We start from the raw sequence: 288,358 nt of genomic DNA on the forward strand, positions 1-288,358 counted from the left end.
CCTTGGACACGATATCTCCCAAGAGAAGCCAGACCCTTACAAAATCTGGGCACCTGCTATAGTGAAGGTGAAGAAGGTGATGAGGGAAGTAAAGGACATGAGATTGAGAAGGCACGAAAGGATACAGATAATGAGATCAAACATCCTGCCTATCTTCACATACCTTGCCCCGATCTCCAGAATATCAAAACCTTGCCCCGATCTCCAGAATACCAAAAGGTATGAGAGGTGTCTTGGGACGAGAAATTGTTGAGTTATTCTTCGGGAGCGGTGTAAAACCAGAATATAGGAAAATAATACAACAAGAAAGCATCACAGACCTCATATTCATGAAACCCGCTATAAATTCATCAGGATAAAACCGAACGAAATCACAGGAGATTGGGAGGCGAGATTGGATCACCAATTCGCCCTGACGCTCAAAAGGCTCAGAGAATACCCAATTATCAAAAGGCTCAGAGAATACCCAATCAACAACAGAAGGCCACACACATGGCAACCGAGACAACACTGGAGGTAAATCAATGAGACAATGAAAGAAATAGCTTACAAAAAGGAACACATACAACTAAAAGGGAACACCAAGATATACGATGATGGGCCATAGAACTGAAAGGATCGAGAGAAATTAGAGAGATGCAAGGCCCCAACTGGGGGAACATACCACACCGGAACATACCACACCGTTTCTTGACCCCAGACCAGAGAGACATGAATTGGTCGGTTGCATTCGAACTGCTAAACACGAATGAGAGCCTGCATGCGAGAGCTATTACTGACACCAGGGAATGTGAGCTTTGTAGAAAATACAGAGAAACAACGGTACACCTTCTCACGAAATTCGAAGAAGCGATAGCCCCCCTGGAGCGGGTCACAAGAGCATGGGAGAAGGCAACAGGGAAAGACAACGACACAAGAAACCTGCAAACCATCATCCAAATGAACCCAAGAGGTGCACTCGACGAAGATCAAAAGGCAGCCATAGTGATTGTGATCACTACATATAAGCAGGCCGTATGGATGGCAAGTAACAAAACGAAATTCGAAGGTCGAAAAACGGGACAAAATTGGATAAATAATTCGATAAAGCAGAGGACTGAGGAGAATACCTCAGGGAGAGGGAAAACTCGAGAATATAAATTATTCGAAAGGAGATTTCCTAAAAAAAAAACGGGTGGCAATGATGAAAAGAGAAACACAGAAAACAGATGAAAAGAAACCCCAACTAACGCTATACGGCTCCTGAGGGAGCAGGTCAACCGCGATGAGGGACCCAAACACCAATGTTAGAAGAGTTTTACGATTTCAAGATGGCATCTAACAGCTGGAACCCTTTCTTGCCGACGAAGAAAACCACTCCGAGTAATGGCGAGGCAAAATCGTTCGTGAACTACAACTATCAGTTTCCTAAGGACTTCTTGCGTCCGTATGGAGCACCGTCAGACGTGTTCGATTTTTCCGATCAAACGATTTAAAAACGCCTGAAACCGTTTTCATGCGGGTGGCTCAACCGACCGGGTTATGCATTATCGGAATTCGCGGCAACACTTATAAAGTGTCGAAACGTGACAATGGAATCGGAGATGCTGAACGAAAGTTTGTCAAGATATCTGGAAGTCCAAAATAGACGAACTGTGCAAACAGTTGGATGTATTTTGGAACGAAGACGAGAACCCGAATCGTCGTCGGGACATGAAGGAAAACGAATGCATCGCAAGAATAAAAACAATAACATCGAATTCTGAATCAAAGCGATGCCGACGGACTGTTCAAAGACATCGTGCATTCGCGTGCAAGGACGGCCAACGCAATGTACTCAACGGCCATCCACACGAGGATGGCAATGTGGGCACTGAGCTATTCGGGCGTCGTAGCGCAAATGTCCACTCCAACGATGAATAACGTCGAATTACGATCGAATCCGACCTTGGACGCGCTCTCTAAGTCACCTTATGCTGATTACTTGGTGAAAAGTACTTATTCTAAAAGCGGCGTATCCATCGCGAAGAAAAATCTATTGGAAAAACTTAACCCGCGTTCTGCGGAAGGGGAAGGTACTTCTGCGGAACTATCTGCTATACCAACGCAAGCCGGCACTTCGTCGATTGGTGAAGAAACGGGCAGTTCAAGTGTTCCAGTCCAAGCACCAAGTACGTCAACGCTTCCCGAATTTGACGACGACGATCTGGACCAGTACTTGCTAGCTATCGATCCAAGAGTTGTAACCGGAGAAAACATCGTGACTTCGCCGCCGAAACCTGCAAAGAAGATCAGCAAGAGTGGCAAGCTGCGACCGTCGGCGTATGACGATGAGGTCCGTGAGATAAATGAAGCAGCAGCCGGCATGGCATGTCCTATCAGATCGGGGAAAGCACCGGCCACAGCGAGCTGCTCTGTGACCGGCCACAGAATGTTATTTGGATTTCACAGCTTTTCTGAACCTAAAAGAGTATTTTCCACATATTAATGATTCTTTGATACCCTGATTGTTTCGATCGGATACTGTGATTACGGTATTTAGTAATGGAAACCAGAAAACAGGCTAAATGACCGCAGGCTGAGGCCAACATGGATGATGGAAGTGTTCAAGAGGAGCCAGCTGAAGTGAAGGAGGAACCTATGTTACCGCTGGCCACACCTGTCGTTGCACCGCCCGTTGCGGCAGTTATACGCACTGAGTCACATATTTGTCGTCAGAACGCCATGAAGTTCGACGGAGAAGCGATTAACTTCCGTCGTCTCCAAATCAGGTTTGTAGTTGAGAATGTTACCGACGCAGACAGTATCGTCAGTATGTGAAAAGTTCAGTGAAGCATAGCTCCAAATTATACCCATGCGACAGTGAATTTTTCCATATTGAGTCACGTATTTCTCATGGGAAGATCGTCGAGTTCGGCGCAATAAATAACGATAGCGTAGAAGCATATCGTGTTGGATCGCGTAAAGTACACGATGCGAGCAACCAGTAAGCCTGCAATAGCATATAGATCGATGACGATATAGATGTGGACGTAAGAATTGGAAACCGCAAAATGAAGACAACACTAATTTTACGAAATGGATTCTATGGGCGTGGCGTCGTAAGGTGTGACTACGAAACGGTTTACGGGCCTGGGCTGTCAAAGAAGGGTGGATCGTTGGTCTGGGCCCACAGACGGCGGAGGAAATCACAAAAAAACCTTTTATTTTCCTCATTAGGCTTCCTAGAGCTAAGTGTGTTTGGGGGGGGGGGTGATCCATCGTCGATAACTCTGGTTTTACGTGTTCGACAAGCCCCATCTCTACGTGTTGTAGACATGTAAAACTTCGTTTAATTCTCGCTTCAGTTCAGTCAGTTTGTAGAAGTCAGGGTGGAGTTTGTAGAAGTCAGGGTGGAGGAGTTTACGGTATTACAGTTGAAGGCCAGACTATATCTGTGTCTGTCGTTTTTTACGTCGCGTAAGAGCGACTCGGGCTTAGTTTTGTCGGGTACCTGGTTCGAATCCGGGTGTCCCCTGTTTCAAGTCATTGGTTTCTCGCTCTGTCCGGCCAGAAGTCAGATATTAGACCAGGGTTAGCTTTGTAGAGTCGCACGAGTCAAAATGAGTCCGCTCGCTCGTTTACCTATTAGCATAGCTTATTGGTATGAAGTTTCTAGTACCATACTTCATTTTCATTTTCGTTTTTTTCAGAAATCATAATGGAGATCATAGCTACTTCGTAAGACTGTAAAATTGACTTAACCATATACATTCGGAACCAAATGATCTCAGCGAAATTGCTAATGCAGCAAGGATTCTTCGCCCGTGGGGTAGTAGATTCTGATTGTAAAGCGAGAACGATACCACCGGACAGGCTTAATTTCAAAGTGATGGCAAAATCCAACGTGCACTTGCCGCTGTCGTTGGCTGCAATGCCCAACGACTTCCATTCTGCACGCACCCACACGTTGATACAGGAGTATGGAAATGTCTTCATTACGACCCATTTCATTGGACGTTCAACGGTTGCGGGGCTCATTATCAGTGACGATTTTAAAGCTGAACTACTCGTTTTTTATGACGTAATGTTTGCCATCACATCATCTGGACTGCTGCGGTCCGTGCGTTTGGCGGTCGAAAGCCCGCCGTACGACGACGCCGTGAGACCGACGGACCGCAGCGGTCGGCGACCGTTGCTGTTCGTTCCTAACCACGTGTCGCAGCCGCAACCGCCCCAGCCTTCCTGAGCGGTGGTCCGCGAGCTGGTCGGTATGGCGGCAAGGCCGAAACGTACAATTCGGGCTCCGGTCCGAATGGACCTTTAGTTTCACTAACTCTGTCTTAGGGGTAGGAGCTAGATAGGAGTCGGATAGGTCGCTGGGTATGGCGAAAGATAGGTGCTGCGGACTGGCCGGCAGATTTTCGCGCATCGCGCGGACGGTTTTTTCGCTTGTGCGCGGATTTCATTGAAAACGCGCCAGGGGGGTGGGGGGTGGTAGCGCGGTGCGTTTTTGCGCATCGCGCGGACGGTTTTTTCGCTTGTGCGCGGATTTCATTGAAAACGCGCCAGGGGGTGGGGGTGGTAGCGCGGTGCGTTTTTGCGCATCGCGCGGACGGTTTTTTCGCTTGTGCGCATATTTCATTGAAAACGCGCCAGGGGTGGGGGGTGGTAGCGCGGTGCGTTTTTGCGCATCGCGCGGACGGTTTTTTCGCTTGTGCGCGGATTTCATTGAAAACGCGCCAGGGGGTGGGGGTGGTAGCGCGGTGCGTTTTCTCGCATCGCGCGGACGGTTTTTTCGGTTTTGCGCGGCTTTCATTGAAAACGCGCCAGCGGGGTGGGGGGTGGCAGCGCGGTGCGTTTTCGCGCATCGCGTGGACGGTGTTTTCGATTGTGCGTTGTGCGCGGGTTTCACTGAAAACGCGCCAGGGGGTGGCCAGTCGTAACGCAATTCGTTTCTAGTACCGTACTTCATTTTCCTCATCGTATTTATCAGAAAAAAATGGAAGTAATCACTAGTGTTTACGACGATTGCGTTGACTTCACAATCTATATCGGGTCACGACTTGTCTCTGCTAAATTGATAATGAAGGAGGGCTTCTTCGCCCGTGGCGTCGTCGAAAGCGATGTAGAAGCTAAATCGATCCCGACCGGCCGTCTCATTTTTTCAATCAAGAATGAAGATCCGTTTCACAGAAACGTAAGAGCGCCGCCTGCCTTGGCACCAATGGCCAATGATTTTCACTCGGAACGGGGGACAGATGTTCTAATGGAACAAGGCCAGGTCTTCGTTTCTACGCATTTGAACGGGCGATCCAAAATTGCCGGAATAATGATTAGTCGTGACTACAAGGCAAAAATGCTTATTTTCATGGACGAAATGATGGCCATTTCGCGATCGGGGCTGGTCCATCCGGTAACTCTGGTCGTCGATCGCTCGGCGGATGCTGATATCATCCGACCGACGGATCGCAGCGGTCGTCGACCTGTCTTTTTTCAACCAAATCATGGACCGCAGGCGTTACCGGCACCGCCCGCTGGACCGGTGGTCCGGACCCCTTGCTGATGTTCACGAACGGATGAACAACCTGGATCAAGTACTTGACTACGAGAATTCACCGTTTTTTCAACGGTACATCGAAGTTATGATCGAAGCCGGGAATGCATTATATCTGAACGGCATTCACCTTTTGGCACTGAGTTTCCTACTGCGAAACAAAAACAAGTGGACAGGTAAGCTTAGGGCCCATATCGACAACGAAGAGTTTAAAGCAAATGCAACCACTGAAAACCTTGCAAAAAACTAGTATCGTGGATATGTCATTCGTAAAGGCATGAATGACACAACGCATGTGTCTCCTGAACACTCCGCACCAGACATGGGGTAATCGCGATTAGTAATCGTAATCGATTACGACGATTACAGCATTTTGAAGTAATCGTAATCGCAATCGATTACATTCGAAAAAAATCCGAAGTAATCGTAATCGTAATCGACTACTTCCCATATCTAATCGATTTTTTTATGAAAGAACGATTACTTTTTGTTTGTACAAGGACTATGACATAAACTGAATATTCGTGAACAAGAATGAGAGAATATACCACGTTAGCGATAGCACAAACATCTGTTTTCAAACGCCACTGACTCATTATTACGTCATAAGTATGAGCTCCGCTCATCATTGCGTAAGAAGTATCCACACATAGTAAACAGACATGCGATGGACTTTGTAGTGTGATTGTAAGAACACCTCCGGTGGTGTATATCAGGTTATCAATACACTACAGAAGCCCCTACCTCGCAGCAGGATATTGATCACCACTCTGCCTATATAGTTTCAAATAGTAACTTATGTATTGATGTTTGGTTTTGCTTGGTTAAACGCAGTTTACCGTTGCTGCTTGGCGAGCAGGAGGCCTGCGTACGCACGTGCACCTGACGATGATTCGGAATTTTGTGCTCGTCGAATAAAACATTGCAGTTTCCACAACGAAGCATTACAAATAAACAGCTGCTGATATTTATCATAACCGAGCCGTGATTAGCGGTTTCTCGTAACAGCAGCTCGCAGTATATGTATTAAGTTGAAGGCAGAATTTTTATGTTCACTATATCTTATTCTCATATAACTACTTGAAACGGGCGTCAATCGTTATTTCACAGTTCGTTACTTAGCATTTGGACCTGCCGCCATAACCATCCGCTTATATAGCCTGGCATGTAAGCGTGGGTTGTAGCTAGAATCAGCAATTCAACCAAAACAGCAATTCGTCCCCCTTCCTTTGTGGATGCGTCGGGTGACATTTGCATTGTGGGCCCAGATTGGAAGGACAGGAGTTATTAGTCACGCCCACCGAGCGCGGCTATTGACAATGGACTATAGCCTAAGTTTTTTTGGTATCTCATCCCATGGAGTTGCGTGTTGGCCGAAACTGCATATGTCTTTTGGTGTGTTGTGGGATCGTGGCGCGGTAATGACCGGCTCCGAAATGCCTGTTCCCATAAAATAGCGTATGAATGTTTTTTCTTGAGGGGAAGATGTATGCATTTCAAACCCAGCTATCTACTGGAGCAGGGGTCACCAACCGTTTTGAAACAAGAAGCTACTTCTTGTGTAGTGTGTACTGATTATTGTGACGACCGACGGGTTACCACTTACTACTGCCGTTTATCCGTGTTCAGTTGGATTTCTTCACTTAGAGTAAGACAATCATAGCACTGGGCCGGGTTTCCGCCCCTTACAAATAACAAAAAACGCTCACTCGCCGGGAGGGGGGCGGGCGGGCGAGACTTACCGAGGGCCACGCATAAGTATCTATCCGTAACTTATGGGGGGCTTCGCCCCCCAGACACCCCTTTCGCAACTTTCTATCTTTCACCACGGCAAGGTTTGGCCAGGTGTTGGATTCGCCAATGTCTATTTTTTCATGTGTGCAATGATATACTACATCAAAACTAAGTCATTCTACCACACGCAGAGACGTGATGATTATCGGGAAATGGAAATTTTCTAACAAATGCAGAGATTTGATGATGATTGACACATCTGTACGGAATCCTTTTCTTGCTTTACACGGATATCCATGTTTATTCGTTATTATCCTTGAAAAAAGCACATAATCCAAATAAGGGGGCCCTTCGACCGGGGGGCGGGCGACTGCCCACTTCGCCCAACCCAAAAGCCGCCACCGCTACAGCGACCGCGGGCAACTAATTTGGTCCGCGTTGGTGACCCCTGTACTAGTGACATTTGAATCGCAAAGCTCGAAGAACATTTTCAAGAATTAATTAAACTCTCGAAAATACTTTTGAGTACCCTTCGAGCACGCTCCCCATCCTATTAAGGAACTTGGGGTGCGGCAGGTAAAGACCTGGCAATATTGCAAATTGTTTGATGCGATAAATCATCCACTACAAAGTTGGGCAATTGGTATATTATGACGTAATAAACAAATGGTGCATGATGTATGAAGAGAGTTGATATCTCATTAAGCCTTTTCATTGCAATCCTTGTATTGTCTTCCATTATATCATTTAGGATTACAGCCCTAAGAAGCAAAACAAATGTAATCGTGAGTAATCGTGATTACTTTTCCAGTGTAATCGTAATCGTAATCGACTACTTCCTGATTTTGCTGTAATCGTAATCGTAATCGTAATCGCGTGATTCCGAAGTAATCGTAATCGCAATCGATTACATTCATAAAGTAATCACCCCATGTCTGCTCCGCACCGGCTACGGTTACTTCTCCCGTCCGGAATGCGGCTGAAATCTTTCCGGTTCCGATACTGGTTCGTTCTGATACAGAGCCGATCGAAGATGCTATTCAAACTGCTTCATGCGACCAAACCAATGCGCAGCATGATCCGGCTCCTCAAAATGCCGTCCAGACACCGAGTCAGTTGCTGGACCTTCTCTTACAAAGACAAGAAAAATAGGCTCACGGAGTGATAGCATACAATGTCTAGCTTGTCTTGCTTGTTTTGCTTACTATTGTTCGTCTTTTTGTCGTATGTTGTGGCTTTGTGGTAATAGCGTTTGCTTCTTCCTTGTTCTTTCGTTGCATGTTCTGGCTTTGCTGTAATCTCGTATACGAAATCACTTTTCGGAAAACAACGAAGGTAAGCTTATTTCCATATAATCGTGCGTTTCCGTGCAGTCGAGATTCCGTTCATTTCACTTGAATCCTGGTCTGGCGATGTGGCCATAAGGATATCCATGTCGTATATTCTTTGGGCTGTCATTTCTCGTTGCATGTTTCTTCTTTATCGTGACCTTTGTCATTAGTTTTCGAACGTTGAATAATGCAATTTTATCATTCGTTGTCCGTATTAATAGCGCTCATTTTCTTTCCAGAAAAAAACTAAATATGTCATTTAATTACGATAAAGTTGCGTGTCACTTACGACCAATGCAGTATCCACAGCGATGCGGAAGCTTCCCCAACGTTGAACTGTCGAAAACTAGCAACGACAAACTCGTATCACACGATCCTAACCAAAGGTAAGTCAGATATTTTCTTTTCGATTCGCTGTATTACCTACTTTTATTTGTTTCCATTTCGCAGGTTTTCACGACGTCCGCTGATGGCGGCGAACTTTGATCGTGACGAAGAGGGAAAAAAATATTTTCTCGTCTTCAAAAGTGAGACGGTTCGTATGCTAGTTCCCTTATTCGATTGGCAAGTATCGTTATTCTGATGGTACGTCTATTTCCAGATAATCGTGCGTTTCCGTGCAGAAGACCTCGTCAGAATTGCTGTTGAATAGTCCTTCGCATATTTTCATTCGAGTTCTCAAGTCAATTGTTCGTTTTTAATAGATCGTTTGCATTGTGGCCTTGTCTCTTGTGATTCTTTGTCTGGATGCGTCGAATTAGACTATAGTGTTGAGAAGGTAACAACGTTATCAGAAACTTACTGGCAGGATAACCTCATAATATAGCTACCGTGCCGTAAAGTTTTGCATATCGTGTTACAGAGTTATAGTTTGGGTTACAGTTACTAACATGATTTCAATACGACAACTCAGAGGTCATATAGCTTCGTGCAATAGCGATATGGTCGACGAAGTTATACGTATTGATTCACCAAAAAGTCCGAAGTTTACAATTCAGGTGTGACGTGAATAGTATCGCCAATATGTGGAAAATTCAGCGCAGCATAGTTCAAATTACACCCATGCGACGCCGAATTTTTCCATATTGAGACACGCATTTCTCATGGGAAGTTCGTCGAGTTCGGCGCGATCAATAAAATTACACTAGGAGTAGCGTATCGTGTCTTGCGCGTAAACTACGCGATGCGATCGACCTGTAAGTCTTCCATGGGATGTAGTTCGACGATTGGGTGCCACAAACAGACATCCCATGCACCTCGGGCGGGCTGGGTGTGGTTGTGACGTCATAATGAGTCAAATCCGTTATTACATGTAACTATATAGTAACTGCAGTGTTAGATCTACTTATACGAGTTTCATAGACGTGTCTCTTTCTTGTAGCTATAATACTATTATAACTTTTCTGACACCCTATAGTTGCAGACATGCTAGACACTTCATTTTGGTGTCATTAGAAAGGTTGCAAAAAAAGCTCAATACGTTTTTTTTTAAGTCTCTACTTCAAGTAGTTTTCGAGTAGTGGCTTTGTAAAGTAGTTTCAACGTAGTTTCAACGTCGTGATCGCTACTGACTTCATATTTGTATCGTACAATACTCGTCGCAAGACAATTTTTCAGTCCAAGTATCAAGTAGATTTGTCAAGTAGTTTTCGAGAAGTGGCAGTGTAAAGTAGTTTCAACATAGTTTCAACGTCGTGAGTGCTATCGAGTTGATTTTTGTATCGTTTAATACTCGTCGCAAGACCAATCTTCAGTCCGAGTATCAAGTAATTTTGTCAAGTAACAAACATTTTATAGTACTTTTAATGTTTCGGAAGTGCTTTTAGCGATGTTCTGACGGCGCTAGAGAGTTGATTTTTTCACGGATGATTGCTCTCGGCATGAACGATCTATAGTCAAAATTTCAAGTGGATTGGTATACGTGGGAAGAAGTTACGAAAGTCTTCGATGTTTCCCAGATATGTTTCCCGGATATGTATCCGGTTTTCATATCCGGATCCGCTTTCAAACGAAAGCCCTATTCAATGTGCTTACGCTGAAAAAGATTTCATAGCTCTACGTATTGTACTTCTCCAGATATGCACGTTCAAGTAGTTTCAACACTACTTTTCAAGTACTACTTTTCAGCGGTTCATGCAAAATACTTCATATTTCGTCAAAAAATTCTATACAAGTCAAGAGTACTGCCCACGTTATTGTAGTTCATTCACTTTAGCACAGGATTTTATATATTTTCATTTTCATCGAAAAAACTACTTTTCAAGTACCACTCTTCAGCGGTTTATGCAAATTACTTCATATTTCGTCAAAAAATTCTATACAAGTCAAGAGTACTGCCCACGTTATTGTAGTTCATTCACTTTAGCACAGGATTTTATATTTATTTATTTTCATTAAAAAAACTACTTTTTGAAGTACCACTTTCCTACGGTTCGGTGTAATCACTTAATTTTTGTCTAGGAGTGATCTACGGCCTCTCCTGAAGCAAGCGATGGCAAAAATTCCGTTCCCCGCACTATTTCAAGACGGTCTGCAAAGGAATTATCCCGATCCGACAAAAGGTTCGGCCTCCAGAGCCGGGCAAAGGTCCGTTTTGGGCGGGCTTTAACCGGACTTTTCTCGCCTCCGGGTGGTCGGATTCGGATAATTTTTTTGTCGGATGCAGCTCGAAGAGACGCTTCCAACGAGGGGTCCCGTTTTGGTCTGACCCTTACAGGGGCCGCTCAAATCGTCGAAACGTCATATCTCGGCCCCTGAAGCGCGTAGAGCTACGTCTATAGTCGGAATCAACTCCTGATGCCATATCAAGGGTGAAAATTTTCGTCCTAGGGTTGTTCTCCTTCGTATATAAAGACGATTGGTGAAAAAATTTTTGCGATCCGACAAAAAATAAGCCCTCCAGGTTCGGTCAAAGTTTCGATTTTCATCCTCTTTAACCGGACTTTTCTCAGCTCCGGGTGGTCGCATCCAGATATTGTTTTTTTCGTCGGATGCGGCTCAAAGAGACGCTTCGAACGAGGGGTCACTTGAGGGTCTCACCCCACCACGAGATGAGATAATCCCCAAAACGTCCTATATTGTCAAGCATAGGCGATGTCCGAAAAACGCTCAAGTCCCAAATTCCTATCTCTTAACATAGGAATTACTCCCGTCGTTTACCCGCCAGCTCGGACGAAAAAGTCCAGATTTCGAATTTTTTTTTCCAATTTTTTCCCCCCCAAAATTTTTTTTTCCCAAAAAAAATCAACTCCCCCCCCCCACACGAAGTATGGAGTGTCTCAGACCAATTCCAGGCATTCTACCATCTACAGCATGGGCCCTGGACTTGGGTTTGCTCCGGGGTCGGTGACCTACTGTGTCCGAGAGTGAAGTATTTGGTTGTTATAAGGTTCGCGTAAGTACTAACGGCTTGTTTCAGATTTAAAGACCCGTCGATTGAGCCGCTGCGGCCATTGTAGCTAAACTACCGTAAAACTTATTTATATTGTACCGTACTACTGCCGTACCTAGGATAGAACCTCTTCTTAGGCTACTTCTACTTTACCTCTTTTCTCTCTCTTTGCCGGCGACGAACTTCGAGTCTCCTTTAGACTCAACTCTCTTCAGGTCTTGACTCTCCCTCTCGAATCAAGACTTGTCGAGCTCTCCCTCTCCTAGTCTTGGCTCTCTCTCTCGAGTCAAGTCTAGGAGAGTCTGACTTTACTCTCGCGCCTCTCTCTGGAGACGTCGAGAGAGTGCCTTCTTAACCTCGAGTGAACTCGCCTGACGTCAGCCGTCTGGCGAGTATCGTTCGAGCTTACCGTGCCTCTTGAGCGCGCAGCCTACGCCCATCGAGACGTTGGTATCGATTTCGCGAGCGTTTGGAAACGCCTTGCTTTGCGTTCGATAGCTAGACAGAAAGACAGTAAGATGGCTTACGCAAACGCATTAACAGGACAGGGAAATCATCAAATTACATACGGGAATAGGCCTAGATCATTGGACATAACAACACCACTTGACTGCCAGACAACAGAAGTGATAGATGCCATCATCACTCACCCTGCACTCAAGGAATACAGTGAACCCATCGCTTCTATCTTCCAAATCGGCAGAACAACGTTCAACCAATCTTTTCACACACACCCACAGACAGAGACGATTCGCGAAGAGTTCGTCGAGAAAACAATCACGGGAATCAACCTCGCAAACGGTACGATGTACGTTAGAAAGCCCAGGCCACCGGCGGCACAAGTCAACATCAGAGCCGTGCCAACGGAGGTGGAAGAACGCGAAATCAGAAACAAAATCGCACAATACAACTGCGGCACGGTCCGCGATATCAAACTGATATATCACAGGGGCACTAACCTACAAAATGGGTACAGGCAAATCAGTATTGAAGATTACATACCGGGAAGACTCCCGTCTTTTATTTACCTAGGGCAAGCACCCTGCAAAGTATATACACCTAACGACGAAGGAAACGAGACGTGTTTGAAGTGCCTGCAGAGAGGACACACGGCAAGTCAATGTCCAAACACAACAGTGTGCTTCCTTTGCAAACAAACAGGGCATCGTCGACACGAGTGTCCAAACAAAAAAGAACAACAAACAGCTACAAACCAGAGGAGAATACTGAAGGTTGATGAACACATTACACAAACAGACATGGAAGTTATAGATGAACCTGAGCCTGAACAAAACAACGAAGAACAAAGCCCAGCTTCTGCATCAAGCGAGGCAGAGGCTGAGGAGATAGAGAATGAGGAAACAGAAGAAGAGGAAGAGAATGAGGAAACAGAAGAAGAGGAAGAAAAAGATGACAATGAAGGAGGAGAGGAAGAACCATTAGTAGACCTCTTTAACCTACACGAAAACTCACAAACACCAAGTGAACTCGACGAAACGATCAGACCAGGATCACAACAAGAAAGTGTAGCCGGAGATCTACAGATAGACACAAGTGAAGACGAAAACCAAACACAATTAGATAATGGCCAAGGCAGCAAAAAGCCAAAACACCTTTTAAACAAAGACCGAAAGAGCCAAACGACGATCCTTCGACAAAGGTTCGAGAGGAGCCATTTTACGGAACAGGAATTCTTCAGTGCAGCACAACACTCACCAAACAAAAGAGGCGTTGAAACACGTAGTCCAACCTTGCCAACGTCGAGCAAAAGCAGACGTAAGCTGGCAAAGCCCGATACGGACGACGAAAAATAGAAAACCGAAATAGCAACCCAGCCCTCTCCGCTATTCAATGGCTTTCGATATTATCTCTCTAAACATAAATGGACTTAAAATGTTTCTTGAAAAACAACAGAAGATGCAACATCCTCTGTATCCAGGAAACTCATAGGGGGGATAAAAAAAGAATTCACAAATGGGCCCAACAAAATGATTGGATATACTTTCCGAACCACATCGACAATGGACAGCACTGGACAGACAGAATAGGAAATAAGAAACATTACTATCAAGGAACCACGATATTCGTGAAGAAGGAATTAGAAATCAACAATACCATAGACAACACCATTATAATAGAAGACAGAATACAAATGATAAAAATAACCAACAAAGAAGACGACCAGCCGAAACACATATACAATGTATATGGGCCGCCTGATGTGGGGAGGAATCAAACGGACGTCTTCAAGATACTAACACAGCGCATCGAACCCCACGCAGACAGCGCCATAATTTGCGGCGATTTTAATATAATAACTTTAATATAATAACTAACAGTCTGGACTCAAAAAACAACAGAAATTTTCAGCTCACCCCAGCGGCGAAGATCTGGAAAGTATTCATAGAAACATATAAATTAAGAGACGTGTGGAGATGGAGGAATCCAAATAAAAAACTCTTCTCGAATTGAAGGTTTTGATTACGGAGTAGAGTCGACAGAATTTACATAGCAGAGAGATATCTCAGCCATGTGCAAACCTGCACATATAACATCGATACACTAGCGGATCACGTGTACCTTCAAAAACTCAAACTGAGGGAACCCCAACACCAGCACTGGGGCAATGGCTATTGGAAGAACGACGTTAGATACTACACTGATGAAAACCTACAGAAACAGATTATTGATTTACACAAAGAATGTACAGAAGAAAGACCACACTTCGAGACAATATACGAATGGTGGGATCACTTCAAAAAAAGAGCAAAAAACATCTACAGCTCTATGCACGCCAAAAAAGAAAGGCGGAAATAAACAAGGAAAGCAAACTACGTGACGAAATATCACGCTTACAAAGGGACAGCAACAACGTCTCAGACGTAACAAACAAGATCAAAAAGCTGAAGCAGATGGAGGAGGACAAAATCCTCCACCAATGCCGGCTGAGCAAGGTCAAAGATATTGAAGAAGGCGAAAAGCCAACTAAATATTTTTACCAGAAACTCAAACAAAGGAAGGAGAGTAAAATAATTACAACTGTAGAGAACTCCTCCGGAAAGGAGACCACAAGCAGTACGGAGACTCTGCATGAAATAGAATTATTTTACCAAAAGCTGTGGGCAAAAACACAACGAGAAGATCACCGTGTACAAAAAGTTTACCTAAGTGCGATTGAAGGCGTTCATATCACACAGGAGGAAACAGAGGACCTGAACACAAAGATCCAAACCACGGAACTAAAAAACGCCCTTTTCGGCATGGACGGAAATAAAACTCCAGGCTCTGACGGCCTATCAAAGGAATTTTATACGTGCTTTTGGAACATAATAAAAAATGATCTATTAGAATTAACCAACAACACATTCACCTTCGGAGGCCTTTGCGAAACCTGGAAAACCGGAATTACGATTATGATATATAAAAAAGGGCACCCGAAACACCTGAAGAACTGGCGACCCATTACTCTACTAAACACTGATTATTTGCCAATATGGACGTTATAGCAACGCTCAAAAATTTAGAACAACCAACGGAATTTTGGCACAAACACGCCATCTACCTGACTGGAACCAAAATGAAATCCATCAACCCAAAATTATATAATAACAGCGAACCGCACTTATATCCCATCCCAAAAGACTGGAAGGATATTTTAAAGCTCGCGGAAAACTTGAAATGGGACGATGAAGAATGGAAAGACTCATAAAACTATATATCTATCGGTCAAAAACTCCAAAGAAATTAGACCAGAAATCAAGACTCGGAGACGGATATATATTCGGGAACAAAAAATGGGACAGAAACCTGCGTTTCGACAATCACAACAGGCCCCTGGACCTGAATTGTAAATTTTGCGATTCGACCAACGATAACGTAGCCCACATTTTTTGGGATTGCAAATTCATAAAGAAAACAATCGAAGAACTCGAAACTGCGTTAAAAACTAAACTCCATGAAGATGCTATACTCTACAATGAAAACACAAAAAAAAAACAGACTGGCTACTAATATGAAAACACAAAAAAAAAACAGACTGGCTACTAATATCAATTATGAAAAAGGGAATAATTAAACACAAAATCGCACTAGACGTCGAGAACGTAAAAGTCGGAAAAGAAAATTTGACCAGGAAAACACTGGGGAGGACCAAAATGAGAATCGAGACCCAGCCAGCAACTCTGCTCCAGGCCGAAGCTATATCAAAAATAGAGCAATATCTGATAAACCTCACATAATGCAATCTTTAAACAATAAACAACGACAGCTTTGGGTTCCAAACGAAAGTTTGGTAAATCCGACAACGATTGACAGGGAAAAAGCGGGAAAAAGCCCTGCTGGGAAGGAGGGAGGGGCCGTTCAAAAACCCCCAGACCACGCGCCACCGCCGGGAAGCTTTTAACACGCAAACGCAAATATACAACATCACACAACTCCAACCATTGGAGTAGTTGGTTGTACTAAGGTACATGAACAACAACCACGCAGCCAACCATTGAAGTAGCTGATTGCACTAAGATACATGAACAATATGTTCAAAAAATAAGAGCAAACAAATAAGAAGAAACCGTTAAATTAAGTTCACAAACCGTTAAACTCCTAAGTTAGGAAATACAAATAATATAAAAATATACAAAAAATGTGTAATAAAGACCCCGGCGGGAGGTAGCCCTATTCTTAGAGAGGGGCTGCCAAACGCCGGTGGATACGGAGAGCCGTAAAAAAAAAAGTGGAAGGAGCTCCACGTTAGTTAGATTCAGGGTAAGGGTAGGAGCTAGATACAAGTTAGATAGGACGCTGGTTATGGCGAAAGACAGGTGCTGCGGAATGGCTGGCGGCCTTCTGGGGGACTTGCCCCCCTGACTCTGGCTGGGGCAATATTTTCGCGCATCGCGCGGACGAATTTTTCGCTTGTGCGCGGCTTTCATTGAAAACGCGCCAAGGGGGTGGGGGGTGATAGCGCGATTCGTTTGCGCAACATCTCGGTCAATAGCCGGTACCTTCTTCGAATCTGGGTTTCCTCTTGAATCATTGGTCTAGTACCGTTCTTCATTTCCTCATCGTAATTTTCAGAAACAAACGATGGAAATAATTTCTAGCTGTTTTGACGAGTGCATCGACTTTACGATATATATTGCTTCAAGACTTGTGTCTGCAAGACTTATAATGAAAGAGGGATTCATCGCCCGTGCCATTGCCGACAACGATGTCGTGGCAAAAACGACCCCGCCTGGCCGCCTCACCTTTGTCGTGATGCCTGAGGATCCATTTTATAGACATGTTCGTTTGCCGTTGGGGTTGGCACCGATGCCGAACGATTTTCATTCGGCACGGAGCAAGAATGTCAGCATTGAAGGAGGGCACGTCTTCGTGACGACCCATTTCAACGGACGCTCAACAATCGCTGGCATTATGATCGAACGTAACTACAAGGCAAAAATGCTCCTCTTTTATGACGAGATGATGGCGATTGACCGCTCGGGATTGCTATACTGTGTGACTTTGGTCGTCGATCGCTCGGAGAATGCCGACGTCGTAAGACCGACGGTCCGCAGCGGTCGACCACCAGTATTCCTGCAGGTCAATCACGTAACGCAGGCGTTACCGGCAGCGCCATCTGCCCCAGTCATCCGCACCCTGGTCGGCGCGCCGCGGCCTTCGCGGCGGCAAGGCCGCGGCGCGCCATCCGTGCCCCGGTCCGCATGGACCTTTGATTTGATCTACAGTTTTTCGTTTATCTGTCTTTGATCTACAGTTTTTCGTTTATCTGTCTAACAGTTTCGTTTTAACCGTCCTCATGAAGTTTTGTCATGTCGCTTATTTTATGCTATTTTCCGCCACTTTTAGTATTAGTAACTTAAGTTAATTGAATTGTGTTTTGGCCACCTTTGCTACTATCGTGTTTTATTGCTGAGTGTGTCGTTCTTATTTTTTGTTGACCACTTGTGTCTAGTATTCATATTTTATTTTATTGACAGTAAATTTATATCTCCGCTTTTATCGTATTTTTATAAATCGCAATATTTCTTTTTTAGATCGTAATATCATAGCGTTAGTGTAAATGTGTTCTGAAACACTAGTTAGCTACTGATATGCGCGTTGGATACAATTGGACGGAAAGAGCTCGGTGTCAGTGTGTCGGAACAGTTTAACGGTGTCAAGCAAGGGTTGGAGTGAGGACGACTATGCGTGAGTGAAGTACTGTGTAACAGTACGTATAATTCAGTCTGCATGGCGTCGTTCGACCACGTCGTGCTTTCTGAAGCTTTATGTACTACTGTTACATACTATAGCTTTATGTACTACTGTTACATACTATCACAATACTATTACAAAGTAGTTGTGTAGGAAGTGTTTGTGCTAGCGAGGTCATGCAACAGTGTGTTGTCAGGCTTGCATGTGCTGTTCGAGTTGTGCGTGCAAGGTTTTGCATAACACTGCTGCGTGACATGGGTATCGTTGTCAGGAAACTGGCTGTTATGTGTCATTATGTAAACTTGAAAGTGCGGGACCTTGTTACCCAAGTTCATGTTACTTGAAGTGAACATAGTGTTACAAAACTTCGTAATAATCGTCGGACGTAGTCGAATTAAAGTTGCGCATCATGCGATCATTTACGTTGTATTTGTATCATTCATGGGGTGATATTTGTATCATTCATGGGGTGAGGGGTGGTAGCGCGATTTGTTTTCGCGCAACCTCTCGGCTAATATCCGGATTAGTTCAGTCAGTTTTTAGAAGTCAGGGTGGACGAGTTTACGTTATTACAGTTGAAGGTGAGACTATATCTGCGTCTGTCGTTTGATGTCGCGTAACAGCGACCCGGGCTTCATTTTTCGGGTTATAGCATATATAGGTTCGCGTCCGGGTGCCCCTGTTTTATGTGGTCTGCATACATAATTGATTTAAAGTTTCTCGTCACATACTTCAATCCGCTAATTTAGTTATCAGAACATAAAAATAATATCATGTCACTTGACATAATCGGATACGCTAGTAAGGTCGATGTTGACTTGACAATTGGCAGACGTAAAGTGGAAGCGACGTTGATCCTACGGAGTGGTCTTTATGGACGAGGGGTCATAAGATGTGACTATGAACGAGTGATCGGGCATGGGCCATCTGTGCATTTTATGACTCGCCCGCTGAACCCGTTTCATAACAATGTGCCAGTGCCGGAGGGACTAGCCAGAGTATTTCAGCACGTCAAATATGGGTTTCGCACAGTGTTGTCGTCACACACCTCGGATGGTGTGTTCTTTGCCACTCATTATGAAGGTCGCTGCACGTTGGCGGGCCTTATAATCCACGACCAATTTCAATGTGAGCTGCTCGTTTTCGACGACGTTTACATAGGACGGTCGCCAGCGGGCACCCCCACAAACTTGCCGATGGCGGTCGAAAGTCCGCCATACGACAACGTCGTGCCCGAAATGGAGTTGGACTCGGCATCGGTACGTCACACTGACATATCGCCGACATCTGGATCAACTGAGACGTCGTCAAGTGATGTATCGATGCCTTCAGTTTCAACTCCGGAATCCGCTGGCACCGTCGTGAAACGAGAGATGAAGAGGAAGCAATTTCCCCGAGTACACCTGTCGTATCGATGCCTTCGGTATCAACTGCGGAATCCGCTGGCACCTTTGTGAAAAGAGAAATGGAAGAGGAAGCAATTTCCCTGAGTACACCTGTCGTATCGATGCCTTCGGTATCAACTGCGGAATCCGCTGGCACCTTTGTGAAAAGAGAAATGGAAGAGGAAGCAATTTCCCCGAGTACACCTGTCGTATCGATGCCTTCGGTATCAACTGCGGAATCCGCTGGCACCTTTGTGAAAAGAGAAATGGAAGAGGAAGCAATTTCCCCGAGTACACCTGTCGTATCGATGCCTTCGGTATCAACTGCGGAATCCGCTGGCACCTTTGTGAAAAGAGAAATGGAAGAGGAAGCAATTTCCCCGAGTACACCTGTCGTACCGAATATTGTCGTAATGAATCCTGTCGTACCGAATTCTGTCACTCCTCCCAAAAGGGTTATCAAAAAGCCTCAAAGACTCGATCTGTAGTGTTGGTAGTAATTTTCCATATCGTTTCGTTATTGACGCTCTCTTTTATGTTCTGCTTTTAAGCTCCGGACATGCATTTTTACTGCTTTTATACCCCATGTCATTTTAGTACTGCTTTCTCAATTTCTTTCAATCATGTATTTTACATGCACAATCTCTATTATTCAGATAATATTAAAATAGCATTAGTGATAAGTATTATGAAGCAATAGTGATTCAATCAATGTGGTCGAAGAGAGAAATCGGGATAAAGCTTGTGGTGTTACTTTATTGGAATAGATCAATGACGTCGATGAAGTGAGGATGAATCGGCATTGAAAAAGGTCATGTGTAACACCATTAATACTTCATGTTTCATGGCGTTGTTAGGTTAGCTTTATGTTTTGTGAAGTGTGAGGTAGTGTTACATAATGTCACATTTATCATATAAAATAGTTGTTTCAAAGTTTTTGTGCTTGCAATGTCAGAGTGCAGCTTATTGCGTGTCTTGTACTTGCTTTGTTTACGTCGGCGTATGAGGTGTAACATTATACTGTTTCATTGTTTCGTTTTAACTGCAAGAACGAATGTTTCACTATTTGAACTTTAGAAAGCATGCGGTTGTTTCACAAATAGATGTTGTTTCAAGTTTACATAGCGTTGCATAATATCACGAGCGTTAAAGAGTGACTTATATGCAGTATCACACCTCTTATTTTCATTTACGATATTATTTGCAGATACTCGTGCTTAACATTACAATGGCTAGCTCTATGACTAAGAATGACGACGGCAATGTTACTGTTAGTGTGGAACGTGATGTGTCTGATTCATGTCAGATGTCGCAAGATGCTGTCGTTATTCAGACAGAGATGGCGTCTCTATCGCTTATCTCGAGAAGCTCTGGAAGTGATTCCAATCACGTATCGGTTGCTTCGGAAACATCCGGAATTTATCCACTCTCTTCATCGACCGTTTCGGGAAGCTCACAAGCCGACCCCATACCTGTTCCTGATCGAGCCAATCCTGGATGCTACCTACTAGTACCAATGAACCTGTACAAGGAAGGACGTAGGTCTTTGGTCGGTCCTGAAGAATTTCTTGCTTGGTGTAAAGAAGAAGAAGCAAAGGGTAACTCTGAAGTGGAGATGATCCAGCAATTTACGATCAATAGGTCGGATGGCGACGAAGGAAGGTCGAATAGCGTGGCAATACATATCATTCGAGAGGTCTGGAAAGGCCGACTTGTCAAGTTTACCAGACCAGAAAGGTTTCCTGCTCAATAGGAGAAGGTCGAGGGTGAAGGTGATCTTTTTGATGGGTCGGCACAAGTCAGTCATGAATTTCCAACGGATCGCAATGGAGGAAACCTCTCCGAGGAGGTCAAACAGACGAAGCAGAAATAACAAGAGGGCGAATCCGCGAAGTTAGCGGAGTCTGCTGAACAATGATTGCTACCTACAGAGCTTGCAAATCTCTTTTGTCGGAATGAACTCAAACGTTACTTGTGCTTTCTTTTGCCTCGAATTCGTGTCGATCGATACGCATTTGTTTTAGGTATCGCATCATTTCTGAATACGTTATTGCTGTACTGTGGTTCGTGACATGGGTTTCGTTGGCGAGGGACTAGCTGGTATGTGTCACTATGTAATCTTCAAACTGGATGACCTTGTTACCCAAGTTCATGTTACTTGAAGCGAACATAGTGTTGCAGAACATCGTAATAATCGTCGGTCGCATTCCAATTAAAGATGCGCATCATGCGATCATCTACGTTATATTTGTACCTTTAAGCTTTTATCGTGTATTTATAAATTGCAATGTTTCATTTTAGATCGTAATACTTGTATTTGTCTACACTACTGCTATATCATTATAATGACTATGTCGAAGCCAAAGGCCGGCGATGGCTATTTCGAACAGACTGTATATCAATTTGACGCGTCGCAACATCCTGACCTTGTTAAGTTGGAGACGAAGACTTTACCGATTTCTGCCGATTCTGATCCTGGACCTGATCCGGTTCCTGACCCAGACGATCCAAATGCTTATCTACTGATACCAGCCGACCTGAACCGCGAAGGTCGTAAAACGCTGATAAGTCCTGAGCAGTATATGGCTTGGTATGAAGAAAGGTTTCCTGGTCAACAGGAGAAGGTCCAGAATGAAGGTGATCTTTTCGAAGGGTCACCGGTACAAGTCTGTCCGGAATTTCTGAAGGATGGCAATGGAGGAAACCTCTCCGAGGAGGTCAAAGAGACGACGCAGAAAAAACAAGAGGGCGAATCCGCGAAGTTAACGGAGTCTGCTGAACAATGATTGCTACCTACAGAACTTACAAATCTCTTTAGTCGGAATGACCTCAAACGTTACTTGTGCTTTCTTTTGCCTCCAATTCGTGTCGATCGATACGCATTTGTTTTAGGTATCGGAGTATTTCTGAATACGTTATTGCTCTACTGTGGTTCGTGAGCGAACTATTTGGGACAATATCTTATTCGTGTTACTATCGTGTCTTATTGTATTTGTTTTCCAGATAATACAATACGAGTCTAATAGCTAAAATGTCGTATAGAACTCCAACGAAGAGTCCGTTCGGAAAGGAGAGGAGAAAGAATCCAGATAATGCGGTCGATTGGTATCAACATTTCCCTAAAGATTACCTCAGGCCTTACGGCCGCTCAGTCATTCCGGAGGACATATCGGACGAAGCTATCAACAGTAAGTTGCAAACGTTCAGCGCCGAATGGCTGACCAGGCCGGTGGTAGCGGTGTCAGAGTTTGGCGAAACGCTACTTCGCAATCGCAACACCACGCCCGCTCTCGAGGATATCATGGAGCCGAGAGCTTTCCAACAGTTTCATGCGCATCTTACTTCCGTGATCAACGAGGTCAGTCCGCTGTGGATAAGCCCGGCGAATCCGGCTAGCGAGGCGACTCTCACGAAAAATGACGTTGTGGCGAGATTTGAACGTCTTGAAAGTCTGATGATTCAGCAAAAGTCGTCGTTCCTCAATCGATATATCGATGTGATGGCCGATTGCGGACACGCCATGTATGTGACTGCGTTACATCTGAAAATGATGTCTTTCCTAATGCGCAACAAAGACGTCTGGGCTCTGAAGTGTCGATCCCACCCCGATCACGAGGACTTTAAAAAGAACCCGACCCCTCGCACTTACGCTGAGATCGTCTTTACCGAATACATGATCAAAAAAGAATTCAATGCCGCGCCCATCGAGACACCGGCGAGAAGACGCATTTCTGATTTCATGCTCGACGAACCGGCACCTTCCTCTGTGCCCGTGGGTGTTTCGCAATCTCTTCCTACCCAAGCTCCTGCTCCTGCTCCTGCCCTTGCTTCTGCTTCGGTTCCGTTTCACGGAGGGAGCATCGCCACCCTCCTTTCCAATTCCAGTTTCTGTTCAACATCCGTCACCTTTCTATCCACCTCCACCTTCCGTACCCGTGCGCATTCGAGTTCCAAACGCTCCCGGAATACTTAGGGCCCCATCCCCAGTTTCTATGCAAGTCCTGAGTGCTTCTCGAATGTCTTCAAGTGCGGCACCGGTTTCTGGCCAAGTTATTATTGCTGCTCAAGTACATCGAAATCCGGCAGTGGTTTCAGAGGATCCTGTTCGATTAGCGCAAGCTCGTCCGATGATTCAAGTTCCGGTGCCGTTTCAACCGGATACCGTACCAGTTGTAAATGTTGCTGGAGCGGCGCTGGAGGACGAAAACGTTCCATGCTCCAGTGGCAGCGTTCAAAGTCAGCTTGCGTCTGTCCGTGTTAACAAGGAGAAGCGGAGCAATCTTGAGTGTTCCTGACATGGCGGGTAAACCAAAGAAGAAGAAAAAGAAACGTAAGAAGAAGAAAAAGAAACGTAAAACTCAAGAATGAACTGACGTGTTCGATATTTCGTTGCGTTTTTCTGATTTGTCAAACCTTAACTTTCATTTTCTTTTTCGTTTGTGATGCCTTCGTAACTTTCTCGTTTCTTTTTACAGATTAATAATTGTATAACTAGCTGTTACTCCACTGAAATACGATATGAGCAAGCAATCGAAGACATCGTCAAGCCGTCTGCTGTTGTCTGCAGATGACGTTTCACAAGCGAATAGGATCGTTGCCGACCTGCGCAATGTATTTCCTGACCATTACTTATTGCGATTCAATTGTCGTCCCACCAATGTTCACCATCAATTGCTCATGTTGGCTCTATACCGAGAGATGACCCGCCATCAAGTATTCGTTACCATGATTACTGAATCGTTACGACCTGCGGTAATATTGCCGCAGGATGCGTTGAGTGCCAGCCGTAGTTCTCAAACGTTAACAGCGTCACTACCGACTGATCTGAATGCTTTTCTACATCGATCCGCTTCTCCGGAGCTTCCAGTATCTTCGGACCTTTCTGTACAAGTGCAGACATCTCCTAAAGCGGAACGACATTCGTCACCTAATGACCTGCTCAAGGCTCAAGAGCACGATGATGTAGCAACGGTTTCAGTTATGCCACGGAAACGTGTTAAAGTCGAGAGAAGTTGTCAAACGGAAACTGATATCAGTGGGATGTCCCCGTGTGCATCGAGCGAATCGAGTGAGTCGGATGCATCGGACGAACCGTCTCTGCCGTGTGCAATTGACGATTCCACCAGTCAGTCAGCGGCTGTATGCGAACAGCAGAAGCGGACCGCCACTAATGAAGCAGGAAATCAAAAGAAAAAAAGAAAAAATCTGTGACCTGTGACATGTAACATTTTAAAGTTGCGATGCATTGCTCGTCGATATTGTCATCTCTAACTTTCGTTTTATGTTCATTATCGTGTGTTACGTTCGTTATTTCGTTCGGCTGGCTTGCCGCTTTTTGCTTTTTAATGTACCTTCGCTATGCTTTAGCTGATTTCATTTCTTTATTGTCGCACCGATTTATGTGTGTTATATCACCTGCAACGTTCGTTACTTGATGTCTTCGTTCAGTACAGATTGATAACTGTAAATACTCGTGTCTTTTGCGAGTACTAACAGTTTCACGCTATTCTTTATTTTCCAGATAATACAATAACAGTCTGATAGCTAAAATGTCGTATAGAACTCCGACGAAGAGCCCTTTCGGATAGGAAAGGAGGAAGAATCCTGATTTCTCTGTCGATTGGTAATCAGCATTTCCCGAAAGATTACCTGAGGTCTTACGGTCGGTCTGTGATTCCGGAAGACGTATCCGACGAGTCTATCAACAGTAAATTGCAGACCTTTAGCTGCGAATGGTTAATAAGGCCGGCAGTTGCAGTGTCCGAGTTTGCCGAAACGCTACTTCGAAATCGTAACACCACGCCTGCCTTCGAGGATATCATGGATCCGAGAGCTTACCAACAGTTCCACGCGCATCTCAATTCCGTCGTCAACGAGGTCGGTCCTCTGTGGATAAGCCCAGCGAACCCGGCTAGCGAGGCGACTCTTACTAAAGAAGACGTGTCGGCGAGGTTCGAACGCCTTGAAAGTCTGATGATTCAGCAAAAGTCGTCGTTCCTGGATCGATATATCGATGTCATGATCGATTGCGGACACGCCATGTGTGTGAGTGCGCTCCATCTCAAAATGATGTCGTTTTTGATGCGCAACAAAGACGCATGGGCCCTCAAATTTAGATCCCATCCCGACCACGAGGACTTTAAAAAGAACCCGACCCCTCGCACTTACGCTGAAATTGTCTTTACTGGCTACATCATCAAGAAAGGCTTCAATGCAGCGCCGATCGAGACCCGGCTAGAAGACGCATTTCCGATTTCATGCTCGACGGTCCATCATCCCCGTCTGTGTCGGTGCGAGTCGTTCCAGATGTTCGATCTCCTGTTTCGGCTCAAGTTCCGCCAGCTCCCGTTCTGTCTCAAACACAGGCACCAGTTCGTGTACAAGAGCATGGTGTCGCCTATCCTGTCGTGCAGATACCTGTTCCTGTTCAGGTCACGCATCATTCACAATCCCCTCTTTCTTCCGTACAGTTGGCATCGGTTCCGGTTACTCGTCCTGTACAGAATGCTGCTCGAATGGTTCCGACACTGGATCGATCGGATACCGAGCTGTATGTACCTGCTAGTCAAACCGTCAGGGAAGCTGCTCCTTTGTCGACTAATCAATCGGTCTCGTCAACATCTGTTCCAAGTGCTGCATCTGATGAGGAGAACGTAGCATGTTCCAGTGGTAAAGTGCAAAGTAAGTCCGCATGTGTCGGCGAATCGAAGAAGCGAAGCAAAGTTGACAAGGCGGGAAAGCAAAAGAAGAAGAAGAAACATATAATTCTGGAGTGATGTCGTACGCATATCGTATTGTTGCATTTGTGGACTCAGTTTCGAGCCGTAAATTTCCCTACCTTCCATACTCATGTCGTGTGTTACGTTTAGTAATTCTTTTAGGTTTATTACTGAAATGCTTCGCTGAACGCCCGTTACTTTTTCGTTGTAGTAGGCTACTCGATTTAAACAGCTTTTCCTTCATAACGTATTTTGTCATAATGTAAATATTGCTTCAATTTGTTTCGTTCTTTTTCCAGTTGCTAGTAACAGTTGCTGTGGCATGATACAAGTCGGACTCGAATGACGTGGTTTTGACTCGAAAACGCAAGTTAAGTGGCCCTGGAAAGGGCCGATGGTTTTATCAAGAAGGAAACGCTGCACAATATTGCAGATTCCATGTTTAAGTTCCCTCTGCTGGCTTGAAATGGCTGTTTCTCGGTGGAATGAGAAAACGAAGGTTGTCGCGTCGACGAACGCGGGAAATTGCAACGTACGCACATCCAGCACTCAATCTTGGACGATCGAACCATACGATTACCTTATTGAGTGTTTGGCCTTGGACCTTGTGAATGGTTGTGGCGTAGGCCAAGTCAATTGGGTAGTAAGTCCCTTCTGGCGACGTAATTGGATACACGCGGATCAAGTGACCGCTGGAGATCTTCAGAAGTATCGTGTGCCCGACGACGGCATGAATCAAACCGCACTGGCCGTTGACATACCCCCTGCGTTTTTGCCGATTTTCAGTAATCACAACACGCATTCCGAAATAGACAGGTTGCAAGTTCGATTCAGCTGTCGGATACCTAACTTGAAGAAGCGGTAACGAGCGCGCGAAGATCTTATTTCGTACAGCCAAGTTGTATTGCCGCGATGTTTGACGGGTAAAGGTCAAAACCTTGAAGTCAGCGTGTTTGTCATAGCGTGTTTGTCATATATTGCTACAAGAGCCTCGTCCGAAAAATCGGGCGTGTCTTGCAACACCAATCCCTCAGCGAATCGCGATTACGATTCTGCCGACGGTCGCTGAAGCCGACATTCATTCAAAAAGGTAGAGAGGACCACATCCGTTGTACGAAACTGTTGCAATAGGGTGGTCTTGTCGCATTTGCTCAATATACCGCGATGAGAAAAAAGACTACCGATTACGCCGTCAACGGGAACTGGCTGTAATTGCCATTTGTCCCCGCATAGAACGACGACCGATCGATCAGATATGAATGAGAGGGTCGTCGATATATGATCGCCGTGGGTGAGCGATATCAACGATATCTCGTCGATCAGGATCAAGTCATACTGTCGCAGCTGCCAGTTCATTCGGGATTCCGAGCCCTCGCCTACACGCAATCCGAAAGCCGCGTGAACCGTATCTGTACTTAGTTGGTTTCCGAATGCAGTCTTGTACGTTGTAGCCAAAAGACCGGTCGGTGCCAACAACAAGACTCTGCATGCCATAGCCAAACCCGGACGGATGATTTCTTTGATACAAATAGATTTTCCGGTGCCTGGAGATCCAACGAGTAGATGGTACCGATCATGACCATCGTCATTTTCGTCCAGTATTGCGGGATCCATTCGTCTGTGCAGTCGATGGACGACGCAGTTGACGAAAGCGGCTTGCATGGGTGATAAAGTCGTTGCCGGAGCAACAACGAGATCCGTTACATTCAATTCATCGAAGGTGAATGTTCCTTCGTAATGCTCATTCCAGACCTGGAATAAGCTCACCACATAAGACCACAACGTAAATATATAGTTACTCCGACATGCTTTCTGTTGGCAGACTAATGTAATGGAATTCCTGTCCTGCCAAAAGCTTGCCCTGTTATGGACAGCAAAAGAAAACATCTTGATGTCTGCAGGTAACGTGTCAAAAAGAGGATGAACTAATTCCGAAAGCTTGCGGAAGGCCACATTCATTAGCGCGTCTTGGAAAAAATAAGTGTTGTTGAATAGGTCAACAAACTTGACTCCAAGCAGTAGCGGTTTAGTAGCGCGTCGGGGATGAGATTGACAGCGAGCCACCGTGAAATTTCGGAGGAATTCGAACAGCGTCATACGCTCGGCACTAGGCATCCTGTTGCAATAGGCTTTGACGATGTCATTTGTCTGCGCGCGCTCAAAAGTGGGAACTAAGAATCTTTTCGTGTCAGAGCATGTGTACGCCATCTTTACATCGCTCAAAAGCGCTATCATTTCCGGCTCTGCGGGAGCCAAATTGCGTAGATATCGGTAGGCAACGCTTTGTGCCGACAGGTCGGAAAACAGCACCTCACGCGGAACGTTATGTTCCCGAAATTTAGATACGTATGATGCAACATACTTCAACAACATGGTCTGGCCGTCCGTCATCTGAACATCCATTGAACACCTCAAGGCCTGTGTTAGTGAAGGGATGTAAACCCGCAAATTAACAGAATGGGCGCGTTCCGAACGTTTCAGCAACAACACTTGCGATCCAGAAATAAAGTCGATGACGCTCGGTTGTTCGCGCACCTCTAAACCTCTTACGGGCTGTCTGCTTTTCTGCGTATTGTATACTATATCGCAAAACTCCGCGTCGCGTTCTGGAAAATCTGCGCAAAATTGTCCTATATCTACTTTTGCGGGATCCCACAACCAGGCTAGATAATGCACGTGCAAGGTGCCGCGTTGCTGAAATTCATACCTATAAAAGTATGTTTTTACGTTGCACCCCGGCGAGTTGGCATCACGCAATACGTTTTGGCGCCAGTCTCTCTTGCCCCGGCCTGACACGAAATGCCGCATGACTTCTGTCAGTACATGTGCGATATGTAATGTCTCCAGAGCTGCTAAATCCGTGGGTCCTTTAGCAAGAGCGTCCATTCTATTGGCGATCACGTCGGAAGAAGGAAAAGTCCACTCGTAAGGGCTTACTGTAATAAATACGTCTGGAAATCCGTACTGACGCACGGCATCCACGATAAAACTTAACTGCCACTCCCAGTATGTTGGGGAGAACGTTTTGGAATCTAAAGCTCTCGCCGGAGAGCAGTCAAGTGCCCGAGCGGTAGATATCGCACCCGATATGGTTTTATAGAGCCAGCGATCGAATTGAAAACGAAGCAGCGGGAAGCATGCCGAGAAATCTAAAACTCCCGACAAAATTTTCAAGAGGTGCGACTTCTTTGCGCTTTTCCGGTCCCCGGAATCGGTTATGGAAGTCTCGCACATCAACAAATGGATAAAGAATAGGCCAAATGGCGGTTTCAACAAATTTGAAACTGAACAGCTGGTCGCAGTTCAGCGTTCTAGGCAGCTCGCTGTTATCGTGCTGTCTAATAAGCTGGCCATACGCACTCTCTGGAGAGGCACACAAAAATTCATGAGCTCTTTCTAGACGTTGCCGACGTACGTCGCACGACACAGCAGCAATGCTAGATTCCACGGAATGACTACGAATGGTTGCGTAAACCGCACCGTCCTTTGATCTATAACCGTGTTGCCTTATGGCGTTCGATCCGTAATGCAGTTTGTAAATCGAAAGGACTGTCATGTCGTTAAAAGTCAAGCCGCGTATTGATTCGGGCCAACTTTCAAGCACAGGCACCGAGTAATTCGCATTACTGCAAGCGCACTTACCGGCCGGCAAAAACCTTCCTCGTAAGGCAGCTTCGGACAGCCCCCTGGTATATGCTGATCCACAACGTTGGCATTCGATCCACGCGCCAGTCGAAATCCAGGCAGCCAGCTTTACTCCTGCTTCAATATTAACGTCGGCTTCCTGCCGAGGCGGTATTACGATGTCTCCAAAATCGTTCCAATGCCGCTCATTCTGGCAGTGGATAGAGATACAGTAGGATAGTAACTTGTAGGTAACCAACTCAGCTGCTCACTCAACGCACCAACAAATCCAACTGATCGAAATTCAGTAATTCTGGGTACTCATGATCTAACGCGGCAAAACGGAAACGAGAGATCCCAGTTAGTCATAAGCTTACGCGCCACAACAGAAACGAGAGATGCTTGGTATGAATTACGCGGCAACCATATCGCGTGAACAAAACTTGATTTCATGTCACACCGACTCGCCTCATTTGCATAACGCGAGAACAAAACAAACTTGATTTCATGTCACAACGACTCGCCTCATCTGCATATCGCGTGAACGAAACTTGCCGTACCTTATTACAACCAAATACTCCAATGGCTATCGCCGCAGAAAGAGGCAATATTTTCATTTGTGGTGCAAACGCTGCCCATCCGTCGCGAGCGGTTGATCCGTTTTTGTTGGGCCTCCCCCGCCCCTCCTACCCTGACGTGATTTTTCTCACTTTTTGCTTATAGGTTTTTGTTGGGTTGGCCAAACTTTCGTTTGGAACCCAACTTTACGAGTTCTTGTGAATTATTCTTCTTTTTTTGTTCTTGTGAATTATTCTTCTTTTTTTTAAAGAACCTTTGATATGAATATTACGGTAGAGTCGACCAGATCGTTACTTGGCGTCAAATACAACAGATCAGATCGCGATCATGTCGGATATGGAACAATATTTTCCTTCGCCTAAGTTCGCGACTTACGTCAAACCTTATTCTTCAACCCTAAAACTTGTTGCCTTGCCAAGTCACTCTATTGTTTACTGCACATGACACATTCCCTCACTAAATGCGACCAATTAGGACGAACCAAAATGGTCTGGACTCGACTGCGAATCGCAGGAGTCGAATACCTATCAGACGCTGTTTCTGCTGAATATCATCTGTCGACTTGTATCTATTGAGCAAAGAGCCGTGAATCGGTGCGGTGCATTTTTATTAAAAGCCAAATAAACCCAAACAATAATGACAAACAACAACGTTTCGAACACATCAATTTGTATGCACATTTCACACAGACGAGCTTCGTCTAATCGCCAGCGTCTTTTCTCGCCTGATTTCGATACGAACAACTTGCAGGTCATATAGCTTCGTGCAAAAGCGATATGGTCTACGAAGTCATACTTATTGATTCACTTGTGCGTTGACAGAAGGCAAAATACTTCGACGGAGGAGCGGATAACGTCTGAAGTGTGCAAATCAGGTGTGACGTGCTGACGTAGATAGTATCGACAATAGGGCAAAATTCAGCGCAGCATAGTTCAAAGTACACCCATACGACGCCGAATTTTTCCATATTGAATCACGTATTTGTCATTGTATGATCGTCGAGTTCAGCGCGATGAATAGCGATAGACCAGGACTCTAGGAGAAGCGTATCGTGTCTTATGCGTATACTGAACGATGCGATCGACCGGAATGTCTGCCATGGGATGTAGTTCGACGATTGGGTGCCACAAACAGACATCCCATGCACCTCGGGCGGGCTGGGAGCGGTTGTGACGTCATAATGAGTAAAATCCGTTATTACATGTCACTATTATGGTAACTCCAGTGTTAGATCTACTTATACGAGTTTCATAGACGTGTCTCTTTCTTGTGGACACAAATATTATATAACTTTTCTGACACCCTATAGTTCCAGACATGGTAGACATTTCATTTTGGTGTCATTGGAAAGGTGACAAAAAAGTCTCCAAACGTATTTTTTTTTGAGTCGCTACTTCAAGTACTTTTCGAGTAGTGGCTTTGTAAAGTAGTTTCAATGTAGTTTCAACGTTTTTAGTGCTATCGACTTCATTTTTGTATCGTTGAATACTCGTCGCAAGACCAGTCTTCAGTCAAAGTATCAAGTAGATTCGTCAAGTAGTTTTGGAGTAGTGGCCGTGTAAAGTCGTAGTTTCAATGTATTTTCAACTTCGTGAGTGCTGTCGACTTCATTTTTGTATCGTACATTACTTGTTGCAAGACCAATCTCCAGTCCAAGTATCAAGTAGATTCGTCAAGTACTTTTCGAGTAGTGGCCGTGTAAATTAGTAGTTTCAATGTACTTTCAACGTCGTGAGTGCTATCCACTTCATTTTTGCATCGTTTAAAACTTGTCGCAAGCCGAATGTTCAGTCCAAGTATCAAGTAATTTTGTCAAGTAACAAACATCTTATAGTCTTTTTAATGTTTCAGCAATGTTTTTGGCCATGTTTTGGTGGCTGTAGAGAGTTGATTTTCTCAATTCTGAATGCTCTCGTCAAGACCTATCTTCAGTACAAATTTCAAGTGGATTGGACCACGTGGAAAGAAGTTATGAATTTCGCGTTTTTGACCATGTTTCTGTGGTGCTCGAGAGTTGATTTTCTCAATTCTGAATGCTCTCGTCAAGACCTATCTTCAGTACAAATTTCAAGTGGATTGGACCACGTGGAAAAAAGTTACGAATTTCGCGTTTTTGACCATGTTCCCGTGGTGCTAGAGAGTTGATTTTCTCAATTCTGAATGCTCTCGTCAAGAGCTATCTTCAGTAAAAATTTCAAGTGGATCGGACCACATGGAGAAAAGTTATACCAAAATATCGTTTTTACCATGTTTTGGTGGTCCTACAGACTTGATATTTTCACTTCTGCAAGCTCTCGTCAAGAGCTATCTTCAGTAAAGATTTCAAGTGGATCGGACCACGTCGAGAAAAGTTATACGAAAATATCGCTTTAGACCATGTTCTGGTGATCCTAGAGACTTGATTTTTTCAATTATAAATGCTCTTGTCAAAACCTATCTTCAGTAAAAATTTCAAGTGGATTGGACAAGTAATAAAAAAGTTATAGTATTTCTAATGTTTTTCGAAGCTATTTAACCATGTTCTGTGGGTCCTAGCGACTTGATTTTTTTTCTGGAAAGGGCGGGAAAAGGCGATTAATCAATGTGAATTTCAAGTCAATCCGAGCACGAAATCTAATTATTTTCAGGAGCCCTCATTTTCGAAAAACCATGTTCTGGTGGCATTAGAGAGTTAATTTTTATTTTTCTGGAAAGAGCTCCGAAAGGCGATTAATCTATGTAAATTTCAAATAAATCGGCCAACGTTTACTATTTTTCCAAGTACGAAATGTGTTCGAAAAAAAAACTTGAATGTTTTCTGTGATCTCCTTTACTTTTTACAGTATCGCCTCGGGAAAGGTGGCGTTCGAAAGATGTGTGTAAGAAGAATCCAGACGTTTTGGAATTATCACGATAGCTATCACGGCCTCCAAATGACAGCCATTTCAAAATGACTGTTTTTCCGGACGAAAAAGTCGAGTTTTTTTTTCCCAAAAAATCTGAAATTTTCGCCCCCCCCCCCCAGCCGAAGTTTGGAGTGTCTAGGACCAACTCCAGCCATTCTAGCCATTCTACCATGCTACAGCATAGGCCCTGGACCTATGTGTACCCCGGTCGTTTTCGAGTTACAGTAGGTCAGTGACCCACCGAAAGTAACCGCGAGTGAACCGTTCCAGAACTTTCTCGGAATTTCGCGCACTTTCGAAATCCGCGGGAATGTGAGTATATAAGGCGGCGCTCCGGCCGGTTCGATTTCATTCTGATTTGACTGTTGAAGTGGAAGGATTGGAGTATTTGGTTGTTATAAGGTTCGCATCTCGTCGAGGCAGGTGTCTTTTAGCTTGTTTTTCCAGATTAAAATACGCTAGTTGTGGTTTGCCGCTGTGGCAACGCTGTTTTAAAATATAACAGTAGACAGGACGTGATTTTTATAGACCTAAAATTTTTTTTTTTTGATGGTACGTCTTCCATAGGTTCCCTTTTAACACCGGAGGTAAAATACAGAACCGTGACTTAATCACGGTTCTGATAAACCTATTGGCGTATTTGGTGGAAAAGAGACTGCTATTTAGCAGATAAAATAAGCAGAGTGTTTGGTTGTTATAAGGCTATATAGAGTACGCCTACATAAGGCTATATAGAGTACGCCTACAACCAACGAACGAACGAAGAATAAAGCTGCAACGACGACAACGACCGCCGACCGCTGCAACCTGCCGCCGACCGCCGACCATCGCCGATCGCTGCCAGCTGCCGCCGACCGTCGACTGCCGACCGCTGCCAGCTGCCGCCGACCGCCGACCACCGCCGACCGCCGCCAGCTGCTGCCTGCCGCCGACCGCCGCCAGCTGCTACCTGCCGCCGACCGCTGCCAGAACGCCGCCGACCGCCGCCAGCTACTACCTGCCGCCGACAGACCGCTGCCAGAACGCCGCCGACCACCGCTCTCGACCTCCTCCGCAGGCTACTATACATACCTTAAGAAGCCTAAGAATAAAGACTAAAAAAGAGGACAAGACCTCCTCTAACGCGGCGAACATCCTGCGGACAAGAACTCCGCAGGACACACCGTTCACGCTCCTGCGGAATAAACACCCGCACGGAAACAATGGCCACCGCGAACCTCTACACACATCGGCCATGATCTTTGGATGTGACAGTCCCAGATGGAATGACAATCGCAGAGGTATACTCTGCCATAATGGACTATACACCATTAAAAAACATAACGGACTACATAGAATCTATATACCAAATTGGACTTAAAACCTTCAACATCACCATCTATGACATGGAAAGTACACAAAACATCAAAAAAGAACTCTTGGATATGACAAAAAATGGAATCAGAACATCATACGGAATAATCGAGATTGAGAACGCACAGGAACCCTATCAGGCAATAAACATTCGAGCTATCCCAACCGAAGCCACGGACCGAGAAATCACAGAACTCATAGAAAAAACGGGATGCGGGAAAGTCACGAAAATAATTAGAATAATGCACCGTGGGACAAAAGTCCACAATGGATACCGCAGAATTCAAATTCAAAAGTACAAAAGGGGACACCTCCCCCTCTTCCTTAACATCAGAGGCCTCTCCTGCAAAGTCTTCTACCCGCCAGGAGAGTATGAACCGGAATGTTTCCGATGCCTACAGAAAGGACACACAGGGCGAAATTGCACAAACGAAACAATCTGCCTTGAATGTAAGAACACAGGACACCGAAGAGCAAACTGCCCTGAATTATTAACTGAATATCCTACACTACATGAGGCGAAACAAACAAAAACGACGAAAAAAAGCGAAGAAAGAGAACAAATAAATACACCCCCTGCCGAAGAAAACAATGAAAAAATGAATGAAAGCATGCCTTCTCTCGAAGGATATGAGGAAACTTTAAACGAAAGCAGACCTTCTCTTGAAGGAAACGATGAAAATACAGACGAAAAAACACAACAAGAGACACAACAAAGCGAAGAAAAGATCCTTCCAGACCTGACAGAAAGCTCTTCAGAAGAAAGCAAAGCTGAAAGCGAGGAAGGAACAGATCTCTTTGAAATATCGACCGGGAAGGAGCACTCCACCCCGGAAGATATGGCATGTCTAGCAAAAAACAAAAGAGCAGATGACCCTAAGGAACCATCCGACTCTTTGAACCCCCCGAATTACCACCGAGAAACAGGAATAGAGTAAAAGGATTGTCAAATATACCCCCAGGAGACGAGGCCTTCCAAATCCAGATTTTCAAACATGTAGAACAAAGTCCTTTACCAGCAGAACAAAGAATAAAAGACAGCCCGAGGATAAAAAGAGTATATCATAGCAGCCCTGAGGAAAAAAGCGACAAAAATAAAAAAAATAAAGAAAATAAACGTCAAAACACTCGAAGAACAAAAGAAGGAAAGCAAATGGAAAACCCTATTATCTTTTATCGTTCAAATGGAAGGCCACACAACCAATCCAGCCTCTCAGAAGAAAATCTACGACGCAAAAGGGCTTCAATGTACCCTGATATCGATAAATGTTAACGGCCTAAATCGAAAATGGGAAACATTCAAAATATTTATAAAAGAATCTAAAGCAGACATCTACTGCATTCACGTAGTACATAGAATGCAAAAACAGAAAATTGCAAACTGGGCAAATCAAAACTCGTTCACATACTATAAAAACTTCGATTCGGAAGCCTACCAAGGAAAGGGAAAACATTACCTAGGGACCGTCATTCTTGTAAAAAAAAACTTGGCAGAGAAATACACCATCCAGCACAAGATTATAATCGCTGACCGCGCCCAGGAACTCCAACTAGACAGAGAGGGAGAATCCATACGCGTAATAAACATCTATGCACCAACTACGGCAACACGCGAACAAAATGAATTCTGCCAAGAACTTAAAGATCACATGGACAAGAGAAATGACACTACCATAGTAGCTGGAGACTTCAACATGGTCACGGAAAAGATAGACAGTGAGAAGCAAGCTGCATTCAGAATGACGAAGGGGGCGGAAACGTGGAAGAGCTTGATGAAGCAAATCTCGTTACTAGACATTTATAGATGGCGAAAACCATACACCAAGACCTTTTCCAATATAAACAACCTCAACTCAAGACGCATAGATAGAATCTACGTGTCAAAAACCCTAGCAACAATGGTGACGATGGCAGAATATAAAACAACCTGCATATCAAACCATCTATATGCAATCATGAAAATAAAGCCCAAATCGCCACAAAAATGGGGAAGAGGAACATGGAGAAATAACATCTCTCATCTCCAAAACGGCAAATACAGAGCAACAATAGAAAACTTGTACACCGAGTTTGATATGGAAAAAACAAACTACGCAAGTATAGCTGAATGGTGGGACAGCTTCAAAAAGAAGGTCAAAAAATTCTCTCTCTTTCGGAATCGAAGAAAAAAGAAAACAAAACCAAAAACAAACAGCTCTTGAAAACAAACTACAATCACCTTCCATAACATCCGAAGAAAGGGAAAAAACAATCCAAGAGCTGAAAGAGCTAGAGAAAAAACGACTCGACGCAATCATGAAGTTCGAATACAGAGAGCAACTGGAGAAAGGAGAAAAACCTACGCACCAGTTCTACGAACATCTCAAAGAGAAAAAGCTGAGAAAAACAATCACACGCTTGAAAGATAGTACCGGAAATACAACGGCAGACAAAGAAAAAATAATAAACACAATACATGGCTTCTATACAGACCTTTGGAATGACGAACAGACCGGAGACCCAAACCTACAAAGAAACCTGATTGAACTACTAACAAAAAAAATACCACCTGAAAACAGAATACTACATGACCTCCCAATAACCGAATTAGAAATACAAGATGCTCTAAAAGCACAGGCAAACAATCGATCACCCGGACCGGATGGAATTTCGATCGAATTCTACAAAACTTTCTTTCAAATCCTCAAGCACGACCTTCTCCAAATATATAATAACGCTCTCCTATTCGGAAGTACAGCAAACACATGGAACGAGTCGAAAGTCACTTTGATCTTCAAAAAAGGGGACCCTGAAGACCTAAAAAACTGGAGGCCAATATCCCTAGCCGACGCTGACTATAAGCTGCTCACAAAAATAATCGCCAACAGAATTCGAAAAGACCTAGGCGAAGTTATCACTCCCACGCAAAAGTGCGCGATAGAAGGGAGACAAATTACGGACGCGCTGCAAAACATCCAAGCAGCGATAAATCACAGCAATGACAAGAAATCGCCACTAGTAATAACAAGCATCGACCAAGAAAAAGCATTCGACCTTGTCCCGCACAAATACCTCTGCGGCGTCATAAAAAAGCTCAATTTCGGCAAAAAAATGACAAAATTAATCGAGAACATCTACGAAAGAGCTGAAAGCAGAGTCGACATCAACGGTACCCAGACCAACCAAATACCGCTAAGAGAGGACTCCGCCAAGGTTGCCCCTTGAGCATGAGTCTATACGCCCTCTCCGCCGAACCAATGACCCAGAGGTTCCTACAGAATAACAAAATCAAAGGAATAAAACTGGCAAACCTGCAGCTCAAATTGCAGCAATATGCCGACGATTGGACGATATTAACCAAAGACCTGGAATCAATAGAATATGCCCTTGAAGAAATGAAATTCTTAGAACAAGCAACAGGACAAAAGATAAACCAAAAGAAAACCGAAATACTAAACTTGAACAACCCAAAAGACCCAATCAGAAGTGAAAAATACAAGGAAAACATCAAGAACACGATCAAGATACTCGGCCAATATTACGGAGAAGACCAGAGTAAACTAACATGGAACACTGTCATCTCAAAAATAGAGAAAGCCACCCGATTTAACAACCAACGGAACCTGACGTGGTACGGAAAGAAAATGATCATAAACGCAATGATTTCGCCGAGAATAACGTACCACGCAAGAGTAACACCACCAACTCCAGAAGTCATTGCGAAAATGACAAGAATAACATTTAACTTCCTCTGGCACCCTGAAAAGATAGAGAAGATCGCGCGACACAAGCTCATAAGAGGAATAAAGAACGGCGGACTAGACATCCTGCACCGGGCAGACACCGAACAAATCTAAAACGGAAATATTATCCTTCAAACAAAATATTATAAAGAACGAAGACTACAAAAACTTGATAAAACAATCCACAGAAATATTGGGACAAAAATTCGGCCAAAACTATAAAAATGAGACTTGGGAAAAAAGAATAAACCAGATCAGAAAAATCACCATGGCATATAGACATAGAAATCTTACGTGGTTTGGCAAGGCAACAATATTAAATAGCCTAGCAACAACTAAGATCCTATACAACGCAAGGATCATTCATATGCCAAAGAAGGCAATAAAAAAGATAAATAGCATGTTCTTCCGATTTATCTGGAACCCCAAAAAATAGAACCAATAAGTCGGAGGAAAATGATATGTAGCGACGCTACGAAGAAAATAAACATACCCTGCATCCAAAGCGGAGTAGAAACTGGGTTGGCTGAAAAATTCAAAATTCTGAAAAATATCAGCCAACCCAAAGAATTTTGGCACCATGAAGCCATGTACACCCTGGGCACCAGACCAAGGGAAGTGAACCCACAGTTATATAATAACTCTTCTCCACATAGATTAAACACAACTAAGGAATGGAGAGAAATTTTGAAAGTAGTAAACAAATTAGATTGGACAGAACAGAGATGGGCTGAAGCAACTCACAAAGACATCTACACAGAAATCAAAAAACAGAAAGATATACCAACAGACGTACTCCTCGAAAGTAGAGCCTGGACGAAATTAGACAAAGTATCGGAGATTAGGGGTTACAAAACCCACTTAACAAATGAGGAAAGAGTTATCAATATAAGAACAGCGTCGAATGGGTACTTCCTCGGAGAAGACAGGAGAAGGCTGAACATCCTAAACATTGGGTCACAGCCGATCGAACCCATAAAATGTAGATTTTGTGGTGAACAGAAAGACAACATAGAACACCTACTGATTCATTGTAAACTTGCAAGGAACCTGTATGGTAATTTTACAAGAATAATAAAATCAAAAGTAATGAACAAAGATTCGATTCTGCACAATCAAAATCTACAAGAATCAGAAGATTGGGCAATAATAAGCCTAATAAAAAAAGAAATAATCAAGAATAAATTGGCACTAGATAAAAATAAGCAGAGTTGGATTAATGCCGATGAAGCAATTAGGGATTTGACAAAAAAGACAGCAAGAAAGTTGATGAGAAGAATCAGCACGCTTAATAATTCTACGGAGGACCAGGCTCTCAGAAATGAACTCGCGTTCATATACGAAGAGAACCTGTAATCCGTAATAAAACGAAGCAAAACATTAGGCAGTAGCTAGGAGGGAAATAGACACTTTGCATTAGGCAAAGTGCCGGTAGCAACAGCAAGAAAGAGCTTTCTTGCACACAAACATATCTTTCACAAACCCATTGTGAGGATCAAATTTGAATAAGGGACACAATATTAATTCAATTTCGGCTTTAAACATAAAAATATATAGATATTTAGACCTTAAAAAGACCAAAAGCAGTGTGATTTTACAGACCGACTGCGACCATTGTTGAAGAATCTGGTAGACAATGCGAAACAGAGACTTCGTTTGTCTCAAAGGTAGCAAAACAATTAGAAGAACAATCAAGAAACAGAAGACAATAAGAACTTAGAAAACGCTCAAAAAAAGCTGTTTTTCATATGAAATGGAAGAAAAGACGTGATATATCAATCTGAAACAAAGAACAGCAAAGCAATAGGCGATAGGAAGTACGCAGTAAACAGAAAATAGTAGACGTTAGACGTCTGCTGTTTAGGCAAAGTACCGGTAATGGTAGCAGGAAAGGAGCCTTTTCGCTCTTAACCTCTATCTTGCATATACACATTACGCGAATTATTTTGACTGAAGAACACAATGTCAACTCAAATTTGGCTCAAAACTTAAAAATATATAGATTTCTAGACCATAAAAAAGAACAAAACAAGGATTTTCATAGTCCGATTGTGACCATTGTCGAACAATTCGGTAGACAATGCAAAGCAGTGACTTCGTTTGTTTTGAAAGAGGAAAAGACAATTACGGAAACAAAGAAGTCAAGAAGAACAATTGAACCATAGAACACGCTCCAAAACAGCTGTGTTCATTTGGAAATAAAGGGAAAGCACGATATACCAATTTGGAAACCCAAAGACAAGGCCGACCACTTCTCTGTCGGTCTTTTGAAGAAAGAAGAAATAACATGTACGCGACTCACAACAAAGAATGCCGGAGCAGTGAAATCTGAGGAAAAGGAGACGACGACGCCCACGGAAGATGCCTGGATGACGAAGCCCCCTGACCGATGATGGAGCTGCAGACCGTGAACCGATGACACGATGATGACATGATGGGATTGAAGAACAAATGCTTTTTCCTTATTTTCAGTTTTATAGATTATATTGAAATTTACATGTATTAAAATTCTCGGTGTAATAAATTTGTGGATGCCCGCGGGCCCCGAAGAAAAAAAAAAGTGGACCTCCACGTTAGTTAGATTGCTGGTCATGGCGAAGGTTAGTGGTTCGAATCACGGTGTGACCTTCTATTATGTGATCGGTGTTTTGCGTCGCTTGAGTCAGATATTCGGTTAGAGTTGCTCGAGTCAGGGGGTGGGGGGTGGTAGCGCGGTGCGTTTACGCGCATCGCGCGGACGTATTTGTCGGTTGTGCGCGGCTTTCATTGAAAACGCGCCAGCAGGGTGGGGGGTGGAAGCGCGGTGCGTTTTTGCGCATCCGCGGCTGGCTGGTTTGTTCGGTTGTGCGCGGCTTTCATTGAAAACGCGCCAGCTGGGTGGGGGGTGCTAGCGCGGTGCGTTTTCGCGCATCGTGCGGACGGAATTGTCGCTCGTGCGCGGCTTTCATTGAAAACGCGCCAGCTGGAGGGGGGGTCGTAGCGCGGCGTTGAAAATTTCCAATATATTTCCTCATATTCAGCATCATACTTCATGTTCATATTGTCGTCTTTAGAAAGCAAAATGGAAGTCATTTCTAACATTTATGACGAATGTATCGAGATTACTTATACTTATTTCATTCAGTCAAGGATGATAAGAGCCAAACTGGTCATGAAAGAGGGCTTTTTCGCTAGAGGACTCGTCCAAACTGATGTCGAGGCGATAAAGGTTTCGCCGGATCGCTTGATTTTGCAAAAAGCCGCAATCGCCGTTCCACAGGAACGTGCGGCTGCCTGACAACTTTGCTTCGTTGCCGGGCGACTTTAGTTCGGCGCGAAACAAAGTAATTGTGTTGCAAGAAGGACATGTCTTCGTATCAACAATGTGGAATGGGAGGTCCACCATTGCGGGATTCATGGTGGCAGACGATTTCCGGGCTGAATTTCTGGTGTTTCACGATCAGCAGAAAAAAATAAGCAGAAATGGCCATATTGAGACCCGCATTTCTCATGGGAAGTTCGTCGACTTCGGTGCGATCGATAAAATTATACTTGGAGTAGCGTATCGTGTCTTAGTAGTAAACTACGCGATGCGATCGAACTGAAAGTCTGCCATGGGATGTAGTTCGACGATTGGGTGCCACAAACAGACATCCCATGCACCTCGGGCGGGCTGGGAGCGGTTGTTACGTCATAATGAGTGAAATCCGTTATTACATGTAACTGTATAGTGGCTACAGGGTTGTATCTACTTATACGAGTTTCATTACACGTGTCTCTTTCTTGTAGCTATAATATTATTATAACTTTTCTGACACCCTATAGTTGCAGACATGCTAGACACTTCATTTTGGTGTCATTGGAAAGGTTGCAAAAAAATCTCCATCCGTTTTTTTTTTCAAGTCTCTACTTCAAGTAGTTTTGGAGTAGTGGCTTTGTAAAGTAGTTTCAACGTAGTTTCAACATCGTGATAGCTACTGCCTTCATATTTGTATCGTACAATAGTCGTTGCAAGACAATTTTTCAGTCCAAGTATCAAGTAGATTTGTCAAGTAGTTTTTGAGTAGTGGCTTTGTAAAGTAGTTTTATGATAGTTTCAACGCCGTGAGTGCTATCGAATTGATTTTTGTATCGTTCAATACTTGTGGCAAGCCCAATCTTCAGTTCAAGTATCAAGTAATTTTGTCAAGTAACAAACATTTTATAGTATTTTTAATGTTTCGGGAATGCTTTTTGCCATGTTGTGGTAGCGCTAGAGAGTTGATTTTTCCACGGATGGATACCGTTGGCAAGACCTATCTTCAATAAAAATTTCAAGTGGATCGGACCACGTGGAGAAAAGTTACACGTAAATAATATTTTTGACTAGGTTCTGGTGGTCGTAAAGACTCGATATCTTCAATTCTGAAACGTCGCGTCAGGACCTATCTTCAGTGAAAATTTCAAGTGGATCGGATCACGTGGAAAAAAGTTACGAATTTCGCGTTTTTGACCATGTTCCCGTGGTGCTAGAGAGTTGATTTTCTCAATTCTGAATGCTCTCGTCAAGACCTATTCTCAGTACAAATTCCAAGTGAATTGGACCACGTGGAAAAAAGTTACGAATTTCGCGTTTTTGACCATGTTTCCGTGGTGCTAGAGAGTTGATTTTCTCAATTCTGAATGCTCTCGTCAAGACCTATCTTCAGTACAAATTCCAAGTGAATTGGACCACGTGGAAAAAAGTTACGAATTTCGCGTTTTTGACCATGTTCCCGTGCTGCTAGAGAGTTGATTTTCTCAATTCTGAATGCTCTCGTCAAGACCTATTCTCAGTACAAATTCCAAGTGAATTGGACCACGTGGAAAAAAGTTACGAATTTCGCGTTTTTGACCATGTTCCCGTGCTGCTAGAGTTGATTTTCTCAATTCTGAATGCTCTCGTCAAGACCTATTCTCAGTACAAATTCCAAGTGAATTGGACCACGTGAAAAAAAGTTACGAATTTCGCGTTTTTGACCATGTTCCCGTGGTGTTAGAGAGTTGATTTTCTCAATTCTGAATGCTCTCGTCAAGACCTATCTTCAGTACAAATTTCAAGTGAATTGGACCACGTGGAAAAAAGTTACGAATTTCGCGTTTTTGACCATGTTCCCGTGCTGCTAGAGAGTTGATTTTCTCAATTCTGAATGCTCTCGTCAAGACCTATTCTCAGTACAAATTCCAAGTGAATTGGACCACGTGGAAAAAAGTTACGAATTTCGCGTTTTTGACCATGTTCCCGTGCTGCTAGAGAGTTGATTTTCTCAATTCTGAATGCTCTCGTCAAGACCTATTCTCAGTACAAATTCCAAGTGAATTGGACCACGTGAAAAAAGTTACGAATTTCGCGTTTTTGACCATGTTCCCGTGGTGTTAGAGAGTTGATTTTCTCAATTCTGAATGCTCTCGTCAAGACCTATCTTCAGTACAAATTTCAAGTGAATTGGACCACGTGGAAAAAAGTTACGAATTTCGCGTTTTTGACCATGTTCCCGTGCTGCTAGAGAGTTGATTTTCTCAATTCTGAATGCTCTCGTCAAGACCTATTGTCAGTACAAATTCCAAGTGAATTGGACCACGTGGAAAAAAGTTACGAATTTCGCGTTTTTGACCATGTTCCCGTGGTGCTAGAGAGTTGATTTTCTCAATTCTGAATGCTCTCGTCAAGACCTATTTTCAGTACAAATTCCAAGTGAATTGGACCACGTGGAAAAAAGTTACGAATTTCGCGTTTTTGACCATGTTCCCGTGGTGCTAGAGAGTTGATTTTCTCAATTCTGAATGCTCTCGTCAAGAGCTATCTTCAGTAAAAATTTCAAGTTGATTGGACAAGTAATAAAAAAGTAAAGCCTTTTCTAATTATTTTCGAAGCTATTTAACCATGTTCTGGTTGTGGTTGGGACTTCATTTTTTATTTTCTGAGAAGGGCGGGAAAAAGCAATTAATCTATGTGAATTTCAAGTCAATCGGAGCACGAAATCTAATTTTTTTCAGGAGCCCTTATTTTCAAAAAAACAGTTTGTGGTGGCGCTAGAGAGTTACTTTTTTTTTCTGGAAAGAGCTGGGAAAGGCGATTAATCTATGTAAATTTCAAGTAAATCGGCCAACGTTTACTATTTTTTCAAGTACGAAATGTGTTCGAAATAAAAAACTTCAATGTTTTCTGTGATTTCTCTCTCAGTTTTAACGGTATCGTCTCGGGGAAGTCGGCGTTCGAAAGATGTGTGTAAGAAGAACCCAGAACTTTTCGAATTTTCTCGATAGCTATCACGGTCTCGAAATGACAGCCATTTCAAAATGACAGTTTTTCCGGACCAAAAAGTCGACTTTTTCGAATTTTCTTTAGCCAAAAAATTTCGAAAAATTTTCATTTTTTTCCCCAAAAAAAAATTTTTTTTCCCAAAAAATCTGAAATTTTTGACCCCCCCCCAGCCGAAGTTTGGAGTGCCTAGGACCAACTCCAGCCATTTTAGCCATTCTACCATGCTACAGTATAGGACCTGGACTTATGTGTACCCAAGTCGTTTTCGAGTCACGGTCGGATCAGTGAACTTGAGTGTCCGGGAATGAACCGAGTGGGAGTGAACCGTTCTAGAACTTTCTCGGAATATGGCGTGACATCCTGTTCGTTTTCGTCTTTTCAGATATCATTATGGAAACTTACTGCTATTCCTTCGACCGAAAGATTGAATTGACCATTTACTTAACCAATCGAGTGGTCACCGTAAATTTTCTGCTCAAGAAAAACTTTCACGCGCGCGGTGTTGTCTTGACGGATTCCAAAGTCACGTTGAACGAGGATGGCAGGCTAATTTATAGGAATATGCAAAAGTCGCCATTTTATCGGAACATTTATCTTCCATCTACTTTGCCCGTCATATGTGACGACTTTCATTCTGCTCGTCAGACGAATATAACCGAGCATAACCGCAATGTCATCCTGTGCACAATGTTTCAGGGGCGTTGCACAGTTGCTGCCGTTATGCTACGTCAGCACTTTAAAGCGGAAACCGCCATTTTATATGACGTGCAACACGCCCTTATGAAATGCGGTTTGAAGCGATATGTCCCTCTCGGCATTGAACGCCCGCCATATGATGATGAAGTACCAGGGACGGTGAATGGAAACCAGCTCCCAGTATTGTTGGTCCCTAATCCTGTACTGCAGGCGTTGCCGGCACCGCCAGCTGGAGCGGTGATCCGCACCCTAGACGGCGCGGCGGAAAGGCCGAGGCGCGAGAGCCGGGCCCCGGACCGCTTGAATCTTTGATTTACAAATATTATGCCGAATAATTTCGTTTTCGATGCTTTGAAGTTGATGTCACGCCAATTTTTATGTATTTTTATGAACGCTTTTACTATTATTCACTTTAGTTAAGTTAAGTTAAGTTAATTGCATTTTTTTGGCCACCTTTGCTACTATCATGTATTGCCTTTAGTGTCGTCTTTAATTTATGTTGGCCAGTTGGTTCCGATATTCGTCATTGTTTTATGTTATTATCAATACCATTTTATCGCTTTTATCTTTCTGTAGGTCTTATCAACTGTGCATCGCATTTCTTTTAATCGCTTCTTTGTTTTTCAGATCATATTATGAAAGCGTTAGCGTACACGTGTTCTGAAACACTAGTTAACCACTGATATGCGCCTTGAACAGAATGGGGCAGAAAAAGGTCGGTGTCAGCTCGTCGGAACACTGCGACGGTGTCAAGCCGGGATTTCAGTATATACGATTCTTCGTGAGAGAAGAAGTACTGTGTAACAGTACGTGAACTTTAGTGAGCATTGCGTTGTCGATCACGCCGTGCTTTCTAAAGCTTTATTTACTGTTACATAATGTCACAATTCTAATATTAAATAGTTCTGTATAAATTGTTTGTGCTTACGAGGTCATGATACAGTGTCTTGTCTGTCTTGCATATGCAGTTCTGAGTTGTACGTGCAAGGTTTGGCAAAACACTGTTTCGTTACATGGGTTCCGGTGTAGGGAAACTTGCTGGTATGTGTGACTATCCACACTTCAAAGTGCATCAACCTGTTACCCAGGTTTATGTTCCGTGAAGTCAGCATAGTGATACGAAACATCGTAATTATCGTCGGACGTACTCGAATTAAAGTTGCGCATCATGCGATCATTTACATAGCATACTGTATTTTCATATTCGGTTTTTCAGAATTAAAAATGGAGCCTATTATCAGTTGCTATGATAACAATATCACTTTGACCATCTATTTGCCGAACCGTATGGTGTCGGCAAATCTCTTAATGAAAGACGGTTACTTTGCGCGCTGGGTGATCAACAGTGACACGAAAGTTGTTAAAAACACAGAAGGAGAGCTGAAGCTGAAGGTCCTGCCGGAATGCCCTTTCCACGCCAACGTATCCTACCCGCCAAATCTTCCATATTTGGCGGATGACTTTCATTCGCCGCGGCAGCAGACATCGGTTCAACACCAGGGAAATCTGTTTCTGTCAACGATGTATCTTGGAAGGAAGACGGTCGTGGGATTGATTTTCCACGACGAGTTCCAAGTTTGCCATCATGTTTATCATGACACTAAACTTTTCCTCACGCCATCTGGGCTAAAAGAAAAAGTCAAGTTGGCCGAGGAACGGCAGCCTTTTGATAAGCCTGTCATTCCAAGAGACCGCAGCGGACGTAGACCGGTTTTCTACGTCCCAAATCATGTAAGGAAGCCGCAACCGCGAAAGCCATCTGGTGCGGTGGTGCGCGTGCTAGAGGGTATGGCGGCAAGGCCGAGGAGATTCATAAGGGCGCCATTGCGGATGGACTTATAGTTAATAAAATAACTTTACTTTCGTTTCATATAGTTTCGTTTTTCTCTCGCTTTTTTAAGTATTTTGACATCCAATTGTATGCTATCGCTATTACGTTTTTTTCAACTGTGCTTTACATTAATCGCTTTACATTAATCGCATTAATCGCGTTTCATATAGTTTCGTTTTTCTCTCGCTTTTTTAAGTATTTTGACATCCAATTGTATGCTATCGCTATTACGTTTTTTTCAACTGTGCTTTACATTAATCGCATGTTTCTTTCCAGGTCTTATTATCATAGCGTTAGTGTAATGGCTAAATCTAACTCTGCGGCCGGCGAAGGCTACTTCGAGCAGACTGTATATCGAATTGACGACTTGCAACATCCTGAGTTGGTTAAAGTCGAAACGAAGATTTTACCGATTCCTGCTCATTCTGAACCTGAACCCGAACCGGTTCCTGATCCAGAGGACCCAAATGCTTATCTCTTGATACCAGCCGACCTGAACCGCGAAGGTCGCAAAACGCTGATAAGTCCTGAGCAATATATGGCTTGGTATGAAGAAAGGTTTCCTGGTCAACAGGAGAAGGTCCAGAATGAAGGTGATCTTTTCGAAGGGTCGCCTGTACAAGCCTTTTCGGAATTTCTGAAGGATGGCAATGGAGGAAACCTCTCCGAGGAGGTCAAAGAGACGACGCCGAAAAACCAACATGGCGAAGCCACAAAGTCAACGGCGTCTGCTGAACAATGATTGAGACCAAACAAAACATGCAAATGATTTTCGTCGGCATGAACTCAAACGTTACTTGTGCTTTCTGTTTCTTCGAATTTTTGTCGTTCGATACGCATTTGTCTTAGTTGTCGCAGTATTTCTGGCGTTGTAAAAATTAGTAAAGTATGTCTTCAACTATACTACATTTCATGAACTTGTCTGTGATATCTCCTAATTTGCGTTTACGGTAACATCATCCTCAATTTGTATGTAATCTAGCCGTATCAACTCTGATCACTTTTTATTTCGATAGCGTTGTTTTGCAAATGTTTAACACTCGATGTTTTGTTTCTAAAACAGTACAGAAACTTGAAAATGTCTCATAGAACTCCGAGTAAAAGCCCTTTCGGAAAGGAGAGGAGGAAGAATCCTGATTTCTCCGTCGATTGGTATCAGCATTTTCCGAAAGATTACCTGAGGCCTTACGGCCGGTCTGTCATTCCGGAGGACCTATCCGACGAATCTATCAACAGTAAATTGCAGACCTTTAGCTGCGAATGGTTAACAAGGCCGGCAGTTGCAGTGTCCGAGTTTGCCGAAACGCTACTTCGAAATCGCAACACGAAGCCTGCTATCGAGGATATCATGGATCCGAGAGCTTTTCAACACTTCCACGCTCATCTCAATTCCGTCATCAACGAGGTGCGTCCTCTGTGGATAAGCCCAGCGAACCCGGCTGGCGAGGCGACTCTTACTAAAGAAGACGTGTCGGCAAGGTTTGAACGTCTCGAAAGTTTGATGATGCAGCAAAAGTCGTCGTTCCTGGATCGATATATTGATATCATGGCCGATTGCGGACATGCCATGTATGTGACCGCGCTTCATCTCAAAATGATGTCGTTCTTGATGCGGAACAAAGACGCATGGGCCCTGAAATTTAGATCCCATCCCGATCACGAGGACTTTAAAAAGAATCCGAGCGCTCGGTCTTACGCTGAAATAGTCTTTACTGGATATATGATAAAAAAAGGTTTCAATGCAGCGCCCATCGAGACACCGGCGAGAAGATGCATTTCTGATTTCATGCTGGACGAACCGTCTGTGCCCGTGGGTTTGTCGCAATCACTTCCTACGCAAGCTACTGTTTCTGCCTCTGCTCCGGTTGCGTTTTCAGGACCTTCGCCATCTTCCGTTTATGTTCCCGTTTCTGTTAATTATCCGGCACCTTTTTATCCACCTCCACCTTCCGTACCCGTTCGCATTGGAGTTTCGGGAATGGTTACTGCGCCTTCCCTTGTTTCTGCGCAAGTCCTAACAGGTTCTCGAATGGCTGCAGGTGCGGCAGCGGTTTCTGGTCAAGAAATTCGAAGTCCGGCAGTGGTTTCAGCGGATCCTCTACGATTGGCGCATGCTCGTCCGATGATTCGAGTTCCGGTTACGTTCCAATCGGATACCGCAGCAGTTACAAATGTTGCTGGAGCGGCGGTTGAGGACGAAAATGTTCCATGCTCTAGTGGCAGCGTTCAAAGTCAGCGTGCGTCTGCCGCTGTGAACAAGGAGAAACGAAGCAATACTGACAAGGCGGGAAAACCAAAGAAGAAAAAAAAGAAACGTGTAACTCAAGAATGAACTGACGTGTTTCATATCTCGTTGTGTTTTTGTGATTTGTCAAACTTTAACTTTCATTTTCTTGTTCGTTTGTGATGCTTTCCTAAATTTCGTTCGTTTCTTGTTACAGATTATTAATCGTAGAACTAGGTGTCAGTCTAACTGAAATACGATATGAGCAAGCAATCGAAGACATCGTCAAGCCGTCTGCTGTTGTCTCCGGATGATGTTTCACATGCGAATAGGATCGTTGCCGACCTGCGCAAGATATTTCCTGACATGCGTCTGGACCATTACTTATTGCGATTCAATTGTCGTCCCACCAATGTTCACCATCAATTGCTCATGTTGGCTCTATACCGAGAGATGACCCGCCATCAGGTATTCGTTACCATGATTACTGAATCGTTACAACCTGCGGTAATATTGCCGCAGGATGCGTTGCGTGGCAGCCGTAGTACTCAAACGTTAACGGCGTCACTACCGACTGATCTGAATGCTTTTCTGCATCGATCCGCTTCTCCGGAGCTTCCAGTATCTTCGCACATTTCTGTACAAGTGCAGACGTCTCCTAAAGCGGAACGACGTTCGTCATCTGATGACCTGCTCAAGGCTGAAGAGCCCGATGATATACCAACGGTTTCAGTTATGCCACGCAAACGTGTTAAAGTCGAGAGAAGTTGTCAAACGGAAAGTGATATCAGTGGGATGTCCCCGTGTGCATCGAGCGAATCGAGCGAGTCGGACGCATCGGACGAACCGTCTCTGCCGTGTGCAATTGACGATTCCAGCAGTCAGTCAGCGGCTGTATGCGAACAGCAGAAGCGGACCGCCACTAATGCAGCAGGAAATCAAAAGAAAAAAAGAAAAAGTCTGTGACCTGTTACATGTAACATTTTAAAGTTGCGATGCGTTGCTCGTCGATAATGTCATCTCTAACTTTCGTCCATGTTCATTATCGTGTGTTACGTTCGTTATTTCGATCGGTTGCTTGCCGCTTTTTGCTTTTTAATGTATCTTCGCTATGCTTTAGCTGATTTCATTTCTCTATTGTCGCATCGATTTATGTGTGTCATATGACCGGCAACGTTCGTTACTTCATGTCTTCGTTCAGTGCAGATTGATAACTGTAAATACTCGTGTCTTTTGCGAGTACTAACAGTTTCACGCTATTCTTTATTTTCCAGATAATACAATAACATTCTGATAGCTAAAATGTCGTATAGAACTCCGACGAAGAGCCCTTTCGGAAAGGAAAGGAGGAAGAATCCTGATTTTTCTGTCGAATGGTATCAGCATTTCCCGAAAGATTACCTGAGGTCTTACGGTCGGTCTGTGATTCCGGAAGACGTATCCGACGAGTCTATCAACAGTAAATTGCAGACCTTTAGATGCGAATGGTTAACAAGGCCGGCAGTTGCAGTGTCCGAGTTTGCCGAAACTCTACTCCGAAATCGCAACACCACGCCTGCCTTCGAGGATCTCATGGATCCGAGAGCTTTCCAACAGTTTCACGCGCATCTGAATTCCGTCGTCAACGAGGTCGGTCCTCTGTGGGTAAGCCCAGCGAACCCGGCTAGCGAGGCGACTCTTACTAAAGAAGACGTGTCGGCGAGGTTCGAACGCCTTGAAAGTCTGATGATCCAGCAAAAGTCATCGTTCCTGGATCGATATATCGATGTTATGATCGATTGCGGACACGCCATGTATGTGAGTGCGCTTCATCTCAAAATGATGTCGTTTTTGATGCGGAACAAAGACGCATGGGCCCTCAAATTTAGATCCCATCCCGATCACGAGGACTTTAAAAAGAACCCGACCCCTCGCACTTACGCTGAAATTGTCTTTGCTGGCTACATGATCAAGAAAGGCTTCAATGCAGCTCCGATCGAGACCCCGGCTAGAAGACGCATTTCCGATTTCATGCTCGACGGTCCATCATCTTCGTCTGTGTCGGTGGGAGTCGTTCCAGATGTTCGATCTCCTGTTTCGGCTCAAGTTCCGCAAGCTCCCGTTCCGTCTCAAACACAGGCACCAGTCCGTGTGCATGAGCATGGTGTCGCCTATCCTGTCGTGCAGATACCTGTTCCTGTTCAGGTCACGCATCATTCACAATCCCCTCTTTCTTCCGTACAGTTGGCATCGGTTCCGGTTACTCGTCCTGCACAGAATGCTGCTTCAATGGTTCCGACACTGGATCGATCGGATACCGAGCCGTATGTACCTGCTACTCAAACCGTCAGGGAAGCTGCTCCTTTGTCGACTAATCAATCGGTCTCGTCAACATCTGTTCGGATACCGAGCCGTATGTACCTGCTACTCAAACCGTCAGGGAAGCTGCTCCTTTGTCGACTAATCAATCGGTCTCGTCAACATCTGTTCCAAGTGCTGCATCTGATGAGGAGAACGTAGCATGTTCCAGTAGTAAAGTGAAAAGGAAGTCCGCATGTGTTCTCGAATCCAAGAAGCGAAGCAAAGTTGACAAGGCGGGAAAGCCAAAGAAGAAAAAGAAGAAACATCTCATTCTGGAGTGATATCGTACGCATATCGTATTGTTGCAAATGTGGACTCACTTTCGAGCCGTAAATTTCCCTACCTTTCATACGCATGTCGTGTGTTACGTTTAGTAATTCTGTTAGGTTTATTACTGAAATGCTTCGTTGAACGCCTGTTACTTTTTCGTTGTAGTAGTCGATTTAAAAAGCTTTCGCTTTATAACGTTTTTTGTCTTTATGTAAATATTGCTTCAATTCGTTCTGTTCTTTTTCTAGTTGCTAGTTACAGTTACCTAATGTTACAAGTCATGTGATCTACTTGAAGGTTCATACCAAACACCACATCATATAGAGACATATCATAATGTCTGGCAACACAATTATAATCGATCCGGAGGTGAGTTTCCATTTCTTTAATGTTTCTTTTGACAATGCAATGTTTGTGTCGTACAGGCCTCGTCTAGGCGTGATGCAGAAGTGGCCCGTTCCGCCGAGAGGATGGAGCGGTCTCGTATCTTAGCTCGTGCTTATTTCGGAGGCACGTTGCTACCGGAAGCCGATCAATCGTCTCCTGCAATGACATCTGCCGATAAAATACGTCGTTGGATCATCAGACATAGTTGGAAGGAGTGCGACGTGTGCGGTTCTGTTCTCCCTTGCATCATGACACCCGGAATCATGACTGGACGCGTGCCGCCAGCACCGAGATGTCCTTGTCGTCGTTCTGGCTATCGTATCCCCAGGTTATCGGATTGGCCAGTCGTCGTTCTGGCTATCGTATCCCCAGGTTATCGGATTGGCCAGACGTTTTACGTGGTCTAACGCGTGCCGATCACGATGTTTTGGCATTATATCGTCTGTTTTACGGTTCCTCGCCTCGTCAACAACACGGATATCGAGAGAAGAACGGTCCTGTGAGAGCTTGTCTCGTTTCCGAATCTGTACTAGACAGGTTGGATGCAATCGACGATCCTGTCATACGAGATCGCGTGGACGCGGCATATCGCTACCTCTTGCAATGCCCAGACAGCGCCTATGGGTTAATGGATTCTCATCATCGCGACGGAATTCTGCCGTCGCGTCTCTCGGTTGGAAGGCTATGTCGGGTAACGCAATTATAGAGTCGTCAGAACAGGCTGCAAATAGATGTCAGCCATACTCTTTTCAGTTTCATTATGTGGAGACCGGTCTGTGGCCGCTCCTCTATCCTTTCAAGTGGCAATGCGAGTCTGTTGTCGAAGACGAAGGAGCTCGAAAGAGCGCCAAGCGAATGTACTGCCTCAAACTTACGTGTTCCGTTTTCGATTACTGCGGGATGTTTTCCTTGCTGAGGTATCAATACGACAGGTGCGTATGGACTTTTTTCCTCGTATTACACATCGATATGTTTCTATATGTTGCCAGATGGATCTACAAGACGGTGACGGGCGCGTTAAACGCTGCCGGTAGCTTTCATTGCTCGCCTGCACGCGCGCTAGACAGTAAGACGTTCAGTGCCACGTACTGGGAATGGCAACTAAGTTATGTTTTGGACGCTGTCAAACAATATGGAATGCCGGATATCTTTATCACCATTTCGCCGTACGAATGGCAATTTCCGGACAACGAAATACTTCTCGATCGTTTTGTGACTCTTGGACGTGGCCCGACTGGTCTCGCAGCTATCGAATCTATGCATCAAGCACATGTTCTCGAAGAAATCCTTCGCAAGTATGTTTCTGGAAAACAAAAGCACCATTGGACCAGACACTTACTGCGCAACAGCCGGACCGGTGCTAACAACGTTCACACCTACTTTTATAGGCAAGTATCGTTTTTCCTAAAACTTGACGGCGTCATGTATATTCATGTGCTTTTTTACGACAGATTCGAGTTTCAAAAGCGTGGAACACTGCACGCGCATTATATTGCCTGGTTGGAGGACGTTTCTTCTCTAAATATATCGGATCTATCTGCGGATCTGCCGCAAGAAGACAACGATTTTGCGGAGTTGGTGTACACTGTGCAAAAGAGCAATAAACGAGTTGCTGGCATTGAAGTTCACGACGGCCCCTCGCAAGTAGAAACCGTTTCTGACGTTCCTACCCTTGTGTTGCACAGATCTCAGGCCGCGCACCGATTGAACTTACGTGTGTACTCTGAAACTCTGCTACGTACATTGCGGTGTGCCATGGACGTCCAGCTCAGCGACGGCAATAACATGCTAATGAAGTACGTCGCTGGCTATGTTTCGAAATTTCGAGAAACATCGGTTCCGCGAGACGTTCTCTTCAGCGATTTGGAGCCTAACACTATCGCCTATCGATATCTCAATCAACTATGTACTGACGAGCCCGAAATGATACTGACTCTGGCCGACTTCAAAATGGCCTATACCTGTTCGGATACTAAAAGGTATCTGGTACCGACGTTGGAACGTGCCCGTGAGGATAAGGTAGTTAAGGCATATATGTCTCGTCCGTTATTCGAAGAAAACATGACGATGTATGAATACCTACACCGGTACACGGTTACTGATGACCGTGGTCATCGACGCAGGTCGCAGAAAGATCTTCTGGTTGGATTCAAATTCCTCGATATGTTCACCGATGGCTATTTCTTTCAAGATGCAATCTTAAACACTCCCTTCAGGAACTTGGACCACTTGGAATTGAATGACTTTCAACGTTTGCCTCAAGACATTCGTCTGTTCTCGTTCGCTGTTCACAACAGAGCATCGTTCTGGCAAGACAAAGACGCAGTCATACGACTTTGTAATGAACGTGGAAGCAAGAGATATTACACTGTTACATTTTGCGCTTATCTGGACAGTCTCTTTGCCGTTTGGCGGCGTTATTTCCATATGGAAATTCCTCATTCTGCTCTCGACATTCAGGAATACAGCGACCAACCGAGTACGTGCTTGTCACCACATCAGGCCGCGTTCGTCAACACGGTAGTGGAAAGATTGAGATGCTTCTCCGAGAGGGATGCCGAAGCCGTTGAAAATCAAGACGAAGAAGACGAATTCGATCGACCCTATTTTCTACTCTGCGGTGAGCACGGAACAGGTAAATCGTACTGTTTGTCGGAGATCATAAAAAAGGCCGTCCGATTGGCTTCCAAGATCCTTGTGGTTACGCCTACCGGTTTGTTAGCTACAACGTACAAAGCCTTGTTCGGAGACGACATAACGGCAGACACCGTGCACGCAGCGTTTCGGTTGGCTTCAGGCGTGGAAGGTCGTCGAGCAAACGTGAACTGGAATATACGTCTCTTCGATCTCATTCTAATGGACGAAATCTCGATGGTTTCGGTAGTCCATGGAGATCACATCTTATCGACACTCGCCTCTTTGAGTCAACATTGCGTCGTCGTACCTTGTGGCGATCAACACCAACTTCAGCCGGTACCTGTCGATGGTTATACCGGCAGCCTTTTCGATCACTGGCAATTAATGGGTCGCTGCAATGATACTCGTTTGCGCAGTCAATTTCGTACGAGGGATAACGAACTGTCGGACTTTCTTCGAATTTGTCGCTTAAGAACGCCGTCTACGGAGGAAATACGTCAATTTGCATCCGGGATCGTTCTTTTAGACGACGATTTTCCATCTGACGAAGACTTGATTCATGTGCATGATGAATACCCGGAACATGTTGTTCTTACATTTACCCGTCATTCGGCCAGGCGGTTCAATGAAGTCGTTCGCAATCACGTTTACAAGGGTGTTTTTCCTGTCAAAATGTGTCGTTATCCAACTGCTGATAGTCAGCTACGACCAGTTTATGAAGGCATGCCGATCATGTTGACGGAGAATCGAAACAAGAAGCGGTCATTCGTCAACGGTCAAATTGGTCGGATACACAGTGTCATCGCTAATACGATATTGGTAGAGCTGCCCGATGATAGACTGATACGAGTGTATCCAATAACAAAGCCCGAAGGTGTTTATTTTCCTTTCATGTTGCGGTACGCCGGTACCATTCACAAGGCACAAGGTCAGACGTTGTCGTCCGCGATCCTCTGGTTTGATTCTAGCAACCTGAGCCCCGGTTGCGCGTATGTAGCCATGTCTCGTGTCAGATGCAAGGACGATCTTCGTTTCTTGACTACGCCGACGATACGTCACTTCAAACCTGCGTGTCAAACTGACGACACGCGTTGACGACACTGTTTTTACGTTGTATTTTAGTGATCCGTGTATGTCAGTTAAATCCTGGTTTGTCGATGTGGATGGCAGGATATCCATGTCGTATATTTTTTGGGCTATCATATCTTGTTGCTTGTTTCTTCTATATGTGTCCAGTGACTGCTTGCTCCAGTGCCTTTATCGACCTTTCATTTTTACTTATATTCCTCCCGTATTTCCTTCAAAAACATGTGCTAATATCTGTTTTATATTTCGTTTCGTGTTATCAGTTAGACTTGCGTACCATGCGATGCTGCCTTCAATTTTTCATTATGACGTTTCATTGGAGTGACTTATTTGCAGTATCACACTTTCATAATCATTCACGATTTTATTTGCAGATACTCGTACTTAACGTTAGAATGGCTAGCTCTGTGACTGAAACTGACGACGGCAAAGTTGCTGTAAATGTGGAACGTGAAGGTGCGGTGGCATGGTATCAGCAATTTCCAAAAGATTTTCTTCGGATGTATGGTCGATCGGTACAACGGGAAGACATAACTGATGACAAGTTTGATGCAAGGCTTCATACCTTTAACTGTGAATGGTTGTCAAGGCCATCTGTAGCCATGTCTCAATTTATCGAAACTTTGGCCAGCAATCATGATTTCGGAAAACCGCTGAAGGAATTGCTCAACAATGCGTCATATGATACCTACCAGGTACATCTTGGACACATACTAAGTCAGGTTCAGCCGCTGTGGGTTAGTCCGGCTAATCCCGAAAACGAAGTGACTCTAAGCCTTGCTGATGTTCACGAACGGATGAACAACCTGGATCAAGTACTTGACTACGAGAATTCACCGTTTTTTCAACGGTACGTCGAAGTTATGATCGAAGCCGGGAATGCATTATATCTGAACGGTGTTCACCTTTTGGCACTGAGTTTCCTACTGCGAAACAAAAACAAGTGGGCAGGTAAGCTTAGGGCCAATATCGACAACGAAGAGTTTAAAGCAAATGCAACCACTGAAAACCTTGCAAAAAACTTGTATCGTGGATATGTCATTCGTAAAGGCATGAATGACACAACGCATGTGTCTCCTGAACGCTCCGTACCAGCTACGGTTACTTCTCCCGTCCGGAATGCGGCTGAATCCTTTCCGGTTCCGATACTGGTTCGTTCTGATACAGAGCCGATCGAAGATGCTATTCAAACTGCTTCATGCGACCAAGCCCATGCGCAGCATGATCCAGTTCCTCAAAATGCCGTCCAGACACCGAGCCTCTTGCTGGACCTTCTGTTAAAAAGACAAGAAAAATAGGCACACGGAGTGATAGCATACAATGTCTTGCTTGTCTTTCTTGTTTCGCTTACTATTGTTCTTCTTTTCGTAGTATGGTGTGGCTTTGTGATAATAGCGTTTGCTTTTTCATTGTTCTTTCGTTGCATGTTCTGGCTTTGCTGCAATCTCGTATACGAAATCACTTTACGAAAACAGCGAAGGTACGCTTATTTCCATATAATCGTGCGTTTCCGTGCATTCGAGATTCCGTTCATTTCACTTAAATCCTGGTTTGGCGATGTGGCCACAAGGATATCCCTGTCGAATATTCTTTGAGCTGTCATTTCTCGTTGCATGTATCTTCTTTATCGTAACCCTTGTCAGTACTTTTCGTGCTTTGAATGATACAAGTTTATCATTCGTTGTCGCTACTAATGTCGCTCATTTGATTTCCAGAAAAAAATAGATATGTCATTTAAATGCGAAAGAGTCCTGTGGCACTCCCAGCCAATGCAACATAAACGCGAAATCTGCACCAACATTGCAGTCTCTAAAATTAGGAACGAAAAAGTCCTATCACACGATCCTAACCGAAGGTATGTCAGATATTTTCTTTTCGATTCGTTGTATTACCTACTCGTATTTATTTCAATTTACAGGTTTTCACAACGTCATCTCATGGCGGCCAACTTCGAAGCGGAGGGAAACAAAAAATACACTTTCTCACGACGTCCGCTGATGGCGGCGAACTTCGACGCGAACACAAAAACAAAATAGTTTTTTGCATATTTTCATCCCTTTCAATAACTTCTTCGTTTTTATTACATCGTTATCATTGTGGCCTTTGTCTCTTGTGATTCTTTGTCTGGATGCGTCGAATTAGACTGTAGTGTTGAGAAGGTAACAACGTTATCGGAAACTTACTGGCAGGATAACGTCTTATTATAGCTATCGTGCCCAAAGTTTTGCATATCGTGTTACAGAGTTATAAATAGGGTTACAGTTACTAACATAATTTCAAACCAAGTATGCAGATGTCATATAGCTTCGTGCAAAAGCGATATGGACGACGAAGTTATACGTATTGATTCACCAAAAAGTCCGAAGTTTACAATTCAGGTGTGACGTGAACAGTATCGCCAATATGTGGAAAATTCAGCGCAGCATAGTCCAAATTACACCCATACGACGCCAAATTTTTCCATATTGAGACCCGCATTTCTCATGGGAAGTTCGTCGACTTCGTTGCGATCGATAAAATTATACTAGGAGTAGCGTATCGTGTCTTAGTAGTAAACTACGCGATGCGATCGAACTGAAAGTCTGCCATGGGATGTAGTTCGACGATTGGGTGCCACAAACAGACATCCCATGCACCTCGGGCGGGCTGGGAGTGGTTGTGACGTCATAATGAGTAGAATCCGTTATCCCTGTGATACCTTTTCTGACCTACTCTCAGAACACTTGAATGTGACCTGGAGGTAAGGCAAACTGATAGTCTGCCTGGAGGATATTTTACATTGAAACGGTATGAGTACATGAAGACATGAACAAAGAAGAAAATCCAATGGACTGCCTGGAGGATATTTTACATTAAAACGGTATAAGTACATTATGACATGGACAACGAAGGAAATCCAGCAATACAATGGAAACTAGTTCAAATAAAAAAAAGTACCTATCATCACTAACTAATAACAAATAAAGAACGAGTTACCTCCCATCGTACGTAGGCCGAGATGGGTATCGCATGGAACAGGAGACAAAGGAGAATTTTAGAACTTCCAACAGAAAGGCCTGCAATTACATCGCGCAGACAACGTAATGTGGACAAAAGATAATTCAGACCAGGGATCACCAACACGCGAGTTCATGTTTTGCGGCCCGCGGACTGAATTGAAATTGCGGAAGAACGCTTATTAATGCATTTGGAAATGCTGAAATTGATCTCAGTTTGAACATATTGTTTTTTTCAACATATTGTCGTTGTTTTTTCAAAGTAAGCTATACCCCCGTGTCCAATATCAGTATTCCTCACTAGCTGATACGGCTTTCGCAATGGTAACAACATTCCATAGATGAAGAATTTGCTGATATGATTGGGCATCTTGCCTTCCGTGGAATGGCCCATCCCTGCCATGACCGATTCTTAGAAAACGACTTCGGGCTCCCCAGACGACCAATCTTTACAAGGAGATAATTTTAAATCCGTGAATTTTCCAGCAAAATCCGTGTTTAGCTAACCTCGTTATCGATGTAGTTCAGGGGTGGCCGATCTGCGGCACTAAATTCGATTGAGATGTTTTGGCGGCAGTCAATGTGCAAACTGAATTTACGAATTCACTCCCTAATCAATCAGAGGTCTGAAGTATTCTTGATATTTTCTTTGCGCTGCGCGCGGTTCAACCCCGAGTGGAACTTCGATTTTAATACAGTGTCGTGTCTGAGCCCCACAGTTTATATGCGAACATCAGAGTAAATCAGGGCCGGCCAACCCGTGGCCCGCGGGCCACATGTGGCCCGCGAGGTCATTTCCAAAATTTCTAATATCATCAAAAATGGATTGCACAGATTGTGAACTTGCAAGGCCAACCAAAAATTTGATTATTCTGGCCGCAACACTTGAGATGTGATGACTAAAATATCAGTTCCGACGCATTGACAGATCCATCAGCCATTCACATATTGGTATATATATCTTCGTACACTACAATAAAGCAGAATAATTTGCGGTAGATATATCAAAGGTAAAAATTTTCTACAAGCTTGGCGCAACATGTTGTCACTCGATTTCTTGTTTTTAATATTGTTGCCCTTTTATGAAAATGTAAGAACACCTAATCCTAATGTATCAGATTGAGTCTAACTATATTCGCGATTACGAGACAAAGTGTCGTTCAACATATGCGACATTGCGTTTGCGCTCGCAGTAAGACCGTTGGCTATGAAACCTAGGCACGAAATGATTGACGCATGTTGGTCGCATCTTTCGATATCGATATGTCCATGCGCCGAATAGCCCTGTCCTCGCAAAATTAGCCCAGCGATGTACAACAGGCCCGCAATATAGCCAAATGACAATAATATTGACCTGTGAACTTCAAAAAATTTTCGCGCTTCGCGCGGCTAGTGGCCCGCGCGAAAATTTGTCAATAGAATGTGGCCCGTTGGCTGAAAAGGTTGGCCAGCCCTGGAGTAAATGATGCGCCCCATAAAGAAATAACAATTTGTAATGGTTTTCTCCTCATCACGAAGGAGACTTGTTTCTGGAAGGTATGCGTTTTGGTTAACCAGGTATGCGTTTGGGTGAATATAACATTTCCATTATAGCGACAACCCTGATGGGAGGTCAATAAATAAACAGTTGATCCACGTTAAGATGCAGCACAGAACTATGAACTTCCTTAAATTATCGAAGACACCTCCAGCATAAAAAACTCTTACCGGTTAATCTGATCACACGGGCTGAGAAAGGATAAATATTCGATAGTAACATGTGAAACTTTACTGTAAAATGAGAAACTACATTGATACTTATGACGAAATTCACTCATGAGGATGAAAAAATTCTCGCGCTAGGCGCGACTAGAAAACGAACCCCCATGGCTATTCATAGCATGACAATGCACGATTTGCGTGCTCATAGTAAATTTTATACTAAATCCGGAGTTTACGGACGATGGACAATTATACAGAGAGAGAGATGATATTCTTTTTCGCCTGCACCATCGAGATGCTTTGACGACGGAGTTGCGATACGGCCTTATGAGGTCATCTAGTCTGCGCCCCGTTTTTTTTTCTCCATGCTATCCGAGATTGCTGAGCGCCTAGCAGGATAGCTGCGGATACCAATTTTCGAGTCTTTGGTATGACCCGGCCGGGGATCGAACCCACGACCTACCGCTCGAGAAGCCGGACGCATAACCACTACACTATCTCGCTCGGTTGACAGTTCAACGTAGGTATTTAGCTTCCAGTCAACTAATTAAGTAATTGAAATGCGACCACGAATAGCAATAAGGTTGGCCACAGGCACGCCTGATTCAATTGCTGCCGAGTGGTTGTTGTCAGGTATCGTGCGCAGCTCATAGTTCAAAATAGAATGGCAGTGACGATCACGATATTTTTTGTTGTATTTGTATTTCTTCAATAAAATAATATTTCTTTTGTGGTAACTGTGTGCGCCGCCTATGTTAGAGAGCACCGCGTTTTACCGACGTAGAAATATCAAGACTGCGTTGCCTATTTTGATCTCAATATTGAAGTCATGCGGCCCGCGACCAGTTGAGTTGACAACCCCTGCCTTGGAACTTTGCCCATGCATTAACCCCGGCCTTGGAACTTTGCCCATGCATCAGGATTAAATCTACTTATACGTTATGCCTTCCTTTTCATGCTTCTTCATAGAACGAATAAACATCATTATATACCCCCTCTATTGTCTTGTGTAGCGTATTCCAATTCTAATTTGAACCCAACCCTCACCGTTTGCCTCTTGTTCTACAGATGTTCATGTAATTGCGACCAGACAGCTAAAAATGAGTATTCCAAGAAAAGGCCCTTCGGAAAAGGAATCGAAGAAACTGCGGTAGATTAGTGCTAAAAATGTCTCCCAACACCACATATACGTCCGACCAATTAGGCCGTAAGAGATTTCGTGTCGACGTGATCACAGGAAGACTGCAGAATTTCAGCAGTACATGGCTGACCACTGACCAGGCCCAGCCCGCAGTTTCCTAGTTTGCGGGAACTCTACTCCGTAATTTCGATGAATCGGCAGGTATGGCCAACCCAATGGATCCACGCGGGCAGGCTTGTCAGGACCAGCTGGGATCCACGAACGAGGTGGCGCCGATCTCGGTTAAACTAGTTAACCAATCGGACGAGGTATCCCTAACGAACGAACGCCGAGGTAGTCAGCAGAATGGAACGTCTCGTCCCGAACAGATGTAAAATGTCGATCGTTATCTATTCTTGTAATCTTACGAGGAAAGTATGGAGGTTGCAACGTTGTGGCGTTTCTTGTACAAAAACAAGTATATTTAGTCACTACGAATGCGCACAGATCCGGAACACGCGGACTTCAGAGAATGGTGGAAGGGGTACCGACTACGGAAACATGATTTGCAACAAGGCTACCTGGCGAAGAAGGGTTATAATGTTAGCCCTCGCGTAGCACTCATCAGGCGATTTACTGGATAATTCTGGGCCATAGAGGCCGTCATGGTGGCACGAACATGGCTCAGCGGCTTTTGTCTGGGGTTCGAAGGTAGTTTGAATTGGGTTAAAATGCATCCCGACTATCGATACCTGCATAGGCACCCGACCCGCGGCCGTTGCTTTCCCACAATGTCCCTTTTTCTATCTCCTCTTGCACACGGATCATCGTTTCAGAGACGACCCCTCCTTTCTTTCGTTGTTATTTAATCCATTCTTCCATCCTAAAAGCCAGCCTAGACAGATGAGATTGTGTGCTTGAACAAGATCCCAAGGTAACCAGCAAAGTTCATTAGACCTTCCGAGTGCGGAGGATTATCCAAGCGTGCAGACTGTGCACTGCACAGTGCGATCCAGGTCAGCCTCAAAACTAGGCTACGCAAAACAATGACTTGCGATCGCCTCTCGCGATGGCAACAATACTAGGTCGATCTTGGTTGTGACGAACATGGCTGGCGCGAGGCGGCGAATACAGTCGTGCAATCGTGATGTTGTCAATTTCCAATCAATCATTCATTATGTTTTTGTTAAAATTTCTTTTGTAATCTATAAGGATGATATTCTATATCTTAAAGAGGGCTACCATTTTTTTAAAACTCGGCATCTAAAACAAACTTGGAAACGGCTGGAGCTGACTATTTGTCCACAGACTTACAAGTAGAACGGACGCTCCCCTCAGGATTTTTTTATGCGGCGTCTACCCTTGGGTAATCGTGTTCTCATGTTACGGAAATCGGGTAATCGTGTTCTCATGTTACGGAAATCGTATGTTTCGTGAGGCTACGAGAGCTCACTCCAACACAAGCTCCCAGTAGTTGCAGTTAAATGTAACGGCATTGCCCCTATGTTGAATGTACTACGAGAGCTGATACACGCCCCCAGTAGTTGCAGTTGAATGTAACGGCATTGCCCGTTATTCTAATGTACTACGAGAGCTGACATACGCCCCCACTAGTGCCAGTTGAATGTAACGGCATTGCACGTATGTTCAATGTACTACGAGAGCTGACACGAGCCTCCAGTAGTTTCAGTTGAATGTAACGGCGTCGCCCGTATGTTCAATGTACTAGGAGGGCTGAAACGAGTCTCCAGTAGTTGCAGTTGCATGTAACGGCATCGCCCGTATGTTCAATGTACTACGAGGGCTGAAACGAGCCTCCAGTAGTTGTAGTTGAATAATGTAACGGCATCGCCCGTATGTTCAATGTACTACACGAGGGCTGAAACGAGCCTCCAGTAGTTACAGTTGAATGTGACGGCATCGCCCGTATGTGTAATGTACTACGAGGGCTGAAACGAGCCTCCAGTAGTTGCAGTTGAATGTAACGGCATCGCCCGTATGTTCAATGTACTACGAGAGCTGACACGAGCCTCCAGTAGTTGCATTTGAATGTGACGGCATCGCCCGTATGTTTATTGTACTACGAGAGCTGACACGATCCTCCAGTAGTTGCAGTTGAATGTAACGGCATTGCCCGTACTACGAGAGGTGACACGAGCCTCAAGTAGTTGTGTTGTAGTGGGTCAGTGATGTATCTATCATGCTATGAGAGCTGGCACAAAGCCTCAAATAGTTTCAGTTGAATGGTTACTGAACAATGTACTACGAGAGCCGGTATGAGCCTCAGGCAGTTGTAGAGTAACCTTTCGATAGTCCCGTGTGAGTTTTAGTTGAGTATTGACGCTGATAATAAAAGAATTTCAACTTATCTAGGCACGTCGGCATATCGATACAACAAGCTATGATCTAGGCGCGTCAGGTAAACCAGTAGGCTGACTGCACAGCGCCGATGTAGCTTAGTTCAACAGTAATGTAAACGTCAATGTATCTCAGTGATACCAAGCCTTCGTCTTTCAAATCCGCAAATAGCCGTTGATACCTTTTCTACAATTATACTGAACGAGCTTCATCCAATACTTTTCCTACAATTATATTGAACGAGTTTCATGAGCTCATACGCAACCCAACCGTCTCACACCACGTTCTCGGATGAATGAAAACTTTGTGATGGCTCGCTCGCGTGACACGGCGTCACGGAGAGAAATGCTCTTGCCAGATAAAATATGATCGCAGAATTTCTAAAATGAACATTTGAGCAACTAATGGACACATTGCGTCAAGCTAGGGATCGATTTAAGCCGAAAAATTAGTGTTGTATTTTTGAACGGGAATTCTAAAAGCGGAAGCAAAAATGAACAAACGGCAAGCCTAATCGTAGATATGAAATGAAATTAACAAAGATCCGGTCCGGACCCTGAAATAGACACTTTAGGTCCTCGCCAAATACCGGTACACGTAGTTAAAATAATGCGATTATTTTCCGCAATATTTTCTCGATTGGAACTATCTTCATTGATATAACTCGCCTGTAAAACCACGTCACATTCCTTAGAACTAATTTCAGCAAGATTTGAATGAGATACAGCGCAGAGAAAACCAGAATTCGTAACTTATCAAAATTACTGAGGCAAAAATTTACTACATGACTCTGACTCGCCTCGTTGCAACGTCAAGACGTACTTTTACCGGTACGAATTTCCAGTGGCGGCTCGTGACAATATCGGGTGGTGGGGCAAGGGCTGCAAGCGACTTTTTATCAAGATGACGTCACAATCGCGTTTTCCAACGTAAACAAGTAACTTAATGATGGTAAGGTAACATGAATTTCCCGGCAACAGTGATTTTAACGTATGTGCCACGAGACTCGAGAGGTCCGCCGGTGAGCTGTGACTTGAAGTATGGTAACTGCGTAAACGGCGTACGGAAAAAAGATTCAACACGGTTCATGTTCGCACTAGGCCTGACTAATTATCTGCAGAAATGGAAATGACTATAACTCGAGAGATAGCGTAAGACTAATTGGAAAGGTCAACGAGTTCGGACAGATACGCAATTGTTATCTCATAGATTGGGCCTGTCATATTGAATCCAAAACATCATTCTGAAGAACCAAGAATAGCAGCCTCGGAAATTCGGTCTCGGTACAGCATAGAAGATTTTGGCCTTGAAACTGGAGACTGTAACACGACACATACGGCTTTATTACTGTCTATAGGTCTGCTGCGAAATCGCCTTTGGAATATATATATTACCGAATAAATACGTGGATGAAAGCCTTAAACTTAGTACACTGTTACATGACATCATCGAGAAGTGTTCTCATGGCCCTTTTCGGTATGGCACACTGTCAAAATTAATGCGAACAGACCAACACCGAATTTTGCGTAAAATTTACTGAGGAATAGGCTGATCAAGTGATCAGCTGTTAGCCGCCATCAAAAACTAAATAGCTATCGCGCTTGAGGGGGTTGTAAGCAAATGGCTTGACGGCCACAATTTCACGGTGAAATTGACATTGGAGGATATAATATCAAAGTAAATATTTGAATGGAATCTGAGAATGATATCATCATCTCAGTTAACGTTACCGCAGATACAACGGCTTTTGCGTGATATCCGCAATGCGTTGAAGGCTTAAGTGTCAGATCGGAGCGCATCTCTACCATGCTCGACCTTGATAACGAAATTACTGCCCTAATCATTGAGTGTCAACCTTGAGACTTGGCATAGCGTTCGATATAAAAATCAAGACATACTGTTCAAAAGCTTATGACGGATCTAGGTAAGGAGCATCGTTAAAATCAATAGAGACCAATACCGGCTTTGCGTATAATCTGTTAGCGATAAATGAGAGTCAGCTCTCACTCGAATTAGGAAACGAAATTACCACTAACACAGTTCAGTGACAAACTTTACACTTGGTGCAGCGTTCGATACTAACGTTAAGACTGACCGTGCCAAATGTCATAACCGATCTCAGTATTGAACATCGTCAAAATCAATGGAAACGGAATTACTACCCTAAACTTTAAGTAAAAACCCTGAAACTTGGGGCAGCGTTAAATACCACCATCACGACATGACATACCAAGTTTCAAGAGTTTTCATGGTGTGAAACACCATCAAAATCGACCTATACCACCAAAGGTCGACTAAACGCATATGACGGTAACCGAGTTCAGCTATAGATACGATTGTTACATCACACCTTAAGGGCACAGAGCTAATTTGCCGCGGTTGCTCGGTCATTTTATGAATAGGAGAGCGTAAATTACCGTTTCTTTATTGTGCGCGGCTTTGAGAGAATAGACAGTGAAAGCTTGTTATGAGCGCTACCGGGGCATGCCCCGGCTAGGCATTCGCAAAGCAAAAACACAGAAGAGAATTCGATTTTCGTAGAGACTTCGCTATATATGGGCATTTACAAGCGAAAGGACAAGAAGAATACGATTTTCGCTGTGGTTTCGGTATATATAGATTGGTGTGCGTCTATAAATGGTAAAGAATTGTTAGTGAAGAGAATTTTAGGTGGGGCAATGCCCCAGTTGCCCTATAGGACGAGCCGCCACTGCGAATTTCAACAACGAGGCACTTTGCATGAGCATTACCTAACGTGGCTGAACGGCAGAAGTCGACGTAGCCAAATTCAGTGCGGATTTACCAGATTGCGACGCGGCGATTTGGGACGTTGTCTATAATACTCAAAGAAGTAGGCAGCCTGTCAAGGGTTTGGAAGTTAGAGACAGGCCTAGTGTTTTCGAATCCAGTGCAGACAGACCGGTCATGCATCTGACCCCTTCGCAACGTGCCCATTCTGTCAATTTAACGCACCCACCTACGCACGTCCCTTACTAGAGGAGTTGCGTTGTTCTATGGATACACAATTGACTGACGTACGTGTCGTACGTGTCTAAATTTCGCGAGTCTCTATTCCACGTTAGCTGCTGTTTTCCGACTTGGCGCAAAGCATTGCGTATACTTGCGCAATTTGTGTCCGGCAGAACCAGATATGAGTTCACTATGTATTAGGTGATGTCACGATGGCTTATATTTGGACGCGGGCGCTACAAAAAGAAAACCGGCGATGGCGTGAACTTTCAATGCCAATTTCCCAAAGATTTTGTGAGACCTTACGGTGCTGCAACTCACGTAGACGCGACCGACAACGATGCATGCATTGCTGATATCAGGCAAGCGAGCTGCGAGTGGGCCGTGAGACCAGACTACGCTCTAAGCCAGAGGTCTCAAACTCAAATGTACTCGCGGGCCACTTTCCTAGTTTTTGATGACGCCGCGAGCCGCAGCATAAATAATAGGGATATTCAATGTATAATTTCCAAGTAGGCCTTATTTGACGGGAGCTTGACAGACAGGCATTCCACAAACATCGTGAAAATGTAATACTATTGTACTATGCATGCTTGACACGGAACAAATCACATTTTCAAATACTTGAATAAAATTGGTTTTGTGTTAAAATAATGAGTTATAGATAGGGCTGGGCACAATGATTCGAGTACTCGAATCTGAATCGAGTATTAATTTGAATGATTCGAGTCGAGTAGTAAAAGACGATTTTTTCGAGTAATGAAATTATACGCTTCTCGCCACTGAAAGTTAATTTATCAACGAGAATTCTAGTTTCGATAATAATTTTCACTGTTGAAGCCTTGAAACCCTGATTGGCCGTATTGTAACTTACAAAACATAGTACAAACCTACGAAGGTTTCTGGACGTAGCGCATTTACGAAGTCATGATAATCCCACAACATTTCCACCACGTAGAATGAAATCGGTATGGTCGATTAAATACCAAAGTATCTTTTACGAGATGGATAAACTGCATTATATGCTTTGTGGTGGCAAAAACGGCGCATATTTGAACTTCGACGTAATACATTCTGTTATGACGTCATAATTGGTGATACTCGATTACTCGACTCGACTCGAAGCATATTACGTGATTCAGAATCGAATCACTCAGGTACTCGATTTTGCCCAGCCCTAGTTATAGACATCATGCGAGAGGGTGGATCATGATTTGTGACATCGTATAACTGTCGGGTTATAATATTGCTGCTAGTGGACCTTTGACGTGCTACTGAAGATTAATCTGATATCAGAGCATTTGAGCGGTGTATCCTAATCCGGGATTTGATATAGTCGTGATAAGTAGGCTGTTGTTACTGTCATTGCCAAAGTCAAATTAAATCAGCGTTGGATTTTGCTTTCGATTATTATTGGAACATATCAATAACAACTTAAATATAATTATTGAGTAATAGCATTGTTTCTTAACCTTTCTAGCGATCGTACCCCTTGTGCTCCCAATAAGAATTCTCGTAGCCCCTGTCCATTTTCTACACAATGTCTGATGGTAGGCTACCTATATTAAAATCAAAAAGCCCATTCACATAGAATCGCGCGTTGGATGAAGAATATCCCAGTTGCATAAATTAGCGAATAAAATATTCCACAGCATACCGGCCTAATTCCACAATGCATCTCGTACCACATGATGTGGTGCTTCGAGCCCCGAAGGGGTCTACTGACACTAGACCGAACTCGAAGGGGTCTACTGGAATAGAAATGTCCAATCGCCGAAGAATTCATTGGTGTTACAGCTGTGGAGCGTACTGCTACTTTACTCGGCACCGATAATAACATGTATAAAGAGAGCAAACAACACCTAGCATGTGACCAACTATATACGTCCCGGGGGTCACAGAATGCCAATGGTTGCCATACTGACCTGATTAGAGAGCTATTTACTAGTGCGGAGCATGGACCGGAGTCGGATTGGATATCCGGCCAAATATTTTAAATTTTGGCCGGACCGGATCGGAGCCGGATCAGTACTTTTCTGATACGGCCGGAGTACTATTTTAATAAGGCCAGAATCTCTATGGATAGGCATGACGTTTGTAACTAAATAACTACCAACCAACAACAAACAAGTAACCGCCAAGCCAGTGCGAAAAGAAACGAGCCAGAACGAGAATTTTTAAATTCACGGAAACACGGTACCGTGTTGGGCCGGATTTCCGGCAGGACTTTTTCATTTTGGGGCGGAGCCGGATCACTACTTTTTCCAGATACGGCCGGAGCCGGACAAGAGAATTGGCAAACCGGATCGGAGCCGGACCAGAGAATTTGTCGATCCGTTCCGCACTACTATAGACTCTGCGTGACGCAAGCTACGACCTTTTGATATATTACTATTCACCATGACAGTTTCATAGATTGTTGCGTCCATAGGATTACCAAGTCACCGTTGCGAGTCGCAAGTCCTTCTCTGATTTAACGTTTCACCCAACTCAACTGGAGTTATTTTTATTTAATCACCCAGTCAATCCGAAATCGAGTAATTGTACGAAAGGTCGAATCAAACCAAGTCATAATTTTTAGTCGCGAATCATCAACGGATCATGTTTTATCACCATGAACCAGACATGGGCTAATCGCGATTAGTAATCGTAATCGATTACGACGATTACAGCATTTTCAAGTAATCGTAATCGCAATCGATTACATTCGAAAAAAATCCGAAGTAATCGTAATCGAGTACTTCCCATATGTAATCGATTTCTTTGTGAAAGAACGATTACTTTTTATTTGTACAAGGACCATGACATGAACTGAATATTTGTGAACAAGGAAGATATATTATACAAGGTTCGTGATAGCATAAGCGTCTGATTTTCAAACGCCACTGCTCATTATTACGTCAGAAGCCGCAGTTAGCTTTGCGCGTCATTGCGTAAGAAGTATCCACAGTAAATATAGATGTTCGATGTACGTATACGTCGTACACTAGTGTGATTGTAAGAACACCTGCCGTGCTTTATATGAGGTTATCAACACGTTTCACACGCTAGTACTTTGCAGCAGTATAATTTGTCTTCGCTCTGCCTAGTTTAAAATAGTACCTTATGTGTTGACTGTTGATGTTTGGTTATGCTTAGTTAAACGCAGTTTGACTGTTGCTGCTTGGCGAGCAGTAGGCCTAGTACGTACGGACACCGGACAAAGATTTGATATTTTGTACTCGTCGAATAAAACATTGGGGTTTCCACAACGAAGTAGTAAAATCAACAGCTGATGATATATATATATATCATAACCGAGCCGTTTTTGCCGTTTCTCGTAACTGCCGCTTGTAGTATTAAGTTGATTAAGTTGAAGGCAGAATTTTATGTTCGTTTCTTCTTTTTCTCATATGACCCTACTTGAAACGGGCGCCAATCGTTATTTCACAATTATTTACTCAACATTGGGATCTACCGCCATGGCTATGTGCTTATACATCATGTTAGCGTGGGATGTAGCTGGATTCGGGACCAAAACAGCAATTCGTCCCCCGGTCCAAACGTTGGTCTTTGGCCCCATAGGGTGGCAATCTCAAGTTGAAGACTGAATTTCGTCAATAATATTAGTAATTGCATTATATTACTCTTAGTTTTGAATCCTCTCTCAGCCCCCGATGGTCAGATCTACCTGTAGAGTTTGTTTGTTTGTTTGTTTGAGGTAATCATGGTGTTTGTCGACTACAACGGTCCTATACACCAGGCCGATTTTCTACATTTTTGATTTCGTATCTGCCAACTTGTAGCACGGCCCGCTTCTAGGCTTTTTGTAAGACACCGCTTACGCGGATGAGGCGGCGAGGAGGAGCCTAGATAAACCTCCAACACTTTGGTAGGAACCATTGGTGTTGCAGCCATGGATTATAGCACTGCGCTATCTCTCCACACAATTACCTACCAGTAGAGCTGGGGGCACGTAATTCATAATTCATATTATCTTGTTATAATTACTTTAGTGCAGTGGTTCTCAACCTTTTTGTCTTCGCGGACCCCTTTCGGATCGTCACGGACCCCCGCGGACCCCCACGAAGTTTAAGTTCAGATTTAGCTCACGTGCAACTGTCTTCTGTCTTGTGCAAACGACAGCTGTAGGCTTAGTGATAAACAGCAACAAAATGACCGTTCTTGAAAATAATATCATATTATTCGTGTAGAAATTGGGTTCACTTCTATTATTTCAAAGCTAATTCTGCAACCACAATTCTTGAAATACGTGGTCGTGTCTTGAAAATATGCGCCTTCGATTTGATATGAACGAGAGCCGAAAATCCAATACCACAAATATGTGTGGTGAATGTGGTAATAACGTGTAACGCTTCCGATGACACATTTGGGTATGATCGCAACAAATATGGGTGCTAAAAGATTTTTTAATGAACATATAACGTCAAGCCTGGTCGTTTCTAAATAGCAGCTTATCGTGAATTCATGATGGAAAGACAGTTGTGTATATTCCAGGAGAAAATGGATTTTATAAACATTTCGAAGACACCGTGATTGACGTTACTCATCCAACTTTTTTTCCACAATCCCGAACAAAACATCTCTAAACACCAAAATCTTTGTATCAGTGCGCTATTGGCAATTTACGAATTAAAATGAGTCTGCACAGCAGGATATTTCACCTCAAATCGGCATTCTGTTGATGTGAGCTCTGGAGTTTTACTAGTAATGAAGCGAGACTGCCTCGTGATTTTTCTAATTAAAAAAATACAAGTTTGGTTATCAATTATTTTGAGGCTTCGCGGACCCCCTGAAAATGCTTCACGGACCCCCAGGGGTCCGCGGACCCCCGGTTGAGAACCACTGCTTTAGTGTATGTTGTTAATTCGTGACCTCCGATTTGTTATATAATCAAAAGATATTGTATTGGCTCAAACGTAGCAGACTAAAAGAAAAACTTTCGTGAGACGCACAAACAAATTGTCATGTCTTAATCATGACTGCATGTCTAACAACTCAAGTTGTAAATTACTAGGGTCAGTGGCCACATTAACTACAATAGGACTTGAAAACAATTTCATCATGGGCAAAAAAGCATTCATTCCGTCAATGCGGCCGTTGAACTTAACAATCAAGACAAAGATCCATTGGTTTGATGGTCAGATAGCGTTGTAAAACGTGTTGTAACACCACTTGCTCTCAATTAAGTCCGATGTTAGGCAAACTTAAATCTGAGTGCCCATCCAAACGCATTTGAGTGTGAGCATACTTTCTGACGTGAGTTGAGTAACGAAATCGTTGCTGAGTATAGAGAATCGTTACTCGACAGCAAAGGAATTGGTCTCCACCATTAATTATAAACTCCAGTTTCCAAGCCAAGCAAGTGGAATTTTTAATATCAATTTTTTGGTTTGTTATAGATTGATTTTTTTTTGTTGGATTTTCCAACGTCAATGGGAGCTGCGAGTAGGCTAGCAGGGAGCCCTGCAGGGAGCCTCTCGAAAATACTCTATAACTATTTTGGTTTACGAAATACTTTTTAAATCCCCTTCGAGCTCGCTCTCCACCCTATTGGGAAATTAGGGGTGCGGCAGTTATGGCCCTGGCAAGAATGCACGTCGATGGGCCCGATAAAGTGACCTCCATAAAAATGGGCAATAGTTACATTATGACGTAACAAGCAAATGACGCATCTTTTTTAAAGTGAGTTTGTTATCTCATTAGGCCTTTTCAGTGCAATCCATATATTGTCTTCCAGCATAGCTTATAAGATGTAAAACAAATGTAATCGTCAGTAATCGTGATTACTTTTCCAATGTAATCGTAATCGTAATCGACTACTTCCAGATTTTGCTGTAATCGTAATCGTAATCGCGTCATTAGGAAGTAATCGTAATCGCAATCGATTACATTCATGAAGTAATCACCCCATCTCTGCCATGAACTAGAAATGTTAAGTACTAGCTGTTCTTCTACCGCATGGTAGTTTTTAAAAGTGATGTGATAGTGAAGTTTGTTGATATTTCAGTGATTTTTATGGTAGTTTTAGGGTGAATTGTAAGTTCTTATTTCTAAAAAACAAACATGGCACTTGAATATATTGTCGAATACTTGAAATTCTAAAATGCCGTCGCGGGTCGCACAAAATGTTCTTGCGGGCCGCGTGTTTGAGACCTCTGCTCTAAGCGAGCTGGCAGAAACGTTATTCATGACCGTGCAGCCTTCGTCAGATTTGGCCATTCTCTCCAACCGCGGCTGAAGGCGAGGTTCGATCGAATCATGGACGCGCTGTCTGTGGCGACAAGATCGTTCTGGCACCGCAAGGATAATCCACAGTTCAAAGAAAAATGACCAGAGCTGAGGTGATCGAAGCGATGGAGATGGTGAGGTCCTACGTCGTTAAAGACGAAGAGGACGACCAAGATACCGACGCGGCTTTTCTGGAAGAATATACGCGAACCATGCTGGTTGTCGCTGTGGGGTTAACGCAGTTGGGAGCGCAGATTCGCGTCATGAGCGTTTGCGTGTCGGATCTGAAGGGCCTGGCACACAAGTCTGTGCTCAACGAGCAGACAAAGGCGTTCAAGTCGAAGCCTACGTTTGCGATACGATCTATATCGATACAAAGACGCGTGGGAAACCTGCTAATGAGAACGTCGAAGAAGGGGTCAGCGGAGGCCTCATGCGATTTGTTGAAGATGGGGATCCGACGGTTCTCCGCGACAGCCGTCACGCCGTTCCTCTTCGTCTCGCCGTTGTGCTCCCGAACCCGACGTCGATTCCTCTGACGATGACTCTTCTGGACCTGATACCCGCATACCGTCGGGCAACCGCGTGAGGCAATCGCACGTAGTGACTGTGCGTCGTGATCGCCGCCGTTCTCCTGCTCAGTCTTCCGCCGATTCGTGCGAATTAGGAGCTTCGACTTCTTCCAAAAAAGGTAAACGCAATTCGGACGTTGTCGCTAGGTCAATCGGCTCGAGGCCCACCTTCCTCTGCCGAATCTGATGACGCGACTTCGGGATCTGAACCTGGTCCACCCATGACCGTTAAGAAGCCTTCCAGGTAACGTTCTTCCACTGGGGCTGCGCCTTCGACCAGTCGTCAAAACGCGCATCAGGACGATGATGCGGTCGAAGACGATGTTGAAATCGACGTCCCGCCGCGAACAGGGTCTGGCAAAAAGGCGAAGCGTGCGAGGAAGTGGCGCAAAACAGGGCTAGTTTCTGGCAAGATACAAAGGCGATTAGCGACCTGTGCAAACAGAAAGTTTGTCGCAGCAACTACACTTCGTCTCTGTGGGCTTATCTCGTTAGCCTGCTTAACGTTTGGAATGGTTCGCCGGGACTTCGAATTGGAACAGCTCAACGACTTAAAACTGGTACGGATTCGGGGAGTCCGACTGTTTAATTAAAACAAAGCATTGCAATTGTCGCAACCCTGTGTTGACGCCAAAGTGAAGAAATTCGCTCAAGTGCCGGTAAACGACGGGAGTAACTATGACTCTCTTACTTGGAGACCTGCGTAAGTCGGATCCTAGGGTCGGCAGCACCCTCCTGGTATCGTAGATATCAGGCAGTCCACATGCGGATGAGAACCCTACCATGGCGGCATAAGAACGGGAAATGCGGACAAGGGACAAGCCGGGAGCCGAGAGAGTTCCCAACTAGGGGCGGTATAAGAACGGGCAATGCGGACAACGGACGAGCTGGAAGCCGCGAGAGCTCCCAACTAAAGGGTCAGAAAAATCCTCCCGGTATCATGAGGTATTTGAGTAGTCCATGAGCGACATAAGAACGGACAAGGTGCAAGCTGGGATCCGGAGTGTTTTTTACCTTGGCGGTCCAAGAATGGGCAACTGACAAGTCCCCGGGGATATCCGAGAACCGTCTGCAAGACAGCGTAAGTAATACATTCATTACACGGTGGCAAGGTGAGTATATGTATATTTATCTATGTTCAATGCTAATCGGGAAAATTGGCGGCAACCATGTGTAACATTACCGAGCACCGCGGATTGTGGGGCGTCTTGGATTCTGTTGGGGCCTACGGGACGAATGGGGAGCAAATGAACTGACAAGCAATGGGGAGAGAACCCCCAAAGGGGATACTAAAAAGGCAATCAGATGAAAGAACGGACAACGAACTTCAATTCGGAATTTCAGTTCGCAGATCCTATTAGATATATCAGTTATTCCTATATAATATATCTAACATTTATTGAACGATAAACACATCAACGTACTGGCAGTCATTATCTCTTCAGGCCTAAAATTAGCGGTATCCTATATATATTGCAAACGACATCAATCATCAAAATACTGCAATGATTACCAACTACCACTATACAATACAACTACAGCAGGCCATGCAGTGCTGCATTAAATATCACGTAGTCAATCAAGTAGTGCTAATAAAATCAGCATTATATAAGGCAACAATGAAGTGCACTGCTTTGTTTAGTCTTGATGTCCGGTTTTCCCAAAAGATACTTCCGATGTGTTCAGCGACATTGTTTTATGTCAGCACGACAGCTGAGCCCACAGTATATTCTGATCCTTGCGGGTCTCAGCTGCTTCAGTCATATCTTCCATCCAAAATCAGGCTCCACAACAGACATATAGTACTACTTGAATTAACAAATACTCTTACCAGAATATAAACCAATCGCTCTACTTCAAATGCCAGAATTTAAGTACATACGATCAGAGTTGAGTACCATAATACGACCACGTTACCGAGGGATTTCTGCGTAATTCTGACGATGCCATTCGAAATGCTTTGTACAAGACTGACGTCTAGCATAGGTGAATCTCTGATGACTTCCACAACAAATTTCTGAAACGTTTACAACCAGAAATCAACAGTACAGTATGCGATATTTAGCACTGAAGCAGGTGCGCGAGAAAGTAGTTTGCTAACCAATTCGTGGTTGCTATGCGTATCCAGTCACGTGATCGAAGTCCTGCAAATGGCCAGAGATGAGCGGATTTGAAATTTCTATGTTCTAATCCAATCCAAATCCGAACCTCCAAATCCTAATCCATAACTTTTTCATATTTAAGTCCATGTCCAATCCTAATCCGATTCCAATTAGAAATTCAGAAAAAATACTAATTTATGCAATGGAGGGATTCGAAAATTTTCTTTCACAACCAACGATTCACTTGATTCAAGATAACTTAGTAACCATAAGTACATTAATAACTGATCTGAATAAAGTTTGTCGCCATTCGCCACACGACATTTCAATCTCCCAGAAAATAGTCAAATCCAATCCAAATCCTAATCCGTTCTGAAAAAAATGTCTAATCCAAATCCAATCCAAATCCGACAAAATTTCACAAATCCTGTTTTTTCAAAACCTAATCCTAATCCATGCTCATCTCTGCAAATGGCCTATTCCAAGATATCGAACGTGATCAGCTGGGTTAATGATAGTGTGATTGATTCTTACAGAAAATGGATTGATTTTCTGCGAATTGGAATTATTAAATAGAAGTTGGGTTTTACTGGGGTTGATGGAAAGTTGGTTACTTCTCATCAAATTACAGATCTTTGTCATTTCATTAGATGTCAATTCTTGCAAGGCCTGCAAGGAAGTTGAGGATGCCGAGAAACAGGCATCATCAGCGAATAGTACGGTTTTCAGAGAGGAGATCTTGCTAACATCATTGACATATATAAGAAATAATAAAGGCCCTAATACAGACCCCTGGGGCCTTTATTATTTCTTATATATATCAATAATGTTAGCAAGGTCTCCTCTCTGAAAACCGTACTATTCGCTGATTCGGCAATAAACCACTGTTATTTTGTGCATTGGGTGATGAAAGCCTATTTGTTAGGTCTCTATGCATGTGAACTCATTGAACAATTGTACCTCTGCGTGAGAGTCCATATTGATGCGTGGCGTAATTGCAATCCGCTATCGAAGATGGACGCTATCTTAAAAGTTTGTCAGGGCAATTGAAGTTGAATGATTCATACAATTCTCCTTTTATCGATTCTAACCGAAATTATGTCTGGGAGAAGAGGTCAGGATCGGGGTTGTAATGACTCGAGTCATGACTCGACTCGAGTCACGATTTTTTTGTGACTCGACTTGGCTCGAGTCATTTTTATGAAATGGGAAAATGACTCGACTCGACTCGAGTCAATATTTGGATTGACTCGACTTGTACTCGAGTCATTACGCATGACTCGACCCAAGTCATTGACTCGGCTTATTTTATATGACTTGAAGATGAAGAAATTTGCGAATCGTAATGGTTAGATCAACGCATCTGACGAATTCTGCCGACATCGCTATTTGTCACCACGGCTTTTGTTGCACTCGTCTGATATCAGTTATGCCGCCGTAAAAACAACAGACAACGGTACATAGTACCAATGCTTATTGCATTATACAAAATCATCCAGGGATGAAGAGGTAATAGATCCTCCGCAATCAATGTACGCAAGACTTTTCAATTATACAAGCATACAATCGAAGCAAAGTTCAATTAGAGCCAATGAAATGACTCAGATGGTCAAGTACTTGGAAGAGACTAAGCTCATGTGTAGATTTGAAGGTGGTGATTTTTTGCATTTTTGAGCGACTAAAAAGAATGAGTATCCAATGCTCTTCAGTGTGGTTCAAAAATGCTTGTCAATTCCTGCATCTAGTGCACCAGTGGAACATGTATTCAGTAGATGTGGATTCATTCTAAGGCCATGCCGCTTCAACATATCAGAGGATCTACTTTCCACTTTAGTATTTTTGAAGTGTAACTTAATTCGTTGATTTGATCTGCTGTCTGTGAAACCACACAATACCCCCCGTTCATTTGACATTTTGTTAGGTATGCGCATTGTGCACGTGAGTACTAATGAATGGCTAATGTTGTGTGATGTTTGTACAATAGGGCTGTTCAAAATAGCTTCTTTTTTATTCTACTAGGTGGCTACTTGATAAAATTCTTATGTTGCATATAAAGAACACTGAATCTGGCTTAATTTTAAAAAGTAGAATCAATGATATGAGAGGAGAAAAATTTGGATTTGAAAATAAATGGAGTATTTTCAGTGGGAAATTCTTTCATATAATATAATTGCATACTATAGAAGTAAACCGTTTATTTTTTCATATCCAAAATATTCCACTCTAATAACTTGGCTTCTTCTTGTTGGAATTGAGCCAAATTTGCTATGAATCATATTTTTACACAATCTAACAATATCATGAGGTTGCCGGTAAAATTCGAAAGTCTCTATTTGTAATTATTCCAAAATTTTATCTCATAGCATTGTTTCTACTGGTTGGAATTGAGCCAAATTTAAGTACTTTCAGGCAATCTAACAATTTCAAGAAGTAGCCTCCTTTTTAAGATTTATTCCTTTTTTTGAGAATTTTTGGTAAATGTAGGGCAAATTCGACTAAGATACAGTAAATCAGCACTGAAGTAACGCTCCAGCGGCTATTTCGGGAGCTAAGCAGGATAGTTGACCTTTTCTTCAGTCAATCTTTTTTTTAGTCAACCACCTGATAATGTGAAAGAAAAACTGTACCTCTACACAAACATGCATCTGTTGATTCTCTATCAGCTGGTATCTAGACGTGAATTCGTTGGTTCTCTATCAGATAGTATATGTAGACGTGAATCCGTTGGTTCTCTATAATCTATTTGTGAGCTGTCGTCGATGTGCTCGTAGTAAAAACTGAATGCTTGTATTTGTGATGTATCAGACTGACAAGACAGATAGATATTTGATTTAATGTTCTAAGGTTAGTAAAGTTATCATATTGGCGGCCTGTCTCGTCTATCTGTAGTATCGATAAATGAGGCCAGGAACTGTCCGTTATCTGCGTAAATAAACATGTGCCAAGACTCTGATAGGGACAAAATAAGCATGTTTGGCAAGCAAGGAATTCGATATCACCCAAGCAAGATTGAAAACATAAGTTGAACATGACTTCAATACTGTGACTTGGACTCGGACTCGAGTCATAACACTATGACTCGGACTTCACCCTTCAAACGGTGACTTGGACTCGGACTCGACTCGGTGATGAATTGAAAATGACTCGAGTCAAAACGACAAAAGTAAGATTGACTCGTGACTCAGAACAATGTGACTTGGTTACAACCCTGGTCAGGATCCGAATCAGGTTTTTTCGTTAGAAGCCTGATAACCATGCTGTAATATTCAGTGATTTATTTCACGCTTCGGGCAATCTATCATCACGGTTAAACGACATGAAGTCGATACTAAACTTCAAATTGCTCTTGCCAATATCGACACGCTTTAATATTTTTGGCGCTGATGCGATGTGTTTATAAATTCGTGAGGGTTCGTAGCCAATGTTCCCTCTAATTTTTCACGAGTATGCGCAAACACGCCAACTCACTGCGCAGGCCCTTAGACAACAGTGCGCAACCAGGCCCCCATAGGGTGATAAACCAAACTTCTGGGGGGCTTCGCCACCCGACCCCCCTGCGGCTGTGCGCTTTCTGCCGCTACCTCTCATCTACGTTGGGTGTCCGGTTAGTGGGTGTATAGCAGTGATTCCCAACCGCGGCCCCCAGCTAGTCTTCTTGCGGCCCCCAGAAAATATGAAGAAATCGAGTTATGACACAAAATAAAATATTTATTTATAAAACACACTTGCTTGGCTTGGAATCTGAAGTTTTTGATTAGGATTGCAGGAAAGTCGTGAGTAGACTGCTATCGTCACGTCACGGCTGCTATCATTACGTCACTAGGTAATAACAGGACCATAACTGCCGCACGGGGCATAAAATTATTTCGTGAATTAGCATAAATTGTATTGTTTCAAAATTCATGCATCTTTTTCAAAATTTTCACTCCAAATATCTTGAATTTTGGGTACTCATCCCCAAGAAAAAATGCGTAAGATTTATAGAAATGGGCATTGGGAATATCGGCGTTGGCCATTACCGCGCCACGACGAACAAAGACGTATTAAGTTTTAGGACATGTATCATGCGACTCCAAGAAGTGTGTCTGAACGACCGGCAGCGAGAAAACCTTTGCCTGACGAACAGGACTGCCCTTATGATGACCAAAAACTTCGTTTGCCTTGGCAATCTGAACGTCACGAAACAGGGAAAAATTATATTCCAGTGAAGAGATACCAATTTGAAATCGTGTGCGTCTTTTAGTTTAGAAGCCTACGTTTGGGCGATTCTATATTTTTTTGATATAGCAGACAGGAGGTCACGAAATAACATGTTACTGAATCATACTAACGGGCCCTACAGTTTCCAAGACACATCACTCATCTCTACCGGTTAATCTGATTACGTGACTAGCGAGGGCAAGAAATTGATAGCAATATATATGCAATTCCCGATCATATTGACCGATTTTATCATGAATTATCGAAAATTTTAGCGCTTGGCGCTGGCCCACTTAACAGTAGCACTAGTTTCGTGGCAACAGCGGACAAGGTATATATGGGTAGCTTTATCACCCTATGGGAGCCCAAGAACCAAGTTTAATTTATTTTTATTAATTATTTTTTTTTGCGGGGGGCTGAAGAAGTGCTGTTTCGTTCCTGCCAACGGGTATACGCCCGAAGATGTTTAATTATTATTGAGTGGTCCTACTTTTTCAAACACACCTCCCTCGGCTCTACCTGTAAAACTGATTACGTGAGCAGAGAGAGGATAAAAATGGATGGCAATATAGTAGTAGGGTTTGATCAAATATACGCAGGCCAATCCCAGAAGGCCACGTCGCCTTAATTGCCACGCCTACAGGACACCCATTGCCGCGTCACCTGCCGCACCTATAGGATGCCCATTGCCACATCATCAGCCACGCCCATTTTCATACCCTAAGGGTACATTCATCTGCTACGTCATCTGTGCCACATCATCAAGCGCCACGCCTATAGTGCCACATCATCCATCCATTGCTATATCATCGCTGCATTGATTGCCGCATCTTGATACTTTTCTCAGATATTCTATTTTGTGTATTTAGGACTAATGTCATCCGTCCATATTTTTAGACTTGATTTTATGTGTACAAGTTACGGTTTCTGCAGTCTCCACATTTTACGACTTATGATTTCCACATCAAAACTTACCTTGGCTAGAATCGACGGCATGATTTTTGTGATAAGGACCTAGGTAACATTCAGAGTCTGCAACGATTGTTTGGATATACATTATAGCAATACCCCACCAAACTATAGGCGGTTATATTACTCTATTGGTCAGAGATAACTCATCCGTCCACATTTTTAAACTTGATTTTATGTATACAAGTTACTGTCTCTGCAACCGAACTTCAACGTAACGATTTTTCAGTAAGCAGTTATGTTTCCATGCTACTTTTACTTCTATTTAACGGGTTTTCATAGCGATTTTGAGTGCAGGCAGATCGCGGTTTCGATTTCCGAGGTCTCCACATTTTAAGCCTTATTATCAGCTCGCAGTACAACCGCTACCCGTATAATGTTTGCATGTCGAGTATAAGGGTATTTAACTCAGCACTAAAATGCCAACGGACTAGCCGCAGGGCCCGGTTCTCGTCGCTATAATTAAACGAACACCTTCGCCGCAGGTACGCAATCCCCGACGTTATAATGATAGGGCCAAATTAGCCGCATGAAAGCGAGTCTAATGAATATAACGACAGACACCAAGTTAGTTGAAAAGTAAAACTAATCGTGACCGATGCAAGACGGATTGAAACAGCGCTTTCGCTCGATTCTTGTAGTGACGACATTTCATACGATTCAGTCCTTTTCATGTCACTAGAATAAGGGTGATTAAACCGACAGTGAAACGCCGCCGGCGTCTTATAACGTAATAATGTAAGCTGCGTCGGGTGCTGCTATAATGTTAGGAGCGAATATAGTAGAAAGTCCACGTCTACGCATACTACCGTAGTAAAACGCAATTCACGCAAAAGTCGATATTGCTTTGTGATGATTTTGATGTTGTTCCATACCGATTGGGAAGATAGAACTCCTAATTCCTTAACTAACTACATAATCTCTAGTAACGTAGTCAGACGCATAACGGAATTTACGCAAAATCGGTATTGCTCTGCGATAATTTTGACCACTATGTTTTGATAATAACTTGCTTCCGAGAAATAGATAACATTCATTATACGTTAGATGATACTTTTCCTTTATATTCTATTATGTGTATTTAGGGCTAATGCGACATCACTATGTTGGCGACAGGCCTGATTTGAACACACTAATTTTACAAATTAAACTTATCACCCACCACGAACACTCAATGAAGAGCACCCTGGAGCACCCTCGTAAATGCTCCACAATTCGTGACGTATAATATATACTGAGCATATAATAAGCTGACAAAACTGATACTTGAGTACTCCGAAATGTTCCATTGTCATAATGTCCTACACCTGTGAACCAATCTTCAAGTTGCGCATTCAATGTTTAGCTCGGTAATTCCGTTATTAAAGTTGAGTATGCATAGCTGCGTGCTACGCTCCCGCAAAAGTCGGTATGGAACTGCGTTAGTTTAAAATTTGTTCAATCATGAAATGCGTAACAAAATTTGACATGGTGCATTGTCATAATAATGTCTTACAACTGCGTACCGAGTTTCAAGGTGGGGAGTCGAATATTAACATGGTAATTCCGTTATTAAAGTTGACTATGTATAGGTACGTGCTACGCTACGGAAAAAGAGATTTAGCCAAAAGTCTGTATCGAACTGCTTTGGTTTTAAAGGTGTTACATCATGAAATGTCTGACGAAATTTGGTATGGTGCATTGTTATTATGTCCTACAACTGTGTACTAACGTTCAAGGTGAGAATTTAATGTTTAGCATGCTAATTCTGTTATTGAAATTGACTATGTATGGGTATATGCTGTGTTCACGAAAATCAGATATGCGTAAAAGTCGGTATTCGACTGCGATAGTTTCAAAGGTGTTCCATCATTAGATGTGTGATGAAATTTAGCATGGTGCATTGCCATAAGGCTCTACAACTACGTATCAAGTTTAGAGTTGGTATTCAATGTTAAGCATGGTAATTACGTTTCTACCCTAATTTAATAGATTTCTCAGATATCGTAGCAACGGAACTGGCTTCAGCGAGCGGTTAAGGCGTTGGACTTAAGTTTCAATGAACAAGTGTTCACATAGGTTCGAATCCCACACCCACTACGTTTACGAGAATTAATATTTTTAGATTCAAATTTAGCGTATTGAGTACTTTTTCTGCCTTTTTCAGCGCATTAGAGACGTTTACACTATTGATTTCGTGAGCTTTACTTAAGTTTTATAAATTGACGTAAAAGTAGTCATTTCCGAGTAAGTAAAACGTTCGTATTGTAGGTTCATTTCTGCTTAATACTATAATTATCATGGAGTTGAAGCAGTCCAATATCAAAAACACCCGAAAGTATTTGTTGCATATAGCTAAAAACCTAATTGAGTACTCTGAAGAAGTACAAGTAGCACAGTTTGTGGTATTTCTATGACATCGAAATTTAGCTAACCAGAACTTATACTTGAGTACTCCGAAATGTACAAGTACTTTACCTTTACACGACGTTTCTGTAAAATGAATACTGATTTTATTAAAAAATAAAAAAGCACGAAAAAATTACATTTTATCCCAAACCATCAGAATACTAAAGTAGCTTATCGCGTATATGGACCTAATATTAAAGTGTTTATGATTTCAGTTCGCTTCAACTTCATGACATTTTCAGTATTAAACAGAAGTATAAGCCTAGAGTGCTAACTTTCTTCGTAAATTGCTACTTCCGCCTTAATTTAACGGATTTATCCGAGATCATTGCTTTACTTAATCTCTCCAAAATGTGCATTATACTAGTACGTCACCATCGAATCCCTCTGGCTATAACTAGCCGATAGTATAATTGAGCCAAATACTCGAGTACTAATTTTAAAGTAGCTTAGGTATCTAAATGAACCGACGGTCAGTAAACCATTTCGAAGTGCAAGTACAGGAATATCATAGTTCTTGAACCGTGCTCAATGCTCAATAGACCATTTTTGCTATTTTTCATCGCCATAAGTCATTCTGGACCGCGTAAACGCATTGTACGTTATAGATGAAACTTATGCAAATCCCCGGAACGCAACAAGAAAAATCGTATGAATTTGTAAACTACTTATTCATGACATAATAATCATTCTACTTGTACACATTTTCACATTTTATAACACTTTAAGTAGTACTTGAAAGTTTTGTCAAGTTAACAGGTTAAAAACTTATACTTGAGCACTACGAAATGTACAAGTACTTTACCTTTACACGACGTTTTGTAAAATGAATACTAATTAAAAAATAAAAAATAAAAAAGAGCGAAAAATTACATGTTATCCCGGAACGCTACAAGAAAAATCGTAGGAATTTGTAAACTACTTATTCGGTAATCTACTCTTTACTTCACAAAACAAAGTTACAAAAGTAAGCAGATTTATATGAAAAACCCGTTAAATAGAAGTAAAAGTAATAACAAATGCAGCATACCAAATTTGATCGCAATTTCATGATGCAATACCTTTAAAACTAACGCAGTTCTCTATACACTTTTGCGTAAATCTGTGTTTCGCTAGCGTAGCACGTACCTATACATAGTATACTTCAATAACGGAATTACCATGCTAATAATCAAATCCCCACCCTGAAACTCGGTACGCGGTTGTAGGACATTATGAAAATACAACATACCAAATTTCATCAGACATTTCATGATGTAACACCTTTAAAACCAACGCAGTTCTATACCGACTTTTGGCTAAATCTGTTATCCATAGCGCAGCACGTAGTCAACTTTAAAACGGAATTACCATGTTAATAATCGGCTCCCCACCTTGAAACTCGGTACGCAGTTGTAAGACATTATGACAATGTACCATGTCAAATTTTTGTTACGCATTTCATGATTGAACAACTTGAAAACTAACGCAGTTCTATACCGACATTTGCGTGAAACTGTTTTGCAGGAGCTTAGCGCATACCTATGCGTAGTCAACTTTAATGACGGAATTACAGATGTAATTAGGTTTCAACACTTTTACAACGATTCTTCTTGCTTCCTATAACATCGCACTCGAAGCCCTCGTTATTAGGCTATGATCTCAGCCTGAGCTATGTCTTGAAGCCTACGGGACTTTGCAAATTGTTTCGATTTATTCTATACCCGTTTTAATTTAAGGAAGCCCATTTCACTCAATGTATCGATGCCTACAGTATAGAGTATACTCTACAAAAATTTTCTGTTTAATTCTCCCTATGTTAATTTACCATAAGACAGACAATTTGACTCCTAAAGTCCGAAATACTTGTTCGCTTGAGCTAAGCCGCAGCGCCCGGAGTGGAATTTTATAGTTCTTGTAAAAAGTTGTTTATACACAATATATGTTTAAGGTAAGTCCTACGCATTCATGATTTCGTCCGAGTTTGTATTTTAGTAATATATACTAATACCGCGTTTGTAACTTGTGCAAGTAGGCCTACAGGAATATCATAGGTAAAGTCTCTGTCTTGCATTTAGTTGCCGGCTCTGAAAGCAAGCAAAGTTTGTGGTATTTGCGCAACATCGAAATTTGTACACTTCACGCGGGGCCTACGATACTTACGGCCTAATATGGCACATTACACTTGCTGGATATAAGAGGCCGACACTCCCCAACCAGACATCACGACTGACTCAATGATTGCTTGCGATCTCACTTCTCGATACCAGACGCCTCGCCATACAAGTCTAATAAAGTATTATAACAGACAAAATTAGTTCTTTCAGATGAAACAACCCAATTAAGAGCCAAGTGACATCGTCGCAATGTATTTAATCGTTCAGGTAGACTTGAATCGTGATCCGGATCTCGTAACATAGTAAAATCGAGGTATGTAGTTTAATTACTCACTCACTACTCTATATGTTGGTGGTGGTCAATACCCTGCAAACTTTTTTGCTGCGAACGTAGTGTTTCACCTTACATCAGTTGGTTCAATGTATGTACCGGGTTGTGAAAACTGTCGCTGTTTTGAGTATGTGTCACAATCAATACTAAATACGAGAATTCGTTACTCGTCGAAACGCCGCAGTCAGACATCGTTAACAGCGAGACGGAGACTATCAAAATATCGAAAGAAGACGTCTATTCTTTTCTGAAATATTCAAGGTTTTATCAGGACTTCCCTTCATATAAACTCCAGCAGAATCACTAATAACCTCTCAAGTTTACTCAATTTACTCTAATTTGATACTCGTGTACCAAATCCCTATTTTCCGCAAGTAGGATAGAGGCTATCGCTCGATACTCAACGATTCGTAATTTTGCTGGAATTTTAGTACAATTAGGGATTGAAAAGTGACTGATACAAGTGGTTATGTTTGTAGGATATTTACACTTCTACTAAGCGGTTTTTCAGGAGAAACTACCTACTTTTAGGACTTTATATTTTAAAGTAGTTTAAGGTTACGGTTGTATCACCTTGACAAATGCTATGATCAAAAACTGCTTTTGCTAAACTCTTACACATTCACTAAACTTCTACACTGAATCTTGAGCTCCAGGGCATTGTGATTATGCAGCATACCAAATTGCGTCACACATTTACACTTCATGATGGAATAACTGTAAAACTAACCCAGTTCTATAGCAACTTTTGCCTACATCTGTTTTCGGTAGCGTGTACATGTACATATACATAGTCAGCTTTAATAACAGAATTACCATGCTAATATGTAACTCCTCACCTTGAAACTTGGTACGTAGTTGTAGGACATTGTTATTATGCAGCATACGAAATTTTCTTACGCATTTCATAATGGAACAACTTTAAAACTAACGCGACTCTATATCGACATTTTGCGTGCATCTGTTTTGTGGGGGCGTATAGTACGTACCCATACATAGCCAACTTTAATAACGGAATTACCATGCTTAACATTGAATCCCAACTCTAAACTTGATACGTAGTTGTAGGACATTATGGCAATGCACCATGCTAGATTTCATCCCACATCTAATGATGAAACGCCTTTGAAACTATCGCAGTCGAATACCGACTTTTACGCATATCTGTTTTTCGTGAACACAGCATATACCAATACATAGTCAATTTTAATAACAGAATTAGTATGCTAAACATTAAATTCTCACCTTGAACGTTGGTACGCAGTTGTAGGACATAATAAGAATGCACCATACCAAATTTCGTCAGACATTTCATGATGTAACACCTTTAAAACCAACGCAGTTCTATACAGACTTTTGGCTAAGTCTGTTTTTCCGTAGCGTATAGCACGTACCTATGCATAGTCAACTTTAATAACGGAATTACCATGTTAATAATCGACTCCCAACCTTGAAACTCGCTACACCGTTGTAAGACATTATGACAATGCACCATGTCAAATTTTGTTACGCATTTCATGATTGAACAACTTTAAAACTAATCCAGTTCCATGCCGACTTTTGCGGGGGCGTAGCACGTACCTATGCATACTCAACTTTAATAACGGAATTACCGAGCTTAACATTGAATGCGCAACTTGAAGATTGGTTCACAGGTGTAGGACATTATGACAATGGAACATACCACTGCGCTAACTTTCAGAATTGTTAAGTATAGTACTCGCACTTTGTGAGAATACCCAAGTAGCTTTTTTGCCTACATGCACCAAATACTCTCAAGTCCTTATGATATTGGAGTACATCAACTTCATGATAGCTAGAGTATTGAACAGAAATAGACCCAGAGTACTAACGTTTTACTTACTCGGAAATGACTACTTCTACCTTATTTTAAAGGATACCTCGTTCGAAGCGAAATTTATGTGGTTTTGGATAATATCCAAGATGTAGGCTCACTTTGAAGGGTACTTCCTAAAACTCAAATATTGCGCAAAAGTACAATTAGGGATCTAAAAGTAACTAATATAGATGGTTATTTTCGTAGATTACTTACCCTCTACTCAAGAGGTTTTTCAGGTGGAACTACCTACTTTTAGGACTGTGTATGTCAAAGTAGTTTGAGCTTACGTTTATATCACCTTGACAAGTGACATTATCACACATGAAAATTATATTATCGCGTAATACCAGAAGTTAACACACGTCAATGTGTTTCGGAATTCACTAGAAATTGGTTACTAAGAGAAGTATTTGTGTACACAATAGCGGAGAGAATATTTAAAATGTAGTAAGCAGTCCGATGGGTATTCATTGAGTTGTATAAGCATAAAAAACATTCCCGCGCGCTCCTAAACCCAACCCTGCCTAACCCTACCACCTAATCCTAAGACGCGCGCGGGAATGTTTTTTATGCTTATACAACTCAATGAATACCCATCGGACTGCTTACTACATTTTAAATATTCTCTCCGCTATTGTGTACACAAATACTTCTCTTAGTAACCAATTTCTAGTGAATTCCGAAACACATTGACGTGTGTTAACTTCTGGTATTACGCGATAATATAATTTTCATGTGTGATAATGTCACTTGTCAAGGTGATATAAACGTAAGCTCAAACTACTTTGACATACACAGTCCTAAAAGTAGGTAGTTCCACCTGAAAAACCTCTTGAGTAGAGGGTAAGTAATCTACGAAAATAACCATCTATATTAGTTACTTTTAGATCCCTAATTGTACTTTTGCGCAATATTTGAGTTTTAGGAAGTACCCTTCAAAGTGAGCCTACATCTTGGATATTATCCAAAACCACATAAATTTCGCTTCGAACGAGGTATCCTTTAAAATAAGGTAGAAGTAGTCATTTCCGAGTAAGTAAAACGTTAGTACTCTGGGTCTATTTCTGTTCAATACTCTAGCTATCATGAAGTTGATGTACTCCAATATCATAAGGACTTGAGAGTATTTGGTGCATGTAGGCAAAAAAGCTACTTGGGTATTCTCACAAAGTGCGAGTACTATACTTAACAATTCTGAAAGTTAGCGCAGTGGTATGTTCCATTGTCATAATGTCCTACACCTGTGAACCAATCTTCAAGTTGCGCATTCAATGTTAAGCTCGGTAATTCCGTTATTAAAGTTGAGTATGCATAGGTACGTGCTACGCCCCCGCAAAAGTCGGCATGGAACTGGATTAGTTTTAAAGTTGTTCAATCATGAAATGCGTAACAAAATTTGACATGGTGCATTGTCATAATGTCTTACAACGGTGTAGCGAGTTTCAAGGTTGGGAGTCGATTATTAACATGGTAATTCCGTTATTAAAGTTGACTATGCATAGGTACGTGCTATACGCTACGGAAAAACAGACTTAGCCAAAAGTCTGTATAGAACTGCGTTGGTTTTAAAGGTGTTACATCATGAAATGTCTGACGAAATTTGGTATGGTGCATTCTTATTATGTCCTACAACTGCGTACCAACGTTCAAGGTGAGAATTTAATGTTTAGCATACTAATTCTGTTATTAAAATTGACTATGTATTGGTATATGCTGTGTTCACGAAAAACAGATATGCGTAAAAGTCGGTATTCGACTGCGATAGTTTCAAAGGCGTTTCATCATTAGATGTGGGATGAAATCTAGCATGGTGCATTGCCATAATGTCCTACAACTACGTATCAAGTTTAGAGTTGGGATTCAATGTTAAGCATGGTAATTCCGTTATTAAAGTTGGCTATGTATGGGTACGTACTATACGCCCCCACAAAACAGATGCACGCAAAATGTCGATATAGAGTCGCGTTAGTTTTAAAGTTGTTCCATTATGAAATGCGTAAGAAAATTTCGTATGCTGCATAATAACAATGTCCTACAACTACGTACCAAGTTTCAAGGTGAGGAGTTACATATTAGCATGGTAATTCTGTTATTAAAGCTGACTATGTATATGTACATGTACACGCTACCGAAAACAGATGTAGGCAAAAGTTGCTATAGAACTGGGTTAGTTTTACAGTTATTCCATCATGAAGTGTAAATGTGTGACGCAATTTGGTATGCTGCATAATCACAATGCCCTGGAGCTCAAGATTCAGTGTAGAAGTTTAGTGAATGTGTAAGAGTTTAGCAAAAGCAGTTTTTGATCATAGCATTTGTCAAGGTGATACAACCGTAACCTTAAACTACTTTAAAATATAAAGTCCTAAAAGTAGGTAGTTTCTCCTGAAAAACCGCTTAGTAGAAGTGTAAATATCCTACAAACATAACCACTTGTATCAGTCACTTTTCAATCCCTAATTGTACTAAAATTCCAGCAAAATTACGAATCGTTGAGTATCGAGCGATAGCCTCTATCCTACTTGCGGAAAATAGGGATTTGGTACACGAGTATCAAATTAGAGTAAATTGAGTAAACTTGAGAGGTTATTAGTGATTCTGCTGGAGTTTATATGAAGGGAAGTCCTGATAAAACCTTGAATATTTCAGAAAAGAATAGACGTCTTCTTTCGATATTTTGATAGTCTCCGTCTCGCTGTTAACGATGTCTGACTGCGGCGTTTCGACGAGTAACGAATTCTCGTATTTAGTATTGATTGTGACACATACTCAAAACAGCGACAGTTTTCACAACCCGGTACATACATTGAACCAACTGATGTAAGGTGAAACACTACGTTCGCAGCAAAAAAGTTTGCAGGGTATGACCACCACCAACATATAGAGTAGTGAGTGAGTAATTAAACTACATACCTCGATTTTACTATGTTACGAGATCCGGATCACGATTCAAGTCTACCTGAACGATTAAATACATTGCGACGATGTCACTTGGCTCTTAATTGGGTTGTTTCATCTGAAAGAACTAATTTTGTCTGTTATAATACTTTATTAGACTTGTATGGCGAGGCGTCTGGTATCGAGAAGTGAGATCGCAAGCAATCATTGAGTCAGTCGTGATGTCTGGTTGGGAGTGTCGGCCTCTTATATCCAGCAAGTGTAATGTGCCATACTAGGCCGTAAGTATCGTAGGCCCCGCGTGAAGTGTACAAATTTCGATGTTGCGCAAATACCACAAACTTTGCTTGCTTTCAGAGCCGGCAACTAAATGCAAGACAGAGACTTTACCTATGATATTCCTGTAGGCCTACTTGCACAAGTTACAAACGCGGTATTAGTATATATTACTAAAATACAAACTCGGACGAAATCATGAATGCGTAGGACTTACCTTAAACATATATTGTGTATAAACAACTTTTTACAAGAACTATAAAATTCCACTCCGGGCGCTGCGGCTTAGCTCAAGCGAACAAGTATTTCGGACTTTAGGAGTCAAATTGTCTGTCTTATGGTAAATTAACATAGGGAGAATTAAACAGAAAATTTTGTAGAGTATACTCTATACTGTAGGCATCGATACATTGAGTGAAATGGGCTTCCTTAAATTAAAACGGGTATAGAATAAATCGAAACAATTTGCAAAGTCCCGTAGGCTTCAAGACATAGCTCAGGCTGAGATCATAGCCTAATAACGAGGGCTTCGAGTGCGATGTTATAGGAAGCAAGAAGAATCGTTGTAAAAGTGTTGAAACCTAATTACATCTGTAATTCCGTCATTAAAGTTGACTACGCATAGGTATGCGCTAAGCTCCTGCAAAACAGTTTCACGCAAATGTCGGTATAGAACTGCGTTAGTTTTCAAGTTGTTCAATCATGAAATGCGTAACAAAATTTGACATGGTACATTGTCATAATGTCTTACAACTGCGTACCGAGTTTCAAGGTGGGGAGCCGATTATTAACATGGTAATTCCGTTTTAAAGTTGACTACGTGCTGCGCTATGGATAACAGATTTAGCCAAAAGTCGGTATAGAACTGCGTTGGTTTTAAAGGTGTTACATCATGAAATGTCTGATGAAATTTGGTATGTTGTATTTTCATAATGTCCTACAACCGCGTACCGAGTTTCAGGGTGGGGATTTGATTATTAGCATGGTAATTCCGTTATTGAAGTATACTATGTATAGGTACGTGCTACGCTAGCGAAACACAGATTTACGCAAAAGTGTATAGAGAACTGCGTTAGTTTTAAAGGTATTGCATCATGAAATTGCGATCAAATTTGGTATGCTGCATTGTTATTACTTTTACTTCTATTTAACGGGTTTTCATATAAATCTGCTTACTTTTGTAACTTTGTTTTGTGAAGTAAAGAGTAGTTTACCGAATAAGTAGTTTACAAATTCCTACGATTTTTCTTGTAGCGTTCCGGGATAACATGTAATTTTTCGCTCTTTTTTATTTTTTATTTTTTAATTAGTATTCATTTTACAAAACGTCGTGTAAAGGTAAAGTACTTGTACATTTCGTAGTGCTCAAGTATAAGTTTTTAACCTGTTAACTTGACAAAACTTTCAAGTACTACTTAAAGTGTTATAAAATGTGAAAATGTGTACAAGTAGAATGATTATTATGTCATGAATAAGTAGTTTACAAATTCATACGATTTTTCTTGTTGCGTTCCGGGGATTTGCATAAGTTTCATCTATAACGTACAATGCGTTTACGCGGTCCAGAATGACTTATGGCGATGAAAAATAGCAAAAATGGTCTATTGAGCATTGAGCACGGTTCAAGAACTATGATATTCCTGTACTTGCACTTCGAAATGGTTTACTGACCGTCGGTTCATTTAGATACCTAAGCTACTTTAAAATTAGTACTCGAGTATTTGGCTCAATTATACTATCGGCTAGTTATAGCCAGAGGGATTCGATGGTGACGTACTAGTATAATGCACATTTTGGAGAGATTAAGTAAAGCAATGATCTCGGATAAATCCGTTAAATTAAGGCGGAAGTAGCAATTTACGAAGAAAGTTAGCACTCTAGGCTTATACTTCTGTTTAATACTGAAAATGTCATGAAGTTGAAGCGAACTGAAATCATAAACACTTTAATATTAGGTCCATATACGCGATAAGCTACTTTAGTATTCTGATGGTTTGGGATAAAATGTAATTTTTCGTGCTTTTTTATTTTTTAATAAAATCAGTATTCATTTTACAGAAACGTCGTGTAAAGGTAAAGTACTTGTACATTTCGGAGTACTCAAGTATAAGTTCTGGTTAGCTAAATTTCGATGTCATAGAAATACCACAAACTGTGCTACTTGTACTTCTTCAGAGTACTCAATTAGGTTTTTAGCTATATGCAACAAATACTTTCGGGTGTTTTTGATATTGGACTGCTTCAACTCCATGATAATTATAGTATTAAGCAGAAATGAACCTACAATACGAACGTTTTACTTACTCGGAAATGACTACTTTTACGTCAATTTATAAAACTTAAGTAAAGCTCACGAAATCAATAGTGTAAACGTCTCTAATGCGCTGAAAAAGGCAGAAAAAGTACTCAATACGCTAAATTTGAATCTAAAAATATTAATTCTCGTAAACGTAGTGGGTGTGGGATTCGAACCTATGTGAACACTTGTTCATTGAAACTTAAGTCCAACGCCTTAACCGCTCGCTGAAGCCAGTTCCGTTGCTACGACATCTGAGAAATCTATTAAATTAGGGTAGAAACATAATTACCATGCTTAACATTGAATACCAACTCTAAACTTGATACGTAGTTGTAGAGCCTTATGGCAATGCACCATGCTAAATTTCATCACACATCTAATGATGGAACACCTTTGAAACTATCGCAGTCGAATACCGACTTTTACGCATATCTGATTTTCGTGAACACAGCATATACCCATACATAGTCAATTTCAATAACAGAATTAGCATGCTAAACATTAAATTCTCACCTTGAACGTTAGTACACAGTTGTAGGACATAATAACAATGCACCATACCAAATTTCGTCAGACATTTCATGATGTAACACCTTTAAAACCAAAGCAGTTCGATACAGACTTTTGGCTAAATCTCTTTTTCCGTAGCGTAGCACGTACCTATACATAGTCAACTTTAATAACGGAATTACCATGTTAATATTCGACTCCCCACCTTGAAACTCGGTACGCAGTTGTAAGACATTATTATGACAATGCACCATGTCAAATTTTGTTACGCATTTCATGATTGAACAAATTTTAAACTAACGCAGTTCCATACCGACTTTTGCGGGAGCGTAGCACGCAGCTATGCATACTCAACTTTAATAACGGAATTACCGAGCTAAACATTGAATGCGCAACTTGAAGATTGGTTCACAGGTGTAGGACATTATGACAATGGAACATTTCGGAGTACTCAAGTATCAGTTTTGTCAGCTTATTATATGCTCAGTATATATTATACGTCACGAATTGTGGAGCATTTACGAGGGTGCTCCAGGGTGCTCTTCATTGAGTGTTCGTGGTGGGTGATAAGTTTAATTTGTAAAATTAGTGTGTTCAAATCAGGCCTGTCGCCAACATAGTGATGTCGCATTAGCCCTAAATACACATAATAGAATATAAAGGAAAAGTATCATCTAACGTATAATGAATGTTATCTATTTCTCGGAAGCAAGTTATTATCAAAACATAGTGGTCAAAATTATCGCAGAGCAATACCGATTTTGCGTAAATTCCGTTATGCGTCTGACTACGTTACTAGAGATTATGTAGTTAGTTAAGGAATTAGGAGTTCTATCTTCCCAATCGGTATGGAACAACATCAAAATCATCACAAAGCAATATCGACTTTTGCGTGAATTGCGTTTTACTACGGTAGTATGCTAGACGTGGACTTTCTACTATATTCGCTCCTAACATTATAGCAGCACCCGACGCAGCTTACATTATTACGTTATAAGACGCCGGCGGCGTTTCACTGTCGGTTTAATCACCCTTATTCTAGTGACATGAAAAGGACTGAATCGTATGAAATGTCGTCACTACAAGAATCGAGCGAAAGCGCTGTTTCAATCCGTCTTGCATCGGTCACGATTAGTTTTACTTTTCAACTAACTTGGTGTCTGTCGTTATATTCATTAGACTCGCTTTCATGCGGCTAATTTGGCCCTATCATTATAACGTCGGGGATTGCGTACCTGCGGCGAAGGTGTTCGTTTAATTATAGCGACGAGAACCGGGCCCTGCGGCTAGTCCGTTGGCATTTTAGTGCTGAGTTAAATACCCTTATACTCGACATGCAAACATTATACGGGTAGCGGTTGTACTGCGAGCTGATAATAAGGCTTAAAATGTGGAGACCTCGGAAATCGAAACCGCGATCTGCCTGCACTCAAAATCGCTATGAAAACCCGTTAAATAGAAGTAAAAGTAGCATGGAAACATAACTGCTTACTGAAAAATCGTTACGTTGAAGTTCGGTTGCAGAGACAGTAACTTGTATACATAAAATCAAGTTTAAAAATGTGGACGGATGAGTTATCTCTGACCAATAGAGTAATATAACCGCCTATAGTTTGGTGGGGTATTGCTATAATGTATATCCAAACAATCGTTGCAGACTCTGAATGTTACCTAGGTCCTTATCACAAAAATCATGCCGTCGATTCTAGCCAAGGTAAGTTTTGATGTGGAAATCATAAGTCGTAAAATGTGGAGACTGCAGAAACCGTAACTTGTACACATAAAATCAAGTCTAAAAATATGGACGGATGACATTAGTCCTAAATACACAAAATAGAATATCTGAGAAAAGTATCAAGATGCGGCAATCAATGCAGCGATGATATAGCAATGGATGGATGATGTGGCACTATAGGCGTGGCGCTTGATGATGTGGCACAGATGACGTAGCAGATGAATGTACCCTTAGGGTATGAAAATGGGCGTGGCTGATGATGTGGCAATGGGCATCCTATAGGTGCGGCAGGTGACGCGGCAATGGGTGTCCTGTAGGCGTGGCAATTAAGGCGACGTGGCCTTCTGGGATTGGCCTGCGTATATTTGATCAAACCCTACTACTCAATATATATTCGATTCTCGATCATATTGACCGATTCAATCATGAATTACAGAAAATTTTCGCGCTTGGCGCGTCTAGGCGTTAAAAGCTGACTCACTAAATTGCCCCGAAAACAGCATATTTGGTAGACCTGTAGCTCACGACCGAATAATTTGATAGGTCCGGTCATTATCGAAAGCTAGTGTCGCACTGATCCCAAAAATACGAATTGGAATCTCGCCAGGGCAATAAAACTACTTCGAAATAGCCACCAAAGGTCGATTGTTCTGAACAATGGGAGCGCAGCAGCACAATGACCATAACAATGGCCAATGGCGTCGAGCGATTGAAACACTGCCAATTTTCACATTTTGATGACTATTTTGGGTCCGTTTCATTGCCCTGGTATTCGTGCGGCCCCGACCGTACTCAGAAATTCTAAATTTGGCCCTGACACCGAAAAAGTTTGGGAACCACTGGTGTATAGCATAAACGCGCGAAAAATTCATATAATTCATGATTGAATCGGTATATTGCTATCAATTTTTATGCTCTCTCTGCTCACGTAATCAGATTCACCTGCAGAGCTGATCGAGTGACATGTGTTGGAAAAGGTAGGGCCCCTATACAATAATTAAACATCTTCGGGCGTACCCGCTGGTATAATGACTTTGTTACAGGATGCTAGTGTTGGGATGACTCGAGTAACCTTTTTCGCATGACTTGACTTGACTCGAGTCACTTTTCTAAAATGACTTGACTTGACTTGGCGTATCAAAAACGGTTAAATACCGTAATAGATGATCAAACTGAAATACAAAAGAACAGTTGCATCGACTAGCCTAATCCCTATTGCTCCAATAACTCACAAGACGTGGGTGCTAACACATACATGCACGTGTGCACATTGAGCTGGAAGAATAGCAGCTGAAAATAGAGGATTCCCCTAAAATCTGAGTGTCACGATTGTACCTAGCCTAGTTAAAGTGACATATAACATGGATTTATGCAGCTGTTGCGGTTTGGAGTGCTACAAAACCCCACTATATAGGGCATTCCCAGTTCAGGATATCGTTTCCATGTCCCACACTGCCTTAGAACTGCTCAAAACTACCTAAAACTGATAGTCATTTTGTTGGATCACATATCCTACACCCCTCAAACCTACCCGGCACTGTTCATCAATTTCCTGTATCCCCATGTGCAAGAATACAACTGTAAATGTAACATCCACTCACAGCCACATAATAAACATCACAGGAAACGAAAAAATAAGGCAAAGAAAGAGATCAACTTGGCAAAATATTGCATAAATCAGATGGATGAAATGGTTGCTTTCAAGAAATCTGCATATCTGTTCCGGTGATCTTCCACAGCTTGTAGGAGGCTCGCTCGCTGTTTTTTGTCATCCGTTATGAACCCGCTTTTGCCACGAAATTAAAGTTGTACTGTTTATTGAGACAGCGCGACGCCCGAATATTTCGATAATTCATGATAAATACGGTGAATAAGATCGGGAATTGCGTGGTTGTCGTCTTTGCCCACGTAATCCAATTTACCGGTAGAGCTGAGTGTCTTTGAAACTGCAGACCCCATAAAATTAAACATCTTCGGGCGGGAAGACCCCTAGGTATGACTTCTTCACATAATGTTATTCCGTGACATCCTGTCTGCTATATCAAAAAATGTAGAATTGCCCAAACCTACTAAACTGGAAGATCACACGATTTCAGATCAATTGGTATTTCTTCGCTGGCATGTAATTTTCTTTCCTGCGGGATGGTATTTATCTTGATAGGTTCAGATTGCCAAGACAAGAACATTCGGCACCAGTCATTCAGGCGCCTATATGGACAAATAAACCTATATGTATTTTGTATATACAACGAAGTTTTTGGTATTTCGAAGTTTTTGGTCAGCATAAAAGCAGTCCTTTACGGCCATGGCTTTCTCGCTGCCGATCGTTCACACTTATTGGAGTCACATGTTACATGGCCTAAAACTTTAAATGTCTTGGTGCGTTGCGGTGCGGTCATGGCCAACGCTGATATGCCCATTTCTATAAATCTTGCGTATTTTTTCTTGGGGAAGAGTACCCAATAATCAAGATATGCGGCGAATTGAAATCGCGCCCAGCGCGAAAATTTTTTTAAGAAGTTGCATAAATTTTCGAAAAATACTCTATAATTTATGCCAATTCACGAAATAATTTTGGGCCCCTTCGAGCTCGGCCCCCTCAATTGGGGGGTTTGGGGTGCGGCAGTTACGGCCCTGAATATAGGACTACCAATTATGCTGCTTTTAGCCGACTAAGCAGTATGCATCTCGGCGTATTCAACCGTGAGTCACGTGTAGCACATCTAGTTATCATAGGGTTACCATACGGCCTCTTTTAAGATGATTTGTCCTCTTTTTTGATTTTTTAAAGCGTCCTCGGAGGACGCCCAAATGTCTTCTTTTTTAAGGATTTTGGTTACGTAGGGCCAACTTCGACTGATATACATTAAGTCAGCACTGTAGGAACGCTACGGCGGCTATTTCGGAGTTGGACCTGGAAGTTTTTTTTTCAGTCAACCACCTGTTAATGTGAAAGAAAAACTGTATTTTCCGGGAGTTGAGCCTCTTTCTTTTTTAGTCAAGCGACCACGAGGGAGATATTTTCCTCCGGTTTTGAAAGTTATCAATACCTATTTATATCTATAGCTACTGCTCGTTCAACTGGAAAGTTGGGGCACATTGCATTGAAACAGCAGTGACATAACGTTAGCAGTCGATACTCACAATTCACAACTTTCCTGCAATTCTATAATTAAAAACCACATAGGTCAAGCCAAGCAAGAGTATTTTACAAATATAAATTTTATTTCTGTCATAAATCGATTTCTTAATAAATATATGTTGGGGGCCGCAGGAAGGCTATCTGGGGGCCGCACTTGGGAATCACTGCTCTACAGTCTACACATACATAATAATACACAATTTGAGCCAAACCAATTGCGGGCAAATATCATATACGGATACGTTTAGACTATATCCGTTCGATTTAAATCATACATGATGTTCTTACGCACGAAGCAGTCGAGAAATGAGATACATTGTTAGTACTGCTATTGATGGATTTCGACTATAGTCTACCTACGACACCGTGAACTCGAATTACTTCGTCCGCGGTCAATGTATCTGTGACATAACAATGGACGATCGTTATAACCTGGTTACACAGTCATTGAAGGCTGGCTGCTCTCACAGGTCACAACTGCGTGTCGAAAACATGTAAGGTATAGATTCAGCGATTTAGTCGACATCGATTGCTTGATGACTTGAAATTGACTCGAAAATTGTGCTTCGAGTCACGAGTCAATCGTCATTTCTGAAGCGTCGAGTCAAGTCAAGTCAAGTCATTTTTGCAAAGTGACTCGAGTCAAGTCAAGTCATCCGAAAAGTTGACTCGAGTCTGACTCGAGTCAAGTCATGACTCGAGTCATCCCAACACTGTTCGACAGTGAAAATTAGTATCGAGACTATAATTCTTGTTGATAAATTACCTTTCAGTGGCGATAAGCGTATCATTTCAGTACTCAATTTTACAATATTTACTGGAAATCTTGTTATGTCGAATAAAAGAAAGGCCATCACTTCGGCTCGACTCACACATTACCCACTTTTTACCTACATCTGCGGTGTTGACTAAAAAATGAAAAGGTCATTTTTCGTATTTGATTCCAGCATAATCCGTCCAGCTTTAGCCCAAAATTTCCGTGATCTTTCATTTTAGGCTAAAAGTAAGCACAAATTGTCAAAGATGAGATCATTTGGCCGAAGGGAGGAGATTTCTTCAAAAATAGAGCAATTCTTGCTAAATGAGGACCTATGGTAAACCTCTTTATGGCACCAGATCCAAAAAAGGCATATCCAGGCGACAGGCCAACGAAACTAATCGCCGCCTCGAGGTGTCATGATCTCTGATTTAATTCGTATGTGACTAATATGATGATAAATAAATCATCGTGGCAGCGTAATAAGAGTATCTTTGGTATTGCAATGTTTATTGTATGATAAACATATCCTTAACAACAGTTTTCAATAGTTTATTTTGAAAATATATAATTCACGTTATACCGCACTTGGCGATAAACTGCATGTCCAACAAGTCAGTAAGTTAGCAACAAACAATATATTCCCATTACCAAATTTATTCCACTAGAAACTTTTCGACTGAATTCCATTAGGAGCCAACGTCAGTAAATGAGGTTGACCATATTCGAAATATAGAAACAATTCTGCCGTTGTGACGTAACAAAGATGTGTAGCCTACACACGTCGCGACCGACCATAAAATTCGTGTATTCAATTTAACGAAGGTTTTTTCGTGTGATATAATTCCTGAACATTCGTTTTACATGCAGATTAAGGTATCAACAGCTCGTTGTAAAATCGCTTATTCCTATGACTACCGTTTCACATCACAATAGCAGGAGAGTGCAAAACAAGTTAATTGTATGGCTATCCATTGAAGATATACGGAACAAGGCCCGGCATGTTCACTGGAATGTTGTGTTGTGGGTCTATCATTGTTGAACATACAACATTTAAGTCCAACCATAGTTTCATTTATTATGTGGTATGGGATCAGCGCCATGAAATGCCTTATGACTAGGGCAAGTTTTTGCAACTTTTGCAACTTTTTTTTACAGCTTCCTACAGCTTACTAGATACTCCGAATCTATGTACAAACTTGTTTAACCAGATTTTCTCCAGTTAACATCAAGCAGAAGCATGAGGTTTAATGGGTCGCATCACCTCGACCACGAACGAAAATGCGATGTCATCATAGTTCGCATACCAATGCCAAGAATCGCAATACCGATTGTCATTACATATGATAATTCATGTGGTGAAACTGTACCTCACCCAAGATTTACAGACAGAGTAAGATTTTCGTGGAATACATTTTCACCAAGCTCTTCAACTAAACTTCTTGACATCTTGACCTCCCGTTATGAATACTCAAATGCAATCGGATTATATTGGTAAAGCTGTTCCAACTTGTAAGAAGTAGGCTATAGGTCAGGGGTGGGCAATTATTCTTCCCTTGCAAGTATTAGACACTGTGTAATAAAAAAAGTATGAACACCTGAACTCACAGAAATGGAAAGTGAGATTTTTAACAAAAATTGGATTTTAATTATGAACATGGGATGAATGATGACCATGCCAAGCAAGGTAATACAGGTTATCGTATCAACTCAATAATCCATGGTTCGGAATCATCCCATCCTTGAAAAAGTTGAACCTGACTGGCATTAATGGGTCGCTAGAATCGTCATTAACCCGACACACGTTAAGTGGGGCTGGGGCAGGGTCGGGATTGTAATCAGGTCGCAACGTTCTGATTCACAAGTCAATCTCACTTTCACAGTTTTGACTCGAGTGTCGTCGAGTCGCAACAGAGCCAATTCAGCGCGCAGAATTGACATTATATTTTTGTCTGCGCATAAAGCGTATACGTATATGAATTTTTCAAGTCCTTTATAAAGTTGTAATTCCGATAATGTGTGATGTGTGGGACTGAAAGCCTTAATACTCGATTCACAATCGAATCCCTCAGGTACTAGATTCCGATCAGGCATATTGTAGAGTCAAATGGGAATCATCCATAAGGATAACATGAGCATCATCGATGATATCAGGAGTGGTCTCTGGATGCGAAAATCTATGTCCGGTTTATGTAAAATGCACATGGTATTCCAATAATAAACCACATTCACGCATCTCTCCAGAAAATAAAACAACCGCAAAAAATCAATAAAATCAGCGTGTGGAATTACAATCACAAGTCAACACCGCTGGACGGACGAATGAGCAAACAATACCTAACGATGATGACGAAGATACAAAATTGGAGTTGGGGATCAAAAATCAAATCATCGACCGAATGAACTCCGTATTGAATGTAAATGACAGAGTGAATTTACTTGACCTGAAAAATGCAACAACTGAGAGAACTTAAAACTGATATTGAAATATCGAACAGAAAAATCGAATATCGAACAGTCAAAAACCATAATACTGCAAAACAAGGAGAAAGGCTACAATGTTCCTTAACAACAATTGACAGCCTAATTTACTGCACTGCAGCATTTATCTCAGAATGTCACTGCGAAATATCAAGGCCTGTCTACAAAAAGGGGAGCCATATGCTTGGCAATGTGGTATTGAAAATAAAGTTGCAGAATTAAGGTCCCACGTTGCCATACTCTCAAAACTAAAGAGAGGAAATGTTATTCGTAAAATAAAACGCAAGTAAAAAGAATTGAACTGGAGCACCACATCAAACTGCAATCAACGAAAAGTGACAATGTTGAATGTTGAATTGCAAATGAGATTAGCGCCAAACCACTTGGTTGAGATGAGATGTTATGAAACTCGAGAAACACAATACCGTCAAATCTTGCTATTTACTCGGAAACACGGCTAATTTTGCCGAATGTCGAAAAGGATTGAAACCACAAAATTAACAGCCACCACAGATATGGAATTATTTTGGAAGAATATATGGGAAACTAACAGATCGCACATCTCAAATGCAAATTGGATAAAAGACCTCCACACGAACATCTACAGACACTAGAACAAAATGGTCTGAAATCATCAAACAAGAAACCAAAGCGGTGCACACGGCACGCTATAACGTATCAAATAGATAACCGGGCATGACAGTGAAACTAATTATGGCATTGCCGCTTTAGTACGGTAATAGATTAGTGAATATTGGACTGCTATGTTAATCAAATTAAATATACCCTTCATTTTTTTATTCTAGACTTCACGATTTTGTTGTAGCGCTATCATTGCTTCCAGCAGCGAGGGATTATGAACCATGTATGTTTACTTTGCGAGATGTCACGCAGGAGTCCTGGTCATTGTATCATCCAGACAGAAAATAAACCAGCAGCTGCAATTCCACCCTCGAATTCGATGTTCGGCATGCCACGAATTAGGTAAATGTTTATTGATTGATATTTGCAAAGATTAATGCATTTACGTCTTATGAATCTGCTCATGACGCAACTGTAGCGTGATAGGAAAAACCATAATGAGAGATTATAACTGGATTGAAATGTGAACCCTCCGAGATTTGAGCGGATAAGGTCTAAGGTCACACGCATAATAATATTAGATAATTGCTAACCAATCACAAGAAAACACGTATATCTATAGCCTGTCGATTTCCGCTCGTCTGTATAGGCCAAAAACAATCAAGAAGTGGCGTACACAAATATGAACTTTCCATGCTCCGCCTTATTACGTGCCGAGAAGTTCTCTCGTACTGGAGTTCCCATCACGATCCGTACCTGCTGTATTCTTTAATACATTTCTTTCGTTTTGATTAAAACATGAAAATGTCAAAAAAAAAACGACGAAGTTTCATTTAAATAATGTTGCGTACCACTGAAATGACATAGTTTGAAGTACTTGATCAATAAATTAATTCGATGTTGAATGGACAGAATTAGATTTGGCCTCGCGTAATAAAGTCTGGCGCACAGTACCTGCTAACTAGGAGAATGTCGCGAGTAAATGGGATGAAATAGTATTTGCAATATTCTGAACTTTATTGATGATTAGAAATGCAGATTCGTTCAAGCATGAATTTGCACAATAATGCTAATACTATAGCCTACATCGGATGTTTGTAACGCAGATCTCGTAATGATCACGACGTCACGGCTTTGGTCGATTGGTGTCTTCTATTTTATTCAGATTTTTAGTCGAGTATGGATCGAAACATATAGTATATTACGGCTAATACACCTCTACTCCAGTTCCAGGGGATGCAACACTTGGTTATGCCTCTTTCATGTAACACTGTGTCTGTGTGTACTTTATATTGTATCAGGTAGTCAAGCACCCTGTTAGACACAAAGGTTTCAATTTGACTTTACAATCTCAGATTTGATAACTAGTCACCGTGGCTATTGTTGGAACTATTCTCTACAGTACAACAGCTCGACACTCAACCTCATCTTTTTGTTTGGGTGTATGTTTAATGGCAAGGTTAGGCCATAAAATGTAGCTATGAGTAGTTTTCCGTACTTAATCATATACACTGTTACGCCTATTACCAGGCCGTGTTGTTGCTGCCCTATGCCAAATTACCATAGACTCGAATTAGCCATGTAAAACGCTTCAGTTTGATCTTCCTCATGAAACGGAAGTCACAAAATATGCAGTATCCACACTTTGCCATCAAACTGCAAGATTTAAATCCGAATTGCAACCCAATGCTAGAGACCAAATTTACCCGATACATAACCGAGTCTGCACTATATATTCTCAATAGTCGATTCACTCTGCGTGCAAGAATTACCGGCATTCAGAGAGGTCACAATACTTATGATAACAATTCAAAAGAATTTCTGACACGTTTGGATCGCAGCCTTCACTACTCAGCCAATTGTTAGAAATAATTAGGGACTTATTATTCAATATTTATAATATGAAAAAATATCCACCCGGTAATGAAAAACTAGGAAAGGACTGAATGTACATATGTATGTACGTTACGTATAGATCTGAAGGCCTTTTGCACCATTTCGGTTCATTGATGAAACTATGTCCCTATTGGTAAACGTTACAAATTCTGTGACTTATTAAACAATGAATATAGGGACAGTTTTCAATTGCAAGTTGAAGGGTAATGGAATCTGGCATAATGCTAAATGCACCCTGGGTCGCTCGTGGCGACTACATGATGTAACAAAATGCATGAGCAATAGAGCATTTACGAAAGTAAAATACCTAGTAATCGCGATAAATCTAAAAACTAGGGCCCGCTATCACAGATTCCGAAATATGCTGATTACTAGTTTGACGTGCAGAGATCACCTTCTTCCTAATCTCTTATTACCATCTATTTCTTGATCACTGGATGTCATCTAGCCTACTTCCTAATCGCTGGATTGATCAATTCACAGATTGAGCTTATATCCAAATTCAACCACTGGACTTTTTAGTATTTTCATTCACCTTTCATGGACCCCTTGGATAGTAGTCTGCGGACCGCCGAAGGATCCAAGGCCCTTATTATTCAAGAATTCTGCTTTACGCACTTGTTTTGTCGCTTCATACAAACTCCTGCCGATTCTTATTGACATTTTTATCAAAATATTTCTTAAAAATTTATATTTAAAAAAAGTCGTATTTTGACGCTAGCCCAATCCCCAACTTGAACCATAACATGCGACGTTTCCCGGAACGCTATCCTGAACTACATAATCGTAGTTATAACTTGAGCCGAACTCCAATCCTAACCGTAACATTTCAGTGTCTTGCTATTTTGAATGTATTGCTATAATGACAATTGCAGTTTTAAAACTAGCTATTTTCAACTCTCTATTTTGACACTCGCTGTTGTAGCACTCAATTTTCTGCATGGATAACGTTTACACACTGCACAGTGCACACGTTGCAATACTGGGAATAGCCTATGATATCTATTAAAGTGGCTGATCATGGTTTTGGTTATCTGTATCTGGTGAAAAAATGCGAATGTGCTATTTGTTATAGCCTTTATTATACTGTGATATCGCTTAATTGCACAGTCAGAAGTTAAAGAAGTTTGTTTTATCTTATACGTAGCCTTCACATGTAACTTGACGATTTGTAGGCTACTTTGATGTTTTATATCTCTGAGTCTAAATAATGGACAAGAGTTAAAATTACAATATATCTGGCGGATCGGCAGGAGCGGCATCGGTCTGCGAAGCGGCGATTGAGAACCAATGATCTATATAACAATCTTCTATCCTGTTACAATGAAATCACATAATGCAGAAATGAAATTAGTAGCCCTATAGATTCGGGGAGCTACAGGATTTTTTCCGATAATGGTGCAATAATAATCGTATTCGACTGAAGGCGAAGCGGTGCCGAGCATGAGCATAGCAGTGTTGTGAAATTGTATGATAACAAACTGATGCAATACACAAGAGGTAGCTATAATGTTATCCTTGAAACTTAATTAGTGAAGTTTATCATCGATATATGATTTTTTAATGCAGAGATTTGAGTAGTAATTCAGCTTTGATTAGGTAGAAATGCGTTCTAATATAAAGGGGTTGGCGATGCTATCTATTCTACTCATTATGTCTGTCGGTATTGGAAATTCAAAAGTATTCGAAGAGGAAACATTATCTGCGAAAAAAAGTAAGTGTATATCAAAAATATAACTGGAAATACAAGGCTTTTATTGCGCGATAAGGAGAACATTCGATGCCACACAGGGGTAAATTGAAATACGATCAAGCAACTCATTTAAAGGCCGTCTTGCTTTTGGCATTTCGGAAACCGAATGCCAATACTGCCCAACATAAAAAAAAATACCACAAATAAGGCATTTTGAAAATATAGGTTTTTATGAAAGATTCCGATAGAAATGTCAACAAGTATTGAAATGAGTCTGCATGAAACGACGAAACAATTGTGTAACGCTAAATTCCTAAATCGAGGCCCGTGAAACCTTTGGAAGGGCGCGGTCCAGGGGATATGTGTAATGCGAATGAAAATCTTAGGGTCGAGGCCAAGAATTCGAGTACTGAAGTCTGGATTTACGATATGCTGTGGATTAATCAAACCTGGTAGTAAATGTTATCCATCAATTAGGAATGTAGCTCAATGACTAGGCATTTTCCTGTTGCAATTGCTCGTGCATTTTGTTACCTGATGTGGGCTATAGCCGACATCGTATCGTCTATTAGGATTAGATATTGCAGAGGCAGTCGCTCGGTTTTGTATTGGGTGAATTGACTCTCCAATACCGTTGTCAATTTTGTTTTTACTGTCACCGTTTGATGACACATAGTGGATACTGCTCTTTTTGTGACTTTCGTTTCATATGAAAGAGTAAACTATACAGAAATTGAATCGTTAATTCGAGTATAAAATAGGAATTAATGGCGATGCCAAAACTGCCAAAATTAAAATCTGAAAAATACTAAAAATAAGCTGTTTTTGTTATTTCTAGCATAGGGCAAAAATAACAATGTCTGCTCATGTAGCTGCCATAACCAATTTGATCATTGAATTCTCGTGTTTTTTACTGCGCGGACCGCGACTTTTTGATGATGTATGTTCACTTGAGTCTCGAAGAACACTTTTCAGCTAGTATGGGAAGTATTTACTGGCTACAAGCATTAAAAATAGCAGTGCCATAATGCATTGGCTGTATTGCTTTTCATTGATGGGATGCCTGATATAATTTCGTTGACATAATGGCCATATGTAGGCATTGCATTCATTTTCTTTGGTGATTGTGTTCTATGTCTCACTTTTCTGCCGTTACGCTCGTAGCGAAAAGAGTGTTTTATTCACACCCAAAGACCCAGAAAGGGTGGAAAACCAAAACATAACCGAACTTCTAATTACGGTATATTAGGGCCATAAATCGTTCGTTCCTACGTGCATACCTTCCTACGCTGATATGTACCTACATAATTTGGATTAAAATGTTGTACTCGATTTATATTTCGCTAGTAGTGTAGTAGATCGGTCTGGGGGTGGCAGGGGCTCTTATGGGTGCGGCGGTGACCTGCCTGAAAACCCGGGGTGATGACCCCACCCTTTTAGACCCCCCATGTGGTGGTGACCTGCCATTGTTTCTTATGGGCGCGGTGATGACCCCACCCTTTCAGGTATAGGCTGCGGCGATGATATACCTTGAAAACTCGTGTTGGTGACTCGTACTCTCAGGTATAGGCTGCGGTGATGACCTGCCGTCCCGTATTCGAGGGAATCCCAACGTTTACGGTGAGCGCGACTTCGATATATCGTCATTCTTATGGATGCGGCGATGATTCGTACTTTCGGGTATACACCGCGGTGGTATGTTAACGTAGCTGATATAGACATGATAGCGTTACAGTATAGGGATCGCTCACACGGTTCTACATGAAGACATCGTAGTTTAGTCGTGCCAAATGAACCGGCGTAGACGGCGATTCGAATACCAACAATAGCCGCGTTCACAAATTAACACTTCAAATAGGTGTGAAATAGTTTGCGAAACCCCGCGATCGCTGACGATATAATGTCTCGGACATAACCATCTTTCGGTGTTTTGTCGCTATTACGAGGTATTTGAAAGTCAAAATGTCGATTTGCGGGTAATATGTATGTGGGATTAATTTTGAAGGTTTGGGCGTAAATCATAACATATTTTATGTCAACATTTGAGTTGATATAATCTATTTTATTCTTGAAGGGCGTGACGAAACATTCTTCATTGGCTTGCTGTAGCTTAACTTATAGTACACAACAAAACAAGTTAACAAATTTGAGTTTTTGAGCGTATGTCTCATAGGTCCCGTGGTCGTGTGCCTTTGGACCCACCGGGTGGGGACCGATGACATGTCCGCGATAGGTAGATCTTGTATCGAAGTGTTGAGACAGCAAAAGATCTGCTATTCTCGGCTGAAGATTTGAGGGCCAGAGATCATTTTGCAATTTTTGATCCATCGGTACCACATCTCCCGTACATAATTCCGGTCGCACTCTCTAAGACATTGTGAAGTCTACAGATTTACACTTCAAGACTTTGATCAATACAGAAGCAATTTGGAATATCTTTACTGGACCATCCTATTCTACTAGACTTGAGTATACGCAACACCCATAGCATTGACAAAATCGCAATAGGCGCTACACTGAAATCTACAAAATGTGTTTGTATTGTTGCTCAAAGTAGTGATCAGAAATTATCATTTGAATCTTCTAAAGTAATTGTAATCATAAAACCAAACTTGCGGAAGTCATTACCATAACAAAAGAATATTGTAGGTTGCTTGCTAAATGTATGCCGGAAATATTTGTAGAACGCTCACGACCAAAGAAATCGGAAATTTTCCCCATTGTCATTCGTCAAAGTAAAGGTCGTCACAATACTCAACCCGTAAAAGATCTTACTTGTATGTGATTGAATCGCCGGTAATTAACTCGCTAAATCAAACCCTAAGGAAATTTCACTCACTCATCGGATTATGAGATTAAACAGCGTCGCTTAATCGGTGTAGTTCGTTTTTTTTCTTTTCTAAATGCAAATCATACCTAGTCAGCAGAAAACAATTTTCACTTACCTGGTAATGAAACCAAACGGTGGGTCTTCGTTCGATATTTTGTTTTTGTCAAATACTTTGCAATGAATACATTTGAGTGGCTGAGCTTTACATCATCAAGCTGTCATTTGTAAATCAAGATTTCGGTAAACTTGTAAATGTAACGATTAACTAACCGTCATTTAGTGATTGGTGAACATACCAAACGATGCACATCCACCTCCGAAATACTGCGCTGATCTTAATTTCCATCATCGTGATAATCGAAGTACATTTCTTTCGAATTCGTAACAACCAGCTTTTCCATGACTTGATAAATTTTTGACAAGTTATGTTTAGAAGATTGGTTGCATATCGCGAAAAATAATATACCACTCATATTGATACTTTTACTCCATTGATCGATATTTTCAAACGAGTAAAATTTATTACTTGAGTTTCTCCGCTTACTATATGTAAATGTAAACTCAGTCGTCTTTTAACATCGCGAATACATTGATAAAAAGTATAGGCAATCAAACGCTACAAGTTTAACTTCTGTAGGTTGTGTATGATTACCCCACGCAACTCATTTCTTACCAAAAGTATATGAAATATATTCATGGTACACGAAAATACTCGATATTCCCATGCTACGAACCTGTACAACGATTGGTGGCGCTTTCAAACTGTTTCGATACCTCAAGAACTTTATTGTCTGAATGGATGTTCATGTATCTTAATAATCAAATAGTTCAACACAGAACTAGTATTAACAGAAACATCAGAGTTGTTTACACAAAAGTTTGTAAGTGTACAGTATGCGAATACCATGTGTAAGTCCAGCACAATTGGGGTATCCATCCGAGTTTAGTTAACACAATTACGACCAGAGTTGGATCAATTACATTATTTCAGTTCAATTACAATTACAATTACAATTACTTTCATGCATGTTTCAATTACATTACAATTACAATTACTCCATGCTAAGAATATCAAATTACAATTACAATTACAATTACTCCTTGCATGCTTCAATTACATTACAATTACAATTACAATTGCTGCTGTTGAACATGCAATTGAATAATCATAAATTCAACAGTGCTCCTTGACAACCGTAGCGTCGTAATTAACAACAATTCAAGTCTAGTTCAGATTGTGTAGTAATAAATGCGTTTATGTGCGTACGCCGTACATAGTATGCTATGTAAGATGTCATTGTGACGTAATATAAGCGTGTTTTGTATGCTCGGTAATTATGGCTCACGTAATTGGAAATGTAAAACGTTATTTACCTAATTTCCTATGGGTTAGGATTAGGGATAGGGTGCAGTATGTCGTTGAAAAAAGTATTATAATATATGCACGTGTTGGATTTGCGTATATAGTATATAATTAAAGAAATAATATTATTTTTATCGAGGGACGTAGGAATTAGGATGAGGAGTAAAAACAAAACCGTGCTTTGTCAGATAAGACGTTATATAATATCCAGTGGTCTGGTTAGTTAGCCAGACGAAGTAACGATGCAGCATCGTGATCTGAAATCGTATTGTAGATTGCCAACCCACGGATAGATGCGCAAGATGTGAGTCACCGATGAATGAACCGACAAACGTACTGCAGAGCCGTCTAAAAGCAGCAAACTTTGTAGTCCTAGAGCTGGCGATCCAAGCGTCCAAATTTGATGCAGCTGGTCTTTATCGTAAGCTATTGATGCACTAATTCCGAAACTACAAATTAAAATCTCGTCAGGGCAATTTAACTGCTCTAAAATAGCCGTTTAAGGCCGACTGTTCTGAAAAGTGAGAGCGCCGCAGCAGCATGACCACAACAATGACCAATTACGCCCAGCGATTGTTCAGAACATTGCCGATTCCCAAACTTTCACGACAATTTTGGGATGGTACCATTGCCTGGAAATATACTTTTATTGCGGAATCAGTGCGACACTAGCTTTCGATTAGGACCATACATATCAAATTTCGACGCTTGGATCGCCAGCTATGGGACTATCAATTCTGCTGCTTTTAGCCGGCTCAGCAGTTCGCTTCTCGGCGTATTCAATCGTGAGTCACGTGTTGCGAGTCCATCCGTTGGTTAGTAATCTAATAATTGTATACAATGGCAGCCGAGGCCAGCATAGCGGTGAAAATAAAAAACTTCGCCGCAAGGGCGCAGTCAAGGGCTTCCGCGAGTGGATCCACCAAATTCCTTGTCGACATTGAAAGAGAATGCATAATAAGTCAATTATTTTATGATGTGCTTGTCAGGTCTCAATAGCAATTTAATGTAATTGAAATTGTAATTGAGCAAAATTTTTGTCAAATTACAATTACAATTACACAAAATAAAAATGCTTCAATTACAATTACATTGAAAAATGTAATAATTACAATACATTACATTACAAATTACAATTGATCCAACTCTGATGCAGATAATCAGTTGTCCGCAGTTCTATGAGGCGTGCTTCATTTCAAAAAAAGTTATTGACTCTGTGAGATTGATGTCACTAACATTGCTCTTTCGCGGTATTTCTGATGGTATTGTGCGTTATTCGCACATCGATGATTTTCATCAGTTTTCCAGCCTCGACCTCAGTGCGGGCGATTTTCAAGCTCTGGCACTGTAAATCAGTGAGTATAAAAACAGGTGTATTCATCGTTCCGTCGGGTGTAGCGAGCGGCACGTTCAGGTAACAAATTGTGCTTGCATACCCCTTGCAAGGGTGAAAATGAGTCAAACACACAAATATTTAGAGAGGTATATCTCAGGGGTGTACTGAGTTGTGTTTTCGTGTACCACTCCAAGAAATCTAAAACGTGAACATAGACACAACCTACTACACCTCTGGGATATATCTCCATGAGGACAGGTAGCCTATGTATGACTGATTTTCAACCCTTGGAAGGGAGTTTAAACTGCAATTTGATAGTGTTGCAAACAGTACGTTTATCTTGTCAAATTTAGGCTATTGTATCGAAGCTTTTCGGCTGACTCTCGTGAGTAGGGCTGGGCACAATGATTCGAGTACTCGAATCTGAATCGAGTATTAATTTTAATGATTCGAGTCGAGTAGTAAAAGACGATTTTTCCGAGTACTGAAATTGTACGCTCCTCACAACTGAAAGTTAATTAACTAACAAGAATTATAGTTTTGGTAATATTTTCCACTGATGAAGCCTTGAAACCTTGATCGGCCGTGTCGTAGCATGATAGACATAGTGCAAAGCTACGAACGTTACTGGAAATAACACATTTCCGAAGTCATGATCGTTCCACAACATTGTCAAGAAGTGCAATGAAGTCGGTATGGTCGAAAACATACCGAAGTATCATTAATGTGACGGATAACAGGCATTATGTTCTTCGTGGTGGCATAAAAGGTACATATTTGAACTTTGACATAATACATTATGTTGTGACGTCATAATGAGTGATACTCGAATACTCGACTCGACTCGAAGCATGTTACGTGATTCAGAATCGAATCACTCAGGTACTCGATCTTGCCCAGCCCTACTCGTGAGGAACGAACATCAGTAAATGCGGTCAATCAAATTAGAATTATAAAAATCATTTAGTCTGGATGTAATAATGACAAGTACACCGAGTCGCGAACAGCAGATAACAATGCACCGTTACGGTATAACGGACACAAATTCGGCTGTGGAATAGCCGAAAGGCAAGACACGACTAATGAAATATTCCCAGAGTATAGCGATGTTCCTTCTGACGGTAGAGGATAGGCTTTTGCAGCTTTATTGGTTTATTGAATTGATCGTTAACGCAGTGATCGAAGCTTATAGCTTACGCTTTCGTAAACTTGCACACAATGCACACCTCAACCAACCCTCTTGCGTGCTTTAAATCGAACGACTATCGTCCATACATTTATAATTGTATACCATGGATGTGGGTATGGTATTGCTCCATATCATTTGAGTGAACTTTCTGATGCTTCATATGCTATCCTATATTTTGGCTGATAATTATAGATCAGGGGTGGGCAGAGCTACTTCACGCGTGAGCCGCATATCAGAGATGAGCGGATTTGAAATTTCTATGTCCTAATCCAATCCAAATCCGAACCTTCAAATCCAAATCCAAATCCTAATCCATAACTTTTTCATATTCAAGTCCATGTCCAATCTTAATCCGATTCCAACTGGAAATTCAGAAAAAATATTAATTTATGCAATGGAGGGATTCGAAAATTTTCTTTCACAACCAACGATTCACTTGATTAAAGATAACTTAGTAACCATAAGTACATTAATAACTGATCTGAATAAAGTTTGTCGCCATTCGCCACACGACATTTCACTTTCCCAGAAAATAGGTAAATCCAATCCAAATCCTAATCCGTTCTGAAAAAAATGTCTAATCCAAATCCAATCCAAATCCGACAAAATTTCACAAATCCTGTTTTTTCAAAACCTAATCCTAATCCATGCTCATCTCTGCCGCATATATCAAAAATCGTTACATTAAAAGGGTCACAACACAAAAATTTAGAAATACAAATTTATTCTGTTACAAGGAAATCTTGGGAGTCGAATGAAGTTTATTGTTGTGTGGTAGCCTATAAGACGATGCGTCTCCACCTAGGCTGCAAGGTGTTTGAAATAGGACTGATATGACGTCAAACAGTGCAGAGCTCGGTAATCATAATACTTCGTAAACACGTCTTTTTTGGGTAACTCTTGGCAATTAAGGTTTTAGTGTTTGGTTTCGTAGTGACGTTTCAATTCTAGCTTTGTGATTATTATTGGGCAAATCTTGACGGAAAAGGCACAGTGACTTACGTTCATTATCACCGAATGCGCATTGCACACTCATTGAAGAGCCGCAATCAAAGACTCAAAGAGCAGTATGCGGCTGGCGAGTCGCAGTTTTCCCATCCCTGTTATAGACTGAGGCTATACCGCTATACTAGCGTAGTTTGACATTTCTACCTATGCATGAGCGATAGAGCGCCTTCTTGCGTGTATAATCAACTCTTTATTCGTTCCTCGATTCAGAATAAATGGGAACCTCATCTGTATTTAAAACAGTTAGCAAAATGCAATGACCTTTAATCACGTATCGTACTTTGAAAATTCAACTTGACTCGATTAGTGACTTGACTCGACTTGACTCGAGTCACCTCCAAAAATCGAGTGACTTGACTTGACTCGAGTCAAAATCTGCAATGACTCGAGATGACTCGTGACTCGATCCCAACACTGCTGAATAATTAGAATGTGGATAGAAAAAAATATAAGAGTTGCTCTAGTGCAGTGGCGGCAACTTCTCCAGTCGATGGGCCAGATTCCTGAATCGATTCATTATTCGCATATTTATCCACTCATTAGTCCGGCGCATGGACCGGAGCCGGATTAGATATCCGGCCGTTTTTTTTTTCAATTTTGGCCGGATCGGAGCCGGAGTGTTGTGATACGGCCAGAATCTTTATTGATACACATGACTTTTGTAACTAGATAACTAGCAAGCAACTTCACGCAAGTAACCGCCAAGCCAGTGCGAAAATATACGAGCCATATTTATAAATTCACGGAAACACCGTGCCGTGCAGGGTGGAGCATGGACTAGAGGCGGATTGGATACCCGGCCGATCTTTTTCATTTTTCGCCGGAGCCGGATCAGTACTTTTCCTGATACGGCCGGAGTCGGACCAGAGAATTGAAAAACAGGATCGGAGTCGGACCAGAGAATTTGTCGATCCACTCCGCAATACAAGAAAAAAAAATCGTATTTAATGTAAACTTTAAGTTTGAAGCATATAGACCGAAACAATATTTAACGAATTTAGTAACGTAATGTACTTCAATATAGCTGTGGTAGTCAATTAAACATCGGATCAAATTTGTCAACAGGTTCCTTGACCTTTGGCTCCATGTCGGAGGTATTATTACTATTATTATTTTTATTCACATCAGTGGTGCTTATAGTCTGTTTTAAGGCTCTGTGCTCCACGGCATTACAAGTTATACAGTACAATGAATATGCATTTCTTCGTCTCTTGAATGTTCGTTCTTGCACTCTCTTCAGGCAGTCTCTGTCACGCGCGCTTTATCATCGTCTCGTTTTTGCTGCCTACTTATAGCTCGGCCCACTCGGACTGGGCTTTTTCAAGGCACTGCGACTGCAGTGAGGTCGGCGATGAGGATGTCGGAGGTAGAAATCCTTAGTAAAGACTACACGTAAACATCATTTAAATTGAGACGCAGCTTTGTCTTGTTAATGTTCATGATCGAAAATATTTGCTCGCGAATGTATGAAGACCAGACCAGAACAAGTAGTTTCAAGGCTATCTTTCTCAGGTTGACAAATTTGAATTCATCCAGTGACGCTAGAAAATTGTCCATGTTTCAGGTTGAAATTTCTCTTTCAGTGCAGAATCTGTCTGCGGGCCGCTCAAGAACCCGTCGCGGGCCGTTAGTTGCCTGCTCCTGCTCTAGTGTATGACTCAGCAACTAATATAGGGATCAGGGATTTGGAGCTGGCGTAAATTGTAGACTGCTCCAGCTCCGGCGCTCTCTTCTATCATGAATTAGCTCCGGCTCTTGTTCCGGAGCTCATTGGTACCGCTGTTCCGGCTCCATCTCTTTCTCCGGCGCGGTAATTTATCAAATGGTTCAGTCAGTAGTCAATAACTAATTTAGAATTGGTTACGCCAGAGAAAGAATCGTGGCAGGTCTTATACATTGTTATCACCCTCCCCCAGTCGGAGGCCTTTAGTTTGCACGTTGATCTTGCTGATGTCAGCTCGTGATTACTTCTGTCATCGACACTTGACATCAAAAATATCATGAGGGATTCTGATGATAATTGCTCTAAAAAACAGCAAAAGTTGTTTTAGTATTGATAGATGATCTTTATGGTTGTAAATGAAATGAAAACGTGCACAAAATGATCGCACACACTTGGTTGCCTTCAATTGATTGACGATAGTTTAAGCCGTCATGATGTTCACAAAGTATGTAATATAGACACTATGAACTCCTTTGTATACCTTATATTGTAATTTCGTATTCATCGTAGCCTTAAGATCCTTGAACATCGATTATTCAATATCCAAAGGTTTCAGTCGGTTTGTTTCACCACAGGAAATCACTTCTTGTTTTCATCGCATGTACATTATACGAACTTTGGAATCACACGAGACTGGGGCGATAAACAATTCGTCATGACAATTAATGACCATAAATTATACACGATACGGATCGATACCTAGGATGGCTACTGGTATGAATTTGCTTCGAGCCCTCATTTGATGCATCGTTGGTTTCGAAAGACAATAATTCGATATTTTGGTGTAAAATATCGAGCTTTGACCTTTTGTACCAGTAATCAAATTAAATGTTAAACACTAGAATATATTCAGTTCATGAAATAGTCACATTAATATACACCGGATATGTTTAATCAGGTATTCTTCACGTCAAAGTCGTATATAGTTGAAGAAATGCGAAAATGACGATCCGGTATATTAGTTAAAAGTCAGACATGTTGTGAAAGTATCTTCGATAGCAAAATGCTCCACGGTGACCGTAAGAGTATTTAGATATGCAAAGTTTTGTTCATAATAAACTTTATATACCTACTATGTCGCTATATGCTTTTAACAATATGCCAACTGATGTCATCATGAACAATCGGGCTAAAGAATAGGGCTGGGCAAAATGGTTCGAGTACTCGAATCTGAATCGAGTAATAATTTTAATGATTCGAGTCGAGTAGTAAAAGACGATTTTTTCGAGTACTGAAATTATACGCTCCTCGCAACTGAAAGTTAATTTACTGACAAGAATTATAGTTTTGATACTATTTTCCACTGAGGAAGCCGTGAAACCTTGATCGGACGTGTTTGAGTATAAAGCTACGAACGTTACTGGAAATAACACATTTCCGAAGTCATTATCATCCAACAAAATTGTTAAGTAGTGCAATGAAGTCGGTATGGTCGAAAAAATACCAAAGTATCTTTAATGTGATGGATAACAGGCATTACGTTCTTGTGGAGGCATAAAAGGTTCCTATTTGGACTTCGACATAGTACATCCTGTTGTGACGTCATATTGAGTGATACTCGATTACTCGACTAGACTCGAAGCATATTACGTGATTCAGAATCGAATCACTCAGGTACTCGATTTTGCCCAGCCCTACTAAAGAACAGTGCAAGAGTGGTTAGGGCAATCATTGTATTTTTGCCAATAAGTTGTTGCTGGAATTTAACCCCAAGTGTCTGCATGGTGATGAATCATCCAACTGAAAAAAAACAGGAGTGATTTTGGCACGATTTGACTAGTCAGGACATAGCTGTATATAGTCTCCTTATCTCCATTTTGGTATCTCATGACGACATAGCAGTTCATTGAACTATCCCCTCGGAATGCGAATTAAATCATGTGTTAAGGTTTACATCAGGGACGTGCAGCACACGGCCCGCGGGCCGGTTCCGGCCCGCGATGGAATTTTCTGCGCAGTTTCTCGTCTTACATGATAATGTGGCCGCGGCACAGTCTACCAAGATTCCCCACTTATCCTCTTTCTGAGAATTACTGTCAAATGTAGGGTAAATTCGACTGAGATACAGTTAATCAGCACTGAAGTAACGCTCCGGCGGCTATTTCGGGAGCTGAGTCGGAATGTTGACCTTTCTTCAGTCAACCACGAAAGAAAAACTGTAATTAGGGCACTGAGCGAGAAAGTTAACCTTTTTTTAGTCAACCGACCACAAACCGGGAAAAATCTACTATTTTTTCAAGATTTTCCTCCGGTATTCTAAGTTTGAATATTTTTGAAAAGTGTCCTCCTTTCCCGACTCCAAGATATGGTAACCCTAAAATATTATGGTATCATCACGGCCCCTTCACGTGAGTTCATCGCAGCATGGTAATAATCCTTTGCTATATACACGATTGCTGGATTCTACTACATTCTCGTCCGCGCGGCGCTTTGTTCCGATTGGTCTTGCACTATTGAACGTAGATTATAAATATAGGCTGCTTAGCGTGACGGGGTCTGCTGCTGTTTCAAGCATATCGCTACTAAGACACCAGAACTATGTTTACAAAGTCGGCCTACATTTACCAAATGTCGTAATATTTACCGAGGGCTATGATTTGCGATATTCTGAAAGGCAAACACCGTCCAGAGTCAACTGAACTGAAGCGATCAACATTGTCAGTTTGCATAGATCCTCTCAGTCGACGATTCTAGTGGAGTTATAATGCCTGCGTAGAAACGAAAGACGGTAGGCTATATGTCAAATTATACTATTAATATATGCGTAGGCTGATAAAATATATTGGTTTGACTTTCTAGTAGTCATTCTATGAAATAAGCGTACTGTTGCTATACGATACTCCATGGAATTATAACCTCAATCACTCGATGCGATATGTTGTACGTTATGATATAGGCCTATAAGGGCCCTTATAATCAACATGCATATGTTAAAATCCTATTGTGCCGTATTGAATTGTACTGAAATTACGAGATTAGATATGAGATGAGCTTATCGCTAATTAAAACAGCTTAAAACAGTTTCTATACATTACCACAATATGCATACGCCACTTCTTGTGTCGGTTTTAATCTTCATATGTATATCAATGACTATAGCGCAGTGGCGGCTCGTCCTATAGGGCAACTGGGGCATTGCCCCACCTAAAATTCTGTTCAATAACAATTTAACCATTTATAGACGCACAGCGCTCAATATATACCGAGATCACAGCGAAACCCGCGTTCTTCTTGTGCTTTCGCTTGCAAACGCCCATACATAGCGAAGTCTCTGCGAAAATCGAATTCTCTTCTGTGTTTTCGCTTTGTGAATGCCTAGCCGGGGCTTGCCCCGGTAGCGCTCATAACAAGCTTTCACTATCTATTCTCTCAAAGCCGCGCACAATAAAGAAACGGTGATTTACTCTCTCCTATTCGTAAAATGGCCGAGCAACCGGGGCAAATATGCCTACTCGCCCCTAGGGTGTGATGTAACAATCGTATCTATATCTGAACTCGGTTACCGTAATATGCGTTGAGTCGACCTTTGCTGGTATAGGTCGATTTTGACGGTGTTTCGCACCATGATAATTCTTGAAACTTGGTATGATATGTCGTGAAGGTAGTATTTAACACTGCTCCAAGTTTCAGGCTTGATACTTAAAGATAATGGTAGTAATTCCGTTTCCGAAGTTCAGTGTGTGCTGATCTATCATGTACAGTACATAGTACAGCAAACAGATTTTACTCAAAAGCCGGTATTGGTCTCCATTGATTTTGACGATGTTCTATACCAGTGGTTCCCAACGTGGGCGATATCGCCCCCCAGGGGGCGATTTGGCGATCTAGGGGGGCGAAAATGACGAAGGGGGCGATAGGGGGGCGAAAATGGACAAAGGGGGCGACGGGGGGCGAAAATAGCGAAGGGGGCGATAGGGGGGCGATGACGAGTCAAAACGGCTGACCTTTTTTCATCCACCTAGCAATTCGGTGAGAAAAAACGTTATTTTCACCTCTGAGCGGAGAAAGATGACCTTTTTTTTTTTTTTTTTTAGTCAACCCGCCGGTGATTACAGTCTGTATGCCCAATTATCGGTGCACAAAATTTTGGGGGGCGATGATTGGTGTTGACCTTGAAAAGGGGGCGATGGGTCGAAAAAGGTTGGGAACCACTGTTCTATACCGAGATCGGTCATGACATTTGGCACGGTAAGTGTTAGTATCGACCGCTGTAACAAGTTTTAAGTTTGTCACTGAACTATGTGGGTGGTAATTTCGTTTCCAAAGTCGAGTAAGAGCTGACTCTTCATTTATCGCCAACAAATTTACGCAAAAGCCGTTATTGGTCTCTATTGATTTTAACAATGTTCCATACCTATATCTGTCATGAGCTTTCACACGGTATGTCTTGATTTTAGTATCCAACGCGGTGCCAAGTCTTAAAGTTGACACTCAATGATTGAGGCAGTTATTTCGTTTTCGAGGTCGAGTATGGTAGAGATTAGTGCGGGGCGGATCGACAAATTCTTTGGTCCGACTCCGATCCTGTTCCACAATTCTCTGGTCCGACTCCACTCCGACTCCGAGGCCGGATACTTGAAATGAGCGATATCCGATCCAAAAAACTCCGATAATATTCATGTACGACTAGCTATTTCTAGTTGACTTCAAATGCAGTAGATCATAGTCAATGGGTTCAGGTTATATTGAAACAGACATGGCATTGAAACTCACAGCTTTGTATGGAATATGAAAACTACACAAACACTCCCAGGCTGGTATCGAATATAGAAAGGCAAGGTAGGCTACATAACAAAAACTCACGGGTTTGTATGGGATATGAAATCTACACTCACAGGCTGGTATCAAATTAAAAATGACAAGGTAGTCTACAGGGTAAGAAAAACTCACAGGTTTGTATGGGATATGAAAGTACACTCACAGGCTGGTATCGAATTAAAAATGACAAGGTAGTCTACAGGGTAAGAAAAACTCACAGGTTTGTATGGGATATGAAAGTACACTCACAGGCTGGTATCGAATTAAAAATGACAAGGTAGTCTACAGGGTAAGAAAAACTCACAGGTTTGTATGGGATATGAAAGTACACTCACAGGCTGGTATCCAATTAAAAATGACAAGGTAGACTACATGGCAAGAAAAACTCACAGGTTGGTAACTAACATTGATTGAAACTAAGGAAGCTCAAAGATTAAGCCCAACCCTTAAGTAAAACTGGAAGTTCGACTGCGATTTATTATTTACATGAACTGTTTAATATCACTATTGCCTCAAGGGTGGATGATGACAAGGCTGCCCGTTTCTTTGTAATAGTATGGCCACACACACTGAACAGTCGTTCACTTGCAGCACTAGATGCTGGTATGGAAAGAATACCTAATGCCGATCGGTGCAGGAAGGGGAATAGTTTTCTGATTGGTGGCGATAGCCAAAACTTCACTACATCAAAAAGGCCTGCATCTTCGTCATGAAATGATCCCAATGTTGCTTCATCAAAGCAGTATTTGATGTATCTTGAGATCTCATTTTCTTCGGGTTCGCAAGCAGGCTTGGCTACCACCCAGTCTTCAAAGCCAAAGTCCAGATCGCCATATTTTTGTTTTTTTGGTGGCTCAGGTATTGGTACTAGATTTTCCTGATCTGAGGAATTTGCTTCCTTATTGATGTTGATCAGGAACTGTTCGGCAAGCCTGTGTATCTTGGATCTTTCGCGATCAGTTAGTGGAACAAGAGCTTTATACTTGGGATTCAGGAAGAATCCCAACAGGTGAAAGTCTGTGACTACAAACTTCTTTCTCAGACAAAACAGCCCACGTCTCTTCATGTATTCCAAAATAGGAGGATCAGAAGAGTCTTCAAACAAAGATCGCTCAATTTTTTTGAAGCAGAGGTACACCAAATGAAGAGTCGGATACGAGCCTCCTTCAAGAATTTTAGAAGCTTCTTCAAATGGTCCAAGAAATTTAATGAGAATCATCACCAATGTCCAGTCAATTCCATTCAATCTTCCCATCTCGTTGGCATTTTTTAAAACTTGCATCACCTGTTCCATATTATCGTGAACTGATTGAAGCATATACAACATGGAGTTCCACCGTGTCTCGCAACTTTGTTTCAAGGCAGTTGGCAATTTATTATTGAGACCGGTACGTTTGAAATATGCAGTCAAAGACTTGCAACGAGATATTGTATCAGAAACTTTTTCTATCATCTCAGTATCAGACAAAACTATAGGGCAGTGACTATGCACGGACATCGAGGGCTGTAACGTGTGGTGCAGGACAGTCGACAACATGTGACAAGCACATGTCAGTCTCTGATGTTCAGTCAGTGCAGATCTTATATTGCTTGCGTCATCCGTTACAAAATAACAGCAGTCTAGCGTAGAGCTAGATAGTCCAATCTCAGTGCAACATTCCTGGATTTTATTTAGCAGATTTACACCTGATTTTTGCTCCTCGAACTTTGTTGCAGATATTGCTACCGAGTGCAACTTTTCCTCGCGGATGTAATGGGCTGTCAGTGACATGTAATGTCTGCTTTTGATATCAGTCCACATATCCGTGGTGAGCCCAATCATCCCATATTCGCCAATAGCCGCTTTCACAATGACAGAAATTTTTTCCTTCTCCAGTGCAGCACGGCTTAGAACTTCCCTTTTAACGGTATATCTGGATGGGATTATTTCTTCTGCATTCATTCGACCATACACCGACCCTATATCCATAAATGTTTGAGCAAGCTCGACAAAACCGTCACCCTCCAAAGATCGGAATGGTCTCAAATCTTTTACAATGAATGATGTGGCTGCTTTGAGCAATTGTACCTTGGCCTTAGTCGGAAGCGGAGCAGATTTCTTTTTTGTCAGAAAGGATGACATTGAACGTTGGCCCGCTGATGGTATGACTTTCGATACACTACATCTGGTTTTGGTATGAGTGGCTAAATGTGTCGTGCCACTGTTCTTTCTGTCATGCTTGAATGTCAAACCACAATGCCGACAGAGAACAAATCCTGAATAGTCACCGCCCTCCTCACTGGTGCCAGGGCCAGTTAGCAAGGCAAAACTCTTCCACACCTCACTTTTATTTCCCTTCACATCAACCGCGTTTAGTTTCCCTTCTTCATACAGAGCTTTTGCTATTTTCGATGATCTTATAATAGTAGGATTACTAGCCATCTCACTGCACGCTAAGGAGACCCCGCATCGACCACATACAATGGAAACAAAGGATGTTGGAGGTAATAAATGCTTAGTCATATAATAAATGCTGCGATTGAATGAGCTATCATATATTTGGGTCATGGCTCAGTGATTTTACAAATATGGCTCGGTTATTTTCTCACTGCGGTCGGAAGTTACTATAGTCATGCTGTGGCCGGATCAAAAATATTCTGATCCGGCTCCGGCCGTATCAGAAAAAATACTGATCCGGCTCCGATCCGGCCCAACCAAAATTGAAAAAATCCGGCCGGATATCCGATCCGGCTCCGGTCCATGCCCCGCACTAGTAGAGATGCGCGCTGATCTGATACTTAGCCTACCTACGTCATTGCGGATCTCACGCAAAAGCCGGTGTCGGTCTGTGCTAATCTATAGTCTGCGTTCCATAACGAGATCGGTGATGATATTTCCAATGGTATATCTCGATGATCGCATGAAACAGCTAACCAAGATTCTCGGTTTGCATTCAAATATTCACATAATTCTATGTTCGCCAATGTCCATTTCACTGTGAAATTGTGGCCTTCAAACCATTTGCTTACAATCCCCTGTCAATTGCGATAGCTATTTCATTTTCGATGTCGGCTAACAGCTGATCATTCGATCAGCCTATTCCTCGATCTATTTTACTCAAAGTTCGGTGTTCGTCTGTTTGCATTGATTTTGACAGTGTACCATACCAGAATGGGTTATGAGATTGCGTATGCTACTTCTCGATTTCTTGTAACAGTATACTAAGTTACGGCTTTTATTCATGTATTTATTGATTAATATATTTTCCAACGACGATTTCGCAGCAGACTTATAGACAGTAAGCCGTATGTGTTGTGTCACAGTCTCCAGTTTCGAGGCCAAAATGTCCTACGTTGTTCCGAGACCGAAGTTCCGAGGCTGCTGTCCTTAGTTCTTCAAAGACCATTCAAATTGATGTTCTGGATTCAATAAGACAGGCCCAATCTATGAGATAACAATTGCGTATGTGTCCGAACTCGTTGACCTTTCCAGTTAGGCTTACGCAATCTCTCGAGTTCTAGTCATTGGAATTAGTCAGGTCAAGTCAAGTGCGAACATGAATCGTATTGAATCTTTATTCCGTACGTAGTTTACGCAGTTGCCTTTCGAGCGAAAATGAGAGGTCTAGAAGTCGTCCAGTCTATTGATCCAATCGTACGCCGGGTGCCTCCGCTTTGGTTGCCTATTATCACCTGGTCGTAACCAGAGATGGCCACAGTCCGGTTCAGGAGCCGGAGCAGGATTTCAATGTTTTTTTACCTGGCCGGACTGGATCCGGATTTCGAATTTGGGGTGACGGTCGGCTTTTAGTGTCTATCGATTTGCGTAATCTATAACTCTACCATGAAATCAAAACGCATGCTACTAAGGATGACCTGATACTTGATTCGTGGCATAGGTACGATTCTTAGTTCACGTACATTTTGTAAAATAATCCTTTGATTAAAAATAAATGAATAAAACATTTGTTACCACACTTCAAGTCACGGCTCACCGGCAAACCTCTCGCGGCAATACGTTAAAATCACTGTTGTCGGGAAATTCATGTGACCATCATAAAGTTACTTTTTTACGTTGGAAAACGCCATTGTGGCGTCATGTTGATAAAAGTCGCTCGCAGCCCTTGCCCCACCATCCGATATTGTCACGAGCCGCCACTGCTATAGCGGCAGTCGAATGGAACACCGTTACTATTATACCGGAGCAAGGTACGTGCAACTTGAGCTGATGGGAAGTTATGACGACAACTTGGCTTTTCTAGTATCTGTTCAAGTCTCTTCGACCACTACGCATGAAACCATTTATTTGCCGCAAAGTCCGTACTGCCTATTTAAACACGGTCTACTCAAAACTCAGTAGTATCCCAACTTATGCGTGTGCAGTTTGAGTAGTAATGAGAAGCATTGATGATATATTCACATGCAGACGGAGGTTCATTGTGGAACTTTCAGTCGAACTTTCATCCCTACGCACTTGGCCATTTCATATCCGCACCTCAATTGGAGAGGCAAATGATTTCTTTTCAGAGGATGATAGCTGCCCAGATGGAGAAGTTATCCCTTGCAACAATGCTATCAGTACCAACAATACCATCTTACGTTATGAGCGGGGAAATTTAACAACAATCAGCGATTGCATACCAAGCAAGGTATGTCTGTGTTGTAGACAGTATTCCGTATTAATAAGTAGGGCTGGGCACAATGATTCGAGTACTCGAATCTGAATCGAGTATTAATTTTAATGATTCGAGTCGAGTAGTAAAAGACGATTTTTCCGAGTACTGAAATTGTACGCTCCTCACAACTGAAAGTTAATTAACTAACAAGAATTATAGTTTTGGTAATATTTTCCACTGATGAAGCCTTGAAACCTTGATTGGCCGTGTCGTAGCATGATAGACATAGTGCAAAGCTACGAACGTTACTGGAAATAACACATTTCCGAAGTCATGATCGTTCCACAACATTGTCAAGAAGTGCAATGAAGTCGGTATGGTCGAAAACATACCGAAGTATCATTAATGTGACGGATAACAGGCATTATGTTCTTCGTGGTGGCATAAAAGGTACATATTTGAACTTTGACATAATACATTATGTTGTGACGTCATAATGAGTGATACTCGAATACTCGACTCGACTCGAAGCATGTTACGTGATTCAGAATCGAATCACTCAGGTACTCGATCTTGCCCAGCCCTATTAATAAGCACTAAGCAGGATATCTGGGTCGTTTTGAATTGGTAATTCGTAGGCTGGGCAAAATCGAGTACCTGAGTGGTTCGATTCTGAAGCACGTAATATTCTTCGAGACGAGTCGAGTAATCGATTATCACTCATTATGACGTCATAGGAAAATGTGATAAGTCGAAGATCAAATATGTACCGTTTAAGCCACCACAAAAAATGTAATGCCAGTTATCCATCTCATAAAAGATACTTTGGTAATTTTTCGACCATACCGATTTCATTCTACTTGGTGACAGTTGTGGGATAATCGGGACTTCGGAAATGTGCTACGTCCAGTAACCTTCGTAGCTTTGTACCATGTTTCGTATGCAACGATACCGCCAATTAAGGTTTCAAGGCTTCAACAGTGAAAATTAGTGTCGAAAATATAATTCTCGTTGATAAATTAACTTTCAGTGGTGAGAAGCGTATAATTTCAGTACTCGAAAAAAATCGTCTTTTACTACTCGATTAAATCAATAAAGTAAATACTCGATTCAGACTCGAGTACTCGAATCATTATGCCCAGCCCTAGTAAGGTGACTGCCTGACCCTACCGTTTCGCAATCTCAGTGTCCAATTTATTCCTGCCCTCAGGTGAGCAGGTGTGGTTAGAATAGGGTTGCCATATTGTTGTTTTACAAATTCCGGACACTTTTCAGCGCCCACTAGCGGATTTCAAAATGAGGTGTGAGAACATTGTCGATCAATATGACGTCACACCAGCAACGCTTTGTCTATCGACTAGAGGTGGTCACGATCCGGTTCAGGAGTATGTGGTTGTGTATTGTAAGTGGTAACCAGCAGGGCTTTGGAGCCGGAGCCGGAGCCCGGAGCCCCGGAGCCGTGCATTTTCACCGGAGCTGGAGCCGGAGCTCTACATAAAATTCAGCCGGAGCCGGAGCCGGAGCTGGAGCCCGTTATTTGAGTAGTAGCTCCGGCTCCGACCTATTTCATAAGATGCCGTTATATATATATGCAACAACCACATCTGCTGATTTATCATAATTGAACAGCAGGCCTGAATTTTAATGCTGTGCACAGTAATGGCATAGAGTAAAGTGTGTTGTTGTGCAACTGTGATGTTGTCGACAATTGACAAGTATTCAGAATGACGTCACAAGCTGGCACGGCGGCACCTATATGTCTTCGTTGCTACATAGGATGTTACTGACGGCTGACAGACTCTAGATTGCTATAGATAACTAACCTATGTGTAGATTAGTAATCTATATAGACCAGGAATGGCCAACCTTTTCGGCTAAAGGGGCACATGCAATTGAAGAATGAGTGTGCGGTCCACTAGCCGCGCCAAGCGGATAAAATTTTCTAAGTTTATAATAAACTAGGTCAATAATATTATTACTTGAGTATTGCGGGCCTACTGTATACCACCCGCTAGGCTCAGTTTGCAAGGGCACGACTATTCGGCGTCTAGTCACATCGATATCGAAGGTCTCCGTTAATATGCGACAGTAATGTTGTGCCTATACATTTCACCGTTGACGATCTTTATGCGAGCGCAAACGCAAAAAGACTTTCTCGCGTAATTGCGAATACAGTTAGACTCAATCGGGTAAATTGGGCGGTTTTTTTCATTGTCAGTAGGGCAGGGGTGTCAAACGTACGGCCCGCGGGCCGCATCCGGCCCGCCAAACGATTTCATCCCGTGAAGCAATTCTGAGTAGACTGAAAAATGATCATATTTTCCAGCACATTTGTAACAAATGTTCATAGGCCCCGTTATAACCACTTCACTACGGCGCTGTAGTTTCACTCTAGTTGCCACTAGTAAAGTAGCCGGTGAAATTGACATCCAATTTCAAGAAGACAATAAGTTCAGAACCAAAAAGTAGTTATTCACAGAACCGACAACGCCAATGCGACACCGTTTGACGTAGTTTGCATAGAAAATATATTAATTGAACAAATATATAATTGAAATATCTATGATCGCACTGCTGTGCCACTTTCGACCCAATAGATCCCAGACATGAGAGAAACCGGACTCGCGGTTAAATAATAATATACCAAATTCCAACGTCCGCGTTTCCAATAAAATATCTTGTAGCCTATTCCCTACAACGCATGTGCCGGGCTTACGCCAGATTACAACTAAATCTAACGGAGCTTAGAATATGCCAACTTATATCGTCGTTAACACTATTGTTTTAGGGGTTCTTTTGCTTAACTGCATTCAACCGGACAATCTTCGTATTCTTGATAATTCCATTGTTCGCGAATAAAAGTGTTACGGCTTGGTATTTTAATAACCCTATGATTCGTGTATTATCTATATATGCTTTTACGTTATTCAAGTGAAAAGCAAGAGCACGAGGTAACATTTTGGAATCAGTTGATTGGTCCGGCCCGCGAGCGATTTGAAGGCTTGAATCCGGCCCGCGACGCAAGTTGAGTTTGACACCCCTGCAGTAGGGGGTAGGCTACCAAGCAAGAAATCGTGTGACAGTTTTAAACACGCGAGGCGTGAAGAAAAATGTCGCTACTATTTTAGTTTATTGTAATGCACGACGATTTACTGAAAATGTGACTGGACCGTGGATCTGCCAATGCGTCGGAACTGATATTTTAGTCATCAACATCCCAAGTGTCGCAGGCAGAATTGTAATTTTTGGTTGGCATTGCAAGTTCACAATCTGAGCAATTCATTTTCGATAATATAATAGGAAATTACCTCGCGGGCCACATTATGCCCGCGGGTTGGCCACCCCTGATATAGCTAGACCCATTCGATAATTTCAGGGCCGGAGCCGGAGCAGTGGTAATAATGCGGCTCCGGAGCTAATGTATGATAGAAGAGAGCTCCGGAGCCGGAGCAGTTTGAATTTTCGGCTGCTCCGAAGCCCTGGTAACCAGGGCCGAAGCCACATTTTTGAGCCCCCTCCCTGCCGAAATAAACACTGATCTTGGGCCCGCCGTAGGGTATTCGATACAACTTCTTGGGGCTTACTATATGCATCTGGTCGTTAAATGATTTGAATGAATTGTGTCAATATTATTGGTTCTTCCATATATTACTGTATAATTTTGATCCTCTCTCCGCCCACAGGATCAGAGTTAGCGGTAGAGCTGGTGGAGGATGATGACTTCGAAAATGCAAGGAGGGTAATTGTACATCGTTAAGTCATGTTCATGTCACGCCGATAAGATTATTTATCAGCCTAATGCTGGTGCGCACTGCATCACTGAGCTATATAGACACTGCACATCCGGTGGTTTCCAACCTTTTTTGGTCGCGACTCCATTTCCAATTTGAAAATGGGCCCAGCTAAAAATTTGATGAGCTGATTACTAATTAATGTTGGTACATTTGCCCGGACTTACTCACGGCCTATATTGGAAGCTAATTACGTTCAACATCTTCGCGATCCCCAGAAAAAAAGGCAAACTAGTAACTACCCCCAGGTCTAGAACCACCATCTTTGAATAAATCATCCAAACGGCCTGTCCTAAACATATTCTATGAATATACCGTTATCTTGTAATTGCCATTACATGATTACAATCACACTTATTTTTGTAAATGAATGGTATTTTTTATTTGGTTTTGATCGCCGTTTTGGCGAGGATGATATAGTCCCTATATTAAAGCCAATATATATGATGCTAAATCGCGCGAAGCGCGGAGAAAAATTTCATGTAGCATATATCTGCTCAAAAATAATCTTGTTTATGTTGATTTATGAAAATATTATGAGCTTACTTCAAGCCTTCAAAATCTCGGGCATTTAGGCATATTTTACAAATTCCTCCCGGACGCAGTTTTTACAGAGAAATTCCGGACATGTCCGGGAAATTCCGGACGTATGGCAACCCTAGGTTAGAAGTGCCTCTGATAGTCTATGTCAGGGGTCGGCAACCTTTTGCTAGTCACGGGCCAAATTTCGAGTGCACAACATTTTGGCGGGCCGGAATTTTTCTTAATTCAATATTTATCGCTCACGTCGGTATATTACCCTACAATGCTGCAATCTCAATCAAAAAAGAGCAAACACATGTATTTACACTTCAACAACGCAGGATAAATGTGACACTTGGTGCAGCTTGCTTTGTGAAAAGTTTTCAACTTCTGATAACAACTCAGATGAAGCAAGAATCAGACCATATTCTAAATGGGCGTTGGAATACGTGATCTTAGCTTGCTCTTCGTGAATTTCATTGTTGAGAACAAAAGTCGATGCCATTTCGTTTGCATTGTTGGTCAAGCTGGGATGAAGACCCATTTCAAGAACTAACTCTTTGTCAAAGTCATTCAGCGATATGCTCTTTGTATGAAATTTGTCATTCAATTCAACTACATCGGGCCCATTTGAAATTTTCTGGCAATGGGTTTGGCGTCCACATTAAACGGAGTACTGAGTAGTCAGAATTTATTTTGTACAGAACGAATGTACGGGTGGAAATTCAGTAATTAAATTTCGTATATCACAGTTACAAATGTATAGTGCTGGTACTTGGTTTACTCTCCTCCAGTATAGGAAAGTGAGCATAATTTTCTTTGTACTGTTGACATTTCCATAGTCGCAGTTTTGTTTCGAATGCGTCTCAACATCTCATGTAGGCTATTTAGTTGTTTCCTTCTGAAGTTGCAAATTCAATTTGTTTCGATGTGACGTTATATGTACTACGAAAGCTAGATTAGACACCCATTTTCGATGACAAGATTATGAGTCGGCGATGTTTGTATTTTCAAGGAAAGTTGCTATTTCATTTCTCAGTTCATACACTCGTGCAAGCATAGCTTCTCGACTTAATGCGCGAACATGGCAGATATACAAGACATCGCCATATTGATGTTCTGCTTCTAGTAATAACTGAGGTAGGCTAACTGTCGGTGATTCAGTTTGTGAGACAAAATCAGCTTTCACCATTGTGTCCAAAATACTATTCAGGTTTGTTGTCTATTGGCGTAAAATGTCTTCTGGTGAATTAAACTACAGATGACTAACCTACGGATGCTAGTTATCTATAATGAAACAGGGAAAGTTTGAGATTTTGTCATTGCGTCTGAGCAGAGGAACGGCACCTTTATTGTCGCACCCCAGCTGAGTGGCAAGCCCTTAAAAAGTATGGTATACCCTCGGTTGCGCGATACACCCGCTTGATAAGCACTGGCCTAGTCTACTCCACAGACATTCTCCATCTCCTACTTTTCGTACGAGATAGGCTGCTGGTCGACCGCCTTCGCATCAGTTTTATGGCGTACCAATAGACTAATACGACGTAGGATACTTATATCGTAGCAATGCCGCATTCATTCCAAGCAGTGCTGCACTGCAGATTGGAACTCATTACGAAACGGCGGACTGTATTCTCGTGGTAACTAGTTATTTCGTCGCGGGCCGGACGATTTTGCCGGATCCGGCCCGCGGGCCGTAGGTTGCCGACCCTTGGTCTATGTGATATCTGTCAAGGTACGTCTAGATATCCGAAAATGAGGACCACGATGTCAAAAACGTCAGTGAAGTGAATCATCACCGGGGAGGGCTGTGGGCACATATTATGAATATAGAATGTAACCGGTACTGTAAAATCCAGTTAGAAACCAGAGTATAACCCATTCCTGACTGCGTGAATGTATTATTTATTCATAAAATCACCCTTAAACAGTCACCTAATTCACATAACTGTGACCAATTATCCTGTAGTGGCAAACAATTGGCTTCATATGCCCATAGCTATTCGCTCACCACTACAAATTTAAGGAGCATTGAAGAATGAACGTCTCGCGTCACACTAGTTTACATTGTAAACTTTACAAGCTATTACATCTCAGTCCAATTTTTCATGATATAACATAATAAAATAAGACACGTTCACTGGGATCTACAATCCAGATTACCATGCAGGCTAGCATACGGTTGGGATGGGATGCCAAAATAGGCTTAAATCAACATGATTTTTTAAATACTATTTTAGTCCGATTTTGTCTGGGGTTCCAGCTGGTAAAGGTTTCTAGGTCGCGAACATTATCAGTTCGCATAACTGTACGATTTACTGTTTGCGTAAATTTCGTGTTTATATCCTTCTTTCACAAAATACAATGTCGATACTGTGGTATAGTCATGCAGCAAAAGGGGCCTTTCCCGCAAAATGGTTCGAATATTCTCGTAAATTAACATGAAGTAGCGTACGTCAGCACAGATATATTCAACTTCAAATTTTCACTGGATTCGAAATTTTAATGTGGGCGTCTTTATCCTGAAAACTAATATGCATAATTTACAGAATTGTGTCTGAATGTATTTTCAAATGTGATTCAACGGTATATTAATAGAATCGCTTGAGGCCGTTGGGATGATTTAGCTTTGACCGCGCAGCATGTACATACCGGCATTTCGGCGCAAGTCAAGCTCTAAACGTGTATCGGATCATGCCTGTGCAAGAATCAATAATATTACCAAATTCAGGATGATGATTTGGATTTTGAAGGAGGCGGAAACGCCCAGGTGGTCGAAATAGGGGGCGCTGAAGAAAAATGGCCTCCCAGTAGATCAGTGGTCCCCAACCTCTTTGTCTTCATTCCCCACTTCAGATTTATTCCGAGCCTTCATTCCCCACCAAGACCGTAACAGCACTTCGTCAGCCCCCCCCAAAAAAACACGTTGGTCTTGGGCCCCCCACAAGGTGATAAACCAAACAAAGCCCCCCAGAAACCCCCCCAACCCCCTGCGCCTGTACGCTTCCCCGTTACTGATTTAGGTCTGCTGTTTAGTGCGTCGCCTTATTTCGACTAAACGCACGAAGCGCGAAAAATTTATATAATTCATGTTTGAATCGGTAAATATGATTGGAAATTCCATATATTTTGCTATCAATTTTTTATCCCCTCTCTGCTCACGTAATCAGATTTACCGGTACAACTGAGTAAGGTGTATTGGAAATGTAAGACCCATAAATAGGTACTAAACATCTTCGGGCAGACCCGTTGGTATATTGACTTCGTTACACTATGCTATATCGTGACCTCCTATATCTGCTATGTCCAAAGATATGAAAATCGCCGAAACTAAAAGGCACACACGATTTCAAAATGGTACTGCTTAACTGGCAAATAATTTTGCCCTGCGGGATGGCATTTTTCCAGTGGGGTTCAGATCGGCACGACAGGAACATTCGGCGCCAGCCATAGCCGCCTATGGACAATTAAACGTATATGTATTAGGGATGGTGTGAACGTGCGAACCTCGAAAATGTGAAGGTTCACGTTCACACTCGAACCTTGGTAGGTTCTGCACTGTGAACCTTTTTCATGTATTACAATTTTCAGTTCATTATAACATCTTTGGTTGAAAGTTATTGCATTTCAACTGCGGGCCACTCTGTACAAGGCGCTGGCAGAATAAAAACAATCGACACGAAACGAGCATGCACCTTGACAATCTCAAAAATCTTACTATTTTTGTTACAAAAGTTTGCTCGAATATTTAGGGACGCTCAGCTATGAGCTAGACCCGCAATCACACAACATCAAGAACGAAATACACTCCATGTAGGTATAATCAGCGAATAATGCTTATTCAACCAATCAATGAAATTGATATCGTTGTCTGATGTAAAAATGTAGCAGGCGAACGGGATCAATCTTGATTTCATATGTTTATTGTATCATAAAAACCAAATCCGTGCGATTGGGGTGTTGGCTACTGATTTATAACGTGTTAATATGCTAATATCGGCAGGAAGTATAGAAACCCGTTTTACACTCTGCTCAGTATCAATGTAGCAATACTCATTACTCAGACGTCGAATACATTGTCTGGTCTGGCCTAGACTGTTAAGGCGTAAGCTTATATTGCTTATATTCATTGCAAGTCCTCGTCAAAATTGTTGGCAAAGCGACGAAAGATAGTGATTTTATGGGATTAATTATTATATCATTTGATTGCCCCAGTTGATACTTAAAACGTCAATATGTCTACTTCAGCATTGTGGCATTATGTGGCCCGAGTCGTCGCTAGGTATCGTGTACAATAACATCCCTTCACTGAAATGTAGGGCGGGAATTAGCAATATGACGTCACGTGACGTCATGAAGCTCACGTTCGCGTCCACACAGAACCTTTCAAAAAGGTTCGCGTTCACACGAACCTGAACCTTTCAGAGGTTCACACTATCCCTAATATGTATATCGTATATAGGCCTATATCGAAGTTTTCGGTCAACATAAGGGCATTTCTGCTCGGCCAAGCTCTTCTCGCTGCTGATCGTTCTGGCACGCTTCTCGGAGTCGCATGTTACATGGCCTATAACTTCATATGTTTTGGTGCGTTGAGGCGCAGTAATGGTCGACGCCGAAGTCTCCATTTCTATAATATCTACGTATTTTCGTGGGGGAAGGGTACCCAATAATCAATATATTCGGAAATACTAAATCGCGCAAACAGCGAGAAAATTTTTTTGAAAAAGTGGCATAAATTTCCAGAAAAATACTCTATAATTTATGTTAATTCACGAAATAATTTTGGGCCCTTTGAGCTCGCCCCCCCCCCCCCGTTTGGGGTGCGGCAGTTACGGTCCTGTTCCCACTACCCAACACTTTTTTCATCACAGAGCATCAGCTATTTGCTGGTTTGACTACACAAGACACCCAACCAAATCAGTACGCAAGACTATCGCCTATAACTGCAATATGGAACGTAATGTGAACCTATACCAGTAACGGTCAAAATTTCGCGAAAGCGGTATTTCACGTCACACTAGTTGTGTGGGATGCGTTTGTGACGCCATGATTGGTCATCCAGAGTTACAATGAGGTTTTGTGAACAACACGCAATATAATTTCCGATACATATATTCCAGAGCTGTTAACTGGTAACGGTAATTGCGCATGCGCCTCCATGAATATGTAGACTGTCCCGTATATAATTTTGAACAAATGCGTCTATTCTCAACCAGAAACCATTGAATTCCCCACCAGTGGGGAATTCCCCACCGTTTGGGAACCACTGCAGTAGATGGTGTTGTAAGGACATAAGGTTATATTGTAGAACAATAGTTCTATGTATTCCTGAGTTCTCATTCAAAACTAACACTCCACAAAAACTGTCAAATCACCAAGTTCTTCGTTGCGCTCTTCGCGAAATATCCACTGACGATGTTTCCATGAATGCAGTGGTTTACTTTAAATCATGTAAAGTGAATTTGACGTACTTTTGGATTGCCATTTCCCCGTCAGAGCACTACTGCCACACTAGCTACTTCAAGTCGTTTCGACACCTTCCTATCTTTTCATTGTATCGCAGTTTTGTGGTGTTTTGAAATGATGAAAATATTAGCAAACTGATACTTATGCTGATAGCTTGGGGTAGGCTATTTTCCACAAACTGTTTTCAACCAGGTATGGTATCCTGCAGCGCACAGCGTGTCGAAATCGAAACGACACTGTACAGTACAACTTTCGAGAGTGATGCCCTTTGTACATTAAAGATGTTTTGAAGCTTTTTGGCCAAAGTAATTAACTAAATATACGTGTATTTGAGAGCTACAAAATCAAATCGTCAGAATCTTTCTTCATCGTATCATAAAGGACGATACTGCTTAGTGTTGTTACCCCCCTTCATATTAAAGTTAGTGTTGTTACCCCCGTTCATATTAAAGTTAAGAGCTTGGTGCAGTACTAAATTTGCTGTGAGGAAATCTCTACCACATTCTCAGTTGATTTAGTAGTCACACGAAGCAATTAGCGTTGGGACCCCGGGAAATCCCGATCCCGGGATCCCGAGATTTGAAGCAATCCCGATCCCGGGATTACTCCCAATGAAATCCCGGGATTTGTAAAGAGCATTTTCCAAGGCTTACGTAGCGACATATATCTCTTAATTTGGTAATAAAGCAATGTCCCAAACTCTGCTGATTGTCTAAAACAATTCACAATTATTTGATATTAAAGCCAGCTATGGCATAACAATGTACTACACAATCACTTCCGTCGTAGTCTACGAATCGTAGCAGTGTAACTGAGTATCGGAAAGTCACAAGGACGGTGCTGTGGAGGTGAAATACAGGTCGAGTACCCTGTAAGTTTTTTCATGTCATTGAAATCAGAAAAGACAACACTTTTTTCGTCAAAAAAGATCCCACGAAAAATGTCCTAGAATCTAGATGATGTCGATTGTGCTTTATATTTAGGTGTTTCCATATATAGGTGTTTCCGTATTTAGGTGTTCCGATCTAGGTGATACCTCAATGCGGCCTGATATAGAATACTAAATAATCTGGCGTACATGTCAAGTCGATCTGTCCTCGAAATAACACTAAAACCACCTGGTGTACTCGACGACATCTAAACTGTTCGAATCCCGCATGGAACATTTTATTATAAACGGAAAAATGAACGTGCAAAGAAATCAACAAGTAAACGCAATGAAATTGAAGGCAAGAAATAGGACTTGCATCAGCATAAATTAGAGCCGAATTTTTTAATTTAGAATTATAAAAAAACTAATTACAGAATTTGGATTATGTAACATAATTAGTACAAGTACTAAACCGTACTCCAAAGTACTATACTCAATAAACGAATGCGGAGAGGAACTTAACCTCACAGGATTTGTACGATCTAACGTACTTGTGAAGTACTACTCAAAGAACGATAGTGAGAAACCCGGAAAAAGTCTTATTCTGGAGCTGATTGTTGAAATCTTAAAAAGAAATCAGCCAATCTGATAGACACATATTGAGCACTTTTGTCACCTATTACCACCTGTTGAACGAAAGCCAGAAGCTGAAAATCTTTCGGATATGATAGGTCCCAGGCATAATAGCATGCCATAATATTAATTAACATGTCAAAGACCGTATCGTATTCTTGGCAAGAAATTTTGTGGCCATCAGCCAGAATCCAGCCCTGGATCTTGCCATTTTCGTGCTTGGCAACAACCAAATGTGGAGGGTGTGATCGTTTGCAGTGGATTTCAGTATCTTGAGCCTGAAATGGAAGTATTTTAAAAAAATTCAAACTATGCATACGACTGTCAACAACAGGGGTAACATCTCTACACCAGTAATTCACCAAGTTATTTAGACACGCCACACAATAAATTTTCCAGTCTTTGGTATGACCCGGCCGGGGATCAAACCCACGACCTACCGATCGAGAACCTGGACGCATAACCATTACACTATCTCGCTCACCACTGCCGCACAGTCAGCTGCATGTATCAGTGATTGACATCATTATATAAACTTAGTTATAATCAAGTACCTGTTCCACTGACAATGCAGATACTGTGGACTTCTTTTTAGAGTTCAGGCTGGCGTCGGTCTTCTTCCACTTTACTCTGCCATCGGCGAGTTGCGATTGTACTTTCAGCAGATTTTTAAGTTGATCATTCACACTGTACTGAAAAACAAAAAATCGAGAAGTTATTATCAATCATTCTAAATCATAATAGCTTTGCAAGTCCCAATTTACCCCAAATATCTTATCCAATGTATGCATCATTTTTGTGTAATTAGTTCTCATCTCATCAATTGTAATTGGTGCAATTAACTTCCAGAAATCTTCCCTGACCTGTAAAATTTTTTTTCAGTATTATAATAAGAACTATCACTATATTCTTTGTGGCCGTATAAAAGGCACATAATTCCTACCCCAAATCATTCATGTTGTGACATCAGAATGAGTGATACAGGAATACAAGTCTCGACCGTAATACTCAATTCAGAGTCAATACACTGACGCGCACTCGATATCGCAGAGGCCTAATGATAAATCATACATGCGCTCACCAGTCTGATACCACCCAAGGTTGGGAAAGTTTGCAGAATTTCATTGAGAGGGATCCCTTTCTTCCTTAGCTGAGCATGCCGGTGCCCGTACAATTGTTTGAAAAGAGTCATGATTTTCTGCCAGTTGCAGTCCTCGTTGTCAAAATCCTTTCGCAGCTGACGAGTCGCTTCTTCAACAGTCAACTTGAATCCACCTGAATGTGTAAATATTAGTTCAACTACGCTGTAATTTACACCGGCGCACATCACCGGACTACTTCTATTTACTCGCAGTACAAACTATGCTGTAATTTACACCGGCACACATCACCGGACTACTTCTATTTACTCGCAGTACAAACTATGCTGTAATTTACACCGGCACACATCACCGGACTACTTCTATTTACTCGCAGTACAAACTATGCTGTAATTTAAACCGGCACACATCACCGGACTACTTCCATTTACTCGCAGTACAAACTATGCTGTAATTTACACCGGCACACATCACCGGACTACTTCCATCTACTCGCAGTACAAACTATGCTGTAATTTAAACCGGCACACATCACCGGACTACTTCTATTTACTCGCAGTACAAACTATGCTGTAATTTACACCGGCACACATCACCGGACTACTTCTATTTACTCGCAGTACAAACTATGCTGTAATTTAAACCGGCGCACATCACCGGACTACTTCTATTTACTCGCAGTACAAAATATGCTGTAATTTACACCGGCACACATCACCGGACTACTTCTATTTACTCGCAGTACAAACTATGCTGTAATTTACACCGGCACACATCACCGGACTACTTCTATTTACTCGCAGTACAAACTATGCTGTAATTTACACCAGCATACATCCCCCGACTACTTCTATTTACTCGCAGTACAAACTATGCTGTAATTTACACCGGCACACATCACCGGACTACTTCTACTTACTCGCAGTACAAACTATGTACTTCTATACCCACATTACATACTATTTATTAATTTACCTGACACTGCTGACACGGAAGCGTTTTTAAAGGAAGCAGGACGTTGTCTGAGAAGTCTGAGCGCTCTCAATTTCTGAGACAGGTTCGTGTTGATATTTTTCTAGAAAAATAATGAGATGATCAGTGCAAATGAATTCAGACCAATGAGAACAGTTTACTTTACCCATGGAAGGGGTTTGTAAGGTAGATCCTAAGCACGGATACTTCTCCACCAGTGCCTTCCCAAACTTTCGATACGATGACTTATTGGTCATGTCACCATTGTTCAGGATGTGATTTGCACACTGCTCCACTACCAGGTTGATGACTTCATAAGCTGTACGTTGCTTCAGCGCTAGTTCAACTTTCACACTGAATTCCGGCAAGGGCATCGGAGGATCGAGGTGCTTGATACTGTATGGTGGCTGATGAAAAATCGATGAAAATATGAGTTGGTGTCCTACTAGAATAATGTGGATATTTATCATATCATCCACAAGGAGATCTGTCGAGTTGTCGTCTTCTTGAGGAAGTGTGGACTGCTGAGGCATTCAGGTTAGCTAAATTCATTGCAAAATTTTATCAAATACTTACTGGCATAGCTGCTTCTGAAGAAGCTAAATCACAACGGACTGACGGCTCTACGGGCACGGTGGTGTCGTCTTCTTGAGGAAGTGTGGACTGCTGAGGCATACAGGTTAGCTAAATTCATTGCAAAATTTTTATCAAATACTTACTGGCATAGCTGCTCCTGAAGAAGCTAAATCACAACGGACTGACGGCTCTACGGGCACGGTGGTATCTAAATCGTCATTGACTGAGGGCTCTACCGGCATGGTGGTATCTAAATCCTCATTAACTGACGCTTCTCCCTGCAAAGTGGTATCTGATTCAGCGATCGAGGCTGATTTATCGGATATATTGTTTTAACATTGATTTGTTGACGACTTTTTCCATAACTGAAACAACAAGACTTAGTTGCATGAACACATTTCAGTTGATTAGCTTCTTACTTCTTGCAGATTCAACAGATGGCGCGTCACACCAATGGTGAATATTTGCCAGAAGTCTTTATCACAAAGCCCGCAAAAATTATACGAATTGACATCATTCTCTTAAAAAAATGGAACAGTTTTGAACGTAACATCAATATGACAGATAATCCTTATCGTTACAATTAGTACACATGTCCAACATGCCTCGTCATACAAGCAGTACACATGTCCAACATGCCTCGTCATTACAAACTGCTGGTCAACAATAATATTACTGATTTGAGGCCACCGAAATTCATGACCAGAAATGCAGTGCAACCCACAGATATTGCTATGCGTAATAACAAATGAATTCATTGTGAAATTGAAAGCACAAACATCCAGTTTATGGTAGTTGCAAAATAATTGATCATTTACATACAACAGCTTATCAATACAAATAAATTCAGGTAAGCCATCATCTTTGAGCCGTTCAACAAGGATATCTCCAACTTTGTTTCACTCATAATGACACCACAACAGAATGTAAATTGACAAGATTCCAAGCTCTTTACTATGTTTGGTACCGGTACGCTGCAATACGGCCGATCAATGCTAACACAGTAGAAAAAAGTATCGCAACTTCAATTATTATTGAAAATCTGATACTCATGGCGAAGAGCGTCTCTTAGCTGTTATAACAGGTCATATTGCTTAAGCTATGCGTGAGCTATATACAGATTAGGATCGTACTTTATATCAGATATCTAGATAACAGGGTACATGAATGCTAAAGCTATTTATCTACCTTCCAATTTCTTGATATGGCGCGATGCAACACCGTTACTCGCCAAGAAAGTTCTGAAATCTGCAGCACGATCAGTTCCTGTCATGTTCCCAGCACGTTGAATCGCAAAAGAGCGAGACGGGGAACGCAGAACTAACGCAAAGCGGGAAAAAAAGGAAATTTTCCCTATAGCGCCTAGCTTCGTTGGCGGCCATGCGCTGAAAGCTCTCTTTTGTGCTGCTCCTAGCGGATAATTTCGCGGTGGCGGGATCTCAAATTTACCGTGTAATGGCGAATTTCGAAGATGTCAATGCAAAGAGAAAATCACATGTTTAGCGAAACTGTTTGTTTTATAAATCTACATAAAAAGCCAAATGCAACTTGTGTCAAGACGTTTTGAAAGCTTCAGTGTCTAGCACAAACGGACTAATAACGCTTTTAAGGTCCGTACAAATGATAGTAATTAAATCATGCATGATCCAATCGGACACGTCAAAGAAAGATCAGCTAAAAATAAAGATGAGAAAGATCGATTCCTATAAAATAAATCGCATAAGCCTCGCCTCGATGAACTTCTTAACCAGGTAACTGCTGTGGACGGGTTAACATTTATACAATTACCCAAAGTGAGTGAATTCGTCGGGCCTTCAAGGTATATGGCTATGACTTGTCAAGATGTCGCAAACGGGTTCGTGACTTGGTGATCGAGCACAGCAAATAAATCCGTAAGTGTGTGGAAGAAGAGCTTATGGCAATGAAACGCAGCATTGGACGTTTTTCGATCGCGTTAGACCAGTGGTTCTTAACCTTTTTTCCTCCAGCGCCCCCTTTCAAAAATTATTGTGCTCCAGCGCCCCCCAACTTCATATTGTAATGAATGTAATAAAGACAATGAGTAAGAGGGAGGGCCGTAACAGCACTTCGTCAACCCCCCTAAAACGATTGCCTTGCGCACCCATAGCGTGATAAACCAAACTTCTGAGGGCTTCGCCCCCACGAACCCCATAGCGTGATTTCGATGGCCAGCAAAGTTTATGTGGCCTGGTCGCCCTACGTACCAAAATTTTCTATACTGCATGACCGAATAGGTGGTAATTACATATATAAGTCGCTATAAACTTTTTATCCTCTCAGCCCACGTAACCAGATTTACCAGTAGCGCTGAGTGAGCTGTTGTATAGGAAATAAAGGGAACGTAATTAATAATTAAACATATTCGGGCGTGTCCGTAGGTACAATTATTCGTTACCAGGGCCGTAACAGCACTTCGTCAGCCCCCCCCCCCAAAACAAAAAACGTTGATCCTGGGCCCCCATCGGATGATAAACCAAACTTCCGGGGGACTCCCAGACCCCCATTCGGCTGTCCGCTATTTGCTGATACTGACCCCCAGACCCCCATTCGGCTGTCAGCTATTTGCTGATACTAGGTATCTACATTGGGTGTCCATTTACTGAGGCAGCTATTCTCGCCTAGACGCGCGATACGCGAAATATTTCACTAATTAATGATTGAATTGGTCAATGCGATCGGGAATTGCATGTAAATTGAGATCAATTTTTTTCCTCTTTCTGCTCACGTAAACAGATTTACCGGTAAAGCTGAGTGATGTGTGATTGAAAAGGAAGGACCCCTCAATAATAATTATACATCTCCGGGCGTATACCCGTTGGCAGGAACGAAACGTCACATCGTCAGGCCCCCGAAAAAACTTGGGTCTTGGGCTCCTATAGGGTGATAAATCGACCGCCCCCCATCACGTGTTCGCTTTTGCCATGGAATCAGCTGTACTGTTTAGCGAGCCAGTGCGAAGCGCGAAAACTTTCGATATATTCATGTTAAAATCGGTCAGTAAGATCGGGGATTGCATATATATTGCTATCAATTTCTTGTCCTCTCTGCTCACGTTACTAGATTTACCGGTAGAGCTTAGTGAGGTGCAATGTTCCCTCTAAGCTGAGCACGTGCGCAGTGCTGACACGGTCTCTGCGCACAGAAAATCTACGTTGCGCACAACAAATCCGAAGTTATGACCTTTTTTTAGTCGTTACGCACTGTTGTCCAAGGGTCAGCGCAATGTGTTGCTGAGTGTGCGCAGACTCATCAAAACTTAAAGCGAACATTGTGAGGTGTCTTGAAAACTGTAGGGCCGGCAACTAATAACATATTCGGGCGGGTGAACCCGTTGGTATGACTTCGTTGCATGATGTTATTTCGTGAACTCATGTATGCAATATCAAAAAATATAGAATCGCCCAACAGGGATATCGCCCAACAGGAATATCCCTGTCGCCCAATCGTACTAAACTGAAAGACGCACACGATTTCAAATTGGTATTTCTTCACTGGCATATATTTTTTCCCTGCCAGATGGTATTCGTCTTCTGGGGTTCAGATTGCCAAGACAGAAATATTCGGTGCCAGTGATTTAGGCGCCCATGGACAATTGAACCTATATGTATTTTGAAGGCTATATATAACGAAGTTTTCTGTGTTAATTTGCTCTGAATACTCCTTAAGGATATGTCGTATCACCACATCATCTACTGCGAAGTCATTTCATCTAGCGCCCCCCTGAGCCCAGCGCCCCCCATATCGCCCCCTGAGCGTTTCCGCCCCCTTCAAAATCGCCAGCGTTCCTTGGGGGGCGCTGGGGGCAAGGTTAAGAACCACTGCGTTAGACGAATCATTTTCTACACGAAACAGGCGGTACATGAATTTAAACGCTCATTATCCGAGTGGCCTTCGGTCGCTGGATTTCATTCGTATTCACGGGAGCATGTTTTTTCGTCAATACTACAAGGAATAAATGTTGTGTGTGCTGTAGCTTGTATGTGTATTTTACTACTTTGCTAATCCCGATCCCGGGATTTCAAATTTGATCCCGAAGTCCCAACCCTAGAAGCAATACAGCAAAACCCAATACATTTAACTTCCCCGTATTGCCAATCGCAGACGAATATAATAAGACAAGATAGTAGCACGAATAGGATATTGTCCCAACAACATCGGTAGATACAGTGGGGGAACGTCCGGTGGGCCAATTACTATTGACAAACTGTATGTACCCTATCACAGCTATATTCAGAATATTCCCTTAGACGAGACCAGGAAGTATCGTCAAGCATACGACATCTATCGAATACAAGTATGGCTCCTAAATTATTGAACCTCCCTAAGATTAACATGAAATGCCCACAGTAACAGGGGAAGGGTTATTCGTCATTTTATTTGAAGTGTTCGATCACTCCTTCTATTCCCCCATAATCAAGCAAACCAACGCTGTTTCATAACCCTTCCTTCTCTCTGCAGGACTGTCCTTGGAGAATACGAGCACCACCGGGTACGACAATATACATGAACACCACATGCTATTACCATTTTCACGTCAGCAATCTAACTGAGTACGCAGTGTGCTTTGCTTATTCGACCGTAACTGCTACATCGAGTACTAACTCGTCCATATGCGGAGGAGGCTACACGTCCGAGGCGTCAATTCCAGTCAATGAGGTTGACTATTCCGTGTACTATAGTGAAGGCCATACATACGCGATGGGATTTACGACGGAAATCGTTTTCCTTGGTGACCCCGACCCTACGACAAGTTCGACTGCAGAAGTGACAAGTTCGACTGCAGAAGTGACAACCTCACACGGTTATACCCTCTCTATAAAACGAATACTGCAGTTTTTGCCGTTAGTAACTTTTGTCTCAGTAAATGGCCGCGCTTAGAAACAGCCAACGGATTTGTCAGCTCTATTCGTCTGATTATTGAATATTGTCATTGTCGAGTGCCTCATATTCCTATTCAATAATTCTAAATGACCTGAAATATATACCTCATAAAGCGGCAATGATGTGCTCATGAGATCAACGGACCGAGAATTGATATCGAATTCGCCTACCGACCGTATTTTCACCGCATTGTCCTTTTCACTTTTCTCTACTTTTCATAGTATACCAATTTTTAGTGCAACTTTTATCAAATATTGCGTCAGAATGTATAGGAGTGATTTAAAAACTTGCTATAAACTATTTCTAGGATGGTTCTATTCTCTTTAATTTGATGGGTTAGCTGCATCTCACTGTGTTATCTATGACACAATGGCTTGCAAGAAAAAAGTTCAACTACCCCGTCAAGCACGACCGGGTTCGAACAATATGTAAATAGATCTCTTTATTGATGCTGTCGTTTAAATTTGAGGCGGGACCAGGCGGGACCAGCGAAAATGTCACCTTATTCAGGATATTGTTTGTTTGTTTTTGGTATTCATGGTGTTTGTCGACTATAGTCATATACACCAGGCCTGTCGACTATAGTCATATACACCAGGCCGATATTGTTCATTATTTTCCGTAACTGCCGACTTATGGCACGGTCCACCTCTAGGCTTTTTGTAAGACACCGCTTACGCGGATGAGGTGGCGAGGAGGAGCCTAGGTAAACCTCCAACACTTAGGTATCGGAATTATGAAGTCGACCTCGGTCGGACTCGAAACCGCACCCATTGGTGATGCAGCCGCGGATTATACCACTGCGCTGTCTCGCCACTTATTCAGGCTATGGATTTTGTTAAAGTCGCCAAGAGTGAGTTTCTCTGCAACGCCTTCGGTCAAGTTTGCAGACCTAGGGGATTCGGGGTGTGGTAGTTGACTTGTTTTAGGGAGAGTCGGTTATAGCTATGCTGTGTGACTTTTTGGGGAAAATTATTCCCGCATTGCGTAATTTTCTTGCTATGTGCCGGTACAAATGTATATTTTGGCGGTTTCGCCAGACCCGCCATTAAATGGAAAGAAAGTCACAAATTTGACAGCTCTGCAGGAACTAGGTTATACAATGGAACCTTTCGAGTATCTCATACCCTATTTTTTCAATAAAAATTATAAATGCAACTTATTACTGCAACTTTTGTTAAAAATAAATGCAACGTAGTGCAACAAAAACTTGCCCTAGTGATTACTTCTCATCAGCAAGTGTACTATACATGCATATAATTTACATATTACAGGCTAGGAGGGTGGCGAAACCGGGACTTTGGAGCAAACGTTAACGTTCGATTGCTCCAGCTCCATTGAATACCTAAGTAAAAAATAGCAATGGGTCAGTCAGTAGTCATAATCATCGGTTGCAGTTATGAATATGCGACATCTCTGCTGCCAAATCCCCAGCATCGGCGTGTTGCGTTCGTTGGCGCGTTCTCCTAGGTCCGCGCAGTCCGTGGAAGTCTGTCGTCGCAAAACTATTTTATTAAAGCACTAAAATTCAATGCGATACTTGCAGCACGGTGCATAAAATTGACTTGGTAAAAACAGCTCACATACTACAAGCGAGGGCAATCATTTAGCAATCAGATGTGCACCGGAGTGGTACGTTGCATTAGAAAAGGTGACCCAAAGATGCAACAATTTTCAATTTTGTGAATTATTTCATATATTAGTAGAATAGCATCCGATGGAATTCATTGGACTGCCGGGTCAGACCAAAGACTCGAAACTGGTATCTGCGGCTATCCCGCTAGGCGCTCAGCATCCACTGGTAGCATGGAGGATAAAATATGGTGATGCAGACTAAATAGATGACATTACTTAACGGTCGTGTCGCATCTCCATCGTCAAAGCATCTCAATGAAGCAGGTCAAATTAAAGTTGATCTCTCTCTCTCTCTCACACACACACACACGCCAAACGCGAACGTGAAACTCACGCACCATTTCTAAATGAAATGCAATAGGTGAAATGCTGCTTATGGGGACATTTTGTCTGTGGAAGACTTTGCACGTGATCACATATGAAATATTTAGGAAGAAACCAGCGTCAATTGAACAGATCTTAGCAATGACGTAGCGAATAAATAGTCACAAACCACAAGCGCATATATTACACATCCGCATCCGGACCGGCGGTTGAGAACCACTGTGCTATATAACATGTTTAAAACTACTCGAGTTGGGTCGTGGATCCGATTCAGTCCGTTTATTCGCTTGCAGGCAAAACCTGTGAAATGATGCCAAAATGCTACCTCTAACCAGTGTTGGGATGACTCGAGTCAGACTGGAGTCACCTTTTTCGTATGACTTGACTTGACTCGAGTCACTTTGTTAAGATGACTTGACTTGACTTGACTCGGCGTATCAGAAATGCGGATTGACTCGTGACTCGGAGCAAACTTGACGAGTCAATTTCAAGTCATCAAGTAATCGGTGTCGATAAAAATCCCTGTATCTTGCATATGTTTGGATTGTTCACAAAACGCTGGTGTAACCCTTGAAAGCGACCAATCATCCAATGATCGAGCGTTTCAATGAGCCTCGATTGTTCTCTCATAAATAAATTGATCGCAAACGAAGTTATCGAAGCTTACAGTTATGTTGTCGTAAACTCTAGTACAGGGGTTCTCAACCCGCGGCCCGCAGACGATTATTTTGCGGCCCGCGACATCTTCCATTATGAACGCAATTGCTACTCTGGCACGGTACTATTATGAAATACCGATATGTCATATTTGTCGAAGAACAGTTGTTGTAACGACGCGTAGAAGCATTAAAATGATACTACGGTATAGTTTCTTCTGGAGTTATACATATCGCGTGCATGATCTTAGAGAAAACGTTGCTAGCTAGGTGTCAAGCCCACCAATGCATATTTCGAGGTATTGTCTAAATTGCCGACGACGTTACAGACGCATTGTTCAAAATTGCTTGGAATATCGCTAAACCCAAGAATCTGCTAGAGAAGGTGTGACTTCAATAAAACTTTAACGTACTGTGTGAATACTCGCTGTATCTGGAACTTAGCAGCAACGCCAACATCACCTGATAAATTCTGAAGCTACAGTTGTCTGATTCAACCGTCACCAGAAGAGTAGAAGAAGTGTCAGTCGATATTTTTATCGCATGTTCTGAAACACGCTGCCACGTGGACTACTTTAGCGTAACATTGGACGAATTCACCGACCTCACACACATTGCATAGCTAATTATCCAGGAGCGTTTTATCAGACTGGACATATTTGCAGAGGAAATGTTGACCGGGCAAACGTGGGGAGGAGACAAGTGAAAAACATCGACTTGTCAAAGCTGACTTCTGTAACTATTGGTGCAGGTCTCCAGCCATGGAAGGAAAGGAGAAGGGTTTATTGGTTTGATCCGAAATGACCCCGAACGCCTTACTTCTTTTCATATTACTGAGAGCTTAACGTGATAATGGCCTCTGTAACAGCACCTGCAAACTTACGAACGCTGTTCATTAATGCTTTAGAATGCATAAAATGTACCAAATGCCCGTATAAGACTGGTAAATAGGCTACAGTAGCCCACAAATACATGGTGATAATGTTCTGCGGCCCGCAGCGTCTTTTACTGTTAAAATGCGGCCCGTTATACGAGGGAAGTTGAGAACCCCTGCTCTAGTAGTAAAGTAATAAAATAAAAAAAATGTCTACCTCTTGTTTTATTGAAATTGAATTCGAATATAGTGTATATTGTCCTCACCCATTAGCGCAAGCTCGAATTCTATCATATCTATTTGTAAATGAGTAATGTATTGCATCTTATCAAATCGTTTCTCTATTCCTATTTTGGCTGGTAACTATATAAACTAAGGCTATGCAATTACTTATGTAGCTTAACAGTTCTACGTGTATGTGAGCGACACATCGCCATCTTGCCGATATATTTCACTCTATATTCGTTCATTGGTTCGGAATCAATGATCACTCAATCTGCATTTCAGACAGCAAGCAAATTGCAATGACGCAATGATGCCTCATACTTCGAAAAGGCAACTTGACTTAAAATGTGACTTGACTCGTGACTTGACTTGACTTGACTCGACTTGACTCGAGTCACCGCCAAAAATCGAGTGATTCGACTTGACTCGAGTCACCTTTTGAAAATCGATTGACTTGACTTGACTCGAGTCAAAATGTGCAATGACTCGGAATGACTCGTGACTCGAAGGTAGTGACTTGATCCCAACACTGCCTCTAACTAAATTAATACTTCTGTTTTTGTTGGAATTAGTAGGCTACAGCATTTCCATGCTGATGTTTACATTATAAAATATAAATACGTACATATGTATAGCCTACTTTATATCAGTGGTTCTTAACCTTTAATAACCTGCGGAACACTTAAGCTAATCAGAAAGTCTTCACGAAACCCCAAATTTTCGCTCAGTCGTGAATACAAAAATCAATCACAATCAGTGACGTGCGGTCATGAGAAGCAGGTGAGGAAGTGCCTCATCTGTTGTCAGCATGAGTAAAGGAGAATTGTGAAAATCTTTAATGATTAATGATTTTTTACGTCGATGTTCATTAGGGTTGTCCATAATTTGGAAAATCTCACAAATCCTGCGTATCCATGTCTCTTGTATAGATTATTGATAAAAAAACGTCGATGAGCCTGCAATAAGTTCACAGGAAAGTCGTTAAGATTTGTCTAAATGCGTTTGAAAGTGGCTGCTACAGAGTGGGCGTACCAGCGACCATAGAACGGCGAGAAGACTAGTAATCATGAAATCACGGCGCTTGATTGGGTAAGCGGCTATGCCTGAATGATTACGACAGTGGCGGCTTGCTGATCAGCTGTTCGAGGAGTCTGCTAACGGCGGTGAATCTGTAAGCGCATTGTAGGTTGGTCCGCAGATGATGATTTGAGATTGATTCGGGATATGTTTAGTAACATATTACATAACGAACAAACGAGAGCTGCTTCACAAAAACGTTTGAAACATGACTGGCTTATTGTGAGGGTAACCGTTGTAGTCTGCGTACCTTGCTTTCATCGAGGGAAAGCACTAAAACACACAAAGAAACATTGCAATGGCACTTGTGCAATTAGCGTACGAATTTCTAGTTTCAGAAGGGATGTACCATCAATCATCATTGATTACTAAAATAAATCTTAACAGTGATAATACTTTGTCTGATCTCATTAGGCTCTGGTCGTGGTATATAATTTAAGTTTTGAATGCTCTAAGGATGGACTGAATCGTCCGTTTATGCGTGGCACCTGTCCGATTTCTACAGCATAATGAATCCACCCGTAAGTGCTGTCAGAGTCCTCAATCATACCACAGAAAGAGATCTAAAAGTATGCACAGACTATGCTGGTAGGGTCAGAAAAACTACAGTTTGCTTGTAGAGCTTAGCCTGTCCCAAATGAATCACAGATCATCACTGGCTGCATCCAGACTTGTACAAACTACTGAATTTTCAAAAAGCGTAACTAGAACTATAACTAGAACTACTCAATTTTTAAGACTCGCAACTATAACTATAACTAGAACTACCCAATTTTCAAATTCTGCAACTAGAACTAGAACTAGAACTACTCAATTTTCAAAACTCGCAACTAGAACTATAACTAGAACTAACGAAATTTAAATACCGGCAACTAACTAACTAAAACACAACTAACTAAATTTAATTCTCAATCAACTCATTCATTTTTAATTTATTCGAATTCGGCGTTCCAGCCTTCCACATGAACGTCGGTACAACGAAATAACTGAAAAATCAGACAGACAGAACTATTCTGTAATCAGTACAGGATAAACTAAACCATTTTCTGCAGCGGTTGCTGATTGCAGCGAATCAACGTGAGTCGCGAAAATGTTTTTTCGTTGAATTTCGCCCTCTTTCGGGAATACAAAATCCCAGCATGCGAAAAAGCCGTTTCACTAGGCGCAGATGTCGCAGTCATCCCAAGAAAATCTTTCGCCTAGTTCCGTAATTCTGGCAAGTCGGTCATATTCCGCCAACAGTTTAGCACATTCTGACCCAGGGGTAGTCGCTGTTCCCTGGCATACTTCTTCACCTCAGACGGGCCGGATTTAACTTCAAGCGGACGACACTGACTTAGAGGTAGAAAGTTGAAGAGTGAGAGTCTCGGTTTCTTGTGCGTTGGAGAGCCAGGAGGAGACGACCCAGGCAATTTCTGCAATTTCCTTTGTAAAGATACCTTGGGCGAATCCAGATCGTCTTCTCTTTGTGCCTGGGCAAGCGTGGTCGGTATCATCATCACGAGTCAAATCTCGTAAGTTAAACAGACGCGACAGCTTAGTTCCGAGATAATACTCGCCAGCACACAGCAGTAGATCACTAGTTCACATTCCAATTAGTAAACAACCTCAGCGGGAGATCGCGTGCGTTGCGCACTGTCGATTGTTGTAAATGTGCCGAGTTATCAGTGAACTCGGCATAATCAATGTATTAACTATGATTCAGCAATGAGCATTTGATCCTTTGTCATGATCACATTAGTAACCATAAGTAACCTCACTTGTCACGCGAGGAGAGTTCTCATCGCGCAGGGCAGGACACACGAGTGTTGTTTTCTAGTTGTTCGGCAACTAATGTTTTTTGAAATGCGCAACTAAAACTAGAACTAGAACTACCGAATTTTCAAAATCTGCAACTACAACTAGAACTAGAACTACAGAATTTTCAAAATCCGCAACTACAACTAGAACTAGAACTACGCAATTTTCAAAATCCGCAACTACAACTAGAACTAGAACTACTCAAAAAACTGTTAGTTAGTTGACCGTCAACTAACTAAATGTTTAGTTTGTACAAGTCTGGCTGCATCACGACTGATGTTTGAATCAAACCAGACATTGATATATAAATGGATTTAATCGTTGCGATAGTTACACTTCTTCGTAGTTCCAATGTAAGCTACCTGGTCGGTCCACATATCATCTGATAAGCATACAGGATTATCCCCCGCAGCATCCATCTCACATGCTGTGCTGCACCAGTTTGGCGATGGCTAATACTTTACCTGCACCCAGAAAAGCAGGAGGACTCGGCGTAATCACAAGCATATCAGACTAGATGTTTCTCGGACTTATACTTAGTTCTACAAGTTCACAGTCATTCTCTGTTACACCTCTGCCATGTCTGCAATAGGCTATTGCTGCTATAAACCTATCGTAACCGACTTTTTAACCAAAACATTAAATCACCAGGTGTCACATATTATTGTTAAATCACCAACCTACAATGCTCCTACAGAATCATAGCCGTTAGCAAACTACTTTAGAGTAGAAGCACGTAATCAGAAAGTTGCTGCGGTCGTGATCATTCAAGCATAACTGATTAACCAATCATGAGCCGTGATTTCGTGATTACTAGTCTTCTCGCCGTTCTATGGTCGCTGGCACGCCCACTCCACAGCAGCTACTTTCAAACGCATTTAGACAAATCTTAACGACTTTCCTGAGAGCTTATTGCAGGCTCATTGACGTTTTTTTATCAATAATCTATTCTATAGAATGAGAAATGGATACGCAGCATTTGTGAGATTTTCCAAATTATGGACAACCCTAATGTTCATGAATAACTAAATTTGAACATTTTTTCATCCAACATCACCAATTTTCATATTCATTGTTCAAACATGCAGCGCAAAAGGAGAGGTGAGGCACAGGTGATGAACAGGAGAGGCACGACTCGCTTGCGCAAATTCAATTCATCATACACAGCTTAGAATTTATAATAACTGGTATCAATCAAATCGTCACACTGATTTTGGAAATCCGAATAATTGCAATCTCAGAATACCAGAACCTCTTCAAAATTGCCAAGGAATGTGAAATTCGGCATTATTGGCTGTTAGCTGTTACGCACCTACCTTTAATTGTGGTAAGCCTATGTAATAGCTACTTACATGGCATGCGCTGTTATTGCTGTTTCTGGCATTTATGTTTTCCGACTGCAATGGACATTTACACCAGGCCGATATCTTACGTTATCGTGATTCCATATCTCGTGACTTGTAGCACCGTCCACTTCTTGGTTTTGTAAGACACCGCTTACGCGGATCAGATGGCGAGGATGAGTCCAGATAGTTTGTATGTGAATATGACTAATATGATAAGAAACAGGTCGCCAACTCAATCCGGTAATCTTTTGGGTTTTATATGTTTTCGAACCTTATTCTAACTAAGATAATCTACATCTCCAATCATGCATCTAACCCTGATTTCCACAGTCTGGATGATGTTCTCAACGATTTTACTTGTGATGTTAGTGAGTGACATAGTAAGTTTTGCCCATACGGTGTCCACATCAATCTTGAAAAATAAGGGGACTGTACGAGCATATTACAAGAGAACATATAACACCGAAATTATAACCTTAAATAAGCTTTCACCATATTCGTTGAGCAATCTGTATTAAATAGATTAAAGTATCTGGATATTTCACTAAATGTAAGTTTACCATGCCTCATCCTTTAGGAGATTGTTCTCCTTTTTGACAATTTGTTCTCTTTACCTAAAATGACCACGAAACACACGAAATTCTGGCAGAAAAGATAGACGACGGGTTACGCGGGAGTGAAATTTGATATATGACATTTTTTAGTCAAAACAACAATACTAAAATTTCATGATGTGATTTAAGTGTCCTCCTTTCCCCATTCCAAAATATGGTAACCTTATGGAAGGAAAAAGGACAATATGTATGTATATTGAGTATATATAGAATGTGGAATTGCGCATCGGGTAACAAGGTGTAGAAAAATGCTCTCGGCTACCTGCTTTCTCTTGCTAGTGTTATTCAGATATTTGTGTATGTTTATCGGGCACCTAACGAATGTGTGTGTGGGAGGGGCGAGGGTATAGTCAGTGCCTCACCAGCTGTCAACTTACCGCACGTCACTGATCACAATTGTAATCTTTTCATGGTCATTCAACTCAACGAATACTTACAATATTCAACGTCCTGCCTACTACATATTAGAACCTCATACCTTACGATATCACAAATCGACTGAACCATTGTTGCTTCGCGATGTAGGAAATGCGATGACACACAACTAATGTCATGCGAAACAACTATATTTGCCTTGCAGTATACCAACATTTATAAAGCAATACAAAACACTCAAGAACACTTGTATTGCCGCCGCCGACCATAACAATTAGCTTAATATTGTTTTGTGAGTATTATAGCGTGCTCTGTCGTGGGCGCGCGTTCTTCTTGGTCAGCGGCTTGATAAGTCGAAGTAGACAAGTCAGCATTGCTCTTTCAATAAAACAACTAAAACATGACGATGCTCGTCCGGAGACTAACAGACGACTGGCTCGGACGGTGACTCAAAGGCGACTGGCTCGTAAAAGAGTACAACACAACAAGACGTAGCCTAGCAGTAACATAATCAGTGATCAGCGGAGATAATTACAGGTTAATCATGGAGCGGTACGCTACAAGGGCCCCTGGTTGGTAAAAGCTTTAGGATATAATATGGACACTACATCAGTCGGCGATTCAAGTATATACGAATGAAGGACACTACCAGCATGACAAGGTATTGATTACAGTTTAGGTTTCGAATACGAGTTCAATTCTAAATGTTTTAACGACTAATGAAAGTGAGATGGGCGTGGTGGTAAAGCTATAAACGACACAATTATTCGTTTAGCGATAATGATGCACTTTACAATGTGAAAGGCTCAAGAAACGATTTATAGAACATACAGGAGATGAAGGAGCCTGTTGCGAAAAAATACAACTGATGGCGGAAAAGTGAATAAGTAACACGCTAAATATCCATTTTAAATACTGGTGACAACACAAAATCATTCAAGTGATGTGGAGTACGAATAATACGGCCACTGGCCGACACAGAATTTGTTCGCGAAATATCAACTTGCGGTGGCGTCAATTCGTCGAGACGCTCGATGGGAAGTCTGCCAGGTATAAGCCTGTCGGTTGAGGCGTCATACGGACCCTTATTCGTTTGAATTGTGAAACATTTACGAGTGCGTTTTAAAACTTGATGTGGTCCAGAATAAGCCGGATCGAGTGATCTACGATGACCATCTATCCGCAAGAAAACGTGCATGCAATTATTCAAATCGTTTGGGACATAAGATTTTTGATTCGAATGAAACCTAGTCGGCATCTCACCCAAGGCTGAGAAAAAGCGCTTCAATTCACCGACGTAGTTGAACTCATTAACGTTATTACCACTGGAAGAGGGATTGACTAATTGACCGGGTAATCGAAGGGAAGTGTCATACACAAGCTCTGCTGGTGAATAACCGAGATCTTCCTTGACAGAACATCGCAGCCCTAAAACAATTGAGCCTAAATGATGATACCAATTATAAGGACTTTCTAATGCGCGGAGGGAGGCTTTCAAAGTTCTGTTATAGCGTTCGACAAGAGAATTTTGCTCCGGCTTATACGCCAAAGTTGTGATATGAAAAATACCCAGGAATTGCATATACCGAGTCCATTCAAGCGAGGTAAACTGACTTCCTCGGTCGGTTATTACTTTATGGGGTGAGCCGAAATTCGACACCCAGCCAAAACTAAACGCATCAATAACAGTTTGGGCACGAATGTCCATCATGGGAACACATACAGGCCAGCGAGTATAGCGATCAACACACATCAAAATATACGAGTAGCCACAACTATTCGGGAGTGACAAAATGTCCACGTTAACCGTATGAAAGCGTTCGGAAGGGACGGGAAGATTGCTAATTGCAGTTCGAGTATGCCTATGAATCTTCGATCGTTGACACTGCTGACAATGACGGACGAAATCGTTCACATGCCGTTTTATGCCGGGCCATACATATCGTTCAGCCATTAGTTTAGTGGTCGCGCGTATACCGGGGTGCGAAATATCATGCACACTGTGCATTACAGTCTCTCGAAGCGACGCAGGAACGCAGGGACGTTCCCTACCGGGTAACGACTTGTCGAAGACGATAGGATCGTTCAACTCTTCGAAATGTACTCCCGCGAGATGCAAGGAATGGTCACCGGCGTTAGCGAGGAGTTCTTTGAGCTCATCATCTTTCTGGGCTTCTAGTAATGCTTCCGCTGTGATGGGAACAGTGTTCGGAAAAATCGCGTTCACCTTCAGTCTGGAGAGAGTATCCGCAGCCGTGTTCAGATTCCCTTTGATGTGTCTGACGTCGTCGGTATATTCCGAGATGAATTCCAATTGTCTTGCTAAGGCCGTCATTATCGGTAATCAGTTGAAATTTCCTACCCTTTAGCTGGACATGAAAATGCTTTATTGCTGAATAGGCCGCTAAAAGCTCGCGATCAAATGCGGAGTACTTGCGCTGTGTCGGATTCAAGGTTTTCGAGAAGAATGCTAAGGGGGACCACGAATCATCACATTTCTGTTGCAAAACAGCTCCAATTCCGACTTGACTAGCGTCTACCACGAGTGACAGTTCAGCATCCTGAATCGAGTGGGATAATATGACATTATCGGACAGTTCGGTCTTGATGCGTTCGAAAGCTGTGTTAGCACTACCTGTCCATTTGACACGACCACGCTTATTCGATGCTGCATTGGCCACGTCATACAGTGGCTTCAAAATCTCGGCACAGTTTTTGACAAAACGGTGGTAATTGCAGACTAGTCCAAGGAATGAACGTAGTTGTTTTACATTTTCGGGACGAGGATAGTTAGAGATTACTTCAACCTTGGATGGCAAGGGACTAATTCCCCTTGCATTAACAAGGTGACCTAAAAATTCGATTTCTTCCTTACCGAAACTGCACTTATCAACATTTATGACCAGTCCGAACTTACGAAACCTTGAAAACAATTTCGTCAATGTTGCCATGTGCTCTTCTTCAGTACGAGTCGCAATTAAAATGTCGTCTAAAAACACAAATATATTGTCCAGTCCTTCGGTTACTTCAGATATAAAACGGCTAAAAGTACTACAAGCGTTGGTCAAGCCGAACATCATCGTCGTTGGTTGGAATAGTCCTTCGGGACAAATAAAAGCAACCTTCTCTTGATTGTCCGGATGAGGAGGGATTTGATGGTACGCCTTCGCTAAGTCAACTTTGCTAAAAACATTACAGTTCGACAGTTCATTGGTAAAATCACGCAAAAATGGGACAGGCCAGCGATCCTTGACCGTCTGATTTTAATTTCCTATAGTCGACACAGATTCTAATATCATCTATCCCCTTTGTTACGACAGAGGCGAAAGGCGATTTTGAGCGAATGATTACACCGGACTTCAACATCTCTTGCAATCGATTCTTCACCTTCTGTTTCAAATGGGGTGGCAATGGGCGACAGCGAGATCGAGTGGGACACCCGTTAGTAATAATTCGATGTACAGTACCGTGATTAGCTCGTACTGCTGCATTGCGTGGAATGGTAATGTCGTTGAATCTCGACAAAAGATCCACATATGGTGCATTATGATCAGGCGCTATAAAGTTCAACCCGCGAACTACTGGATTACACTTCCAGCCCGGAATGAAACCTCCTGAAACAGTATCAATCAGACAATTGCTCCTCAAATCAACGACGAGAGAAAATCGCTCAATAAAATCAGCCCCCAATATGGCAATGTGTGTATCGGCAATATAGAATCGAAATCCATACTTGTGTCTATCGGAGAGCTCGATCCGTAAATATCTCGTTCTAAACGTCGCAATTTTTGATCCATTTGTAGCGTACAGATTTGGTCCTGGTTTATTCTTGAAAACGTTACTTGAAGTCGGTAGAACAGAAACGGATGCTCCTGTATCGACGAGGAAAATCTGCCCTGAAATCGAATCTCGTACATGCAATAAATGGTTTTGACATTCGAAGTTGGCATTCACTGTTGAAAACTGTTGCGATCCCTCACGAGGCCTCCGTCTAAAAAAGGGCGATTTGAAGAGTAGGAACAGGGTGGACGGCAGTTTCGAGCTCGATCACCGAATTTATCATGATAAAAGCACAACTGATTCGTACCACGCAGATGAGAAAATCGAGTTACCTCACGTGTCTCTGAACGGTTTGACAGCGTTGGAAAAGCTGCTCGATCGTCTCTAAATGGTTCAGGACGGGGAGCGGAACTACGATTGAAATCACGTGATCGTAGTCCGTCAGATACAGATACTTGTCGTGTCGAAGGTATCGCTTTCAATTCCCTGACCTCTCGCGCTATCGATTGAACAGTTCGTTGCAATTCATCTAATTGATTTGTGGGAGGATAACTGTAATGATTGGGAACCACAGGTGGAGACGCACGAGTGTATATACTATCAGCTCGTCGGGCAAGCTGTTCCACGGTATCGTCTACATGTGACGACAATATCCCAGCAATATGATCTGGCAAATGGTGAAGGAACGTTTCCTTTAAGTAACAGTCGGAACCTGGTGTGTTTGATGGAGCCCCCATTGCATTTCGCAATTTTCTCAGAAGTTCAGAGGGTTTTAAATCCCTACAGCGATCACTATAAAGCTCCTTAACACGGTCTCGCAAAGGAGCATCAGAAGATCACGCAATACTTCGTAGCAGTCGTCGTCTTCTGGGGCAGGTAACTTCAATCGAATCGATTCGAGCTGGTTGCCGTCTAAACATCTCAGAACGTGAAAATACTTCGCCGCAGAGTCGGTAACACCATACCTGGAAAATCCGGCTTCCACCGAAACAAACCACGACTCTGGCGAATGGGACCAGAAATTGACCACCGGTGGCGGCATCCTCGGCGTACCATTGAAATTCGCTGAGCTCGCAATATCGTCTATCGATTGTTGTTGTCGTCGTCGTCGAGAAGACATTTCAAATACAGCGGAGCAAAGGATGCGAGTCGGCTAGTGCACGTTGGGTTTGAGTCGGCTGGCGAATCACGTCAGCTAGGATGGCTAGCGAAATCACGTCGGCTAGGAAGGCCAGCGAAATCACGTCGGGGTCACCAAAATATAGCGTGCTCTGTCGTGGGCGCGCGTTCTTCTTGGTCCGCGGCTCGATAAGTCAAAGTAGACAAGTCAGCATTGCTCTTTTAATAAAACAACTAAAACATGACGATGCTCGTCCGGAGACTAACAGACGACTGGCTCGGACGGTGACTCAAAGGCGACTGGCTCGTAAAAGAGTACAACACAACAAGACGTAGCCTAGCAGTAACATAATCAGTGATCAGCGGGGATAATTACAGGTTAATCATGGAGCGGTACGCTACAGTATCTTACAATCTTGCAACAAATTAATCAATTAGCTCGTGTTGTTGATGAAGTTTATCAGCTTGTTGTGCAATCAATACTTCTCTGGATCAAGAGCTTCTTGGAGGTACAGAGCTTCAATATGCAATTAAATAGTATATTGATGTTGAAATGAACCCGAATATTTTCTGCTGGCACTCGTCAGGGGTAATCGTCAGCAACTATCTCTGGAACAGGATGAAGTGAAAAAATTATTTCTTGGGTATGTTATTAAACTATGACAGAATTGGATGTAAAGAAGATCTAGTCAACCTTTTTGAGCACAATAACCACTTTTTTGCAAAATAAATCTCATGCGCACAAAACAACCGAAAATTGTTATACAAAAATATTTTGTTCATATGTGCAACAAACCAGTCAACAAAAGCGTGTATATTCAATGTTGAACCAGGCGAAGACAGGGCAGGAGAGAAGTGAACGCACCCGTATTAACATTACAGTAAGGCGGCACCTTTTGATGTACGAAAACTGATCGTTCTCCAATTCATAAGATCGATTGTTCTTCTTTCCATCGTCAGCCGCACAAATTGGTTTCAGCGTTGTTAATCATTTAAATTGCGCAACAAAATGAGGAAAAATTTAATTTAGCAGAACATCCCGAGGTCCGGAAGGCATTTTCCGAGGCTCTATGAAACCTCTAAATTTTCTAACTGTTTGATAACCAAATTTGTATTTCTTTAAATTACGGAAATCACAAGACACTTTCATTCATAGCTGCTAAAACTATATGACTCACAGTCACATAATCGACGTCTTGTTGTGGTTCGTTGAAATAGTAAGGTAAATCAGGGTGACCTCGTAATATTTGCATAAACCCATTTCATCCTGTGATATATCCACTATTCGGGAATAACTTCAAGGTCAGCTGCTATATAGAAATGACTAGGCCGGACGTTCTATGTTCATTGCATATGTTTATCAACTTTGATGCAAAATATCTTGCGATCATACCCAAATGTGTCATCGGAAGCGTGACGTGTCAATATTACATTTGCCACCGCCTATATTTGCGGAAATGGATTTTCGGATCCGGATTATCAAGACACGACCACGTATCGTTTTGAAATAATAAACGTCCACCCAATTTCTGCCTAAATAGTATGATTGTGTTTTCAAGAGAAGTTTGTTGCTGTCTGTTTGTCACCAGCCTACAGCTAATATTTGCACGAGGCGGATGAAGGTTGCTCTATAGTTGTGCTAAATTTGAACTACGACTTTTGGGGTATCTGAGGTCCGTGACGATACAAAAGGGGTCCGCGAATACAGAATGGACGACAACCACTGCTCTAAGCCCTATGTCAGGTCACCAACCTTTTTGCAAACAAGAGCTACTTCTTGTGTACTGATTGAAGCGACGGGCTACCGTTTACTCCCACCGTTTACCCGTACCAGATTGAATTTCCGCTTTGATATTCATAGTACTGGGCAGGAAGCACATTGCGGTAAGAGAGTCTTTCAAATCAAAACATCTCGTTTCAACTAACTAGCCACCAAGATTTTTTAACAAATCATGACCTACTTCGCATCATGTTTGTATAAATTACAACAGTCAACTCCAATTTTAAAATAAATCATGTCACACTTTAGACTGGACGTCATCTAATCTGTTTCTGTATCAGTGAGTGGGAAGCCTTGCATTGCATGCTATCAACGGGTGCGCTGTGCTCTGGTAACTAACTCGACACTGCAACTCTGAGTGAGTATTCCATGAGCAAATTGTGCATAAGTGAGGCGTTTTCAGTGTTTGTTTTTGATGAAGTCCGTGTGCGCAAAGGCTAATTCACAACGATAAGTTGAACCAAACACGCTTGCAACCTCCATAGCTGCTGCGCATTAGGGCTGTTCAAAAATAACTTTTTTCCCGAATTCCAGTAATTCACTGATTAAATTGTCAGGTTACCCTAAAACACGCTGCACACCAAATTGGTACAATTCGAACAACTACCAACAACAAATCAGGAAAATGGCTAGATTTGAAAGGACAAACAATATAATAATAGTAGTAACGATAAATGTAAATGGACTAAATGAAGAAACCAAAAGGAGGTCAATTTTCAAATACCTTACTGGAGCAGACGTTGCGCTACGTTGCGCTACTACAAGAGACACACTCTTGATCTAAGAACAGAGGAACTCTGGAGTAAAGAATGGAAAGGTCAATCAGTATGAAATTCGGGAGACGCACGAACTGCGGGACTATTCCGCGTCTTTGACTCGATTGAAGCCGGTCACCGCACGACCTTGTCCGCACAGACCCACGACGGTGTGTTCTTTGCTACGCACTACGAGGGTCGGTGCACGCTGGCCGGGTTAGTCCGATCGGAATTCGAATGTCAGATTTTTGTCTTTGTTGACGTACAAATTGGTATGTCGTCAGCGGGCACCGTCACGATGTTGCCGTTGGCGGTCGAAAGACCGCCATACGACAACGTTGTTCCCGAAATGGAACCGACATCGGCATAGAGAAGTAATTTGCCGAGGCATTCGGCATCGAGAAGTAATTTGCCGCGGCATTCGGCACCAACTCCGGTGTCCGCTAACGCAGTGAAGAAGGAGCCTCTGTTGGCCGAGGCCAACATGGATGATGGAAGTGTTCAAGAGGAGCCAGCTGGAGTGAAGGAGGAACCTATGTTACCGCTGGCCACACCTGTCGTTGCACCGCCCGTTGCGGCAGTTATACGCATTGAGTCACATATTTGTCGTCAGAACGCCATGAAGTTCGACGGAGAAGCGATTAACTTCCGTCGTCTCCAAATCAGATTTGTAGTTGAGAATGTTACCGACGCAGACAGTATCGTCAGTATGTGGAAAGTTCAGTGAAGCATAGCTCCAAATTATACCCATGCGACAGTGAATTTTTCCATATTGAGTCACGTATTTCTCATGGGAAGATCGTCGAGTTCGGCGCAATAAATAACGATAGCGTAGAAGCATATCGTGTTGGATCGCGTAAACTACACGATGCGAGCAACCAGTAAGCTTGCCATAGCATATAGATCGATGATGATATAGATGTGGACGTAAGAATTGGAAACCGCAAAATGAAGACAACACTAATTTTACGAAATGGATTCTATGGGCGTGGCGTCGTAAGGTGTGACTACGAAACGGTTTACGGGCCTGGGCTGTCAGTCAATTTTAGGACTCGGCTGCTCAACCCAATTAACGAGAACGTTGAAGTGCCGCAGGGACAATCTGGTCAACGCACGACATTGTCATCTCACACCCCGGACGGTGTTTACTTTGCAACCCATTACGACGGTCGCTGCACGCTGGCTGGCTTGATAATCCGTCCCGAATTTCAATGCCAAATGTTGGTATTCGACGACGTTCAGATAGGGCTGTCGCCAGCGTGCACCGTCACAATGTTGCCGTTGGTGGTCGAAAGACCGCCATACGACAACGTTGTGACCCAAATGGAGCCGGCATCGGTATATCACAGTAACATACCGACGCAATCCGTATCTACAGCAACATCCAGAATGATATACCGATGCCTTCGGCACCAACTCCGGTGTCCGCTGGCACAGTCGTCAAAGAGGATCCTTTGATGGCCGATGCCGAGGAGAACGTGGCTAATTACAATGCTCAAGAGGAGTCATCTGCCGAGGTGAAAGAGGAAGCAATGGTACGGCCTACGCATGTCGTTGCACCGAATCCTACAGTTACACGTTCCCGTCCAAAAAGGATTATCAAAAAACCGAACAGACTTGATCTCTAATGCTTAATAATCCGATTTGAATTCTCTTTTTAAAATACTGCCTGTTTTTGCTTTTATTTTATTTACCATGTTTCTGCTATGAAAGACCCATTTGATTGGTGAAAGACTCGTGAGAGTTGATTTGTGATTTTAATTTCCAGTTTACTTTGCGCTTTCAAGTTTACGCCTTCAAGTTTTGTTGTTTTTATAGTTTGCTAGTTATTATTCTTAGTACCGCTTACCGCATTTCTGTACGATCGTGGTCTTTATTTGCATTTTCTTTATTTTTCAGATAATATTAAAATAGCATCAGTGTTCAGTATCCAGGGTTGTAATGACTCGAGTCACGATTTTTTTGTGACTCGACTTGGCTCGAGTCATTTTCTTGAAATGGGAAAATGACTCGACTCGACTCGAGTCCATATTTGGATTGACTCGACTTGTACTCGAGTCATTACGCATGACTCGACCCAAGTCAATGACTCGGCCTATTTTATATGACTTGAAGATGAATAAATTTGTGAATCGTAATGGCTAGTTCAACACATCTGACTAATTCTGCCGACATCGCTATTTGTCACCACTGCTTTCGTTGCACTCGTCCGATATCAGATATGCCATCGCTAAAACAACAGACAATGGCAAGTGGCAGTGGCAATGCATTGTTACGAAGCCAAAGTACCCTATCTCGTTTCTTCCGGCTGGACGCATGTCAGAGAGCAGAGTTTACGATCTCACTCAAGGAAAATATACATACACCCACTATCAATTGTGTCGTACCAATCCTGCTCTCACTCTACAACCATGCAAATAGGCACATCCTCACTGTCAATTACTTGCGCGCATTAGTTGAAGCATTGATAAATTCTCTTTTAAAGCGTTTTGCAGGAGTGTTTGAAAATGTGAACATGATCACAACTGATGAGTCTTTGGATAGGCCTATCGGTAATCCCGAACCGTTTGGTGAAACCATCTACCTCACAGCATGCGTGCTCGATCCGAAATTTGCCTTCCATTTGCTTATGGATCTAAATTGCTCAGAACAATCTCGAATTGCACTGCGGCAGAAAATAATCGAGTTGATAACAACTGAGGCTGACACTCATTCATACAATATGACCAGCCAAGGTACAAAATCATCCAGTGATGAAGAGGTACTAGATCAGGAGTGGCCAACCTTTTCGGCCAAGGGGCCACATTTCAGTGACGAACCATCACTCGAGCCACTAGCCGCGCGAATCGCGAAAATTTTATAGGTTGATATTATTGTTACTCGAGTATATTGCGAGTCTGCGGTATGTTGCTGGGCCCAGTTTGCAAAAAAGTGGCTTATCGGTATTTTGGAACCAGTGCGTTCCATGTATGATTCGCATTGCGTCGCTGATTCGTTTACATTCGCGCACGAGATGAAAACCACCGACCTTCCAAACTCGAATATGTTTCTCGGTTCATATGATATCGTTAGCCTCTTCACGAACGTGCCGCTGAAGGAGACCATTGATATCTGTGCGGACGCGCTATATGGTGGAGGTGATTTAGCACCACCTTCCTTCTCGCGTAAAGTGTTCGTTGAACTTCTTAATACGGCTACTTGCTCTGTTGAGTTGAGTTTTAACGATACCATCTACATGCAAACCGACGGCGTAGCTATGGGTAGCCCTCTTGGCCCGATTTTAGCCAATATATTTGTGGGATTCCATGAAAACAGACTTTTCGCTGCAGATGAAACCAAGCCTCCATTTATGTACCGTCGCTATGTCGACGACACCTTCGTTATCTGTCAAAATGAGACGGAGTTCGATGACTTCTTTGATAACTTGAATTCTCTACACTCGACTTTAAAATTCACATTTGAAAAGAGCGTGCTAACTCGCTACCATTCTTAGACGTTCTAGTGGAAAAACGGGGTACTAGCTTTGTCACATCGATTTACCGGAAGCCAACGTTTACAGGGCATTATATACGCTGGAATTCTTTTAGCCCGAATCACCGTAAACTAAATTTGATTGGCACGTTGGTGCACAGAGCCTTGTTGATTTGTTCGGATGAAAAATTAAACGCGGAGCTAGAATATATCCGCAAAATTCTAATTGATAACGGGTACCCCGAGCACATCATCAAGAGTTCTGTTGACAGAAAACTCAGGAGTTTCAATCCGAACAAATCACAAAACACGAACACGCGGTCTGAGGAAAATGTATATATACATTATACATTTACCGTGACTGGGCCCCATCTCTTCCCGGTTTGAAAAGCAATTGATTTCTGCTGTAAATCGCTGTTACGATAATGTAAAAACTAATGTTGTGTTTACCACCAAACAAATGCTTCCTGCAACGCGCAAAGATGTTCTTCCTGCTTCTCAACAAAGCAATATAGTCTATGATTTCAAGTGCCACTGTGATTGTCGGTACGTGGGAAGAACAACTCAGCGCTTGCAGGAACGCATCAAGCAACATGTTCCTAGCGTTATTAGATCACCCACATTGGACTCTCGCGAAGACGCAGCCATAACTGATCTGCGATTACTAGAACGTAATCAGGCCATGGCTATGAACTCTGCCATCGGCAAGCATTTGGCTGAGAATGCAACTTGCGCTAAAAACTATCGTGATGAAAGATTTTCTATATTAGGCAGAGGCTGCACTAATTTCCATCTGTCTGCACTGGAATCGACTTATATTAAAATCCAACGACCGCGCTTGGGTCAGCAGAAGGAATTTTTAGTGAATCTAGAAATTGGCCACTAGCTGCGCTCGCGGTTTGCCTGTATTTCATGTTGTTCGTTTCTATGACGTCATAATTGGTTGTTTGCAATGTAGCTAGATGCATGTTTTTGAAATCCTCCATATGCTGACGATTGCCCTTGAAAAGTGTCAGCTCGAAAAGCTTCGGGTTTTAATATATTTTATTATGAATATATTATTAAAATGTATATTAAAGTTCTGTACCCCAAAGAGTCTCTTTAAAAACTGGACTATTTGACGCCTGGACATATCGATATCGAAAGCTTTGGCCAACAGACGTCAATCATTTTATGCCTATGTTTCATTGTCGACGGTCTTTCTGCGAGCGCAAACGAAAGGTCAGGTCGCATGTTGGTGACACGTTCTCTCGTAACTGCGATCATAATTAGACTTAATATGGTACATTAGGCGTTCATCCATTTTCAGGAGAGGGTAACAATATTATAAGCAAGAAATCGAGTGACAACATATTGCGTGAAGCGTGAAAAAAACTCACTTTAGATAAATCTACAGCAGAATATTCTGCTTCATTGAAATGTACGAAGGTGTACCAAAATTTGACTAGCCCATGGATCTGCCAATTCGTCGGAACTGATATTTTAGTCGTCACATCCAAAGTGTAGCGGCCTGACCAATCAAATTTTTGGTTGGCCATTCAAGTTCACAATCTGGGCAATCCATTTTTGGTGATATTACTAATTTCTAAAATTACCTCGCGGGCCACGGGTTGGCCGGCCCTATACTAGATCCTCCGCAATCAAAGTACTCAAGACTTTTCAATTATACAAGCAGACAATCGAAGCAAAGTTCAATTAGAGCCAATGCAATGACTCAGATGGTCAAGTATTTGGAAGAGACTGATAAGCTAATGTGTAGATTAAAAAGCGATGATTCTTTGCATTTTTGGGCGACTCGAAAGAATGAGTATCCAATTCTCTTCAGTGTGGTTCAAACATGCTTGTCGACTCCTGCATCTAGTGCACCAGTGGAACGTGTATTAAGTAGAGGTGGATTTATTCTACGGCCATGCCGCTCTAATATATCTGAGGATCTCCTTTCCACTTTGGTATTTTTGAAGTGTAACTCATCATTGATTTGATCTGATGTCTATGAAAACACACAATACCCTCTGTCCATTTGACGTTTTGTTAGGTATGTGCATTGTGCACGTGAGTAATAATGAATGGCTAATGCGGCGTGATGTTTGTACAATAGGGCTGTTCCAAAGTAACTTTTTTATTTTACTGGGTGGCTACTTGATAAAATTGTTACCTTGCATAAAAATAACATTGAATCTGGCTCAATTTAAAAAAGTAGAATCAATGATATGAGAGGAAAAATTTTGGATTTGAAAATAAATGAAGTATTTTTAGTGAGAAATTCTTTCGTATAATATAATTACATACTAGTAGTAAGCCGACTATTTTTCATGTCCAAAGCATTCCCCTCTAATAACCTCACTTCTTCTAGTTGGAATCGAGCCAAATTTGCTGTGAATCACAGTTTTACACAATGTAACAATATGATGACATCGCCGGTAAAATTCTAAAATATTTATTTGTAATAATTCTAAAATTTTCTTTCATAGCATTGCTTTCTACTGGTCTGAATTGAGCCAAATTTGATATTTTTTAGGCAATCTAACAGTTTTAAGAAGTAGCCGGAAAATTTGAAAAAATGTTTTTGAACAGCCCCATTGTACAATTATTTCTCCAATGCTGTAACTGCGAAGTAGTCTGTAATGCAATTGGTAAAACCTTGAGTAATATCAAAAGGTATCTGTTCTTTTGTCACTCCACAATGCACATAGCTGCATGCACGCTTTTACAGCATGCTAGCCTGTTGTAAATACCTCTACATAAACATGCATCTGTTCATTCTCTATCAACTGGTATCCTGACGTGAATTCGTTGGTTCTCTATCAGCTATTTGTGAGCTATCGTCGATGTGCTGATAATAAAAACTGAATGCTTGTACTGGTGATATATCAGACTGGCAAGACAGATATTTGATTTTAAGTTCTAAGATTAGTAAAGTTATCTGTAGCATCGGTAAATGAGGCCAGGACCTGTCCGTTATCTGTCTAAATAAACACGTGCCAAAACTCTGATAGGGACAACATGAGCATGTTTGGCAAGCAAGGAATTCGATATCACCCAAGCCGGATTGAAAACATGAGTTGAACATGACTTCAATACTGTGACTTGGACTCGACTCGAGTCATAACGCTATGACTCGGACTTGACCCTTTAAAGTTTAAACGGTGACTTGGACTCGGACTCGACTCGGTGAGGAATTGAAAATGACTCGACTCGAGTCAAAACCACAAAAATAAGATTGACTCGTGACTCGGAACCATGTGACTTGGTTACAACCCTGTAAGTATCCTAAAGCAATAGTCATTCTATTCAATGTGGACGAAGAGAGAAATCGGGATAAAGCGTGTGGTGTTAGTTTCTTGGAAGATATCAATGATGTTGATGAAGTGAGGATGAATCGGCATTGGAGATGGACATGTGTAACACTATGAACAGTTTAGGTTGCATGGCGTTGTTCGGTTAGCGTCGTGCTTTCTGAAGTTTGAGGTAGTGTTACATAATATCACAATTATAATATAAAATAGTTGTTTCAAGGTCATATTGCTTCAACTAAAGGCGATATACCGATGAAGTTTTCTATATTGAGTCACATATTCGTCGTCAGAACGCCATGACGTTAGACGGAGAAGCGATTGTCGTCTCCTCGTCAGGTGTGTAGTTGAGAATATTATCGACGCAGAAAGTATCGTCAATATGTGGAAATTTCAGTGCAGCATAGCTCTAAATGTACCCATTCGACAGTGAATTTTTCCATATTGAGTCACTAGACACCTAGACATCGTCATAAACATGTTGAAACATATGACAGCACTGCATAAACATTTAGCACGTGACTGGAAACGAACATTGACAAGTATCTGCTGACAAAATTTATATTATCGACGCTATACAATGCGACGATCGAGTGAAAACGATTGGATGACACAAGCATGTGATCCCACGGACCCAGGGGGCGTCTTCATTTATTAATAGTGACACCTATCACTTCACTGTAAATGCACTTTCGAATTACGAAAGTGTGAGTATTGTGACATAAAAGCATTATAACTTTTCTGACGCCGGTATGTTCTAGAGTCGCTAGAAACTTCGGCTTGCTTTCGTTGGAAAGGTGTTATGAATATCTAAAAAGCTTTTTAGTTTCAAGTCGCTACTTCAAATACTTTTTGAGTAATCGAGGTTTGAAAAGTAGCAAAATCTCCTCCTTCAAAATTCCGAAATCGAGAATTTCATCGAGTCCATGTTGTAAAGACTTATCATATCTCGGGCTGTACAATATCTTTTTTCGCTACGGTCATTTTTTCCCCATTTTTTTCCGAAAATTTCAAATATTTCATATTTTCCGGATAATTATCCGGTTTTGATATCCGGATCCATACGGAAGCTCTTTTTATTCTACTTCCGCTCAAAGAGATTTCATACCACTATCAATTATATTTGCTGAGATATGCTGTTTCAAGTAGTCTGAAAAATGCTGTTTCAAGTAGTCTGAAAACTAACTACTTTTCAAGTACTACTTTTGAACGATTCCGTTGAAGTCCGCTCTCTCCGCTTTAAAAAAAAAATTCAAACGGTCGCCCTCCTCTGCCCTACATCCTAGCGCCACGGCCAAGGTGTCCGCCGGTAGGTCTCGACTAGATCTATGTTGTGTAAAAAAAAATCAGACCCCCTCGACCCAAGATGGCGGAGCTATAGGCGCGCGAAAAGTGCAGTTTTTACAACTTTAACCAGATATATCTCGGCTCCAGAAAATCGTATCCGGATACTGTTTTTTAACCGGGTGCGTCTCGTCATCCCGCATCCAAAGAAGGGTGGATCGTTGGTCTGGGCCAACAGACTGCGGAGGAAATCACAAAAAACCTTTTATTTTCCTCATTAAGCTTCCTAGAGCTAAGTGTGTTTGGGGGGGGGGGGGTGATCCATCGTCGATAACTCTGGTTTTACGTGTTCGACAAGCCCCATCTCTACGTGTTGTAGACATGTAAAACTTCGTTTAATTCTCGCTTCAGTTCAGTCAGTTTGTAGAAGTCAGGGTGGAGGAGTTTACGGTATTACAGTTGAAGGCCAGACTATATCTGTGTCTGTCGTTTTTTACGTCGCGTAAGAGCGACTCGGGCTTAGTTTTGTCGGGTACCTGGTTCGAATCCGGGTGTCCCCTGTTTCAAGTCATTGGTTTCTCGCGCTGTCCGGCCAGAAGTCAGATATTAGACCAGGGTTAGCTTTGTAGAGTCGCACGAGTCAAAATGAGTCCGCTCGCTCGTTTACCTATTAGCATAGCTTATTGGTATGAAGTTTCTAGTACCATACTTCATTTTCATTTTCGTTTTTTTCAGAAATCATAATGGAGATCATAGCTACTTCGTACGACTGTAAAATTGACTTAACCATATATATATTCGGAACCGAATGATCTCAGCGAAATTGCTCATGAAGCAAGGATTCTTCGCCCGTGGGGTAGTAGATTCTGATTGTAAAGCGAGAACGATACCACCGGACAGGCTTAATTTCAAAGTGATGGCAAAATCCAACGTGCACTTGCCGCTGTCGTTGGCTGCAATGCCCAACGACTTCCATTCTGCACGCACCCACACGTTGATACAGGAGTATGGAAATGTCTTCATTACGACCCATTTTAATGGACGTTCAACGGTTGCGGGGCTCATTATCAGTGACGATTTTAAAGCTGAACTACTCGTTTTTTATGACGTAATGTTTGCCATCACACAATCTGGACTGCTGCGGTCCGTGCGTTTGGCGGTCGAAAGCCCGCCGTACGACGACGCCGTGAGACCGACGGACCGCAGCGGTCGGCGACCGTTGCTGTTCGTTCCTAACCACGTGTCGCAGCCGCAACCGCCCCAGCCTTCCTGAGCGGTGGTCCGCGAGCTGGTCGGTATGGCGGCAAGGCCGAAACGTACAATTCGGGCTCCGGTCCGAATGGACCTTTAGTTTCACTAACTCTGTCTTAGGGGTAGGAGCTAAATAGGAGTCGGATAGGTCGCTGGGTATGGCGAAAGATAGGTGCTGCGGACTGGCCGGCAGATTTTCGCGCATCGCGCGGACGGTTTTTTCGCTTGTGCGCGGATTTCATTGAAAACGCGCCAGGGGGGTGGGGGGTGGTAGCGCGGTGCGTTTTTGCGCATCGCGCGGAGGGTTTTTTCGCTTGTGCGCGGATTTCATTGAAAACGCGCCAGGGGTTGGGGGTGGTAGCGCGGTGCGTTTTTGCGCATCGCGCGGACGGTTTTTTCGCTTGTGCGCGGATTTCACTGAAAACGCGCCAGGGGGTGGGGGGTGGTAGCGCGGTGCGTTTTTGCGCATCGCGCGGACGGTTTTTTCGCTTGTGCGCGGATTTCATTGAAAACGCGCCAGGGGGTGGGGGTGGTAGCGCGGTGCGTTTTCTCGCATCGCGCGGACGGTTTTTTCGGTTGTGCGCGGCTTTCATTGAAAACGCGCCAGCGGGGTGGGGGGTGGCAGCGCGGTGCGTTTTCGCGCATCGCGTGGACGGTGTTTTCGATTGTGCGTTGTGCGCGGGTTTCACTGAAAACGCGCCAGGGGGTGGGGGGTGGGGGGTGGTAGCGCGGTGCGTTTTCTCGAATCGCGCGGACGGTTTTTTCGCTTGTGCGCGGCTTTCATTGAAAACGCGCCAACGGGGTGGGGGGCGGAAGCGCGGTGCGTTTTCGCGCATCGTGCGGACGGATTTTTCGCTTGTGCTCACGTTGAGGTGGTTCAGTTCAGTCAGTTTGTAGATGTCAGGGTGAAGCTTTGTGGACTTGCTCTAGTTTTGCATATTTTATTCATTTAAAGTTTCTCGTCACTCATTTCACTCTCTCTGTGATAGTGGTAAACAAATAATCATGGCCAGCGTTAAGTTAGTTGGATATCAGAATAAAGTCGTCATAAATGTAAAGTTCCAAAGAAGAATCATGGATTCTGTGTTGTTCATCAAGAATGGACTTTACGCTCGTGGACATATCATCTCTGATTATGAACCGGTTGTCGGGTCTGACCGTAGGGTTGTATTCAAGACGCGACCGCTAAACCCGCTATATCCAAATCTTGTCATGCCTGATTTCTTGAACGAAATATTCGATAACATTCGGCCACAACAAAGAACAATTGTGTGGTCACAAGCACAGGAAGCAGTTTATCTTGCCACCCATTTCGATGGGCGGGTAACTTTCGCTGCCTTTATCTGGACCGACATGTTCGAATGTCAGCTTTTTATTTGTGATGACGTTAAGTTGTCACTGTCGTCAGCGGACGGCCTGACAATGTTGCCATTGGCGGTTGAAATGCCGCCATACAACAACGTTGTCGTGGAAATGGAGCCGGAATTGCTCGATGAAGTGGTGATACAACGTCAACGTGGTGTAATTAATCCATTTGTTCCGCCTCCTCCTTCTCTGCCCGCTGACGCACTTATAAAGGAAGAACCTTATGATGACATGGAACAAGAGTCAGCGCCTCCTTCTTCTCTGCCTGCTGACGCACTTATAAAAGAAGAACCTTATGATGACATGGAACAAGAATCAGCGCCTGCTGCATCTGCATCACTTTCCTTAGTGCCTGCTGTGGCTCCGCCTCCTCCTCCTGCTGCCCCTGTTGCTGACATGGCAGCTCGTCCCAAAAGGAACATCAGGCCACCGTTGAGGCTTGACCTCTAACTCAAATGTCACTATCATTCGTTTCATGATGCTTCGCTTTTACAATATTTCTCTTATTTTCTATGCTTGCTTTATTATTATTTCCAAAATTCATGATGTTCCATTCGATTCATTAAATCAAATTATTTCCTACTATTGGTTTTCGATTTTGTTCCATTTTTATTTTGTGCCAACAACTTTTTGCCTTTAACATTTGCTGCTTTTATCATCGCTTTATATTCATGGTTTTAATGCGCATATTCTTTATTTTCCAGATAATATTACCAATAATTACGAGTATTCTAGCATATATTCGTGCTTAACATTATAATGGCTAGCTCTGTCACAAAAACTGACGATGGCAAAGTTGCTGTAAATGTGGAACGTGATGTGTCTGCTTCGGGCCAGTCGTGTCAAGATTCTGTCGTTATCCAGACAGAGATGGCGTCTCTATCGCTTACCTCGAGAAGCTCCGGAGCTGATTCCAATTATGTCTCGGTTGCTTCGGGAACATCCGAAAGTCATTCCCAAACTTCATCGATCGTTTCGGGAAGCTCCCAAACCGACCCGAAACCTGTTCCTGATCCAGACAATCCAGGTTGTTACCTGCTAGTACCATTGGATCTCTACAACGAAGGATGTAGGTCATTGGTTGGTCCTGAAGAATATCTTGCTTGGTGTAAAGAAGAAGTCGGAAAGGGTAGCTCCAATGTGGTGGTGATCCAGCATTTCCCGGTCAATTCGTCGGACGGCAACGAAGGAACGCCGAATAGCGTGCCGATAGATATGCTTCGAGATTTCTGGAAAGGCCGAGTTGCCAAGTGGATGAAGCTTTCACAGGAATGATTTCCTTCTAGCAGGAAACGTTTCAAATTCGTTCAGTTGCTTCAAACTCGGATATGTTTGAGGTTTCCTGCTGTTCCATTGATTGGTATCTTCGTCACTTTGGGGTTAATCCTGCTAATCCCCAAAACGAAATGACTCTAAGCCTTTTAATGTTTGTTGTGATATCGTGTGCTTTTTCGTTGTTGTTTGGTGGTAAGTTGTGGCTTCGTGATATCATTTCAATTACATGTTGCGGATATCGGTCAAGTATTTAGTTACTATTATTAAATAAGTATCAGCTGGAAAATGTTAACAGTCGATCACTCGTTTACCAAAATAGTACAAGTCAAGAATTAGAAGACGTTTCTGATATTTCGTTGTCCGTCATATCTGAAGATTTGCGTTTGCGTTAACATCATCCACAATTTGTACGTAACCTAGATGTATCGAATCTCATCACTTGGTATTTCGATGTCGCTGGTTTGCAAATGTTGAACAGTCGATGTTTTGTTTCTAAAACAGTACAGTAACTTGAAAATGTCGTATAGAAGTCCGACTAAAAGCCCTTTCGGAAAGGAGAGGAGGAACAATCCTGATTTCTCCGTCGATTGGTATCAGCATTTTCCGAAAGATTACCTGAGGCCTTACGGCCGGTCTGTCATTCCGGAGGACGTATCCGACGAATCTATCAACAGTAAATTGCAGACCTTTAGCTGCGAATGGTTAACAAGGCCGGCAGTTGCAGTGTCCGAGTTTGCCGAAACGCTACTTCGAAATCGCAACACCAAGCCTGCTATCGAGGATATCATGGATCCGAGAGCTTTTCAACACTTCCACGCTCATCTCAATTCAGTCATCAACGAGGTGCGTCCTCTGTGGATAAGCCCAGCGAACCCGGCTGCGGAGGCGACTCTTACTAAAGAAGACGTGTCGGCAAGGTTTGAACGTCTCGAAAGTCTGATGATGCAGCAAAAGTCGTCGTTCCTGGATCGATATGTTGATATCATGGCCGATTGCGGACATGCCATGTATGTGACCGCGCTTCATCTCAAAATTATGTCGTTCTTGATGCGGAACAAAGACGCATGGGCCCTTAAATTTAGATCCCATCCCGATCACGAGAACTTTAAAAAGAATCCGAGCGCTCGCTCTTACGCTGAAATGATCTTTACCGGATATATGATCAAAAAAGGATTCAATGCCGCGCCCATCGAGACACCGGCGAGAAGAAGCATTTCCGATTTCATGCTGGACGAACCGTCTGTGCCCGTCACTTTGTCGCAATCACTTCCTACGCAAGGTACTGTGTCTGCCTCTGCTCCGGTTCCGTTTTCAGGACCTCTGCCATCTTCCGTTTATGTTCCCGTTTCTGTTAATTATCCGGCACCTTTTTATCCACCTCCACCTTCCGTACCAGTTCGCATTGCAGTTTCGGGAATGGTTACGGCGCCTTCCCTCGTTTCTGCGCAAGTCCCAACTGGTTCTCGAATGGCTGCAGGTGCGGCAGCGGTTTCTGGTCAAGAAATTCGAAGTCCGGCAGTGGTTTCAGCGGATCCTTTACGATTGGCGCATGCTCGTCCGATGATTCGAGTTCCGGTTACGTTCCAATCGGATACCGCAGCAGTTAGAAATGTTGCTGGAGCGGCGGTTGAGGACGAAAATGTTCCATGCTCTAGTCGCAGCGTTCAAAGTCAGCGTGCGTCTGCCGCTGTGAACAAGGAGAAACCAAGCAATACTGACAAGGCGGGAAAACCAAAGAAGAAAAAAAAGAAACGTGTAACTCAAGAATGAACTGACGTGTTTCATATCTCGTTGTGTTTTTGTGATTTGTCAAACTTTAACTTCCATTTCCTTGTTCGTTTGTGATGCTTTCGTAAATTTCGTTCGTTTCTTGTTACAGATTATTAATCGTAGAACGAGCTGTGACTCTAACTGAAATACGATATGAGCAAGCAATCGAAGACATCGTCAAGCCGTCTGCTGTTGTCTCCAGATGATGTTTCACATGCGAATAGGATCGTTGCCGACCTGCGCAAGATATTTCCTGACATGCGTCTGGACCATTACTTATTGCGATTCAATTGTCGTCCCACCAATGTTCACCATCAATTGCTCATGTTGGCTCTATACCGAGAGATGACCCGCCATCAGGTATTCGTTACCATGATTACTGAATCGTTACGACCTGCGGTAATATTGCCGCAGGATGCGTCGCGTGCCAGCCGTAGTACGCAAACGTTAACGGCGTCACTGCCGACTGATCTGAATGCTTTTCTGCATCGATCCGCTTCTCCGGAGCTTCCAGTATCTTCGCACATTTCTGGACAACTGCAGACATCTCCTAAAGCGGAACGACGTTCGTCACCTAATGACCTGCTCAAGGCTGAAGAGCACGATGATGTACCAACGGTTTCAGTTATGCCACGGAAACGTGTTAAAGTCGAGAGAAGTTGTCAAACGGAAAGTGATATCAGTGGGATGTCCCCGTGTGCATCGAGCGAATCGAGCGAGTCGGACGCATCGGACGAACCGTCTCTGCCGTGTGCAATTGACGATTCCAGCAGTCAGTCTGCGGCTGTATGCGAACAGCAAAAGCGGACCGCCACTAATGAAGCAGGAAATCAAAAGAAAAAAAGAAAAAGTCTGTGACCTGTGACATGTAACAATTTAAAGTTGCGATGCATTGCTCGTCGATATTGTCATCTCTAACTTTCGTTTTATGTCGTTATCGTGTGTTACGTTCGTTATTTCGTTCGCCTGGCTTGCCGCTTTTTGCTTTTTAATGTACCTTCGCTATGCTTTAGCTGATTTCATTTCTCTATTGTCGCACCGATTTATGCGTGTCATATCACCCGCAACGTTCGTTACTTAATGTCTTCGTTCAGTACACACTGATAACTGTAAATACTCGTGTCTTTTGCGAGTACTAACAGTTTCACGTTATTATTTATTTTCCAGATAATACAATAGCAGTCTAATAGCTAAAATGTCTTATAGAACTCCGACGAAGAGTCCTTTCGGAAAGGAAAGGAGGAAGAATCCTGATTTTTCTGTCGATTGGTATCAGCATTTCCCGAAAGATTACCTGAGGTCTTACGGTCGGTCTGTGATTCCGGAAGACGTATCCGACGACTCTATCAACAGTAAATTGCAGACCTTTAGCTGTGAATGGTTGACAAGGCCGGCAGTTGCAGTGTCTGAGTTTGCCGAAACTCTACTTCGAAATCGCAACACCACGCCTGCCTTCGAGGATATCATGGATCCGAGAGCTTTCCAACAGTTTCACGCGCATCTAAATTCCGTCGTCAACGAGGTCGGTCCTCTGTGGGTAAGCCCAGCGAACCCGGCTAGCGAGGCGACTCTTACTAAAGAAGACGTGTCGGCGAGGTTCGAACGCCTTGAAAGTCTGATGATCCAGCAAAAGTCGTCGTTCCTGGATCGATATATCGATGTCATGATCGATTGCGGACACGCCATGTATGTGAGTGCGCTTCATCTAAAAATGATGTCGTTTTTGATGCGGAACAAAGACGCATGGGCCCTCAAATTCAGATCCCATCCCGATCACGAGGACTTTAAAAAGAACCCGACCCCTCGCACTTACGCTGAAATTGTCTTTACTGGCTACATGATCAAGAAAGGCTTCAATGCAGCTCCGATCGAGACCCCGGCTAGAAGACGCATTTCCGATTTCATGCTCGACGGTGTATCATCTTCGTCTGTGTCGGGGGGAGTCGTTCCAGATGTTCGATCTCCTGTTTCGGCTCAAGTTCCGCAAGCTCCCGTTCCGTCTCAAACACAGGCACCAGTTCGTGTGCATGAGCATGGTGTCGCCTATCCTGCCGTGCAGATACCTGTTCCTGTTCAGGTCACGCATCATTCACAATCTGCTCTTTCTTCCGTACAGTTGGCATCGGCTCCGGTTACTTGTCCTGTACAGAATGCTGCTCCAATGGTTCCGACACTGGATCGATCGGATACCGAGCCGTATGTACCTGCTGCTCAAACCGTCAGGGAAGCTGCTCCTTTGTCGACTAATCAATCGGTGTCGTCAACATCTGTTCCAAGTGCTGCATCTGATGAGGAGAACGTAGCATGTTCCAGTGGTAAAGTGCAAAGAAAGTCCGCATGTGTCGGCGAATCGAAGAAGCGAAGCAAAGTTGACAAGGCGGGAAAGCCAAAGAAGAAGAAGAAGAAACATATCATTCTGGAGTGATATCGTACGCATATCGTATACTTGCATTTGTGGACTCAGTTTCGAGCCGTAAATTTCCCTACCTTCCATACTAATGTCGTGTGTTACGTTAAGTCATTCTTTAAGGTTTATTACTGAAATGCTCCGTTGAACGCGTGTTACTTTTTCGTTGTAGTACTCGATTTAAACAGTTTATGCTTCATAACGTATTTTGTCCTTATGTAAATATTGCTTCAATTCGTTCTGTTCTTTTTCCAGTTGCTAGTTACAGTTACCTAATGTTACAAGTCATGTGATCTACTTGAAGGTTCATACCGAACACCACATCATATAGAGACATATCATAATGTCTGGCAACACAATTATAATCGATCCGGAGGTAAGTTTCCATTTTTTTCTGTTTCTTTTGACGATGCAATGTTCGTGTCGTACAGGCCTCGTCTAGGCGTGATGCAGAAGTGGCCCGTTCCGCCGAGAGGATGGAGCGGTCTCGTATCTTAGCTCGTGCTTATTTCGAAGGCACGTTGCTACCGGAAGCCGATCAATCGTCTCCTGCAATGACATCTGCCGATAAAATACGTCGTTGGATCATCAGACATAGTTGGAAGGAGTGCGACGTGTGCGGTTCCGTTCTCCCTTGCATCATGACTCCCGGAATCATGACTGGACGCGTCCCGCCAGCACCGAGATGTCCTTGTCGTCGTTCTGGCTATCGTATCCCCAGGTTATCGGATTGGCCAGACGTTTTACGTGGTCTAACGCGTGCCGATCACGATGTTTTGGCATTATATCGTCTGTTTTACGCTTCTTCGCCTCGTCAACAACACGGATATCGAGAGAAGAACGGTCCTGTGAGAGCTTGTCTCGTTTCCGAATCTGTACAAGACAGGTTGGAGGCAATCGACGATCCTGTCATACGAGATCGCGTGGACGCAGCATATCGCTACCTCTTGCAATGCCCAGACAGCGCCTATGGGTTAATGGATTCTCATCATCGCGACGGGATTCTGCCGTCGCGTCTTTCTGTTGGAAGGCTATGTCGGGTAACGGAAATATAGAGTCGTCAGAACAGGCTGCCAATATATGTCGTTCATATTCTATTCAGTTTCATTATGTGGAGACCGGTCTGTGGCCGCTCCTCTATCCTTTCAAGTGGCAATGCGAGTCTGTTGTCGAAGACGAAGGAGTTCGAAAGAGCGCCAAGCGAATGTACTGCCTCAAACTTACGTGTTCCGTTTTCGATTACTGTGGGATGTTTTCGTTGCTAATGTATCAATACGACAGGTGCGTAGGGACATTTTCTATGTATTACACATCAATATGTTTCTATATGTTGCCAGATGGATCTACAAGACGGTGACGGGCGCGTTAAACGCTGCCGGTAGCTTTCATTGCTCGCCTGCACGCGCGCTAGACAGTAAGACGTTCAGTCCCACGTACTGGGAATGGCAACTAAGTTACGTTTTGGACGCTGTCAAACAATATGGAATGCCGGATATCTTTATCACCATTTCGCCGTACGAATGGCAATTTCCGGACAACGAATTACTTCTCGAGCGTTTTGTGACTCTTGGACGTGGCCCGACTGGTCTCGCAGCTATCGAATCTCTGCATCAAGCACATGTTCTCGAAGAAATCCTTCGCAAGTATGTTTCTGGAAAACAAAAGCACCATTGGACCAGACACTTACTGCACAACACCCGGACCGGTGCTAACAACGTTCACACCTACTTTTATAGGCAAGTATCGTTTTTCCTAAAACTTCACGGCGTCATGTATATTCATGTGCTTTTTTACGACAGATTCGAGTTTCAAAAGCGTGGAACACTGCACGCGCATTATATTGCCTGGTTGGAGGACGTTTCTTCTCTAAATATATCGGATCTATCTGCGGATCTGCCGCAAGAAGACAACGATTTTGCGGCGTTGGTGTACACTGTGCAAAAGAGCAATAAACGAGTTGCTGGCATTGAAGTTCACGACGGCCCCTCGCAAGTACAAAACGTTTCTGACGTTCCTACCCTTGTGTTGCACAGATCTGAGGCCGCGCACCGATTGAACTTACGTGTGTATTCTGAAACTCTGCTGCGTACATTGCGGTGTGCCATGGACGTCCAGCTTAGCGACGGCAATAACATGCTAATGAAGTATGTCGCTGGCTATGTTTCGAAATTTCGAGAAACATCGGTTCCGCGAGACGTTCTCTTCAGCGATTTGGAGCCTAACACTATTGCCTATCGATATCTCAATCAACTATGTCCTGACGAGCCCGAAATGATACTGACTCTGGCCGACTTCAAAATGGCCTATACCTGTTCGGATACTAAAAGGTATCTGGTACCGACGTTGGAACGTGCCCGTGAGGATAAGGTAGTTAAGGCATATATGTCTCGTCCCTTATTCGAAGAAAACATGACGATGTATGAATACCTACACCGATACACGGTTACTGATGACCGTGGTCATCGACGCAGGTCGCAGAAAGATCTTCTGGTTGGATTCAAATTCCTCGATATGTTCACCGATGGCTATTTCTTTCAAGATGCAATCTTAAACACTCCCTTCAGGAACTTGGACCACTTGGAATATAATGACTTTCAACGTTTGCCTCAAGACATTCGTCTGTTCTCGTTCGCTGTTCACAACAGAGCATCGTTCTGGCAAGACAAAGACGCAGTCATACGACTTTGTAATGAACGTGGAAGCAAGAGATATTACACTGTTACATTTTGCGCTTATCTGGACAGTCTCTTTGCCGTTTGGCGGCGTTATTTCCATATGGAAATTCCTCATTCTGCTCTCGACATTCAGGAATACAGCGACCAACCGAGTACGTGCTTGTCACCACATCAGGCCGCGTTCGTCAACACGGTAGTGGAAAGATTGAGATGCTTCTCCGAGAGGGATGCCGAAGCCGTTGAAAGTCAAGACGAAGAAGACGAATTCGATCGACCCTATTTTCTACTCTGCGGTGAGCACGGAACAGGTAAATCGTACTGTTTGTCGGAGATCATAAAAAAGGCCGTCCGATTGGCTTCCAAGATCCTTGTGGTTACGCCTACCGGTTTGTTAGCTACAACGTACAAAGCCTTGTTCGGAGACGACATAACGGCAGACACCGTGCACGCAGCGTTTCGGTTGGCTTCAGGCGTGGAAGGTCATCGAGCAAACGTGAACTGGAATATACGTCTCTTCGATGTCATTCTAATGGACGAGATCTCGATGGTTTCGGTAGTCCATGGAGATCACATCTTATCGACACTCGCCTCTTTGAGTCAACATTGCGTCGTCGTACTTTGTGGCGATCAACACCAACTTCAGCCGGTACCTGTCGATGGTTATACCGGCAGCCTTTTCGATCACCGGCAATTAATGGGTCGCTGCAATGATACTCGTTTGCGCAGTCAATTTCGTACGAGGGATAACGAACTGTCGGACTTTCTTCGAATTTGTCGCTTAAGAACGCCGTCTGCGGAGGAAATACGTCAATTTGCATCCGGGATCGTTCTTTTAGACGACGATTTTCCATCTGACGAAGACTTGATTCATGTGCATGATGAATACCCGGAGCATGTTGTTCTTACATTTACCCGTCATTCGGCCAGGCGGTTCAATGAAGTCGTTCGCAATCACGTTTACAAGGGTGTTTTTCCTGTCAAAATGTGTCGTTATCCAACTGCTGATAGTCAGCTACGACCAGTTTATGAAGGCATGCCGATCATGTTGACGGAGAATCGAAACAAGAAGCGGTCATTCGTCAACGGTCAAATTGGTCGGATACACAGTGTGATCGCTAATACGATATTGGTAGAACTGCCCGATGATAGACTGATACGAGTGTATCCAATAACAAAGCCCGAAGGTGTTTATTTTCCTTTCATGTTGCGGTACGCCGGTACCATTCACAAGGCACAAGGTCAGACGTTGTCGTCCGCGATCCTCTGGTTTGATTCTAGCAACCTGAGCCCCGGTTGCGCGTATGTAGCCATGTCTCGTGTCAGATGCAAGGACGATCTTCGTTTCTTGACTACGCCGACGATACGTCACTTCAAACCTGCGTGTCAAACTGACGACACGCGTTGACGACACTGTTGTTACCTTGTATTTTAGTTATCGTTTATGTCACTTAAATCCTTGTTTGTTGATGTGGCTGGCAGGATATCCATGTCGTATATTTTTCGGGCTATCATATCTTGTTGCTTGTTTCTTCTATATGTGTCCAGTGACTGCTTGCTCCAGTGCCTTTATCGACCTTTCATTTTTACTTATATTCCTCCCTTATTTCCTTCAAAAACATGTACTAATATCTGTTTTATCTTTCGTTTGATGTTATCAGTTAAACTTGCGTACCATGCGATGCCGCCTTTAATTTTACATTATGACGTTTCATTGGAGTGACTTATTTGCAGTATCACACTTCCTATAATCATTCACGATTTTATTTGCAGATACTCGTGCTTAACATTAGAATGGCTAGCTCTGTGACTAAAGGTGACGACGGTAAAGTTGCTGAAAATGTGGAACGTGAAGGCGTTGTTGAATGGTGTCAGCAATTTCCAAAAGACTTTCTTCGGATGTATGGTCGATCGGTACAACGGGAGGACATCACTGATGACAAGTTCGATGCAAAGCTTCATAACTTTAACTGTGAATGGCTGTCAAGGCCATCTGAAGCCATGTCTCAATTTATCCAAACTTTAGCCTGCAATCATGATTTCGGAAAACCGCTAAAGGAATTGCTCAACAATGCGGCATATGATACCTAGACACATACTAAGTCAGGTTCAGCCGCTCTGGGTTAGTCCGGCTAATCCCGAAAACGAAGTGACTCTAAGCCTTGCTGATGTTCACGAACGGTTGAACAACCTGGAACAAGTACTTGACTACGAGAATTCACCGTTTCTTCAACGGTACATCGAAGTTATGATGGAAGCCGGGAATGCATTATATCTGAACGGTATTCACATTTTGGCACTGAGTTTCCTACTCCGAAACAAAAACAAATGGGCAGGTAAGCTTACGGCCCATGTCAACAACGAGGAGTTTAAAAAAAATGCAAGCACTGAAAACCTTGCAAAAAACTTGTATCGTGGATATGTCATTCGTAAAGGCATGAATGACACAACGCATGTGTCTCCTGAACACTTCGCGTCGGCTACGGTTACTTCTCCCGTCCGGAAAGCGGCTGATACGGTTCCGGTTCCGATACTGGTTCGTTCTGATACAGAGCCGATCGAAGATGCTATTCAAACTGCTTCATGCGACCAAGCCGATGCGCAGCATGATCCAGTTCCTCAAAATGCCGTCCAGACACCGAGCCTCTTGCTGGACCTTCTGTTAAAAAGACTAGAAAAATAGGCACACGGAGTGATAGCATACAATGTCTTGCTTGTCTTTCTTGTTTCGCTTACTATTGTTCTTCTTTTCGTAGTATGGTGTGGCTTTGTGATAATAGCGTTTGCTTTTTCATTGTTCTTTCGTTGCATGTTCTGGCTTTGCTGCAATCTCGTATACGAAATCACTTTACGAAAACAGCGAAGGTACGCTTATTTCCATATAATCGTGCGTTTCCGTGCATTCGAGATTCCGTTCATTTCACTTAAATCCTGGTTTGGCGATGTGGCCACAAGGATATCCCTGTCGAATATTCTTTGAGCTGTCATTTCTCGTTGCATGTATCTTCTTTATCGTAACCCTTGTCAGTACTTTTCGTGCTTTGAATGATACAAGTTTATCATTCGTTGTCGCTACTAATGTCGCTCATTTGATTTCCAGAAAAAAATAGATATGTCATTTAAATGCGAAAGAGTCCTGTGGCACTCCCAGCCAATGCAACATAAACGCGAAATCTGCACCAACATTGCAGTCTCTAAAATTAGGAACGAAAAAGTCCTATCACACGATCCTAACCGAAGGTATGTCAGATATTTTCTTTTCGATTCGTTGTATTACCTACTCGTATTTATTTCAATTTACAGGTTTTCACAACGTCATCTCATGGCGGCCAACTTCGAAGCGGAGGGAAACAAAAAATACACTTTCTCACGACGTCCGCTGATGGCGGCGAACTTCGACGCGAACACAAAAACAAAATAGTTTTTTGCATATTTTCATCCCTTTCAATAACTTCTTCGTTTTTATTACATCGTTATCATTGTGGCCTTTGTCTCTTGTGATTCTTTGTCTGGATGCGTCGAATTAGACTGTAGTGTTGAGAAGGTAACAACGTTATCGGAAACTTACTGGCAGGATAACGTCTTATTATAGCTATCGTGCCCAAAGTTTTGCATATCGTGTTACAGAGTTATAAATAGGGTTACAGTTACTAACATAATTTCAAACCAAGTATGCAGATGTCATATAGCTTCGTGCAAAAGCGATATGGACGACGAAGTTATACGTATTGATTCACCAAAAAGTCCGAAGTTTACAATTCAGGTGTGACGTGAACAGTATCGCCAATATGTGGAAAATTCAGCGCAGCATAGTCCAAATTACACCCATACGACGCCAAATTTTTCCATATTGAGACCCGCATTTCTCATGGGAAGTTCGTCGACTTCGTTGCGATCGATAAAATTATACTAGGAGTAGCGTATCGTGTCTTAGTAGTAAACTACGCGATGCGATCGAACTGAAAGTCTGCCATGGGATGTAGTTCGACGATTGGGTGCCACAAACAGACATCCCATGCACCTCGGGCGGGCTGGGAGTGGTTGTGACGTCATAATGAGTAGAATCCGTTATCCCTGTGATACCTTTTCTGACCTACTCTCAGAACACTTGAATGTGACCTGGAGGTAAGGCAAACTGATAGTCTGCCTGGAGGATATTTTACATTGAAACGGTATGAGTACATGAAGACATGAACAAAGAAGAAAATCCAATGGACTGCCTGGAGGATATTTTACATTAAAACGGTATAAGTACATTATGACATGGACAACGAAGGAAATCCAGCAATACAATGGAAACTAGTTCAAATAAAAAAAAGTACCTATCATCACTAACTAATAACAAATAAAGAACGAGTTACCTCCCATCGTACGTAGGCCGAAATGGGTATCGCATGGAACAGGAGACAAAGGAGAATTTTAGAACTTCCAACAGAAAGGCCTGCAATTACATCGCGCAGACAACGTAATGTGGACAAAAGATAATTCAGACCAGGGATCACCAACACGCGAGTTCATGTTTTGCGGCCCGCGGACTGAATTGAAATTGCGGAAGAACGCTTATTAATGCATTTGGAAATGCTGAAATTGATCTCAGTTTGAACATATTGTTTTTTTCAACATATTGTCGTTGTTTTTTCAAAGTAAGCTATACCCCCGTGTCCAATATCAGTATTCCTCACTAGCTGATACGGCTTTCGCAATGGTAACAACATTCCATAGATGAAGAATTTGCTGATATGATTGGGCATCTTGCCTTCCGTGGAATGGCCCATCCCTGCCATGACCGATTCTTAGAAAACGACTTCGGGCTCCCCAGACGACCAATCTTTACAAGGAGATAATTTTAAATCCGTGAATTTTCCAGCAAAATCCGTGTTTAGCTAACCTCGTTATCGATGTAGTTCAGGGGTGGCCGATCTGCGGCACTAAATTCGATTGAGATGTTTTGGCGGCAGTCAATGTGCAAACTGAATTTACGAATTCACTCCCTAATCAATCAGAGGTCTGAAGTATTCTTGATATTTTCTTTGCGCTGCGCGCGGTTCAACCCCGAGTGGAACTTCGATTTTAATACAGTGTCGTGTCTGAGCCCCACAGTTTATATGCGAACATCAGAGTAAATCAGGGCCGGCCAACCCGTGGCCCGCGGGCCACATGTGGCCCGCGAGAAGGTTTTGAGTGGCCCGCGAGGTCATTTCCAAAATTTCTAATATCATCAAAAATGAGATTGTGAACTTGCAAGGCCAACCAAAAATTTGATTATTCTGGCCGCAACACTTGAGATGTGATGACTAAAATATCAGTTCCGACGCATTGACAGATCCATCAGCCATTCACATATTGGTATATATATCTTCGTACACTACAATAAAGCAGAATAATTTGCGGTAGATATATCAAAGGTAAAAATTTTCTACAAGCTTGGCGCAACATGTTGTCACTCGATTTCTTGTTTTTAATATTGTTGCCCTTTTATGAAAATGTAAGAACACCTAATCCTAATGTATCAGATTGAGTCTAACTATATTCGCGATTACGAGACAAAGTGTCGTTCAACATATGCGACATTGCGTTTGCGCTCGCAGTAAGACCGTTGGCTATGAAACCTAGGCACGAAATGATTGACGCATGTTGGTCGCATCTTTCGATATCGATATGTCCATGCGCCGAATAGCCCTGTCCTCGCAAAATTAGCCCAGCGATGTACAACAGGCCCGCAATATAGCCAAATGACAATAATATTGACCTGTGAACTTCAAAAAATTTTCGCGCTTCGCGCGGCTAGTGGCCCGCGCGAAGATTTGTCAATAGAATGTGGCCCGTTGGCTGAAAAGGTTGGCCAGCCCTGGAGTAAATGATGCGCCCCATAAAGAAATAACAATTTGTAATGGTTTTCTCCTCATCACGAAGGAGACTTGTTTCTGGAAGGTATGCGTTTTGGTTAACCAGGTATGCGTTTGGGTGAATATAACATTTCCATTATAGCGACAACCCTGATGGGAGGTCAATAAATAAACAGTTGATCCACGTTAAGATGCAGCACAGAACTATGAACTTCCTTAAATTATCGAAGACACCTCCAGCATAAAAAACTCTTACCGGTTAATCTGATCACACGGGCTGAGAAAGGATAAATATTCGATAGTAACATGTGAAACTTTACTGTAAAATGAGAAACTACATTGATACTTATGACGAAATTCACTCATGAGGATGAAAAAATTCTCGCGCTAGGCGCGACTAGAAAACGAACCCCCATGGCTATTCATAGCATGACAATGCACGATTTGCGTGCTCATAGTAAATTTTATACTAAATCCGGAGTTTACGGACGATGGACAATTATACAGAGAGAGAGATGATATTCTTTTTCGCCTGCACCATCGAGATGCTTTGACGACGGAGTTGCGATACGGCCTTATGAGGTCATCTAGTCTGCGCCCCGTTTTTTTTTCTCCATGGTATCCGAGATTGCTGAGCGCCTAGCAGGATAGCTGCGGATACCAATTTTCGAGTCTTTGGTATGACCCGGCCGGGGATCGAACCCACGACCTACCGCTCGAGAAGCCGGACGCATAACCACTACACTATCTCGCTCGGTTGACAGTTCAACGTAGGTATTTAGCTTCCAGTCAACTAATTAAGTAATTGAAATGCGACCACGAATAGCAATAAGGTTGGCCACAGGCACGCCTGATTCAATTGCTGCCGAGTGGTTGTTGTCAGGTATCGTGCGCAGCTCATAGTTCAAAATAGAATGGCAGTGACGATCACGATATTTTTTGTTGTATTTGTATTTCTTCAATAAAATAATATTTCTTTTGTGGTAACTGTGTGCGCCGCCTATGTTAGAGAGCACCGCGTTTTACCGACGTAGAAATATCAAGACTGCGTTGCCTATTTTGATCTCAATATTGAAGTCATGCGGCCCGCGACCAGTTGAGTTGACAACCCCTGCCTTGGAACTTTGCCCATGCATTAACCCCGGCCTTGGAACTTTGCCCATGCATCAGGATTAAATCTACTTATACGTTATGCCTTCCTTTTCATGCTTCTTCATAGAACGAATAAACATCATTATATACCCCCTCTATTGTCTTGTGTAGCGTATTCCAATTCTAATTTGAACCCAACCCTCACCGTTTGCCTCTTGTTCTACAGATGTTCATGTAATTGCGACCAGACAGCTAAAAATGAGTATTCCAAGAAAAGGCCCTTCGGAAAAGGAATCGAAGAAACTGCGGTAGATTAGTGCTAAAAATGTCTCCCAACACCACATATACGTCCGACCAATTAGGCCGTAAGAGATTTCGTGTCGACGTGATCACAGGAAGACTGCAGAATTTCAGCAGTACATGGCTGACCACTGACCAGGCCCAGCCCGCAGTTTCCTAGTTTGCGGAAACTCTACTCCGTAATTTCGATGAATCGGCAGGTATGGCCAACCCAATGGATCCACGCGGGCAGGCTTGTCAGGACCAGCTGGGATCCACGAACGAGGTGGCGCCGATCTCGGTTAAACTAGTTAACCAATCGGACGAGGTATCCCTAACGAACGAACGCCGAGGTAGTCAGCAGAATGGAACGTCTCGTCCCGAACAGATGTAAAATGTCGATCGTTATCTATTCTTGTAATCTTACGAGGAAAGTATGGAGGTTGCAACGTTGTGGCGTTTCTTGTACAAAAACAAGTATATTTAGTCACTACGAATGCGCACAGATCCGGAACACGCGGACTTCAAGAGAATGGTGGAAGGGGTACCGACTACGGAAACATGATTTGCAACAAGGCTACCTGGCGAAGAAGGGTTATAATGTTAGCCCTCGCGTAGCACTCATCAGGCGATTTACTGGATAATTCTGGGCCATAGAGGCCGTCATGGTGGCACGAACATGGCTCAGCGGCTTTTGTCTGGGGTTCGAAGGTAGTTTGAATTGGGTTAAAATGCATCCCGACTATCGATACCTGCATAGGCACCCGACCCGCGGCCGTTGCTTTCCCACAATGTCCCTTTTTCTATCTCCTCTTGCACACGGATCATCGTTTCAGAGACGACCCCTCCTTTCTTTCGTTGTTATTTAATCCATTCTTCCATCCTAAAAGCCAGCCTAGACAGATGAGATTGTGTGCTTGAACAAGATCCCAAGGTAACCAGCAAAGTTCATTAGACCTTCCGAGTGCGGAGGATTATCCAAGCGTGCAGACTGTGCACCACTGCACAGTGCGATCCAGGTCAGCCTCAAAACTAGGCTACGCAAAACAATGACTTGCGATCGCCTCTCGCGATGTCTACAATACTAGGTCGATCTTGGTTGTGACGAACATGGCTGGCGCGAGGCGGCGAATACAGTCGTGCAATCGTGATGTTGTCAATTTCCAATCAATCATTCATTATGTTTTTGTTAAAATTTCTTTTGTAATCTATAAGGATGATATTCTATATCTTAAAGAGGGCTACCATTTTTTTAAAACTCGGCATCTAAAACAAACTTGGAAACGGCTGGAGCTGACTATTTGTCCACAGACTTACAAGTAGAACGGACGCTCCCCTCAGGATTTTTTTATGCGGCGTCTACCCTTGGGTAATCGTGTTCTCATGTTACGGAAATCGTATGTTTCGTGAGGCTACGAGAGCTCACTCCAACACAAGCTCCCAGTAGTTGCAGTTAAATGTAACGGCATTGCCCCTATGTTGAATGTACTACGAGAGCTGATACACGCCCCCAGTAGTTGCAGTTGAATGTAACGGCATTGCCCGTTATTCTAATGTACTACGAGAGCTGACACACGCCCCCACTAGTGCCAGTTGAATGTAACGGCATTGCACGTATGTTCAATGTACTACGAGAGCTGACACGAGCCTCCAGTAGTTTCAGTTGAATGTAACGGCGTCGCCCGTATGTTCAATGTACTAGGAGGCCTGAAACGAGTCTCCAGTAGTTGCAGTTGCATGTAACGGCATCGCCCGTATGTTCAATGTACTACGAGGGCTGAAACGAGCCTCCAGTAGTTGTAGTTGAATAATGTAACGGCATCGCCCGTATGTTCAATGTACTACACGAGGGCTGAAACGAGCCTCCAGTAGTTACAGTTGAATGTGACGGCATCGCCCGTATGTGTAATGTACTACGAGGGCTGAAACGAGCCTCCAGTAGTTGCAGTTGAATGTAACGGCATCGCCCGTATGTTCAATGTACTACGAGAGCTGACACGAGCCTCCAGTAGTTGCATTTGAATGTGACGGCATCGCCCGTATGTTTATTGTACTACGAGAGCTGACACGATCCTCCAGTAGTTGCAGTTGAATGTAACGGCATTGCCCGTACTACGAGAGGTGACACGAGCCTCAAGTAGTTGTGTTTTAGTGGGTCAGTGATGTATCTATCATGCTATGAGAGCTGGCACAAAGCCTCAAATAGTTTCAGTTGAATGGTTACTGAACAATGTACTACGAGAGCCGGTATGAGCCTCAGGCAGTTGTAGAGTAACCTTTCGATAGTCCCGTGTGAGTTTTAGTTGAGTATTGACGCTGATAATAAAAGAATTTCAACTTATCTAGGCACGTCGGCATATCGATACAACAAGCTATGATCTAGGCGCGTCAGGTAAACCAGTAGGCTGACTGCACAGCGCCGATGTAGCTTAGTTCAACAGTAATGTAAACGTCAATGTATCTCAGTGATACCAAGCCTTCGTCTTTCAAATCCGCAAATAGCCGTTGATACCTTTTCTACAATTATACTGAACGAGCTTCATCCAATACTTTTCCTACAATTATATTGAACGAGTTTCATGAGCTCATACGCAACCCAACCGTCTCACACCACGTTCTCGGATGAATGAAATCTTTGCGATGGCTCGCTCGCGTGACACGGCGTCACGGAGAGAAATGCTCTTGCCAGATAAAATATGATCGCAGAATTTCTAAAATGAACATTTGAGCAACTAATGGACACATTGCGTCAAGCTAGGGATCGATTTAAGCCGAAAAATTAGTGTTGTATTTTTGAACGGGAATTCTAAAAGCGGAAGCAAAAATGAACAAACGGCAAGCCTAATCGTAGATATGAAATGAAATTAACAAAGATCCGGTCCGGTCCCTGAAATAGACACTTTAGGTCCTCGCCAAATACCGGTACACGTAGTTAAAATAATGCGATTATTTTCCGCAATATTTTCTCGATTGGAACTATCTTCATTGATATAACTCGCCTGTAAAACCACGTCACATTCCTTAGAACTAATTTCAGCAAGATTTGAATGAGATACAGCGCAGAGAAAACCAGAATTCGTAACTTATCAAAATTACTGAGGCAAAAATTTACTACATGACTCTGACTCGCCTCGTTGCAACGTCAAGACGTACTTTTACCGGTACGAATTTCCAGTGGCGGCTCGTGACAATATCGGGTGGTGGGGCAAGGGCTGCAAGCGACTTTTTATCAAGATGACGTCACAATCGCGTTTTCCAACGTAAACAAGTAACTTAATGATGGTAAGGTAACATGAATTTCCCGGCAACAGTGATTTTAACGTATGTGCCACGAGACTCGAGAGGTCCGCCGGTGAGCTGTGACTTGAAGTATGGTAACTGCGTAAACGGCGTACGGAAAAAAGATTCAACACGGTTCATGTTCGCACTAGGCCTGACTAATTATCTGCAGAAATGGAAATGACTATAACTCGAGAGATAGCGTAAGACTAATTGGAAAGGTCAACGAGTTCGGACAGATACGCAATTGTTATCTCATAGATTGGGCCTGTCATATTGAATCCAAAACATCATTCTGAAGAACCAAGAATAGCAGCCTCGGAAATTCGGTCTCGGTACAGCATAGAAGATTTTGGCCTTGAAACTGGAGACTGTAACACGACACATACGGCTTTATTACTGTCTATAGGTCTGCTGCGAAATCGCCTTTGGAATATATATATTACCGAATAAATACGTGGATGAAAGCCTTAAACTTAGTACACTGTTACATGACATCATCGAGAAGTGTTCTCATGGCCCTTTTCGGTATGGCACACTGTCAAAATTAATGCGAACAGACCAACACCGAATTTTGCGTAAAATTTACTGAGGAATAGGCTGATCAAGTGATCAGCTGTTAGCCGCCATCAAAAACTAAATAGCTATCGCGCTTGAGGGGGTTGTAAGCAAATGGCTTGACGGCCACAATTTCACGGTGAAATTGACATTGGAGGATATAATATCAAAGTAAATATTTGAATGGAATCTGAGAATGATATCATCATCTCAGTTAACGTTACCGCAGATACAACGGCTTTTGCGTGATATCCGCAATGCGTTGAAGGCTTAAGTGTCAGATCGGAGCGCATCTCTACCATGCTCGACCTTGATAACGAAATTACTGCCCTAATCATTGAGTGTCAACCTTGAGACTTGGCATAGCGTTCGATATAAAAATCAAGACATACTGTTCAAAAGCTTATGACGGATCTAGGTAAGGAGCATCGTTAAAATCAATAGAGACCAATACCGGCTTTGCGTATAATCTGTTAGCGATAAATGAGAGTCAGCTCTCACTCGAATTAGGAAACGAAATTACCACTAACACAGTTCAGTGACAAACTTTACACTTGGTGCAGCGTTCGATACTAACGTTAAGACTTACCGTGCCAAATGTCATAACCGATCTCAGTATTGAACATCGTCAAAATCAATGGAAACGGAATTACTACCCTAAACTTTAAGTAAAAACCCTGAAACTTGGGGCAGCGTTAAATACCACCATCACGACATGACATACCAAGTTTCAAGAGTTTTCATGGTGTGAAACACCATCAAAATCGACCTATACCACCAAAGGTCGACTAAACGCATATGACGGTAACCGAGTTCAGCTATAGATACGATTGTTACATCACACCTTAAGGGCACAGAGCTAATTTGCCGCGGTTGCTCGGTCATTTTATGAATAGGAGAGCGTAAATTACCGTTTCTTTATTGTGCGCGGCTTTGAGAGAATAGACAGTGAAAGCTTGTTATGAGCGCTACCGGGGCATGCCCCGGCTAGGCATTCGCAAAGCAAAAACACAGAAGAGAATTCGATTTTCGTAGAGACTTCGCTATATATGGGCATTTACAAGCGAAAGGACAAGAAGAATACGATTTTCGCTGTGGTTTCGGTATATATAGATTGGTGTGCGTCTATAAATGGTAAAGAATTGTTAGTGAAGAGAATTTTAGGTGGGGCAATGCCCCAGTTGCCCTATAGGACGAGCCGCCACTGCGAATTTCAACAACGAGGCACTTTGCATGAGCATTACCTAACGTGGCTGAACGGCAGAAGTCGACGTAGCCAAATTCAGTGCGGATTTACCAGATTGCGACGCGGCGATTTGGGACGTTGCGATTTGGGACGTTGTCTATAATACTCAAAGAAGTAGGCAGCCTGTCAAGGGTTTGGAAGTTAGAGACAGGCCTAGTGTTTTCGAATCCAGTGCAGATAGACCGGTCATGCATCTGACCCCTTCGCAACGCGCCCATTCTGTCAATTTAACGCACCCACCTACGCACGTCCCTTACTAGAGGAGTTGCGTTGTTCTATGGATACACAATTGACTGACGTACGTGTCGTACGTGTCTAAATTTCGCGAGTCTCTATTCCACGTTAGCTGCTGTTTTCCGACTTGGCGCAAAGCATTGCGTATACTTGCGCAATTTGTGTCCGGCAGAACCAGATATGAGTTCACTATGTATTAGGTGATGTCACGATGGCTTATATTTGGACGCGGGCGCTACAAAAAGAAAACCGGCGATGGCGTGAACTTTCAATGCCAATTTCCCAAAGATTTTGTGAGACCTTACGGTGCTGCAACTCACGTAGACGCGACCGACAACGATGCATGCATTGCTGATATCAGGCAAGCGAGCTGCGAGTGGGCCGTGAGACCAGACTACGCTCTAAGCCAGAGGTCTCAAACTCAAATGTACTCGCGGGCCACTTTCCTAGTTTTTGATGACGCCGCGAGCCGCAGCATAAATAATAGGGATATTCAATGTATAATTTCCAAGTAGGCCTTATTTGACGGGAGCTTGACAGACAGGCATTCCACAAACATCGTGAAAATGTAATACTATTGTACTATGCATGCTTGACACGGAACAAATCACATTTTCAAATACTTGAATAAAATTGGTTTTGTGTTAAAATAATGAGTTATAGATAGGGCTGGGCACAATGATTCGAGTACTCGAATCTGAATCGAGTATTAATTTGAATGATTCGAGTCGAGTAGTAAAAGACGATTTTTTCGAGTAATGAAATTATACGCTTCTCGCCACTGAAAGTTAATTTATCAACGAGAATTCTAGTTTCGATAATAATTTTCACTGTTGAAGCCTTGAAACCCTGATTGGCCGTATTGTAACTTACAAAACATAGTACAAACCTACGAAGGTTTCTGGACGTAGCGCATTTACGAAGTCATGATAATCCCTCAACATTTCCACCACGTAGAATGAAATCGGTATGGTCGATTAAATACCAAAGTATCTTTTACGAGATGGATAAACTGCATTATATGCTTTGTGGTGGCAAAAACGGCGCATATTTGAACTTCGACGTAATACATTCTGTTATGACGTCATAATTGGTGATACTCGATTACTCGACTCGACTCGAAGCATATTACGTGATTCAGAATCGAATCACTCAGGTACTCGATTTTGCCCAGCCCTAGTTATAGACATCATGCGAGAGGGTGGATCATGATTTGTGACATCGTATAACTGTCGGGTTATAATATTGCTGCTAGTGGACCTTTGACGTGCTACTGAAGATTAATCTGATATCAGAGCATTTGAGCGGTGTATCCTAATCCGGGATTTGATATAGTCGTGATAAGTAGGCTGTTGTTACTGTCATTGCCAAAGTCAAATTAAATCAGCGTTGGATTTTGCTTTCGATTATTATTGGAACATATCAATAACAACTTAAATATAATTATTGAGTAATAGCATTGTTTCTTAACCTTTCTAGCGATCGTACCCCTTGTGCTCCCAATAAGAATTCTCGTAGCCCCTGTCCATTTTCTACACAATGTCTGATGGTAGGCTACCTATATTAAAATCAAAAAGCCCATTCACATAGAATCGCGCGTTGGATGAAGAATATCCCAGTTGCATAAATTAGCGAATAAAATATTCCACAGCATACCGGCCTAATTCCACAATGCATCTCGTACCACATGATGTGGTGCTTCGAGCCCCGAAGGGGTCTACTGACACTAGACCGAAGCAGTGTTGCCAACTCCGGATGGAAGAAAATCGCTAAAACTGGTGTCAAAAATCGCTAGATGTCGCTAAATATTGAGAAAAAAGCGCTAAAGAATAGCGCTAAATCTACATTAATTGCTAAGGGTGTTAAATTGAACCATTATTTCAATGCATTCTTCTCAGCTATATTTCACTCGTCTGGGGCCAAAGTCACTTACCATATTTCTAGTTCAAAATAGGTAATAGTCAGCTCTAAGCGGGACAAAACGTGCAGTGCACTTGGACAAAGCAGATCGCTTTGCGCAATGATCGCTATACGTGACTGCTGACCAGGTTTGCAGGCATACCCGCTCACTAAATAAGCGAGTGGCTTGCTCGTAAATACGTGATGCGATGTACCGCGGAAATGCGCTTGACTTCTTTTCTAAACTGTGTTGGAGTACTTGAACGCGACATGCGACTTGACACACGTGTACACGACAAGCGACTTGACCCGACAAAACACGACATGAACCGGGTTTACCAGCCACTATAAGTTTAGAGACATTAAGTAAATAATCTGAGGACCAACCCGGGGTATGAAATGTAATTACTCTGGTCCTAAACGAAAGCTAGTGTCACACTGATTCCGACAATACGAATTAGATTCTTGTCAAGACAATGGAACGACCTCAAAGCGGCCCCCAAAGTCTGAAAGTCGGCATTGATCAGAACAATCGCTGGACGAAATTAGTCATTGTTATATTCATTGTGTTGCAGCGGTGCCATTGTTGGAGCAATGCCGGTTTTCAAACTTTTGCCGATTTTCAGACTTTGAGGGCTGTTTCGGGGTGCATGGTTCCGTTGTCCGGACGAGATTTTGTTTTGTATTTTCGAAATAACTGCGAAAACTATCTTTCGATCGTGGTCAATTATATTAAATTTCACTGCCATTTATGCTACTCAGCAAGAAGAGACACTGTTTGCCCATGCGAAACCGCCAGGAGTTGCGTATCTCTACTATCCAAAATCACTCAACTATGACAAATCGTCCGAACGTATTTTCATGGAGCAAGAAATGTTCCACAACTTGATGTTATGTCAGCCAAAACTGATCTTTATTGGCTATTTTCGGTAAAAAAGCGCCAAATAATCGCTAAATACTTTTACAAAAATCGCTAGATTTATCGCTAGGCGCTAGATCCATATTTTTGGCGCTAAACCAGATGAAAAATCGCTAGATCTAGCGCGAAAATCGCTAAATTGGCAACACTGGACCGAAGGGGTCTACTGGAATAGAAATGTCCAATCGCCGAAGAATTCATTGGTGTTACAGCTGTGGAGCGTACTGCTACTTTACTCGCCACCGATAATAACATGTATAAAGAGAGCAAACAACACCTAGCATGTGACCAACTATATACGTCCCGGGGGTCACAGAATGCCAATGGTTGCCATACTGACCTGATTAGAGAGCTATTTACTAGTGCGGAGCATGGACCGGAGTCGGATTGGATATCCGGCCAAATATTTTAAATTTTGGCCGGACCGGATCGGAGCCGGATCAGTACTTTTCTGATACGGCCGGAGTACTATTTTAATAAGGCCAGAATCTCTATGGATAGGCATGACGTTTGTAACTAAATAACTACCAACCAACAACAAACAAGTAACCGCCAAGCCAGTGCGAAAAGAAACGAGCCAGAACGAGAATTTTTAAATTCACGGAAACACGGTACCGTGTTGGGCCGGATTTCCGGCAGGACTTTTTCATTTTGGGGCGGAGCCGGATCACTACTTTTTCCAGATACGGCCGGAGCCGGACAAGAGAATTGGCAAACCGGATCGGAGCCGGACCAGAGAATTTGTCGATCCGTTCCGCACTACTATAGACTCTGCGTGACGCAAGCTACGACCTTTTGATATATTACTATTCACCATGACAGTTTCATAGATTGTTGCGTCCATAGGATTACCAAGTCACCGTTGCGAGTCGCAAGTCCTTCTCTGATTTAACGTTTCACCCAACTCAACTGGAGTTATTTTTATTTAATCACCCAGTCAATCCGAAATCGAGTAATTGTACGAAAGGTCGAATCAAACCAAGTCATAATTTTTAGTCGCGAATCATCAACGGATCATGTTTTATCACCATGAACCAGACATGGGCTAATCGCGATTAGTAATCGTAATCGATTACGACGATTACAGCATTTTCAAGTAATCGTAATCGCAATCGATTACATTCGAAAAAAATCCGAAGTAATCGTAATCGAGTACTTCCCATATCTAATCGATTTCTTTGTGAAAGAACGATTACTTTTTATTTGTACAAGGACCATGACATAAACTGAATATTTGTGAACAAGGAAGATATATTATACAAGGTTCGTGATAGCATAAGCGTCTGATTTTCAAACGCCACTGCTCATTATTACGTCAGAAGCCGCAGTTAGCTTTGCGCGTCATTGCGTAAGAAGTATCCACAGTAAATATAGATGTACGTATACGTCGTACACTAGTGTGATTGTTGTAAGAACACCTGCCGTGCTTTATATGAGGTTATCAACACGTTTCACACGCTAGTACTTTGCAGCAGTATAATTTGTCTTCGCTCTGCCTAGTTTAAAATAGTACCTTATGTGTTGACTGTTGATGTTTGGTTATGCTTAGTTAAACGCAGTTTGACTGTTGCTGCTTGGCGAGCAGTAGGCCTAGTACGTACGGACACCGGACAAAGATTTGATATTTTGTACTCGTCGAATAAAACATTGGGGTTTCCACAACGAAGTAGTAAAATCAACAGCTGATGATATATATATATATATATATCATAACCGAGCCGTTTTTGCCGTTTCTCGTAACTGCCGCTTGTAGTATTAAGTTGATTAAGTTGAAGGCAGATTTTATGTTCGTTTCTTCTTTTTCTCATATGACCCTACTTGAAACGGGCGCCAATCGTTATTTCACAATTATTTACTCAACATTGGGATCTACCGCCATGGCTATGTGCTTATACATCATGTTAGCGTGGGATGTAGCTGGATTCGGGACCAAAACAGCAATTCGTCCCCCGGTCCAAACGTTGGTCTTTGGCCCCATAGGGTGGCAATCTCAAGTTGAAGACTGAATTTCGTCAATAATATTAGTAATTGCATTATATTACTCTTAGTTTTGAATCCTCTCTCAGCCCCCGATGGTCAGATCTACCTGTAGAGTTTGTTTGTTTGTTTGAGGTAATCATGGTGTTTGTCGACTACAACGGTCCTATACACCAGGCCGATTTTCTACATTTTTGATTTCGTATCTGCCAACTTGTAGCACGGCCCGCTTCTAGGCTTTTTGTAAGACACCGCTTACGCGGATGAGGCGGCGAGGAGGAGCCTAGATAAACCTCCAACACTTTGGTAGGAACCATTGGTGTTGCAGCCATGGATTATAGCACTGCGCTATCTCTCCACACAATTACCTACCAGTAGAGCTGGGGGCACGTAATTCATAATTCATATTATCTTGTTATAATTACTTTAGTGCAGTGGTTCTCAACCTTTTTGTCTTCGCGGACCCCTTTCGGATCGTCACGGACCCCCGCGGACCCCCACGAAGTTTAAGTTCAGATTTAGCTCACGTGCAACTGTCTTCTGTCTTGTGCAAACGACAGCTGTAGGCTTAGTGATAAACAGCAACAAAATGACCGTTCTTGAAAATAATATCATATTATTCGTGTAGAAATTGGGTTCACTTCTATTATTTCAAAGCTAATTCTGCAACCACAATTCTTGAAATACGTGGTCGTGTCTTGAAAATATGCGCCTTCGATTTGATATGAACGAGAGCCGAAAATCCAATACCACAAATATGTGTGGTGAATGTGGTAATAACGTGTAACGCTTCCGATGACACATTTGGGTATGATCGCAACAAATATGGGTGCTAAGAGATTTTTTAATGAACATATAACGTCAAGCCTGGTCGTTTCTATATAGCAGCTTATCGTGAATTCATGATGGAAAGACAGTTGTGTATATTCCAGGAGAAAATGGATTTTATAAACATTTCGAAGACACCGTGATTGACGTTACTCATCCAACTTTTTTTCCACAATCCCGAACAAAACATCTCTAAACACCAAAATCTTTGTATCAGTGCGCTATTGGCAATTTACGAATTAAAATGAGTCTGCACAGCAGGATATTTCACCTCAAATCGGCATTCTGTTGATGTGAGCTCTGGAGTTTTACTAGTAATGAAGCGAGACTGCCTCGTGATTTTTCTAATTAAAAAAATACAAGTTTGGTTATCAATTATTTTGAGGCTTCGCGGACCCCCTGAAAATGCTTCACGGACCCCCAGGGGTCCGCGGACCCCCGGTTGAGAACCACTGCTTTAGTGTATGTTGTTAATTCGTGACCTCCGATTTGTTATATAATCAAAAGATATTGTATTGGCTCAAACGTAGCAGACTAAAAGAAAAACTTTCGTGAGACGCACAAACAAATTGTCATGTCTTAATCATGACTGCATGTCTAACAACTCAAGTTGTAAATTACTAGGGTCAGTGGCCACATTAACTACAATAGGACTTGAAAACAATTTCATCATGGGCAAAAAAGCATTCATTCCGTCAATGCGGCCGTTGAACTTAACAATCAAGACAAAGATCCATTGGTTTGATGGTCAGATAGCGTTGTAAAACGTGTTGTAACACCACTTGCTCTCAATTAAGTCCGATGTTAGGCAAACTTAAATCTGAGTGCCCATCCAAACGCATTTGAGTGTGAGCATACTTTCTGACGTGAGTTGAGTAACGAAATCATTGCTGAGTATAGAGAATCGTTACTCGGCAGCAAAGGAATTATTCTCCACCATTAATTATAAACTCCAGTTTCCAAGCCAAGCAAGTGGAATTTTTAATATCAATTTTTTGGTTTGTTATAGATTGATTTTATTTTTTATTTTTGTTGGATTTTCCAACGTCAATGGGAGCTGCGAGTAGGCTAGCAGGGAGCCCTGCAGGGAGCCTCTCGAAAATACTCTATAACTATTTTGGTTTACGAAATACTTTTTAAATCCCCTTCTTCCGCCGATTCGTGCGAATTGGGACCTTCGACTTCTTCCAAAAAAGGTAAACGCAATTCGGACGTTGTCGCTAGGTCAATCGGCTCGAGGCCCACCTTCCTCTGCCGAATCTGATGACGCGACTTCGGGATCTGAACCTGGTCCACCCATGACCGTTAAGAAGCGTTCCAGGTAACGTTCTTCCACTGGGGCTGCGCCTTCGACCAGTCGTCAAAACGCGCATCAGGACGATGATGCGGTCGAAGACGATGTTGAAATCGACGTCCCGCCGCGAACAGGGTCTGGCAAAAAGGCGAAGCGTGCGAGGGAGTGGCGCAAAACAGGGCTAGTTTCTGGCAAGATACAAAGGCGATTAGCGACCTGTGCAAACAGAAAGCTTGTCGCAGCAACTACACTTCGTCTCTGTGGGCTTATCTCGTTAGCCTGCTTCACGTTTGGAATGGTTCGCCGGGACTTCGAATTGTAACAGCTCAACGACTTGAAACTGGTACGGATTCGGGGAGTCCGACTGTTTAATTAAAACAAAGCATTGCAATTGTCGCAACTCCGTGTTGACGCCAAAGTGAAGAAATTCGCTCAAGTGCCGGTAAACGACGGGAGTAACTATGACTCTCTTACTTGGAGACCTGTGTAAGTCGGATCCTAGGGTCGGCAGCACCCTCCTGGTATCGTAGATATCAGGCAGTCCACATGCGGATGAGAACCCTACCATGGCGGCATAAGAACGGGAGTAGTTATATAGATCGGTCGTGAGCGGCTATTGGTTCTTATGGCGGGGTGGCATGCGGCTGGGAAAACCGGGGATGGCATGCGGCTCCTTATGCCTTATGGCGGGGTCGCATGCGGCTATTGCGTCTTATGGCGGGGGTGGCAAGCGGCTCTTATGTCTTATAGCGGTGGTCGCATGCGGCTGGGAAACCCGAGGTGGCAAGCGGCTCTTTTGTGTTATGGCGGGGGTGACAAGCGGCTATTGCGTCTTGTGGTCGCACGGTAACCCTTTTCAGCATAGGGATCGCTCGCACGCGGCTTCGTTGTTGGCATGTCGTTGTTGGCATGTCGTACTTCGTTTTGAATATGTATCAAGTAAATAGTCATGTGATTGGTCCTTAGTTAATGTGTATATTCCAAATTACGGCGAGTACGACAATGATATATCGTTATTCTTATGGACGCGGCGATGATTCGTACTTTCGAGTATAGACATCTCTCGACCGGTAACCCTTTCCGGTATAGGGATCACTCGACCGGTGCCGCGAAAACTCGTCTTGAACCGGTGACCCTTTTCGGTATATGCATCTCTCGCACGTCGTACTTTCGCGTATAGGCTGTGGCGGTGATTCGCCTGTCATGTATTCTTACGGGATCTGTGGTGACTCGCCATGTGTTCTTATGGGCGTGGCGGTGATTCGTACTTTCGAGTATAGGCATCTCTCGCGCGGTGTTGAATATGTACGAGTCACCAACAATAACCGCACAAACGGAAACGTGGCTTGTAAGAGGATTTACGCAGTGCGTGCGACCTATATTTCGAATGACCTGCGTGTGGAATTGTTTCCCGGCCAACTGCGTGCTACTATCGATTATTACACTAATCTATTCAGTGCGAAATAGTTTGCTAAATCTAGGAGTCACTTCCAAGGTAATATTTTGGTAATTAGTTTACCACGGAGCCGGCGTAGACGGCGATTCCAATACTAACAATAGCCGCGTTCACATATTTACACTCCAAATAGGTGTGAAATAGTTTGCAAACCCTGCGATCGCTGACAAGATAATGTCTCAGACATACGCGACTTGATGTTACAGGCATATCGATCACTCACGCGGTGAAATTTTCGTAAGCAGTTTGGGACAGAGCTTGATTTCACTCGTAAGATTTAATAAGTAACGAATAACAGACCGCCAGTGTCGGTAACTTGAATAGCGACAAATTGCCACTTATTTCTGCCCCAACCCTAATCCTCTGTGAAGTTGACGCTTATTCAAAAAAGGTGTGAAATAATTGTAAAATCCTACGTCGGTGACGCGATAATGCATCAGACATAGCGATCTAGTTATAGTACGGTGTCGGAATCCATTCGCGAGATGTTCTATAGGTAAATTGAGATAATCCGAAACGAAATATTTTGACTTTGGCGTAGTGTGAATTGAAATAGGATTGACAAACATGACCATCAACTTTCCCACAGTCCCATATTGATATTATACGCACATTGATTTGAAACAAGTAATGGAGCATTGCAACTCTATTCGCGATCCGACTTTTCGTTTGTCAAAGCGACATTTTAACATCTTACCATACTCAAAAGAATTATTTACAACATTAACAAGTGTTCAAAATCTAGTTTTCACTTACTTGATTATATCACTGCAACTCACAAATTTGAATTAATTCATCCTGGTTGTATTCGTATGATCGGTCTTTTTTATTCAATTGTATAGGTCGTTACTATTCTGAAGACAAAGTAAGCTATTTACTAATCGACACATAAATGACTTGACAAAAACATATTATATTTTGAGTATACGAGATTTGAATGTCTGAACAATAACTGAGAAATAATTTATCACAATAAAATCCGCATATTACAGCGTAAAAGATGTTTGAATGTCAGCAACTCTGTACGGCCATAGTTACTATCACTAATTTACCCGACCAACTCGTCATGATCATTCCTGAAATCAACACAAATATGACCACTGACTTGAGTTAACCACAAAACAGCGTCAAGTTTTAAATCCACTTGTAGCTTACGGCTTATTTGAATGCGGGTTATGTTTTGTTGTAATTGAGTGTACGGAAATAGTATTACATCTCGACATCTTACCATCTTACCATATTCAAAGAGTCAACCACGAAAACATTGTCAAGTCAATCCGTTTGTAACTTACCCAACCAACTCAAGCAGTATCAGTATGAAAACAACCAAGCATACACGAGTCCATAGAATCGCTACAATCTAAAATCCATAGCAAGTTCGGTTTTAGGCATATACCACCAACTCGTCTTTTTTGTTCAACTGTAAAAGTCGTTACTATACCACAAGACAAAGAGATTACTATGCGATATATTTTGTAACACAAAAGTAATTACCACTCGGTGCAGGTGATTTGAGATTAACATAATATGTTTGAGTATACGAGATTTGAAAGTCTGATCAACGTATAGTTGCGACAATCGAACGCTGGTGTTATATCGAAAGTTACCATTCTGTAAACATAAGGATTGATACATTGATGTGCCATATGCAATAGTTGATCATGGCTTGATTATTACATTATTTGCGTTAATTAGACCCGGCGTTGTGGTAAAGGTTATTATGACAGCAACAAACTTTTCAGTACCGTTGTTATTAACATATTGAGTTGTAAAACTATGCGTGTCTGAAATGTTCTTGAATGGAAAATTATTCCACCTTGGTACATATCACCCTGCGTATCGCGGATATCAGAAAATATTTTACAAATGTAATTGTCTCCACTAACCAAGACTAAAGATGAAACAACAATTTCCTTTGTTAAACAATAACCGGCACAATACTTTATCATCGTAATCAGCAGTGAGAATTGAAACACTTTCGCACATTACCCGGTGTCAAGATATCACACTAGGTGAATTGACATACCGCCGCTTGATTAATACCTAATCCATTCGCACCATTTCACATACTTTGATCATTACAAAAGTAAATTGGAATATGTTTGCTAGATGCATTCAATTCAGTTAGAAATGTCTGGTACACAACAATCGTAATATCAAGGAAGTACTTGCTACGCTGTAATCCACTTAACGTGTTTTGCATTGTTGTTCATTTGTAGTATTGACTCGAGTTGTCCTGCTTACTATATTTAAATGTAAACTCACCCGTCTTTCAACAACAAACAATGATAAAAAGTACACAAGCAAACACAACAAGTTTTACTTTTGTAGGACACTAATTATTATTCCACGCATCTCATTTCATACTAAGTGTATATGAAAGATGTTCATGGTACACGAATATATTCGCTCATGCTACGAACATACGCAATGATTGGTGACGCTTTCACACTATTTCGATTTAGTGTAACAAAAACAACAACAACAATTTTCACTCTCTTGACTTATGAAAACAACAGACGAACCTTCATTCAATATTTTGTTTTTTTTGTCAACTAGTTACTTTTTCATGAGACCCCCACTACTCTTACAAAAGTACGAAAGATATTTACATCACACAAAGTAATCAACTTTACTCGATATTCCCATGCTACGAACCTGTACAATGATTGGTGACGCTTTCAAACTGTTTCGTTACCTCAAGACCTTTATTGTCTGAATGGTTGTTCATGTATCTTATTAATCAAATAGTTCAACACACAACAATAGTACGAACAGAAACATCAGAGTTGTTTACACAAAAGTTTGTATGCGTACAGTATGCGAATACCATGTGTAAGTCGAGCGCAATTGTGGTATCCATCCAAGTTTAGTTAACACAAGATTGTGGCTCAACAACAAGCGATGTTGGTGCAACAACAAGCAAAGCATGACGAAGCAATGGCAAAAGTCATGTCAGAACTGGCGCAATTGACGCAGAGGTTGAATCCCGGTGCGTCAATATCTGAAGCGACCGCTCCCAAGTTTGATTCGTTCATCAAATCAAAGGAGAAGTAGGACAAATATCTGCAACGATTCAACCATCACCTTGCGATTTACGGCATTTCCAACATGGAGAAGAAAAGAGCGTGTCTACTCTCATGGGTCGGACCTGAAACATACTCGCTCCTACGTAATTTGTTTGGTGCTGCTGATGTCAGTGCGCATACCTTCGACGCGTTGACATTCATGTGCAAGCAGCCAGGTACGAATTTTACAATTGCAAAATGCAACCTGGACAGTCGTACGCCGATTGGATCGCAACCCTACGCGGAATCTCCAAGGATTGCAACTTCACATGATCAAGAGAAGGCTGTGATCAGAGCTACGTTGATGAGCTAATGCGCGATATCATCATTAAAGAAACGCCGCACGCGGGTGTGAGACGGCATTGTCCAACACAAACCAATCCATCCCTTGACGACGCTCTCAAAGTAGCCGCAACATACGTGAGAACGCTGGAAACTGATAGGGTTATCCAGGGCGAGAGTAGCAGTAAAGACACTTCTATCGTCAACAAGATGACGGGAAGTTATCAGAAGGGGAAAAAACCTTCCAAATCCATTCAAGGCAACTTCCCGGAAAGACTGAAATCCTGCAGCCGCTGTTTCATCGATCACCAGAGAAAAGACTGTCAATATCGACATGCAGTATGTCAGAAATGTGGTCGTAAAGGTCATATCAAACCTGTGTGCATGTCTACCAAACCTAGTATCACGCAACAGGTCACATCCGTCAATTTCCGCTCAGTGCCGCTCCTCTCCTTCGACATCGATCAACTATATCGACGCGTAGGAAACCAGATCTGGATCAACTCCAGCATCAACGGCATTCCGTTGCCGACACAGTGGGACACTGGTGCACCCTCCGCCATGGTGGGATTGACTGGGTACAAAACTTTGGGCTCTCCCAAACTCTCAGCCCACCATTGCTCTTTCGTAGCGTATGGCGACAAGCCACTGAAAGTGAAAGGTATTTGCACTGTAAGCGTGCAGGTGGGTTCTGAAGTTCGAGTTGGCTTAAAATTGGTAGTTCTCGACGAACACCGTGGGCAAAACATTTTTGGTCTCGATTGTGTGGGCAAAACATTTTTGGTCTCGATTGGAGCGATGCTTTCTCCATGACCGCAAGTGAACGTCTGCTTTGGATGCAATTTCCTCGCAGATGGTCAAATCGCAATCATGTAATACTATTGACATTTCTGATTCGAACGACAAATTGGTATCTTTTCAGTCCAAATTTCCCTCCCGTTTTCTCTAATGTATTAGGACGATGCACCAAGACAAAGGTGACAATTCACTTGAAACCTAATGCCAAGCCCGTATTCAACAGGCCACGTCCTTTGCCTTTCGCAAGCCAAATCGCTGTTCAAACCGAATTGAATAGATTAGTCAATCAAGGTATTCTCGAACCAATCAATTACAGTGATTGGGCAGCACCAATTGTTGCCGTCACTAAATCTAATGGATCAGTACGCATTTGTGGTGACTTCAAAGCATTGAATCAACAAATTCAGATAGATCAACATCCCCTGCCGTCCTTGGATGAAATTCTTCGCAAGTTACAGGGTGGTTGTATCTTCACGAAAATTGATCTTGCCGATGCTTATTTTCAGCTAGAATTAGATGATGATGCGAAGAATTTGTGTGTCATCAACACACAATTCGGTCTATTCCGTTATCGAGTCGCATCTAGTCCCGCAAATTTTCAACGTTGTATTGATGCCATGATCGCCGGCTTACCCGGTGTTGCTAGTTTTATCGATGACATAATCGTTACTGGCATTGATGAGAGAGAGAGAGAGAGAGAGAGAGAGAATCTTTATTCATATACATTACATATCAACATAACACTACAAAAATGTAACTGTGAAGTGCGACATGCAAGGTAGACGGGAGGCTCGATATGACATAGTCTTCAGAGCCGAGCCACCCGGGACAGGAGCAATTTTCACAGTCGATAACTGATGAAAAAAAAAAAATTAAAATAAAAAATTAAAATAAACCAACGAACGAACGATAGGAAAAATAAGACACAGTATCATGGACCAATTTGAAACACAACACAAATACAATTTAGCGGTAGTTAGAGATAAGAGAATGAAAACATTGTTTTTTAAAAGCACAAGAGTCTAAATTGCGGAGATTAGGTGGCAGTTTATTCCAAACATTGACACCAATAAAACTGATTGAATTTTGTACTAGACTGGTAGAGTGGTGTTGCACAGACAGAGACAAGTTGGAAGAAAATCTGGTATGATGTTGGTGGGTATCTGAAGGTATCTTGAACAGATTATCAAAATATAGTGGCAGTTCACCCTGATGATAGCTATGCATGAATTTCATTACCTCAAATTTGAAAACGTCTTCCACTTTCAATATTCCAACGCTACGATACATGCTATTACAATTCTCATATCTAGATTTCCGACAGAGAATTCGTATGGCTCGGTTTTGCAAGACTTGCAATTTCTGCAGATGTTTTTTCGCAGCAGGTCCCCAAACTAGGATCCCATGAATAAGATAGCAGTGAATTAAGGCATAGTAGACTGATCAGAGAGTTTGATGAGGAATTTAATTTTTAAGGCGATAGAGAGCCCCGACACCACGCGAGATTTTAGTTTTTATATTGTTGATATGATCAGACCATCCGAGTTTATCATCAATGATAATGCCAAGATATCTAACAGTTTTATGTGTATCAAGATGTGCGTTATTTACTATAATTCCACTGCGATTGACTTGTGTATGAAACACGAGGGTTTTGGTTTTGGAGGCATTGAGCTGAAGTTGGTTAGATGCCATCCATTTTGACACTGTCGATAGCTTAGTGTTAATGTTGTCAAATGCATCAGATAAATTTTATAACTAGGCTGGTGTCATCAGCAAACAGTGTGATGTCATTGTCAAATAAATGACCAATATCATTGATGTAAATTATGAACAGCAGGGGCCCGAGAACTGATCCCTGAGGTACACCAGTCTGTATGGGTAGTAATTGTGAACGCGTTGTTCCAATATGAACAAATTGTTTCCTATTATTTAAGTAAGATTCGAAATACATTTTTGCAAGTCCACGTATACCATATAATTCAAGTTTATCAACTAGTTTGGAATGATTGTTACAGTCGAATGCCTTTTTCAGATCTAAAAACACACCAGTGGCAACATTTTTAGAGTCAATGAGCTCATATATCCTTGAGGTAACCTGTAATATAGCTTGAGAGGTTGTTTGGTTATTTCTAAAACCATATTGATTTTAGTTTAAGAGATTCATAAGAGATTCATTTTATTGAGATAACTGTTAAGTCTCTCAAATAATATTTTCTCAAGCAGAGTGGCAAACGGTGACAATATCGAAATGGGTCGATAGTTGCTTGCGTTGGTTTTGGGATGAACGCGATCATTTTCGCAACTTATCGCTACTCTCTGACAGGGCTGTGGAGTCGGAGTCGGTGGAGTCGGAGTCGGAGTCTGGGTAATTTTCGCTTGATGGAGTCGGAGTCGGAGTCGTGAAAACTATAATAGCTGGAGTCGGAGTCGGAGTCGGTGGAAAAATACTGACAGGAGTCGGAGTCGGAGTTTGTGAGAATGACCCTGACTTCGACTCCGACTCCGACTCCTACTTCTCTATCATGAAAACATTTGCTTTCAAAGAATTTTCAATATAATTTTTATGTACCACCAATCACTGTTATTAATAGCCATACAGATCACGTGCGGCAAGCCCATGGCACGCAGGCCAAATTTGGCACACGAGAAGGTTGGGTGTGGCCTGTGAGGTAATTCTCGGAATTATTTATGACATCAGGTACAATTGCAAGGCCAACCAAAATTTGATTAGCATGACCGCGAAATTTGATGATGACTAGAACAACAGTTCTGACGCATTGACGTATCCAGGGGCCAGCCACATTTATCCCAGATCTTCGTATATGACCATAAAGTAGAATGTTTCATAGCTGATTTATTTGACTTGAAAATTTTCTCTGTACTTCGCGTGATTCATTGTCACTAGATTTCTTGCATTCAGTAGGCCTATTTGAGCCCCCTTCTGGAAATTATAAATACATATTATTCACAGAATTGAGTCTAACTATATTCGCAAAAAGGAGATACGGCTTCGCTTGTGCACTCGCAGCGAGATCGTCGACAAAACATTTGCACAAAATGATAGAGGCATGTTCACTGATACCGTCGATTTTGCTATTTCTAAACATCGAATAATCCTGTCCTTGCCAAATGAGCCCAGTGGTATACAAATGCGACCCCCAATGTATTTCAGCAACATATTTATTGATATAATTCAGGCATTACATTGCAAAAAAATTTCGCGCTTCGCGCGACAAGGGCCTGATTGCGCACTGCACAGTTGCATGACATATTATCAATTTTAGAGCGTAACTATTGATTGCAATGTTACCTAATTCGGTTTGCTCCTATCGGACGACTAAAACAAGGTTATCAACATTCCAGTTGCCCGCGCAATGGTTCGTAAATCTCATGTTTCCCTTTGGCCGACAAAGTTGCCCTCCCCTGATATAGATAAAATTAGACATTACTTACTACATTAATTACAACTCGGTTGCACAGGGGAAGAAAATCGCAAAATGCGTTTTCGCGATGCAGTCGAAATTGATGCAATTCTTGGAATTATACCATGATACTGTGACAGAGCAAACGCATCGGCTGGTTTTGTAAAATTGTAAAAATGATGTAAATATGACCAAACGATGCTTCCCGCTTGACAAAATGAAAAATATTTGTAGTGTAGCTTAGCCGTTTGGGTCGAACAAATGATTAAGAAAGACTGCATGATTAAGAAAGACTGCAAGTCCCAATCCTTGAATACTTGATTAAGTACGTGTAGACTAGACATAGGCTATGGTCTTTGACTACTTAACTAAATTCCATTTATGACCAATGTCTATTAGTAGTTAGAGTGTGTGTGCTTGTAATCAGGATAGTGTGCAATGACAAAATTAGTAAGTTCAATCTCTTTTATTAGTTGCTACCTCATACACAAGAGCTACACTTGGATTTTTTATCTACATTTTATCATACATTATTGGATATCTGCCATATTTGAATGATTCATATATTTCAGGATATTAGAGAGTCCACGTTATAAAAACTTGAAAAGGGAAGGATATTTAGCAAATCTTTTTTCATGTTAATTGCATAGTGGATAATTCGAGCTGTTCCACAATGAAACAATTTAGCATGCCACCGTTATTCATATGTTTGAATATGTTTAATGGTTGTATGATAATAATTCAACCGACAATGTGGCATATCATTTTCGAAGTAAATTGGTAATATTGCTGGAGTCGGGAGTCGGAGTCGGTACGTTTAAAGACCCAGGAGTCGGAGTCGGAGTCGGAGTCGGTACGTTCGAAGACTCAGGAGTCGGAGTCGGAGTCGGAGTCGGTATATTGAAAATGTGTGGAGTCGGAGTCGGAGCCGGAGTCGGTGGTAACATTTACCGACTCCACAGCCCTGCTGTGAACCGCGGAGGCCGGCGTAAGTCGGACCCGAAGTCGAGCTTTACAGTCCGACTCGAGGGACATGGATATATCCCTTTGATGAGCACAAGACTCATACGACGGCAGTGTGCCGCCGAGATATTGACTCGGTCAATGTCGACATCGGACCGTAAGGCCGGTGGATCCCTACGTGGATGACCGATATTCGGTCGAAGGTAGAGTGTGAGCCCGCAAAGGGACAGCCGTTAACAGTATTTGTTGATATAACGGCATAACGGTGAGCGAGTATAACTGCTAACCTTTTCTTTCCCAGATATCACTAATCCGTTAGCAGACATTAATTATTAGACTGTTCTGTGATGACTTATCCAAGGTCAGAAAGCAAGGCGTGTGCGTCCTTGGGATTAGTATAAGGCTCCCAGCCCTCTCCAGACGGGCTGGGTCCGAGCACTATGCAATTGCATAAGTGTGAGAACTGCAGATTGTCATTCCTAACGAAAACGGGTTTGGCACTGCATAGAAGGAGACGGCACCGGAGCCTGGTCAACTCCGAGATGCCTGACGTTGCCCCGAGCAAACGTCCCCGATGGAACCCGGAGGAGGACCGCCTACTGGCTTCGGCTGAGGCGGACCTTATCGAGTCCGGGAAGAAGGTAGTTAACCGAAGCAAAGAGTTAACCAAATCACTGCTCGGAGAGAGATCTCTCGATGCTGTTGATTGCCGCCGGAAGAACGATGAGTACCGAACCCTTTTAAGGGACATAAGAGTGAGGCGAGCACTCGAAATTCAAGACAGGCGAATATCGGATATGGAATTGGCTACGGAGTCCTTGGACCCGATGCCCCCTATTGAAAATGTTAGTGACAGTGAGCCAACCGCCCACACCCTAAGTGGCGGATCGGACCGAGGAAAAAGTGTGTTTACACACCTCGGGTCCTTGGAGCCCTCGACCCGTAAGGGTACGAAAGATAAGGGCGCAGAAAGTGAACTTGACGATATCATCGTGAAGGAACCCGAATGGCAGGACCTGGTGTCGGGTCTGGACAAGCAAGCGGAAATACTCCTAGCTCGAGTTGAGGCAAAACCCATCACGAATACCTGGAACGCAGAAAAGCCCACTGGTAAGAGGCGACGCGTCTCAGTACGTACGCAAAGAAAGATCCACTTTGCCAAAACGCAGAACCTCTACAAACGCGATAGAAAGGCCTGCGCAGGGTTTGTCCTCAACCGTGGCTGGGAGAAAAAGCCTTCGTCAGTAACTCCGAACAGAGAAACGATGCTCAAATTCTGGGGTGACCTAATGCGTCGCGAGGCAGAAACGGACGACAGAGAGGTCCCAATACCTGAAAAGGTACACTGGCGTTTACTGGATCCCATTTCAGAGGCTGAGGTTAGATCCATTGTGTCTTCCTCCAAACCGTCGGCAGCAGGGCCGGACGGAATGAAACTATCCAACATCAGGAAACTGCCGATAACTTGTCTGACGAAGTTATTCAACTTGTGGCTGCTCAGTGGAGTACTTCCGAAACCCTTTCGAAGGGCTAGGACGGTCTTAATACCGAAAACGCTAGAGCCTAAGGCGCCGGGTGATTATCGCCCCATCACGATTGGTCCGATACTAGTCCGCACGTTTCACAAGATCCTGGCGTGGCGGCTGAGCTTGGCTTTAAAGCTTAATCCTATTCAGCGAGCGTTCATCCCGACCGACGGGTGTGCAGAGAACGTGACACTCCTAAGTGCAGTAATAGCGAAAGCCAAAAGCTCATTATCGGACCTAAACGTGGTCTTCCTCGATCTAAGGAAAGCGTTCGACTCGGTCAAACATGACAGTATTCTCAGGGCGGCCACACGCCTCGGCGTCCCGGAACCTTTTGTTAGGTATCTGGGTAGTTGTTATGACGGAGCCTCGACCAATCTCTACGGGGAGGAGATCGTGGTCAAGCGCGGAGTACGTCAAGGGGATCCCCTGTCTCCCATACTATTTAATGCGGTTGTCGATGAAGCCCTGTGCAAGCTCCAGAAAATCGGGCCGACCATAGAGGGGGAGGTGGTCAGTGCCCTCGGCTTTGCCGACGATGTGGCGCTGCTAACAAGATCAGCGGCCGGTATGAAAGCGCAGCTGAAGACATTCCTATCGTGTCTCAAGCGTGCGGGTCTTGAGGCCAACCCTGCAAAATGTAGGTCACTGGTCATCAAGGCCGACGGTAAACGCAAGCGGTGGTTGATCGATACTTTGAACCGCTTTGGAATTGAAGGTAAACCCATCGACGCTCTGGGGCCAGAGGAGACCTATCGGTATCTTGGTATCGAGACGGGAGCCGACGGCTGCGAGGCGAAGGTGGGCAAATGCTTGGAAGAAGGGCTCAAGGCACTGTCTGATGCCCCTCTCAAGCCGCAACAGCGGCTGTTTCTGCTCAGGAATCACCTCTTCCCCAAACTAACGTACGGGTGTTCATTGGGGAAATTGAAACTTCATCTGCTAGCCGCATACGACGTGAAGGTAAGGAGTGCAGTGCGACGTTGGTTGCATCTGCCGAGCGATACACCGACTCCGTTTTTCCATGCGAGAATTGCGGAGGGAGGATTGGGAATTCCGTCTGCCGAGAGTCGGCTGATCCTCCTCAAGCGAGCCCGGCTTGAGCGGTTGAGAGATAACCCCGACCCGGTTGTCTAGGCACTGGGACATGGTGAGCATGTCTCAGGGGTGCTTCGGAAGCTGGGAACTCCAAAGATCAACGGGGAGCCGGTAAACAGCCTACCGGCGGCAGATGAGACGTTTGCCGGCTGGCATCACCACACGCTGGATGGAGCCGGCCTCAAGGAAGCGAATGAGGTCCCAGTATGGCAACAAAGCTGGGTCTCTGATGGATCGTTCCTGCTCAACAGTCGGGACTTTGTTGAGGCCGTCAAGGTCAGAGGCAACCTCCTGTACACGAAGAGCCGCGGAGCGAGGGGTAGAATTACAGCGAGCCCCTTTTGCCAATTTGATCTATGTAAGGGAAATTCGAAACCAGAGACGCTTGGACATATCAGTCAGTCTTGCCCCGAACTGCATGGCCTCCGAACCATCCGCCACGATTGCGTGCAGAAAGTGATCGTAGATAGTCTCAAGAAGAATCGGTGGCATGTGATTGAGTGTCCGCGTATCAAAATTGATACGACCTACTGCAGCCCAGACATTGTCTGTTGGCGGCCTCCTAATGATACTGCCTGGGTAATAGACGTTCAGGTCACCTCCGATTCCAAGGCCGGAGAGAACGTCCTACAACGCGCCCACAATACCAAAGTGACCCGGTATGCCACTCGACCCGTCATTGAATGGGTTAAGGAACATACGGACAGGATTAACGTGAGAGTAACCTCTGCCATCCTTTCATGGAGAGGCTGGCTGTTGGTCGCCGGAGTCCCTTGAGGACCTGATAACCTTGGGGTTATCTAAGAAGGATATTAGACTGGCTACCGTTCGGACCTTGTCCGCAACGGCACGTTTGGTACAGCTGCGCTCCCGAGTGGGGCGTAGGCCGGATCAGACTGAAGCGTAACGAGAACCAAGAAGCACAGGTCGAGGGGGAGGCCAGTGCGTAGCGAAGGGAATAATACCGGAAGGGACCATATGCCGCGGAGTCAGAAGGCGATAGACTCGCCCCAATCGATCGACCCTCACAGCGCTGGTTGGTGAATTATGCCGAAGCGGCATCAGTAGCAAATATTCGAGTAGGGGTGCGAAGCCCCAGTGGGCTCCCAGGCAGTGGCTGGGATCCGCATCAGATGAGGAAAGTCGGCAGAGGGGGAAGTCGATACGATAAGGGAACCACTTGGATGTGGCTAAGAATATGCTTGACGGGTAAGTATTGGTGCCGTGACGGTACTTGAGCAAATGCCGGATCGGCACCAGTAGCAAATATTTTGTCTGGGGTGAGACCCCGAGGCCCCGACCTCTTGGCTGGGAGTCCGTATATTGTGTGCACTCGGCTGAGAGGTCGGGTGTATACGTATGTGTATATATTGGGTCACCTCGGTGGCTTGATCGATCAACGCAGTGCCGCTTCGTGACTGAGCGTCAACAAGTCGACAATGGAGTGGGAATCGTCGCGGACGGCCCCTCGCCTGTGAATGCCCCCGCGGGCACAGTTCGAATGTCAAGATCAAGATGAGCGTATGCTCGAAGGTAAGTGGTGAGTATGAAGACAAGGGTCCCACATGGAAGTGGGCAGGAATACCAAATGTGTCCAGGGCGAGCCGAATCTTCCTCCAAGCCTCATGAGCGCAGCCTACTGGGTGGGGATGAATTGCGTTGAGCACAACTATGGTGGTACTGCCGCCATAGAATATTAAATTCGAGAAACCATGACTTAGCCTGACCTTAGGTCCCACGGGATACGGGCAGCAACGGAAAAGCCACGCCCGGAAGCTGGTGATTGACCGTCGGCGGGCCAGACTCCCTTCGTTGAAGCGCAAAAGCGGCCCTCGTGTGCGCACCTGGGCTGGGGAATGGTGCCGTTTAGGCGGTTGGTACGAAGTGGATCGGTGATTCAAACCCGAAAGATGGTTAGCAGTAGGGGTCCAGCAGAGCCCCGTGACTTCGGTCATGAACTCGGCACATAAGTGGTAGTCACTTTGACGGTGTAAGGGTTTGGCTGGGAAGATTATTGCGCCGTCTCAATATGGGGAATCAACCCCCGAATGTTTGACGACCACTATGACTAGCCAAATGCCTCGTCATCTAATTAGTGACGCGCATGAATGGATTAACGAGATTCCCTCTGTCCCTGTCTGCTATCTGGCGAAACCACAGCCAAGGGAACGCGCTTGGCGAAATTAGCGGGGAAAGAAGACCCTGTTGAGCTTGACTATAGTCCGACTTTGTGAAGAGACACGAGAGGCGTAGGATAAGTGGGAGGCGCCGCCGGTGAAATACCACTACTCTGGTCGTTTTTTCGCTCAGCGTCAGGCGTCAGGCGGGGAGTTTGACTGGGGCGGTACATCTGTCAAAGAGTAACGCAGGTGTCCTAAGGCGAGCTCGGCGAGGACGGAAACCTCGCGTGGAGCAAAAGGGCAAAAGCTCGCTTGATCACTGGTTTAAGGTCTAAGGTCACACGCATAATAATATTAGATAATTGCTAACCAATCACAAGAAAACACGTATATCTATAGCCTGTCGATTTCCGCTCGTCTGTATAGGCCAAAAACAATCAAGACGTGGCGTACACAAATATGAACTTTCCATGCTCCGCCTTATTACGTGCCGAGAAGTTCTCTCGTACTGGAGTTCCCATCACGATCCGTACCTGCTTCAATACATTTCTTTCGTTTTGATTAAAACATGAAAATGTCAAAAAAAAACCGACGAAGTTTCATTTAAATAATGTTGCGTACCACTGAAATGACATAGTTTGAAGTACTTGATCAATAAATTGATTCGATCTTGAATTGACAGAATTAGATTTGGCCTCGCGTAATAAAGTCTGGCGCACAGTACCTGCTAACTAGGAGAATGTCGCGAGTAAATGGGATGAAATAGTATGTGCAATATTCTGAACTTTATTGATGATTAGAAATGCAGATTCGTTCCAAGCATGAATTTGCACAATAATGCTAATACTATAGCCTACATCAGATGTTTGTAACGCAGATCTCGTAATGATCACGACGTCACGGCTTTGGTCGATTGGTGTCTTCTATTTTATTCAGATTTTTAGTCGTGTATGGATCGAGACATATAGTATATTACGGCTAATACACCTCTACTCCAGTTCCAGGGGATGCAATACTTGGTTATGCCTCTTTCATGTAACACTGTGTCTGTGTGTACTTTATGTTGTATCAGGTAGTCAAGCACCCTGTTGGACACAAAGGATTCAATTTGACTTAACAATTCAGATTTGATAACTAGTTACCGTGGCCATTGTTGGAACTATTCTCTACAGTACAACAGCTCGACACTCAACCTCATCTTTTTGTTTGGGTGTCGGTGTAAAACGGGAAGCGGACAAGGGACAAGGCAGAGGCCGAAAGGCTCCAAAGGCGGTGATATAGAACGGGCAAAACGGACAAGCGGCAAGCCGGAGGCCGGAAGGCTCCCCATAAAAAGCGGTAATGAACGGGCAAACGGACAAGGGACAAGCCGGAGGCCGGAAGGCTCCACATAAAAAGCGGTAATGAACGAGCAAATGGACAAGGGACAAGCCGGAGGCCGGAAGGCTCCACATATAAAAAGCGGTATTGAACGGGCAAACGGACAAGGGACAAGCCGGAGGCCGGAAGGCTCCACATATAAAAAGCGGTATTGAACGGGCAAACGGACAAGGGACAAGCCGGAGGCCGGAAGGCTCCACATATAAAAAGCGGTATTGAACGGGCAAACGGACAAGGGACAAGCCGGAGGCCGGAAGGCTCCAAGTTAAACTCGCAAGAGTACGCGACGGCCATCTCTATGGACCATACGGAATCTCGGGACTCTCGGAGAAACAGTAAGTAGACGGGAATTATATGGTGGGTCTTTTACAGGTGTATCGGTCTTCCATACCTAAGAACCTGTTAAACACGTGTCATGCTTTCGAGACATATACCTCCAGGCTGGCGAGAGGCGAGAGTCCTACTGGAAAGAACACAAACCACAGCTGGCTTTTACTGTGGACTCTGCGGAACCCTTTACACCACCGCCACTGGGCTGGGTCTTCACAAGAGGTCCAAGCACCCGAACATATTTCATGCCGAGGCCGCCGGGAAAGCCGCGATTCGCAAGAAACGATGGTGTGCAGAAGAGGAAGAAGTCCTCGCCGCAACCGAACTCTCGATAGAAACATCAACTGGGATGGTTTCTGCTGAAGCCCTACGTGCAAACTTTCCGGGCTCAAGGTCACTGGAAGCCATCAAATGCCGAAGAAAATCAGCGCGATACAAAGCTATTCTGGTGAGACTAAGACGAACGGGAATGCCCAGGACGAGCACAATACGGAACCCGGGGAACGGACAAAGTCCGCAAGAATCCGATCACGAGTCTGACACGGAGGATACCTGGGACCGACTAATTTGTGACGCACTTTCGTCTGAGGCCAAATGTACCTTGTCTCAGGACAGGGATCGTGCAGGTGAACTGCTCCTTGATAGCATTATCACCCGGCAACTGGAGGGTGAACAACTGAACACCATACTGGAACAGCATGCAAAGGCTATAGCCAGCAAAATGGGACGGTCATGTACCCCCAGGAAATGGACGTCTCGCTCCAAAAGGCGTTTCGGATGGGGACGGTTGCGCCCTAAAAGATAACTCAGACGGGAACAATATGCTGCAGTCCAGAATTTGTATAAAAAGGACAGAGCGGCGTGTGCGAACTATGTGCTCAAAGGCGACTGGCAAACAAATCGAGTTGGGCGGGAACCCTCGCACACTGAAATGATCCAGTTTTGGAAAAGACTCTTCCAAACTGAAGCAGGCTCCGATACTCGAGACATATCGGACAAAGCAGAAACGGATTGGGGGCTTCTGAAACCTATCACGAAGACTGAAGTCGAAACAACCCTGACTGGATTGCGACCGTCAGCAGCAGGGCCAGATGGAATAAAGGTGAGTGCGGTTAAACAACTTCCGTCGTCCGCACTCATGAAAATGTTCAACCTATGGTTGTTGAATGGGGCTCCGCCAAGCCCGTTCAAGCATGCGCGTACGGTGCTTATACCCAAGATAGCGAGACCGACGGAACCGGGACACTACCGTCCTATCACGATCGCGTCGGTTCTGATCAGAACCTTCCATAAGATTCTGGCGAAGCGCATGACGAGGAGCTTCAATCTAAATGGAATGCAAAGAGCGTTTCTCCCTAAGGATGGCTGCGCTCAAAATATCATCATGCTGGATGCGCTCTTATCTCAGGCCCGCAAGAAGAGAACAGGCCTTTGCGTGATGTTTTTGGATCTCAAGAAGGCCTTTGACTCGGTCAAACACGACAGTATCATTCGTGCGGCTCGACGTATGGGGGCCCCAGGACCCCTTACGAAATACTTGCAGAGTTGCTACGAACGGGCGACGACAAACCTCTACACCCACAAGATCCGGGTCACGAGGGGAGTCCGCCAAGGGGATCCGCTCTCCCCCGTCCTCTTCAATTCCGTTATCGACGAGGCGCTCACTAAACTGAGGAAAATGGGACCGAAGATTGGGTCAACACCCATCCCAGCTCTTGGCTTTGCGGATGATATTGCGATTCTAACAGAATCGCTCGTGGGAATGAACAGTCAGGTCGGAACTTTCCTTGGGGACCTGGCACAAACGGGACTGAAGGCAAATGCTGAGAAGTGTAGGTCGCTTACAGTGAAAGCCGACGGAAAACGGAAACGTGTATATGTGGATAAGCGCACAGTGGTCCGGGTCGAAGGCCAGTCCATCGAGGCAATGGCTCCGGACGAAACTTACAGGTATCTCGGTATTGAGATTGGACATGGTGGATCACTGTCCTCTATCGGTCATGTTCTGGGCAGGGGACTGGAAGAGCTTTCAAAAGCCCCCCTAAAGCCCCAGCAGAAACTACCTCTCTTGGTTAACCACCTCATACCAAAGGTCGTGTACGATGGCACACTGGCAACGGATACAAAGGCGAACTTGGTCAACCTAGATCGCCTCATCAGAGGGAAAATAAGGAAGTGGTTGCACCTCCCTCGGGACACGCCGATCCCTTTCTTCTATGCAAAAGCACAGTCTGGAGGCCTGGGAGTACCTCCACTTGAAAGCCGCCTGGTCCTCCTCAAGAGACAACGATTCCTAAAGCTTCAAGACTCAGAAGAGAGGACGATCCAAGCACTAGCGCGATCCGGTCATGTGCGATAAACCTTGGAGGAAACGAAACTCCCCCAAATTCGGGGACAAAAAGTGCAAAACCTCGCTGAGGAAAGAGGTGCCTATGCGAGATGGCTTTATGAAACAATGGACGGATCGGGCCTTCGCGAAGCGGACCGAGCCCCCTGGCAGCATTGGTGGGTACCGCCATGTCTGAATTTATCGAAACTTTAGCCAGCAATCATGATTTCGGAAAACCGCTAAAGGAATTGCTCAACAATGCGTCATATGATACCTACCAGGTACATCTTGGACACATACTAAGTCAGGTTCAGCCGCTGTGGGTTAGTCCGGCTAATCCCGAAAACGAAGTGACTCTAAGTCTCGCTGATTGATGTTCACGAACGGATCAACAACCTGGATCAAGTACTTGACTATGAGAATTCACCGTTTTTTCAACGGTACATCGAAGTTATGATAGAAGCCGGGAATGCATTATATCTGAACGGCATTCACCTTTTGGCACTGAGTTTCCTACTGCGAAACAAAAACAAGTGGGCAGGTAAGCTTAGGGCCCATATCGACAACGAAGAGTTCAAAGCAAATGCAACCACTGAAAACCTTGCAAAAAACTTGTATCGTGGATATGTCATTCGTAAAGGCATGATGTCATTCGTAAAGGCATGAATGACACAACGCATGTGTCTCCTCAACACTCCGCACCGGCTACGGTTACTTCTCCTGTCCTGAATGCGGCTGAAACGGTTCCGATACTGGTTCGTTCTGATACAGAGACGATCGAGGATGCTATTCAAAGTGCTTCATGCGACCAAGTCAATGCGCAGCATGATCCGGCTTCTCAAAATATGGTCCAGAAACCGAGCCAATTGCTGGAACTTTTGTTACAAAGACAAGAAAAATAGGCACACGTAGTGATAGCATGCAATGTCTTGCTTGTTTTACTTACTCTTGTTCGTCTTTTTGTCGTATGTTGTGGCTTTGTGTTGTTAGCGTATGCTTTTTCGTTGCATGTTCTGGCTTCGCTGTAATCACGTTGTCCGTACTAATGGCGCTCATTTTCTTTCCAGAAAAAAATAGATATGTCATTTAATTACGATAAAGTTGCGTGTCACTTACGACCTATGCAATATCCACAGCGATGCCGAAGCTTCCGCAACGTCGCTTCCGCAACGTTGAACTGTCGAAAACTAGGAACGACAAGCTCGTATCACACGAATCTAACCAAAGGTATGTCAGATATTATCTTTTCGCTCGCTTCATTACATACTTGTTTTTATTTCCATTTCGCAGGTTTTCACGACGTCCGCTGATGGCGGCGAACATTGATGGTGACCAAAAGTTAAAAACCTTGTTTTCGTCTTCAAAAGTAAGACGGTTCGTATGCTTCTCGCTTTATTCCATAGGCAAGTATCGTTATTCTGATGGAACCTCTATTTCTAGATAATCGTGCGTTTCCGTGCAGGAGACCTCGTCGGAATTGTCGTTGAATAGTTCTTTACCGATCTTTCAAGTAAATTGTTCGTTTTCAATATATCGTTATCATTGTGTCCTTTGTCTCTTGTGATTCTTTGTCATGATGCGTCGAAATAGACAGTTTCAGAAGGGAGCGACGGTATGTTAAACCTTACCGGCAGGGTAACGTCTTATTATAGCTACCGTGCCCGAAAGTTTTGCGTATCGTCTCACATAGTTATCGTTTACACGGTTAGTAACGTGATTTCCATATTTCCATACGAACAACTTGCAGGTCATATAGCTTCGTGCAAAAGCGATATGGTCTACGAAGTCATACTTATTGATTCACTTGTGCGTTGACAGAAGGCAAAATACTTCGACGGAGGAGCGGATAACGTCTGAAGTGTACAAATCAGGTGTGACGTGCTGACGTAGATAGTATCGACAATAGGGCAAAATTCAGCGCAGCATAGTTCAAAGTACACCCATACGACGCCGAATTTTTCCATATTGAATCACGTATTTGTCATTGTATGATCGTCGAGTTCAGCGCGATGAATAGCGATAGACCAGGACTCTAGGAGAAGCGTATCGTGTCTTATGCGTATACTGAACGACGCGATCGACCGGAAAGTCTGCCATGGAATGTAGTTCGACGATTGGGTGCCACAAACAGACATCCCATGCACCTCGGGCGGGCTGGGAGCGGTTGTGACGTCATAATGAGTAAAATCCGTTATTAATTGTCACAGCGTTAAAAACTCATATGGTCACGCGCTCGAGGTCTCTAACGTTTTGCGACCGTTCGAGTAAGGTCTCGTTTGGTCACGAGTCCTTAATACTATATAACTTTTCTGACCCCGGCATGTTCCCGATTACGTAGAAAGTTCGATACTATATAACTTTTCTGACCCCGGCATGTTCCCGACTACGTAGAAAGTTCGTTTTGGTCTCGTTGGATAGCTATCAACAATACAAGGAACTGTTTTCGAAATTGGGTTGCTACCGCCACCTGGTGGTGAGAAATTTTAGGAAAGGTTTCGAACGCGATTTTGGCCCCGTTCGAAAAGGTAGCGCCGCCATATTCACGTCGTAGGTCAACGGTCATGTGCATCACGCACCTGAAAAAACTCGTAACTGTACCGCCATCCAGTGGCGAAAAATTCAACGAAATGTTTCGAACGCGATTTTGGCCCCGTGCGAAGAGGTAGCGCCGCCATTTCCACGTCGTAGATTAGCGGTCATGTGCCCAACGTGCCTTGAAAAAATCGTATCTGTACTGCCACCTAGTGGCGAAAAATTAAACGAAATGTTTCGAACGCGATTTTGGCCCCGTACGAAAAGGTAGCGCCGCCATATTCACGTCCTTGTTTATCGGTCAAGTCCCGTATCTCGACATATATCCGGATTTGGTATCCGGTATCCGGCTCCGAATAAATTCGTATTTCTGTTTTTCTGAGCGACTGGCCGACTCAATATTAAAGCGCTTGAAGTATTTCTGGCTTATCCGGAATTTTACTCGGCCACGTGGTCATCAGCGACGGGAACCAGACAGCGACGAGCCACAAGTCGCTCTAGCGAAGTCTCTCGTTCGAGGGACATTTTTTTCTTCGGCCGTCTGGCGTTGGGCGCGGACTCTCGTTTTGCGATCATTTCGATCGTGTATCGCGTTGAGGTAGGAGGTATTTGCGTAGCAGCGTGAGCTCACAGAATTGTAGCGTTAGCAAGGTTGTGAACAACTGGTGTTTTGTACGAGTAGATGAGCGCAAAGACTGCTACAGTGGTTAGGTACTTTTATAAAGCGATCGCATCGTGAATGATCTCTGCTCATTCGATTAATCTGCGCACTAATGCGCCGTGTCCGTTTGTATAACTCTTAGTGTTTACGCCGTGTTTTGTGATAGGTGACAGTTAATTTTGGAAACTAGCTGCTAATTTGTCGGTTATCGCAGTGTTATAATTAGGACACAATATATATAGAGAGTTTACGACTCTGAACAATATTTTCAAGACTGGCCGACTCAATAATAAAGCGCTTGAAGTATTTCTGGCTTATCCGGAATTTTACTCGGCCACGTGGTCATCAGCGACGGGAACCAGACAGCGACGAGCCACAAGTCGCTCTAGCGAAGTCTCTCGTTCGAGGGTCATTTTTTCTTCGGCCGTCCGGCGTTCGTCGCTGACTCTCGTTTTGCGATCATTTCGATCGTGTATCGTGTTGAGGTAGGAGGTGTTTGCGTAGCAGCGTAAGCTTACAGAATTGTAGCGTTAGCGGGGTTGTAAACAACTGGTGTTTTGTACGAGTTGATGCGCTCAAAGTCTGCTTTTCTTTAATAACCTTTACATTGGTTTTCGCAGATCTCTCTTACTGCTATATACCTCGAGCTCGTACTATCGACAGGACAATATCAGTAGTTATGTCTCTCACCGGAACAGTGCTGGTTGACCCGGATGTGGACGCCGCAAGAGAACGAGCAATTGCGCAGCTCGAAGAGAGGCAACAACGCCGTAGAACCGCCGCTAGCCGTTTTTTGTAGCAGGAGCGCTACCACCGCGTGCGGACGACGACCAGTCATTGGAGTCTGGCCAGAAGTTGGGCCAGTGGATACGCAGCGGTGCTTGGGACGAGTGTCCTCGCTGCGGATCGGCCCGATCCAGGCCGATGACGGAGGCTGCGTTACGAGGACGATATTCGGCTGCTGCCAGGTGCTGTTGTCAGAGCGGCACTTATCACGTCCCCCTTTTGGCCGATTGGCCAGTGGTTATTCACGGACTGACCTATCAAGATATGCAGGTGTTATCGTTGTACAAGATTTACTACGGCTCCACAATTAGAAGGCAGCACGGCTACAAATGTAAAGATGGACCCGTGTACGCAATCCTTAAAGTCCAATCCGTCACAAGCGACATAGCTGCCATTTCGGATGAAGACCGCCGGCATAGGCTGACTTTGGCCTATGAATATCTCAGGGCCTGTCCCGAGAGCGCCTATGGACAATTTATCCTTCGCCATGAGAACGGCACGTTGCCTGCGAGGCTTAACTGCGACAAACTTTTCAGTTTTAAGTTCGTGGAAACAGCAATATGGCCGATTCTTTATCCATTCCGCTCACTCTGTGAGACTTCCATATCGGATACGGGATCACACAAAAGCGCGAAAAGATCTTACGTTTTGAAGTTGACGTCTGGCGTTTTGGATTACAGTGCAAATTTTGCTCTGTTACGTTTTCAATTTGACCGGTGGATATACAAGACCGTCTCTGGAGCCATTTCGTCTGCGCGGGCGATGGATTGTTCTCCAGCAAGAGCCTTGGACTCGAAAACGTTTTCGCCTACCTACTGGGAGTGGCAGCTCAGCTACATCGTCGATGCCGTGCGGAAGTTCGGTTTTCCCGACATCTTCATGACAATTTCGCCGTATAACAAAACTATATATAGTTCGCGTCACAACAGTGTGACACGAACAATACCGCACTTCGCGTCACATCGACTCGCCTCATTTGCATACCGAATGAACAAAACTATAGTTCGCGTCACAACGGTGTGACACGAACAATACCGCACTTCGCGTCACATCGACTCGCCTCATTTGCATAAAGATTGAACGAAACTACAGTTCGCGTCACAACGGTGTGACGCCAGGTTCCGATTAGCGCGCAAGTCCCGTGAATGTCTCTATGCGACTTGTGCCAATTCGCCATATTCACGTCGTGGTGCGTCGAGCGTTCGCAAACGAACCAGGTTTCGATTAGCGCGCTAGTCCCGCTAATGTCTCTATACGACTTGTACCAATTCGCCATATTCGCGTCATATTCACGTCGTGGTGCGTCGAGCGTTCGCAAACAAACCAGGTTTCGTTTAGCGCGCAAGTCCCGTGAATGTCTCTATGCGACTTGTACCAATTCGCCATATTCGCGTCATATTCACGTCGTGGTTCGTCGAGCGTTCGCAAACGAACCAGGCTTCAATTAGCGTGCTAGTCCCGCTAATGTCTCTGTATTGGCCATCGCCATACTCACGTCGGCGAACCATGATTCGAAACGCATGTGTCACTATACGACTTTACAAAATTCTTGAATTTTCGATTGGCGAACAACCAGATATCCCTTGACTTAGGGTGGGCTCGCCGGGTGGGTAGTCCCGTAAACGCTAGGGTCCCTACACTCGTCCCTGTGATAACTTTTCTGACCTACTCTCAGAACACTTGAATGTGACCTGGAGGTAAGGCAAACTGATAGTCTGCCTGGAGGATATTTTACATTGAAACGGTATGAGTACATGAAGACATGAACAAAGAAGAAAATCCAATGGACTGCCTGGAGGATATTTTACATTAAAACGGTATAAGTACATTATGACATGGACAACGAAGGAAATCCAGCAATACACTGGAAACTAGTTCAAATAAAAAAAAGTACCTATCATCACTAACTAATAACAATTAAAGAACGAGTTACCTCCCATCGTACGTAGGCCGAGATGGGTATCGCATGGTACAGGAGACAAAGGAGAATTTTAGAACTTCGAACAGAAAGGCCTGCAATTACATCCCGCAGACAACGTAATGTGGACAAAAGATAATTCAGACCAGTGATCACCAACACGCGAGGTCATGTTTTGCGGCCCGCGGACTGAATTGAAATTGCGGAAGAACGCTTATTAATGCATTTGGAAATGCTGAAATTGATCTCAGTTTGAACATATTGTTTTTTTCAACATATTGTCGTTGTTTTTTTAAAGTAAGCTATACCCCCGTGTCCAATATCAGTATTCCTCACTAGCTGATACGGCTTGGTGACGGCAATGGTAACAACATTCCATAGATGAAGAATTTGCTGATATGATTGGGCATCTTGCCTTCCGTGGAATGGCCCATCCCTGCCATGACCGATTCTTAGAAAACGACTTCGGGCTCCCCAGAAGACCAATCTTTACAAGGAGATAATTTTAAATCCGTGAATTTTCCAGCAAAATCCGTGTTTAGCTAACCTCGTTATCGATGTAGTTCAGGGGTGGCCGATCTGCGGCACTAAATTCGATTGAGATGTTTTGGCGGCAGTCAATGTGCAAACTGAATTTACGAATTCACTCCCTAATCAATCAGAGGTCTGAAGTATTCTTGATATTTTCTTTGCGCTGCGCGCGGTTCAACCCCGAGTGGAACTTCGATTTTAATACAGTGTCGTGTCTGAGCCCCACAGTTTATATGCGAACATCAGAGTAAATGATGCGCCCCATAAAGAAATAACAATTTGTAATGGTTTTCTCCTCATCACGAATGAGACTTGTTTCTTGAAGGTATGCGTTTTGGTTAACCAGGTATGCGTTTGGGTGAATATAACATTTCCATTATAGCGACAACCCTGATGGGAGGTCAATAAATAAACAGTTGATCCACGTTAAGATGCAGCACAGAACTATGAACTTCCTTAAATTATCGAAGACACCTCCAGCATAAAAAAACTCTTACCGGTTAATCTGATCACACGGGCTGAGAAAGGATAAATATTCGATAGTAACATGTGAAACTTTACTGTAAAATGAGAAACTACATTGATACTTATGACGAAATTCACTCATGAGTATGAAAAAATTCTCGCGCTAGGCGCGACTAGAAAACGAACCCCCATGGCTATTCATAGCATGACAATGCACGATTTGCGTGCTCATAGTAAATTTTATACTCAATCCGGAGTTTACGGACGATGGACAATTATATAGAGAGAGATGATATTCTTTTTCGCTTGCACCATCGAGATGCTTTGACGACGGAGTTGCGATACGGCCTTATGAGGTCATCTAGTCTGCGCCCCGTTTTTTTTCTCCATGCTATCCGAGATTGCTGAGCGCCTAGCAGGATAGCAATTTTCGAGTCTTTGGTATGACCCGGCCGGGGATCGAACCCACGACCTACCGCTCGAGAAGCCGGACGCATAACCACTACACTATCTCGCTCGGTTGACAGTTCAACGTAGGTATTTAGCTTCCAGTCAACTAATTAAGTAATTGAAATGCGACCACGAATAGCAAAAAGGTTGGCCACAGGCACGCCTGATTCAATTGCTGCCGAGTGGTTGTTGTCAGGTATCGTGCGCAGCTCATAGTTCAAAATATCACGATATTTTTTGTTGTATTTGTATTTCTTCAGTAAAATAATATTTCTTTTGTGGTAACTGTGTGCGCCGCCTCTGTTAGAGAGCACCGCGTTTTACCGACGTAGAAATATCAAGACTGCGTTGCCTATTTTGATCTCAATATTGAAGTCATGCGGCCCGCGACAAGTTGAGTTGACAACCCCTGCCTTGGAACTTTGCCCATGCATTAACCCCGGCCTTGGAACTTTGCCCATGCATCAGGATTAAATCTACTTATACGTTATGCCTTCCTTTTCATGCTTCTTCATAGAACGAATAAACATCATTATATACCCCCTCTATTGTCTTGTGTAGCGTATTCCAATTCTAATTTGAACCCAACCCTCACCGTTTGCCTCTTGTTCTACAGATGTTCATGTAATTGCGACCAGACAGCTAAAAATGAGTATTCCAAGAAAAGGCCCTTCGGAAAAGGAATCGAAGAAACTGCGGTAGATTAGTGCTAAAAATGTCTCTCAACACCACATATACGTCCGACCAATTAGGCCATAAGAGATTTCGTGTCGACGTGATCACAGGAAGACTGCAGAATTTCAGCAGTACATGGCTGACCAGGCCCAGCCCGCAGTTTCCTAGTTTGCGGAAACTCTACTCCGTAATTTCGATGAATCGGCAGGTATGGCCAACCCAATGGATCCACGCGGGCAGGCTTGCCAGGACCAGCTGGGATCCACGAACGAGGTGGCGCCGATCTCGGTTAAACTAGTTAACCAATCGGACGAGATATCCCTAACGAACGAACGCCGAGGTAGTCAGCAGAATGGAACGTCTCGTCCCGAACAGATGTAAAATGTCGATCGTTATCTATTCTTGTAATCTTACGAGGAAAGTATGGAGGTTGCAACGTTGTGGCGTTTCTTGTACAAAAACAAGTATATTTAGTCACTACGAATGCGCACAGATCCGGAACACGCGGACTTCAAGAGAATGGTGGAAGGGGTACCGACTACGGAAACATGATTTGCAACAAGGCTACCTGGCGAAGAAGGGTTATAATGTTAGCCCTCGCGTAGCACTCATCAGGCGATTTACTGGATAATTCTGGGCCATAGAGGCCGTCATGGTGGCACGAACATGGCTCAGCGACTTTTGTCTGGGGTTCGAAGGTAGTTTGAATTGGGTTAAAATGCATCCCGACTATCGATACCTGCATAGGCACCCGACCCGCGGCCGTTGCTTTCCCACAATGTCCCTTTTTCTATCTCCTCTTGCACACGGACCATCGTTTCAGAGACGACCCCTCCTTTCTTTCGTTGTTATTTAATCCATTCTTCCATCCTAAAAGCCAGCCTAGACAGATGAGATTGTGTGCTTGAACAAGATCCCAAGGTAACCAGCAAAGTTCATTAGACCTTTCGAGTGCGGAGGATTATCCAAGCGTGCAGACTGTGCACTGCACAGTGCGATCCAGGTCAGCCTCAAAACTAGGCTACGCAAAACAATGACTTGCGATCGCCTCTCGCGATGGCAACAATACTAGGTCGATCTTGGTTGTGACGAACATGGCTGGCGCGAGGCGGCGAATACAGTCGTGCAATCGTGATGTTGTCAATTTCCAATCAATCATTCATTATGTTTTTGTTAAAATTTCTTTTGTAATCTATAAGGATGATATTCTATATCTTAAAGAGGGCTACCATTTTTTTAAAACTCGGCATCTAAGACAAACTTGGAAACGGCTGGAGCTGACTATTTGTCCACAGACTTACAAGTAGAACGGACGCTCCCCTCAGGATTTTTTTATGCGGCGTCTACCCTTGGGTAATCGTGTTCTCATGTTACGGAAATCGTATGTTTCGTGAGGCTACGAGAGCTCACTCCAACACAAGCTCCCAGTAGTTGCAGTTAAATGTAACGGCATTGCCCCTATGTTGAATGTACCACGAGAGCTGATACACGCCCCCAGTAGTTGCAGTTGAATGTAACGGCATTGCCCGTTATTCTAATGTACTACGAGAGCTGACACACGCCCCCACTAGTGCCAGTTGAATGTAACGGCGTCGCCCGTATGTTCAATGTACTAGGAGGGCTGAAACGAGCCTCCAGTAGTTTCAGTTGAATGTAACGGCATCGCCCGTATGTTCAATGTACTACGAGGGCTGAAACGAGCCTCCAGTAGTTACAGTTGAATGTGAAGGCATCGCCCGTATGTGTAATGTACCACGAGGGCTGAAACGAGCCTCCAGTAGTTGTAGTTGAATGATGTAACGGCATCGCCCGTATGTTCAATGTACTACGAGGGCTGAAACGAGCCTCCAGTAGTTACAGTTGAATGTAACGGCATCGCCCGTATGTGTGAATGTAACGGCATCGCCCGTATGTGTAATGTACTACGAGGGCTGAAACGAGCCTCCAGTAGTTGCAGTTGAATGTAACGGCATCGCCCGTATGTTTAATGTACTACGAGAGCTGACACGAGCCTCCAGTAGTTGCATTTGAATGTGACGGCATTGCCCGTATGTTTATTGTACTACGAGAGCTGACACGATCCTCCAGTAGTTGCAGTTGAATGTAACGGCATTGCCCGTACTACGAGAGGTGACACGAGCCTCAAGTAGTTGTGTTTTAGTGGGTCAGTGATGTATCTATCATGCTATGAGAGCTGGCACAAAGCCTCAAATAGTTTCAGTTGAATGGTTACTGAACAATGTACTACGAGAGCCGGTATGAGCCTCAGGCAGTTGTAGAGTAACCTTTCGATAGTCCCGTGTGAGTTTTAGTTGAGTATTGACGCTGATAATAAAAGAATTTCAACTTATCTAGGCACGTCGGCATATCGATACAACAAGCTATGATCTAGGCGCGTCAGGTAAACCAGTAGGCTGACTGCGCAGCGCAGATGTAGCTTAGTTCAACAGTAATGTAAACGTCCATGTATCTCAGTGATACCAAGCCTTCGTCTTTCAAATCTGCAAATAGCCGTTGATACCTTTTCTACAATTATACTGAACGAGCTTCATCCAATACCTTTCCTACAATTATACTGAACGAGCTTCATGAGCTCAGACGCAACACGACCGTCTCATACCACGTTCTCGGATGAATGAAAAAATTTGAGATGACTCACTCGCGTGACACGGCGTCACGGAGAGAAATGCTCTTGCCAGATAAAATATGATCGCCTAATTTCTAAAATGAACATTTGAGCAACTAATGGATATAGTGCGTCAAGTTAGGGATCGATTTAAGCCGAAAAATTAGTGTTGTATTTTTTAACGGGAATTCTAAAAGCGGAAGCAAAAATGAACAAACGGCAAGCCTAATCGTAGATATGAAATGAAATTAACAAAGATCCGGTCCGGTCCCTGAAATAGACACTTTAGGTCCTAGCCAAATACCGGTACACGTAGTTAAAATAATGCGATTATTTTCCGCAATATTTTCTCGATTGGAACTATCTTCATTGATATAACTCGCCTGTAAAACCACGTCACATTCCTTAGAACTAATTTCAGCAAGATTTGAATGAGATACAGCGCAGAGAAAACCAGAATTCGTAACTTATCAAAATTACTGAGGCAAAAATTTACTACATGACTCTGACTCGCCTCGTTGCAACGTCAAGACGTACTTTTACCGGTACGAATTTCCAGTGGCGGCTCGTGACAATATCGGGTGGTGGGGCAAGGGCTGCAGGCGACTTTTTATCAAGATGACGTCACAATCGCGTTTTCCAACGTAAACAAGTAACTTAATGATGGTAAGGTAACATGAATTTCCCGGCAACAGTGATTTTAACGTATGTGCCACGAGACTCGAGAGGTCCGCCGGTGAGCTGTGACTTGAAGTATGGTAACTGCGTAAACGGCGTACGGAAAAAAGATTCAACACGGTTCATGTTCGCACTAGGCCTGACTAATTATCTGCAGAAATGGAAATGACTATAACTCGAGAGATAGCGTAGGACTAATTGGAAAGGTCAACGAGTTCGGACAGATACGCAATTGTTATCTCATAGATTGGGCCTGTCATATTGAATCCAAAACATCATTCTGAAGAACCAAGAATAGCAGCCTCGGAAATTCGGTCTCGGTACAGCATAGAAGATTTTGGCCTTGAAACTGGAGACTGTAACACGACACATACGGCTTTATTACTGTCTATAGGTCTGCTGCGAAATCGCCTTTGGAATATATATATTACCGAATAAATACGTGGATGAAAGCCTTAAACTTAGTACACTGTTACATGACATCATCGAGAAGTGTCCTCATGGCCCTTTTCGGTATGGCACACTGTCAAAATTAATGCGAACAGACCAACACCGAATTTTGCGTAAAATTTACTGAGGAATAGGCTGATCAAGTGATCAGCTGTTAGCCGCCATCGAAAACTAAATAGCTATCGCGCTTGAGGGGGTTGTAAGCAAATGGCTTGACGGCCACAATTTCACGGTGAAATTGACATTGGAGGATATAATATCAAAGTAAATATTTGAATGGAATCTGAGAATGATATCATCATCTCAGTTAACGTTACCGCAGATACAACGGCTTTTGCGTGATATCCGCAATGCGTTGAAGGCTAAAGTGTCAGATCGGAGCGCATCTCTACCATGCTCGACCTTGATAACGAAATTACTGCCCTAATCATTGAGTGTCAACCTTGAGACTTGGCATAGCGTTCGATATAAAAATCAAGACATACTGTTCAAAAGCTTATGACGGATCTAGGTAAGGAGCATCGTTAAAATCAATAGAGACCAATACCGGCTTTGCGTATAATCTGTTAGCGATAAATGAGAGTCAGCTCTCACTCGAATTAGGAAACGAAATTACCACTAACACAGTTCAGTGACAAACTTTACACTTGGTACAGCGTTCGATACTAACGTTAAGACTTACCGTGCCAAATGTCATAACCGATCTCAGTATTGAACATCGTAAAAATCAATGGATTGGATACCAATACCAGCTTTTGAGTAAAATCTGTTTGCGATACATGAAGGATCAGCACACACTCAACTTCGGAAACGGAATTACTACCCTAAACTTTAAGTAAAAACCCTGAAACTTGGGGCAGTGTTAAATACCACCATCACGACATGACATACCAAGTTTCAAGAGTTTTCATGGTGTGAAACACCATCAAAATCGACCTATACCACCAAAGGTCGACTAAACGCATATGACGGTAACCGAGTTCAGCTATAGATACGATTGTTACATCACACCTTAAGGGCACAGAGCTAATTTGCCCCGGTTGCTCGGTCATTTTATGAATAGGAGAGAGTAAATTACCGTTTCTTTATTGTGCGCGGCTTTGAGAGAATAGACAGTGAAAGCTTGTTATGAGCGCTACCGGGGCATGCCCGGCTAGGCATTCGCAAAGCAAAAACACAGAAGAGAATTCGATTTTCGTAGAGACTTCGCTATATATGGGCATTTACAAGCGAAAGGACAAGAAGAATACGATTTTCGCTGTGGTTTCGGTATATATAGATTGGTGTGCGTCTATAAATGGTAAAGAATTGTTAGTGAAGAGAATTTTAGGTGGGGCAATGCCCCAGTTGCCCTATAGGACGAGCCGCCACTGCGAATTTCAACAACGAGGCACTTTGCATGAGCATTACCTAACGTGGCTGAACGGCAGAAGTCGACGTAGCCAAATTCAGTGCGGATTTACCAGATTGCGACGCGGCGATTTGGGACGTTGTCTATAATACTCAAAGAAGTAGGCAGCCTGTCAAGGGTTTGGAAGTTAGAGTCAGACCTAGTGTTTTCGAATCCAGTGCAGATAGACCGGTCATGCATCTGACCCCTTCGCAACGCGCCCATTCTGTCAATTTAACGCACCCACCTACGCACGTCCCTTACTAGAGGAGTTGCGTTGTTCTATGGATACACAATTGACTGACGTACGTGTCGTACGTGTCTAAATTTCGCGAGTCTCTATTCCACGTTAGCTGCTGTTTTCCGACTTGGCGCAAAGCATTGCGTATACTTGCGCAATTTGTGTCCGGCAGAACCAGATATGAGTTCACTATGTATTAGGTGATGTCACGATGGCTTATATTTGGACGCGGGCGCTACAAAAAGAAAACCGGCGATGGCGTGAACTTTCAATGCCAATTTCCCAAAGATTTTGTGAGACCTTACGGTGCTGCAACTCACGTAGACGCGACCGACAACGATGCATGCATTGCTGATATCAGGCAAGCGAGCTGCGAGTGGGCCGTGAGACCAGACTACGCTCTAAGCCAGAGGTCTCAAACTCAAATGTACTCGCGGGCCACTTTCCTAGTTTTTGATGACGCCGCGAGCCGCAGCATAAATAATAGGGATATTCAATGTATAATTTCCAAGTAGGCCTTATTTGACGGGAGCTTGACAGACAGGCATTCCACAAACATCGTGAAAATGTAATACTATTGTACTATGCATGCTTGACACGGAACAAATCACATTTTCAAATACTTGAATAAAATTGGTTTTGTGTTAAAATAATGAGTTATAGATAGGGCTGGGCACAATGATTCGAGTACTCGAATCTGAATCGAGTATTAATTTGAATGATTCGAGTCGAGTAGTAAAAGACGATTTTTTCGAGTAATGAAATTATACGCTTCTCGCCACTGAAAGTTAATTTATCAACGAGAATTCTAGTTTCGATAATAATTTTCACTGTTGAAGCCTTGAAACCCTGATTGGCCGTATTGTAACTTACAAAACATAGTACAAACCTACGAAGGTTTCTGGACGTAGCGCATTTACGAAGTCATGATAATCCCACAACATTTCCACCACGTAGAATGAAATCGGTATGGTCGATTAAATACCAAAGTATCTTTTACGAGATGGATAAACTGCATTATATGCTTTGTGGTGGCAAAAACGGCGCATATTTGAACTTCGACGTAATACATTCTGTTATGACGTCATAATTGGTGATACTCGATTACTCGACTCGACTCGAAGCATATTACGCAGTGGTGCCACTCCTAGTGTTTTAACACTAGATCTAGTGTTTTTTCGGTCGTCCTAGTGTTCTAGTGTTTTTTTTCGCTAAATTTTGCTAATCTAGTGTTTTTCTGCAATTATGTGAGTAATGAATATTCTAACGTTAGACGACTTGATTATACGCTAAATTTATCGCTAACGAGGCGATTTGGTGTCTCTGGCTGTGTTTGTTTTCAACAATTCCGTGTGGCGGTGCAGTAGCACGCAATTATTACGTAACAGGGTGCGCTGTGAATCCGCACTTATGAACAAAAGTCTCTGAAAAAATGAAGAGCGATTTCGCTCTGATGCTCTGCCGTTTCTTGTTGAACTCAGTCTGCAGATTCGGGCAAGATTTTCATTTGCCGGGACAGAGAGACAGACAGACAGTTTTATTGAACAAAATTGCAATAAAAATATAATTCATGCTGCAGCGATACGATCCGCCGGGATTCCTGCGTATCATCCCGCCAGCTGCACTGCATTGATGGAGTGCTAATCAAGCATTGTTAAATTCGAGTTTCGCGTCATCAATAAATATTGAAAATGTAAGCAGGCCGAAGAATAGTAAGAAGAATAGTAAAGTCAATCATTCCTCTAGCTGTGCAATTTCCCTCTGTGATATTATTTGATGAACTTGAACTTTGGCAAGATCGCAAAATGAGCTGCAGTTTATCAGTCAATGCCCTCCAACAGAATTTTCGCAAAAATTGTGCACAATGGATTCGGTGAATCACAATTCCATTTACTGGGGAAGCTCATGACAAATCTCTTGGCATTTCCACATTCCACTGCATTCGTGGAATTGAAGTATGCTGCATATGGAAACCTCCCCATTGTTTGGTTGAAGATATGCGGTAGTGAGCAAGATGCCCCACAAAAGATACTTATATTTGATGGATGGTGTACAAATCGAAAGATAATTTTATGATGCCGCACAATTCGAAAGCGACAAATTTGATTTTTTTTGCGCTGTTGAATTCGTTTCATTAATTTTCATTGAATAATCATGCATATGTATCGATTTCATGTGTGGAACACTTCTTGTCTGTGGATTTGTGCCTTCGTCATCATGATTACTTGGCAAGCGGGCAAACTTTTCCAGCAATTTACTAATCTAGTGTTTTTTTCGCCAATCTAGTGTTTTTTCAGGACATAATCTTGTGTTTTTCCGGGAACCTAGAGTTGCAACACTGATATTACGTGATTCAGAATCGAATCACTCAGGTACTCGATTTTGCCCAGCCCTAGTTATAGACATCATGCGAGAGGGTGGATCATGATTTGTGACATCGTATAACTGTCGGGTTACAATATTGCTGCTAGTGGACCTTTGACGTGCTACTGAAGATTAATCTGATATCAGAGCATTTGAGCGGTGTATCCTAATCCGGGATTTGATATAGTCGTGATAAGTAGGCTGTTGTTACTGTCATTGCCAAAGTCAAATTAAATCAGCGTTGGATTTTGCTTTCGATTATTATTGGAACATATCAATAACAACTTAAATATAATTATTGAGTAATAGCATTGTTTCTTAACCTTTCTAGCGATCGTACCCCTTGTGCTCCCAATAAGAATTCTAGTAGCCCCTGTCCATTTTCTACAAAATGTCTGATGGTAGGCTACCTATATTAAAATCAAAAAGCCCATTCACATAGAATCGCGCGTTGGATGAAGAATATCCCAGTTGCATAAATTAGCGAATAAAATATTCCACAGCATACCGGCCTAATTCCACAATGCATCTCGTACCACATGATGTGGTGCTTCGAGCCCTGAAGGGGTCTACTGACACTAGACCGAAGCAGTGTTGCCAACTCCGGATGGAAGAAAATCGCTAAAACTGGTGTCAAAAATCGCTAGATGTCGCTAAATATTGAGAAAAAAGCGCTAAAGAATAGCGCTAAATCTACATTAATTGCTAAGGGTGTTAAATTGAACCATTATTTCAATGCATTCTTCTCAGCTATATTTCACTCGTCTGGGGCCAAAGTCACTTACCATATTTCTAGTTCAAAATAGGTAATAGTCAGCTCTAAGCGGGACAAAACGTGCAGTGCACTTGGACAAAGCAGATCGCTTTGCGCAATGATCGCTATACGTGACTGCTGACCAGGTTTGCAGGCATACCCGCTCACTAAATAAGCGAGTGGCTTGCTCGTAAATACGTGATGCGATGTACCGCGGAAATGCGCTTGACTTCTTTTCTAAACTGTGTTGGAGTACTTGAACGCGACATGCGACTTGACACACGTGTACACGACAAGCGACTTGACCCGACACAACACGACATGAACCGGGTTTACCAGCCACTATAAGTTTAGAGACATTAAGTAAATAATCTGAGGACCAACCCGGGGTATGAAATGTAATTACTCTGGTCCTAAACGAAAGCTAGTGTCACACTGATTCCGACAATACGAATTAGATTCTTGTCAAGACAATGGAACGACCTCAAAGCGGCCCCCAAAGTCTGAAAGTCGGCATTGATCAGAACAATCGCTGGACGAAATTGGTCATTGTTATATTCATTGTGTTGCAGCGGTGCCATTGTTGGAGCAATGCCGGTTTTCAAACTTTTGCCGATTTTCAGACTTTGAGGGCTGTTTCGGGGTGCATGGTTCCGTTGTCCGGACGAGATTTTGTTTTGTATTTTCGAAATAACTGCGAAAACTATCTTTCGATCGTGGTCAATTATATTAAATTTCACTGCCATTTATGCTACTCAGCAAGAAGAGACACTGTTTGCCCATGCGAAACCGCCAGGAGTTGCGTATCTCTACTATCCAAAGTCACTCAACTATGACAAATCGTCCGAACGTATTTTCATGGAGCAAGAAATGTTCCACAACTTGATGTTATGTCAGCCAAAACTGATCTTTATTGGCTATTTTCGGTAAAAAAGCGCCAAATAATCGCTAAATACTTTTACAAAAATCGCTAGATCTAGCGCGAAAATCGCTAAATTGGCAACACTGGACCGAAGGGGTCTACTGGAATAGAAATGTCCAATCGCCGAAGAATTCATTGGTGTTACAGCTGTGGAGCGTACTGCTACTTTACTCGCCACCGATGATAACATGTATAAAGAGAGCAAACAACACCTAGCATGTGACCAACTATATACGTCACGGGGGTCACAGAATGCCAATGGTTGCCATACTGACCTGATTAGAGAGCTATTTACTAGTGCGGAGCATGGACCGGAGTCGGATTGGATATCCGGCCAAATATTTTAAATTTTGGCCGGACCGGATCGGAGCCGGATCAGTACTTTTCTGATACGGCCGGAGTACTATTTTAATAAGGCCAGAATCTCTATGGATAGGCATGACGTTTGTAACTAAATAACTACCAACCAACCAACAACAAACAAGTAACCGCCAAGCCAGTGCGAAAAGAAACGAGCCAGAACGAGAATTTTTAAATTCACGGAAACACGGTACCGTGTTGGGCCGGATTTCCGGCAGGACTTTTTCATTTTGGGGCGGAGCCGGATCACTACTTTTTCCAGATACGGTCGGAGCCGGACAAGAGAATTGGCAAACCGGATCGGAGCCGGACCAGAGAATTTGTCGATCCGTTCCGCACTACTATAGACTCTGCGTGACGCAAGCTACGACCTTTTGATATATTACTATTCACCATGACAGTTTCATAGATTGTTGCGTCCATAGGATTACCAAGTCACCGTTGCGAGTCGCAAGTCCTTCTCTGATTTAACGTTTCACCCAACTCAACTGGAGTTATTTTTATTTAATCACCCAGTCAATCCGAAATCGAGTAATTGTACGAAAGTTCGAACCAAACCAAGTCATAATTTTTAGTCGCGAATCATCAACGGATCATGTTTTATCACCATGAACCAGACATGGGCTAATCGCGATTAGTAATCGTAATCGATTACGACGATTACAGCATTTTCAAGTAATCGTAATCGCAATCGATTACATTCGAAAAAATCCGAAGTAATCGTAATCGTAATCGAGTACTTCCCATATCTAATCGATTTCTTTGTGAAAGAACGATTACTTTTTATTTGTACAAGGACCATGACATAAACTGAATATTTGTGAACAAGGAAGATATATTATACAAGGTTCGTGATAGCATAAGCGTCTGATTTTCAAACGCCACTGCTCATTATTACGTCAGAAGCCGCAGTTAGCTTTGCGCGTCATTGCGTAAGAAGTATCCACAGTAAATATAGATGTTCGATGTACGTATACGTCGTACACTAGTGTGATTGTAAGAACACCTGCCGTGCTTTATATGAGGTTATCAACACGTTTCACACGCTAGTACTTTGCAGCAGTATAATTTGTCTTCGCTCTGCCTAGTTTAAAATAGTACCTTATGTGTTGACTGTTGATGTTTGGTTATGCTTAGTTAAACGCAGTTTGACCGTTGCTGCTTGGCGAGCAGTAGGCCTAGTACGTACGGACACCGGACAAAGATTTGATATTTTGTACTCGTCGAATAAAACATTGGGGTTTCCACAACGAAGTAGTAAAATCAACAGCTGATGATATATATATATATATCATAACCGAGCCGTTTTTGCCGTTTCTCGTAACTGCCGCTTGTAGTATTAAGTTGATTAAGTTGAAGGCAGAATTTTATGTTCGTTTCTTCTTTTTCTCATATGACCCTACTTGAAACGGGCGCCAATCGTTATTTCACAATTATTTACTCAACATTGGGATCTACCGCCATGGCCATGTGCTTATACATCATGTTAGCGTGGGATGTAGCTGGATTCGGGACCAAAACAGCAATTCGTCCCCCAGTCCAAACGTTGGTCTTTGGCCCCATAGGGTGGCAATCTCAAGTTGAAGACTGAATTTCGTCAATAATATTAGTAATTGCATTATATTACTCTTAGTTTTTAATCCTCTCTCAGCCCCCGATGGTCAGATCTACCTGTAGAGTTTGTTTGTTTGTTTGAGGTAATCATGGTGTTTGTCGACTACAACGGTCCTATACACCAGGCCGATTTTCTACATTTTTGATTTCGTATCTACCAACTTGTAGCACGGCCCGCTTCTAGGCTTTTTGTAAGACACCGCTTACGCGGATGAGGCGGCGAGGAGGAGCCTAGATAAACCTCCAACACTTTGGTAGGAACCATTGGTGTTGCAGCCATGGATTATAGCACTGCGCTATCTCTTCACACAATTACCTACCAGTAGAGCTGGGGGCACGTAATTCATAATTCATATTATCTTGTTATAATTACTTTAGTGCAGTGGTTCTGAACCTTTTTGTCTTCGCGGACCCCTTTCGGATCGTCACGGACCCCCGCGGACCCCCACGAAGTTTAAGTTCAGATTTAGCTCACGTGCAACTGTCTTCTGTCTTGTGCAAACGACAGCTGTAGGCTTAGTGATAAACAGCAACAAAATGACCGTTCTTGAAAATAATATCATATTATTCGTGTAGAAATTGGGTTCACTTCTATTATTTCAAAGCTAATTCTGCAACCACAATTCTTGAAATACGTGGTCGTGTCTTGAAAATACGCGCCTTCGATTTGATATGAACGAGAGCCGAAAATCCAATACCACAAATATGTGTGGTGAATGTGGTAATAACGTGTAACGCTTCCGATGACACATTTGGGTATGATCGCAACAAATATGGGTGCTAAAAGATTTTTTAATGAACATATAACGTCAAGCCTGGTCGTTTCTATATAGCAGCTTATCGTGAATTCATGATGGAAAGACAGTTGTGTATATTCCAGGAGAAAATGGATTTTATAAACATTTCGAAGACACCGTGATTGACGTTACTCATCCAACTTTTTTTCCACAATCCCGAACAAAACATCTCTAAACACCAAAATCTTTGTATCAGTGCGCTATTGGCAATTTACGAATTAAAATGAGTCTGCACAGCAGGATATTTCACCTCAAATCGGCATTCTGTTGATGTGAGCTCTGGAGTTTTACTAGTAATGAAGCGAGACTGCCTCGTGATTTTTCTAATTAAAAAAATACAAGTTTGGTTATCAATTATTTTGAGGCTTCGCGGACCCCCTGAAAATGCTTCACGGACCCCCAGGGGTCCGCGGACCCCCGGTTGAGAACCACTGCTTTAGTGTATGTTGTTAATTCGTGACCTCCGATTTGTTATATAATCAAAAGATATTGTATTGGCTCAAACGTAGCAGACTAAAAGAAAAACTTTCGTGAGACGCACAAACAAATTGTCATGTCTTAATCATGACTGCATGTCTAACAACTCAAGTTGTAAATTACTAGGGTCAGTGGCCACATTAACTACAATAGGACTTGAAAACAATTTCATCATGGGCAAAAAAGCATTCATTCCGTCAATGCGGCCGTTGAACTTAACAATCAAGACAAAGATCCATTGGTTTGATGGTCAGATAGCGTTGTAAAACGTGTTGTAACACCACTTGCTCTCAATTAAGTCCGATGTTAGGCAAACTTAAATCTGAGTGCCCATCCAAACGCATTTGAGTGTGAGCATACTTTCTGACGTGAGTTGAGTAACGAAATCGTTGCTGAGTATAGAGAATCGTTACTCGACAGCAAAGGAATTGGTCTCCGCCATTAATTATAAACTCCAGTTTCCAAGCCAAGCAAGTGGAATTTTTAATATCAATTTTTTGGTTTGTTATAGATTGATTTTTTTTTGTTGGATTTTCCAACGTCAATGGGAGCTGCGAGTAGGCTAGCAGGGAGCCTCTCGAAAATACTCTATAACTATTTTGGTTTACGAAATACTTTTTAAATCCCCTTCGAGCTCGCCCTCCACCCTATTGGGAAATTTGGGGTGCGGCAGTTATGGCCCTGGCAAGAATTCACGTCGATGGGCCCGATAAAGTGACCTCCATAAAAATGGGCAATAGTTACATTATGACGTAACAAGCAAATGACGCATCTTTTTTGAAGTGAGTTTGTTATCTCATTAGGCCTTTTCAGTGCAATCCATATATTGTCTTCCAGCATAGCTTATAAGATGTAAAACAAATGTAATCGTCAGTAATCGTGATTACTTTTCCAATGTAATCGTAATCGTAATCGACTACTTCCAGATTTTGCTGTAATCGTAATCGTAATCGTAATCGCGTCATTAGGAAGTAATCGTAATCGCAATCGATTACATTCATGAAGTAATCACCCCATCTCTGCCATGAACTAGAAATGTTAAAGGGGCACTGCGCTCTAAAAATGATGTGGTCTCAAATTGAAGTTAAAAACGAACAAAGATTTTTGGCCGTTGCCATTTCCTTCAGAACGCCACCGTAATAGAGCTGCAAGTCATTGAAATTTCTACAAGACCAGCTGCCGCGGCTACTTAACCCGTTACATGGCACGATATTTTCACCGTCGCACTTGCTCGACGCGATTAGGCAGTCACGCAGAGAACGAATTTTAGATAGTTGTCAGCCGATGTTATGAAGGAAATGGGTATAACTTTCGTTCTCTGCGTGACTGCCTTATCGCGTCGAGCAAGTGCGACGATGAAGACATCGTGCCATGTAACGGGTTAAGCAGCCGCGGCATCTGGTCTTGTAGAAATTTCAATAAATTGCAGCTCCATTACGGTGGCGTTCTGAAGGAAATGGCCGAGGCCAAAAATTTTTGTTCGTTTTTATCTTCAATTTGAGACCACATCATTTTCAGAGCGCAGTGCCCCTTTAAGTACTAGCTGTTCTTCTACCGCATGGTAGTTTTTAAAAGTGATGTGATAGTGAAGTTTGTTGATATTTCAGTGATTTTTATGGTAGTTTTAGGGTGAATTGTAAGTTCTTATATCTAAAAAACAAACATGGCACTTGAATATATTGTCGAATACTTGAAATTCTAAAATGCCGTCGCGGGTCGCACAAAATGTTCTTGCGGGCCGCGTGTTTGAGACCTCTGCTCTAAGCGAGCTGGCAGAAACGTTATTCATGACCGTGCAGCCTTCGTCAGATTTGGCCATTCTCTCCAACCGCGGCTGAAGGCGAGGTTCGATCGAATCATGGACGCGCTGTCTGTGGCGACAAGATCGTTCTGGCACCGCAAGGATAATCCACAGTTCAAAGAAAAATGACCAGAGCTGAGGTGATCGCAGCGATGGAGATGGTGAGGTCCTACGTCGTTAAAGACGAAGAGGACGACCAAGATACCGACGCGGCTTTTCTGGAAGAATATACGCGGACCATGCTGGTTGTCGCTGCGGGGTTAACGCAGTTGGGAGCGCAGATTCGCGTCATGAGCGTTTGCGTGTCGGATCTGAAGGGCCTGGCACACAAGTCTGTGTGCTCAACGAGCAGACAAAGGCGTTCAAGTCGAAGCCTACGTTTGCGATACGATCTATATCGATACAAAGACGCGTGGGAAACCTGCTAATGAGAACGTCGAAGAAGGTTCGACGGTTCTCCGCGACAGCCGTCACGCCGTTCCTCTTCGTCTCGCCGTTGTGCTCCCGAACCCGACGTCGATTCCTCTGACGATGACTCTTCTGGACCTGATACCCGCATACCGTCGGGCAACCGCGTGAGGCAATCGCACGTAGTGACTGTGCGTCGTGATCGCCGCCGTTCTCCTGCTCAGTCTTCCGCCGATTCGTGCGAATTAGGAGCTTCGACTTCTTCCAAAAAAGGTAAACGCAATTCGGACGTTGTCGCTAGGTCAATCGGCTCGAGGCCCACCTTCCTCTGCCGAATCTGATGACGCGACTTCGGGATCTGAACCTGGTCCACCCATGACCGTTAAGAAGCCTTCCAGGTAACGTTCTTCCACTGGGGCTGCGCCTTCGACCAGTCGTCAAAACGCGAATCAGGACGATGATGCGGTCGAAGACGATGTTGAAATCGACGTCCCGCCGCGAACAGGGTCTGGCAAAAAGGCGAAGAGTGCGAGGAAGTGGCGCAAAACAGGGCTAGTTTCTGGCAAGATACAAAGGCGATTAGCGACCTGTGCAAACAGAAAGCTTGTCGCAGCAACTACACTTCGTCTCTGTGGGCTTATCTCGTTAGCCTGCTTCACGTTTGGAATGGTTCGCCGGGACTTCGAATTGTAACAGCTCAACGACTTAAAACTGGTACGGATTCGGGGAGTCCGACTGTTTAATTAAAACAAAGCATTGCAATTGTCGCAACCCTGTGTTGACGCCAAAGTGAAGAAATTCGCTCAAGTGCCGGTAAACGACGGGAGTAACTATGACTCTCTTACTTGGAGACCTGCGTAAGTCGGATCCTAGGGTCGGCAGCACCCTCCTGGTATCGTAGATATCAGGCAGTCCACATGCGGATGAGAACCCTACCATGGCGGCATAAGAACGGGAAATGCGGACAAGGGACAAGCCGGGAGCCGAGAGAGTTCCCAACTAGGGGCGGTATAAGAACGGGCAATGCGGACAACGGACGAGCTGGAAGCCGCGAGAGCTCCCAACTAAAGGGTCAGAAAAATCCTCCCGGTATCATGAGGTATTTGAGTAGTCCATGAGCGACATAAGAACGGACAAGGTGCAAGCTGGGATCCGGAGTGTTTCTTACCTTGGCGGTCCAAGAATGGGCAACTGACAAGTCCCCGGGGATATCCGAGAACCGTCTGCAAGACAGCGTAAGTAATACATTCATTACACGGTGGCAAGGTGAGTATATGTATATTTATCTATGTTCAATGCTAATCGGGAAAATTGGCGGCAACCATGTGTAACATTACCGAGCACCGCGGATTGTGGGGCGTCTTGGATTCTGTTGGGGCCTACGGGACGAATGGGGAGCAAATGAACTGACAAGCAATGGGGAGAGAACCCCCAAAGGGGATACTAAAGAGGCAATCAGATGAAAGAACGGACAACGAACTTCAATTCGGAATTTCAGTTCGCAGATCCTATTAGATATATCAGTTATTCCTATATAATATCAGTTATTCCTATATAATACATCTAACATTTATTGAACGATAAACACATCAACGTACTGGCAGTCATTATCTCTTCAGGCCTAAAATTAGCGGTATCCTATATATATATATAGGTCTAGCTCTGTCTGCATTCAGACTAAGAGCACCGTCACCGAGGTGATGGAAATATCCATCGAAAAAGGACACAGCAATAAAGATTTCAAATATAAATTAAATTTCGCGTGAAAGTGCTGCTTTCGAAAATGTCCTGATGTCGGTATCGTTCCGATTAAGGATATTGTTCATCAGCGTTGCAGACGGTCTTCCTTTCTTGGTTCTCCTTTCATCTTCAAAGGTTATCGACTTCACGACACTATCATTAGGTTTCCGAATTATGTGGGCAAGAAATTTAGCTTGTTGGTGATCAATAAAGGATGAGAGATCTTCAGTGCGACAGATTTTATGAAGACTTTTATTACTAATTTTGAAGGCGTGGCCGGTTCCCTTTCGAGTGTAGCCTCCATGTATCATTTTTCGCAAAAATTGTCTGTAGCAGACATCCAGGACGTTTCTTTGATTTTCTGAAAGAGACCATACGCTGCAGCCATATGTGAGTCGACTTCTCACAAAAGCATTTAAAAATTTTATTCTTGTACCAATCCAAATTCTGAAGTTTCGAAGCAGGTATTTATTGGATTGGAAAGCTGCATGAGCCGAGCTGATCCTGTTGTTGATTTCGGTTATTCCCACATTCGTTTCCTTATAGTGAACAATACACCCAAGGTATTTGAAAGTTTTTACGTTTTCAATATGATGATTATGCAGAGAGCAGATTGAAGTCGGGTAAGCCAGTTCTTCATTGTGGTTAAATATCATAGTTTTTGTTTTCGACTCATTAATTTGTAATCCGAAATCAGTAAGAACTTCTGATAGCAGTTTCAGGCCTTCCTGGAGAGAAGATTGGTCTTTGAAAAAGAATTCAAGATCGTCCGCATAGCCTGAGCCCATGTTGACAGCTGTTCCTTGGTAGTTTTTGTCCCTTTTATTTTCTCGTGCATAGTCCGGTGTGCGAAAATGATACTGGCTGAAAGCGATATCGGTTAGTTCCGCTCTGTGTAGGAAAACCCTCACGGCATAGTCCATATAAAGATTGAAGAGGATAGGGGACTCGGGACCGCCCTGTCGAACTCCAGATTTTGTGGAAAAAGTTTGGTTAGGGTGGCTTTTCAGTTCGGTTGTTGTGGATCGATATAGAGAGGCAAGTAAGTTCACGATTTTGGTTCCCTTATCCTCACCGATTCGATTTCGTAGCGACTGAATTAGCCAGGTTCTGTTGACGTGGTCGAACGCAGAGGAGAGATCGACAAACAAGGCATATGTTTGTATATCAGTTTTTTCCGCAATGATTTGAGACTGCTTCGTGACATATATACAGTCGGTGGTTCCCTTCCCTTTTCTAAAGCCACATTGGAATTCGAGAATTTGCTGGTTATACCATTCCTCTATTCTTGATATGATTATTTGTATTAACAGTTTACAGAATACACTTCCAACTTGAATAGCGCGATATGTTGATGGATCGGTTCTGCTTCCCTTGTTTTTCCATATGGCAGTTAGCTTGCTATGGCCGAATGATTGGGGTAATTTTTCAATCTCCCATATTGTTTGGAACAATTCTGTAATTTTATCCATGATCAATTTTGATGACGCCATTGCTCTCAAAATCTCCGGTGGTACGTCTGAACTGGATTTCTTATGCTTCAGTTTTTCAATAGTTCGTTTAATTTCCTCGAGTGTTGGTGGGTCTTCATCGATAGTGGAACTATTTTCTCGCATCAACTTTAAAGCATTTGGAATGTTTTCCATATCATTTGGCATCCCATCCGATTTCTCATTTCTTTGTTCGTCAAAACGACATCAATCATCAAAATACTGCAATGATTACCAACTACCACTATACAATACAACTACAGCAGGCCATGCAGTGCTGCATTAAATATCACGTAGTCAATCAAGTAGTGCTAATAAAATCAGCATTATATAAGGCAACAATGAAGTGCACTGCTTTGTTTAGTCTTGATGTCCGGTTTTCCCAAAAGATACTTCCGATGTGTTCAGCGACATTGTTTTATGTCAGCACGACAGCTGAGCCCACAGTATATTCTGATCCTTGCGGGTCTCAGCTGCTTCAGTCATATCTTCCATCCAAAATCAGGCTCCACAACAGACATATAGTACTACTTGAATTAACAAATACTCTTACCAGAATATAAACCAATCGCTCTACTTCAAATGCCAGAATTTAAGTACATACGATCAGAGTTGAGTACCATAATACGACCACGTTACCGAGGGATTTCTGCGTAATTCTGACGATGCCATTCGAAATGCTTTGTACAAGACTGACGTCTAGCATAGGTGAATCTCTGATGACTTCCACAACAAATTTCTGAAACGTTTACAACCAGAAATCAACAGTACAGTATGCGATATTTAGCACTGAAGCAGGTGCGCGAGAAAGTAGTTTGCTAACCAATTCGTGGTTGCTATGCGTATCCAGTCACGTGATCGAAGTCCTGCAAATGGCCAGAGATGAGCGGATTTGAAATTTCTATGTTCTAATCCAATCCAAATCCGAACCTCCAAATCCTAATCCAGTGGTTCCAACCGGTGTGCCGCGGCACACTAGTGTGCCAATTGGACTGCTCAGGTGTGCCGCGAGCAAATGCGCTAAACTGGGTCGAAGTATAACAAAAATCTAAATTTTGAGTGTGTCATTGTTGGAGTTTCTATTGAATTTACTATATCAAGACACGCGATGTACAATCCGATGCAGTGAACAGATACAAGGATGTCGCGACGGCCATAGTAACGTTATCTCAATTAGGCACCCACATCAGGTCATGGATTGGGTCTTTTTCTGGCTTTTTATTGTAAAGACGCTCTGAGCACAGCAACGTATAGGGTCGGAGAATCTCATAAATCTGCGACGCTTCGTAACTTGCCACTGCACTGCCATGAATGAAACTGGGGCCTCCACCGTCAATGGGTGTGATACGCTAGCTTGCGCACATATAGTAGCATTTTGGATGGTGATGGATAGATAACTAGACTCGGGCTATTGTACCGTGATGTTGAGGAGTGGCCGAAGGTGACCTTTTACTTGTCACCCCATCAGAACCGGAGGCAGAACAGGGACGTGACGGAGTTGATGACCTTTTTCTGTTTCTATTTGTAGTCGTATTCTTGCCATGTCTTCGTTATCGATGATAATTTAATACCATGCCGATATAACATATTTTGATTCCTGAGATGCCAACTTATAGCACGGTCCACTTTTTGTAAGATACTGCTTTTGCAGATCCGAGGACGAGTAGGAGCCCAAATAAACCTCCAACACCTAGGAAGGCATTCCCACCATCGAGAAATGTATACTTATTTGGAAGTGAGGTTCACGTTTACAAATTAGAATTGCCGACATAGCCATTCACATTGCGATTGTTAGGTAGCGTGCCAGCATTGCAGGTAAAATGTAGGCTCAGGGCGCAACGTAATGTTGCAGGCGACAAATTTGAGAATTGAGAAGTAACGTTGATCAAATTATATCAGTTAACAAATTTTACCGGTCCTGAGGTTTATCATCCCGGTTTGTCGGAACTGCAATTGAACAGCAGCAGGCTGCCAGTATAACTCTTGACTGAGGTATTGCTATCCTCACAGAGGCTATCACACGACCTGCATGGAAACGCGTTTGGCTTCCAAGTATAGACAGTCTAGGGTTGTCCATAATTTGGAAAATCTTACAAATCCTCGGTTGTAATGTCTTATTCGATAGATTATTGATAAAAAACGACACTGAGCCTGAAAGAAGCTCACAGAAAGGCCGTTTAGATTTCGTACAAAGCGTTTGAAAGTAGCTGCCGAAGAATGGGCGTGCCACCGACCATAGAACGGCGAGAAGACTAGTAATCAAGAAACCACGGCTCTTGATTGGATAATCGGCTATGCTTCAATGACCACGTCAGCAGCAGCTTGCTGATTAGGTGAACAAGGAGTCTGCTACTGGCGGCGATTCTGAAAGCGCATTGTATGTAGGTTGACAGATAATGATTTAGGATTGATTAAGGGTATGTTGAGGTACGAAATACATGATGAACAAACAACAGCTGCTTCACAAAAACGTCTAAAGCATGACTGCTTTATTGTGAAAGAAACCGCCGTAGCCTATATGCCTTGTTTTCAACGAGGGAAAGCATAGGCGCTTATGCAAGTGGCGACGGATTCCTAGTTTCAAAAATAATATATCATTATTGAATACAAAGATAAAGCTTAACAATGACACTATAGTTTGTGTGATCTCATTGGGTTCAGGTTGTAGTACATAGTTGAAGTTTTGAAAGCTCTAAGGGTCGGCTGAATCAGCGGGTTATGCTTGGCACTTGTCAGATGCTTACATCAAACTGTATTCACTTGCAAGTGTTGTCAGAGTCCTTGATGATGACGCAGAAAAGAGGCGTAAAAGTAAGCACATAATATGCCGGATATGATATGTCAGATTCCTTAATAATCGCGCAGAAAAGGGGTGTAAAGGTAAAAACAGACAATGCTGCATAGTGCATAGTATCCAGCGTAGTTTGCATATCATATCAAGCAGGGCCTGTGCATGCATTTAAACCTCGTTTCTGCGACATCATTAGGGACTTTGAAAACATTTACAAGTGAATTCAATTTGCTGCAAACATCTGATGAGTGCTAAGCCTAACCGTCTGATTCAGCCGATCGCTAGAGCATTCAAAACGTCAACTATGTACTGCAACCTGAGCCCAATAAGATCACCTAACTTATAGTGTCATTGTTAAGCTTTATCTTTGTATTCAATAATGATATATTATTTCTGAAACTAGGAATCCGTCGCCACTTGCATAAGCGCCTATGCTTTCCCTCGTTGAAAACAAGGCATATAGGCTACGGCGGTTTCTTTCACAATAAAGCAGTCATGCTTTAGACGTTTTTGTGAAGCAGCTGTTGTTTGTTCATCATGTATTTCGTACCTCAACATACCCTTAATCAATCCTAAATCATTATCTGTCAACCTACATACAATGCGCTTTCAGAATCGCCGCCAGTAGCAGACTCCTTGTTCACCTAATCAGCAAGCTGCTGCTGACGTGGTCATTGAAGCATAGCCGATTATCCAATCAAGAGCCGTGGTTTCTTGATTACTAGTCTTCTCGCCGTTCTATGGTCGGTGGCACGCCCATTCTTCGGCAGCTACTTTCAAACGCTTTGTACGAAATCTAAACGGCCTTTCTGTGAGCTTCTTTCAGGCTCAGTGTCGTTTTTTATCAATAATCTATCGAATAAGACATTACAACCGAGGATTTGTACGATTTTCCAAATTATGGACAACCCTAATAGACACCTCTATACGCGTCTGTATTTGTTAGTGACGATCGCGATTGGACTCTTCCATGCGACGGTTAATTACATCGACAACGAGGTAGTGGGCAGACTTTGTTGTCAAGCCAATCTTATGAAATTAACCTCAGCCTGAAGTTTGAAGGAGATCGCAGCAGGCAAGTTATGTGGCAACAGAGGTAATGGTTGATAATTCAAAACCTCACACGGATTGTGAGAAAGTCCTTATTCCTGCCTGCAATAAAATTGTAAAAAAAGAAGAATTGAAAACGATCCCCATGTCAAATTATACCATTCGTAGACATATTTGTGAAATGTCCGCAGAGATAAAAGAAAACTTAATTTCTTCTTTGAAGCAGCGAAAAGCCTACTTGAGTACACCGAAAAGGCAGAAGTACTTCGTCAGTGACCACGACCAGTGGCCACCTATATAAGACTGTGGTTGCTGCTATACGCATTCTGGTAGTTTGCTTTTGCCGTACGCCAAAAGAGTTCAGAACCACTGTGCTAGTGTGCCGCGAACTCTTTTTCACTTTCAAAGTGTGCCGGGAGGTCAAAAAGGTTGGGAACCACTGTCCTAATCCATAACTTTTTCATATTTAAGTCCATGTCCAATCCTAATCCGATTCCAATTAGAAATTCAGAAAAAATACTAATTTATGCAATGGAGGGATTCGAAAATTTTCTTTCACAACCAACGATTCACTTGATTCAAGATAACTTAGTAACCATAAGTACATTAATAACTGATCTGAATAAAGTTTGTCGCCATTCGCCACACGACATTTCAATCTCCCAGAAAATAGTCAAATCCAATCCAAATCCTAATCCGTTCTGAAAAAAATGTCTAATCCAAATCCGACAAAATTTCACAAATCCTGTTTTTTCAAAACCTAATCCTAATCCATGCTCATCTCTGCAAATGGCCTATTCCAAGATATCCAACGTGATCAGCTGGGTTAATGATAGTGTGATTGATTCTTACAGAAAATGGATTGATTTTCTGCGAATTGGAATTATTAAATAGAAGTTGGGTTTTACTGGGGTTGATGGAAAGTTGGTTACTTCTCATCAAATTACAGATCTTTGTCATTTCATTAGATGTCAATTCTTGCAAGGCCTGCAAGGAAGTTGAGGATGCCGAGAAACAGGCATCATCAGCGAATAGTACGGTTTTCAGAGAGGAGATCTTGCTAACATCATTGACATATATAAGAAATAATAAAGGCCCTAATACAGACCCCTGGGGCCTTTATTATTTCTTATATATATCAATAATGTTAGCAAGGTCTCCTCTCTGAAAACCGTACTATTCGCTGATTCGGCAATAAACCACTGTTATTTTGTGCATTGGGTGATGAAAGCCTATTTGTTAGGTCTCTATGCATGTGAACTCCTTGAACAATTGTACCTCTGCGTGAGAGTCCATATTGATGCGTGGCGTAATTGCAATCCGCTATCGAAGATGGACGCTATCTTAAAAGTTTGTCAGGGCAATTGAAGTTGAATGATTCATACAATTCTCCTTTTATCGATTCTAACCGAAATTATGTCTGGGAGAAGAGGTCAGGATCGGGGTTGTAATAGGCTTACCATATTTCGGAAATGAAAAAAGAGGACACTTTTTCAGAAATTTCAGACAAGCAAAACTGGAGAAGAATTCTCAAAAACAGGTAAATTTCACCCGCTTCATGATCGGTTGACTGAAAAAAAAAAAAAAAAAAAAAAAAAAAAAAAGGCATCACTTCCGCTCAGAGCTCAAAAACACGTTTTTCACTCCACATTGCTAGGTGGATGACTAAAAAAAAAAGGTCTTCTTTTCGCTCAGAGCTGAAATCACCACTTTTCCCTCCGAAATACCCGCCGGAGCTTCACTTCTGCGCTAATTTGCGGCATATCACTCGCAATTTCCTCTAAATCTGACCTAAATTTTCAAAAAAGAGGACAAAATCTCAAAAAAGAGGACAAAAGGGCGTCCTCCGAGGACACTTTCAAAAAAGTCAAAAAAGAGGACAAATCCTCTTAAAAGAGGACGTAGGGTAAGCCTAGGTTAAAATGACTCGAGTCATGACTCGACTCGAGTCAGACTCGAGTCACGATTTTTTTGTGACTCGACTTGGCTCGAGTCATTTTTATGAAATGGGAAAATGACTCGACTCGAAGGATTGACTCGACTTGTACTCGAGTCATTACGCATGACTCGACCCAAGTCATTGACTCGGCTTATTTTATATGACTTGAAGATGAAGAAATTTGCGAATCGTAATGGTTAGATCAACGCATCTGACGAATTCTGCCGACATCGCTATTTGTCACCACGGCTTTTGTTGCACTCGTCTGATATCAGTTATGCCGCCGTAAAAACAACAGACAACGGTACATAGTACCAATGCTTATTGCATTATACAAAATCATCCAGGGATGAAGAGGTAATAGATCCTCCGCAATCAATGTACGCAAGACTTTTCAATTATACAAGCATACAATCGAAGCAAAGTTCAATTAGAGCCAATGAAATGACTCAGATGGTCAAGTACTTGGAAGAGACTAAGCTCATGTGTAGATTTGAAGGTGGTGATTTTTTGCATTTTTGAGCGACTAAAAAGAATGAGTATCCAATGCTCTTCAGTGTGGTTCAAAAATGCTTGTCAATTCCTGCATCTAGTGCACCAGTGGAACATGTATTCAGTAGATGTGGATTCATTCTAAGGCCATGCCGCTTCAACATATCAGAGGATCTACTTTCCACTTTAGTATTTTTGAAGTGTAACTTAATTCGTTGATTTGATCTGCTGTCTGTGAAACCACACAATACCCCCCGTTCATTTGACGTTTTGTTAGGTATGCGCATTGTGCACGTGAGTACTAATGAATGGCTAATGTTGTGTGATGTTTGTACAATAGGGCTGTTCAAAATAACTTCTTTTTTATTCTACTAGGTGGCTACTTGATAAAATTCTTATGTTGCATATAAAGAACACTGAATCTGGCTTAATTTTAAAAAGTAGAATCAATGATATGAGAGGAGAAAAATTTGGATTTTAAAATAAATGGAGTATTTTCAGTGGGAAATTCTTTCATATAATATAATTGCATACTATAGAAGTAAACCGTTTATTTTTTCATATCCAAAATATTCCACTCTAATAACTTGGCTTCTTCTTGTTGGAATTGAGCCAAATTTGCTATGAATCATATTTTTACACAATCTAACAATATCATGAGGTTGCCGGTAAAATTCGAAAGTCTCTATTTGTAATTATTCCAAAATTTTATCTCATAGCATTGTTTCTACTGGTTGGAATTGAGCCAAATTTAAGTACTTTCAGGCAATCTAACAATTTCAAGAAGTAGCCTCCTTTTTAAGATTTATTCCTTTTTTTGAGAATTTTTGGTAAATGTAGGGCAAATTCGACTAAGATACAGTAAATCAGCACTGAAGTAACGCTCCAGCGGCTATTTCGGGAGCTAAGCAGGATAGTTGACCTTTTCTTCAGTCAATCTTTTTTTTAGTCAACCACCTGATAATGTGAAAGAAAAACTGTACCGCTACAGAAACATGCATCTGTTGATTCTCTATCAGCTGGTATCTAGACGTGAATTCGTTGGTTCTCTATCAGATAGTATATGTAGACGTGAATCCGTTGGTTCTCTATAATCTATTTGTGAGCTGTCGTCGATGTGCTCGTAGTAAAAACTGAATGCTTATATTTGTGATGTATCAGACTGACAAGACAGATAGATATTTGATTTAATGTTCTAAGGTTAGTAAAGTTATCATATTGGCGGCCTGTCTCGTCTATGGTACGTGGACATATTAGCATGCGACACAATAGCAAGCGACATTTGAGCATGCGACACTTGAGCATAGCGACTTTTGGTCATGGCGACTCGTGGGCATGTTGACATATCAGCACAGGGACATATTAACATGAAGACATATTAGCATGGGGACACATAAGTATAGGGACACACGAGCATGGATACACGTGAGCATAGGGACACATCAACATGGTGACAATTTAATAAGTGCCACTTGAGCATGGTGACACATGAGCATGTGATACATGAGCCTTGACGACACATGAGCATGGGTACACAAGAGCATGGGCACACATGCGCATATGGACACATGAGCATGGGGACATAAGAGCAAATGTGCACATTAGCATGGGGTCATGTACGCATGCGACACTTGAGCATGCGACACGTCTACATGCAGACACTTGAGCATGCGACACGTGGATATGCAGACACTTGAGCATGCGACACTTGGGCATGCGACATTTGGGCATGCGACACTTGAGCATGCGACACTTGAGCATGCGACACTTGAGCATGCGACACTTGAGCATGAGACACTTGAGCATGCGACACTTGAGCATGTGGGCATGCTACACTTGAGCATGCGACACTTGGGCATGCGACACTTGGGCATGCGACACTTGAGCATGCGACACTTGCGTGTCTTAACCGACTTTTGAGCATGCGACACTTGAGCATGTGACCGTATAGATTTGTCTGAAAAGCTCCAAATATCACGGTAAAGCGATAAAGGTTGTAATTGCTCCACATATATTGGAATCGTTTACACGTATCAGACGAACTAAAAGAATATATCCTTTTGTGAGACGAAAGCGATTGCAAATTCGCATTTCGACACGGGACTTGTTATATTATTTTAGTTTTACGTGCCGTGGGTGGGTAGGGGGGACATTAGGGTTGGAGGTGGGTTAGGGTTATGATTAGGGTTAGGTTAGGGTTAGGATTAGGGTTAGCTTAGGGTTAGGATTAGGGTTAGGTTAGGTTAGGGTTATGATTAGGGTCCATGTTGGAGTTAAGGTTTCCCAAGATTAGGGTTGGGGGGATGGATATTAGGGTTGGTTAGGGTTAGAGTCAAGGTATCCCAAGATTAGGGTTGGGGGTGATGAGTATTAGGGTTGGGATGGGGATATTAGGGTTGGTTAGGGTTAGGGTTAAGGTATCCCAACATTAGGGTTGGGGGTGATGAGTATTAAGTATTAGGGTTGGGAGGGGGGATATTAGGGTTGGTTAGGGTTAGGGTTAAGGTGTTAAGGTATCCCAAGATTAGGGTTAGAGTTAGGGTTAGGATTAGGCTTTGCGTTAGGGTTACGGTATCCCAAGATTAGGGTTAAGGTGATGGGTATCAAAGTTGGGAGGGGGGATATTAGGGTTGGAGGAGGGGAGATATATCATTTTCGGACTGGTATAAATCTATGATTTTGACGCTAGTTAACTACACACTAAGAAATGACAAATGCTCAAGTGTCGCATGCTCAAGTAACGCATGCTCAAGTGTCGCATGCCCAAGTGTCGCATGCCCAAGTGTCGCATGCTCAAGTGTCTCATGCTCAAGTGTCGCATGCTCAAGTGTCGCATGCGCAAGTGTCGCATGCGCAAGTGTCGCATGCTCAAGTGTCGCATGCTCAAGTGTCGCATGCGCAAGTGTCGCATGCTCAAGTGTCTGATGCTCAAGTGTCGCATGCTCAAGTGTCGCATGCTCAAGTGTCGCATGCGCAAGTGTCGCATGCTCAAGTGTCGCATGCGCAAGTGTCCCCATACTCATTTGTCACCATGCTAACCTGTCACCATGCTCATATATCACCATGCACAAGTGTCAACATGCTGAAGTGTCCCAATGGTTATGTGCCCCCATGCTCACTTGGTACCATGCCCATGTGTAACCATGTTGATTAGTCCCCATGCTAATGTGTAACCATGCTCAAGTGTCGCATGCTAATATGTTTCCATGCCCACGTGTCCCCTTGCTCATGTTTCACCATGCTGATATGTCCCCATGCGCACGTGTCCCCATGCTCATGTGTCCCTATGCTCATGTGTTACCATGCTAATGTGTCCTCATGCTATAGCGTCGCATGCTAAACTGTCGTTTTTCATTGTGTCGCATGCTCATATGTCGGGCAACCCTCGTCTATCTGTAGTATCGATAAATGAGGCCAGGAACTGTCCGTTATCTGCGTAAATAAACATGTGCCAAGACTCTGATAGGGACAAAATAAGCATGTTTGGCAAGCAAGGAATTCGATATCACCCAAGCAAGATTGAAAACATAAGTTGAACATGACTTCAATACTGTGACTTGGACTCGGACTCGAGTCATAACACTATGACTCGGACTTCACCCTTCAAACGGTGACTTGGACTCGGACTCGACTCGGTGATGAATTGAAAATGACTCGAGTCAAAACGACAAAAGTAAGATTGACTCGTGACTCGGAACAATGTGACTTGGTTACAACCCTGGTCAGGATCCGAATCAGGTTTTTTCGTTAGAAGCCTGATAACCATGCTGTAATATTCAGTGATTTATTTCACGCTTCGGGCAATCTATCATCACGGTTAAACGACATGAAGTCGATACTAAACTTCAAATTGCTCTTGCCAATATCGACACGCTTTAATATTTTTGGCGCTGATGCGATGTGTTTATAAATTCGTGAGGGTTCGTAGCCAATGTTCCCTCTAATTTTTCACGAGTATGCGCAAACACGCCAACTCACTGCGCAGGCCCTTAGACAACAGTGCGCAACCAGGCCCCCATATGGTGATAAACCAAACTTCTGGGGGGCTTCGCCACCCGACCCCCCTGCGGCTGTGCGCTTTCTGCCGCTACCTCTCATCTACGTTGGGTGTCCGGTTAGTGGGTGTATAGCAGTGATTCCCAACCGCGGCCCCCAGCTAGTCTTCTTGCGGCCCCCAGAAAATATGAAGAAATCGAGTTATGACACAAAATAAAATATTTATTTATAAAACACACTTGCTTGGCTTGGAATCTGAAGTTTTTGATTAGGATTGCAGGAAAGTCGTGAGTAGACTGCTATCGTCACGTCACGGCTGCTATCATTACGTCACTAGGTAATAACAGGACCATAACTGCCGCACGGGGCATAAAATTATTTCGTGAATTAGCATAAATTGTATTGTTTCAAAATTCATGCATCTTTTTCAAAATTTTCACTCCAAATATCTTGAATTTTGGGTACTCATCCCCCCCAAAAAATGCGTAAGATTTATAGAAATGGGCATTGGGAATATCGGCGTTGGCCATTACCGCGCCACGACGAACAAAGACGTATTAAGTTTTAGGACATGTATCATGCGACTCCAAGAAGTGTGTCTGAACGACCGGCAGCGAGAAAACCTTTGCCTGACGAACAGGACTGCCCTTATGATGACCAAAAACTTCGTTTGCCTTGGCAATCTGAACGTCACGAAACAGGGAAAAATTATATTCCAGTGAAGAGATACCAATTTGAAATCGTGTGCGTCTTTTAGTTTAGAAGCCTACGTTTGGGCGATTCTATATTTTTTTGATATAGCAGACAGGAGGTCACGAAATAACATGTTACTGAATCATACTAACGGGCCCTACAGTTTCCAAGACACATCACTCATCTCTACCGGTTAATCTGATTACGTGACTAGCGAGGGCAAGAAATTGATAGCAATATATATGCAATTCCCGATCATATTGACCGATTTTACCATGAATTATCGAAAATTTTCGCGCTTGGCGCTGGCCCACTTAACAGTAGCACTAGTTTCGTGGCAACAGCAGACAAGGCATATATGGGTAGGTTTATCACCCTATGGGAGCCCAAGAACCAAGTTTAATTTATTTTTATTAATTATTTTTTTTGCGGGGGGCTGAAGAAGTGCTGTTTCGTTCCTGCCAACGGGTATACGCCCGAAGATGTTTAATTATTATTGAGTGGTCCTACTTTTTCAAACACACCTCCCTCGGCTCTACCTGTAAAACTGATTACGTGAGCAGAGAGAGGATAAAAATGGATGGCAATATATATTCGATTCTCGATCATATTGACCGATTCAATCATGAATTACAGAAAATTTTCGCGCTTGGCGCGTCTAGGCGTTAAAAGCTGACTCACTAAATTGCCCCGAAAACAGCATATTTGGTAGACCTGTAGCTCACGACCGAATAATTTGATAGGTCTGGTCATTATCGAAAGCTAGTGTCGCACTGATCCCAAAAATACGAATTGGAATCTCGCCAGGGCAATAAAACTACTTCGAAATAGCCACCAAAGGTCGATTGTTCTGAACAATGGGAGCGCAGCAGCACAATGACCATAACAATGGCCAATGGCGTCGAGCGATTGAAACACTGCCAATTTTCACATTTTGATGACTATTTTGGGTCCGTTTCATTGCCCTGGTATTCGTGCGGCCCCGACCGTACTCAGAAATTCTAAATTTGGCCCTGACACCGAAAAAGTTTGGGAACCACTGGTGTATAGCATAAACGCGCGAAAAATTCATATAATTCATGATTGAATCGGTATATTGCTATCAATTTTTATGCTCTCTCTGCTCACGTAATCAGATTCACCTGCAGAGCTGATCGAGTGACATGTGTTGGAAAAGGTAGGGCCCCTATACAATAATTAAACATCTTCGGGCGTACCCGCTGGTATAATGACTTTGTTACAGGATGCTAGTGTTGGGATGACTCGAGTAACCTTTTTCGCATGACTTGACTTGACTCGAGTCACTTTTCTAAAATGACTTGACTTGACTTGGCGTATCAAAAACGGTTAAATACCGTAATAGATGATCAAACTGAAATACAAAAGAACAGTTGCATCGACTAGCCTAATCCCTATTGCTCCAATAACTCACAAGACGTGGGTGCTAACACATACATGCACGCACGTCGCACAATCACAACAACGAGAAGACGAGATCGCTCATGTAATCGGTGTCGATAAAAATCACTGTATCTTGCATATGTTCGGATTGTTCGCGAAACGCTGGTGTAACCTGTGAGAGCGACCAATTATTCAATGATCGTGCGTTTCACTGAGCCTCGATTGTTCTCTCAGTACAAATAAATTGACCGCAAACGAAGTGATCGAAGCTTACAGCTTACGTTGTCGTAATTCTAGTAGTAAAGTAATAAAATAGCAAAATGTATATTTCCATTCTCTGTTCTTACCCTAACTAAACCCATTGTTTTATTGAAATCGAATTCGAATATAGTTTAGTCCTCAACCATTGGCGTAGGCTCGAATTGTATCATATCTATTTGTAAACGGGTAATGTATTGCATCTTATCAATTCGTTTCTCTGATCTATTCCGGCTGGTAACTATAAACTGTGGCTACGCAATTACGTAGTTTAACAGTTCTACGTATATGTTAGCGATAAAGCGCCTTCTTGCGTGTATATTCAACTCCATATTCGGTCATCGGTTCGGAATCAATGACCAGTAGGGTTGTTCAAAAAAAATTTTTTGTCCAAATCTCACTCGCTTAATGACTAAATCGTCAGGTTGTCTAAGAAGACGATGCACACCAAATTTGCCTCAATTCCAACCAGTAAAGGCCGTGCAAATCAAATTTTTCTGTCAACCCCATGAAATTGTTGAGCTGTCTTCAAAGACGATGCAAAACAAGTTTGAGTCAATTCCGAATAGTAGAAGCGGAATTATTTGAGTTTTTCGTTGATAATACCCGGTGACCAGTGACCACTCAAACTGTATTTCAGACAGCTAGCAAATTGCAATTACGTAATCATGCCTCATACATAGGCCTACTTCGAAAAGGCAACTTGACTTGAAATGTGACTTGACTCGTGACTTGACTCGTGACTTGACTTGACTTGACTCGACTTGGTTCGAGTCACCTCCAAAAATCGATTGACTTGACTTGACTCGAGTCAAAATGTGCAATGACTCGTGACTCGAAGGTAGTGGCGAGATAGCGCAGTGGTATAATCCGCGGCTGCAACACTAATGGGTGCGGGTTCGAGTCCGACCGAGGTCGACTTCTGAATTCCGATACCCAAGTGTTGGAGGTTTACCTTCCTCCTTGCCACCCATCCGCGTCAGCGGTGTCTTACAAAAAGCTTAGAGGTGGGCCGTGCTATAAGTCGGCAGTTACGGAAAATAAGAAGAATATCGGCCTGGTGTAAATGACCATAGTAGTCGACAAACACCATGGATACCCCAAAACAAACAAAGAAACAAGGTAGTGACTTGATCCCAACACTGCAGGATGCTATTTCGTGATCTCCATGCTTTCCACATTTGACCATCCGAAAATTCGTTTGCCATTTTAGCTTCTCGGCATATTTTGCGGAGCATCCCAAATCTCATCTAATTTTATAGTTTTGTCTTCCGTTTTCACATGCTCCGACAACCATTCCTTGTTAAACGAATCGCACCTCATTGTAAAATTTGGCTTGGTCAGTAGATGAGAAACTATATACCAATTCGTTTGCCAATAATAAAAGCAGTCAGTATAAACAGTGCTAAGCAGAATTAGCGAGTATTCACTCAACGTGTGCCACACAGGCAAGCAGCTAGCCAAAACACTTGTAGCGACACAAATAGGCGCCCATAACAGCAAGTACTATTGACGGCGAATCGTAATTTTGTGCGACCATCTGTGACGTCACAATAAATCCGTGTACATGGTGACATACTATAGATCAGTGCTCTTCAACCTTATTCGACGTGGTACACCCTTTTAACGTTTGCTCAAAACTCGTACACCCCTGTTCATTAGGGCTCTTCAAAAATGACTTTTTTTCTTCAAATCGTACTGGCTACTTGATAAAATTGTTAGGTTACCTAACTTAAGCCTACACACCTAATTTAGTTCAATTCCAACCAGTAGCTGCATGGCTACGGGAGAAGAAAGTTTCTATTTATTATATAAAAATAAATAACGAAAAATGTGAAATTTTTCTGTTCACCCCATGAAAGTATTAGGTTGTCTATAAAAATTATGTTCTTCAAATTTGGTTCAATTCCAACCACTAGAAGCGGAGTTATTGCCGTCAAAAAATTGGATTTGAATGAAATAATATTTGGTCACAGAGTCTATTCGCAGCCAGTTAGGCCACCCGCAACGCAAATTGGAATATATTTCGTTGTCAGCCCCAAAACAGCATGACATTACGAACGATAATCAACCTAAATGTAACAGTATTGGGGAGAGAGTAGGTAAAGCTACTGCTGCAGAAGCGGTAATTCAGATCAGCGATGATAGCTGGCGCACCAGCCTACTGCGTATCAGGCCTGCCTCACACCACCCACAGTCGATAGTAGCACATGGGCTGGAAGAGTGTCAGTAACCTCAGATCGTATGCCGCTATACACAGTCTATTGTCGCTAATTGGCAACACTAATAACAAAATACTAAATTTCAAATGTATGGCGACATATTGGACATAAAATCGGCATTTTAAAACAAAAGGGTTTCGATTTCAACATGGAAGCTGTTTCGACCCTGGTTGGCTACGTCATTTCATTCATGTGCATTGCGGTATTTATTAACGTCAGGTAGGAAGTACCGATTCAAGAAGTCTGAGCTATCGCGGCGGTTTCCTCAAAAATCACTAAAAGACAAATGACTATAGTTGAACACATGTTTGTTAACTGCATACTTTCCAACACCAAACGGAACCATTGGTCTATTGCCGACGGCTAAATGAATAGGGGAAATATTTGCTTATGACATCACAATCAAGCGGTGTACAGTATTACTTTTGAGACAACATCGTACCATATTACTCATTAACCTGTGCGTCAACCTGTACTGACCCATAAACCTGCCTTTGTGATAGCTCATTGTAATTCGGATCTGGTACACCCCTGTACACCCCATCCGAGTGGTACACCCTTTGCAAATTCTGGTACACCCTAGGGCCTAGGGTGTACGACAACCCCGGTTGAAGAGCACTGCTATAGATTACTGGTATATATACAGTATACACGCACGAGAACGAACTTCAACTATTCGTTAGTTTCTCGCAGATTAACTTCGAATTAGCCCATTGTTATTTATAACTTTGTTAAAGCATGTTATTTCGCCATTCCCAGAACAACATTGCGCTATTGAAATGATATGAGTATCGCTCACGCGTACGAGACCATACCCAAGAAAAATCTCTTTCGTGAGGAACACGTCATTGCAAATTATCATTTCCTCACAGAGCGCATTATTTACCGGACGCACTTGTACCTCGGTTTCAGACTTCAGCGATAACACTATTTGCCACTGGCAATGTTCCCTATAATTTTTCACGAGTATGCGCGCTTGCGCGGACCCTTCGACATCAGTGCGCAACAACTAAAAAAAGTCATCACTTCGGATTTTTTGTGCGCAGCTTACATTGTCTGTGCGCAGAGACCGTTTCAGCACTGCGCATTTGCGCACCTGCGCAGCTTAAAGGGAACATTGTTCGTAGCCACTAAGTTCTATCGTTAACTTGAGCGAGCGCAGACGCCGAATGAGTGACTGACAAAGGAATACGTCTATTAGAAAGTTGTGTGTCTTCGATAGTATATTCGATGTGTTATAGTTTGGCATGAATGAATCGGGGTAGGCCTACATTCAGTTACACAGATTTGTTACTGGTCTCAATCGCATATTCAATCACCATTGCAGCGGCGGCTCAGTCGTGTAGTTGGGTAGGAGGAATGAACAATAGAATTGTTTTGCTGAAAATGTATTCGAACACGAAAACGTGATTTCCTCCCCATCCGGGTGGTACACCCTTTAAAAATTATTGTACTCCCTGGGGTGTACGATACGCCCGGTTGAAGAGCTCTGATATAGAGCATCACGAGGAGTTAAGTATATAATATGCCACGCCTCTTATTTATAGAATAGGTTGGCAGTCTGCACTCCGGGTTTTATCATCGAAGAAACAGTGTAAATTATGCATTCGATAAAATTGACGAATGTGTGTTCGTGAAATCAAGCTGATGTATTAATTGTAACTTGTTGAAAGCAATCATTATGGAATACATTTGTGTATCAACATTTCTCTCTAACTTTACATATTTTACTCATAATATTTAGCTTTGGCTCTACTTGAAGACGCTTCTTGGAGGTACAACACTTCAATATGCATTTGAATTGTACATTCATATTGAAATGAACCCGAATATTTCCGGCTGACACTCGTCAGGGGTAGGCTAATCCTCAGCAACTAGTAGAGAATTGGAAATATCATTGTCTATCAACAATCGTATCTTGAAATATTACGTTACCAGCATGAAATGAGATTGAGATGTTTACTTAAATGCGTTTCAACACACTGATTTCACGTGCAAACGTTATGAGAAAAGGTAAATTTTCCTTCACGGTATGAACGTAAGGAGACTATTTAAGGTATATGGTGTGAATAAACCATCGATGATATATTAATAGGTCCGTGGACATATTAGCATGCGACACAATAGCAAGCGACACTTGAGCATGCGACACTTGAGCATAGCGACTTTTGGTCATGGCGACTCGTGGGCATGTAGACACATGAGCACAGAGATATATTAACATGAGGACATATTAGCATGGGGATACATGAGTATAGGGACACACAAGCATGGATACACGTGAGCATAGGGACACATCAACATGGTGACAATTTAGTAAGTGCCACTTGAGCATGGTGACTCATGAGCATGTGATACATGAGCCTTGACGACACATGAGCATGGGTACACAAGAGCATGGGCACACATGCGCATATGGACACATGGGCATGGGGACGCAAGAGCAAATATGCGCATGAGCATGGGGTCACGTACGCATGCGACACTTGAGCATGCGACCCGTCTACATGCAGACACTTGAGCACGCGACACGTGGATACTGGATATGCAGACACTTGAGCATGCGACACTTGGGCATGCGGCACTTGCGCATGCGACACTTGAGCATGCGTCACTTGAGAATGCGTCACTTGAGCATGCGACATTTGAGCATGTGACATTTGAGCATGCGACACTTGAGCATGCGACATTTGAGCATGCGACACTTGAGCATGTTTGACTTGAGTATGCGACATTTGAGCATGCGACACTTGAGCATGTGACCATATACATTTGTGTGAAAAGCTTCAAAAATCGCGGTAAAGCGATAAAGGTTGTCATTGCTCCACATATATTGGAATCGCGTTTACACGTATCAGACGAACTAAAAGAATATATCCTTTTGTGAGACGAAAGCGATTCCAAATTCGCATTTCGACACGGGACTTATTATTTTATTTTGCGGGTCTCTTTTGATAGGGAAGTTTTACGTGCCGTGGGTGGGTAGGGGGAACATTAGGGTTCGAAGTGGGTTAAGGTCCATGCTGTGGTTAAGGTATCCCAAGATTAGGGTTGGGGGTGATGGATATTAGGGTTGGTTAGGGCTAGGGTTAAGGTATCCCATGATTAGGGTCGGTGATTATGGGTATTAGGGTTGGGAGGGGGATATTAGCGTTAGGGTTAAGGGTAAGGTATCCCAAGATTAGGGTTAGGGTTTGCGTTAGGGATGAGGTATCCCAATACCAGGGTTGGGGGGATGGATATTAGGGTTGGTTAGGGTTAGGGTATCCCAAGATTAGGGTGGGGGTGATGGGTATTAGGGTTGCGAGGGGGATATTAGGGTTGGTAAGGGTTAGGGCTTGCGTTAGGGTCAAGGTATCCCAGGATCAGGGTTGGGGTGATGGGTAATAAAGTTGGGAGCGGGGATATTAGGGTTGGAGGAGGGGAGATATATTATGTTCGGACTGGTATAAATCCATGATTTTGACGCTGGTTAACTACACACTAATATATGAAAAATGCTCAAGTGTCGCATGCTGAAGTGACGCATGCGCAAGTGACGCATGCGCAAGTGACGCATGCGCAAGTGACGCATGCGCAAGTGACGCATGCGCAAGTGACGCATGCTCAAGTGACGCATGCTCAAGTGTCGCATGCTCAAGTGTCGCATGCGCAAGTGTCCTCATGCTCATTTGTCATCATGCTGATATGTGCCCATGCTCATATATCACCATGTACAAGTGTCAACATACTGAAGTGTCCCAATGGTTATGTGTAACCATGCTCACGTGTTACCATGCCCATATGTAACCATGTCGATTAGTCTCAATGCTAATGTTTAACCATGCTCAAGTGTCGCATGCTAATCTGTTTCCATGCCCATGTGTCCCCTTGCTCACGTTTCACCCTGCTGATATGTCCCCATGCGCATGGGTCCCCATGCTCCTGTGTCCCTATGCTCATGTGTTACCATGCTAATGTGTCCTCATGCTATAGCGTTGCATGCTTAACTGTCGTTTTTCATTGTATCGCATGCTCATATGTCGGGCAACCATATTAATATTGAAATAAACTCGGTAGGAGTTATCTTCGGGAACAGATTTCTAAAGGAATGTAGTAATCAAGTATAGGCCTACACATATAAATAGCTAAATAATTGTCAGACACGTCCGAGAGAGAATTCACACGAGACAAAATGACCTACCACTGTTGCAGTATCGAAGGGGAATAGGCGAAACGCCACGCGTGCTAAAATTAACGGGACATGCACAAGTAACAGATTTACCTATCAATACAATTGAAAAAGGTTTCTGACATCTGATGGGTCACAGTGTTTATTACATGAGTGGCTTCAATATTCAACATTCTACGAAAACATATGCACTAGGCTAAGAAATGCGTAGCAAGGGTCCTCTGTTACTAAATCACTGAATTAATTGGTCAATCCAAAGCTTGCCACAAATCGAGACACAGATTTTAAGTCTCGAGCCTGTTCGGTATTATGTGGATGTTCATCAGTTAAGACTCTAAATTGAAGGATAAAACTATGCCAATACCAACTAGTCATCAATACTGTTTCTGACTTATATATTACACTGGTGAGCAAAATGAAATAGGCTACACATATTTTGACAGAATATCTAGAAGTGTTTCTGTTTTTTTTTGTTTTGTTGTAAGGTTGCTGATAACGGATAAGTGACATTGGTTTCGCTCTAGTTTAAAAGATACGTATACCCCTATAAAAGCCTCAATTACGGTATTAAGCCCCTAAATATGTTACTTGGTAGGAAGCAAATTGTAGCTTTTTACCTTTATACTGCGCAGAAATAGATGATGGACTGTGGTAGGCTACTTAGTTATTCAATGAATAGGAACTTGAGCTGGTGCGAGATGTCTGTTTGTCTAAAAAGCAATCTGTTAAGTCTAAAAATTGTACTTTTGCAAGACGGAAATATAGTTTTACCTAAACCTATTCGTTATTCTACCAAGATGAAAGAATGGGTATAAAGCTATCAAATCTGTCCTTCCAGAGCTTACAATACTACCATGGACCTGGTATCTTTGATGGACCTCAGATTTGAATAAGGATGAAGTATTCTAATTTGATATGAAGAAAGGAGCAGGGAAGCGAGTGGCGAAGTATGCTAAGCGACACCAATGGTTGTTCGTTCGAGTTTCGACTCGGCCACGTTTCTATATGGGCTCCTCGCAAACATCACTGTATTAGCAGCGTTTCGAAAAAGTCCAGCGTGATGGTGAGCCGAGCCAAGAAATTCGGCAGCAAAGATAAAGTTCCGGGCGCACGCAGAACGGTAGTCACTGATGTTGGGAGCGCGCGAGTGTGGAAGTCGTCCGGATGAATACGAAAGCGAAGATCATGAACATTACAAAGTCATTGTCGTGAAGCACATGACCGCAATAGGCGATAAGCACCACTGTTATGCGTGAAATATATAAATAAACAAACAACAAAGGAGCAGCACTCTGCTTGGAATTCCTCTAGGGAAGTAGTAAAAAACGTTCTGTAAAATCACACAGCACCTACAACAGCGGGTGGGAAAATTGCTGTCTGTATTTGGAGAACTGGTAGCAAATATGAGCAATAAATTTAACTACCTGTTCAGTCATCATGTTATATTTACTGCTGATCTTGGTGATTAGATTGAAGAGCAAGTAAAAGTTTCCACAAATACATCAGAACAACAACATAAATATACCTGGGCATATAAGATGAACATATTATGGCAAACTATTGTTGGAAGCTTTCGAAAGACTGTCCTAAATTGCTTACGAGCAGAAATCGTACAAGAAACAATTATAATTTGAGACAAATTAATAATATTATATTCACGGTGATTAGTTTGAATGTACAATAGGTAATTAATGACATAAATTTGATTGAACTAATGCGAGGTTATTGAGCACTTGTGCAGATACTTATATAGCAATTTTATTACAGTGTTGGACTTGGAAAAAACCATTCACGAGTGTGTTGGATATATTCGTTCTTTCTATGTGTAGAAGTAGCCTATTTATACATATAATAATTATGGATTGTAGAAGCGTATTTAAAGGTAACATGGTTATGATGTTGTCAGCATTGTGAGTCCTGGAGTTAATCCAAAAGTACAATCAGCAAATCTATGAACAAATAGCTGATAACAGACTCAAGCTTACATCGAGTTCTAAGCATCGGGACAACCTAATTTTGACAATGAGGACGACCAGCTTATAAATTATCGTCAATTTTTCTAACGCGTACGTCATCATCAAGTAAATGTTTTTTATTTTTAATATACAAATACATATATCATATTTACATGTCGTCGATCACTATATAATCAAATTGCAATATTGAATTTTGGCTTAGTATCCCAATTGTATTTAGTGCGGCCCGCGAATGGACTCAAATGTTGAATGCCGCCCGCGAGCTAAACAGTTTGGTCACCCCTGATGTACATGATATCCGTGAAAGTTTTCAACTATGATAAATATAATTCCCTAAATTTACTGGCATCTCCTGTGTTTACAAATAACAAGAAGATTGAATTTCTAAACTTAATTTTACGACTCAGCTGTTTTTTTTTGTTGTTGTCGGGCCCATACAGCGAAAATATGAGATTTTAGTCAAAATATCACCAAGGGTTATCTCTAAAACCAGAGTCAATTAAAATAAACCAAGGACATATTTGGAATCGCTGCCTTTTAGAACACCCAAAAACACTCGTACTTTACCCGCATAAAACTATGTGTTGACGAATGTTATTGTAAAGTTTTGACCCTATCTCAGCCCACGTTATTGGATATACTATTAGATCGTATGGATGTGATGTCTTCGGAATCGTAGAGCACGTAATTGAACACCTCAAGCCATTTTCATGCAACACGGTCAAGATCAGTGGCGGCTCGTCCTATAAAGCAACTGGGGCATTGCCACACCTAAAATTCTGTTCAATAACAGTTCTTTACCATTTATAGACGCACAGTAATCTATATATACCGAAATCACAGCGAAAATCGCATTCTTCTTGTCCTTTCGCTTGTAAATGCCCATATATAGCGAAGTCTCTGCGAAAATCGAATTCTCTTCGTGTTTTCGCTTTGCGAATGCCTAGCCGGGGCATGCCCCGGTAGCGCACATAACAAGCTTTCACTGTCTATTCTCTCAAAGCCGCGCACAATAAATAAACAGTGATTTACTCTCTCCTATTCATAAAATTACCGAGCAGGTGGGGCAACATAGCCTGGTTGCCCTTAGGGTGTGATGTAACAATCGTATCTGTATCTGAACTCGGTTACCGTCATATGCGATTAGTCGACCTTTGCTGGTATAGGTCGATTTTGATGGTGTTTCACACCATGATAATTCTTGAAACTTGGTATGTCATTTCGTGATGGTGGTATTTAACACTGTCCCAAGTTTCATGGTTTCTACTTAAAGTTTAGGGTAGTAATTCCGTTTCTGAAGTTGAGTGTGTGCTGATCCGTCATGTATCGCAAACAGATTTTACTCGAAAGCCGGTATTGGTATCCATTGATTTTGACGATGTTCCATACCGAGATCGGTCATGACATTTGGTACGGTAAGTCTTAATGTTCGTATCGAACGCTGTACCAAGTTTCAAGTTTGTCACTTTACTATGTTAGTGGTAATTTCGTTTCCTAAGTCGAGTGAGAGCTGACTCGTTATTTATCGTAAACATATTTTACGCAAAGCCGGTATTGGTCTCCTAGTCCTTGATTTCTACAAGCGATTTCCTATTGTTTGCAGAAGACCAAAATATGATCGTCGAAAACACCATTTTCGTAATTTATAGGCCATATATGCAGTGGCGGCTCGTGGCAATATCGGGTGGTGGAGCAAGGGCTGCAAGCGATTTTTTATCAAGATGACGTCACAATGACGTTTTCCAACATAAACAAGTAACTTGATGGTACGGTAACATGAATTTCCCGACAACAGTGATTTTAACGTATGTGCCACGAGGGGTCTGCCGGTGAAGTGTGCCTTGAAGTGTGGTAGCTGGCCACTGCGTAAACGGCGTACGGAACAAAGATTCAACACGGTTCATGTTCGCACTTGACCTCACTAATTATCTGCAGAAATGGAAATGACTATAACTCAAGAGATTTGTAAGCCTAACTGGAAAGGTCAACGAGTTCGGACACATACGCAATTTTTATCTCATAGATTCGGCCTGTCATATTGAATCCAAAACGTCATTCTGAAGAACTCGGAAATTCGGTCTCGGTACAGCATAGGAGATTTTGGCTTTGAAACTGGAGACTGTAACACGACACATACGGCTTGCTGTATATATGTCTGCTGCGAAATCGCCTTTGGAAAATATATTACCGAATAAATACGTGGATGAAAGCCGTAAACTTAGTACACTGTTACATGACATCATCGAGAAGTAGCCTCATGACACTTTTCGGTATGATACACTGTCAAAATTAATACGAACAGACCAACACCGAATTTTGCGTAAAATTTACTGAGGAATAGGCTGATCAAGTGATCAGCTGTTAGTCGCCAGCTATCGCGCTTGACAGGGGTGAAATTGACATTGTAGAATATAAAGTAAAAGTAAATATTTGAATGCAAACCGGGAATGTTAGTAAACTGTTTCATGATATCATAATCTCATCACCTATCTCAGTATGGAACACAGTTAACGTTAGCACAGATACACCGGCTTTTGCGTGAAATCTGCAATGCGTTAGGTAGCTGAAGTGTCAGATCCGCGCACATCTCTACCATACTCGACCTTGATAACAAATTTACTGCCATAATCATTGAGTGTCAACCTTGAGACTTGGCACAGCGTTCGATACTAAAATCAAGACATACCGTGCAAAAGCTCATGACGGATCTAGGTAAGGAGCATCGTTAAAATCAATAGAAACCAATACCGGCTTTGCGTAAGATCTGTTTGCGATAAATGACTGATCGGCACACACTCAACTTCGGAAACGGAATTACTACCCTAAACTTTAGGTAGAAACCCTGAAACTTGGGGCAGTGTTAACTACCACCATCACGACATGACATACCAAGTTTGAAGAATTATCATGGTGAGAAACACCATCAAATCGACATATACCAGCAAAGGTCGACTAAACGCATATGACGGTAGCCGAGTTCAGAGATAGATACGATTGTTACATCACACCTTAAATGCAACAGACCTATGTTGCCCCGGTTGCTCGGCAATTTTATGAATAGGATAGGGTAAATCACCTTTTTTTTCATTGTGCGCGGCTTTGAGAGAATAGACAGTGAAAGTTTGTTATGAGCGCTACCGGGGCATGCCCCGGCTAGGCATTCGCTAAGCAAAAACACAGAAGAGAAGTCGATTTTCTCAGAGACTTCGCTATATATGGGCATTTACAAGCGAAATAACAAGAAGAATGCGGTATTCGCTGTGATTTCGGTATATATCGATTGCTGTGCATCTATAAATGGTAAAGAATTGTTATTGAACAGAATTTTAGGTGGGGCAATGCCCCACTTGCCCTATAGGACGAGCCACCACTGCATATATGTATACATATTTTTGAGTAGCCTACATCAGATGTCGCGCTGGTTGCGTGTTTGGCACTCCTAATCATTCTTATTATTTTATGGTGGTAGTGCGAACTTGAACAATATACTGAACTAAATGCCGAGTTTATTCTGAAATGCAATTAAATGCATTGCATTTAGCTGATCTATATGTATATGATTTTCTTTTTCTGTATGAACTGATGTTCAAATTCTGGATCATCGCCTTCATATTTTGGAAGTTCCCGTCTATGCATTATTGCGTATGTATAAGGACTGTAAAAACCATTACTAAACACAAAACGTTTGACATGAGTAGCTTTAGATGAGATTTTTTCTTGCTTCAAACACACAATTCTGCATCCCAAGAGACAGATCTTAGTCTTTTAGGTAGTGTAATATGTTTCCACTCTAGAATGTTTCAGTGTCATCATATTTATGGGGATGGATTTATTTGGCCACTGTTTCCAATGAGCTTGCGACTTATGGATTAACTGTTCAATAAATATGTCTATATACATCTTGGTCTGTATGTTACATTGGGAATAGGATTTAGGGTAACACATTTGTGGTGATAGCTTTGAAAGAACGTCATTTCAAATTTACAGCAAGTTGAGTAAACATCTCTCATCTGTATGTTAATGAGCTTCAACTTCAACTATGGTTTGTTGGCGCATTGTAATACGATGTGACTATGTAGCCCAGGGGTTCTCAACCCGCGGGCCGCATGCGGCCCGCAGACGGTTATTTTGCGGCCCGCGACGTCCTTCATTATGAACGCAATTACTACTGGCACAATATTGTTACATATAAATTGTATTTGTAATTGTAATTGATTACTCATTGTTGTGTTCTAGTTTCTTGATATATGCTCGAGTTGATTGTTATATTGTTTTTAATGGGTATTCGGCTGGACTCTTTTTCAAGAGAATCCCTCTGTCTAGTACACTTTTAAAGAGTGTTTCCCTCGCCGTGAATGGTTTGAACAGAAACAAGAACAAGGAACGGGAAAACTGAGTTTGTAACTCTGCGTGGAAAAATGAATTTGTTCTCTCAGATATTGATTGAAAACCGATGTGTCATATTTGTCGAAGAACAGTTGTCGTAACGAAGCGTAGAAGCTTAAAATGATGCCACGACAGTTTCTTCTGTATAGTTATATACAGATCGCCTGATCTCAGAAAACGTTATCAGCTAGGTGTCAGGCCGGAAATCCATATTTAGAGGAGTTGTCATAATTGCCGACGACACGACGGTACAGACGCATCCTCCAAAATTGCTTGGTATAACGCTAAACCAAAAAATATGCTAGAGAAGGTGTTATTTTATTAAAACTTTATTAAAACTTTAACACAATGTGCGAATATTCGCTGTTTCCGAAGCTTAGCAGCAAGGTCAACATCACCTTACAAAATTCGAAGCTACAGTTATCTGATTAAACCGTGACCAGAAGAGTAACAGCAATATTAGTCGATATTTTATCGCATGATCTGAAACATGTTTCCGCGTTCAGACTCACTTTAGCCGTCTAGCATTGGACGAATCCACAGACTCCACAGACATTGCATAGCTAATATATGGGTGCATTTCTTCAGAGTGGACATATTTGCAGAGTAAATGCTGGCATGGCAAACGTGGAAAGGGTACCAGCGTAAATCATCGACTTGACAAAGCTGACTTCTGTAACTATTGGGACGGGGCTACAGCCATGGTAGGAAAGAAGGGTTGATTGGTTTGCTCACGAATGACCCCGAACGCCTGACTTCTTCTCATATCACTGAGAGCTCAAAGTGATAATAGCCTCTGTAACGAAAAAGTTACCGTGATTTTATATGCTACTTGCTCACTCACGCAATGAAACAGAGTTCGGTTCTCTGTTAGGAGGGTTTGAAGGTGTGATCAGACCAGTTGACCCTAACCAGAGCCATATCGATCACACCCTGTCCTACGCCGTTAAGTTACTTGTTATGATTTCATGCGACAATGTTATTTTCTTTACGGTTGGACAAATCAATGAATATTTCTCTCTCTCTCTCTCTCTCTCTCATATACCGACTTGGCAACGAATGCAATGCACGCTCCATGAATGGATTTACTTGCACCGCTGACAGATGCATGTTCTGACAAAAAAAGCAACTGCAAACTTACGAACGTTGTCCATTAATATGTTAGAAAGCAATGCCCGTATACGACTGGCAAATAGGCTACAGAAGACTACATTTAATATTAGACCACAAATACATGGTAAAAATTTTCTGCGGCCCGCAGCGTCTTTTTCTGTTCAAATGCGGCCCGTGATACAAGGAAAGTTGAGAACCCCTGATGTAGACCTTGACTTCAAAAATATGAAAAATATTCGGATGAGGACATTAGAACATCCCACAAAATCGCTTTGGAATACGAAAAATCTACAATGTTATAGAAAATCACTGTAGTGTTGCAAAACATTGCGCTATCAACGTTGAATGTGTTGCAATAATTCGACCACACTGTAGTCAACGTTAAACCGGGATGGAATTGCTTATTGCCATATTCTGCAACAGGCCTGTTGTTGAGACCTTGTAAGTAGCTCGCGGTCACCCAGCAGGACGGTCATGCCGACGGATTTGAAGAATCCGACGTGAGGAAATATTTTCTGGTCTGGCTTGGTGCGCATAGATTATTATGCATGTATTCGTTGCGATATTCCTGTGGCATCTCATCCGTTACGTACGCTATCATTGACTGCTTTTCATTTCTTCTTACGCCATTATTGACCATAGTGCAAATGACCAACAGGTGATAAGCGCCAATTTTTTCTTTTACAGCTGCTGTAGGTTCTTGACCATCATTTACACTTTACAGCTTCATGATAGTTGCATTGACATGATGAGTCAGCATGGGTTGTTGTTGCAAATTCATCCACTTGCATTGGCAGCATGTGCCATCATGGGTTCTTTTTGCAAATTCATTGCGCTTGTATTGGCGGCATGCAGAGTTGTAATGACTCGAGTCACGATTTTCTGATGACTCGACTTGACTCGAGTCATCTTCTCAAAATACGGAAATGAAGGGAGGAAAATTAGTAGATTATAAATGCGAACCATTCGATATCACCTAACAGAGTTTTCAAAAGTGGGTTAAGCAAGACTAACTGAAAACTGTACAGTCAACAAAATGACTTGGACTCGTAGTCGAGAGTCATAATATGACACTCGGACTCGGCCCTCTGCTCGCTGACTTGGACTCGCCCCTCTGCTCGCTGACTTGGACTCGGACTTGGCTCCGGGGTGAATTGAAAATGACTCGACTTGACTCGAGAGTCAAAACTAGAAAAGTGAGATTGACTTGTTATTTGGTTACAACCCTGGGGTTAAGATTACAAAGGACACTAGTATAATATAATCGTAAATCAACTTGCTTTCAAATTTTTTATTATTTAGTTTTACATAATGAATAGAAACTTTCTTCTCCTGTAGCAAAGTGGTTGCTGGCTGGAATTGAACTAAATTTTGTGTGTAGGCTTAAATTAGGTAACCTAACAATTTTATCAAGTAGCCAGTCATTTTTGAAGAGCCCTATGGACATACGATTATTTAAAAGGCTGTAATTTGTATCTTATTTATGATCGAAGCAATTTTTAAACTGTGTTTACGCAAAAGAAGTTCGCGCAAAAGATTCAGTGCGGAATAAGCAGGTATACTTAATGAGTTTCAATTTCTCAATTAAAATGAAACTAATGGAGTCAAAGTAATCATTGGATGCTTGATTGCATTACGAAATATACAGTACACTGATATTATATTGCATGTAATCGCGAATCTTATATCAATTTATGGAATGGAACTTGCACGATCGTTTGTTACGTAATCCTTGCTTCAAGTGTCATCAGCAATGCGCGTAGTGTTTTACCGCTTGGTGGTGTGACATTCTGCGAACGGGTGCTAACCGCTGCTCAACAAAAGTAGTTTCTCGTGACATGCAATGCATGAACCCGAACAAAATGTACGTGATGATCCTACAACAGCGGTTCTGAATTTTAGTAACATCCCTCGACCCAAGCCTCAAAGAAGAAGTAATGTGAATATGCTATTTGTTTACTTCTTTCGGGTAACACTGAAATCGCGATGATGCAGATAGACAGTTGTCCGCAGTTCTATGAGGCGTGCTTCATTTCAAAAAAGTTATTGACAATGTGAGATTGATGTCACTAACATTGCTCTTTCGTAATGTTTCTGATAGTATTGTGCGTTATTCGCACATCGATGATTTTCATCGGTTTTCCAGCTTCGACCTCAGTGCGGGGAATTTTCAAGCTCTGGTACTGTAAATAAGTTGGTATAAAAACAGGTGTATTCATAGGATTTCCACCATAGCGTGGCGTGTAAATCTATCGAACGACACGTTCAGGAAAGAAACTGTGCTTACATACCCCTTGCAAAGGGTGAAAATGAGTCAAACACACGAATATCTAGAGAGAGATATCTCAGGGGTGTATTGAGTTCTGTTTTCGTGTACCACCCCAAGAAATCTAAAACGTGAACGTAGACAACGCCTACCGACGAGATAGCGTAGGCTAATGGTAAAGCGTCCGGCATCTCGATCGGTAGGTCGTGGGTTCGATCCCCGGGCGGATCAGACCAAAGACCTGATTGGTAACACTGGTATCCGTGACTTCCCTGCCTGGCGCTCATGCAGTACTGGGATAGCATGGAGAGTTGTGCAAGACTTAAAAAGCCGTAAAAGGCTAAATCTGCACCTTCCTTGTCCTGCGGCATATGCACATCATTCACTCATGATATGCATATGTGCAGATCGTGTGTATGTATATCATGAGTCGGTGTATATGCCGCAAAAACATCAAGGACAAAAATAAACTACGTCCTTTCCTTTCCTTTCCTACTACACCTCTGGGATACATCTTCATGATGATTGATATGTGAGACTGATTTTCAACCCTTGGAAGGGAGTTAGAACTACCATTTGCTAGTGTTGCAAACAGTACGTTTATCTTGTCAAATTTAGGCTATTGCATCGAAGCTTTCCGACTGACTCTCGTGAGGAGCGAACATCAGTAAATGCGGTCAATCAAATTAGAATTTTAAAAATCATTTAGTCTAGATGTAATAATGACAAGTACACCGAGTCGCGAACGGCATATAACAATGCACCGTTACGGTATAACGGACACAAATTCGGCTGTGGAATAGCCGAAAGGCTAGACACGACTAATGAAATATTCCCAGAGTATAGCGATGTTCCTTCTGGCGGTAGAGGATAGGCTTTTGCAGCTTTATTGGTTTATTGAATTGATCGTTAACGCAGTGATCGAAGCTTATAGCTTACGCTTTCGTAAACTTGCACACAATGCACACCTCAACCAACCCTCTTGCGTGCTTTAAATCGAACGAATATCGTCCATACATTTATAATTGTATACCATGTGTTATGTTCGTGCATTTTACGTTGGTATCGTTTGTTTCTTATTTGTCTAGGATTAGTAATTACCGCCAATCATTATTTCCTGGTGTGTCGTTCTTCGTATTTATACCCTGTGTTCTGTTGTCTCGGGGTCTTTCATTTAACTGAACTCTGGATCGTGTCGCCTGTCTTAAAGTTATTCTGCTGTTAATATATACTGATTTCATATTGCAACCTCGTCGTATTGAGTTATTGTTCGAACAAGATCAAGAACATAACAATTGGTGTCAGAAGTCGGATTCATAGTTATTTCTGCGACGAACATATATCATGGAAGCAAGTATATTGAAGCTTCTAGAGAAGCAGCAAGAAATGATGGCGAAGCAACAAAAGCAGCACGAAGAAACCATGGCAAACCAAAAAGCACAGCTGGAGCAACAACACGCACAGCACAGAGAAGATTTGAAGCAACAAGCGAAGCAGCAAGCAAAGCACGACAAAGCAATGGCAAAAGTCATGACGGAGATGGCGCAGTTAACGCAGAGGTCGAGTCCCGGTGCTTCAACATCTGAAGCTACCGCTCCCAAGTTTGATTCGTTTGTAAAATCAAAGGAGAAATGGGACCAGTATCTGCAACGATTCAACCATCACCTAGCAATTTACGGCATTTCCAACATGGAGAAGAAAAGAGCGTGTCTACTCTCATGGGTTGGACCTGAAACGTACTCGCTCCTACGTAATTTGTTTGGTGCTGCTGATGTCAGTGCGCAAACCTTCGACGCGTTGACTGAGAAGTTGTCTACACACTTCAAGGACTCAATTCATGTGCAAGCAGCCAGGTACGAATTCTACAATTGCAAAATGCAGCCGGGACAGTCATACGCCGATTGGATCGCTACTCTACGGGGAATCTCCAAGGATTGCAACTTCACATGCTCAAGAGATGGCTGTGATCAGAGCTACGTTGATGAGCTAATGCGCGATCTCATCAGTGGCGGCTCGTCCTATAGGGCAACTGGGGCATTGCCCCACCTAAAATTCTGTTCAATAACAATTTAACCATTTATAGACGCACAGCAATCAATATATACCGAGAACACAGCGAAACCCGCGTTCTTCTTGTGCTTTTCGCTTGCAAACGCCCATACATAGCGAAGTCTCTGCGAAAATCGAATTCTCTTCTGTGTTTTCGCTTTGTGAATGCCTAGCCGGGGCTTGCCCCGGTAGCGCTCATAACAAGCTTTCACTATCTATCCTGTCAAAGCCGCGCACAATAAAGAAACGGTGATTTACTCTCTCCTATTCGTAAAATGGCCGAGCAACCGGGGCAAATATGCCTACTCGCCCTTAAGGTGTGATGTAACAATCGTATCTATATCTGAACTCGGTTACCGTAATATGCGTTGAGTCGACCTTTGCTGGTATAGGTCGATTTTGACGGTGTTTCGCACCATGATAATTCTTGAAACTTGGTATGATGGTTGCCCGACATATGAGCATGCGACACAATGCAAAACGACAGTTGAGCATGCGACGCTACAGCATGAGGACACATTAGCATGATAACACATGAGCATAGGGACACATGAGCATGGGGACACATGCGCATGGGGACATATGAACATGTTGAAATATGAGCAAGGGGACACATGGGCATGGGGACTAATGAACATGGTTACATATGGGCATGGTAACACGTGAGCATGGGGGCACATAACGATTGGGACACTTCAGCATGTTAACACTTGCGCATGGTGACATATTAGCATGGTGACAAATGAGCACGCGGACACTTGCGCATGCGACACTTGAGCGTGCGACACTTGAGCGTGAGACACTTGGGCGTGAGACACTTGGGCGTGCGACACTTGGGCGTGCGACACTTGGGCGTGCGACACTTGGGCATGCGACACTTGGGCATGCGTCACTTGGGCATGCGTCACTTGGAAATGCCACAATTGAGCTTGCCACAATTGAACATGCGACACTTGAGCGTGCCACATTTTAGCATATGCCACATTTTAGCATGCGTCACTTGAGCATGTGACACTTGAGCAAGTTAGCTTGTGTTAGTGATGGAATTTGTTGTCACGTGGTGCAAAAAACCACGCTGTTATAAGCACCACAACATGCTTTTATTATTAAATAAAATAACTCGATTTCACGGCTAGCTTCAACTGCGGTTAATGAAACATGACATCAGTGGAAATTGCAGTCTGTATATTTCAATCCTGCTCATCACAAGACTGTGCAGTGTGCATGTGCAATGTGCATGTGCATACCTATGCAGAATGAAGTTTGTTGTCGATGCGGGGACGCCACGATACTGGATATAGCGTTTTTTCTGAAAGTAGATTCTAAACCAGTGATTCCTAACCCGGCCAACCTTCTTGCGGCTCTGATAGACCCCTGAATATGCCACTAAAATATTATAAACAGTTGCTGATGTTTGCCAAAGGCCTCTTCTGAAAACGGAGAAAGAGAATTTTTGCAGAATAGCGTCGAAACCATGGATTTATACCCGTCAGAAAATGACTTATCCTGAGTTCTGATGGTCATAGACCTTTACAGATTGTCTCTGTGAGGAGTAACTTTCGACACAATTTTACTGGCATCAAAGTATCGGCTCATAGTCAAGTATAAATTGCAATATTACCAATATTACTCACCGTATAATCCCAATCAAACTTGTGTAATAACTGCTGGAATGTTTGAAGAGCTATTACATAACGTTATATATAGTATATACTGTAGTGATGATATGCATTTTTAGTATATTTCAATGTATAGCACTCGGCGGTCTTTATCTAGCAATGCTAAAACAACCGATATAGCATCTATAGAAGTCTATATGTGCATCGTGCATGCCTTTGAATTAGCTGGACGGTGAGATCCAGAGGTAGGCTATAGCTATACCATTAAATTTTCTTTATAAGTATAGGCTTCGCGAGTGTTTTCATGTGGCTCCATATAGGTACTCCGAAGTTTGAAACACGGCTCCGACATCCAAATAGGTTGCTGGGAACCAGGTTCTAAACGCATTTCACATCTGCGAAACCCTCAGTAAGTAGGCCTGATGGCTTAAAGTCTCCAATCCTCAATAACTGTTACATTATTTGGTATAGCTGAACTAACTACTACTACTGGTAAACCGCCACGTGACCTGTGATCAAGTTTTGGCTGAACGAAACTTCCCATACATAGCCTAGGCTACTCGCGGCTATACCGTTCAGCAGGTCGTGTGTAAATGTTTTAGAGGACTTTCGCGCCTAACCCTGGCTAAGTAGAGCTAGTATAACAAGGTTTAATTCGATCAAGGTTTAAAGGTTTTGAATCGAACTAAAAGAGTCTACCTCAACCTCACCGCATGTCATAGAAATACAGACCTACTTCGTCATACTGTTCTCCAGTAGTCCTAAGCCATTACATGGGAAGTATGACCCTCTACAAGTGTACTGTGAGCTTTCCTGACATTTTCTGCATCAATACCTACGATAGTACTATGTCATACCAACATATGTTTGACACAGTCTAACACAAAAGAAATGTGCAAATGAAAATGCATCACAGTAAAGCCGTTTCTATCAATTTTTGCTGAAAAGACCAAAATATCATCACTGACAACGAAACATCTGCTAATCTCTAATCAAAACATCTTATCCAGCGGTTCATATTTCAATTCAAACACATAGGCTGATGTTGAAGGCTACTCCCTGAACAAATTCCATTCGCGTCATACTTTGATTTTTGTATGACTGAATAAGTCGTTCAAGTCTGAGATTAAGCTCACGATATCGCTTTTCGGTAGGTGGTGCAGGCATGCCAGAGATCCGTTGTTGAAGCAGAAGGTATTGTATCATCTCCTCCTGCTTCAAAGCTTGCTAAAATCTCCAAATCGAGGGATGGTCACAGCAAATTTTACTACAACTATACAACTCCAAGTTCTACAAGGCACACAAAGACAACGTGACCTTTTCCCAGTGAGGCAGAGCGAGTAACAAATACATGCGATGCTGTAAGCTCATTTCTCATTATTCTGTTCTCCCCATATTACGTCATAAGGCAAACGATGTATTTTGTTAGATTGCGTAAGAATAGCAGGAATACAGTGAACGCATGTTCCGTCCAGGTTGGCCGCGGTCCTTCAAGGTTAAGAATATGAGATTGGGCTACAAAAATTCATTGTATTGACACTATGGCCCGTATTCAGAGACACGTCTCTATCTCAAACTCAAGTCGTGCCGAGTCCAGCTCGATTCGAGAGATCGTTTGGTATTCGGGTAGGATTTCGAGCGTTGTTCGATTTCGAATCTTTACTCGATAGATTAGACAGCTTGATGACTGCTTGCAGACGTCTGCGGTTTTGTTAATTGCTCGCGATCTGGCAATCCGCGGGTCTGGGTGTGATGTTGGTTGCCTAATATTGCCTTCAATTACGTCAACACATTATATTAGAATTATACGCTGGATGTATAGACGAAATAACACCGGCCAATAACATGACTATTTGACATACTGTAGTAGCCAAAGCAAATATTTTCAAATAATGAAACACCAGACTTCATCCTAAAGTTTTCAGGCATAAGCACAAGCTATTTATTGGATTACTGATGATGGGTATTGGTACCGCGTTGATGATATTTCCGCCATACACAGGGACGGACGGTTTTATCAACTGTATTGCGATGATCTAACATTGCGTACATTCATAAAGCGCCAGGTCATCTACCATCGTGTATTGCATTTGTCCGCATCGCCGAAGATTCGGTTCTTGTTAGAATTGGAGGGTCGCTATTGTAGACAACAGCTTGTGTGTGGTTTTTCAGTAACAGTCATCGTCCATTCGTTTGTACATATCCTGATGCTATGTTTTATATGTACATATCCTGATGCTATGTTTTATATTAAGTGATAAAACAGAGCGTTGTGAGGAATTAACTGATTTTGCGAATCCATCGGAAACCTTTCTGGTGAAAAATGTCCGCCGATTTGGGAATAGCCTACGCAGCCAACGATGAAGCCATACGGCGCTAGAACATGATTTCCTTCTTATAACGGTGCTATATAGGCCTATATTACAGTTGAAATTGTGAATGCAGGCACCAAACATGCTCACAGCGCAATTTCCGCAATATATTCAGGGCCAAACCGTAAAAAAGGGACTGAGTAAGGCCTTGAGTCTGCCCATGGCTTGACTCGGAAAACGCTTGCTCAAACGCCGTATTTCGAGATCGACTGGCATTTCGGCGTTTGGCATTTTCACACCACGAGAACCACGTTTCGGGCAACACGCGACTCCTTGTAGGTACTGACGGCGACAAAACCTTGAAATAAAATAACCGCCACATGTTGACCAAAATGTTCAACATTGATATGACCACTGTCCAGGCGCCGAAAAGACCAGCGCTTGCAGCTTGAACCTCACGTATAAATTGAGACCCACAAAATAAAATAATAAGTCCCGTGTCGAATTGCGAATTTGGAATTGCTTTCGTCTCACGAAAGGATATATCCTTTTAGTTTGTCTGGTGTAAACGATTCCAATATATGTGGAGCAATGACAACCTTTATCGCTTTAACCCGATCTTTGGAGCTTTTCAGACAAATCCATATAGTCACAGACCATGCACCCACCCACTCAATCAATTTGCCACTTTCCTCGCGCGGCAATCACATTGGTTACGCGCTAATATATGGTCACATGCTCAAGTGTCGCATTGCGCAAGTGTCGCATGCCCAAATGTCGCATACTCAAGTGTCGCATGCCCAAATGTCGCATGCCCAAGTGTCGCATGCCCAAGTGTCGCATGCCCAAGTGTCGCACGCCCAAGTGTCGCACGCTCAAGTGTCGCATGCTCAAGTGTAGCATGACCGCATGCTCAAGTGTCGCATGCTCAAGTGTCTGCATATCCACGTGTCCCATGCCCAAATGTCGCATGCCCAACTGTCGCATACTCAACTGTCGCATACTCAACTGTCGCATACTCAACTGTCGCATGCTCAACTGTCCCATGCTCAAGGGTCGCATACTCAAGTGTCGCATGCCCAAATGTCGCACGCCCAAGTGTCGCACGCTCAAGTGTCGCACGCTCAAGTGTCGCATGCTCAAGTGTAGCATGACCGCATGCTCAAGTGTCGCATGCTCAAGTGTCTGCATATCCACGTGTCCCATGCCCAAATGTCGCATGCCCAAGTGTCGCATACTCAACTGTCGCATGCTCAACTGTCCCATGCTCAAGGGTCGCATGCTCAAGTGTCGCAGGCTCAAGTGTCTGCATATCCACGTGTCGCATGCTCAAGTGTATGCATGTAGACGTGTCGCATGCTCAAGTGTCGCATGCGTACATGACCCCATGCTCATGTGCACCTTTGCTCTTATGTCCCCATGCCCATGTGTCCATATGCGCATGTGTGCCCATGCTCTTGTGTACCCATGCTCATTTGTCGTCAAGGCTCATGTATCGCATGCTCATGTGTCACCATGCTCAAGTGGCACTTATTAAATTGTCACCATGTTGATGTGTCCCTATGCTCACGTGTATCCATGCTCGTGTGTCCCTATACTTATGTGTCCCCATGCTAATATGTCCGCATGTTAATATGTGTCCCTGTGCTGATATGTCTACATGCCCACGAGTCGCCATGACTAAAAGTCGCTATGCTCAAGTGTCGCATGCTCAAGTGTCGCTTGCTATTGTGTCGCATGCTAATCCAAAATGTTCAACATTGATATGACCACTGTCCAGGCGCCGAAAAGACCAGCGCTTGCAGCTTGAACCTCACGTATAAATTGAGACCCACAAAATAAAATAATAAGTCCCGTGTCGAATTGCGAATTTGGAATTGCTTTCGTCTCACGAAAGGATATATCCTTTTAGTTTGTCTGGTGTAAACGATTCCAATATATGTGGAGCAATGACAACCTTTATCGCTTTAACCCGATCTTTGGAGCTTTTCAGACAAATCCATATAGTCACAGACCATGCACCCACCCACTCAATCAATTTGCCACTTTCCTCGCGCGGCAATCACATTGGTTACGCGCTAATATATGGTCACATGCTCAAGTGTCGCATTGCGCAAGTGTCGCATGCCCAAATGTCGCATACTCAAGTGTCGCATGCCCAAATGTCGCATGCCCAAGTGTCGCATGCCCAAGTGTCGCACGCCCAAGTGTCGCACGCTCAAGTGTCGCACGCTCAAGTGTCGCATGCTCAAGTGTAGCATGACCGCATGCTCAAGTGTCGCATGCTCAAGTGTCTGCATATCCACGTGTCCCATGCCCAAATGTCGCATGCCCAAGTGTCGCATACTCAACTGTCGCATGCTCAACTGTCCCATGCTCAAGGGTCGCATACTCAAGTGTCGCATGCCCAAATGTCGCATGCCCAAGTGTCGCATGCCCAAGTGTCGCACGCTCAAGTGTCGCACGCTCAAGTGTCGCATGCTCAAGTGTAGCATGACCGCATGCTCAAGTGTCGCATGCTCAAGTGTCGCATGCTCAAGTGTCTGCATATCCACGTGTCCCATGCCCAAATGTCGCATGCCCAAGTGTCGCATACTCAACTGTCGCATGCTCAACTGTCCCATGCTCAAGGGTCGCATGCTCAAGTGTCGCAGGCTCAAGTGTCTGCATATCCACGTGTCGCATGCTCAAGTGTATGCATGTAGACGTGTCGCATGCTCAAGTGTCGCATGCGTACATGACCCCATGCTCATGTGCACCTTTGCTCTTATGTCCCCATGCCCATGTGTCCATATGCGCATGTGTGCCCATGCTCTTGTGTACCCATGCTCATTTGTCGTCAAGGCTCATGTATCGCATGCTCATGTGTCACCATGCTCAAGTGGCACTTATTAAATTGTCACCATGTTGATGTGTCCCTATGCTCACGTGTATCCATGCTCGTGTGTCCCTATACTTATGTGTCCCCATGCTAATATGTCCGCAAGTTAATATGTGTCCCTGTGCTGATATGTCTACATGCCCACGAGTCGCCATGACTAAAAGTCGCTATGCTCAAGTGTCGCATGCTCAAGTGTCGCTTGCTATTGTGTCGCATGCTAATATGTCCACTAGGGCGGTTCAAAAATAACCTTTTTTCCGGAATCTTGCGGGTTACTTGATTAAATCGTTAGGTTGCCTTAAAAAATGACGTACACCAAATTTGAATTCATTCCAACCAATATTCGCGGATTTCGTAGAGTTTGAAAATTTTGAATTTGCATGAAAATGCAAAAAAAAAATTTTTTCAAATTTTTCTGCCAACCCCATGAAATTGTTGCGCTGTCTTCAAAAGCGATGCAAAACAAATTTGACTCAATTCGAAGCCGTAGAAGTGGAGTTATTCCAGTTTTTCTTTGATAATTCTGGGATTATCCTTGATTGGTGGATCATCCCAGAATTATCATCAAAAAACTTGAATAACTCGGCTTCTGCAGCTTGGAATTGAGTCAAATTTGTTTTGCATCGTTTTTGAAGACAGTGCAACAATTTCATAAGGTTGGAAGGAAAATTGGAAAAAAAAATGGATAAACTATGGATAATAATGGAAATTGGAACGGTCGTTTAAACTCGCAGTAGCGGGGTGCGAAACCAGTAACCCCGCTTGTAATACGGTTGAGGATGATCTTGATAACTTGATTTGCTCCCTCAATGTTTCAACCAACTGGTACACACTTGTTAGTATTGCCAGGGCAGATTATAAATTTTTGGTAGATACCGGTAGTCCGGTAACATTCATAGATTTTGGGTTACGGGAGTTTATTGATGTCGGTGAGCTAGAATCGAGTCCGGATGACAATCGATTTAAAGTGGCTAATGGCAGACCCCTAGTAGTGCATGGAAGTTGCACACTCAAGATGTGTATAAATAAAGTATGTGTGAGGATGCGAGTGTTTGTGGCTGAGCTCGGAGCGAAAATTGGTATTTTGGGTATGGATGCTCTGAAGGATTTTGATGTCACCTTGTATGCCAGACGTGGAGTAATGCAAGTGGGTGATGACTCTGTTCAATTAATGAGTTCCAATAATGTCACGTGCAGCCGTATAAGCATTAGAGAATCAATTTCGGTCCCTGCTCACAGTCAATTATGTGTGACTGGAGAGAATAACCGCCCTTGGCCAGTGGATGTTAAGGGAGTTACGGCTGTAGTTGAGCCGGTCACGGATTTTTCGTGGGCACAGAATAAGTCGGGAGTGTATGTGTGTCCTGCTTTCGTTACCGCATCAGAATGCTCGGTGCCAGTTCTGGTTGTGAATGATTCAGATCGTGTGGTTGAGATACCCTCTGGCACTTTTGTTGGCATGATTTGCCCTGCAGACAACTTCCAGGATGTACATGGAAGAGTTTCCGGCATTGCCAGTATAAGGAAGAGTGAAGATGAAGAGGTGCCCCCGGGTGAAGCGAAGTCCTATTTAGGTGAAGAATTGAAATCGCAAACGGGCGAATTTCCAGGTCATCTGAGTTCCATGTTGGATGGGGTTCAGGACCTAACGGGGGAGCAGCAGTCGGCAGTGCGGGATCTCTTGACTGAATTCCAGGATGTTTTCATTGGGCCGGATGGGAAACTCGGACAGACGCAAGTTTTGCAGCATAGAATCACTCTCACCACTGAACAACCAGTCAAAGTACGTCCCCGGCGCATGGGCTGGGAGAAACGCAAGTTGGCTATTCAAGAAGTGGAAAAGCTGAGAGAACAGAACGTGATAGAGGAGTCTGATTCACCTTTCAATGCACCAATTATGCTGGTTCCTAAAAAAGATAATTCCTGGAGAATTGTTCTGGATTACAGGAAACTGAACAGCGTAACGGTCAAAGATGCATACTCGTTACCTCGAATAGAAGATATTCTCGATTCGTTGGGAGGCGCCTCGTGGTTTTCATGTTTGGACTTGGCAAGCGGTTTTTTCCAAGTCACAATAGATCCTAAGGATCGACCCAAAACAGCCTTCAGTGTTCCAGGCCATAACCACTACCAATTTACTGTACTTCCCATGGGATTGGCAAATTCGCCAGCTCTGTTTCAGAGATTGATGGAGAAAGTTCTTGCTGATGTATTATGGTCGCGAGCCCTGGTTTTCCTGGATGATGTGATGGTTTTTGGAAAAACGTTTGAGCACGAAATAGAGAACCTCCGACACGTTTTCTCCAGGATACGCACGGCGGGACTAAAGTTCAAACCAACTAAATGCAGGTTGTTCCAAAGACGTGTGGAATATCTTGGCCATGAAATTTCAGACAAAGGGGTTAGCTGCAGTGAGACAAAGATATCGTCGATTCGTGACTGGCCGGTTCCTGGGAAGTTGAAAGATCTCCAAGCTTTCCTGGGCACCGCAAACTACTATCGGCACTATGTGAAGTCATTCGCGTCCATCGCTTACCCACTGACACATCTGACAATGAAGAATGTGCCTTTTAACTGGGACGATCAATGCCAAAATGCGTTTGACACCTTGAAGGAGTTATTGACAAAATCTCCAATACTGTCTTACCCACGTGAAGATGGTGAAGTGTTCATTCTTGACACTGATTGCAGCGCTTTTGGTGTGGGTGCGGTTCTCTCACAGAAGCAAGAGGGTCTTGAGAGGGTAATCGCTTATGCAAGTACTACTCTTAACAAATCACAGAGGAATTACTGTGCTACATATCGCGAGCTTTATGCTGCAAGATGGGCAATTGAGCATTTCCGGCATTACCTTTGGGGGAGACCATTTATTCTGAGGACTGATCATTCTTCATTGCGTTGGCTTCTCACTTCGAGCGAACCCCATGGTCCCTTGGTGGCAAGATGGATTGCGTTTCTGAGCAGCTATGATTATACAGTAGAACATCGTCCGGGCGTGTTGCATGGGAATGCTGATGGTCTGTCCAGGAAGTACCGTAGACGCTGTGAGCGAGAGGAATGCTCGGACTGTTGTGACTTGGCGGAACCTCCAGCAACAAGATGTGCTGCGGTCATCGTAGGAAGTTTATAGCAGGTTGCAGAAGAATCTGCATCTACAGGACCTGATTTGTCAAACTGGTTGCGGTCATACACTGAAGAAAATTTGAAGGAGCTGCAGATGAAAGACAAGGACTTGAAAACAGTCATTTCAATGAAGGAAACAAGAGATTATAGACCTTCTGGGACTGAACTTCTGTTTCAGCCAAAACTGGTCCGGGACTTGTGTTCGCAATGGCAACTCATCAGTCTGCGAAATGGGGTGCTTTATCGTGAATTTGTGCATTCTAATCCTGGGGGTAAACCAATATTTCAATTAGTCCTGCCGCTTTCGGTTCGTAAGGATATTTTTCACCAGTTTCATGCATTGCGTACAGCAGGTCATTTGGGCCGTGATCGTACTTATAAGAAATTGAGAGATAGGGTGTATTGGCCTGGAATGAAACGTGACGTTGAAAGTTGGATTAAATACTGTTCTGTGTGTACCAAATCGAAAACTCCTCATGGTGGTCACAAGGCTAATTTGCAGAAAATGTTATGTGCTGAGCCATTTGACAGAATTTCTATTGATTTCATGGGTCCCTTGAATGAGACGGAGTCGGGTTATAAGTACATTATGGTATGTACTGACTACTTCTCAAAATGGGTAGAAGCATTCCCGTTGAAAAACTTGTTGGCTGCTTCTGCTGCAGATGTACTTGTGACTGAAATTTTCACCAGATTTGGTGCGCCGTCTATAATCCATACGGATCAGGGTGTACAATTTGAATCTGACCTTTTTAAGCAAATGTGTGTGCTATTTGATATTGATAAAACTCGCACTACTCCCTATCACCCTAGATCAGACGGGCTCACAGAAAGGAACAATCGGGTTTATCTGCAAATGCTCAAAAGTTTTGTGAACAATGCCCAAGACAACTGGGATGAACATTTACCTTATTTATCCATGGCTTACAGGTCATCAGTGCATGCATCTACTGGTTATACCCCTAATAATTTGTTTTTAGGAAGAGAGATATCCCTTCCTGTTGATATCATGTTCGGTAAACCGCCACGTAACACTGCCTATCGTTGTTATACTGAGTTTGTCAAGTGGATTGACATTGCTAGTACTGATGCTTTTGCGTATGCCCGTGAGCAACTGAGTAAGTCTGCTATCCGCCAGTCCAGAAACTTCGATCCCAGAGTTGGATCAATTACATTATTTCAGTTCAATTACAATTACAATTACTTTCATGAATGTTTCAATTACATTACAATTACAATTACTTCATGCTAAAAATATCAAATTACAATTACAATTACAATTACTCCTTGCATGCTTCAATTACATTACAATTACAGTTACAATTGCTGCTGTTGAACATCTAATTGAATAATCATAAATTCAACCGTGCTCCTTGACAACCGTAGCGTCGTATTTAACAACAATTCAAGTCTAGTTCAGATTGTGTGGTAATAAATGCGTTTATGTGCGTACATAGTATGCTATGTGAGATGTCATTGTGACGTAATATAAGCGTGTTTTGTATGCTTGGTAATTATGGCTCACGTAATTGGAAATGTAAAATGTTATTTAACTGATTTCCTATGGGTTAGGATTAAGGATAGGGTGCAGTATGTCGTTGAAAAAGTATTATAACATATGCACGTGTTGGATTTGCGTATATAGTATATAATTAAAGAAATAATATTATTTTTATCGAGGGACGTAGGAATTAGGATGAGGAGTGAAAACAAAACCATGCTTTGTCAGATAAGACGTTATATAATATCCAGTGGTCTGGTTAGTTAGCCAGACGAATTAACGATGCAGCATCGTGATCTGAAATCGTATTGTAGATTGCCAACCCACGGATAGATGCCCAAGATGTGAGTCACGGATGAATGCACCGACAAACGTACTGCAGAGCCGGCTAAAAGCAGCAAACTTTGTGGTCCTAGAGCTGGCGATCCATGCGTCCAAATTTGATGCATCTGTTCTTTATCGTAGGCTATTGATGTAGTAATTCCGAAAATACAAAATAAAATCTCGTCAGGGCAATGTAACTGCTCCAAAATAGCCGTTTAAGGCCGATTGTTCTGAAAAGTGAGAGCGCTGCAGCAGCATGACCACAACAATTACCAATTACGCCTAGCGATTGTTCAGAACAATGCCGATTCCCAGACTTTCACGACTATTTTGGGATGGTACCATTGCCTGGAAATATACTTTTATTGCGGAATCAGTGCGACACTAGCTTTCGATTAGGACCATACATATCAAATTTCGACGCTTGGATCGCCAGCTATGGGAATATCAATTCTGCTGCTTTTAGCCGGCTCAGCAGTTCGCTTCTCGGCGTATTCAATCGTGAGTCACGTGTTGCGAATCCATCCGTTGGTTAGTAATCTAAAAATTGTATACAATGGCAGCCTAGGCCAGCATAGCGGTAAAAATAGAAAGAATAACTTCGCCCGCAAGGGCGCAGTCAAGGGGTTCCGCGAATGGATCCACCAAATTCCTTGTCGACATTTAAAGAGAATGCATTATAAGTCAATCATTTTATATGTGCTTGTCAGGTCTCAATAGCAATTTAATGTAATTGAAATTGTAATTGAGCAAAATTTTTGTCAAATTACAATTACAATTACAATTACACAAAATAAAAATGCTTTAATTACAATTACATTACAATTACATTGAAAAATGTAATTAATTACATTCAATTACAATTACAAATTACAATTGATCCAACTCTGTTCGATCCATCTGTTAAACCCTTGATTTTGGAAACTGGTAGTTTGTGCTGGTACTTCCATCCACCCGCAAAGTCAAAACTGAGGTCGGGTTGGACCGGCCCATGGCTAGTGTCAGATCGAATCGAACAATTCCTGTATCGGATAAAACATGTGGACTCCGAACGATATCGCATTGTGCATGTGGATAATTTACATCCTTACATAGATGATGCTGACTCACTTCCAGCTCTGGAAGACGGTTCAGTCAGTGACACCGACATAGCTGTGTCGGAAGAGATATCGAGTGTCCTGCCCGATCGTAGCAGACAAATGCCCTCACGATTTAATGACTATGTTATGTGAAAGTGTTCTTTTTTTTTCTCGCTTACTGCTTGTTGCTTGGTTATTGCTTGTATTTTGTTGTGAGAGTCTACTTGAGTAGCACCTCTCAAAATTGATGTGAGGGTGATGTAGCAGCCCTCGTGCGCCCCCTATCTGGGTTGGCGCCCTTATGATGCTTGAGTGATTTCATGGAGCAGCTTCCTCTTTGTGTTTGGTCTCGTCGCTGCTGGGTTGTTGAGTACGACTGAGTGAATAAACTTCCTATCTGAACAAAGGCCTCTACACTAGATCTGTCATGAGCTTTCACACGGTATGTCTTGATTTTAGTATCGAACGCGGTGCCAAGTCTTAAAGTTGACACTCAATGATTGAGGCAGTTATTTCGTTTTGGAGGTCGAGTATGGTAGAGATGCGCGCTGATCTGATACTTAGCCTACCTACGTCATTGCGGATCTCACGCAAAAGCCGGTGTCGGTCTGTGCTAATCTATAGTCTGCGTTCCATAACGAGATCGGTGATGATATTTCCATGATGATCGCATGAAACAGCTAACCAAGATTCTCGGTTTGCATTCAAATATTCACATAATTTTATGTTCGCCAATGTCCATTTCACTGTGAAATTGTGGCCTTCAAACCATTTGCTTACAATCCCCTGTCAATTGCGATAGCTATTTCATTTTCGATGTCGGCTAACAGCTGATCATTCGATCAGCCTATTCCTCGATCTATTTCACTCAAAGTTCGGTGTTCGTCTGTTTGCATTGATGTTGACAGTGTACCATACCGGAATGGGTTATGAGATTGCGTATGCTACTTCTCGATGATTTCTTGTAACAGTATACTAAGTTACGGCTTTTATTCATGTATTTATATATTAATATATTTTCCAACGGCGATTTCGCAGCAGACTTATAGACAGTAAGCCGTATGTGTTGTGTCACAGTCTCCAGTTTCAAGGCCAAAATGTCCTACGTTGTTCCGAGACCGAAGTTCCGAGGCTGCTGTCCTTAGTTCTTCAAAGACCATTCAAATTGATGTTCTGGATTCAATATGACAGGCCCAATGTATGAGATAACAATTGCGTATGTGTCCGAACTCGTTGAACTTCCCAGTTAGGCTTACGCAATCTCT

At 42.8% G+C, this 288,358-nt stretch overlaps 5 protein-coding genes and 2 long non-coding RNA genes across 8 annotated transcripts; 5 read left to right on the forward strand and 2 right to left on the reverse strand.

Moving 5' to 3' along the window:
* Positions 1-16,857: 16,857 nt before the first annotated feature.
* Positions 16,858-219,178, forward strand: LOC145454299 (uncharacterized). Its single transcript, XM_080332293.1, has 3 exons — positions 16,858-17,611; positions 218,784-218,831; positions 219,140-219,178. Exons 1-3 carry the CDS (start codon positions 17,054-17,056, stop codon positions 219,176-219,178), a joined length of 645 nt encoding a protein of 214 aa, XP_080188419.1. The 5' UTR covers positions 16,858-17,053.
* Positions 51,842-56,376, forward strand: LOC145454611 (uncharacterized). 2 transcript variants are annotated; one of them, XM_080332607.1, is made up of 3 exons: positions 51,842-52,771; positions 52,816-53,375; positions 53,433-56,375. In XM_080332607.1, the coding sequence occupies exons 1-3, from the start codon at positions 52,736-52,738 to the stop codon at positions 56,173-56,175; spliced, it is 3,339 nt and encodes a 1,112-aa protein (XP_080188733.1). In that variant the 5' UTR covers positions 51,842-52,735; the 3' UTR covers positions 56,176-56,375. The 2 variants fall into 2 exon arrangements, with proteins under 2 accessions (XP_080188733.1, XP_080188732.1); XM_080332606.1 differs by having other exon boundaries at positions 52,816-56,376.
* On the forward strand, positions 118,376-144,203 carry LOC145453306 (uncharacterized). Its single transcript, XM_080331293.1, has 4 exons — positions 118,376-118,851; positions 124,657-124,704; positions 125,023-125,144; positions 143,525-144,203. Exons 1-4 carry the CDS (start codon positions 118,800-118,802, stop codon positions 143,942-143,944), a joined length of 642 nt encoding a protein of 213 aa, XP_080187419.1. The 5' UTR covers positions 118,376-118,799; the 3' UTR covers positions 143,945-144,203.
* On the forward strand, positions 125,699-130,114 carry LOC145453326 (uncharacterized). The gene is made up of 2 exons (XR_013919727.1): positions 125,699-126,334; positions 129,565-130,114. It is a non-coding gene; the product is annotated as an uncharacterized LOC145453326 (long non-coding RNA).
* On the reverse strand, positions 136,047-138,566 carry LOC145453305 (uncharacterized). The gene is made up of 5 exons (XM_080331292.1): positions 138,473-138,566; positions 137,479-137,672; positions 137,162-137,260; positions 136,952-137,089; positions 136,047-136,675 (listed from the first exon to the last, which is right to left on the reverse strand). Exons 2-5 carry the CDS (start codon positions 137,587-137,589, stop codon positions 136,364-136,366), a joined length of 660 nt encoding a protein of 219 aa, XP_080187418.1. The 5' UTR covers positions 137,590-137,672; positions 138,473-138,566; the 3' UTR covers positions 136,047-136,363.
* Positions 138,466-140,411, reverse strand: LOC145453307 (uncharacterized). The gene is made up of 6 exons (XM_080331294.1): positions 140,234-140,411; positions 139,465-139,565; positions 139,189-139,410; positions 139,046-139,135; positions 138,636-138,993; positions 138,466-138,572 (listed from the first exon to the last, which is right to left on the reverse strand). Exons 3-6 carry the CDS (start codon positions 139,285-139,287, stop codon positions 138,499-138,501), a joined length of 621 nt encoding a protein of 206 aa, XP_080187420.1. The 5' UTR covers positions 139,288-139,410; positions 139,465-139,565; positions 140,234-140,411; the 3' UTR covers positions 138,466-138,498.
* LOC145454200 (uncharacterized) lies at positions 218,103-218,765 on the forward strand. Its single transcript, XR_013920074.1, has 2 exons — positions 218,103-218,548; positions 218,612-218,765. It is a non-coding gene; the product is annotated as an uncharacterized LOC145454200 (long non-coding RNA).
* Positions 219,179-288,358: the final 69,180 nt, after the last annotated feature.

Source organism: Botryllus schlosseri, chromosome 13 (assembly GCF_051294905.1).
Source record: "Botryllus schlosseri isolate E-star chromosome 13, Bs_hap1, whole genome shotgun sequence".
Classification (NCBI taxonomy): Eukaryota; Metazoa; Chordata; class Ascidiacea; order Stolidobranchia; family Styelidae; genus Botryllus; species Botryllus schlosseri.

Coding starts and splice junctions, on each gene's coding strand:
- LOC145453305 (XM_080331292.1), bottom strand. CDS start 137,589: ATGACTCTTTTCAAACAATTGTACGGGCACCGGCATGCTCAGCTAAGG. Junction 137,261..137,478: donor CCTTGGGTGGTATCAGACTG/GTGAGCGCATGT, acceptor AAAATTTTACAG/GTCAGGGAAGATTTCTGGAA. Junction 137,090..137,161: donor CATTGGATAAGATATTTGGG/GTAAATTGGGAC, acceptor TTTGTTTTTCAG/TACAGTGTGAATGATCAACT.
- LOC145453307 (XM_080331294.1), bottom strand. CDS start 139,287: ATGCCGGTAGAGCCCTCAGTCAATGACGATTTAGATACCACCGTGCCC. Junction 139,136..139,188: donor CTTCAGGAGCAGCTATGCCA/GTAAGTATTTGA, acceptor TGTATGCCTCAG/CAGTCCACACTTCCTCAAGA. Junction 138,994..139,045: donor CTTCAGAAGCAGCTATGCCA/GTAAGTATTTGA, acceptor TGAATGCCTCAG/CAGTCCACACTTCCTCAAGA.
- LOC145453306 (XM_080331293.1), top strand. CDS start 118,800: ATGCATACGCCACTTCTTGTGTCGGTTTTAATCTTCATATGTATATCA. Junction 124,705..125,022: donor TACTATTATACCGGAGCAAG/GTACGTGCAACT, acceptor ATTTCTTTTCAG/AGGATGATAGCTGCCCAGAT. Junction 125,145..143,524: donor GCGATTGCATACCAAGCAAG/GTATGTCTGTGT, acceptor TTCTCTCTGCAG/GACTGTCCTTGGAGAATACG.
- LOC145454299 (XM_080332293.1), top strand. CDS start 17,054: ATGGAAATAATTTCTAGCTGTTTTGACGAGTGCATCGACTTTACGATA. Junction 17,612..218,783: donor CCCCAGTCATCCGCACCCTG/GTCGGCGCGCCG, acceptor GTTTCCGTGCAG/GAGACCTCGTCGGAATTGTC. Junction 218,832..219,139: donor GTTCTTTACCGATCTTTCAA/GTAAATTGTTCG, acceptor GTGCGTTGACAG/AAGGCAAAATACTTCGACGG.
- LOC145454611 (XM_080332606.1), top strand. CDS start 52,736: ATGTCCTTGTCGTCGTTCTGGCTATCGTATCCCCAG. Junction 52,772..52,815: donor TCTGGCTATCGTATCCCCAG/GTTATCGGATTG, acceptor TCGTATCCCCAG/GTTATCGGATTGGCCAGACG.